At 42.2% G+C, this 273972-nt stretch overlaps 3 protein-coding genes across 5 annotated transcripts; 1 reads left to right on the top strand and 2 right to left on the bottom strand.

The window, feature by feature from the left end:
- Positions 1 to 31771: 31771 nt before the first annotated feature.
- On the bottom strand, positions 31772 to 155853 carry POLR3B (RNA polymerase III subunit B). Its single transcript, XM_061417190.1, has 28 exons — positions 155291 to 155853; positions 151670 to 151702; positions 149429 to 149485; positions 149280 to 149344; positions 143263 to 143338; positions 141333 to 141433; positions 139981 to 140072; positions 137892 to 138009; positions 136298 to 136406; positions 128790 to 128912; positions 120504 to 120623; positions 118113 to 118247; positions 107676 to 107837; positions 104731 to 104931; positions 102455 to 102617; positions 101057 to 101210; positions 95184 to 95258; positions 94533 to 94631; positions 87545 to 87672; positions 79209 to 79418; positions 76439 to 76597; positions 75702 to 75819; positions 74068 to 74210; positions 52905 to 53008; positions 52185 to 52351; positions 47331 to 47444; positions 45812 to 45985; positions 31772 to 40366 (listed from the first exon to the last, which is right to left on the bottom strand). The coding sequence occupies exons 1-28, from the start codon at positions 155360 to 155362 to the stop codon at positions 40237 to 40239; spliced, it is 3402 nt and encodes a 1133-aa protein (XP_061273174.1). The 5' UTR covers positions 155363 to 155853; the 3' UTR covers positions 31772 to 40236.
- A 7997-nt stretch (positions 155854 to 163850) lies between these two features.
- TCP11L2 (t-complex 11 like 2) lies at positions 163851 to 204616 on the bottom strand. Of its 3 annotated transcripts, XM_061417193.1 has the most exons (11): positions 204527 to 204611; positions 194855 to 194998; positions 194210 to 194399; positions 190778 to 190913; positions 185806 to 185926; positions 184111 to 184331; positions 181894 to 182030; positions 175033 to 175220; positions 174635 to 174816; positions 171804 to 171976; positions 163851 to 166219 (listed from the first exon to the last, which is right to left on the bottom strand). In XM_061417193.1, the coding sequence occupies exons 3-11, from the start codon at positions 194364 to 194366 to the stop codon at positions 165975 to 165977; spliced, it is 1560 nt and encodes a 519-aa protein (XP_061273177.1). In that variant the 5' UTR covers positions 194367 to 194399; positions 194855 to 194998; positions 204527 to 204611; the 3' UTR covers positions 163851 to 165974. The 3 variants fall into 3 exon arrangements, with proteins under 3 accessions (XP_061273177.1, XP_061273176.1, XP_061273178.1); XM_061417192.1 differs by lacking the exon at positions 194855 to 194998 and having other exon boundaries at positions 204527 to 204608; XM_061417194.1 differs by lacking the exons at positions 194210 to 194399; positions 194855 to 194998 and having other exon boundaries at positions 204527 to 204616.
- A 33880-nt stretch (positions 204617 to 238496) lies between these two features.
- On the top strand, positions 238497 to 247274 carry CKAP4 (cytoskeleton associated protein 4). The gene is made up of 2 exons (XM_061417189.1): positions 238497 to 239204; positions 244801 to 247274. Exons 1-2 carry the CDS (start codon positions 238752 to 238754, stop codon positions 246115 to 246117), a joined length of 1770 nt encoding a protein of 589 aa, XP_061273173.1. The 5' UTR covers positions 238497 to 238751; the 3' UTR covers positions 246118 to 247274.
- The last annotated feature ends 26698 nt before the right edge of the window (positions 247275 to 273972 follow it).

Genomic DNA, 273972 nt, shown 5'->3' with positions numbered 1-273972 from the left:
ACTTCCCAATCCTAACACTCACCTTATTGTAACTACTTGTCTGATGTTTTACTTTCTCTACAGAACTTACTCCCATCTAAAATTGTTTTGTTTCCTTCTTCATTGTATGCCTCTCCACTCTAGAACACAAGCCTTAGGAGGGCTGGAACTCTGTCCCTCTTGCTCACTGCTGTCATTCCTCTCTCTGGACAGCACTTATTGATCCCTATGAATGGTCCATCCACTGGTCTGACTGGTTGCAGGTGACACAGACTCACAAGAGCACAGGATAATGGAGTTGTCTTGTGCAGTGAAGTCTCTGGACACGAGTTTCACACTTTGCACAGCACTGAAACACTCTAAGTGTAAATCAGAGCCCTGTGCAACTATTTTTTTTAATGTATGTATTTATTTTGTGGCAGCACACAGGGTCTTTTATCTTCATTGTAGCATGCATGACCTTTAGTTGTGGCATGTGAACTCTCAGCTGCAGCAAGTGGGGTCTAGTTCCCTGACCAGGGATCAAACATGGGCCCCCTACATTGGGCGTGCAAAATCTTAGCCACTGGATTACCAGGGAAGTCCCTGTGTGTAACTGACTCTAAAAATTAAATCTGCAAGATGATATCTCCTCTATCAGCATCTCCAATTGCACATTTATATCTTAGAGTTGCATTATGTATGGCTCTAAGCCTGGATCACCTTCAGTAGATAAACCTCTGCTAAATAAGATTCACTCTTCATTCCCTTCCCGTGTCTTCCTCCCTCCCTCCCTCCCTTGACTCTGCCTTCCATCTTTTCTTTCTGTATTTCAGCCAATACATGAAGTGTCAGTCTTGTTCTAGGTAGAGGTTCAGAGATGAACAGGATAGAAGTTTCTTCCCTTCCCTTGCACCTCCTGGAGTTTACATGCTGTTAGGAGGTCTGATGATAAACAAATGATAAACAATATCCCTGTTTTTGTGGATCTTGTAGTAAAGATATGAGCCCAAACTTAATGTTTGTTAATGATTCATGTGTTATTGACATAGGTAAGTAATCACTTCAGCAAACACTGCTGGGGTACCTTCTATGCACCTCTACAAGGTGGGATAAGTAAATCAGTGAGAGTGTGTTTATCTTACATTGTCTTGTTTCAGTGAAGGTGAGTCAAGAAGAACAATAAAACAGCGGGATTAGTAATCTACAAGGAGGGTGTCTGTAGCTGCTATGGGAGGAAGGGACACCCTAGCTCACTCTCTGGAACCACATGAGGGCTAAATTGATTTCTGCCTACAGTTGTCATCAATAGTCAGAAAACGATCAATGAAAACCAAAGAAGGTAGAAATAGAATTTTCTGGCACTGAATAGGAAAGTTACAGGCATGTAATTGTAAAGACAAAATGTACATCTCAGTTGGAAAGCTGCAAAATACTTTGACATGGTTGGAAGACAGAGTGTGCCCAGAAAAGTAGACTAAAAAGGTAGATAGAAAGTAAACCACAAAGATAGGCTGAAAAAGAGTCCTGTGTGCCAGTCTAAGGGGCTGAGACTTGAAGCTGTGGAGGATGATGCAGCATGGACAATTATCATCAGGTATGGGACATAATTTGTATTAGAGAAAGATCATCAGACAGTGGCATAAAGGATGGAGAATGCTTTCAAAGAGAGGGAAACTAGACATAGGAGACTGCCATTTAAAAAGCTTACAAAATGCTCTAAATACCACTTCCCATTGAAGGAACCAAAGTCCCTTAGAGAAATGATTGATTCCATGTGTGGGGCAAGAAATGTATAAGATGATCCTGGATCATTTGGTTGTGCCAAAGAGAAAGGAAGCTATGAAAACCACAAGGGTTGGGACTTCCCTGGCAGTTCAGTGGTTAAAACTTCGCCTTCCAATGCAGGGGGTGGGTTTGATCCTGGTCCCTAAGATCCTACATGTCTTAGGGTCAAAAAAAACAAAATATAAAGCAGGAGCAATATTGTAACAAATTCAATAAAGACTTTAAAAAAAAGAAAGGGGGAAAACACAAGGGTCACGTATGAATGTGAGAGTTGGACTGTGAAGAAAGCTGAGCACCAAAGAATTGATGCTTTTGAACAGTGGTGTTGGAGAAGACTCTTGAGAGTCCCTTGGACTGCAAGGAGATCCAACCAGTCCATTCTAAAGGAGATCAGTCCTGGGTGTTCTTTGGAAGGAATGATGCTAAAGCTGAAACTCCAGTACTTTGGCCGCCTCATGCAAAGAGTTGACTCATTGGAAAAGACTCTGATGCTGGGAAGGATTGGGAGCAGGAGGAGAAGGGGACAACAGAGGATGAGATGGCTGGATGGCATCACGAACTTGATGGACATGAGTTTGAGTGAACTCCGGGAGTTGGTGATGGACAGGGAGGCCTGTCGGGCTGCAATTCATGGGGTCACAAAGAGTCGGACACGACTGAGCAACTGAACTGAACTGAACTGATGTCAAAAAGTACAGAGGCCAACTTAAAAATGGGACAATTTTAGCTTTGAAAACAATAAATTAATGGGTTGACGCAGGCTTCCCTGGTAGCTCAATCAATAAAGAATCTGCCTGCAGTGCAAGAGACCTGAGTTGGATACCTGGATTGGGAAGATCCCCTGGAGAGGGAAATGGCAATCTGCTCCAGCATACCTTCCTGGAAAATCCTATGGACAGAGAAGCCTGGCAGGCAACAGTCCATAGCGTCACAAAACTCAAACACGATTTAGCGACTAAACCACCACAATTGGTTGAAGTATATCAAATGTGTTAATGCTATGAGGTCATAACACATCTACAATAAAATACCCTAAGAGATTAACCTTTGCAGCAACCTAGGGAATAGAATTATTATTTTAAACACTGGTAAGTAAAGGGGAAAGTCAAACCTCTGTCCTGATATTCCTATGTGAAATCTATCTCAAGGCAACAAAATAGCTGATGGTAACATTTTTAATTGAGAATTCCAGTTAATACATGCAGCAGGAATGACAGAATTAAATAATATATTTTTCCACTGGAGAAGGGAATGGCAAACCACTTCAGTATTCTTGCCTTGAGAACCCCATGAACAGTATGAAAAGGCAAAATGATAGCATACTGAAAGAGGAACTCCCCAGGTCAGTAGGTGCCCAATATGCTACTGGAGATCAGTGGAGAAATAACTCCAGAAAGAATGAAGGGATGGAGCCAAGGCAAAAAGAATACCCAGCTGTGGATGTGACTGGTGATAGAAGCAATGTCCGATGCTGTAAAGAGCAATATTGCATAGGAACCTGGAATGTTAGGTCCATGAATCAAGGCAAATTGGAAGTGGTCAAACAAGAGATGGTAAGACTGAATGTCGACATTCTAGGAATCAGCGAACTGAAATGGACTGGAATGGGTGAATTTAACTCAGATGACCAGTATATCTACTACTGCGGGCAGGAATCCCTCAGAAGAAATGGAGTAGCCATCATGGTCAACAAAAGAGTCTGTAATGCAGTACTTGGATGCAATCTCAAAAACAACAGAATGATCTCTGTTCGTTTCCAAGGCAAACCATTCAATATCACAGTAATTCAAGTCTATGCCCCAACCAGTAACACTGAAGAAGCTGAAGTTGAAAGGTTCTATGAAGACCTACAAGACCTTTTGGAACTAACACCCAAAAAAGATGTCCTTTTCATTATAGGGGACTGGAATGCAAAAGTAGGAAGTCAAGAAACACCTGCAGTAACAGACAAATTTGGCCTTGGAATACGGAATGAAGCAGGGCAAAGGCTAATAGAGTTTTGCCAAGAAAATGCACTGGTCATAACAAACACCCTCTTCCAACAACACAAGAGAAGACTCTACACATGGACATCACCAGATGGTCAACACCGAAATCAGATTGATTATATTCTTTGCAGCCAAAGATGGAGAAGCTCTATACAGTCAGCAAAAACAAGACCAGGAGCTGACTGTGGCTCAGACCATGAACTCCTTATTGCCAAATTCAGACTGAAATTGAAGAAAGTAGGTAAAACCACTAGACCATTCAGGTATGACCTAAATCAAATCCCTTATGATTATACAGTGGAAGTGAGAAATAGATTTAAGGGCCTAGATCTGATAGATAGAGTGCCTGATGAACTATGAAATGAGGTTTGTGACGTTGTACAGGAGACAGGGATCAAGACCCCCCGCCACCCATGGAAAAGAAATGCAAAAAAGCAAAATGGCTGTCTGGGGAGGCCTTACAAATAGCTGTGAAAAGAAGAGAAGCAAAAAGCAAAGGAGAAAAGGAAAGATATGAGTATCTGAATGCAGAGTTCCAAAGAATAGCAAAAAGAGATAAGAAAGCCTTCTTCAGCAATCAATGAAAAGAAATAGAGGAAAACAACAGAATGGGAAAGACTAGAGATTTCTTCAAGAAAATCAGAGATTTCTATACATAGGTCTTTAGTTTCTTTAGGTAGATATATTCCTAAGTATTTTATTCTTTCTGTTGCAATGGTGAATGGAATTGTTTCCTTAATTTCTCTTTCTGTTTCCTCATTATTAGTGTATAGGAATGCAAGGGATTTCTGTGTGTTGATTTTATATCCTGCAACTTTACTATAGTCATTGATTAGTTCTAGTAATTTTCTAGTGGAGTCTTTAGGGTTTTCTATGTAGAGGATCATGTCATCTGCAAATAGTGAGAGTTTTACTTCTTCTTTTCCAATTTGGATTCCTTTTATTTCTTTTTCTGCTCTGATTGCTGTGGCCAAAACTTCCAAAACTATGTTGAATAGTAATGGTGAAAGTGGGCACCCTTGTCTTTAGAGGAAATGCTTTCAATTTTTCACCACTGAGGATAATGTTTGCTGTGGGTTTGTCATATATAGCTTTTATTATGTTGAGGTATGTTCCTTCTATTCCTGCTTTCTGGAGAGTTTTTATCATAAATGGGTGTTGAATTTTGTCAAAGGCTTTCTCTGCATCTATTGAGATAATCATATGGTTTTTATTTTTCAATTTGTTAATGTGGTGTATTACATTGATTGATTTGCGGATATTGAAGAATCCTTGCATCCCTGGGATAAAGCCCACTTGGTCATGGTGTATGATCTTTTTAATGTGTTGTTGGATTCTGATTGCTAGAATTTTGTTAAGGATTTTTGCATCTATGTTCATTAGTGATATTGGCCTGTAGTTTTCTTTTTTTGTGGGATCTTTGTCAGGTTTTGGTATTAGGGTGATGGCGGCCTCATAGAATGAGTTTGGAAGTTTACCTTCCTCTGCAATTTTCTGGAAGAGTTTGAGCAGGATAGGTGTTAGCTCTTCTCTAAATTTTTGGTAGAATTCAGCTGTGAAGCCGTCTGGACCGGGGCTTTTGTTTGCTGGAAGATTTTTGATTACAGTTTCAATTTCCATGCTTGTGATGGGTCTGTTAAGATTTTTTATTTCTTCCTGGTCGAGTTTTGGAAAGTTGTACTTTTCTAAGAATTTGTCCATTTCTTCCACGTTGTCCATTTTATTGGCATATAATTGTTGATAGTAGTCTCTTATGATCCTTTGTATTTCTGTGTTGTCTGTTGTGATCTCTCCATTTTCATTTCTAATTTTATTGATTTGATTTTTCTCCCTTTGTTTCTTGATGAGTCTGGCTAATGGTTTGTCAATTTTATTTATCCTTTCAAAGAACCATCTTTTGGTTTTGTTGATTTTTGCTATGGTCTCTTTTGTGTCTTTTGCATTTATTTCTGCTCTAATTTTTAAGATTTCTTTCCTTCTACTAACACTGGTGAAAGAAATCAAAGAGGACACTAATAGATGGAGAAATATACCATGTTCATGGATTGGAAGAATCAATATAGTGAAAATGAGTATACTACCCAAAGCAATTTATAGATTCAATGCAATCCCTATCAAGCTACCAATGGTATTCTTCACAGAGCTAGAACAAATAATTTCACAATTTGTATGGAAATACAAAAAACCTCGAATAGCCAAAGCCATCTTGAGAAAGAGGAATGGAACTGGAGGAATCAACCTGCCTGACTTCAGGCTCTACTACAAAGCCACAGTCATCAAGACAGTATGGTACTGGCACAAAGACAGAAATATTGATCAATGGAACAAAATAGAAAGCCCAGAGATAAATCCACGCATATATGGACAAAGGACAAAGTCCTTATCTTTGACAAAGGAGGCAAGAATATACAATGGATTAAAGACAATCTCTTTAACAAGTGGTGCTGGGAAATCTGGTCAACCACTTGTAAAAGAATGAAACTAGAACACTTTCTAACACCGTACACAAAAGTAAACTCAAAATGGATTTAAGATCTAAAAATAAGACCAGAAACTATAAAACTCCTAGAGGAGAACATAGGCAAAACACTCTCTGACATACATCACAGCAGGATCCTCTATGACCCACCTCCCAGAATATTGGAAATAAAAGCAAAAATAAACAAATGGGACCTAATTAACCTTAAAAGCTTCTGCATATCAAAGGAAACTATTAGCAAGGTGAAAAGGCAGCCTTCAGAATGGGAGAAAATAATAGCAAATGAAGCAACTGACAAACAACTAATCTCAAAAATATACAAGCAACTCCTACAGCTCAACTCCAGAAAAATAAATGACCCAATCAAAAAATGGGCCAAAGAACTAAATAGACATTTCTCCAAAGAAGACATACAGATGGCTAACAAACACATGAAAAGATGCTCAACATCACTCATTATCAGAGAAACGCAAATCAAAACCACTATGAGATACCATTTCACACCAGTCAGAATGGCTGCGATCCAAAAGTCTACAAATAATAAATGCTGGAGAGGGTGTGGAGAAAAGGGAACTCTCTTACACTGTTGGTGGGAATGCAAACTAGTACAGCCACTATGGAGATCAGTGTGGAGATTCCTTAAAAAACTGGAAATAGAACTGCCTTATGATCCAGCAATCCCACTGCTGGGCATACACACTGAGGAAACCAGAAGGGAAAGAGACACGTGTACCCCAATGTTCATCGCAGCACTGTTTATAATAGCCAGGACATGGAAGCAACCTAGATGCCCATCAGCAGAAGAATGGATAAGAAAGCTGTGGTACATATACACAATGGAGTATTACTCAGCCATTAAAAAGAAAACATTTGAATCAGTTCTAATGAGGTGGATGAAATTGGAGCCTATTATACAGAGTGAAGTAAGCCAGAAGGAAAAACATCAATACAGTATACTAACGCATATATATGGAATTTAGAAAGATGGTAACAATAACCCTGTGTATGAGACAGCAAAAGAGACACTGATGTATAGAACAGTCTTATGGACTCTGTGGGAGAGGGAGAGGGTGGGAAGATTTGGGAGAACGGCATTGAAACATGTAAAGTATCATGTATGAAACGAGATGCCAGTCCAGGTTCGATGCACGATACTGGATGCTTGGGGCTAGTGCACTGGGACGACCCAGAGGGATGGTATGGGGAGGGAGGAGGGAGGAGGGTTCAGGATGGGGAACACATGTATACCTGTGGCGGATTCATTTTGATGTTTGGCAAAACTAATACAATTATATAAAGTTTAAAAATAAAATAAAATTAAAAAAAAAAAAGAAAATAAGATATACCAAGGGAACATTTCCTGCAAAGATGGGTTTGATAAAGGACAGAAATGGTATGGACCTAACAGAAGCAGAAGATATTAAGAAGAGATGGCAAGAATACACAGAAGAACTGTACAAAAAAGATCTTCACGACCCAGATAATCACAATGGTGTGATCACTCACCTAGAGCCAGACATCCTGGAATGTGAAGTCAAGTGGGCCTTAGAAAGCATCACTACGAACAAAGCTAGTGGAGGTGATGGAATTCCAGTCCAGCTATTTCAAATTCTGAAAGATGATGCTGTGAAAGTGCTGCACTCAATATGCCAGCAAATTTGGAAAACTCAGCAGTGGCCACAGGACTGGAAAAGGTCAGTTTTCATTCCAATCCCAAAGAAAGGCAATGCCAAAGAATGCTCAAACTACTGCACAATTGCACTCATCTCATACGCTAGTAAAGTAATGCTCAAAATTCTTCAAGCCAGGCTTCAGGAATATGTGAACCGTGAACTTCCTGATGTTCAAGCTGGTTTTAGAAAAGGCAGAGGAACCAGAGATCAAATTGCCAACATCAGCTGGATCATGGAAAAAGCTAGAGAGCTCCAGAAAAACATCTATTTCTGCTTTATTGACTATGCCAAAGCCTTTGACTGTGTGGATCACAATAAACTGTGGAAAATTCTGAAAGAGATGGGAATACCAGGCCACCTGATCTGCCTCTTGAGAAATTTGTATGCAGGTCAGGAAGCAATAGTCAGAACTGGACATGGAACAACAGACTGGTTCCAAATAGGAAAAGGAGTACGTCAAGGCTGTATATTGTCACCCTGCTTATTTAACTTACATGCAGAGTACATCATGAGAAACGCTGGGCTGGAAGAAGCACAAACTGGAATCAAGATTGCCAGGAGAAATATCAGTAACCTCAGATATGCAGATGACACCACCCTTATGGCAGAAAGTGAAGAGGAACTAAAAAGCCTCTTGATGAAAGTGAAAGTGGAGAGTGAAAAAGTTGGCTTAAAGCTCAACATTCAGAAAATGAAGATCATGGCATCCGGTCCCATCACTTCATGGGAAATAGATGGGAAAAAAGTGGAAACAGTGTCAGACTTAATTTTTGGGGGGCTCCAAAATCACTGCAGATGGTGACTGCAGCCATGAAATTAAAAGATGCTTACTCCTTGGAAGGAAAGTTATGACCAACCTAGACAGCATATTCAAAAGCAGAGACATTACTTTGCCCACAAATGTCCATGTAGTCAAGGCTATGGTTTTTCCTGTGGTCATGTATGGATGTGAGAGTTGGACTGTGAAGAAAGCTGAGCACCAAAGAATTGATGTTTTTGAACTGTGGTGTTGGAGAAGACTCTTGAGAGTCCCTTGGACTGCAAGGAGATCCAACCAGTCCATTTTGAAGGAGATCAGCCCTGGGATCTCTTTGGAAGGAATGATGCTAAAGCTGAAACTCCAGTACTTTGGCCACCTCATGCAAAGAGTTGACTCATTGGAAAAGACTCTGATGCTGGGAGGGATTGAGGGCAGGAGGAGAAGGGGACGACAGAGGATGAGATGGCTGGATGGCATCACTGACTCGATGGACGTGAGTTTGGGTGAACTCTGGAAGTTGGTGATGGACAGGGAGGCCTGGCGTGCTGCGATTCATGGGGTCACAAAGAGTTGGACATGACTGAGCAACTAAACTGAACTGAACTGAAGGAAAAATAATGGTTCAGTTGTTACTTCCTCTAGGAAGTTTTTCCTAACCTTATTATGCAAGGTTGTGTTTCCTCCTGGCTGTCCCCCCAGCACCTTTTTCACATCCTATGTTACTTATCATGTTCATGATTAATAGCTTTTATGTCTGTGTCTTGCACTTGGTCCCAAGTCCCTGAATGACTGGACAGTGCTCTTTATAGTTGTATGCATGTGTGTGATAGTTTCAGAATATCGATATTATTATTAAGAGTGTGCTTAGTGAATGTCATTTAAGATCCTTTGGTACATTTGGTTATTAGGGTATATTTTTCAAGGATTGCACAAATAATTGTTTTAAATTTCCTTGGGAAGAGTATCTGTAGATAAGTTGTCATTTGTTATAGCTTTATTCATTTGTTATAGCTTCTTAGACAATTTATCTTTTTATATTAAGTTGTATCCTTCTAATAATTTCTATTATTCTGAAGTCAGCTTTGTCTGAAATTAATAGTTATTCCAGCTTTCTTTTGATTAGTGTTAGCACAGTGCTCATATCTTTCTCTATCCCTCTATTTTTAACCTATCAGAGTGTTTAAAGTGTGTTTTGTAGTTTCTGGTCTTACGTTTAGATCTTTAATCCAGTTTGAGTTTATTTTTGTGTAAGGTGTTAGAAAGTGTTCTAGTTTCATTCTTTTACAAGTGGTTGACCAGTTTTCCCAGCACCACTTGTTAAAGAGATTGTCTTTAATCCATTGTATATTCTTGCCTCCTTTGTCAAAGATAAGGTGTCCATATAAAACTCCTAGAGGAGAACATAGGCAAAATACTCTCCAACATACATCACAGCAGGATCCTCTATGACCCACCTCCCAGAATATTGGAAATAAAAGCAAAAATAAACAAATGGGACCTAATTAAACTTAAAAGCTTCTGTACAACAAAGGAAACTATTAGCAAGGTGAAAAGGCAGCCTTCAGAATGGGAGAAAATAATAGCAAATGAAGCAACTGACAAACAACTAATCTCAAAAATATACAAGCAACTCCTACAGCTCAACTCCAGAAAAATAAATGACCCAATCAAAAAATGGGCCAAAGAACTAAATAGACATTTCTCCAAAGAAGACATACAGATGGCTAACAAACACATGAAAAGATGCTCAACATCACTCATTATCAGAGAAATGCAAATCAAAACCACTATGAGGTACCATTTCACACCAGTCAGAATGGCTGCGATCCAAAAGTCTACAAGCAATAAATGCTGGAGAGGGTGTGGAGAAAAGGGAACTCTCTTACACTGTTGGTGGGAATGCAAACTAGTACAGCCACTATGGAGATCAGTGTGGAGATTCCTTAAAAAACTGGAAATAGAACTGCCTTATGATCCAGCAATCCCACTGCTGGGCATACACACTGAGGAAACCAGAAGGGAAAGAGACACGTGTACCCCAGTGTTCATCGCAGCACTGCTTATAATAGCCAGGACATGGAAGCAACCTAGATGCCCATCAGCAGAAGAATGGATAAGAAAGCTGTGGTACATATACACAATGGAGTATTACTCAGCCATTAAAAAGAATACATTTGAATCAGTTCTAATGATATGGATGAAACTGGAACCTATTATACAGAGTGAAGTAAGCCAGAAAGAAAAACACCAATACAGTATACTAACGCATATATATGGAATTTAGAAAGATGGTAACAATAACCCTGTGTACGAGACAGCAAAAGAGACACTGATGTATAGATCAGTCTTATGGACTCTGTGGGAGAGGGAGAGGGTGGGGAGATGTGGGAGAATAGCATTGAAACATGTATAATATCATGTATGAAACGAGTCACCAGTCCAGATTCGATGCACGGTACTGGATGCTTGGGGCTGGTGCACTGGGACGACCCAGAGGGAGGGGAGGGGAGGGAGGAGGGAGGAGGGTTTAGGATAGGGAACGTGGGCATACCTGTGGCGGATTCATTTCGATATTTGGCAAAACTAATACAATATTGTAAAGCTTAAAAATAAAAAAATAAAAAAAAAAAGAACTACCCTAAGATCCAGCAAAAAAAAAAAAAAGTGTGTTTTGGTAGACAACATATAGTTGAGTCTCGTTTTTAACATACTGTGGCAATCTCTGTCTTTTACTTTGCATGTTTCAATATTTATATTAAAGTGATCATTGATGTACTTGGGTTGACATCAACCAAACATTAATATGTTTTTAACTGTTTTCTATTCATTGCCAGAAACTTCTTTTTCTGCCTTCTTTCATTTTTAAGTTTTAATTAAGCATTTTATCTCCTCTCTTAGTAAATTATACCTTAAACATTTTTTGGTAACTGCTCTAGAGTTTTAAATATACACTTCTAACTAATATAAATCTACCTTCAAATGACACTATTCTGTTTCATATGCACTGCAGGTTCTCCAGGGGATCTTCCCAACCCAGGGATCAAACTCAGGTCTCCCGCATTGCAAGTGGATTCTTTACCAGCGAGCCACCAGGGAAGCCCACCTTAAAACAGAGTAGTCCCGATTCTTCCTGACCATCGCTTATGTGTTGCTGGCATTTATTTCACTTATTGGTATCATTAATATAACATTGTTACGATTATTCCTTTAAATAACTGTGAGCTTTTAGATCAATTAAGAATAAGGAAAATAAAAGATTTTATTTTACCTTTGTTTCTTCCTCCTCCAGTGCTCTTACATTTTATACACAGATCACAGTTTATGATTTTTTTGTTTCTCTCTGAAAAACTTCTTTTTATATTTATTGCAAAGAATTTCCTCAGTTTTTGCCTGTCAGACAATGTCTTTATCTCTTCACTTTGAAGGATAATTTTGTTAGATACAGAATTCCAAGTTGGTGTTCTTTAAAAGAAAAAAGCAAAACCAACTTTAAATGTATCAGTCCATTCTCTTATTTGCATGGTATAGATGAGAAGGTCATTGTAATTCCTCCCCTTGTTCCTCTCTAGGTAAGGTGTTTTTATTTTCCCCTTTGACTTTTTTCAAGACTTTTCCTTGTCTTTGGTTTTCTGCATTTAGGGTAGAATATGCCTATGTGTAGAGTGGTTTTCTGATTTGTTTTTAAAATTCTGCTTGATGTTTTCTGAGCTTCCTGGGTCTGTGATTTGGTATTTGTCATTAACTTTGGAAAGTTTGAAAGGAAAGGAAAGAGAAAGGAATGAACTGCCAATAAAGAGAATTACAAGATAAATAACCTCTTGCCAAGACAGGAAGGAGAAAAGAGGATATCTCTCTTCCTTTGTCTTTTCTTAAAAGTAGGCAAACTTTCTCAAAAACATTTTCAAAGATTTTTCCTCCTGTCCCATTGGGCAATTGATTTGCCTGTTCATTGCTTAACCAATGAAAGACAAAGGGCAAATAATATAAATACCATAATAGGCTAAGATGAACCAAAACTCTCCCCTGGGGCTAGAAAGGGGTCCATCTTCCTCTGAAATACACAAACACCAGATACATGAGCCAAATCTGTGTTCAGTTATCAAGGAAGAAGGAGAGGAATGGGTAGGGAGGCAATAGTGTCTACCATACCATTTAAAAGAGGATCAGCCTTGCATAACTTCATGCTGGGTAGTGGGAAGGGCCCTCTACTCAACTAACAAAACATACATCTTGTCCATGAATTCCTTTGCTCCATGTCTTTGCCTTGCTGGAGCACATGACCTCCACCACTCTTCTGTTTGATTCCCATCAACAGTTCATTTGTGAGAAAAGATATTCACTGAGAATGGCACAAAGCTTTGTGCTCCACCCTTTTTTCAAGATAGAATCTTCAAAACTCAGTTCCTTGGTTTGGTTTGACAGATGCAAAGAAGACCCACGTCCCAAGTCCTGAAAAATCTCTCTCCCTGTTGTTATTCATCAGAAGAACTGATTTACCACCATGAAATGCTTTACTCATGGTGGGTCCTTCTACATATAGTAGACAGGTCAGACTTGGACTACGTAAAGCTTTAAAAAGGCATACGTGATTGGTAGAAAATAATTTATGCACTTCAATTTTAAAAGAAACACCAAAGTGATTTTAATTCATCTGGAAATGTAAATTTATCTTTTTTAAAAATGATTTTTCATCTTTGCTAAATAACAAAAGGGCTTCCCTGGTGGCTCAGTGGTAAAGAATCCGTCTGTCAATGCAGGAGATGCAGGTTAGATTTCTGGGTCAGGAAAATCCCCTAGAGAAGGAAATAGCAACCCACTCCAGTGTTCTTGGCTGGGAAATCCCATGGACAGAGAAGCCTGGCAGGCTATAGTCCATGGGGGTCATAAAAAGTTAGACGTGAGTTAGTGACTAAGCAACAAAGCAAATAACAACAGTAATATGTTTTAAATAAAAACTCATATTATATAAGCATGTATTAAAAATTAATACTCTCCCTCCCCCATAATTCTATTGTGATAACATATATTAATAGTTTAGTATATGTGATTCTACACCTTTTTCCAAGCTCAACAGAAACAAATTAACTGGGTAAGAATATTTCATAGTGTAGATGTATTATAATTTCACCAGTGTCTCTTTTATTGAAGGTTTTTAGGGATGTTTCCAGTTTGGGGTTTTTTGCTGTTATTTTTTTGCCATCATGAATAATGTTACAACAGGCCTCCTCACACTTATGTTCTTAAGTACTGGTGTTTAAGTACTCTATCAAATAGATTGCCATGAACAGGAGAGCTAGGTCATTTAATATTTGAATGACCTTGATGAACTGCTTTCCTCAGAAGTTTTAACAGTTCACACTTCCACCACCAGTGAATGAAAATACATGCATGCCCTTGCTTGTGGTAAATGTTATCACTTAAAATTTTTTTTAGCCAAATGGGGAGCAAAAATGGTGAATAATTGCTGTTTTAACTAGTGAGGTTCAGCACCATTTCTTGTATTGATTAGATGGTAACATTTTGTCCCATGTGGATTGCTTATTTCTATCCTGTTAAGCAACATTTAAATCCCCACCTCTGGAATTCAGACACTCCTGTAATTCTCTCTCCTTGAATGTGTGCTGGACCTATTGACTCATTTCTAATGAATGGAATTCAGCACAAGTTGTGGGATGTCACTTCATTTTTTCCCCCCACAATCAAGTTAGTCATAAGGGATTTGATTTAGGTCATACCTGAATGGTCTAGTGGTTTTCTCCACTTTCTTCAATTTCAGTCTGAATTTGGCAATAAGGAGTTCATGATCTGAGCCACAGTCAGCTCCCCGCCTTGTTTTTGCTGACTGTACAGAGTTTCTCCATCTTTGGCTGCAAGGAATATAATCAATCTGATTTCAGTGTTGACCATCTGATGATGTCCATGTATAGAGTCTTCTCTTCTGTTGTTGGAAGAGGGTGTTTGCTATGACCAATGTGTTCTCTTGGCAGAACTCTATTAGCCTTTGCCCTGCTTCATTCTGTACTCCAAGGCCAAATTTGCCTGTTACTGCAGGTGTTTCTTGACTTCCTACTTTTGCATTCCAGTCCCCTTCTGACTATACAGCAGAAGTGAGAAACAGATTTCATGGACTAGATCTGATAGACAGAGTGCCTGATGAACTATGTAGGGAGGTTCATGACATTGTACAGGAGACAGGAATCAAGACCATCCCCAAGAAAAAGAAATGCAAAAAAGCAAAATGGCTGTCTGAGGAGGCCTTATAAATAGCTGTGAAAAGAAGGGAAGTGAAAATCAAAGGAGAAAAGGAAAGATATACCCATTTGAATGCAGAGTTCCAAAGAATAGCAAGGAGAGATAAGAAAGCCTTCCTCAGTGATCAATTCAAAGAAATAGAGGAAAACAATAGAATGGGAAAGACTAGAGATCTCTTCAAGAAAATTAGAGATACCAAGGGAACATTTTATGCAAAGATGGGCACAATAAAGGACAGAAATGGTAGGGACCTAACAGAAGCAGAAAATATTAAGAAGAGGTGGCAAGAAAACACAGAAGAACTATACAAAAAAGATCTTCACAACCCAGATAATAACAATGGTGTGATCACTCACCTAGAGCCAAACATCCTAGAATGTGAAGTCAAGTGGGCCTTAGGAAGCATCACTATGAACAAAGCTAGTGGAGGTGGTGGAATTCCAGTTGAACTATTTCAAATCCTAAAAGATGATGCTGTGAAAGTGCTGCACTCAATATGCCAGCACATTTGGAAAACTCAGCAGTGGCCACAGGACTGGAAAAGGTCAGTTTTCATTCCAATCCCAAAGAAAGGCAATGCCAAAGAATGCTCAAACTACTGCACAATTGCACTCATCTCACACGCTAGTAAAGTAATGCTTAAAATTCTCCAAGACAGACTTCAGCAATACGTGAACCATGAACTTCTAGATGTTCAAGCTGGTTTTAGAAAAGGCTGAGGAACCAGAGATCAAATTACCAACATCTGCTGGATCATTGAAAAAGCTAGAGAGTCCCAGAAAAACATCTATTTCTGCTTTATTGACTATGCCAAAGCCTTTGACTGTGTGGATCACAATAAACTGTGGAAAATTCTGAAAGAGATGGGAATACCAGACCACCTGATCTGCCTCTTGAGAAACCTGTATGCAGGTCAGGAAGCAACAGTTAGAACTGGACATGGAACAACAGACTGGTTGCAAATAGGTAAAGGAGTATGTCAAGCTGTATATTGTCACCCTGCCTATTTAACTTTTATGCAGAGTACATCATTAGAAACTCTGGGCTGTAAGAAGCACAAGCTGGAATCAAGATTGCTGGGAGAAATATCAATAACCTCAGATATGCAGATGACACCACCCTTATGGCAGAAAGTGAAGAAGAATAAAGAGCCTCTTGATGAACATGAAAGAGGAGAGTGAAAAAGTTGGCTTAAAACTCAACATTTAGAAAACTAAGATCAAGTTCTTAGAAAACTAAGAACTAACTTCATGGGAAATAGATGGGGAAACAGTGGAAACAGTGTCAGACTTTATTTTTCTGGGCTCCAAAATCACTGCAGATGGTGATTGCAGCCATGAAATTAAAAGATGCTTAGTCCTTGGAAGGAAAGTTATGACCAACCTAGACAGCATATTCAAAAGCAGAGACATTACTTTGTCAACAAAGGTCCGTCTCATGAAGGCTATGGTTGTTCCAGCAGTCATGTATGGATATGAGAGTTGGACTATAAAGAAAGCTGAGCACCGAAGAATTGATGCTTTTGAACTGTGGTGTGGACAAGACTCTTGGACTGCAAGGAGATCCAACCAGTCCATCCTAAAGGAGATCAGTCCTGGGTGTTCACTGGAAGGACTGATGTTGAAGCTGAAACTCCAATATTTTGGCCACGTGATGCGAAGAGCTGACTCATTTGAAAAGACCCTGATGTTGGGAAAGATTGAGGGCAGGAAGAGAAGGGGACGATGGAGGATGAGATGCTTGGATGGCATGACCAACTCGACGGACATGGGTTTGGGTGGACTCTGGGGGTTGGTGATGGACAGGGAGGCCTGGTGTGCTGCAGTTCATGGGGTCACAAATAGTTGGACACTGCTGAGCGACTGAACTGAACTGAACTGGGTTGTTTACACAACAGAATTTTATTTTTTCACAGTCTGGGGTTATGATTCTAAGATCAAGATTCTGGTAGATTTGACAGTCCCTAGGGTTGCAAGAGTTGGATGGGACTGAAGCATGCACCCATTCTTGCAGGATGCAGACTATGACTTGATGTCTCCCTCTTCCCCTAGCAAGGAATGTTAAGAGGTTAGCCAGTTTGTTTGCACATATTATTAACTAGCTCTTAACCATACAGCTTGGCTGGAGTGCCTACTCCAATGTTATGTTGGTAGTCCTGACAGTATGCACTGGTTGTTTGCTTTCTTTTCCTGCTTCACCATGGCACTGAGATGAGCAAAGCCTTCCCAAGACAATGTTAAAGAGCAGAAGGTATATCTCAAAGTCTCTGCAATCCACTTGCCCGTGTTTGCATCCCTGAGGCTCAGCCATGCTTGGTTCTGGGCTTCCACTTCTCCCACATCAAGACCTAAACACTTGCTATTGCACCAGAGATTTCTCATGCATTTATGTTAGGAGTCACACAACTTCCTCCTGGTTTTTATGAAATAGGATTTAGAGGAAGGAATTAGTGAGGCTAAACCGATTCTTCATCTTGTGAGGAACTGTAACTACCAAATTATTTGCATTTTAAAACTGTATACACATGTATATTTGATAAAACAAAATTTAATTTAAAAATAAACAGAAGAACAAGGAAATTGAAAAAAACTGAGGGGATGTGCAAAAGTTATCATTTGAGCAGTGCCTAAGAATGAGTCAATATAGTTAGAATTAGGTTCAACTTGAATGGAAACCCAAAATAAGAGTGGCTTATTCAAGACAGAAGCTTCTTTCATGAAGTAGAGATACTGCAAGTTATTTTTTCCTGCATGACCTACATTCCTAAGATTATTTCATAGCCAACATGGCTGCTTCAACTCTATTTATCATGTATATATTCCTATATACACAAAGGATAAAGGAAAAAAAAGAGGCAAAGAGCATATGATAACCAAACCATATATATATAGGCTTATAAACAACAGAAATTTATTTGTCACAGTTCTGAAGGCTGGAGGTGTGAGATCCCTGTGCCAGCATGGTTGGGTTCTTGTCACCGTCCTTTTCCAAGTTGTAGACTGCCAACTTTTTGATGATAACCATATTTTAAGGCAAGTGTTTTTATTTTCTACTGAAGCATAACAAGCCACCTCAAAACTTGGTGGCTTAACACAGCAATAATTTATTAAGTTATTCCTCATCATGATTCTGTGAGTAGACTACCACAGTTCTGCCTCACCTGCTCTTGGCCAGCATTCCGGGACAAATGATAGATCCAAGGTGACGCCAACCGCTGGCTTTTATCTAGAAGCTCACTGGGGCCATTGCCTGAAGCCTCAATTCTCCTTCACGAGGATTTTTCCTCACAGCTGCCTGGGGTCCCTCACATTATGGAAGTTGCCTTCAAAATGTATCATTCCAGGGATTTCCCTGGTAGTCCAGTGGTTGTGGTTAAGAATTCATTTTCCAATGCGAGGAACACAGGTTTGATCCCTAGTTGGGGAACTAAGATCCTACAAACTGTAGTGGGGCAACTAAGCCCACACACAAGAACTACTGAGCCCGTGCGGCACAACTAGAGAGAAAACTGTGCACAACAGTGAAAGGCTCCACACGTCACGACTAAGATCCGATGCATCCAGATAAATAATTATTATTATTTTTTGGAAAATGAATAGCATTTAAAATAAAACTGTCAAATAGTTTCCCAAAGCAAGTGTTGCGTGGTGCAGTCCCATCAGTATGAGAGTTCCAGTGTCTCCACATCTTCAGATCATCACTTGACATTGTCAAATTTAAACATGCTTAGTCATCCTAATGGCTTATTGGTATTTCACTGTGTTTTCTCTAATTCTTTAAAATTTTAGCATTCAATATTGTTTCATTTATCGTTATATTGCCATAAATAGATTAAATATCAGTTTAGATCATTCTAATTACAATTCTGAGGAACTCTTACTTTCTACAATGCTTTTTCCAAAAAACTTTTTATTTAGAAGAATTTAAATTTACAGAACAGTTGCGAAGGTCATAGAGTTCACATAAACCCCACACCCCACTTTCCCTTGTTAACATCTCACACTGGTATAATATACTTGGTAACTAGTGAACCAACATTGATTCATGACTATTAACTAAAGTCAGCCCTTTATCCACATTTCTTCAGTGTTGATCTAATGTCCTTTTCTTATTTCAGAACCCCATCCAAAATACACATTACATTTGGTAATCATGTCTCCTTAGGGTCCTCCTGGCTCCCTCTTGCTCCTCCATCTCCAACAGTGAGAAATCTGGCTCTCACCATATACCATCATTTTCTTAACTGTTCAATTCCAGTATTGTATAGTGGCACTGAAATTGTTGACCCGTACTCCAAAGGAAACAACTTTATCAGTTAGAGGACAGGGCCTAAGTCTTACAGACCACTGATGTCCAAAGTAACTTGGGACAGTACCTTTCCCACCCACTCCCTTCAATAAAGTTGCTTCATTCATCTGTAAAGGAGATTGTTTAGTCACATTTATACCCCATCTAACCTTATAAATAATGTTTTAACTTTGCACACATTAAGGTTCACACTTCATGCTATAAAGTTCTACGTATTTTGACAAGTGCCTAATGTCAATGTATTCACATGTATTCACAATTACAGTATCACATATAATAATTTATCTACCCTAAAAATATGTGCTTCATACCCGCTATTCCACCTCCTACTTTATCTCCAATCACCTGACAATCAATGATATTTTTACCATCTCATTTTTACAAAGTTTTGCCTTTTCCAGATAATCTCACTTAACAATATAAAATTAAGATTAAATCTTATCTTTTAGTGGCTTGATTGCTCATTTGTATTGCTTAATAATATCCCATTTTATGTATGTACCACAGTTGGATTTGAAGGACATCTTGATTGCTTCCCTTCTTCTGGGAATTATGAATAAAGCTGCTATAAACATACCTATGCAGACTTTCCTTTGTGCATCAGTTTTCAAATCAGTTGGATAAATTCTTAGCCTCCTAATTGCTAGATTATATGGTAAGGCAATGTATACTTTTGTTAGAAACTGCCAAACTGTCATCCAAAGTGGCTGTCCATTTTGCATTTTTACCAGCAATGAATGAGAAGTCCTCCCGCTCCATACCCTCACCAGCAATTCGTAGTGTCAGTTTTCTTTTGGAGTTTTGCCATTCCATATGTAAGTGGTGGCATCTCATTGTTTTAGTTTGAAATCTCTAATGACAAGTGATCTTTTTAAAACTTTGATCACTTCTGTTTAATATAAAAGATCCTAGATGAGCTCTCACAGATGTAACCATTATACTGACCTTTCAGTACAAAGGGTTCTATTGAGTACAATTCAAAAACAACTCTTTCTCCCACTGTCCCCTTAGATATGCCTGTGGGCTCACCCAGCTCTGGATGAAATCTCAGGCAGGATTAATAACTTCCTGTCTAGTATTATACATTAAACTTTGAAAATTCAAATGCCATAAAATTTACCCTCTTAAAGTGTACAATTCAGTGGTTTCTAATATATTCACAAAGTTTTACAATGAATCACAACCAATTCCAGAACATTTTCATCACTTCAAAAAGAAAATCCATACCCATAGCTGTCACTCTCCACTTTCTCCTCCCCCTAGTCCCTGGCAACCACTAATCAACATTATATCTCTATGGATTTGCCTATTCTGGATATTTTATGTAAATTGGGTCATACATTACATGGCCTTTTGTGTCTGTTTTTTTCACTTAGCATAATGTTTTCAAATTTCATCAGTACTTTATTTCTTTTGTGGCTGAACAATATTCCATTGTTTGGATATATACCATATTTTGTTTGTCCATTCATCAGTTGATGTACATTTGTGTTGTTCAGAATTCTTAGTTATTATTAATAATGCTGCTAGGAACATTCACAGACAAGTTTCTGTGTGGTTACGTTTTCAGTTCTTTTGGGTGTATACCTAGGAGCAGAATTGTTGGGTATTTGAATATTCAGGGTTGATTTCCTTTAGGATTAACTGATTTGATCTCTTTACAGTCCAAGGGACTCTCAAGAATCTTTTCCAGTACCACAGTTCAAAAGCATTGATTTCTTCAGTGCTCAGACTTCAGACTTTTTTTAAACTGGAAGTTAATTATTTTATAATATTGTGATGGTTTTTGCCATACATCAGTATGAATTTGCCATAGGTATATGTGTGTCCCCTCCATCCTGAACCCCCTTCCCACCTCCCTCACCACCCTATTCCTCTATGTTGTCCCAGAGCACCAGCTTTAGTGCCCTGCATCATACACCAAACTTGCACTGGTCATCTGTTTTACATATGGTAACATATATGTTTCAATGCTATTCTCTCAAATCATCCCACCCTCTCCTTCTCCCACTGAGGAGTGCTTTTGATAATGTGTTTGGCAATACTTTTTTACTTTTAAGTTCTTTATTTTTGGCTGTGCTGGATCTTTGTTGCTGCGAGGGTCTTTCTCTGGTTGTGAACAGGGGCTACTCTGCACAGGCTCCTCATTGCAGTGGCTTCTCTTGTTGCAGAGCATGAGCTCTAGGGTACATGGGCTTCAGCATCTGTGACTCCCACACAGGTTCAATAGTTGTGGCACATGGGCTTAATTGCTCCATGGCTTCCCAGATCAGGGATCGAGCCCATGTCCCCTGCATTGGCAAGCAGATTGTTTTTTTTAACCACTGAGCCACCATGGAAGCCCTTGGCAATGCTTTTGATGGAAGCTTCCTGCAATTTTTGACCTGGGTAATGCCGTTCATATGCCTAGACTCCTATATCTCAATTCTTAATCATGGGCAGTCTACCAATGCAATAGAGGCTACCAATTATTTCCCAATATCAGTTTTACCCTTTCTACTCAGGATCCCCAACTAGCTGAGCACATGGAATCTTGGAATAGTATCATTTTCCAGTCTGCCTTGTAGCTGTCTGTAGCCTATAACCATGTTCGATCCAATGGTTTGTAAATGAAAGTCATATTTGCAATTTCTGGGAATTGTCCTCAAATGCAAAAAGGCTGCTTTTCTCCTTTATTCCAGCTGTCTGTAATGCAGAAGTAATGGATGGAGCCAGAATAGCCATGTTGGGTTGGGTCCTTTGGTGCAAGCCATGTATTGAGTATAGCAAGACAACTAGACAGAAGTATCCTGGACCCCTGATGATTTTGGAACCACCATATTGGCCCTCATTTACTTATACTTACTTGATAGAAATTAACTTCCCTTTTATTTAAGTGCTGCCATTGTTAATTTGTCCTCACTTGCAGCAAAACAAATCTTACCTAATGCTTTCCTACTCTGATTCTCTCGGAGCTCATCAACTCTTTAAAAAATTTTTTTAATTAATTATTTTTGGTTTTCGTTGCTGCTCGGGCTTTTCTCTAGTTGTGGCTAGTGGGGGTTACTCTTCATTGCAGTGCATGGGCTTTTCATTGCAATGAGTTCTCTTGTTGTAAACCCTGGGCTCTAGGGTGCCCAGTCTTCAGTAGTTTGGGCTCAATAGTTGTAGTTCCCAGACTCTAGAGTACAGGGTCAATAGTTGTGATGCACAGGCTTAGTTGCTCTGCAGCATGTGGGATCTTCCCCAGCCAACAATCAAACCACGTCTCCTGCATTGGCAGGTGGATTCTTTACCACTGAGCCACCAGGGAAGCCCCTGCATCAGTTCTAGAAACAGTCCTTATATCTGCCGTCCCTGTGACAGTATCACTAGGCAGCCTTCCTCCTGTGGGTCCATTCAGCCCTTGGGAAAACTCACCATTTCCTTGTCCTTGTCATCAGTGAAAGTGCAGAGCCCTGCCCCTCTCCTCTGCTCCTTCATCCCCATGGCCACAGTCTCTCACTTTTTGCTTTCTTGGGCATGTATCAGATTCAGACTGGACCCCTGTGGAGCCTCCAAACTGTCCCTTTTAAGTCCCTCTCTTTGGGGTTGACAGGAGGGAGGAACCACCCCCCCCCCCGCCCCCCGCCCCATCTCACTGGCTTTCGTAGGTGAGGGGAAGGGGAAATACCGCAACAATCCAGTTTCTCTCTCCAAAGAAACCCTCTCCCTCTGGCCTCTTCCACCCCTTCCTTCTGTAGGCTAGACATGGATGATTCCTGCTACTGATGGAATGGTTTCATAATCTCAATACATTCTGTGGAGAAGGTCTAGCACCTCGACTTAGGAAATGGGGACACATCATTGCTCTTGCCTTTTGGGTCACAAAATACCCAGTTTTAACTTCTGTTTACACCAAACATCATCTTTGGTATCTTCTTTCTTGAGGCCTCTCTTCCTGCTGGCCAGGTAAGAATGATTGCAAAAAGCATTCTTTCTTTACATGAATAAAGGCTTTTATGGTCACAAACACCTTTGAGACGTGTATGAATGTTGGGACTCAGCCTCACTCCTCACCACCACGAGCTGTTTCAAGGACTCTTACACTATGTTATGCTTCAGGCAGTAGTTCTCAAAATGGGGTCTACTAACTGGTTGACCTTGGTCACCTATCCAATGGTCCATGCGTGTAGCTAGTAAGTGGCAGTACTGGGCTTCAAATCAAGGTCCTCTGGCCTCCTGAAGCTTTACTCTGCAGTTCCCCCTCAACTGCCCTCAGCACAGGTCACTCTACCTGAAACCAACCTCACTATTAAGATTATGCTTGAAGGGACTGGCAGGCTACAGTCCATGGGGTTGCAAAGAGTCAGACATGACTTAGCAACTGAGCATGCACGCACTTTCTTGGCATGCATGAAGGACTTTCTTGGTGGTCCAGTGGTTAAGACTCCATACTTCCAATGCAGGGGGGCATGGGTTCAATCCCTAGTCAGGAACTAAGATCCCATATGCCACAGGATTCAGTAAAAAAGAAAAAGATTATCTTCTGCAAAAGAGTGGTGTGATGATCTGGCAGCTTTCCTTTCCTCAAATGACCTGAAGGGTGTAGATATTATCAGTGATGCACAACATGGACCAGTCCTTGTGTGGATGTGCACACAGCTGGATAAAACCTCTAACATCACAGATCATGGTCCTGCTCACAGTGTATCGCAGTACAGAGACAAACATGTATTGCATATTGAAAGTGGGTTTTTTTATTGGTGAGAACTGACACGAGAAACAAGATGTTTTACCCACTTGATTAATCATTAGTTCTGAGGTGGTGTGGATAGGATAAGGTATGCAGGGATTAGAAGTGACAAAAAGGTTAAGAGAAATATTCTCTAACAAGGAGCTGCCCATAAAAGCCAACACATAGCACCGGAATTACAGAAAACAGTCAGTGTAATAATAAGCTTTTGAATCTGGACTCAGCATTGAGGGAAATAGTGAAAACTGAATAGGGCCCAATCTCAGGACCCATATGAAACATAAGCCCAGTTCAGTTCAGTTCAGTCACTCAGTCGCGTCCGACTCTTTGCGACCCCATGAACCGCAGCATGCCAGGCCTCTCTGTCCATCACCAACTCCCGGAGTCCACCCAAATCTATGCCATCCAACCGTCTCATCCTCCGTCGTCCCCTTCTCCTCCTGCCTTCAATTTTTCCCAGCATCAGGGTCTTTTCAAATGAGTCAGCTCTTTGCATCAGGTGGCCAAAGTATTGGAGTTTCAGCTTCAACATCAGTCCTTCCAATGAACACCTAGGACTGATCTCCTTTAGGATGGACTGGTTGGATCTCCTTGCAGTCCAAGGGAATCTCAAGAGTCTTTTCTAACACCACAGTTCAAAAGCATCAATTCTTTAGCACTTAGCTTTCTTCACAGTCCAACTCTCACATCCATACACGACCATAGTCTTGACAAGACGGACTTTTGTTGACAAAGTAATGTCTCTGCTTCTTAATATGCTGTCTAGGTTGGTCAAAACTTTTCTTCCAAGGAGTAAGCATCTTTTAATTTCATGGCTGCAATCACCATCTGCAGTGATTTTGGAGCCCAGAAAAATAAAATCTGACACTGTTTCCCCATCTATTTCCCATGAAGTGATGGGACCGGATGCCATGATCTTAGTTTTCTGAATGTTGAGCTTTAAGCCAACTTTTTCACTCTCCTCTTTCACTTTCATCAAGAGGCTTTTTAGGTCCTCCTCATTTTCTGCCATAAGGGTGGTGTCATCTGCATATCTGAGGTTATTGATATTTCTCCCGGCAACCTTGATTCCAGCTTGTGCTTCTTCCAGCCCAGTGTTTCTCATGATGTACTCTGCATATAAGTTAAATAGGCAGGGTGACAATATACAGCCTTGACGTACTCCTTTTCCTATTTGGAACCAGTCTGTTGTTCCATGTCCAGTTCTAACTGTTGCTTCCTGACCTACATACAGGTTTCTCAAGAGGAAGGTCAGGTGGTCTGGTATTCTCATCTTTTTCAGAATTTTCCACAGTTTATTGTGATCCACAGTCAAAGGCTTTGGCATAGTCAATAAAGCAGAAATAGAAGTTTTTCTGGAACTCTCTAGTCTTTTTGATGATCCAGCGGATGTTGGCAATTTGATCTCTGGTTCCTCTGCGTTTTCTAAAACCAGCTTGAACATCTGGAAGTTCACAGTTCACATATTGCTGAAGCCTGGCTTGGAGAATTTTGAGCATTACTTTACTAGCGTGTGAGATGAGTGGAATTGTGTGGTAGTTTGAGCACTTTTTGGCTTTTTCCACAGTGAAGTGTGCTGGCTGTGGTGGTGAAAGTGTTCATGCAAATTGCCTCTTCTCTGTTAATTTGATCTTTAATTATACAAATAGTACCTGATTACAGAAAACCAAAAAGGACAGATAAAGCTAAAGACCCCTGAGAACCATTCCTGATCCTACCTCTTGCCCTGGGAGTAATTACTATTATGAGTTTTTAAAGTGAGGGATGAGATAAAACATTTTTTATGATGCTGACAAAGCCAATAAGAACTGTTTTGATGATTTACAGGTGTCTTGCTAAAGGGCACCTCAGTGAAACAGGAACTTCTTTTGTGCAGCCAGAGCCTATCTTTTCAGGGCTAGGATTCTGTGAGCTTTTCTAGGAGGAGCTGGTATCAAGACTTCTTAAGAAGGACAAACTGGTGCAGATGACTTAAATGCTAAGTGTGAATCTTTTCCAATCCCCTTCCCCCCCTTTTTTGGCCGTGCTGGGTCTCTGTTGATATGCATGGACTTTCTCTAGTTGCAGCGAGCAGGGACTATTCTCTAGTTGCCGTATGTGGGCGTCTCACTGGAGTGGCTTCTGTTGTTGCAGAGCAGGGGCTCTAGGGGGCATGGGCTTCAGTAGTTGCAGCATGTGGGCTCAGTAGTTGTGGCACATGGGCTCAGTTGGCATATGGGATCTTTCTGAACCAGGGATAGAACCCATGTGTCTTGCATGGCAGGCGAATTCTTAACCACTGGACCACCAGGGAAGTCCCTTTTATTTTTCTTTACTCTTCAGAATAAATCAGGACATCTTTATATGAAAGAAAAAAAAAAAGAGCACATTCAGGGACTTCCCTGGCCGTGTAGTGGTTACGACTCTGCATTTCCAGTACCTCCACTACAGGGGGCATAGGTGTGATCCCTGGTAGATCCCACATGCCATGCACAAAACAAACAAACAACAAAAAAGCCACATTCCAGTGCTGCAATGGAAAGGAAATATTTTCAAGGGTGAAATCCTAAGATTGCCACAAAAGGTGCACTTATCACTACATCCCAAGTTGAAACAGTGACTCTTCCAGCTGTTGGGCAGGAAACATTTGGAAGCTTGTCTCACACAGTGCTAAAAGAGGCTGAAACGAGAAAGTCTCCAGTGTATACTGTTATGTTGGTGGCTCCTGGTTATGCCTCCTAGGGTTCACACACTTTGTGGTCCTTCCCACACTGACTCTGGACTTGGCTATGTGACTTGTTTTGACCAATGGGATATGAACAAATAAGCTGTCTTTGAGAAGTACCTGGGCTGTCCCTTTGGAACACTCAGCCTTGGAGCCCATCTGCCCTTGTAAACTGTCTGGACATTTGCTGGGAAGCCACATGGTGGGAAAGGCTATCAGTCATTCCAAACACTCCAGCTGAGGCTCCAGACATGTGAGTGAGGCCTTCCTGGACCAGACAGAGCTGGACACAGTCTAGAGATGCCTGCTGACATGGCACGGAGCTGAAGAACCACCTGGCTGAGCCATACACACATTCCTGACCCACAGAATCACCCACTGAGAAATAAACTGTTGCTTTAAGCTGCTGAGTTCTGAGGTGGTTCAAGGTGGCAACAGAAACACTTTCCACAATGAATATCAGAACTACCTATCAGAACCACTTATGACTTGTGAGTTAGGATTTTCTAATTGAGTAAAAAGTAATAGTTGAGAAAAAAAAGAAGACTGATGGAAACCCTCACCTAGGTCTCTAGCCATTCATCATCAAGCTGTATATAAAACCTGGGTAAAAAAAAAAAAAATGCAAGTATCATCTCTTTCACAGATTTAAAGTAGAAATAATTTTAAAATATTGTTTTTATTGTTTACAAAATGTGTTGAAACTCTATGTATTATTTGACGTAAAACTGATGGGATGCATATGTGTAGTCGTTAGCTGATGGATCCCGAGAAGTACTGTCTTGGGGATCCTCCCACAAAGGTGGTGTGCATCTGACTATATTTCCAAAGCAGGAGGGGAAGGGGGAAGGAGGCATCTGGGGTATTAGGTGATGAAAGGCAGGCTACAAAGTAGTGTGTAATATCTGATCCCACTGACAGAGACCCATTTATTCTATACACTACCATGGAGAGGTCTCAAGGATACAGTGTTAAATGAAAAAAAAATCAAGTTGGAGACGTATATGTAGTTATTTCTGTTTTTCAAGGAGGAGGATATAGGTATACAGTTAAAAATATATACATAGAAGCGTAACATTTAAGTGGCTACCTAGAGAAGGAAGTTCATAAGGTGGAGAAGACAGGGATAGAAACTAGACTTAATATCAGATCAGATCAGATCAGTCACTCAGTCGTGTCCGACTCTTTGCGACCCCATGAGTCGCAGCACGCCAGGCCTCCCTGTCCATCACCAACTCCCGGAGTTCATTCAGACTCATGTCCATCGAGTCAGTGATGCCATCCAGCCATCTCATCCTCTGTCATCCCCTTCTCCTCCTGCCCCCAATCCCTCCCAGAATCAGAGTCTTTTCCAGTGAGTGAACTCTTCACGTGAGGTGGCCAAAGTACTGGAGTTTCAGCTTTAGCATCATTCCTTCCAAAGAAATCCCAGGGCTAATCTCCTTCAGAATGGACTGGTTGGATCTCCTTGCAGTCCAAGGGACTCTCAAGAGTCTTCTCCAACACCACAGTTCAAAAACATCAATTCTTGGGTGCTCAGCCTTCTTCACAGTCCAATTCTCACATCCATACATGACCACAGGAAAAACCATAGCCTTGACTAGACGAACCTTTGTTGGCAAAGTAATGTCTCTGCTTTTGAATATGCTATCTGGGTTGGTCATAACTTTCCTTCCAAGGAGTAAGCGTCTTTTAATTTCATGGCTGCAGTCACCATCTATAGTGATTTTGGAGCCCAGAAAAATAAAGTCTGACCCTGTTTCCACTGTTTCCCCATCTATTTCCCATGAAGTGATGGGACTGGATGCCATGATCTTCGTTTTCTGAATGTTGAGCTTTAAGCCAACTTTTTCACTCTCCAATATCAGACTTAATATAAAACAAAATTAAATAAAAGTCTTAAAAACCAAATTCCAATGACTCTAACTTTGCACATTGTCAGTGGAAACCTTGATCCCCAGTGACTTCCAGGTCCACCTTGGCAGCCCGGTCTCTCATCTCGGGTAGGGCCGCTGACTCAGATGCTCATTGATAGGCACCCAGCTCAGTACGCTCCCAGTGAAACATATCATCACCCACTTCCCCCACCACTAGCTTTCTGCCAGCCACTCCTCATTCTGGTGGCTCACTACCCAGTTGCCTTTCCAAGCCCCTACTCCTGAGTTTCTTGTTGATTCCGTTCTCCCTCTCTCACCTCCTACAACATCAATTCTACTTCCTTATTCTTTCTACCCATCCTCCTCTTCCTCCTCCTCCTCCTCACCTCCAGTCCCAACCCAGACTATCCTTCCATTGGCCAATGTCCATTCACTCATCAAAAATCACTTCTGGGAGTCTCATCCTCTGGGAAACTTTGTTGGGAGATCCCACTTTGTGATGTCACAGGCTGGCTTCCCCCATCTGATGGAGGAACCCAGTCTCACTAGTGAATTAGCTTCTACAGTAAGCATGGAAGAGGGGACAAAAGTCAAAATTACTCCTGAAGACAACATAGACTCCTCAGCATTGGAACAACTGGCTATTTCTTTGGTTGACCACCTAATAAGACAGCATCTTAAATTCAGGGCCCAGAATGTACCAAAAAAAAAAAAAAAGTCACCTACAATTTTAATTCCAGAAACTCACACCAGAGCAGAGATCCACACAGTGAGGGGCACAGGAGATGGCAGGTTATGTTTCCTTTAATCTAGATGAGGGGGAGGCAACAGCAGAGTTGTCTGCCTTGTTTCAATACTACCCTTCCCTCTCTTTTCCAGTGCTGAGCATTGTAGTTGAATTTGCCAAAATTATGTATGTAAAGGGCAGCCTCCCGGCTCCTTGTGTTTTAGCTTCTCTGTGTGTGTGAGTGTGCTAAGTCACTTCAGTCGTGTCTGACTCTTTGCGACTTTATGGACTGTAGCCTGCCAGGCTCCTCTCCAGGCAAGAATACTGGAGTGAGTTGCCAAGCCCTCTTCCAGGGGATCTTCCTGACTCAGGGATCAAACCTGCATCTCCTGCGGCTCCTGTATTACAGGCAGATTCTTTGCCGCTGAGCCACTGGAGAAGCCTGTATCTTCACTGTCTTCCCTCCCAGTTTGAGAATCTAACTCAGGACTGTATTCCCAGGACTTAGGAGAAAGCCCTCCACTTAGAAGAAACAGAGAATGGTGGTTGAATGAACTGATGGTTTAACTTCTTGGACCTCTCCAGGGATGCGGAATTCCACAGACAATGAAACAGCCCATGATGTCATCTGAACAAATGAAGTAGATCCACTGGTTCAAGGTCTCTATTGCCTTCCCAGGATTCTAACTGCAATTAATGCTCTGAAGCAGGGTTCCCAAAGAGGAGCAGGATTGAAAGGCAGAGAGAGCTCCAGATCAGCTGATCAGCAGATAACATCTCTCTGAAGCCTCTCTGGTGGCTGGACCAACCCAATGATAGGCTCTGGCCATGTTCCAGCCGCTGGTCTGCTTGCCCCTCTTTTCCCTAATCCAGGTTTAACGAGATGAGCATCATTAAGAGAGGCAGAGCAGTTATCCTTTAAGTGAGCAAAGTGACTCTTCACAGAAGGACTGATTTTAATAACCCAGTGCAAGACCCCTTTAAGGTACAGAGTGATTCTGGCACATCAGTTAAGTGTTACACAAAACAGACGTGAGTGTTCAAAATCAAAGGCGGTTTTCATTCATGTGAAAAGGGATCAGCAAGCTGCAAGAAAACTGGGGTGCGTAAAAGTCCCTGGGGCCTCCGTCCACAGCAGGAAAAGCTCAGAGTAGATTGGACCCAGGGGGAAGCAGCCTGGGCCGCCCATAACTCAGAGATAGAAGGCGGCGATCTCCGCACGCGGCCCCTATTTCATGTGCGGGCTCCTGCCTCTGATCTTTGGGCAGCCGCCTAATTGCCAATGACTGTTTCTGTGGACATGAGGGTCTGTTAAATGTGTAAGGCCTGCATTTTTCCAGGGGAGACTTTTTCCTTTGCACATAAGCCAAAGATTCTTTCAGACACAAATTCTTTCTTACGCAGGTCATCAGATTCTTGCGTGGGGGACATTAATGTGGAGTTCAATGCACACAGCTGAAAATGAATACATATATATGAATATAAATATATAAAACCTAGTAACTGAGGGTTTCAGGATGCTGGATGGGAAGACCAGCATATTATGGGCATGTCCTGAATTTTTTTCACATGCAAAGATGGCGCTCCTAAGCCAGTATTAGGGTTAGGGTTAAAATACTTGAAGCTGTTTGCTTCCAACAGTGGAAACGGCTTTATTTTCAGTCAACCACACCCTCTGACCCAGTCTCCACTGTAACCAAGGCACATATTTGGGAGTGTCTGAATAGAAGTGAGGGGCAATTTAAACTTACCGCTCCAACCAAGATCAAACCCTTGCTTTATCGGTATTATAGGCTGCTGCATGAAGGTAACAAATCACACAGCTGAACCAGACTTGATTCAGAAAGAGGAGAGATGTTATTATACAGGAAAGCCAAATAGGTTCCATACAGAAGCCACTTTCAATCAATTATAATGAGAGCTGATATTTATTGAGCACTCATTTATGTGGGTCACATAAACTGAGTATTCTTACCTCATTGATAGCGCAGTTGGTAAAGAATCTACCTGCAATGTAGGAGACCCCGGTTCGATTCCTGGGTCAGGAAGATTCACTGGAGAAGGGATAGGCTATCCATTCCAGTATTCTTGGGCTTCCCTTGTGGCTCAACTATAAAGAATCTGCCTGCAATGTGGGAGATCTGGGTTCGACCCCTGGGTTGGGAAGATCCTCTGGAGAAGGGAAAGGCCTACCTGCTCCAGTATTCTGGCCTGGAGAATGTGACCCCTATACAGTCCATGGGGTCACAAAGAGTCGGACACGATTGAGCCACTTTCACTTCATTTTGCAGATGAGGAAATTGAGGCAAAATAATTTGCCCAAGATCATTCAGCTAGTAGGTGGTGAGCCAGGATTTGAAGGTGGGCAGTGTGAATGCAGCATCCTAGCTCCCAACCATGGTCCTGGCCTACCAACTGGTGGGGGCTGGCGGTCTGAGCTCCGTAGGTCTGAGGCCGAATTCAGGTTTAAGCAGGGTGGACTGCCATGATTAATTAGAGAGCTGCCAAAGGGATGCAGACACAGAAAAGAAGCACATGGGTGGTACTGGCATCCCTGATTTTATTGAAAAGAGAAAGGTCTTACAACATCTGTGCAATCAGAACCATGGCTGTCTCAATCTCTGCAAATATTCACTCCTAGATTTTTGTAACATCTGACACTGAGGAAGGTAATCAGAGTAACTCTCCTGGTAGGGAGAGCAGGTAATAGATCACAAAGAGCCTCGTGTTTCATTTTCTGGCCTGACGTTGATAAATTTCAGTTTCTGAAAGATTGGAGATCTACATGGGACACGCAAGACCCAGAGTAACAATGAAGGAAAATTTCTAGGAACTCAGAAAGACAGCTGCTGCTGCTGAGATTCCAGAGCCCTCGCCCCAGGACTGTCACCTTCCAGTGCAGGCGGGACTCTGGCTTGCTGGGATGGCCAGGACCCCGTTTACTCCCACAGGACTATTCAAAGGAAGGGCAGTCTTTGGCTTTGGAGTAGATGGGGGGCTAAAGAGTCCCTGCCACATGGCAGGCAGATGCAAAGCTGAGGTTTGCCTGGGTAAAAGATGAGAATCAGCACCCATCTTTGACAAAAACAAAAAATAGGCGAAATCTAAAACGTCAGGCTGCGGGCAGATGTGAATAGAAATGTAGATTATAACTAATCTTATTTTTTTTAGTATCTGTAACATTATCAGCAGATACATAAAAGCACATTTTACAATAGGAATGAAACAATTAATGACCAACATGATTGACGTGTTTTATCTGATGTCATTTACGACGGGTACATTGGAGACAAGACAAGGGCTTTGTGGTTCGGGTTAACATTTGTTAGTATAGTCACTCCATTTTCCAGAGGCATATGAGCTGCCCGTCTGAGGGCCAAGCCATACAACTGCGGTCTGAAACTGTTTTCGTCTGCTTTGTCATGTAAACCGCTTTCATCTGCCCTGTCTGGAGACATGCTTGATCATCAAGACTAGGGGGAAGCTACTGGCATCTAGTGGGTAGAAGCCCGAGGTGCTGCTCAATGCCCTCCAGGGCACAGGTCAGCACCGCACCCCCCTCCCCACACACAAAATTATTTGGTTCAAAATGTCAGTAGTGCTGAGGTTGAGAAACTGATCTAGTTTGATGTTTACACATATGGGGAGAGGAAAGCTAACCTCTATTGAATGTTTACCGGGGCGGGGTTGGGGGGCGGAGGGATTTCCTTGGTGGCTCAGGAGGTAAAAAATTTGCCCACAATGCAGGAGACCCAGGTTCGATCCTTGGGTCAGGAAGATCTCCAGGAGAAGGGAATGGTTACCCACTCCAGTATTCTTACCTGGAGAATTCCATGGACAGAGAAGCCTGGTGGGCTATACAGTCCATGGGGTCACAAAAAGTAGTAGGACATGACTAAGTGACTAACCCTTTCACTTTCAGGTGCTGTTCACTTGAATTAACCCATCTCACCCCAAACCTGTGCGGTAGCCACTATTCTCACTCCTGAACCAAGCCCAGGTCGGGTGGAGGAGGCAGGCAGGCAGGTAGATTACTCTATGAGACAGATGGGAAGCGCAGGGCAGGGCGTCACCTCTGCTGGGCTCACACGCATAGTGCAGGAAGGGCAGAGTGTTCTGCTTGCTCTCTCCCTCCTTACTGGTAACACCACTGCCGATGCCTGTTCAGGCAGGAGCTCCAAGGTCACTAGTGGCTCTGGTGTTCCCTCACCCAAGCCTACAGGTTCAGCACCTGGAAAGAATAGGAAAATCACAGCTCCAAAATAGCCCTGCGGGGCCCACAGAAGCTGTGGGGCACCCAGCGCATCTCCGCTGACTTTGAGCTTTGCTTTGGGAGAGATGACACTGTGGTACCCCGGGAGCACCTGGACAGTACACTGAAACGCCCAGCAGGGATAGAGACAGAAACGAGTATTCTGGAGAGAAAACAGCCACCTTGGATGTGGGTGTGTCTGTGGGGCTGGCAGGCAGATCTGGACTGAGTGGAAAGAAGCTGCAGGAGGAGAAAGGGGAACCTCAGGGCTGGAGAGTCAGAAACCGGTCAGCACAAGAGACAGCAGCATCCTAGGTTGCTCAAGAGTTGTTTTTTCCTGCATAAATCTGGCCTTTAATGAGTAATTTCCTCTCCACCAGCAGGGGGTGGGGGTGGGGCGCAGGAGGGTGGGAAGGGAGGGCTGGAGCCCTGTGGGAGGAGTGGCCCCGCCAATCTGCTTCTTAAGGGGAAGTCACATCACAGGAGAGAGAGTGGGGGGCTAGTTTTCAATGTGTGCCTTCTTTGGCACCCCTAAAAATCCAAAGGCTGGTTCTAAGAGAGGATGGAATCCAAACCTCTTCACACAGCTTGCAACAGTGGGTCTCAACGTTTAGACTGCATTGGAACCACCTAGAGGGCTTTTGGGAGAAGGCAATGGCACCCCACTCCAGTACTCTTGCCTGGAAAATCCCATGGATGGAGGAGCCTGGTGGGCTGCAGTCCATGCGGTCGCTAAGAGTCGGACACGACTGAGCGATTTCACTTTCACTTTTAACTTTCATGCATTGGAGAAGGAAATGGCAACCCACTCCAGTGTTCTTGCCTGGAGAATTCCAGGGACGGGGCAGCCTGGTGGGCTGCCGTCTATGGGGTCACACAGAGTTGGACACGACTGAAGCGACTTCGCAGCAGCAGCAGCAGCAGAGGGCTTTTGTTCATCAATCCATAGACTGCTGTGCATGTGTGCTAAGTCGTTTCAGTCATGTCTGACTCCTTGCAACCCTGTGGACTGTAGTCCGCCAGGCTCCTCTGTCTATGGGATTGTCCAGGCAACAATACTGGAGTGGATTGCCATGCCCTTCTCCAGGGTATCTCCCTGACCCAGGGATCGAACTCGTGTCTCACATCTCCTGTATCAGCAAGCAGGTTCTTTGTCACTAGCCCCACCTGGGAAGCCCCACAGACCTCTGTGTTACACCCAAATTCCTAACAAGTTCCCAGGTGACATTGATGCCTCTACTGGTCCAGGGGCCACACTTTGAGTCAGGCTACCTGCCCCACTCCAAACAGCAGTTATCATTACTTAACCATAAATGGTATTATCATTATTATTATTCCAGTGTCTTCAAAGACAGTGTTAATAGGAGTCCCTATTTAACACGCAGTAAATGTATCTAATCTCCAAACAAACTGTATGAAAAATGCAAATGTAAACGTCACCCCAGCATCTCATACAAAAGATTTTGGATCCATCATCTGTTTTAATTTATTCACACTACTCCTTGCCTTCATTAACATGGATGATCGGGAGTTACCAGACCTAAAATTTATTATGTATGGAATGAGATCTATTACCCGGATTTGAAAAACACTTTAAGTCCTCGGACTTTGGTCTGAGATTTTAGACCTGAAAAAAGAATGTGAGTTTCAGGTTGTCCTGAGAATGTCTGCCATGATATCCTGATCACAATAAATTTGATTTGCTGCAGCAAATCTCTTAATTGCTTCTGGAGCCCATGTCTGAAATCCAAATTGGTAGCTTGGCTTCAATAACAGAGAGTATATATACTTCTGGATTGCCACCGCTGATTTTCTGTCTCCCGTTTGAAATGGCCTCTTTAAAGGCTTGACAGTAATTTCCCACCAACCTTGGCCCCGTGGGGCTGATGTAGTAAAAGTCCAACTTTTAGTCAGTAAATGAAATAAGCTGTTTTCAAGACACATATGGAGTAAATACGGACGGTAAAGAGGTGCTACTTTTACAGTCACTTTTCTGAACATCCGTCTCACAAAGGAATCACTTACAGGCCTCTGGGAACCTGGCTGCTCTATCCTCAGCCGGGCGAGCTGCGGATGGGCTCAGCCACCAGCCCTCCTGTGCTCCCTCTCATGTGACTCATTACCGCAAATGAAGGTGTTGGCCCCAAACGCTCTGAAGCAGCTGAAAACTATCCTAATATATAGCACCCAATCAAGCCCCTCTCCGCCTTGACTAGACTCTCCGCACATGGAAGTGTTTTGAGATCTGGTTCTGTGGGCTCCCACGCCGACGACAGGCCTCACTTTGATGTCAGCGATAAAATGGTTGTTCCATGGAAGTGTGTTCTTTAATCCCACCACCCTCCTTCCCCCTCATCACCGTGAACCAGGGCAGCTTTCACAAACAGCTTTGGTAGAACCCTCCAGTCTCTGCCCTTGGCCCTGGTTCCTATACTCTTTCTTCCAAAGGAAACCAGGGGCTTACTTTTCCTGACCCTTTCCTGATGAGGCCAGTCCTGGCAGCGGTGCAAGTGAGGAGTCTGAACACTCTCACTGTGTGCCTGTCACTCGCCAGGCACTGTGCTGAGTCATTTAGACATATTATCTCATTTAACCTTGAAAAGGGGCCCTGGCTGTCAGTTTTTTACTTTTTCCCATTTTGAAAATGGATAAACTAAAGCAAAGATAACATATGATAGTTGGGGTGACAAAGCCATTGGATGAAGAGGCTGAACAACAGGTTTAGAATCTGTGTTCTTTTTAAAAACTTAACTTGTTGAAGTATAATGTGTATTCAGAAAAGTGAAAAATCCTGTGTATGTAGCTCAGTGTATGTTCATAAACACCCATATAACCAACTTAGGTACAAAAAAAAAAAAAAAAAAAATACAGCCAGCACCCTAGAAGCCCCTTGTACTACATAGTCACCAGCCACCCCACTCAGCACAGGAACTGTTATCAAGATTTCTTAGATCATACGTTAGTTTTGCTTATTTTTGAATTTAAATGGAATCAATACAGTATGTATTCTTTTGTATTTAGCTTTTTTTTAAACCATTACCGCTGTGAGATTATCTGTGATCTGTGTGAGGCTTTTCATCACTATATAGTGTTTCACTTGCAAACATGCTATAACAGATCTATTTCATCATTAATAGTAGTAGTAGTTGTTGCTCAGTCATGTCTGACTCTTTTTGACCCCATGGGCTGTAGCCCGCCAGGCTCCTCTGTCCATGGGATTTCGCAGGGCAAGTATACTGGAGTGGGCTGTCATTTCCTTCTATATCACATTGTTAATAGGCAGGGGTTATTTATAAGTCAGGGCTACTACATCAGTGCTATTAGAAGCATTTCTGCTCCTGCCTACTGATAAGACACACACACACATTTCTGATGGGCACACACATCCAGGAACGGGACTGCTGAGCATGTTCAGCTTTAAAAGACACTGTAGGCAGGCCAGCCAGTGCTGTTAGGAGCTGGCAAATGCCTTGATGGGTATGATGGACTGAACTGTGCCTCTCCAAAATTCCTGTGTTGAAGCTCCAACTCCCAATGTGGCTTTATTTGCAGACAGGGCCTTTAAGGAAGTAATTAACGTTAAATGACGTCACAGGTGTTCTTTGAAACAGAGGAGACCCAGAGCTCACTCATTCTCCTCACACACACAGAAGGCCATGTGAGGACACAGTGAAAGGCAGCTGTCTGCAGCCAGGAAGAAACAAGAGTCCGCACCAGAGACCAAACCTGTCAGCACCTTGATCCTGGACTCTGAATCTCCAGAACTGTGAGAAAATAAATGTCTATTGTGTAACCGCCTAGTCTGCGGCATCCAGAGCAGCCTACTACGAGGGGAAAAGTGGTAGAGAAGCTGGGTTCGCCTCAGGAAGCTTGCTTTCTATTTGGGATCTTGGCCTTTCTAGGCCTGTCCTCTTGGCCATACTGAGCCCACAGTTTTGTCTCCCCAGCCCTTGGACTCACCAAAGCTCGGGAAAGGGGTGCAGTCTTGCAGTGGCTTTGGCCTGGCTTTTTAGCCTTTCATCCTTGAGCCAATTTCAGCCTGGCAAAGCCCAGAGGGAAAAAGGCACTTTGAGAGTGGCCTGCAAAAGGTTATTTATCATTCCTGGAAATGGAAATCTAAATGGTCATTTTTTAAAATAAGGAACTTACAAAATAAAGCTGTTGCTGCTGCGGCTGCTAAGTTGCGTCAGTCGTGTCTGACTCTGTGCGACCCCATAGACGGCAGCCCACCAGGCTCCCCCGTCCCTGGGATTCTCCAGGCAAGAACACTGGAGTGGGTTGCCATTTCCTTCTCCAATGCAGGAAAGTGAAAAGTGAAAGTGAAGTCGCTCAGTCGTGTCGGACTCTTTGCAGCTCACCAGGCTCCTCCGTCCATGGGATTTTCCAGGCAAGAGTACTGGAGTGGGGTGCCATTGCCTTCTCCGAAATAAAGCTGTAGTGGAGCTCATATCAATTCTGGGTTCTTTTCATCAAAATATTATTCAGTCAACTAGTTACTCAAATGGCGTATCTGCTGGTTTTTGAAATTACCAACCTGACACAATTTTTTGCTCTAAGGAGGTCTCAGTTTGGAACCCACACTTTCTAGATCTTTGTTAACTTGGAGAACTGGGAACTTCCTAGCCAAATTCCCTTCAGAACTGACTGAACTGTTTTTGAAAAAAGAAGTTTAAGAATTCAAATACTCAGTGGCACTTGAATTAAAAAAAAAAACAAAAAACTGTCACATTTAGTGACTGAAAAATAGAATCCTGTGGATGATGGTCAGAGTTGCACAATGTGAATGTACTTAGTGCCCCTGAACTGTACAGTTATTGGTTAAAATAGCACATAAAATATAAATAAATAAATAGCACATAAAATAGTATGTGAATTTCACAATAAAAAAATTTCAAAAAAAAACCCCAGAAAAATAAGAATCCTGGATGCAACCCAAAGTGAGCCCTCCAAACCAGGAACCCTGGTCTCCAGGCCCCTACTGTTCCCCATCAGTGGTGGGGTGCAGGGTGAGTCAGCCACTTGGAGCTTCAGCTTCTTGGGCTGTTTCAGAAACTTCAGAGCACAGCTAACCCTCAGCACTGCTGGGTTAAGCCTCAGCACTGGTTGACGGGCAGTGTCCCATGACTAGTGGCATCTGGTCTCCCCCACTGGGCTCTGAGCCCCTTGGGGCAGCAGTCGTGTCCTGCCCCTTCTATCCTCAGTACAGGGTCTCACAACGGGAATGTGATGAAGCCCCCGTGCCAGCACTCTGCATGCTGGCAGCTCCTCCCAGGGGTCACTGTCATGGCATGCCTCACGGGGCAGGGCTACGGCATCTTTAGCAGAGTTGATAGTGAGTTGTCATGTAGCAGGAAACAGTCAAAAGTTACCGTACAAAGCTCCTTATACGGCCCACGAAATGCAGGACATACACATCCCATCTAGTAGAGTCATCTTCAGGCACCAACACTCTTGAGAACAACAAAGCCAGATGCAAAGAAGGAACCACCAGCTGAAGCAAGAGATCTGGGTGTGCAAACCCCTCTGCCTTTGTAAATCCTACCCGTCCCTGAAGGGAACAGAGACATGTGGAGACAGCTGGAGAAGGTCTGCTCCCCAGCAGTCCATCCTGAGAAACCTCAGGACCTGAGTGAGACTGTTGAGGTTGGCTTCCCATATCAGTGACTAGCCTGGCTCCCTCTTTCAGAGGTCCCAGCACAGTAGCTTGGTAAAGCCTCTGAACAAGTCTGTGGTAGTTTAACGTGGATACACTCTGTTTCTCAACCTTATTTGACACTGGACCTTGATTCTAGAACACCTATTAATATTCCGTGGCACAAGCTGAATGTGACACGCTGGGGACCTGGCCTTAGACCATTACTCAAAGGTTTTCTGACTTACAAATAATCCCTAACACAAATATTTATCTGGCTTCAGGGCAGAGCAATTAAGAACAACCTATTATAGAATTGGATGAAGAGTGCTGTCTGATTAAAAACCAAATGAACAGCTAAACATCCTGGCAGGAATGGAAGGGATGGAAAACTTAACAAAGCATCCATGGAATTATTTTCAGATACTCAACAAATGTTACTGCATATGATCATGGCAGTTCAGAAGAGTAGCAGTTAGTCCTTAAGACAAGGTGACATCCTTGGTAAACTTAAGAGTACCTTAGGAAGACATTTATTAATAGAATTAAAAAGTTGGGTGTATAAAGACAAGATTCAATTGTAGGGAAAATTTATCCCCTCACTGCACCGGACAAGAAAGACCCCGCTTATCCTCTCAGCTTCCTGCTGTTGTTTTCCTATAGACACAGCTCAGAACAGACTCCCAGACAAAGTAGTCAGCCAACTCAAACAGATTCTTCCTGTTTCCTAAGAATCTTGAGTTTTCTTTGACCCTAAACATTATTTTCTTAAGGAGGAAGGTCTTTCTAATGAGTAAATTTCAAGATACCAGGCCATAAATAAAAGCTTATCCTTTAGTTCACATCCACTTGTGAATCACATTTGGTACATGGACAAGAGACTTCACTAGAGTCTGTATCATTGGCACCTCTCCCGTGGCATGAGGCTCGTTGATGGAGGTTGCTCAGCCAAGTCTCCCAACGTATAAAAAGCCTCTCCATCAATTATGTGGTTTGTTTTTTTTGAGAGAGAGAACAATTCAAAGGATGTTTGAACACCCCAGAGTAGAGGTGGTCCTCATCTCTTCCGCTTTCCACTGCGTTGGACATATCGACCGTTCTTTTTAAATAACCATCCGCCATCCTTACTCGTTGTACTTGGACAGTTTCAGTCTGGGGATGATGTTCATGGACTGCAGTTCCTGGAAGAGCAGCTTGCAGGCATACGGGATGCGCAGGGAGGACACGTGGCAGGACGACTTGCAGAAGTGGCACCTGAAACCAAGTCAGCTGTGTTAGAGGGACAGCAACTCAGGGGCGGAGGCAGCGCGAAGGAAGGGAAGATGCACTCTGCCCATTCCACGACCATCCTATTGAATTCCCTCGTTTCCTAGTCCTCGTGTTCATTCACACTATCAAATAAGTATGTATGAAAGTGAAAGTGAGTCACTCAGTGGTGTCCGACTCTCTGTGACCCCATGGACTATAGCCCGCCAGGCTCCTCTATCCATCAAATTCTCTGGGCAAGAATACTAGAGTGGGTTGCCATTTCCTTCTTCAAATATGTATGTGTACACCCGTGGAATAAAAAGAAGCATCCAAGGCAGGAAAAGAAAAAAACAAACCAAATACCACTCCCCCAGTTTTAAAAGCACGTACTTTTAATCAGTTGCATCCACACTTCTAGACCTTTCTCTTTAAAATGCAAAATATCTGCCTATACACTTGTTTTGAATGAGGCCCAGAAATCTGAACTATCTGAAAGTTACTCAGATTTAGTCTTTGTTGTTGAAAGAATTTCAAAACAATTTAGTCCCTATCCCTGTAGTTGAAAAGCTACTACTGCTCTATACAATTCTAGACAAGATGCTCAATTTGCTTTCTGTCACTGAAATGCTTGAAGTGTGATGGGCAAGAGAAGACTTTCATACAGGAAGGTGGTGTCAGTCACATGCTACTTATTTTTCCAGTGCTCTTCAAGCATAGATATTTCCCTTAGTCCTGGAGGCCACTGAGCTCACAATGCACTGATTCCTGTGTGTGTTCATGTATTCCCACTTTATCCTCACAACAGCACCTGCTCCGAGCCAACGTATCTGCTCTTTCAATTAGTTTTCTTTTCTCTTCCTTTAGGAAAAGCCAGTGAACTGAACCTAGATCTTAATCAATGGCTACAACGGAAGAAGGGTCCCAGGAGAGAAGCTGAGTTATTCTCTTAGGTTTCAGACCAAAACAGGACCTCACCCTGTATCTCAAGGGTCTGGGGTACCGGGGACAATAGATTTCCAGTATATATCCTGAAACTTAACAGGTAGAAAACTGGATCCTCCCAGCTAACAGGGTGCAAAATGAATGTAGGAGGGACAGCAACCATGGCTTAGAAGAGTCAGTGCTGACTGGGGGCTGGAGGGAGATTCCTTAGTGATGGAGATTCCTTAGTGATGGGCAGAACACAGCAGTAAGACAACGTGTGTTAAACATGTAGAGGTGTGTGTCATTTCACTGAGTAAGCACAAAAGTGGCACAAGAATGTTCATGGTCAAACTGGTTATAACGGCATAAAGCTAGAACTCACATGTCCAATAAATTACTGGTTCTGTGATTACAGGACATTTATGCAGAAGAACCCTGTGCAGCCAGACCCAGATTAATGAAATGTAAAGGTGATCAGGACACAGTGTGGAGTGAAAAAGCAGTCTACTCAACAGTGTGATTACATGGGGGGGTTCTCAGATGGGTTTCAGTAAATGTATGAAGCTTTCAAAATCATCTGTAACCAGATTTTCTGGTGTATATAATTTTCTTTTTATGCTATTATCAGAATCTCAAAGGGGTTCATGATTTAAAGTAAAAAAGGGTACAGACTATTTGGAGAAGGAAATGGCAACCCACTCCAGTGTTCTTGCCTAGAGAATCCCATGGACAGAGGAGCCTGGTGGGCTACAGTCCATGAGTTGGACATGACTTAGCAACTAAACCACAGAACAACTGGCAAACAGAAATGTCCCCAAAGGGTCACTAAAATGTTGACAGTGGTCATCTGTGGGTGGCAGGAATTTGTATTGTCACAACCGTGACAATTTTTTCTATATATATGTATTTTTTACAAATGAATATAATAAAAATATTCAGGGGTCATTTTTGCCATCAGTAAAATAAAGCTTTATTAATTTTAGAAAAGCATTAAGGCTGAGAATTTGAACAAGATGGTGGGTGACTATGCAGATATGAACTTTACAAGGAGAGGTGGAGGGAAAAAGGACAAGCCACGATGGACCCATGCCCGGGTCCCCACCAGGGGACCTGCAGAGACCTTAACAAGCACTGTGGAGATCTGATTCCATCAACACTAATAATAGGAACATTATGGATGACTTTTTCCTAAAAGACTGCCTAAAGACCTCCTTAATGCATTACAGTTTATGAATTATGTTTTTAAATGTGCCTGGGTTGATCTAATTTATTCAGGAATCATGTTCATGCTTTAACTAAACTGGAGAAATGGATTTAACTGGGGGAATGTCTTGCTGATTCTCCTGACCAGTACATTATCCTGTGACTTCAATCCAAGCTCATCTGTTTAAAGTTTCCATATGTGCTGATTCATAATCCAGAAAGTCCACTAATCTTCTCTATTATTAAATATTTCTCATCATTTAAGATGTTCCAGTGCATACATACATGCATAAATATATACAGATAAAACATACACATATATACAGATAAAACACACATAAATAAAAATATATAATGTTTTACCCTATTTCTGAAAGAGTTCCAAGGGAAGAGACTTGACCCAAACAACAAGAAAAGAAACTGATTTTTTAAGGCGAAGGCAGTGGAAGGAGGCTGTGGCTTCACATGAGGAATGACTGTCCAGTAAAATATCCTCTACGAGCTAATTATCCGAATAGGGATTTTCTTTTCTCGGCAGTTTTCCTCTCTTTTGTGACTTACGCCCTCCGTGTCTTCTGCAGAACAACAGTCTTGCTGTAAACATCCCCATAGCAATGCCTTACTAATGTGCAAATCACTGACAAAAGGCCAGTTTCAAGGTTCTGAACTGCTCTAATTACTCAGCCTCCATTGTGCTGTTCATTAAAGAGCGACTTCCTCCAACAAATGCCCCGTGCTCCCTCCCACACAACCCAGCGCGCCAGATCAGGTAAGGACGGGAAAATGACAGCATCATTAGGCCCCTCTGCTAGGAAGCAGCGCAAGGAGGGTGCCAGACTCCCAGCGTGGGTGAGGATTTTATTTTTTTATGTTGGACACAAGGGTTGAGTGGTCTGTAAGCAGGCTACTCAAAATCAGACCTACGCATATCTATGTCTGTTTAATTACAGTAAAGACCCTTAAACTGTATAACCTGAGTTAGTCCTCTTTCAAGGGATTTCAAATACAATACACATTGAACACATGAGCTTCAAAATCAGGCACTGCCATCAAACAAACGATCAGCAGCAAAGGAGATGAGAATTTAACAGAAGAACGAGGATATCAGCCACAGCTTATGTGAGTTTCCCCGAGTATTCAGCGGAAGACAGGGGAAGGTTTTCAAAGTATGTGAATGAAGCTCATCTACTGCTTCCGTTCTTTTTTGCTCTTTCTCTTCCCTGTCACACACACACTCTCTTTCTTCTTTGAGTGGGAGGCACAGGAGGGAATGTGGGGAGAATGGAGAAGAAAAGGAAACTCTGAAGTCTCATGATCCCTGTTCTTAATAAAATGATTCCTCTGCACCATCTTTTCAAAATAAATTACTTTGAGATCCTTGCGCCAGAGGATGGCTGTCTACGAGCCAGGAGGTAGGCCTTCTCCAGACAGCACATCTGCTGATACCTTGATCTTGAACTTCCCTGCCTCCATATATATGAGAAATACGTGCTTGTAGTTTAAGCTTATAAAAAAAAAATCCTTGCACCAAATTAGAAGACTTAAGCATAGTAAAACTAGTTCCAGGCATCTTGCTATTACACATTTTGTTGGTGTGTTACACAGCCAGAACAATAAAAAGCAAACTCAATATGCATTTCAAAAGACAAACAGACATCTCAGAATTGAAACACCCCCTCCCATGTCACTGATAAAGCAATGCCCAGGCTTATGCTTAGAATACTGTCGCCTCCTCTCTGCCATCGTGTGAAAGGAACAAAGTGCAAACAGCCACCTCTTGTGTTGGGTTTTTAATATGAAATGATTTCTTCACAGATAAGAAGAAACAGACGACTCCTTCTCAACTATTTTACACCAAAAAAAAAAAAAAAAATCATTAACTGGCTAAAGGGTTTTGTCGTGTAACTAGCAAGGTATATACACTGTGTTCAAAGAAGTTCACTCATTCCAACTCTTGATTTGCTTTCATTCACCAAGAAACTGGCAGCGACAGATGGCAAAAAGTTGGGGTTCTCTCTGGAAGGAGGCTCTGAAGGGGGACTCAGTGGGGGAAGGGGCTCTTCGAGGGTGGGTGAGGGAGTTGAGGCTATTTCCTGTCCCACAGCATCTGCCTTATACCCTGCTAGACCTCATCTCTGGCAGAAGAGTGAGTAAACACCAGGGAACTGCTGGTTCTCCTGCCTGCAGGGGTATTTCAGGGCTCTGGATCATGACTAACCTAAGGAGAGCAGCTGCTCTTCAGTGGTGGAGTAGAACCAGTATAAGGAGGAAAACAAGCACAAACAAAAAATACGGAGTATCATCTTTTAACTGGCCTGTATACTGAACTCAACACAGAAATTACAAAGTTTATGAATTATGCAATTTATCTATGGATAATCCTAAGCAATTATATTTGATTTAGCATCAAAAAGGTCCCAGGCTGGAGAAGTAGAGGTGGAGTTAGAATGAGCTAGAAGACAAGCTCCCTGTGAGCAGCCATTCATCTGTCCTATTCACCACTATAACTCTGGGGCCTAGAACAGTGTCTGGCATGTAGCTGATTCTTACTCAACGTTTGTTGAGTGAAAAACCGAGACAGACGTGGTCTCTGACTTCAGGGAATTCACAGGCCAAATGTAAAGCAGAGAGGGTACAGACAAGGTCCAGGCTCTGCCACCAATTTGCTATAAGAGCTGGGGCAACATACCTGGTTCTTTGGGTTTGAGGTTAAACAAGGGCATTTGACACGGTCTTCTATTGAAGGATACTAGTTAAAATATGCTATAATTCTGAATCTGCTAGTATTTACAGATGAATAGTATTATAAAAACAGAGAAGGCGATGGCACCCCACTCTAGTACTCTTGCCTGGAAAATCCCATGGATGGAGGAGACTGGTGGGCTGTAGTCCATGGGGTCGCTAAGAGTCGGACACCACTGAGCGACTTCATTTTCACTTTCTTGCATTGGAGAAGGAAATGGCAACTCACTCCAGTGTTCTTGCCTGTAGAATCGTGGGGACGGGGGAGCCTGGTGGGCTGCCGTCTATGGGGTCGCAGAGAGTCGGACATGACTGATTTAGCAGTAGCAGCAGCAGTGTTATAAAAGGTACTTGAGATAACATTAAAAAGAAGACAAAGTCTCCTTGGGAGTTTAAACTGTAGTGGTCGTAGAGAGCAGAACATTAGGCAGACAAACTAAGCATGTACATACAGAATCCTGAATTCCGGAATGCCTGGATAGGGAAGGCTGCAGAATATGTGGGGAAGATGCAGGGTGAAACACTGAGCTGTGATTTAAGAGGCGAGGGATGCGGTGTGAGAGACATGTGGTATCCACTTACCAGCCGGAGTACCCCAGAAGTCCGCATTGCCCACAGACATCAACCTCAAAGGCGTCACTTGAAATCATTAGTCTCTCTAGTAAAAGCATACTGGCTCCATAACCGATTAAACAGTCACGTTCCATTTCTCCAAGACGCAAACCACCATCGCGAGATCGACCTTCAGTGGGTTGCCTTTGGAACAAGTCAGACAAATGTGTTTGTACTAAACAAAGAGGCAGCATCACATGCTGGCTAAAAGCACAGGCTACAGAGCAGGGCTCACCTGGATTCAAACTGCTTCTATTTTTTAAAATTAATTTCCTATTGGTGTATAGTTGCTTTATAGTGTTGTGTTAGTTTCTGCTGTACAGCAAAGTGAATCAGCTATATATATACCTATATCCACTTGTTTTCGGATTTCCTTCCCAGTTAGGTCACTACAGATCACTGAATAGAGATCCTTGTGTGATACAGTAGGTTCTCATTAGTTATCTATTTTATACAATCCCAATCTCCCAATTCATCCCACCCTCTCCTTCCTTGGTATCCATAAATTTGTTCTCTACATCTATGACTCTGTTTCTGCTTTGTAAATAAGCCCATCTATACCATTTTTCTAGATTCCACATGTAAGTGATATTGTATGGTATTTGTCAAACTGCTTGTAGACAGTGACCAAAAGCATGCTGCTCAGCCTCTCAGTCTCATTTGTAAAAATGCATGTAAGACAATCTAGCCCAAAGAGCCTTCAATGAGAAGAGACGTAACCCGAGTGGCTGCTAATATTATTATTAGATGGAAATAATAATTACACAAGCTTCTGTGATATAACAGTTAAGTTAAAATATAATCACATAAAACAGCAGTGTTAGCATTACTATCGCCATCACTATCATCATTATCAGCACTGTATAGTCGTCAAATCAGGGGAGAAAGTCTTTTGAGTATTTTCAAAGATGTCTCAGTTCTCTGTTATTTAAAAATAGAAAAACTAAGCAGAACACACTATGGAAGAAACCTGGGTCCCCAATAGCTACTGCCAGGGCTCCAGAGAGGAGCTTTACTACCAAGATATAAATTAAACATGGGAAGAAGCAGAGAGAGTTTTCTATAAAACTTGGAATAGATCAGGAATCCCCCAGAAGGATGGAGTTCTGAGCCAGATGGGAGGTTTCCCAGAGACTGGGAAGGTTGTGTGTGTCCCACTCAGGCCGTTCCTTCTTGTGTGAGAACTGGCCCCCTAAATGGACTTCCTGTGGTTTACGTATCTGCTGGGCTTGAGAATACTTTAAAAGGTTAGGGACCCAAGCCCCAACTGGTACAGGATAAATGACTTTGTTAGGAGATTACTGGCAAGACCTTCCATGGGTTTGCTTACCTATGAACTGATTTTCAATTGGTGGCTATTTTCTCACTTTAATCAGACATGTGAATTTTGTTGATGCCTACCTAACACCCTAAATTTTGACATCTGCCTACTGCTACATCCAAGAAATGCAACGTGGACTTGACTACATTATAAATGCTCTTCTCTTACCTGGTAAGGACAGCTCGTGGTCCCCGGGCCCGGGCATGCATCTTATCAAGCACCATGTGTTTCAGTTTCTGATAGTACACAGGGCCAAAATAGATGTACGCTTCCAAGGGCTCACTGCAAGAAAGGCCAGAGTTTTAGGTTAAGGAACTAAGTCTGGGCTCACAAGAGACAACCTTTTTTAGGAATCATCACTGGCAGGTCCTAATCTGTTTTTTGAATGAGTTTATGACTGAATGAATGGGCAAGAGAGTGACTTTCAGACTGCAGTAAACAAAATGCTAGAACTGAAAATATAAAAGTACCACAGATGCAATGAAAGATATACTGTTTGATTATAAATAAAAATTTATGAACACTGTGTGCATGTATCTCTTCAAATTAGGGTTTTTGGTTTTTTGGATATACAACCTGGAATGGAATTCCTGAGTCATATGGTAGTTTTTATTTTTTGCTTTTTCAGAAATCTCCATACTGTTTTCACAGTGGCTGCACCAATTTACATTCCCACCAACAGTGTACAAGGGCTCCCTTTTCTCCACATCCTCTCCAACATTTGTTATTTTTGTTCTTTTTGATGATAGCCATTCTGACAGGTGTGAGGTGGTATCTCATTGTGGTTTTGATCTGCATTTCTGATAACTAGCAATGGTGAATATCTTTTCATGTGCCTGTTGGCCATCTGCATGTCCTCTTTGGAGAAAGTCTATTCAGTTCTTCTATCCAGTTCTTAATTAGGTTGTTTTTTTAATGTTGAGCCATATGAGCTGTTTTTATGTATTGGATATTAACCCCATCCACTTTTCAGTCTTATCATTTGCAAATATCTTCTCCCATGCATTAGATTATCTTTTTGTTTTATTGATGTTTCTTTTGCTGTGCAAAAGCTTTTCAGTTTAATTAGGTCCTATTTGCTTATTTTTGCTTTTGTATCCTTTGCTTTAGGAGATGGATAAAAAAAATATTGCTGCAATTTATGTCAAAGAGTATTCTGCCTATGTTTTTTTCTTGAAGTTTTATAGTATCTAGTCCTGCATTTCAGTCTTTCATCCATTTTAAGTTTGTTTTTGTGTATGGTGTTAGAGTTTGTTCTAATTTCATTCTTTTACATGTAGCTGTCCAGTTTTCCCAGCACCACGTATTGAAAAGACTATCTTTTCTCCACCATATATTCTTGCCTCCTTTGTCACAGATTAATTAACCATAGTGTGTGGGCTTATTTCTGGGATTTCTATCCTGTTCCATTGATCTGTTTGTTTTTATGCCAGTACCATCCTGTTTTGATTACTATAGCTTTGTAGTACAGTCTGAAGTTAGGGAGAGTGATTCCTCCAGCTCTACTCTTCTTTCTCAAGATTGTTTTGGCTCTTTGGGGTCTTTTGTGTTTCCATACAACATTTAAAAATTATTTACAATCACCAAGGTATGGAAGCAATCTTAAGTGTCCATCAACAGATGAGTGGATAAAGAAGATGTGGTATATCTATATGATGGAACGCTACTCAGGCATAAAGAAGAATGACATTTTGCCATTTGCAGCAACACAGGTGAACTTGCAGGGCCTTATGCTAAGTGAAAAAGCCAGAGAAAGTCTAATACCATATGATGTCACTTATATGTGGAATCTAAAAATTATAGCAAATTAGTAAATAAAACAAAAAAGAACCAGACTCATAAAGAACGAACTACTGGTTACCAGTGGGGAAAGGGAAGCAAAAGGGGCAGTATAGGGGTAGGAGAAAAAGGGTTATTATGGGATTTATATGAAACCATGTGCAAAACTTTTGAAAATCATAAAGCACTATAAAATGAAGAGTCTTTCATTCAATTAAAAAGAATAGTGAAAAAAATGTAAACAGGTTGTGAAAGAGTGTATATAGGACAACCCCTCTTTCACGGTTGCCACCCTTGTCAAGTCACCTTCCTTTCTTGCCTGGACCACTGCAGACAATCCTCTGATCTGTCTCTCTGCTTCTACTCTTATCTCTTAACAATCTATTCTTTACACAATAAGCCAGAGTGATTCCTTCTAAAACAGAGCTCACAGCAGGTCATTCTTCTGCTCTAAATTCCCAGTGGTTTCCCATTACATTCAGAATCTGCATCACCCAAACTGTGTATCATGGCCACAAGGTCTAACACAAGCTGGTTCCTGTCCACCTGACTCATTTTCTACTCCCTCTCCCCACCATGCAACTCTACTTCAGCAACACTGGCTTCTTCACTGCTCCTCAAATGTAGCATGCCTGTCTGCTTCAGGGCCTTTGCACTCACTGTCCCCTCTGCCTGAAACATTCTTCACCAGGTACTCATGTGGCTCTGTCAAATATGCCACCTCTTCAGAGAGATGCACCCTGATGGGGTCCTCCTTGCACCCCAGCATCACAGTGCCAGGGCACTGTCTCAGCTCTCACCTAGGTTATATTTTGTCCAGAGTATTTGTCACTGTTTGGTATTAAAATATACATTTGTTATTTCCCTGATTATCGCCTCTTTTCCCCAGGAGAAGTAAACTCTGCAGGATAAGCACTTCATCTCTTTGTCACTGTGGTCCCTGCACTAATGACTCTGCCTGGCACACAACTGGTACTTGGTCAACATCTGTCACATGGCTGACTCATGAGCCTTTAGAAAAGGTGTACTAAGAGTTTCAAAAGAGAGTGAATATTTAAATGCTTTGACAGTAGAAAGCTTTTTTCTTCAGTTTGGAGCAAGAGCAGCCAGAAAGATGCCTTTAAAAACATGTTTAACTGCCCCAGAACTTCTTCCTCAAAAGAAAGGAAGCATCTAGTATGTTCCATCTAACTCATGACTTAATCCATAACTCAGTCCAGGGAGGGAGAGACTGTCTTCCCTCTGTTTAAGATGAAGAAATAGGCACAGAGGGCTAAATAAGAGCTGGTGAGTGGTACAGTGACTCAAATCCAGGGCTTTCCCTACTAAGTAAATTTTGGGCCACAGCCTGATGCAAGAGTGGAAAGAGCAAAGAAAACAAAAGACACAGCAGAGAGGACACAAAAGCACCTGCCCCTGCTTGCGTGGTACACATCTTACAGTGCTTTCCACACCACTAGCAAAGACTTTTGCATCTATCAAGCCATTCTGCTGGCTTAAGTACAGCCAGACTCTTGGAAGACACAGTAGAGTGAAAGGCTCAATGGACAGGGTGTCAGGAGACACTATTCTCACCCTAGGCCTGTCACAAAGTAATTGCATGATCTCTCTATCTCAGTTTTCTTATTTGTACAAGGGGGTCACAATGACCCCCTTTCTTTCCAGCTTTTAATAATAAATGATTCTATTTCTCCACTGTATGGCTCTTCATGGTAGAATTTCTGGAACTCTGTCACCTAATGCCATTCTATCATTAACTGAATAAAGCCATATGCAATTTTTCCTCTTAACTATGCTCAGAAATACGACAAGAGATGAAAGCTGGTGGGTGAATATGTTTGTAAGTCCTGTGTGGAACTTTCAACTAACAAGCTAAAACAGTGTTTCTCAAACTTTGCCACTGAGATGAATGGCTTGGCTGGAGGCACTGGAGAAGGTGGTGTAGACATAGTCTACAGTTTTGTTCACAGGAAGCAGGGCACAACCCATTCAAATCTTCCAGTAAAATTATGTTCAGAAGGTCCGCCAAATTGAGTTACCAGTTCTGCACACCTTCTGGTCAACTACTGTGTTATTTCTGGATGAGAAGCAAAGCGTAAAACGATCAGTTGAGCAATGACAACTTTTCTTTTGAAATGGACCTTAGCTATTTCACTGAATCATTTCTGAAATGGACCACCACTTTTTTCCTGTAATGTGATTTTCTATAATATCTCAACCATGATACACCTAAAGAAATTCACATTATTACAGTCTGGGTAGATCATTTGAGAAAGTAATCTCTATCTTTTAATGTCTAGTAACAAATCTCAATGGTCAGATGCACAGGTCAGGGACCATGTCTATTCTGTTCACTGTTATATACTTAGGTGTTTAACACGCTGTTGGAGAATCAATGTGCAAACATTAGGCCTCAGGCTATCTGTCAGAGCACAAAATACCTGAAATTCATCATAGAAGTACAGAGAAAGGTCAACAGTTAAGAGACTTTGTATTATACACAATTGATGTGTTGTTTAAAAGTTGTGTAGTAATCCTAGTAAATAAGATCTTTTCTACTTTTTAAATGAGAACCTCCTCAGCAAAACAGCATTCCTGAATTTATCAGTTTTTTAATTAAAAAAAAATTATTTATTTGTTTATATTTTTGGCTGTGCTGGATCTGTGTTGCTATGTAGGCTTTTCTCTAGTTGCAGCAAGCAGGTAGGGGCTACTCTTTCCTGCAGTGGGCAGGCTTCTCTCATTGCAGAGCACAGGCTCTAGGTGCACAGGCTTCAGTAACTGCGGTGCGAGGGCTCAGCAGCTGCAGCTTCCGGGACCTAGAGCACAGGCTCAATAGTTGTGGCACGTGGGCTTAGTTGCTCCGAGGCATGTGGGGTCTTCCCCGAGCAGGGATCAAATCTGTGTCTCTTGCATTGGCAGGCAAATTCTTTACCACTGAGCCACCCAGGAAGCCCTAGTTTTCTAAATTCAAACTTTTCTTCTCTCCAGTTCCCCAGTTTAACTGAGATATAATTCACATACAACATCAGGAACAGTATACAGAGTGCTGACGTGAGACACACATGTTGTAAAGTCATGACCACCAGAGCTTAGCTGCCACATCCAGCACCAACCTGGATTTTCTTGTTTCAGATTTCTTTAAAAAGTCCAGCTGTATATTTTAAGGGCTCTTAAGTCTTATCAGACTTTTACTTTAATAAAATCATGCTTTTCCTTTAAGATGTCTAAACACACACTCACCCTGTGATGCCAGATGTAACGTAGTCTTTCCCTAAGTAGTTATAACCGTGGCGGACGAGGTCCTCACACACATCTTTCACTTTACTGCCTCCAAACGCGGTGCCATAGTGGAATCTGCCATCTAACACGCCGGCCTTGCCTGCCAACAGCTCGATTAGCTTTCCCACCTGCGTGATGTGAACAGATTTAAGTAAGCACCTTCCTGTGGTGCAGGAATTCTGTTGGTTTATTTAGCTCTGGCCTTCCTTCCCCCCAAAGATTATGAGACTATTACTCTTAGTAACAGTGACAAATTAAGAGCAGCAAATATTTACCCTCTCTTACTGTGACCTAAGTTTATGCCTCCAAAACCCCAATGGGATAGATACTATTATCTCCCTCTGTTAGCACACAAGGAAACTGAAGACCAAGGGGTTAAGCGACTTTGAAGTCCCAAGGCTGGTCAGTGGTGGAGCCAGGCTGACCAATGACAACCACAGAGAGGGAGATGCATTAGGTTTGATATGACGGAGTCTTTTGCTGGGGAGTAATTTCGTCACTCAGAAGACTGCCATTGAAGAACAGCCCAGGCCTCTCCACCTCCCCTTGTTAGACCAGCCCACCTGGTCAGGAACCTATTTTTGCTCAACGGCCCTTTCTGAAAATCAGTTTCAGGGTCCCGTCTCTTCCAACTGCCTTGCCCTCTTCCTTAAAAGCAGCATCTCTGAAAAACGGACTGACCGTCATTCGAGATGGGAAGCCATGGGGGTTCATGATGATGTCCGGACAGATGCCAGAGTCACAGAATGGCATGTCTTCCTGAGGGACGATCAAGCCGCAGACACCTGGGGGAGAGAAGATTTCGGGCCGCGTACAGCCAGTCGGCAGGAAGGAAGAGCACAGAACTGAACCGGGATCTCCTCATTGCCATTTCTATCTCTGGTGCTCTCAAACCCTCCGTGGTCTCTATCAGGAGTTAACAAAAGCAATTTCTAACTGCCCTGCTAGACAAATGGTTCGAAACAACTGTCCCGGCGGGAAGGCCCTGCAGCCTGCGGACTGGCCTGCTGGCACAACACACAGCGTGCCGTCGGCTGCCGGCCCAGCCTCTCCAGCCATGGAGAGGGGAGAGCAGTCCTGGCCCCGTCAGGAGCCCTGAAGCTGCAGGTCAGCAGCGGCCTCGCTCTGCGTCACCAGCTCCTGATGTGCCGTACCCAGGTCCCAGGAATGCGAGTTCTCTGACCACCAAACACAGAGAGCTGACTGAGCGAGAGGTGTGTTTAAATTGTGGTTTTAAAACCTGGGACAAGGAGTACTTGTGCGTGGCCGATGTGCTGACGGGTCTACCCACTGGCTGCTGAGCCCTTGGCTTGTGGGGCCAGTTTCTGCCCCGGCTCCCCTGGCTTTCCCTAAGCTGCCCTAAGGAATTGTAATTCCTATAGTTGACAGCGCATCAGAAAAGGGACCTCAGATTGAAGTGTGAAGTTAAACAAGAAAATTAAATGCCAAATTATTCTTGGAAGAAAAGGCTAGAGTTAGACATGAAATTCTAAGCATGAAAACAAAACCCCACCAACTCTCTGCACTCTACTGATAGTCTCTTAAATTGGTTGTACTTTATTAATCCCTAAATATTATTCTAATCTGTAGAGTTAAAAATCTAACTTATAAAATCTTACCACTTAAATAATTTTAAATTCCTCTGACTTCTTTGTTGATAGGAGGAATACAAGAGTACAATTTAGACTGCTAACCACAATCTACAAAATTCAGAATTAGAAAGCTAGTGTACAATGGCATTGGGGCAAGAAAAAATGCTTTAATATTTCAAAATATGAAATTTATTTTCCTTTGTACACGAAGCTATCAACCATCTGCATCTATTAAAAAGAAACTGTCCTCAAAGAAACGTTTCTTTCCTCAGTTTGGTTTCTACATAATTACTCAAACTATTTCAAAAGAGATTTTTTTTGGGTGACATGTTATAAACACCAAGACCTGAAATCTAAAGAAAAAGAGCACCATTTATCTATTTGACATCAGTTATCAATATTCAGATTTCCAGTCACTGCCAACAATAATGGTAATTAGGTTTATGAAGCTGAATTCTAGAGCATGTAGGTACTTTACTTGGCTTTTTGGTTGAAACTGTATTGTTTATCATAAAGAACATATGCTTTCCTACATCAAGCATAGAAACAGTCAGTTCACTTGACTGCAAATTCAGCTACAGTGTGTTAGAATTTAAATCAAGCAGAGTCTGTGACTCTCTTTTCTTCTCTCCAAAAATCCATCTTGTCTACACTGAAATTATCCGACAAAACACTGGGGCTACTGGGAAATCTACTCTGAAAGAGATCAAATTGTAAATCTAGGTGCAACCGACAACAACATTGTTTAGCAGTGAACAAAATGTTAAAAACAGCAATTCCTGCAGAGGCCAGTCCCAGGATGTGCTTGGGTGAGAATGTCACTTTGGCTGGTGAGGAGGTGAAGGGCTCGGCTACATCCCTTAAAAACAAAACCGAAGAAAAGCTTCAGCACCCCCTTCCACAGCAGTTCACAGGGGGATGCTGGCGTCAGCTCTAGGGGAAGCTGCCTGTTCGCCTGGTAGGAGAAGGTGGGAGTGAGGAGCAGGAGGTGCAGGAACCCCGGGCGGAAGTTGGACACACTCAGATTGGTGGAGGATAAAGAAATACATGATTTGCATTCTGTATTCCCAGTCTTAGTGGACACGTTTCATCAAGCAAATTTAACTTCATTTTGTGATTAAAATGAAAGCAGTGCTCCCTCCCCTGAAATCTGAATCTCCAACAACTCTGCTTGAGATCTGATTAATATTTGGTAGAGAGCTTCCTTTCTTGGGAAGTTATTTTCTTACCAGCCCTTTTCTGACATTGCCATTTTAAAAAGTATTGGTTATGTAAGTCACTTACAGATTTTTTTTTTTTTCATTCCGTAATAGGAACTGCTGGGGCCACATCTGAATCAAGGGCACCTGTAAGCCAAAAATTAAATCTTCGCTAACTTAAAATTACTTTAGGCTCTGAAAACCCTTTTATATGCCAAGATGGTTCCCATAGCAGACAGGCCTGTGTTGTTTGTTTTGTGTGAAAGTGAATGATAAAAGATCCATGAAATCGACACAGAAAGCCAGAACAGCAGAAAGAACTGAGGGCTCTCCATCATTGCGGCTTCTACCCTCTGCTGACTTGTGGAACAATGCGCGCTACACATCCAACTGCAGATCCAACACAGCTGTGCATTTCATTAGATGAAGAGCACTAGTGACACAAGTAAATAATTAACTTATTCTGGTCCGCTGACTGTGCTTATGAGACCAGTCATAGCTGACAGATTTTAATACGAGTTAACACAAAGAAACCATAATGAGCTTAGGAGTTAAAACAAAATATTTAGACAGGATTTGATGATCTCGAATCTCAAATGAGACAGATGATTTTTTTAAACTTTGTATTTTACTGAATTCATTAGGCGGTGGGGGAGAGAGTTCTCGATCTTAGAACCAGACTTTTCTTTCTTTTTTTTTTTTTTAAAGGTATTTCTGTTTCAGAATTATTCAAATCTTTAATCAAAGCAGAAAGGTTTTTTTTTTTTCCTCTTATTTTTCAAATGAAAAATTAAAACTTTGGCTTCTCCAGGAACAGAGGCATAAAAATCTCCTCCGATATTTACAACTCTTTAAAGTTACTCTCCTTTAATACTAGTTTAAAAATGTAAATGATATGCAGTACGCTTCAGTGTGTTAACACTCTCCTGGATCCTTGAAAAGAGGATGGACTACAAATAAACCATATCTAATGGAAGCTGTTGTGAAACAATTACTGATTCATACCTTAAATGCTTACGCAGCATTTCAGATTTTAAAATAAAATTTCATCCCCTGGCTCATGCTGGTGTCTCAACCCCATTGTTTATAGCACAACTGCCTGGCAGTGAAATACAAATACACTAGTTTAACAGGCCTGGAACACAACACACTCACAGGGGCCAAGTGGGAATTAGACCACAGATGACACTACAGAACTTTTAACAGATGGAAACAGACAAGAGGGAGAAACTGGAACACAGAAAGTTAGAGCAGAAAAAGTCTACAGATACCCAGTCAATAAAATATTATTCCATCACCATCCATCTTAACATCAAGTTGTAAAGGTGAAGAACTTAGGGAGTCTCAAGAAGCTACAAGTCCGACTGCCAAGCCACACGGCAAAGGCAAGTGTGGGGACCCGCTGTCACGGCTCTCTATGTCACGGTCCAGATAGTGGAGGCTCTTACACCAATTTGTTATTTCTATTTCTGTGCCTTGCAGAACACCACATAAATCATTTTAAGAACAGGTTTACCCAGCAAAATTCCAGTTAATCTGACAAATCACTCTTAGAAAGTATTTCTAATTATAAACAGCAACTGAGTTGTTCAAAAGTCATTTGTAGATTAAAAAAAAAAAAAAAACTAGTCTTAATGTAATGGATCCATTTCAATCCAAACGGGGGTGGTGGCAGGGGGGAAAGAAAAGGTAAGAAAGTAAGAAAAAAGATATGGAAAAAATACTAAAGCATTACATTACCACACAGAGACAGAAAAGCAAGTAACAGCTGGCTAAAGACAAAAACTGAAATAACATCTTTAACTTGCTATTTTTGGTGTGACTTTAACGTGCTGAGAACCAACTAGCAAAGGGTTTTTCTCTTGTTGACAGCCTGGTCTCCCCTTAAGATCATATTCTGCTTCACTTTTTAATTTTTAAAAATTTTATGCAGCAAGTCTACCTTCTAAATATAAATACTTTCGGATTAAATTTACCACTTTCAGGTTGCTACATATTTTTACTCTTTCTTTTCTGAGAAAAAAAGAGAGAATCATTTTCCTCTATTAACAGGCTGTGTGACAAGTGCTGTGATAGAGGTGGGAATATGAAGAGGTTTAAGACTTGGGTCCACTTCAGAGCTGCCCCGAGCAGAGTAGCCCAACTGAATGCTGACCACGAAAATACCTGGACCGGCTTAGCTCACCGCATTCTAATGCTCTAAGTGATGCAGAGCCGATCCTGCTGAAATAACACCGGTCAGAGTCTACACTGCCAACTTTTACTCTCTGTGGGTACTGGTTAGACAAGGCTATTTATTCTGCACAGTTTCATACTCTGAGCACTAAGCGAAGGTGAAATGATGCTGCCATGCTTCTCTATTGGTCACAGTGCAGGAAGAGGCTTGGTGTTCAGGGAAGGTGTGATCACTGCCAAGCCCAGTATTAATGAGGTTCAGACATGGGGGCAGGGGGAGTGCCATCTATAAAAGGCTCATCACCCCTTGGACGCTGAGACCTGCGGAGGGCGGGGCATCGAGGAAGCAGGAGATCTTACTTTGTCTCTGTGCTATTCAACCGATATTGTTACCTGGGGGGTAAAGCACCGCGTTCCAGGCAGCCTTAGTTGTTTGGTCTTTGGAATGGGAATAATTAGCATCTATCTCAGGAGGAAATTGTATTACAAAAACAGATGAGCTAATGTCTGAGAGGTACTTTCAGGTCCTCAGAGAAAGGCGGCAGCTAAACACAAGGAATTATTATTATATAAGAAACCTAATTACTCTCAGCAGGAAGCAAACTAGCAAGGCAAAGAAGACCAACTTAATGAATGGATGGAAGGGGCAGATGCAGTGGCACTAACTGTGGCTTAAGAGGCTGAAAGGCAGCTCCCTCCACTGGGCCGTGCAGATCATTTCACGCGATCAGGACGGTGTCTCGTAATAACTTAGGACTTCACAGGACCTGGGCTGCGGATTTCCAGGGCAGAGTAGCTTACTGCTGATGAATATGGTGCTAAATGGGGCCGAAGAAGCAGAAGGAATGCTTTCAAGTTCGAACTGTTAGTGTTCAATAAGAAGTGTTTCTACTTTGAACAAACTCATCTCGATAAGCCTTTACATATTCAGAAATGTAAATCTCTAAGTCGAAATGGGAAGGCTAACACAGGTGGTTACTCCTTTCTTCCTCTCCCCCTTTCCAGTTATTGAATTAACCTTCTTTTATTCTCCACACCACCACCTTAAATAATCCTGAGGGGGAAGGGAGGAGAAAAAAAAACTGTTGAATCATATTAGCTTTGTTCTGTTGTTGAATCGCTTCCAGATCTATCACATCACTTGCCATATCCCAGTTGACATAATTTTAATTCGGCTCTTCCTTACATGTTAACAGATAAATAATGCATAAGAAAACTTGATTAGCTTTCTTATTAAAACATCACTCTCAATGAGAGGAGGCGCTAGAAGACAATACAGTTTTTACACAGCTTTCCCATGAGCAGTTGAATGGTTTGATGTGATAAATTTGCATAGTCTGAAGCACACAAAGGGCTGATTAATTGAAACCCTTACAATGCTTCTGGAAGCAGCTATTGTAAAACAATAACCATAGGAACTTTACAAAATACACATGGCTGAATGTGTCGAGAGCTTAATAAAATGTGTTGAGGCTACACTATTTGGAAACAGAATTGGAGATTTTTATTCTGGGCCATAAAACACTAAAAACCCTAATTTCAAAGCTTTACTTGGATATTTACTAAAAGGTCAGAGGGTTACTGGCTAGCTACCGAAGACCAAATTTTGTTCTTCAAAAAGCAAATTAAATAAAATCTTCCTGAGGTGTCTATGTGGACAAAAATCACCTTGATTTCAAAGGTTAAAGAGTTGCCAGGATTTCTTTTTGGAAGGAAACTCTGAAGGACTGTCTGGTGTCATACACCTTATCTTGGGGCTCACGCTGTTAACTCCATCAGCCCCCTTCTCCCCTCCCACTGGAGTCTTTCATTCAAAAGGATCAAGCAAAGTAGGGAGCCAAAGACATCCAGACTTTGAAGCTTCAGACTAGCAGAGAGGATTTTAGACGGTTTCAAGTGTTACATGAGTACAAGGTATTATTATTATTACTCTAAGTCAAAGCCTTTTCATTCTCTCACTTTTAGAAAACATAAGATAGAAAACTGAAATGACAAGTGAAGGTCTGGAAAAAGCAAAGCTTTGCCCAGCCTTGCTTAACAAACTTTTTCTCTTGGATTTTTTGCCACAAGCAAATTTAAAATTTTTTACTTTCCACTGCCTCTTCATGCTTACTGTATACAGATTCTTTAATGTGTTGGGAAATCAGGGGAGACTTTCTTTTCTTCTAATAGACATTCAGTTAAAATCTAATAAATTAATTTAGCAGGTTGCTGAATAATTTTTATTAATGCAAAATGGAGGCAAGGGACCTTATCATGGAACTTTTGTTGAACAAGAGAGAGTCAAAGATGAATCTTCCAAACAATGTTATCCATAAATGTGTAATCCCTATGAACCAAAGATAGATAAGCTGAATCAGCCTGTAGAAAAAAACTGCACTTTGATAAGACTGTATTTCTATTTTAAAACAAAGGTTGACTTCACTCCACTTAAACTGGCTGTTTGAGGATTTAGGGGGCGATGCTGAGGAGGGTATGCCATTATCTCAGATTTGCAGTTATTAAAAAGCTTCTGTTTGCCAGGACAAACACTCTTGCTCAAATACAGTTTTTCCTCTCCTTTGGAATACTGTTTGGTGTTGCTGCCGATTCTGTGATCTCCAGGACCTTTGTTGGAGGTGCTAATCCTTTTTCACATGAGAGACTGAGAAATGTTCTCTGAGAGAAGTGATATATTGCTTTTTTCCCCTACATCAAAGGAGTCCACTTTTTCCTCCCTCATTGTGAATGGCAGCAAAAGTCAGAGGAAATCTGGAAATATAATAATTTGGTTTCCTGAGGACTGAAATGAAATTTAACTTGGGAATTCCTTAGGCTGACAGGTAATTTTTGTTAAAGGATTAAACAGTAAAACAAGCAAACAAAAACCCAACTGAGCAGGAAATCTGCTCACCCTTCTAATAAATGCACTGACCATCACAGAAAGCAAGGCTCAAGATACAAATGTGTGCCCTTGATGAACCTTGTTCATATAGAACCTATGCCAAAGTTCAAGAGGCTTATACACATTATTTTGACTTTAATAAAAACTCTAGTTCCAAACATGACTCCAACCAGCACTCTATGCGAATGCCCCTTCCTATCTTTGTGTGCTGTGCTTAGTCGCTCAGTCATGTCCAACTCACTGTGACCCTATGGACTGAAGCTCGCCAGGCTCCTCTGTCCATGGGGATTCTCCAGACAAGAATACCAGAGTGGGTTGCCATGCCCTCCCAGGGCATCTTCCCAACCCAGGGATCGGACCCAGGTCTCCCGCATTGCAGGCAGATCCTTTACCATCTGAGCCACCAGGAAGCCCCTTTCTGTCTTTAACTCTTATCTATAAATTTGATCAAGGAAGAATGTGAAGAGAAAACACGAAGAACATTCCAGACCCATGTCTGCTCTACTTTCCCCTGTGGAGCATCATTATGCATCTATTATACAGGTCATAGCTTCACTATGAAGTACCTGGATGTTGAGAACACTTGGGAAAGGAGATCAAGACTTTGGGGTCCTAATATTTTCCCACCACCACCAGAATTTAAAATTAAAGTAAGCTTTCCTTCCTTCATAAACAAACATACAACAAATTCATAACTTTGCTGTACAGGTTATTACTAACTCATCTCACCTTCCCCAATAGTTTGCATATTACTAAAAGGATGAACTGTTCTAGAGATCTCTGACCAAGGGCCAGTTCCTTTGAGGGGGAGCTCATTCACTAAGCATTTACTGATGAGATGCACAATGAACCTCACAAAGACCCAGAGGATGATGTACTTCATTAAAAGTCTTTGCATTTCTCATTGGAAAACTCTATTGGAATTCCCTTATCTAAAAAGTGTGTTGTGTATTTTAGGGGGAGAATAGATACATGTATATGTATGGCCCAGTCCCTTTGCTGTCCACCTGACACTATTACAGCTTTGTTAGTCAGCTATAATCCAATACAAAGTAAAAAGTTTAAAAAGTAAACAAAAAGAGTGTTGTGAGTGAATCCTGGCTGCTTCGCGTTAATTCCCTCTTCTTTATGGAATCCTTTCTCTCTCCTCCACGCTTGGCTCTCTCTGCTTGGTCCTCCTCTGTTGTCCAGGTCACAGGAAGTGCTGCTGCTGACTGGGTCTGCCACATTTTAAACAGCTACTGATCAAATACTTTCACTTCTCCAGCCGGCCTTCTCTGTCCAATCAATTGCATTCAAGCTTTGCTTATCACAGAGCACTTATGTTGAACCCAGCTAGTTAGAACTGATTTTTCTGTCCCAGTTCACCCACGTACTGTGGCCTCTTCGACCTTCTTCTTGAGTTTTTATAACACAGAGCTTGTAACTACCACTGTTTAGCTACCTCTTTAGCTGTGTTTCTTTTAGCTACTAATTATCCCACCACCTTTGAAGTGATCAGGCTGGAGCAGGATAGACACTCATGTTCTGTAAAACTAAATTTTCAAGTCTGTTAGAGAGGATATTTTCAGAGGCATTAGGTACAGAAATGCCATCTACACAGTGTGTGTATACAAAAAAGACTTCCTAATTCCTAATAACAACTTTGTCAAGGTAAACTTTCACCAAAAGACAAAAATGAGGCCATCTGCAGGGCCACATTGCTTTTTAAACACCAAGACTAACAAATTTAATGCTCTAAATGGAGGGGGTGAGAGAGGTGGGCATAAAGATGACCTATGTCAAAACAATCTTTACTTTTTCTCATAGAGAACACACTTGTGTCAGCTTGCAGGAGAGGCTACCAAAAAAAAAACTTCCAAAAAAATTCTACATTTCAAGAGTAAAAGCTTAGTTCAACTAAGAGTTCTCTTACGCTGGTGTGCATCTAGACCAATACAGAAAGAAATCATTGTAGGAGACACCACATCACAACACTATGAAATTTTGGTCGGCTCACTTCATGACAGCCACAACAGCATAATGGACATTGTGGACTATTCTCCATTTCATTCACAGTTTATTCTCTCAGGCCTCATCCAGCTCCTCTCTGGGCCCCACGCTGAGGGCTGCGTGGCTTGCAAGGCTCCACGCAGATGCCACCAGCTGTGCCCACTGCACATGAACATTCAAGTCAGCTCCCTCCAGCCCTGTCCAGGTCACTGCCCTCAAGGGCCCTCCTGGCTCTAACCACCACATCGAGCCAGACAAACCAGGAGAGTGGACAAAGGAGAGGACAAAGAGAGTGGACAAAGCAAACAAAAAATCTTCTTTGTCTTCTACATAGGCTGACTCTTGACAGATTTAGAAATTTTAACCAAACACTGTCTTCTGGCCAGGCTACTGGGCCAATGAGTTTTACAATGAGTTGATTTTAGAAAGACAGGAATACCTGGTAACATAGCTCTGTGTCAGAAGTATATCTTAATATGGGGGATCGTCAGGCATTTCGGGAATGAGGTATGTGAGGATAGTATTTCCTTTGGACTGGTGGCTGAGGAGTGCTATGTAAAGCTGCTTGTCCAGGATGAAAGGGAATCTTGCATCTCCTCAAGGAAATACTAGAATTAATATTTAAATAGGTAATATTAAATATAATATTAAGAAAAACTAGAATTCTGTCTCAGGAAAAGGCTGCGTCTTCTTCAAGGGAAAATTCCAGGGAATATAGCAACCTTGGCTTCCCAGGTGTGGTGGTGGCGGTGGCGGTTTAGTGGCTCAGTTGTGTCAGACCCTGTGACCTCACACACGGTGGCCGACCGACCAGGCTCTTCTCTCCATGGGATTTCCCAGGCAAGAATACCAGAGTGGGTTGCCATTTCCTTCTCCAGGGGATCTTCCTGTCCCGGGGATTGAACTCAGAGCTCCTGCATCGCAGGCAGATTCTTTACCACTGTGCCGCCTGGGAAGCTGAGGCTTCCCCCGTAGGTCAGCAAGTAAAAGACTGAGCACACACATACATGGCAACCTTGGGGACAGAGTCGTAATGGGATACCAAGAAAGGACACCTTACCTGGTACAGAATGGGCAATGCACTTGGAATCAGAAATCGGGATCTGAACTGACTCTGCCAGCACTAAGCTGTAGGAGGCAGGCCACTCACGACTCTGACCCTCAATTTCCTGATCTGGATAGTAGGAACAATGATACCAACTAGAACTGTAAAGGTTAAAGGATGGAATATAGATGAAAATGCTCATAAACTATTAATCACAAAAGGTAAGACACTGAAAGTTTGCATGCAGGTGACTCCCAAATTTTATCTCTAGTACCAACCTCCCCCCGGAGCACCAGACTCTATCCAAGTGCCTACTCAACCTTTTCACTTGGGAGTCTAATGTGCATCTCAGACCAGAGAACCAAATTCAACTCCTGCTGCTGCTAAGTTGCTTCAGTCGTGTTCGACTCTGTGGGACCCCATGGACGGCAGCCTACCAGGCTCCTCTGTCCACGGGGTTTTCCAGACAAGAGTACTGGAGTGGGGTGCCGTTGCCTTCTCCGAACTCAACTCCTGCCCCGGCCTAACTCCAAAAAACTGTTCCTTCCCGGTCCTCCCTTTCTTGATAGACCGCCTTGCCAGCGGCTCAGGCCACAGACCTCACCCTCAGTTCCTGTCTTTTCCATCTCCAGCATCTCAGCCATCAGCAAGTCCTGCTGGCTCTAATTCCAGAGCACACCCAGAATGCATCACTTCTCTCCTGTTCTCCACTACTGCCCTTATTCAAGTCACCGTCCCCTCCTGCCTGGACCACTGCCACCACCTCTGGGCTTCTCTGCCTGCTCCCCTCCAATCTACTCTCCATGGGGAACCCAGGTTGATTTCTTAAAACGGTAATTCCATCTTGTCACTCCTTTGCTTACAGTCGCTACCCACAGGCCTGCTGGTTCCCAGTATATTAGAATGAAGTCCAAATCCCTTTCTTTTGCCCACATGACCCTGTACGCTGTGCCCCATCCTTTTTCTCTCACTGTCTCAAACTGTGTTCCTGCTCAGGCACATGTCTGGCCAGACTGCCCTTGTGTGTCTTCTCTGATTGTACCAAGCTCACTCATGCCTCAGGGCTGGTGAACTTAACTCTCCCAGACCCTTGCGTCCCTGGCTTCTTTTCATCCTCCAGGTCTCAGTTCAAGTCCGCTTTCTCCAAGAGGCCGACCTTAACCATCAACCACAGGGCGGCCCTCTCTTCCTGAAAACCAGTCACTTTTGCATTAGTCTTCCTGTGTCACACTGATCACTACCTTATTCTGTTTGTATTTTTGTTTACTTTTTTTCTGTTTTCTTCCCCAAGAAAACATAAATCCCAGGAAAGCAGAGACTCTGTCAGTATTTACCACTGTTATTTCTAATATTGAGAACCGGGCCTGGTACATAGTGAGAGCTTGAGAAATGGATCGATTAATAATATAAGCACTTGAGATGATCCTCCATTATATCAAGTTCAATGAGACACAAAGTTGCTTTGTGATCGGTGCCATCCTTTACCAGGCTTAAAACCAGTCACTATGGCCTCCTGACTCTTCTTGGCTCTATTCCTGTAGGTCAACAGGTTTTCACTCTTTACTGCTGCTCCCCATTTTTTCTTTCACAGGAAAAACAAAATCTTCATCACAGCCCTCCAAGTCCAAACCACACCTAGCCTGTCTCCCTTTCCTGCCCAGCCTGCGACAGCAGACCTTCCAGCGGTCACCTCTCCTGACTGTGGCCATGGACCAGGCACTGCCTGTTTCACACACATCATTCTGTTTAATCCTGGTAACAACTCCTAGGAAACCGTCTCTATTTCAAAGGGATAAAACTGGTCACTTGGCACTCAGGACCTTTATCTCTTTACTATACTTTTTCTCAACCTGAAGGCTTTCTTTAAATGCTGAACAGAGGTAACCTCGAAAAAAAGGGGAAAGTGTGCATTCAGTAAGCCCACAGGGCAGGGCAGGGGTACTGGGTGTACATTACAGGCAAGTGCACTCAGGTTCCATATAAGAGAACCGTAGCCTCAGAAAGCTGCAAGAGGCTCCCTTCACAGGTCACAGGCAAAGAGGAACAGCATCTGTAAAATGTAATCTAAAAGAAATTCTTATTCTAGGGAAGATAGATTTGGACCAGACTTCTTAAAAAGTGTTTTCAAATGCTGAGTTTTATCCCTATCTACAACAACCTCACAACTTCCCTATCACGAACGGTCTTCTCCATTTAGTTTAGTATGAACTGTATGCAATCCATTGTATTCATCTTTTTGCCAATTACTCAGGAACACTAGCCAAGGGCTGAGTTTCCTTGCTACCTCTCAAAGAGCCAACATGATTTTGAGCCCACGGCAGGGATTTAAATATGACCAAATAGATTTCTCTGGGCTGTCAAGGCAGATTTTTATTGAAGCTCAGGGTGCATCTCCGGGTGGGTATGTGCATTTAGCTATTTTGGTTGAAAAGCTTTAGCGGGCTTCTGTGGTCAGTTAGGGAGAGGGCAATGGCACCCCACTCCAGTACTTTTGCCTAGAAAATCCCATGCACGGAGGAGCCTGGTAGGCTGCAGTCCATGGGGTCGCTAGAGTCGGAAACAACTGAGCGACTTCACTTTCACTTTTCACTTTCATGCATTGGAGAAGGAAATGGCAATCCACTCCAGTGTTCTTGCCTGGAGAATCCCAGAGACGGGGAAGCCTGGTGGGCTGCCGTCCATTGGGTCACACAGAGTCGGACACGACTGAAGCGACTTAGCAGCAGCAGTGGTCAGTTAGGGCTGGGGAGCTATGAGTCCAGAGTCCAGGGTGATGAGTCCAGAGTCTGGATAAAAATAGGACATTTCATTTCTGATATTTACTGGGACAAATAAGTTACATTAATTTGGGGAGGGAAGATTTTGGCTTGTTATATTTGTATGTTTGTGATACTTTATTTAATAAACTATTCCACAGACACATTGAACAGATACTGTATAATATGTAAAGTGCTGTGCAGGATGCTGGGTGGGGGTAGTTAAATTAGTAGGGCATGTTTTCCATCCTCAATAAATCTAAAATATACTTAAGTTAGCCCAACAAAGGGTTCTGATGTTTAACAATATATACAAGTGGTTTAACAAAACCATGCTTATTTTTGAATCTTTATGATTTTACTATAAATGAAAAAACTCGAAAAAGTAGGTTTCTGCCATTGTTGTGTCTCTGGTTTCAGAAGGGGGACATTCACAGAAAGGATAAACATGTCAGACTTTAGTTATAATAATGATCCAGGAAAAAGATATGCTATTCTCAGATAAGAGTTGCCAAACTGTGATGAATATCTTTCTGATAATCATTAGCATTTATGTCATAATTCTGATTATATGAACTTTAAACCTTTTTTAAGTTAGTTTTCAATCTCAGAAATGCTTACATCAGACAACAAAAACAAGGCACCTTGGAGGCAAGGCTCTGATTAGCAGATAAAAGGTGTTCTAAAAACTCTTCTCACCTTTTACTAAAATAACTTTAATTTCAGTTCTATATGCTGCAGTGAAAAAAATTCACACACTTAGCATTCTTGTGTTGAACATTCTTAAATAATAGATACGTGGATTTCCAGGAAACAGGGAAGAAGAAACATGTCTATCTCTACTCCTTCTCTGAACCTCACTAACAAGACAGTTGACAAAATTAAGGTATAAGCCTATAAGGAAAAAGAATGGGCAAGAGAGAACTATACAATTTTGAAAGCTGATGAACAGAGGAAAGAACACTAAGTGACTTAAGAGAAGGAGAAAATTACACCTGAAAAAGGTTTTCATTCCAATCCCAAAGAAAGGCAATGCCAAAGAATGCTCAAACTACCACACAATTGCACTCATCTCACACGCTAGCAAAGTAATGCTCAAAATTTTTGAAGCCAGGCTTCAACCAGTATGTGAACAGTGAACTTCCAGATGTTCAAGCTGGGTTCAGAAAAGGCAGAGGAACCAGAGATCAAGTTGCCAACATCTGTTGGATCATAGAAAAAGCAAGAGGGTTCCCAAAACACATTTTCTTCTGTTTTATTGACTATGCCAAAGCCTTTGACTGTGTGGATCACAACAAACTGTGGAAAATTCTTAAAGAGATGGGAATACCAGACCACCTTACTTGCCTCCTGAGAAATCTATATACAAGTCAAGAAGCAACAATTAGAGCCGGACATGGAACAAGGAACTGGTTCCAAATTGGGAAAGTAGTCCATCAAGGCTATATATTGTCACCCTGCTTATTTAACTTCTATGCAAAGTACATCATGCGAAATGCTGGGCTGGATGAAGCACAAGCTGGAATTAAGATTGCCAGGAGAAATATCAATAACCTCAGATATGCAGATGACATTCCCCTTATGGCAGAAAGTAAAGAGGAACTGAACAGCCTCTTGATGAAAGTGAAAGAGGAGAGTGAAAAAGCTGGCTTAAAATTCAACATTACAAAAACTAAGATCATGGCATCTGGTCCCATCACTTCATAGCAAATAGATGGGGAAACAACAAGAGACTTTATTTTGGGGGACTCCAATATCGCTGCTGATGGTGACTGCAGCCATGAAATTAAAAGACACTTACTCCTTGGAAGAAAAGTTATGACCAACCTAGACAGCATATTAAAAAGCAGAGACATTACTTTGCTGACAAAGGTCTGTCTAGTCAAAGCTATGGTTTTTTCCAGTAGTCATGTATAGATGTGAGAGTTGGACCTTAAAGAAAGCTGAATGCTGAAGAATTGATGCTTTTGAACTGTGATGTTGGAGAATACTCTTGAGAGTCCCTTGGACTGCAAGGAGATCCAACCAGTCCATCCTAAAGGAAGTCAGTCCTGAATATTCATTGGAAGGACTAATGCTGAAGCTGAAACTCCAATACTTTGGCCACCTGATGTGAAGAACTGACTCATTGGAAAAGACCCTGATGCTGGGAAAGACTGAAGGAGGGAGAAGAAGGGGACGACAGAGGACTAGATGGTTGGATAGCATCACTGACTTGATGGACATGAGTTTGAGCAAATTCTGGGAGTTGGTGATGGACAGGCCTGGCATGCTATAGTCCATGGGGTTGCAAAGAGTTGGACACAACTGAATGACTGACCTGAACTGAACCTGCACGGAGGCACAAGGAAGGGAACTGCCTCAGACCTCTCCACCGCTCCCGGGAAGGCTCAGGAAACAGACAAAAAGTGCTGTGAAAACAGGGTGAGGGGTGGGCCTGAGGGCAGTAGTACTGACTCATAGGCTCCCTGTCCACTGGCAACCCCGGCGGGCTCTGTATTTAAAATGCATCTCACTCATTGCAACCCCATGGACTGTACCTGCCAGGCTCCTCTGTCCACAGAATTCTCCAGGCAAGAATACTGGAATGGGTCACCATTTCCTCCTCCAGGGATCGAACCAGGGATAGAATATGGCAGGAAGATTCTTTACTGTCTAAGCAGTAAGCCCAGCGAAGCCCACCACTTCCCCCACTCACCACCAACTCTCACCTGGGCTGTTACAACTGCCTTTGAACTGGAATCGGGGCTCCCTCACTTGCCCCATACAGTCTGTTTTCATGGGGGCCAAAGGAAGTCCCATCGTATTTCTCCTTTGCTCAGACCCCTCGGGTGGCATCTCTCTCCCTCAGGGTAAAGCTGAAGTTCACAGAGTGACCAGGGAGGCCTCATCTCTGACTGCCTCCGCTCCAGCCCGCACTGGCTCCTGGCTGGGCCTCCACACACCAGGCTGAGCGCAGCCTCAGACCTCCCTTTTTTGGAAGAGGGTTTGCGCCCTTCCTTCTCTCAGGACTATACTCAGTCATCTTCTCAGTAAGGCACTGCTCCTCAACCACTTTACTTACAATGTCATGAATAATCACTCCCCCTTGGCCTGCTTCCTGTTTTGCTCCCCTATCTCTTAGTTTTTTTCATCTCAGCACTTAGCATTATCTCTCTTGCCCACAGGAATGTAAGCTCCACATGGGCTGGGATCTTGTCTGTTCTGTTCACTGCGTATCAGCAGGACATGGAATAGTACCGGACACTTAAGAGATACATAACTAAGTCTTTGTAGAAATATATGTCTGTATAAGAAATCATCAGAACCTGAGTTTTTATTCTCTACCCTATACAGTCAAGAAACTACCTTCTACCCCCAAAAACCTACCCAAGAAAATGAACCAGAATGACCCATGACCCGGTGTGGGGTGTTGACACAGCAGAGGGTGGGGTAAGGATACAGAGGAATGAAATGAAAGCCTGTGCACTGGGCTCACAGCCTGCTGCCCCCGTCTGGCTTCCAGAAGGTCAGCTGACAGATAAACCTTAAGCACTGCTCCTACCCACATTTCCAACTGCAACCTGAAATTGAACCGAATGGCACTCGCAAGAAATACGATTCACTGCTTGATCACCTACAATGACTTCCACCAGTCAACAGGTTCTATCCCTGGGACACAGACTTGACAACCATTCTTTAGGGTTCCAGGAGGCACTGCACATTAAAGAAAAGCTTCCAACAACAACCAGACTCTAAAACACACACGAGGAAAAGAAAGCTCTCAAGAAACAGAGATTACATTAGAAACAGAAAAAAACCCAAAAAAGAAAACAAAACCAAAAAAGTAAAGCTAAAAACTAAAAGAAAAGTTAAAATATATAAATACATATCTGTTATTATAAAATGGAAGAGTACAAATTTAAAATTATAATTGGAAATCAAAAATATAAATAGGTTAAAAGGATCTTGAAAATAAAACTGATCCAATCTCCTAGAAATAAAAATAAGAAAAAGAATGGAGAGCAGGGAGAGAAAAGATAACAAAGCTAGAATATCAGTCTGGAAGAAATCTAACTAACAGGAAAACCAGAAAGGGCATGGGGAAAATGATGAAAAGGAAATTACCAACAACAAATATATGAAAATGTCCAAGAATTAAAGGAACTTGAACTTCCAGAATAAGAGGGTGTCTGATGTTCAAGGACAAGAAATGAGAAAAGAGTCTATGGAATTTCAGAATTCAAGAAAAGAAAACAGTAAAAGCTTCCAGGGGTGGGCAAAGAGGGAAGGATGGAAGGAGGAAAAGAGAGAGAAAAAGAGCACACTGACAAAGATCTGAAGAATGATGTTGCAATTCATATAAGTAAGATGGAATCTGGACAATAATGTAGCAATGGGATCAAAATCCTTAGGGAGAGCAATTTTTAAATCTAGAATTCTTTACTCAACCAAACTATATTTCAAGTATGAGGATAGAATATGTTCAGACATACACGAGCTCAAAAAAATGTACTTTACACGCACACTTTCTCAGCAACTTAATAGATGGACTATCCCACTACAGGGGTGGGAGGTGGGGTAGAGAGAGCAGTGACGGGAGAGCCAAGAAACAAGGGCTCAAAGCAGGCTGTCATAAATGATTACCATTCAGCAGGCTTAGAGTGCAGTGCATGGGCTGGGTCGCCCCTAAAATTCATATTACTGATGTTGAAGTTCTGGCCTCTAGAGCTGAGAGACAATAACTTCTCTTGTTTAGGTCACCTAAGTCTGTGGCATTTTATTTTAGCAGTCCAAGCAAACCAATACAGAGTGCTTCCCAACTTTTCTAAGAATGGGCACGCAAGATGAGCTGTAATGGTCTTGGCTTCCCCAGGCTCCGCCCTGCACTCCTCAGAGTTCCAAGGATTAACCTCTCAGTTTGCCTATTACAATTCTTAACACTTTCCTGGGAAGGTCTGGCTCAGAGAAGAACCATCATGGCTTGGAGGAGGACGAGTGGGGACACTATACAAGAAACCATCTGGGGAAAAAATGGTTCTAACAGACCACCGATCATGTGGAAAATTGTGCTGAGAGGCTATTGATGGTATAGAAGAATGGTAATAAAAATAAGGAAAATTAAGCAAAATTCTTAAATGAGATACAGATTAACTTCTGAAAAAATAAAGTTATATAACCAAAGAAATGTACTCAACAATCACTTGGTTTGGAAGCAAATATTTATGGCGCCAGATAATGCAATATAATTAAATAACTTAAAATTATGATAAATCTATGCAGGGAATGGAAGTTGGGAATAGGAAATGGAGGTAGCCAAGTGTAGGTCCTCCTACCTATCACAAGGCGAGATCAGCAAGCAATGTCTGCTGGTGAATCCGTCTGCAAATGGATGAATGAACACAGAGCTGCTTAAGAATATTATTTAGAAATACTAAGATGAAATTGAGGTGAAACTGCTTCAGGAAGCAGAATAAGAAGAAAGGAAAGGAAAGAAAACTATGTTTTTTACAAGGCACTCTTTTTTGGTACTATTTGACCTTTTTAAGCCATGTGCATTTATTATTTAATAAAAATTATTTAAATAAAAATTATGTGAATGGTCCTTATACTCTGATAAAGCTTACATTATCTATTTTTTGTTTGTTTGCTGTTCCCCCCCAATCTTTTCAATAAATCTAATGAAGTTGTAAGAGAAGAGAATATCAAGGGAATCTAGGCTAATCAGAAGGTTTTACCCTTGGATTAAAAGCCATCTGGAAAAAGAAAACTAGCAAGATAAACTCCTCACTACAAGTGAAAGGTCATCTGGACCCAGGAGGATTTCTTTCAGTTTCGTATAGAGATATTCTAGTCAAAGCTCCCTAAGACTGAAGAGATCTCTAAACTCTGCTGCGTTTCAGATCACTGCAAGTTGGAAACCACTTCTGTCAATGAACACTATCTGTAGTTTATTGACAGTTTGAAAAAATGCGAGAGCACAGACTTGATGACATTTTACCTCGAGGTCTGTATTCACAGGTACTTACTAACCAAGCATGGTTTTCATTCAGAAGTACTGCTTTGTTTCTACTGTAACATACACACACTCATATACAATGTACAGATTAAAATCTGGGTAAAAATCAATCCATCAAGAGCGGGGAACCTGTTCCTTTTCATATTCCCCGTACTTTCAATTCATTCATATATTCAACTGTTATCAATTATCTACTAAATATCTACTCTGAGAAAAGCTCTTATGAGAATCTAAGGACATAGTCCCTGTCCTCAAGCTTAGTGAAATGCAAACACAGTGGATAAGTACTGAAATGTACACTAGCCTTCAACTCTTTACACAGTAACTTTGATGGAACAAAGCACAAGGATTTGGGCTTCAACTGTGCACACTGATTCAGAATAGAGATGTCCTCTTATGGTGTGCATGCTTGTAAAACTTTTAGTGCCAACCAACATTTTATAAGAGGAGTATCAAGCTTTGCTCTTGTTCAGGAAATAGGTCAAGTAAAATAGATGCTGTTAACGAGGCTATGGTTACCCCAGAAAGACTTCGGAGTATATCTCAGAAAGTGTCAAGACCAACGGAGAAGGAGAAACAATCTCAATATAGAGAATCTGACTTTCACTGGTAAGTAATAGAAAATAATAGAACCTCAAGATCGGTTTTAAACTCAAAAGTTAAGACTTAGCATCTTACGGAACTGTATGAAGTAGAGGTATCAAATTCACAGTTACAGATAGAACCAATTCTGTTTCATAAAATATTGATAGGCTGAAATAATCTTGTGTCTGTTAACTGAACTAAAAAATGCTTCCAATGAAATAGCACCTTAGTCTGAAAAAGTTCCACTGATGGAATGACAACTAAGGCTAGATTCATTTGACCAAACACATTATAATATGTGATATACTTGCCTGGCAAAGCAATAGTCAGAATCATCAAGAATTTAATGTATAATTATCTTCAAACCAGTCAATTAAAAACAAGAAGATGGGATGGGGTAGGAGATGGGAGAGGGGTTCAGGAGAGAAGGAATAAAACAAACAACAAAAACAGGAAGATACCACACCAGCAATTTATAAGCACAAGTGAGATTCAAAGTTGAAGACTGAATGAGTAATAGCCAGTATTAATGATCACAGCTTTCACTTCTTGAGCACTTACTATGTGTCAGGCACAACCCTAACTGCTTAACAGTCAGGATAGCAAACAGGTTAGTTACAGAGCATGGACTCTGGAGCTAGGCTGCTAGGGCCTAAAAACCAGCTCTGCCACCAACTGGGGATGTGGCAACCTTCTAACCTCTCTGTGCCTTGACTTTCTCACCTATAAAGTGCAGATTGACCTCCCTCCTGGGACTGTGGAAGAAACAGATGAGCAATGTGCCAGGCACACTGAGTGCTACCCAAGTGTTAGCTGCTGTTGTTCTGAATACTACTGCATGGCAGACAGCTAAAACTCAAACACCAGGACAAACTTAAACTCTAGGTATATATTGACTAAAAGAGACTCTGTTGCTAAGTTAATCAGTAGTGACACAGTACCATATGTTCCTTGAAGATAAAAACAAAACAAAACCAACAATGAATGAAAACCCAGCACTGACCATCAGCAGAAATAGGCTTGCCAATGGGATCTGATGGAGAAGGAGCATCGAGGAGAAGGGTCACTGTGAGGTAGACAAAGCACTGCACTGGAGGCGGGGAAGACCACGGTTCTAACACCCGCTCAGCACCAAGCTGGGCACCTGTGACCGGCTGCTCACCGAGCAGGGCCTGAACTTCCTTTTTTGTTAAACAAAGGGGCAGATGACTCTGAGGTATCTTTTGGTGCTTACATCCTGATACTATGACCCAATAGAACATACAGCATTTTAAATAAACACCTTTCATAAAAAATAGGTATTACTATTTATTTCTGAACAGCCACTTGTACTTTAGTAGGTACGTCATCTAGAACGTATTTATAATTTTGGGCTGAGCAGTTGCAGAATGAAATACATAGTATAGAGAAGCAACACTATGGTATACTGTCAGATGCCATTAAAATATAAACAGGTTAATCTTGGAAATAAAACAAGAATACTTTTGATAACATGGTTAATACTTTTTGTAACATACTGAATTTTTCTAACGGAGAATTATAAAGTAGTTCTTATATAATGTGGTTAATAAATACTACAGTTTTATTAAAATAAAAGCTGAGAAATGATACAACTTACCTTTTTGCCCATGACGACTGCTGAATTTGTCTCCAATCTCTGGACGCCTTGTCTGTCTCAGCAGCATTTTGATCAGAAAAGCATCTTCGGCATTTGAAGATATCATCACTTTTTCAATATACGAGTCTGTTGCCCCTTTGTAGCTAAAATTAAGAGAAAGTCACTATAGCAGAGCTTTCAAGCCGCCCTTGGTGAACCTATTCTTCCAGGCATATTTCATGTAATACCTATCACAGAATATTCTGACATTCTCATTTCATGTTCTGAAAAATGACTCTCCTCTTTCAAGAATAAATTAAAATGTGACAATTTCCCTTGGACAGTCCTAGTTTAAAGTGGTTAAACATTTATTATGAGGCAGGCACAATACAATTTAATCATTACCATACATGGTATTCACATACTGTTATTCCTTTATAGGAAATAAGAACTGAGGAAAACTTAGGAAGGTTAAGAACTTGCCCAGACACATGACTCATACAAAGCAGACCTGGGATTTAAGCTGAAGCCTGTTACTCAACTCCATATTTTTAAATATTACTTTAATCTACTCAGCTTTTCCATTGGGAACTTTTTCACACACTTCATATCATCTGTCCTTCATTCAACAAACATTATTCAGAGTCTACTTGTGTCAGATCCTTACAGGCTCTGTACATACAGAGATTAAGAAGACATAGTTCCTGCCCCAAAGAAACTCACAACCAATGAAGAAGAGAGAAAGGGAGATACAAGAAAGTTTTCTGGCATGGCGAGAGGGGTAATGAGAAAGGCCTGAGGAGGTGACAGTCAGTCCTGCCAGTGGTTGGTGGCAGGGAGAGGCAAGCTATCAAGGACTGCTTCCTGGAGGAGGAGACCCTAGAGTGGAGACGTGACCAGAGAGAAGGAAATTCCAGGCAGAGGGAGCAGCATGAGTAAATGCACAGAAGTCACATGGAATGTCTGGAGAATAAGAGACAATTTACTAGAAATATGGGGGCTGGTGTGCCAAAGGGTGAGACTAAAGACATGTGCCAAGAGTCATGGATGGCCGTGTATTTATTATATTATCATTTCGTTCAGCCTTTATCCTGCAGGCGACATTGTCATTAGCAGTTTTACTCAATCTACTCAAGTTTTATTCTATTTACTCAAGAGAGTAGCAGATGAATAATTGAGGATAAAAAATAAATCACTCTAGCAGTAACAGAGCCTGAGACGTGTGGGGAGGTGCACGACTGGAGGCAGATGAGCAGGTACCAGGAACGATGAGTCCAGCAGGAGAAGCGGGCCAAACTCAGATAGCCATGCCTGTTACTGGGAAGTGAGAGAACCTCTGAGGAGACAGAACTGACAGCACTGACCGAATTAATGCGAGCAGCAGGTCACGCAAAGGAGTCAGGTGTATGCTGTAGGTGACTGGCTGGATGGCGGCACTACTCACTGAGAAACGGACCCAGAGGAAGCATGTCTGAGGCTGGGGTAGGTGAGGGGAGGATGACGGTTTGGGTCTGGGTTTGGGGACCCCGTTGTCCAAGAGTGGGTATGGAGCTGACATTGGGCAGATGTCTCTCTGGGAGTCACCAGCCAAAGGAGCTAACTTCTAATTTCCTCCATCCCTTCTTTTTAAAAATCTTTCATGTAACAGGACGTACGTGATGGGCACATCTTTGTACTGCGGCTGCTGGGGCACGTTACTTCCTTCCAGGGGAATCTGAGTCACTGTGGGCATGGACTTGTTTACAAGCACTTGCTTGTTTTCTACTTTCTCACCTGAGAGAGAGAGAAGAGCATTAGACAAGTCACTATCATCCTTGTGGAGGGCAAAGGTTATTGGAGAATAAAACCCCATGATTAGACCTGGTGCATGAAGTTCAGACGTGGAGGTAACAAAAAGAGTCCACATGGCTGGAATCAGAGTTCAACAGGGCTTGTGTGAAATTCTGCAAGCCCATCTGAAAATACCACATAGATTAAGATCACAGCATGTATAAAATTAAGAAGCTGCTTTAGGGGACCACATGAATGATAGAAGATCCATCCACTTTAAAATATCTCCTAGGGTATCAGAATAGGTTTGGGCCATGTCACAGTGATTTCAGCTAGTAATGAGTCCCCACCAACTTAACTTGGACAATGAGAAAATATAAGCATTTCTTTGATTTTCCTGCTGTCCTCACCTTCGCTTTGCACCTTTTTGCGGTAAGCACAGACACCAGCTACTACACTGCTGTCACTGCACTTGTTTTCCCTGCCATAGCACCTGGGGTGATATGGTTTTATAGGTTGTTATTTTTTTTCTGCCCTGTATACCAAACATTCAGACATACTGCTTAATACTTACCATAATTTAAAAGCATATGCATTAAAAAAATGATTTTAAGGCTTTTACCTGGAGAACAAATACCATCTGCATCTAAAATCTCATGTCGCCAGATGGGTTTCCTTGTAGCAGCATCCAGCATGGGCCCCATCACTTTATCAAAAGTCTGATTGGTATATCGTTTCAAGGTGCATTTAGCATTTTTATATACAAGGCAACGCCCAAAACCTAAAATGAAACCAAAGTGGGTTCAGAACCACCAGCAATATGAAACTATGAAGTCACAGATTTGTGTTATTCAACAAGCCACCCCACTCTACCTCCCTTCCCCTCCGAAGTGTTTGTCACTCAGTCGTGTCTAACTCGGTGATTCCATCGACTGTAGCCCACCAGGCTCCTCTGTCCATGGAACTCACCAGGCAAGAATACTGGAGTGGGTTGCCATTCCCTTCTCCAGGGGATCTTCCTGACCCAGGGATCAAACCCAGGTCTCCTGTGTTGCAGGCAGATTCTTTACCGTCTGAGCCACCTGGGAAGCCCACAGAAACACACTCCATGTTTGCTCTACATTTAGATTATGAGAGCAGCCAAGCCAAATAACAATCTGACGACTTGAAGAACTGGCTCAAGATCTCTACCATATAAGCATATAAACACTGGAATCTCTACAATCATTTTCCAGCACAGAATATACCTTGTCAGGTTGGAGGAAGGTGAGAAAAACCTAAGAATATCACTATGATTCTTTAAGAGTGCAGAGCCATAGCATGTGAAAATTGGAAAGGGTCTTAGAGATCACCTGGCTTAATCCCTCTATCTTACAGGGGCCACGAGTGAGGGGCAGAAAAATTAAGTGGCCAAGGGCACTCAGCAACATGGTGGCTGAGTTGAGACAGAGCAAGTTCACTGATTAGCCCTCATTCTTCTCACATATCATTTTGTTGTAAAACGTTTGCTACTCTTCTCTGGAAAGTTTTCTTTTAGCTGATTTTAGCATTTAGAGGAAGTCTCAAACAAGCAAACAAAAACATTAATTTTTCTCCAGAGAAGAGAATAAAAAGAAGCAATCAAATGATATTAATGGGAGAGACAGTTCACCTTTGCCTTGAAGATTAGAGACTACTTTGATTACATTTTTATATTACATTTATCTAATGGAGGAGGGAAAAGTGCTGGTACCAATTAACAACTTAAACATTAAGAAAAGTAAGCAAAATGACTAGAAAAAGCCTTTAGATGGAGCAAACTCAACCACTGAAAGCCACAGAAGGATTTGTCAGTTGCTCAAAAGAGCTGCCAGTCCTTCCACACTAAGTAACATTTCCTAAGATGCTATGGCTGAATTTCTTTCTTCTTCCGCTTTTGGCCAAGCTGTTATTTTAAATGGGATTCTCCCTCTGATCTCCCCAGGATATACTGAGCCATGTCAGAGTTCACTTAAATAGGAAAAGTCTCCAGATTAAATGCCAGCTATTACTGAAGAAATAAATGCAAGGCTGTAAAATCCTTTGCTTATGATTCTCCACCCAAAGCAGAACTCTTTCAAGAAATCTAAGAATTTGAGTTCAGGAAATTAATCAGGGAAGAGTGGATTTCTAAATAAAATCTCAGTGCTCTAATGTCATTTTTTAAATAGGAAGGTGACCATAGGATGAAACAACACATTTCTACATCTGGACAGTAGATGAAGACATCTGTGTGTCTCTGATAACAGTCTTCGTTGTTATGGCTCCTGGTAAATTGTGTATGGCCATAATAAACTCGCCTCAGAGAGCAAGCTGCTTTGAAAACCTTACATGATCTTGAAATTTCGTACAATGGCCATTAAGTGCAACATGCTGGAGTGCAGTGTAAATCTGAACTGCATGGAATCAGAAGCGTTTTCTTCTAAGTATAAATGGACATTTTATTTACAGGTGGGAGCTTAAAAGCAAGCAGACAGTAAACTCAGATCATTAAATTGTGTTGCGGAGTTTCTGACAGATATCACAAAGTCTTCAGATTTCCACATAAACGTTACCAGTTAATCAGAAAGGAAAACATCTAGCTTTAAAGCATGGCTGTTGTCATTTGGAGGAAAAAAAGAGGCATAAATTAAGTGCAGCCAACATTAACGCCAAAGACACATGTCTAGGAGTACTATTATGGCTGCCTAGCAACTGCACAGAGTGAAGGCAGGGCGGGTCTGCCAGGGAGAAAGGAGAGAAATGGATGATGAAGACAGAAGTCACCCCGCAGATCAGGTGGTGGCTAACAAGCCCCCAGGTGGGGACGTGCAAAAGTAAGCCATCAAAACACTGGCAAAGAAAAAGGTAAAATGATGAATCAGGGTTTGTGCATGTATACTTTTATCATTTTGCTAACAAAAAGGTATAGCATTATGGAGCTGAGATATACAATAAAAAAAGAAAATAGCCGTTTACACACAACTATTGCCATTGCCCTTTCAACAGGTTTGTAATTAAATATACAACTTGATGTTTTTAAACAAAACAAAACAAAAAAAACGGTATTTCATTTATTGTAATTCCTGCTAGGAAATAATCAAATTCTTACATTTCAATTTTTATTTTCTGTTGAACTGTCTCAAGTCACCAATAAATTAAATAACAAAGAAAGAAAAAGGTTCCTTAGTAACAATTATTAATACCTCTATATAATATTCATTTAAAAAATGTCAACACCATACATAACCACTTCCTGGTTGTAGATTATAGAAATCAAATCACTTGAAACTGACATTAACATTCTGACGTCAAGTGACTTTCACATTGATCACACTTGTATCTGAATCTGCACAAAGGTACCTTTGGTGCTTGTGCTTTGAAAATTCACTTACCTCTGTCCAAGGAAGCCTTGTTTAAAACAAGAGCATCTTCGATATCATAGCCACTATAACTCATCACGGCAACTGTTGCATTCTGTCCGGCTGGCAGTTTCTCAAATTCTATCAACTCAATAGTCTTTGTTTTAACCATGGGTTTTTGTGGATATGCTAGGAGATACATGAGAGTATCAATTCTATTCCTCTGGTTGTATCCAATGGTACCTTCATTGGTATTGGAGAAAACAAAATGCAACATTCTATTAGATCAAATAATTAAGCAGCAGTGAATATAGAGAGAAACATTCACTTTAATAATTAAAATGAAGAAAATCTTCAAGTATTTAAAGGGCAATACCTCATAGTGATTAATGACTTTCAAAAACAATTTTTCTTAGTTATGTCAAAAATCCTACAAAGAAGAAAAACCATATTCAAGGTATACTAATCTGAATAATTTCAACTTTTGGATTTATAAAATTGATTCCATTTGGAGAGCTTTTGTCTCTGCTGGTTAATCATACACGTCAGTCAACAATCCTGCATTTGGTTCTACTATGTTCCAGGCCTATTTACAGCTGCAATTAGAAAATACCGCACAGTGCTGACGGCAGAAAGCTTGGACAACAGGACAAATAAGAAACCAGCAATTCCAAATGTTCAACATGAAAAAATAAAAAGGAGGAAAAAATAACTATTCACTTATTAAGCAGTTAATAAACACCTACTTAGGGCCCAGCGCTGGAGATAAAATGGGGAAAGGCAGGGTCATTTCCCCTAAGGAATCCAGGGCCCTGTCCAGTCAGGGATGGGCTTTTCTCTCCTTAGCAATCAGCCTTTCCACCTGATTGGACCTTGGAAGAGTATCACTGTCAACTGAAAGTGAAGCTAGAATGTGACCTACCCTTCTCCTTTTTCCCCATTGGGTGCATTAAAGTTCAAAGATGGATTCAACAAAAAGGCTTTCGGTCTCCGGGGCTTGTGAACACACAATTGCTCCTACTCAGAGACCTTAAAACTGGGAAATCCACGTTTGCCCTACTGTTGAGCTTGAGTGCAGGTTTCTGGACCTCTTTAACTTTTCCCAAGTATCTCTTCTTTTCCCTGCAGCGGCACGTCTGTAATACCCACACACCTCTAAGCTGCTGACATGTCATTTAATGGAGTTAAGCTTTAATGTGAGCAGATATAACACTCAATTATTTGTTTCCTTTTCCTTTTTCTCTTACTCATCTCATTAAATCAATGGTGATTTCAATTTAGAGATGGAAACAACCTATTCAGGCAGCAAAAATGATATAGTACTCCTTGATGGTTGGGCTTTAATGAAATCTGTAGGACACTAAAGAAACAAGTGCCTAGTACATTGCTAGGCTTATTTACCAATGCTCAATAAATGTCAAGTAAATGAAATGGAAGAATTTCAATATACTTTTTATGAAGGTACATATTTGTGCTTAAATCTCTAGAAAATTTATCAAGATTCAGCTGAAAACCAATAGCTAAACTAACTGCATGAACTTTTTCTCAAGTTCACACTAAAAATCCCCAATTACTGTTATTTTAGTGCCAACTAATAGACTGGGCAGGATACCTGATAATAGATCACTTATGGCCTTACAAATAAAATTGCTGCTGCTCAGACTACAGTAAAGTTCATGATAGTAAGTTCATCCTTTTACATGAAATCAATTCAAATTTATGTTGAGATTTCAGCTTCAACTGTATACTTTACCCACCAGAGACAACGGTTCAGGCAAAGTCCCACCAGGCTGCCAAACGTGCCCTCTGAGACCTGAGCCGAGTGTTACCATGCAGCAGAGACACAGAGCCAGCTGCACTTGTAAACAAGGGTGACAGACATGGCATCCTGCTATAAACCTGTGTTACTCGGCCCAGAGCGTAACTCTGGGGCATCGCAACCCACTGTGGAACGGAGGAACAGCTAAATGGTTTAGCAAAAGTTTGGGGCTTATGATCTCATCAGAAAATGTTCCTTAAAGACTTTTGAAAGAACTTGTAGGCCGATTCATGTATACACATCTCTAGCAGCACTGGCGATGGGTGCGTACGTTAAAATATGATTTATAAACTATGACTTCTATGTTCTAAAATTCTCAAATGCCACCACACCCCATAATTTTTATACAAATTATGAATGACTGCCTAGCTATTTTTATCAATAAGTAAGTTTTTTGGAGAAAATGTCATGTAGAAATTATAACATTAACCCAGGGTGAAGCATATGCTCAAACTAGGACAGCTCTATCAGTATTTCCAGCTTCCTTAAGAAGGGCACTGCATGTACATAATAACTAATAGAATATCTATAAGCTGAATTCTCCTTCTACTGGCCCATTTTGCTATAAAAACAGTCTCCAATGAATTTATTTGCTCACTACCCAGGACATAATCTTTCTTACAAAGTCTTATTTTCTTGATCAAAACTTTCTTAAGGAGTCACAAATTGGCATAACATGGTATGTATATGTAGGTTAAAAACAGTGAAAACGTTTTTTAAGACAAAAGGAAAAAAAGTAAGGATGAACACAACTTAGAAAAGGTACATTGAGAAAAATAAAGTTGTATATATTTAACTAATTTTTCCATCCTTCTTCACCCAAGCTCTTTTTATTTAATTGTATATATTATGGAATTACAATAAATTTCACCCATTTAAAGTGTACAAGGTGATGAGTTCTGACAGATACATGAATCTGTGAAACCACTACCACAATTAAGATCCAGAACATTTCCAATACTTACAGATGATCCTGTCCCTGGCCTCAGGCAACCAAGGATCTGTTTATCAGTACAGTTTCAGTTTGCATTTTCTATAATTTTATATATAAATGGAATCATATAGTAAATGTACTCCTGAGTTGCTTCTTTCATTTAGCATGATTCTGAGATGCATCCACATGTCTGTGTGTAACAGAATTCATTCTTTTTTATTGCTGAGTACTATTCCAATATACATTTTGTCTATCCATTCACCTGCTGATGGACAGTTGAGATGTTTCCAGTTTTGGGCTACTGTGAATAAAGTTGCTATGAACATTGATGCACACATCTTTGTTACTCATTTCTCTTGGATAAATACACAGGACTGGAGTTTCTGTGTTGTTTGCTGAGAGTATGGTTAACTTTATAGAATAATTTTAGCATTTTCCAAAGTGATTTTACTGTTTTACATTTTCACCAGCAGTGTGTGAGCATTTTGGCTGCTTCACAAATGTCAAATCTTTTTCATCTGCTTCGTTCTAATGAGTGTGCAGTCACATCTTACAGAAATTTACATTTACCTGATGACTAATAACGTTGAACATATTTTCATGAGTGTATTGGTTATTCCTGTTACTCTTTGTGAAATGTCTTGAGTTTTCCCCTGGCCCCCATCTTCTGAGTTGTCTTATTACCCAAGAGTTCTTTGTATGTATTCTGGACACAAATCCTCTATCAGATATACTGAAAATACTTCCTTCCATTCTGTGGCTTAATGCTGTCTTTCATGTATATATATATATATATATATTTTTTTTTTTTTTGGTCACATCTAGTAGCATGCATGATCTTCATTCCCAACCAGGGACTGAACCCATGTTCCCTGCAGTGGAAGTGCTAAGTCTTAACCACAGGACCACCAGGGAAGTCCCTGTCTTTCATATTCTTAACAACATCCTTCAAAGAGAAGAAGTATAACTTGAGAAAATCCAATTTACTAAAATTTTCATTTTTTATAGTTTGTCCTTTTTGTGTTCTAAGAACTCTTACATCATTGGAGGTCACAAAGATTTTTGCTTAAGTTTCCTTCTATAAGTTTTACAGTTTCAGCTCTTACATTTAGGGGTGTGATTCATTTTGTATTAACTTTTTGTATGGTATGAGGTAGGAGGTGACATTCATGTTTTTCTATATAGATACTCAGATATTTTATTTTGTTGAAAATATTTTCCTTTCCTCTGAATTACCCTGATATAGTCATTGAAAATCAATTGCTCATAAAAGTGTGACTCTGTTTCTGGATTCTGTTCCACTGATCTACATGCCTACCCTTATGCCAACATCATGCTGTCTTCCTTACTATGGCTTTATTGTAAGTCTAAGCACTGGGTTGTAAAGTCCTCCAATGTAGTTCTTCATTTCAAAGACTTTTAAAAATCTGCATCTGATTTCTTAACAATTTTAATGTGCTCAAAGATTCATTCATTGTTGAGACATTTATTAAGTAGCTACTAAGCTGGCACCCGGCTAGGCCCCAGAGATGCAGTGATAAATAGCAGACGTAGTCCCTGTCCTTCAGGGAGTTTATAATTTACAGTCTACCTTCATCATGATCCATGGTGAACCAGAAAAGTGAGGAAAGAAGTTAGTTTCAGCTGAGAAAAATTTTAGTAAGTTTTACAAAGATCACTATAGAGAAGACATAAAGTAATCTCTTAAGAGTTACTCAACCAAACTGGAATTCAATTTCCTTGTCAGAAACAAAGAGGTATGTATTATATCTGACAGGACTATTATTATTAATATGTTAAATGAAGAAATGTACATAAATCAGTTGGATATTCAATGAGTGGCAACATTCATTATGACTAATATTAACAATATTAGCAGTAAAAATACATACTCATCATCCTGCAAGACTGCCCACTCTACCTCCAACTCTAACCCTACATACGGAACTGTACCTCATTATAAACATTCTAGTCTCAGAACTGTCACACAAGCTTACACCTACAATAGCTACAATGAGTATGTCTTTTTTAACCAACGGAATTCTAAAAGAGAATTACCATGGATAATTTGGTCAAGACATCTTTTCACTTTGTATCCCCAAATGGATTAAAAAAAATTGTCTTGAAAAAAAATTCAAACAGAAAACGAGAGAAGAGATGTAGAATGAAGCCACATTTTATGAGTTTTTATGTGTACATTATGTGTTCCTAGTATTTTTAAATCCTCCAGCCTATTTCTAGTACATGCCATCCTACTGTAAAGTGGGGGATATAAGAGAAGGAACTACCCTCTTAGGAACAGACTCAGTCAAAAACAAAAACAAAAACAGAAGCTGCATTAACGCCGAACTTTAAAAAAGTCCAAGCAGTTTAGAGCTGAAGGAGGAAGGGGCAGTGAGAAGCAGCGGGGGCTGGAGGAGGGATGTGATGCATATTCATTAATTGAGCTGACAGTGACCAAAAGGTCCTTTTAAATGGGAGAAAGGCTTCTACTAGAGGCGTGCCAACTAATAAAATGGGCAGGATATGAAAGCGTGACTCATGTGAACTTGGCGTCGGGTGCCGGGGGGAGCAGACAACGCAGCCCCCTCAGACAGCCTTCACTTGCAGCACTGGGTGACCTGAAGACCCTGCCACCTCCACACACGCCGACCTGACTTCGCGCTCTGAACCACGTCACAACAGAGCCACAGGCACGGCAGGGAGGCCTCCCAGTAGCCCAGTAACACGCTGTGTAGAGCCCTGAACTTCACGAATAATTTAAAGAGCCTTAGATTTAAGAAACACCCTCTGCTGGTGTTTTAGGCTGCATTCAAGTCAGCCCTGTCTTATATACAAGGTAAGGCTCTCAAGTCTCTGTGGTCTGTGCTGTCTTGGTCTCCTTCTTAGTGACAGAATATGACTTTTATTTTCTCACTGTTGAATGGGAGGGGTTAGTGGTAAATGGCATATAGTCAATTTCCAGGTTGGTTAGAGTATTTAGTGAATTAATTCTGGGATAATGTCTTTCACTTTCCACATGGACTAATAGATGAAGAGCAACTAAAATATTCTGTTATAAGATCCACACAGACACTGGGAGGATATATAAGGAATCACAAAAAGTGACTGTATAATTTTTCATCCAAAAAAAAAGAAAGAAAATCCACACAGAATTTCTGAACTGTATACAGTGTTAAGCAGTGGCTGATACCTAAAATGGGATAGTGTTATTTTAGTTACTAGCTGTCAAGACAGCATGGAATTAAAATGACTTGAGAAGTCCAACTCAGAGAGCTGGGTTTGCTTCAGAACTGGGTCTCTGCTCTGGTCTCCCTCTGCTGCCCTCTCTCCTTTTGCCAGTTTTCCTATAGACCTCGCTCAATACTTCTGCAGCTATTTCAGTGCCCACAGAGCAAGGTGGCCTTCTCGTGTGCCAACTTTAAATATTACTTTTATCTCATGGCTTTTCTTTCCAGTCAGGTGTTTTATAATAACAAACAGTAACAAAGGCTTTTTTTTTAATTATTATTACTTAAGATATTCAGCGGCTTTTGTCTTCCTAGCGTCAGCAGTCACGTCAGAGGATTGTATCCAAGGAGCTAAATGTGCAGGACCCAGGGTCAGAGCAGCTGAATACACCAACCTCAGAAAACACAGACAATGAATTGCAAATGACACTCAAAACAAAACGAAAAAAAAAACCTTCACACAGAAAACTACAAAAGAACTCTACAGACACTGAATTGGCTTTCTGTACACACTGATCCTGCTTAACTGTGTGTGGTAACTGGCCAAACGTTTTAGGTACTCAGGGCTACAAAATAAAGGCTTTTTTTTTTCTTTTTTGGTAGGAAGAGAAGTTACAAAAATAAAAATATTATTTCGTTTGAGTCGCTTATTTACAAAAACAAAAAGATTTGCCAAGTGGTGAGAGATACAGCCCTTTCTGTTTCAATCTTCAAACACACTAAAGAGTGGCATTCGCGATGAAGTGATTAGTCTTCCGTTAATTCTGCTGAAGGTTCTACACAAAAGGTGTATTGTTTCAGCTGGGATTCACATCATGAAACAAAATGGTTTGGTAAACCCAATAGAAGTGATAGCCCTTTCAGGACACACAGGATTCAGTACTGTATATTTCAACTTGTTAGCAAGTCAGAAGCACAAGCGAGAACTCAGCCTACACTGCTGCGGAGGATGAATGGGAAACGCTAAATTGATGAGCCGCTGTTTAGATTTTCCCACTGGGAATTATTCTCAACTGTCCAGGCATTACATCATTCAGGTAAATGGTAGCAGGACAACATGCTTCTTATTTCTTTGTGGCCAACCAAAGGGCAATATAAAAACTCGAAAAGACATGCATACTCTTTATCCATAGCAGAAACAGAATTCCTTAATTGTCAAGCTAATTATCAGTAACTGAGAGGCTAACTGCATTCCAGTTGTTACCCAAAGGCAAAGCAAAAACCTTTTACGGTTTCTTTATGAACCTCCTTGTAGCATACTTTAAATCAGAGATGACAAGTCATATTGATGTCATAGACATGGATGAAAAAAAATTTATTAAACTTATTAGGATTTAAATGAGTTTTAAAAAATATTAAAAAAAAAAAAAGGCTTATAAGCAAAACTTTTTTTTTTTTTTTGCCAGTATCCTCTGTATTCTCTTCAAGACAAAAATCCAAACTCCTACACATAGGGCATCTCTCCAGCATGCCTCTCTGCCCATACTATATAGCAAACACGATACAGAACAGCTGAATCAAAGTATGTACCAAGACTTCCCCACGCACTCATACCTGTGAGAAATACTCAAGAGTCCTCAAGACTCAGTTCAGTTCTAGTCTCCAGAAACAATCCACTCTCTAACCTTAGGTGTTCTTTCTGCTCCTACTCCCTTAGACGCTAGCTATCAGTCTACCACAGCGTTTATCAGACTATATCCAATTCCTGGTATATTTATTGTTCTCTCCTACTAGACTGTGAACTCATTGAGGGCAGAACTCTGTCATCTCTGTATTTTCAGGTTCCAGTACTCCTGTCTGGTTTATTGTTGATGTTCAATAAATGTTATGGATGATAAATAATCAATGAATGAATGAAAGGAAAGAAAAGTAAAAAGAAACACAAATTCAGGAAACCGTGTGACACATACTGAATGCTTCAGGAGCTACAGGAGCAACTCTGTGGATATAACGGGCTCAGTGACGGTCATCCAGACAATAACTAAGTACATTCTAATCAATACTATAGCTCTTTATCCCTATTGCTTTCCACTCTCCTCTTTCTACCTCGAGTTTTCACTGCTCTTTCTTCCAGCTCTCCTGGTTAATAACTTACATTTATATAGGGCTTTTCTCTTTATATTTACTACCTTGTTATTCTGTGATAGTTATTATGTATCCTTTTGTTTGGCCAAGGGAACAAGTTCAGAGAGGTTTTCTCCATTTTTGTTTAGGCATTAGACATGACTTGCAAGCACTGCAGAATTCCACAGCCTCCTGGGTTTGGTAACACTCATGTGTGTCAGCAACATCTGACTCGGCCAAACATGCAATACTAGTGAAACACGAGTAAAGGTATAAGTATTCATCCAAGTATTTAGAACCAAGTTCAAGAAGGAATTCTTACCCATGGCTTGTTTCCCCATGGCACACTGATATGTGTTTCTTGGGGACTGGTTGTGATGAGGGTACGGGATCAGGCCAGCACAGACTCCGAGAAGAGTGAAAGGTTCAATCTCCAGGTGCGTGGTATCTCTATCAAGTTAATTAAGAAGCAGATGTCTCAGGTTCCAAGTACAAAATAATATCTCTTTAAGGGTATAAAAAATATTACTATCCAGGCCCCAGAGGGATCTAGACAATAAAATTTAAGTTTACATAAATATATTTTAAAATCTATATATAAAACATATATAATGAATTTATATAATAATAAAACCTCAATAAAATTTGATGCTAGTAAAGCTGATAGGAAAAAACCCATACATAAATAAAATCTAATAAAGCAAATTATTTTTTTCAGTGAAACTAAAACATGCAACTTTATTATATGAAGCAATACAAGAGAAGGGAGACAATATAGAATGCCTATATAAAAAATAAAACATTATTACATACTAATAATAACTAACACTTTTTAAGAAATGACTATATTAAGCACATAGAAATGCGGTATCAAAAATATCTACATGGCACAACATTGTACATCAACTATACTTCACTTGCAAAAGAAATGGCAACCCATTCTGGAATTCTTGCCTGGAGAATTCCATGGACAGAGGAGCCTGGTGGGCTACAGTCCATAGCGTCACAAAGAGTCGGACACAACTGAGCAACTGACACACATACTTCAATAAGTTTTTTTAAAAATTAAAAAAAATATATATCTACGTGGATGGGTAGCCTGGTTTCTCCCACTTTTCTAACTTATATCAATGAAAAAAGTTGTATTATCATCTTAGAGAGAGGAATATGTCCCCTTTAAGAACAATTACTAAGACGTGAAGTGAAAAGTTAAAGTGTTAGTTACTCAGTAGTCTACGAGTCTTTGCGGCCCCATGGACTGTACCCCCACCAGGCTCCTCTGACCATGGAATTATCTAGGCAAGAATACTGGAGTGGGCTGCCATGCCCTTCTCCAGGGGATCTTCCTGACTCAGGGATTGAACTGGGTCTCCTGCACTGCTGGCAGATTCTTCACCATCTGAGCCACCAGGGGATCAATACTGTAACCACTAGCTAAACATGGCTGTTGAGCACTTGAAAAGTTCAAATAGTGTAGCTGAGAAGCTGAATTTTTAATCAGTTATTTTAAATCTTTTAGTTATGCTTGTAATCACTTAAATGTATTAATTTACCTTTTCAATTGTAAATCTTTTGAAATCAGATCAAGTATTTCCAATGAAAATTTAGCCTCCAAATTGTGATATGGATAACTATACACCAGATAAGACTTAGTAGGAAAAAAATGTAAAATATCTCAATATTTTTATAATGATTACATGTTGATATAATCTTTCAGATACACTGGGTTAAATAAAATTATTAAAATTAATTTCATCTGTTTCTGTTTTACTTCTTTAATGCGGCTATGAGAAAACTTAAAAGTTATACGGTGACTTGCATTATATTTTTACTAGACAGCTCAGTTCTAGATACTGGCCACAAAGTAAGACTTTGTCTAGTAAGTGTCAGAATCTTGATTACTTTCATAATATAATTTTGCATAAAGCTCAGTTTTGGTTAAATGATAAGGCAACCGAGATACTGCAATGGGAAAGGGCAGCAAGACTGTTTTTAGGTCTTGATGAAACATCTCACATCCAGGACCTGTGGTCTCCAATGACCCTCTGTCCTTTCCTTGAGTGTTTCTGAAGCACAACCTTAATTGTAATTTCAATAGTTTACAGTACTTCTGAAGAGAAGTGATTTCCAAGATAACCCAACACATCATGGAGAATTAGTTGCAATGTACATGGCAAGGATCTCCCACTTATCCAGTTATCCATCTATTTATTTTTCAAAAAATGTGTACTGAATTTTAGTCCCTCGTTTGGTTAGAGAGCATGCTTTCCATGCAGTCTTTGGTTTTGAAGAATACAGTTCTGACCTCACAACCTCGCAGAACCCCAATCCTCTCAGACACTTTAGGTCTTTGTCAGCAGAAAGGAAAATGGCTCTAGGCTTTGTTTTCTTTCTTTTTGTTTTTTTGATAGAAAAACAGCTTATAGAAACATTTTATAACCAAGAATGAAACAGTTTGTTAAAAGGTACTGTTCTGTTTATATTTAATATGATGGCCAATTTGACCAATCCAAAAAACTTTACTTTTTCTGATGGAAAAATTGGGATAAGCTGAAAATGAAGAAGGTAAAGATCTGAGTTTCCTCTTTTTTCATGACAAGAACATATAGAAGATTATATGAAAGTCCAAACATTCAGTCTGGATTTGAATTTTACAAAACAGAAAGGAATTTTATAGGACTGGCCAAAAATTTACTCGGGTTTTTGTGTAACACCTTATCATTCAATATTATTCAAAATTATAACCACTCTAAGCTTCTATCCTAAAGAGGAAATAGGAGACTTACTGTTCACTGTGCATAAGGGCATTAAATTTAGCTCAAATTAAGAATAACTGACCCGTTGCTTGCAATAGTGAAAAAATTAGAAATAGCCTCAGAGATCAGATCAGATCAGTCGCTCAGTCGTGTCCGACTCTTTGTGACCCCATGAATCGCAGCACGCCAGGCCTCCCTGTCCAGAAATAGCCTAAATTGTCATCAATAGTGGAGCAAATTAAATAAGGTACTTATGTACAGACAACATAATCAAAAGCAATTAAAATATTTATATGTATAAATATATACACATACATTCACGTGGAAAAATATCCAGGATGATAATGTTAATAATGTTGAGTTAAAAAATCAAGATGCTGAAAATAATTGTAACCATGTATGTATGTTTGCATTTACCTAAAAAAAATCTAGAAGAGTACATATTAAACCATTAGCACTGGCTACTTCTGGAGGGTGGAGTTTGGTGGGATGGGGAATTACTTTACACACTTCTACATTTTAATAAATATCCTAAGTATGAATTTATACTACTTTTTTTCTTATTTTTAAAGTAAAATTAATTTGATGTATGGGATAACTTGGTGTTGGGTGATACTGATAATCATTTTCCTTTGCAGAGGGAGATTTGTGACACTGAACAGGAGACAGTGATCAAGACCATCCCCAAGAAAAAGAAACGCAAAAGGCAAAATGGTTCTGAGGAGGCCTTACAAACAGCTATGAAAAGAAGATAAGTCAAAGGCAAAGGAGAAAAGAAAAGATCTGAATGCAGAGTTCCAAAGAATAGCAAGGAGAGATAAGAAAGCCCTCCTCTGGGATCAACGAAAAGAAATAAAGGAAAATAACAGAATAGGAAAGACTAGAGATCTCTTCAAGAAATTAAAGACACCAAGGGAACTTTTCATGCAAAGATGGGCACAATAAAGGACAGAAATGGTACGGACAGAACAGAAGCAGAAGATATTAAGCAGAGGTGGCAAGAATACACAGAAGAACTATACAAAAAAGATCTTCAAGACCCAGGTAATCACGATGGTGTGATCACTCTCCTAGAGCCAGACATCCTGGAATGCAAAGTCAAATGAGCCTTAGGAAGCATCACTATGAACAAAGCTAATGGAGGTGATGGAATTCCAGTTGAGCTATTTCAAATCCTAAGAGATGATACTGTGAAAGTGCTACACTCAATATGCCAGTAAATTTGGAAAGCTCAGCAGTGGCCACAGGACTGGAAAAGGTCAGTTTTCATTCCAATCCCAAAGAAAGGCAATGCCAAAGAATGCTCAAACTACCACACAATTGCACTCATCTCACACGCTAGTAAAGTACTGCTCAAAATTCTCCAATCCAGGATTCAACAGTATGTGAACCATGAACTTCTAGATGTTCAAGCTGGATTTAGAAAAGGCAGAGGAACCAGAGATCAAATTGTCAATATCCGTTGGATCACTGAAAAAGCAAGAGACTTCCAGAAAAACATCTATTTCTGTTTTATTGACTACACCAAAGCCTTTGACTGTGTGGATCACAATCAACTGTTGGAAAATTCTTCAAGAGACAGGAATACCAGACCACCTGATCTACCTGCCTCCTAAGAAATCTGTATGCAAGTCAAGAAGCAACAGTTAGAACTAGACAGGGAACAACAGACTGGTTCCATATCGGGAAGGAGTATGTCAAGGCTGTATACTGTCACCCTGCTTATTTAACTTATATGCAGAGTATATCATGAAAAATGCTGGGCTGGATAAAGCACAAGCTGGAATCAAGATTGAAATATCAATAACCTCACATATGTAAATGACACCACACTTTTGGTAGAAAGCAAAGAACTAAAGAGTCTCTTGATGAAAGTGAAAGAGAAGAGTGAAAAAGTTGGCCTAAAACTCAACATTCAGAAAACTAACATCATGGCATCTGGTCCCATCACTTCAAGGCAAACAGATGGGGAAACAGTGACAGACTTTATTTTTTTCAGCTCCAAAATCACTGCAGATGGTGAGAGCAGCTATGAAATTAAAAGACACTTGCTCCTTGGAAGAAAAGTTATGACCAACCTAGATAGTTTATTAAAAAGCAGAGACATTACTTTGCCGAAAAAGGTCCATCTAGTCAAAGCTATGGTTTTTCTAGTAGTCATGTATGGATGTGAGAGTTGGACTATAAAGAAAGCTGAGTGCTGAAGAACTGATGCTTTTGAACTGTGGTGTTAGAGAAGACTCTTAAGAGTCCTTTGGACTGCAAGGAGATCCAATCAGTCCATGCTAAAGGAAATCATCCTAAAGGAATATTTATTCCAATTAAATGTTCCAACTAATGCTGAAGCTGAAACTCTAATACTTTGGCCACCTGATGTGAAGAACTGACTCATTTGAAAAGACCCTGATGCTGGGAAATATTGAAGGTGGGAGGAGAAAGGGGACGACAGATGATCAGATGGTTGGATGGCATCACCAACTCAATGGACACGAGTTTGAGTAAACTCCAGGAGTTTGTGATGGACAGGGAGGCCTGGCATGCTGCAGTCCACGGGGTCGCAAAGAGTTGGACACAACTAAGCGACTGAATTGAACTGAACTTGTAGCAGTAAACAAAACAGACAAAATCCCTGCCTTCATGAAGCTTCTACTAGAGGGAGATAGACAACACACAGATGCATCAATAAAATGCGCATTTTACAGATTTTAAGACTTAAACACTAGAAAAATAAAGTTGTGAACAGGGGTGGACTGATGAAGCGTTTCTACTTTAAATAGGGTGGTCAGGAAAACTCGCTGAGAAGGTGGTGCCTGAGTGAAGACCTGGAGAATGTGAAGCAGTGAGCCAGGCATGTAGTTGAGAGCATTCCAGGCAGAGGGCTTGGGGCAGGAACATGAAGACGAGGCCAGCGTGGTCAGAGCAGAGCGAGGGAGGAGATGACACAGCGGCACAGGTTCTGTGTAGGAACGTGAAGGCCTCTGCAAGGACTGCAGAGGGAGAGGGGAAGCCACTGGGAGGTGGTGGTGGGTTTGGGGGTGGGGGAAGGGGTTGAGAAGAGCAGTCACGAGAGCATTCTGATCCTTGAAGAACAGACTATGTAAGAACAGGTGCAAACCTAGTCAGATGCCTTTTGCAACGGTCCAGACAAGCAATGGCAGTGGCCTCCCATAGGGCAATATGTGAAGGAGAGCTCAAATTCTGAGTATACTTGGAAAGCCCACATAGTGTGTTAAGTGATTAGATGTGGGTGCAGGGCAGAAGAGGAGGCAAAGCTGAAACTGAGGTTTTGGGCTTGAGTAACCATGATGGAGGCTTCCCTGGCAGCTCAGGGGTAAAGAACCTGCCTGCCCATGGAGGAGACATGGGTTTGATCTCTGGGTTAGGAAGACTCCCCTGGAAGAGGAAATGGCAACCCACTTCAGTATTCTTGCCTGGAAAATCTCATGGACAGAGGAGCCTGGTGGGATACAGTCTGTGGGATCATAAGAGTCAGACATGGCTTAGTGACTAAACCACCTCCACCATATAACAGTTCTCCTTTACACTCAATCTTGAAATGAGGGGTATAAAAATTGTACTTTGAGAAAGCCATATATTTAAGAATGAAAAACTGACTGAAAATCATTATTTACTAAATTATAGTAAGACAAAAATAAAATGGTACATTTCATCTGGCAGCAGAAAGCAGAAAAGCACTTTTCTGATTGAAGACATAAATAGTTATCAGCTGGCAATATTAACCATTTAACAACATAACTGCAAAAATTCTCATTTTAGGTAAGTAGTACCTTGATGGTTTAGTTTCTAAGTCACATCCAACTCTTGCAACCCCAAGGACTGTAGCTTGCCTGGCTCCTCTGTCCATGGGATTTTCTCAGGCAAGAATACTGGAGTGGATTGCCACTTCCTTCTCCAGGGGATCTTCCCGACCCAGGGATCAAACCCTGGTCTTCTGTATTGAAGGCGGATTCTTTACCTACTAAGCTATCAGGAAAGCCCAAAGTGGTACCTTAGCCACAAGCATCTGACAGCAAGTGACATAAATGTCTTTTAATATATTTCAAATGGAACACAGATATTTCTAAAAATATCATTGCTCTAGAAGAAACACTGTGGACACATTAACATTTCATGTCAATATTGTACTTAAGTTTAGAGATATCTTTACAGCAAAACAACATAGGGAATTTCTGCAATGACAACAGGAATTCAGATATCCACTGACAAAATCAACCCTTAGAGATATACACACCATTACATGGCGTGATTCGTTAGTTCAATTTTTGTCAGTAATCGAAGTCAGAGAAGCAATTCCTTTTAAGAAATACACACTATGTGTAAAATGAAATGGAAGGATAATTAAATCTAAAGATTATTTGTTAGCAGTTCTGTGATACTCTTGGGATAAGCAATGGATTATGCTTCATTATAAAACAGAATACTCCTAACAGTTCCTACTAAGAATACACAACAGAACTGAAGATGAAATGTAAAAAGGAGGCTGTGTCTAACATCAGAACAAGTTTAATTATGGCTGTTATGGATCCTACTTACTTATTAATTGTATGTTCATAGAGTGCGATGTTACAGTCATTTTCTTCATTCACATCTAAGTATTCAACCAGACTCTCATGTAAGAAATCTTCAAAATTCCTGAGAAAATATTGGTGAAATGGACACTTAAAAAGCATTTTACTGCCATATTTTATATGCAATAATGGAAGATATGTGCTTTCATTTAGCCTCAGAGCATTCTTCTCTCCCAAAAAGAATACACTGGGATACTTGAAACATATTATTCTTAGACCACAGTTATCACAAATCACCAAAATATTAGAAAAATCTGTGATTCTTGTTAATCTGGTCCCGCTTTTAAAAATACCTTCTGTGATTTAAAAAGTCCTATATGATGAGAGACCCAGTATCTACATCAACATAACTTTCTCCTACTACTTCATCTGTGCTGATTTACACCAACATTCTATAACCTGCATTATCTAAACTGATAAACATTTTTACTATGTCCAAGCAAGCTCACACAGAGAAAAGGTTTTTAACAGGTTGTTATATTTGGTAGAGAGGAATTAAGAGACTAAAACTGAAAATACGCTTTTCGTATAAGCTCAGCTCAAACACCATTACTTCCGTTTAGATCCCATAAATGAGTCTTAAGGAGACTGAGAAGTTTTGCTTTTGGCTACTTACCTGTACCCCTGAGCCAGCTCTTCCATATGCTTATTTGTGACTGCAGGTTTCTGTTTCTTTACAATTATATAGGGTCTGGAAGAGAAAAGAACAGCTTTACAGCAATAGTTCAACAGAAGAATAAAACCAATAAATTCACTACAGTGAAGTGAGGGAAGCTATAGACATGCTTCTGGGTTGTCTGAGGACACCAGGTATTTTTTACAAGTGTGAGAGCACAGGGGCCTATTTTCTCTTTCATATACACCAGCCCATGCACAAGCACGTGTTCACACACACAGTTACTTCGTCCAGGTATCTTTGGAAATATTTGGTTTTGAATGAGAAAGCATTTGAATGAGAAAGCAATGTGAAATAATACCTGATAAAGTCTAGCAAAAAAAAAAACAAACAACTTTAATACCTTAAATATCATATGTTTTTGTAAATGCAGCCATCATACCAAAAATGTCTTCTGATTTCATGCTGGGAATATGGAGAAGTCAGCAGTCAGAGAGAACAGTCACTGAGAAAAACAGTGGCGTTTTTAGTGAAGGTCTGATGACCGCCAGCTGTCTAGAGTGCTTTTGCTTCAGGATAAACAGGATCACGGGACGACACTAGCAGCGTACTTAAAGCTACGTACAACCAAAGAGTGGGTATGAGCTGAAGAGAATAAAGCTTTCTCACTTTGTGATTTTTAGTGATATCATGGGTTTAAGTAAGGCACAGAGGCTCGGTCCACACGTTCTGATAGATTAACCCGTAACTGCAGTGGGAACCTGCCTTCGAGGGCTCCGCTTCCGCGAGGAAACACCGACACAAAGCACGGCGCGTGGCTTGATCGTCAAGGGCTGTTGCTATTTGGACAAGCGGTTCCTGCAGAGGAGCCAGTGGCCGGCACGCACGTGTGCACCCCACCCTCAGGTCCACGCGCCCTTCGGGACTAACGAGCACCTGGAGACAGTTAAGGGGAGGAGTTGCACGATTACAAAAGGGGGAAACAAGGTGCTGAAGATGACTGGATGCTACCTTGAAGTCCTGGCTGCTCCTCTCATCAGGGAAGCAGGAACCCCACGCTTCCCCAGGTGGGGCTGCAGTTTAGCTCAGGACAAGCGACTGAGAAGCGGTGACAGAGCAAGGATAGGCGAGGGCAGGGACTGCACTAAGCCACCTCAGTTATCTTTCACTTTATTCCAAAAATTCTACTAACTCTTCTTGCCAAATCTATGTTGGGTCATTATAAAATCACTTCTAAAAAAAGAACTAGTTTTCTTTTTAGGGTATGCCATATTATATTGGATGTAGTAAAACATCTTAAAAAAAGAGTAATCGAGAAAATGTCAGTGTTTTCCCCACCCTTAACTGGACCATGTTAGTGGCTATAAGTACCCCGTGTTTGCCTAGCACCCTACAAGGCACTTACCACACCTTGTATCAATCCTAGGAAGGCATTGTTATTTACATCTTTACTGATGAGAAAAATCAAGGCCCAGAGACATAAGTAATAAACTCAAGAGTCACATGAGTCAATAAGTGGAACATCAGGATTCAAACATGGGTATAAGCTTCAATTAGGCCTTTTTGATTGCAGAGAATAGGAACCAATGCAGGCTAATTTAAGCAAAGATGGAATTTACTAAAAACTAAGTAGAAGAAAATTTTGAGGAATTTACTAAAAGGCTCAAAACTTACTAGAAAAATAAGAATGAAATAAAAAGGTACAAGGCTCAGCTTCAGAAAGAAAAGGAGCCAGAACAGTCCCAAAGATCCAGAAAGGCAGGGGGAGTGGGCAGTCTCCTGCATGCACTGCTGCCAAGATGAATCTGTTCTGACCACGTCTTGCTCTCAGTTATTCTCCTTGGGATTCAAGCTCTCCAAAGAGAGTCTGACTGTCCTGGCTTGGGTCATATGCCTGATCTTTGGCTGAGCAAGAGACAGCACCTGACTGACCAACCTAAGAAGACTGCCAGTGGGGAAGGGCAATCCTAAGGAAAACAAGGAGAGCGACTAGAAGGAGAAAGGGAGGCTGGACAGACATAGGCAAAGGCAGTCCAGGTTCCCAGCTGTCAGACTTGGCAGCTCCTGCCACCTCCCCAACCATTGCGAGCTCAGCGACTTGCGCCCTCACACCATCTGAGGCCCTCAAGGAGAGACTCCGGTGAACTGAGTGAAGGCCTGGGAAACAAGGTGACATCCTCAGCCGAGGTCCCTGCATACCCCCAAAGCACCAGACACCACGTCATACTGGTCTCTGTGGCCCTGTCTCTGACACAGCTGAACGAAACAGGCCCTAAACATCTTCCAAGTGATTACAAGGCACCTGCTCTTCTAAGGCTCTGATGTGGTGTCATCTCTTTGTGCTGCCACGTTTTCTTTCTTGCCATTCCTGAGCCTTTTTCCTTTAAAGCAACAGTACTCAACCCCCACCTCTTTGTTTCCCCAAAGGACTTGGGCTTTTGTTTATTCTACTTAGGTTTATTTTTAGTTTATTTATTTGGCTGCACTGGGTCCTAAGTTGCAGCATGCAGGATCTAGTCCCTGACCAGGAATCAAACCCAGGCCCCCTGCATTGGGAGCTCAGAGTCTTAGCCACTGGACCACCAGGGAAGTCTGTTCAGTTCAGTTCAGTCGCTCAGTCGTGTCCGACTCTTTGCGACCCCATGAAATGCAGTACTCCAGGCCTCCCTGTCCATCACCAACTCCCAGAGTTCACCCAGACTCACGTCCATCGAGTCAGTGATGCCATCCAGCCATCTCATCCTCCGTCGTCCCCTTCTCCTCCTGCCCCCAATCCTTCCCAGCATCAGAGTCTTTTCTAATGAGTCAACTCTTCGCATGAGGTGGCCAAAGTACTGGAGTTTCAGCTTTAGCATCATTCCTTCCAAAGAACACCCAGGGCTGATCTCCTTCAGAATGGACTGGTTGGATCTCCTGGCAGTCCAAGGGACTCTCAAGAGTCTTCTCCAACACCACAGTTCAAAAGCATCAATTCTTCGGCACTCAGCTTTCTTCACAGTCCTACTCTCACATCCATACATGACCACAGGAAAAACCATAGCCTTGACTAGACGAACCTTTGTGGGCAAAGTAATGTCTCTGCTTTTGAATATGCTGTCTAGGTTGGTCATAACTTTCCTTCCAAGGAATAAGTGTCTTTTAATTTCAAGGCTGCAGTCACCATCTGCAGTGATTTTGGAGCCCAAATAAATAAAGTTCGACACTGTTTGCACTGTTTCCCCATCTATTTCCCATGAAGTGACGGGACCGGATGCCGTGATCTTCGTTTTCTGAATGTTGAGCTTTAAGCCAACTTTTTCACTCTCCACTTTCACTCTCAAGAGGCTTTTTAGTTCCTCTTCACTTTCTGCCATAAGGGTGGTGTCATCTGCATATCTGAGGTTATTGATATTTCTCCCGGCAATCTTGATTCTAGCTGACTTTTCTTCAAGTCCAGCGTTTCTCATGATGTACTCCGCATATAAGTTAAATAAACAGGGTGACAATATACAGCCTTGACGTACTCCTTTTCCTATTTGGAACCAGTCTGTTGTTCCACGTCCAGTTCTAACTGTTGCTTCCTGACCTGCACACAAATTTCTCAAGAGGCAGATCAGGTGGTCTGGTATTCCCATCTCTTTCAGAATTTTCCACAGTTGATTGTGATCCACACAGTCAAAAGCTTTGGCATAGTCAATAAAGCAGAAATAGATGTTTTTCTGGAACTATCTAGCCTTTTTGATGATCCAGCGGATGTTGGCAATTTGATCTCTGGTTCCTCTGCCTTTTCTAAAACCAGTTTGAACATCTGGAAGTTCACGGTTCACATATTGCTGAAGCCTGGCTTGGAGAATTTTGAGCATTACTTTACTAGCGTGTGAGATGAGTCCAACTGTGCGGTAGTATGAGCATTCTTTGGTATTGCCTTTCTTTAGGATTGGAATGAAAACTGACCTTTTCCAGTCCTGTGGCCACTGCTGAGCTTTCCAAATTTGCTGGCATATTGAGTGCAGCACTTTCACAGCATCATCTTTCAGGATTTGAAATAGCTCAACTGGAATTCCATCACCTCCGCTAGCTTTGTTCGTAGTGATGCTTTCTAAGGCCCACTTGACTTCACATTCCAGGATGTTGGCTCTAGGTCAGTGATCACACCATCGTGATTATCTGGGTCATGAAGATCTTTTTTGTACAGTTCTTCTGTGTTTCTTGCCACCTCTTCTTGATATCTTCTGCTTCTGTTAGCTCCATACCATTTCTGTCCTTTATTGAGCCCATCTTTGCAGGAAATGTTCCCTTGGTATCTTTAATCTTGAAGAGATCTCTAGCCTTTCCCATTCTGTTGTTTTCTTCTTTCTTTGCATTGATCGCTGAAGAAGGCTTTCTTATCTCTTCTTTCTATTCTTTGGAACTCTGCATTCAGATGCTTATATCTTTCCTTTTCTTCTTTGCTTTTCGCTTCTCTTCTTTCCACAGCTATTTGTAAGGCCTCCCCAGACAGCCATTTTGCTTTTTTGCATTTCTTTTCCATGGGGATGGTCTTGATCCCTGTCTCCTGTACAACATCACGAACCTCAGTCCATAGTTCATCAGGCATTCTATCTATCAGATCTAGCCCCTTAAATCTATTTCTCACTTCCACTGTATAATCATAAGGGATTTGATTTAGGTCATACCTGAATGGTCCAGTGGTTTTCCCTACTTTCTTCAATTTAAGTCTGAATTTGGCAATAAGGACTTCAGCATCCTTTAAAGCTCAGATCAGAGCACCAGAATAGAGTGGGTAAAATCAGGATTACTGGAGTAAAATGAATTCTAAGAACTTTCCAGTAAAAAACAGTCTCCACCACCATCTGGCTTTGGGTAATTTAGTCTCACCAAATTCCAGTACCTCATTTGTTAAATGAAAATAATAATCCAACCTCATAGGGTTGAATGTGGTTAAAGCCTTACAAACAGAGCAGAAGGCAATGGCACCCCACTCCAGTACTCTTGCCTGGAAAAGCCCATGGACGGAGGAGCCTGGTGGGCTGAAGTCCATGGGGTCGCACAGAGTCGGACACGACTGAGTGACTTCACTTTCACTTTTCACTTTCATACACTGGAGAAGGAAATGGCAACCCACTCCAGTGTTCTTGCCTGGAGAATCCCAGGGACGGGGGAGCCTGGTGGGCTGCTGTCTATGGGGTCGCACAGAGTCGGACACGACTGAAGCGACTTAGCAGTAGCAGCATAACGGCTAGCACTTACTACTCACATCAGTTCAGTTCAGTCGCTCAGTCGTGTCCAACTCTTTGCGACCCCATGAATCGCAGCACACCAGGCCTCCCTGTCCATCACCAACTCCCGGCGTTCACCCAAACTCATGTCCATCGAGTCAGTGATGCCATCCAGCCACCTCATCCTCTGTCGTCCCCTTCTCCTGCCCCCAATCCCTCCCAGCATCAGGGTCTTTTTCAATGAGTCAACTCTTCGCATGAGGTGGCCAAAGTATTGGAGTCTCAGCTTCAGCATCAGTCCTTCCAATGAACACCCAGGACTGATCTCCTTTAGGATGGACTGGTTGGATCTTGCAGTCCAAGGGACTCTCAAGAGTCTTCTCTAACACCACAGTTCAAAAGCATCAATTCTTTGGCGCTCAGCTCTCTTCACAGTTGGTTGTTATTACTAATGATTTCTGCCTTTCCCAGCAGACTGAGTTCTCTGAGGGCAGAGATTGACTCCCATTAATCTCTGAATCCCCAGTAGCCAATATGCATATTCATGAAGTGTTTGCTAACTGAATTAAATTTATCTTAACAATGAAAAAGGTTAAAGCAACTTTTAAAATAAAAACAAGTCCATTTCCTTCAAAAGTAAATAAAGAGATCTTAACTATTTCCAGCCACACCTACCTGCACAGCCTTCCTCCATCAGAGGAAATATAGACACATCGATCTGTCAGATTTGTTGAGATGGAAACAAACTCATTGATATAGCCTGCTCTTCGCATCAGTCGAAATGTATTCACCAGCTTCTTGTGATCTCGAATGACACCCAGGATGTTACCTAAACAGAAATAAGAATGTTCAAGATTGAAATAAAAAATACATCGAATGGACTTAAAATATCTACTCAATAAAAACAATAACCAGCAGTGAGCAGTCATTTGGAAATACTGTTACTAAGGTTGCAGCCAGTCCACAAGGCTGGAGAAAGCAACAGAGTGGAGGGGTTGAGGGGTCAAGGGCAGTCCAGGGGACTCAAAATCAGAGCTGGCCCTACCACATGCTGAGTGCATATCGCTGGTGAAGTCAGTCTGTCTCCTTATCTGTCAGCACTGTGCAGGGCCATGAACTTGGGCTCCAGAGCCCTGGAGTTGAACCCTGGCTCTATCATTCCACTGTGTTCATGTGAGGATTAAATGAGCTGATCTCCTGTAAAGTACTTAGAACTGGACACAGCACTGAGTAATTGCTATCATGAAGCTGCTATTGTTGTCATTATCTGAGAGATGAAGAGAACAGACTTGGGCTCCCAGGGTGAGTGGGAGGATTCAGGGAGGTACTGGGTGAATGTGGCGGATAAGGTCACATTCAGTGTGAGCTGCCAGAATTCACTGACCAGGCAGGCAGTGAACGGCCCCGTTTCCTTCCTACCAGCGTAACAGTAAATGGTGAAGCCCTCCCAGAGCAGGAAGGAGGGGGAGAAGATGTGGGGCCTGAGGTGAGGACGAGCACGTGCAGCACCCCAGGCAGGGGACAGACACCCAGGCCACCAAGCCACACCTGCTGCAGCGTCTCTGGGGGACCCTGAGGGGATGGGGAGGGTGTGAGACAGCAGCACATGGAGATGGAGCGGAAGGAAAGGGACCCTCCTGCAGAGCCTGCTGACACTCACTCACTCAGTGGCTGAAGACAAGTCATCTCACTCTAAGGGCTGACCTGATTATTTCTGCAGAACACCTCACATATTTAACTTGAACTTAAGAATATCATGTTGAACCTCGTTCCACTGAGGATACACTGGCAGTTGCCACAGGGTCTCTGCACCTTTACCTTTAGCTCTGACAGCCAAATCATCTCAGAACCTGGGTGACCCAGTCAATGGAAGAAGTGTTTGTTACCATTTTTTCTACCTTTCAGTTAAGGCCAACCTGGATCCAGAACTAAGGTATATTTAGGGAGTAGAGCTCAGTGGCAGAGAATTTGACTGCAGAATTAAAAGTATATTTGTGCTTTAAATACATAGTCAATTCCTTCCCCTTCCCCCACAGATTGTTTAGGATCAACATGCCTCCCCAACAGACTCACCATTGAGGAAGACGAGAAACACATTTGGGTAAGAGAGCTCTTCCCCACACAATAAGTTCACATCTTCTACTCCCAAGTTACTGGCTAATTTGACAATGGGTCCATCTTCCATGTCAGTCGTGATGTGTGTCATAAGGGCCAAGTTTTTAACCAAACCACATGCCTAAAAAACAAAAGATAGTCATGTCTAAGAATGAACACGAACAACACAAACTACGGTCTGTGTCTGAATATAGCTCACCACTCTGCTGGCAACAAGGCACAGAAGTGCAGCCTCACAGGGAACACTTTGGAGGTTCATACAAAGCCTGAAGGAGGCACCTACCCTTTATTTCAGAGGAACTGATACTAAAGTCACAAGCAAGGATATAAATATAGATTTAGCCACAGAAATGCTCAGTACTATTTGAACTGGAAATGATGATGGCATTATAAATGTCCCCTCCCCAAAGAAACTGATTTACCTAAATTTTTATTTCCCAACAATAGTATATCATAGTCATTTAGATGATGTTGTGTAAAAAGAGTAAAGAAAAACACTGATAATTGTGAACACATGAACATAAAACTTCTGGCCTGAAATAAGAGTGAGTCTGCAAAATAACTGGCCAGTACTCTATAAGCTTCTTGGTCTTAAAAAATAAAAAAAGGCTGAACAAACTGCTCCAGATTAAGAGACTAAGGAAACTTGACAACTGAAAGTGCAATCTTGGGATCAGAAAAAACAGGATGATTGGCAAAATCTGAATAAGGTCTAGAGACTACAATACTGTTACCAATGCTAATTTCATGAGGTTGATAAATATAATTACATACTATAGTTACATAAGACATCACATTTAGGGAATCTAGGTGAACGATCATGGAAACTCTCTGCACTACTTTTGGAATTTTTTTGGTATATCTAAAATTATTCCAAAGTAAAAAGGAGATGAAAAAACATTCTTTTAAACTTCTACACAACCCATGAAAAAAATTTAAAGCAAACATAAAGAAGGACTTAATACAACAAATTAAGGAAAAAAAAAGCCACTTGAGACACATGTGATATTTAAAGATTACATCTTTAATTCTTAAAAACCATCTTTTGTAGTGATACACAAAACAGTTTCTTTATGAGATTAGCTGAAGCAAGCTCTGGGGAACTTGGTGTCCCAAAGCTCAAGATGTATACACTAGGCAAATGTGACAAGCAGCACAATTTTAGCATGACTTTCCATATGGTTTAAAATAAATTAGGAGAAAAATGATAATTTCTAAAAATTATAACCCTGTATAGACTTCTATTTTTCACCTCTCCCAAGTCATAACAAATTCCTATACTTCGAAACATACATCTTTTACTTGTCCTAATTAATTTATTCATTCAGCATATATTTATGGGACTTCTACTCAGAATGAGGCTCTGGACTGAGGAGCCTGGGATACAATGGTGAACCTAACATGGTTCCTTCCACCAGACGTTTACAAGTTAGAAGGAATAAGATCAAGTGAAACCAATGATAGCTAACACAAAGGAGAAAGAGCCATGACACAGGAAGTAGCTGGTGTCTTGATGTAAACCAATTTAAACTCCTTGGTTTAGTGTTTAGGTAACTGCTTACATTTCCTATATAAGTAAGCAGGAATCCACTTTAAGTCTTGGACTGTATGCTTCTGGATGGCTGCAGCTATGACTTTGACGTCCTCTAAGAAGAGTCAAGGAAAATAAGGAGTTGTTTAAAAAGAGCTCCTCGTGAGCAAAGGTGATGAGTCTCCCAATTTTCCTTCCTATTCTTATCCCTTATTCACTGAGTGGTTTGACTCTTGGGATAAAATAAAACAAGCAAGAAAATTTGGCCCATATGTCTCTTTAGGTGAGAAAAGAAAGTAAAAGTGTTACTCAGTCGTGTCTGAGTCTTTTGCAACCCCTGGACTGTACCCTGCCAGGCTTCTCTGTCCATGGAATTCTCCAGGCAAGAATACTACAGTGGGTGGCCATACCCTTCTCCAGGACACCGTACCAACCCAAGGATTGAACCCAGGTCTCCCGTATTGCAGGCGGATTCTTTATCTCTGGGCCACCAGGGAATCCCCTCTTTAGGTGAGCTATTAATAGTAAATTAAAAGGCTTCTGGAGGTACTGTTTGGGAATGACACTGATGTTCTCACAGGCTGCATCAACACTTCTCTGACAGATAAATGGCTGACCCCAGAGAGGATACAGCCTGGGGGGAACGGGACAGGAGCAGAACAGCCATTACCTCTGACACAGTGGAGACCCTCAGGGACCTTACCTCTCCTTCAGGAGTGTCTGAAGGGCACAGCATGCCCCACTGCGATGGCTGGAGGGATCGAGGACCACTCACTTTTCTTGTTTTCTCGAACTGGGAAGAGATTCTCGTCATCATCCCCAGTGCGGATATATATGACAAGCGAGACAGCACCTGAGTCACACCCTGGCGATCCATTTTAAATCTCTTTAGAGACCAATTGCCCTGAAGAGAGAGGAGAGACATGAGACTACCCCGGACCGCTCGTGCTGCCTGACACCCTGAAGTCATTCTGAGAGGCTCTGCACAGGAACTGCTTATTTGTGAAATTAGAGTCATGATATATATTCAGAAATCAAAAATCACAATTAAAATCTAGCCAAGTTACTCACTGGGGTTTTATAGGAATTTAGGGAATATTACCTATATCTAGCAACCAACCTCAGAATGTTTCAATGGATTGACATTATCACATCAGAGCAGGTATTTCCTAAAGAACTAATTACATTCTGAACAAGCCAGTTCAACCAGAGATTTTCACTGGAAGCAATAAGCTAACTAATAGAATACTACCAATTTCTACACATATTTAAGGTAAAATGAGCCTGAAGCTCAAAGAGATAATTTCATGTTGGAATGTGCCGTTATCTGGATGCCTTCCAAAATTAGTTTTAATTAGAGAAAAATATAGCAAGAGAAAAAAAAGACTCTAATAGCAGTTATCAGGGAAAATGAATAAGTATAGGCTTCTTAATCAAGGATAAAAATTACACATATTCACATTAATAAATATATCTTCTTTGGTTATCATGTCAATCTTAAAATAGATTTATATGAAATAAATCTTAAGCCTTAAATTTACTTTACTTCAAATGCATTAGAAGTACTGAAATACATTAAATATATTATTTTACAGAAGCATTAATTGTACACATTAAATATTCTCAAGGATAATTTAAAGATCAAGGTTAGGAATCAAATTTTCAACTCATGGTAACATGAATTAACAGAAAACAGTATGCAAAGAAAAAACAAAGTAGAAAATAAAATGTCAAAAAATGATTGATTCAATATTTCTGATTCAAAAGGGAAAAAACTTAAACCTGCTAAATAGTGGTTCTTCGTTTTCCTTTTGATAATCTAATGAAAGCTATGACTGTTCTCTTGAGAAAAATGCACACAGGACCACAAATATAAATTTTTAATTCAATTTCAGGGGTGGATTCCCAGATACCAGATTAAAATCCTTCCCAGTAGAAAAATTCATCTGTCTGAATTTAAATATGTGACTTCAGAGGAGCTCCTCACAAACTAAAGTTTAGTCACTATTACAGTGAAGATCTATCACTTCAAAAACTTGAGTTTTGATAGAGTGGAAAAAAGCTAAAACCTAGGAAGAAACAATGCATTACAAAGCAGAGAAACAGAGCAAACACGTTTATCTCACAAGTTAACTCCTCATACTGCTCAGTTAACTCCTTGTATGCTTTGAATGAGAATGAACCTAGTGAACTGACTTATGACCAAGAAGAGCAAGGAAGATACACAAACATTCAGCAGAGAACTAAGCAGCTGCTGGCAAATAAGAAGTAGATGGGGATGAAGTCAAGACATTCAGCAAGATAATTTGTTCCAATATTCTTTTTTTTAAAAAGGGAGAGAGGAGAAACAAAGGGCTAAAACTGCTCCTCTGAGAAAATTTATTTGTTGAAAATATTCTACATATGACAACACTCACAATTTTTAAGATTTTTTTATGTGGACCACCTTTAAGGCTTTATTGAATTTGTTACAATATTGCTTCTGTTCTATATTTTTTGTTTTTTGGCTACTAGACTTGTGGGATCTTAGGTCCCTGACCAGGAGTTGAACTCAGACCCTCTGTCCTGGAAGGTGAAGTCTCAACAATGGAACCCATCTTTTTCCAGTTGCCTACAGATTGGTGTTCACCCACAACAAGGCCCACTACTGATTTTCCTAATAAGCAGTCTGCTCCCAGAGTTAATAAGGTGTCATTTGGGGGCAATACAACTACTCAAAACAGCTATTCTGACCTGAAAATAAAGCGTCAGAAAGCAAGGAAAAGTCACTCTAACAAAGTGTGTTTGAGTGCTCTTTGGAGGCTTCTTTTCAAATATCCAGGAATCTACTTCCAGACAAGTTTGGGCCTCACGACTGTGACGGGCCCAGAGAGGCACAGAGGCCAGGCCGCCTCCAGTCTGGATGGAGCTGTCACAGTGGGGGCTGCTCACACAGACCTGCTGCACATTTCTCAAGTCAGACAGGGCGGCAAGTCAGCTGCTGATATACTCTTCTTTTGTTGGGACCAAATCCCATCCATAAAACTAATTTTATGTCTGGCATACAAAACGTGAACCAGACTTTATCAGATAGACCTATAGATGTTACGCTTTAAGAAAGGGAGCAAAAACCTATCTGATAACCCCTGATGAACAGCCAGAGGCCCTGAATACACAGCAGCTGCTGAGGCCTGAATTCACTGCTCACATGAGAACAGCTGAGAGCCCTTTGAGGACTATGAACCCACAGTGCAATGAAACATTTTACAATGTTTCGGACAAAAGTTGTCATTAGTAAACCTACTTGCAATATGTCAGCTTTATTACAGAAAAAATGGGGTAAAGTATCCGTTGAAAGAATGGTTATTAATGGTTAAACTGAAAGATTTTTTCCTTTATGGAAGAGTGTATCTATTTCCTTATTGCCTCAGTAAATTGTAACAGGAACTATAATTTGGCAATACAGTCATATAGCAGCAAAATTTCTACTGATTTCAACTGCAGATATTTCAAAGAAGAAAATTTGTGACTTGTAGCATCCTCAAATAAATATACATGTATATTATAAATTTTTTTTTCCCCACCTAGATTCTCAAAATACTTTAAATTTCCCACTGAACAGATGTACAAATAAGTTACAAAACTCTGCCCGAGGGATCAAAGACTTACAGTTGAAATGGCATTCACCATGCCATTGGTAATCTGGTCCTGACGCATGTGTTTCACGACATCAAACTGGGCTGCTCTTTGTTTAGGAATCACCTGATCTGCAATCTTCTTCATTTCAGAATTAAATTTTTTGAACAAATCTTCAAAAAGAAGAGATAAAAGCTAAAGAAAAAAAAAAGTATATGGTAAACTTTCAAAATGCATCACTAGCTTATTTACTAAATTTTAGGTCTTTATTAAACTTTGTTTAAAAAAACTGATGGAAAAACTGCTTAAAACTGGGGAAAACACATTTTAAATGTACTTATATATGTACTTATCACTATGCTTGGTGTTGAAAATACAAGCGAAGATGATGACATAATCCCTGCATTCAAAGACATTTAGACCAGCCACTCCCAGACTAAGTTTCCACTGACCTAATTTTTAACTTCACAAATAAAGACTATTAAAACCCATAAAAGATCAGGGGAGAAGAATTAATATTAAAAATTCTGCCAGCACCAAGGATGGGTGCCATTTGAACCTTCCTGCATCACTGGTAAAAATGGAACTGGTGTAACTACTAACAACCAGTTTGTAGTTTCTGCCCATCCCTAGGCCCCAAAGTTCCTCTCATAAGGACATCCTCTATAGCCATGGTTCTCAAACTTTAACCTGCATGTAATCACATTGAGGGATTATTAAAACACAAATTGCTGGCCACACCCCTCTGGTATCTGCTTCCATAAGTCTATGGTAGAACCCAAGAATTTTCATTTCTAACAAGTTCTAGGAATGCCACTGTTGCTGGTGGGGGAAGGGTACCCCTGAGAATCACTACCCTACAGAAATGTCTTTATGTGCATCACAGTACATATACAAGATGTTCAAAGCAGCACTATTTGTATCAGTTAAAAACTGGATACCATAAAAACACTATTTAGTTAGACAAATCGTAGTATATTCATATAACAGAATACTACAGAGCATTGAAAATGGACAAAAAAATTACTGGCCACAAAATCAAGGCTAAATCTTTTTTTTTTTTTTTTTTTTTACGGCTAAATCTTAAAAATATAATATCGAGTGAAAGAAGCCAGATCCAAAAGAATATATATAATGTGACTCTATATAGGGTTCAAAACCCAGCACAATAATCAGCTATATTGTTTAGGAAGGATAACTAGCAGGCAAAATGAAAAGGAAAGACACAAACACCATAAAAATCAGGTTGGAGATTACACCTTGGAGGGGAAGGGGAAAGCTTAAGAAAGATTTTGCAAGTTCTGCTTCCACCTAGAATGCAGAAAGCCACAAGACAACATCCTTCCCACCCTGATAACCTTTTTTAAAAAAGATGAATCTACAAAATCATAAAACTTCTTGACTCTAACCAAGAGGTAAGTTGTAAGGCAACCAGGGGAACTAAACTGCAAAGGCGTCAAGCCTCTCTAAGGAGAGATGGGACACGTGACAGAGCAGGAGTGTGCCGTAAAAGAGGACATCAGCTAAAATGTTCAGGACTGCTACAATGCCAAACGTGAGTTATCCCGAAAGCTTAGAATTCTTCCTCGCTCCAGACACAACAGGATCCATACTTGCAAGTTCATTCCACGAATGCTCAGGAAAGACTGGAAGGAGAAAGAAGACCTGAGAACGACCCCTTTGTTGCAACAAGCAACAAAACCCTATCTACTTCCCTGGACTTCCTCTTACATGAGAAGAAACCCTTAAGTCACTGGAGAAAAGGCAGGAAACCCTTCTGCCGAGGATCCCAGGCAAAGGTAACTCACACTGAGAGAGGCGTAGAAGCAAAACCAAAAAAGGTCCAGTTTTTTCAAAGACAGACAGACACACACAGAATACATACTGAAAAAAAGGAATTTAAGAGACATCAACTGAATGCAGTATGTGAAACATGTTTGGATTCTATTTGAATAATCCTACTTTAAACAACAATATAAAGAAATCAGGGAAATCTGAATATATAATATTCAAATTTGATGAGTGATGATATTGATGCTTAATGACATTAAGCAATTTATTCTTTAAAAATTTTATGTGTGAAAACGATGTTATGATTTTTAAAAATTATATCTTTTAGAGACACATTTTTAAGTACTTACACAATGTGATTTGATTATTTGAAATGCTAAAATGATTTGATGGTTTGGATTTGTTTAAACAACTGAATTTGTGGAATGGGGGGATTAGGAAAAGAGTTGAAGAGGACATAGATAAAACGAGATTAACTTCTATTGATGATAGCCAAAGATGTGTGATTAAAACATGGAAGCTAATTTTTATATAGGTTTGAGGTTTTTCTTATTAATATTTATATTACAAATATCTACCAAAATAAACCCCTAACATACTAAGGAGTAAGTCTAACAAAAGAGGTGCAAAGCTTTCATGGAGAAAATTACAAATCTTTATTGAAAGACATCAAAGAAAACCTAAACGAAGAAAATATTCATGGATGAGAAGACTATTTTAAGATTACTAGTTTTCCCCAAATTGATTTACAATTCCAGTGCAACTAATCAAAATCCCCAGGTTTTTAATGAAAATGGAGGCTAACTCTAAAATTAATATGGAAAAGCTAAGACTCTAGAGCAGACAGACAATCCTGAAAAAGAAGGCAAGTGAACTGATTAATGTATTGATAAACTTACCAATCAACAGAACAAAAAGTCCAGAAATATAACAACACATATATTAAAATTCGTTATATGGTAAAGACATTTTATTTTAGCATTTAGCATTTTAGATCTGTAAGGAAATGAAAGACTACAAATAAATGATGCTAGGGAAATCAGTTATTCATTTCATGGATGCTTGGGGCTGGTGCACTGGGACGACCCAGAGGGATGGTATGGGAAGGGAACAGGAAGGAGGGTTCAGCATGGGGAACACATGTATGCCTGCGGCAGATTCATTTTGATATATGGCAGAACCAATACAATATTGTAAAGTTTAAAAATAAAATAAAATTTAAAAAGAAAAAAAAATTAAAAAACAAAACAAAACAAAACAAATGAAACTCCTTTCCTTACTTCACTCTACACACAAAAATCCATTCCAGATAGACTAAAGAACAAATAACAAAGGCATAAGTTTAAAGTATAAGAAGTACAACTGAAAAGAAGAAAGGACTGACAAAATTGAATGCAATTAAAATTACAAACTTCTATAATTAAAAGATCCCATAATAGTAAAAAAAATACAAACTGGAAGAAGATACCAGCAACACATGTAACTCATAAAAAACTGGATCCAAAGTACACCCATATAATCTTAAAATTAAGGAAAATACAAACAACCCAAAAGATATTTAAGAAAAAAGTAGAAATGATCAATAAGTACATGAAACATAAAGACTCAACTTCATTAGCAATGAAGGAAATGCAAATTAAGCCCACAAGGAGATAGCACTTTGCATCCACTGCTGCTGCTACTGCTAAGTCGCTTCAGTCATGTCCGACTCTGTGCGACCCCAGAGACGGCAGCCCACCAGGCTCCCCTGTCCCTGGGATTCTCCAGGCAAGAACACTGGAGTGGGTTGCCATTTCCTTCTCCAATGCATGAAAGTGAAAAGTGAAAGTGAAGTTGCTCAGTTGTGTCCAACTCTTAGCAACCCCATGGACTGCAGCCCACCAGGCTCCTCCGTCCATGGGCTTTTCCAGGCAAGAGTACTGGAGTGGGGTGCCACTGCCTTCTCCATTGCACCCACTAGACAAGACTAAAATTTTTCAACTTTCACACTAAGTCACGGGATAGAGACCATCAGGTCTTACATACAATGCAATGTACAAATACTTGGGAAACTAGTTTGACACTCTTCAGTTAAGCTGAAGGTTTAACTCAATTCCATGACTGGACAATCCTATTTGCAGAAACTCTTTCATAGAGAAAATATGAATAAGAAGGTTAATTTTTTAAAAAAAGAAAAGTCATACAATAGCCTTGATAAGTAGGATGGATAAAGGGTTATTTATCATTTGTATCATACCTTTACACATTGAATGTGAAGGTGAAATACAGTGACATGAAAGAATATAGATGAATCTTTAAAGCAATGTTAAGTGAAGAAAAAAGTTGCAAAAGAATGTATATGATATGAATCTATTCTTATAAAACTCAAACATACAAAAATAATACTGAGCTCTTAGACTGGAAGAATCAATACTGTTAACAACCATACTACCCAAGGCAAACTATAGATGCAGTGCAATCCCTACCAAATTACGAATGGCAATTTTCAGAGACCCAGAACCAGTAATTTTAAAACTTGTATGGAAACAAGATCCCAAATAGCCAAAACAATCCTAAGGGAACTTCCCTGGTGGTCCAGTGGTTAAGAATTCACCTGAGAATGCAGGGGGCATGGGCTCAATCCCTGGTCCAGAAGATCCCACATGCTGAGGAGCAACCAAGCCCGCATATCTAGACTCCATACTCCACAAGAGAAACCACCATGATGAGAAGCCCATGCACTGCAAGTGGAGAGCAGCCCTACTCACCACAACTAGAGAAAGACTGTGTGCAGCAGAGAGACCCAGTGCAGCCAAAAATAGAAATTTTAAAGAAATCTTTATTTAAAAAATATGGGGCTTCCATTGTAGCTCAGTCAGTAAAGAAGCTGCCTGCAATGGAAGAGACCTGGGTTCAATTCCTGGGTCAGGAAGATCCCAATGAGAAGGAAATGGCAACCTACTCTAGTATTCTTGCCTGGAGAATCCCACAGACAGAGGAACCTGGCAGGCTACAGTCCATGGGGTCACAACAGTCAGACACAACTTAGCAACTAAATCATCACATTTAAAGAGAGAAACTTTTGAACTGTTTTAATAAAAAACAATGTTGAGAAAGAACAGAGCTGAAGGGATCAGATGCCCTGAATTCAGACTATACTACAAAGCTACAATAATCAAAACAGTATGGCACTAGCATAAAAAACAGAGATCATTGGAATAGAACAGAAAGCCCAGAAATAAACCCACACGCTTATGGCCAATTAATTTATGACAAAGGAAGCAAGAATACACAATAGGGGAACTTCCCTGGCAGTCCAGTGGTTATGCTTCCAGACTTCCAGTGCAAGGGGTGTGGGTTTGATCCCTGGTGGGTGCACTAAGATCCCACATGTCATGCAGTGCAGCCAAACATATTTAAGAACACACAGTGGAGAAAAAACAGTCTTTTCAATAAGTTGTGTTGGGAAAACAGGACAGGTGCATGTAAAAGAATGAAATTAAAACATTCTACACATAAGTGATATCATACGATAGTTGTTTTCTCTGTCCGACTTACTTCACTCAGTATGATACACGTGGAATCTAAAATAATGGTACAAATGAACCTGTTTACAAAATAGAAATACAGTCACAGATGCAGTAAACAAACTTAAGGTTACCAAAAAGGAAAGAGTGGGGAGAGGATAAATTAGGAGCTACGATTAACAGATACAGACTCAATATATAAAACAGATAAACAACAAGGACCTGATGTATAGCACAGGGAATTATATGCAGTATCTTGCAATAACCTAAAATGGAAAAATAATCTGAGAAGGAATATAAATATAGTATACTCTCACACACACACATATATTACTGAATCACTTTGCTGTACATCTTAAACACAAGACTAAATAAACTATACTGCAATAAAAAAAGCAAAACACACTGTAATAAATATTTTAAAATTTTTAAATAAATGATACAATAAAAAAGAAAACAATAAGTACACAAATTCAGGGTAGTAGGAGAAAGAAAAGGATAGAGTACGGAAGAAATATATAAGTAAATGAAATGGCAATTAGTGGTCAATTATTAAGAATTACTTAAACTGATAGTGGATTCGAGGTGATTTAATTTGTCACCTTCATAACTTACATATATGTGACATTTTTACTTTTACTCTTTATGTTAAATATTAGAAAATAAATGACATTAAACCATGTTAACCACGGAAAACAAATCAATGGGATGGGGAACGGAAAGTCATAAAAATAGACTAGAATGGTTCTGTTTCAGAATTGATGGGAGTAGCTCCTATGAGACTCATTTGTTGATAAAAATTATAAACTCTGGACAAAATATTAAAACTATTTGACAGCACTGCAGAGTAAATGCAGACAGAAACTGGAGGAAACTTGACAGTTATCAAAAGTGCATTTGCATTTTGAAGGCTTTTCAACTAAGGGTAGAAGACATTAGCAAAAAGGGTCCAGGTGACATTAGAAGCTAAAACTCAGAGAAAGACCCACAGTCTTACTGGATAGAAGGATCAGAGGGAGAAGATACCAGCCACCACAGTAGCTGGAAAGTGAGGGGAAAGTCACAGAAAGGAGATAACCACAAATAAAATTTACATCCTCAAATCCACTACCCACTTAATCTTGGGAGAAAATCCCAAGATAATGTAGATAAATTTTGCCCAAATCTCTGCTTGCTATGTCTCCTCCTGCCCCAATTCAGGCAAGGGCTGTGACTGCTTTTTTTCCAATAAAGTTAGTGAAGATGTGACTTTTAAGACGAACTCATTAAGGTCACGCAGATTCTCCTGTGCATGGGAAACCACTTGAGTCCTGAGCCACTCTGATGTCACAGTGCTGCCATGGTCAAGACGGAGCTGAGCCCAGCCTTCCAGGCATCCCGGCACCTCCAGCACAACACTACCAACTGAGCTCCATGTGATACAGAAGAGTTACACAGCTGGATCTTGCCTAAATTCCTGACCCACAAAATCGTGAGATATAACAAAATGGTGGCTGTCTTAAGCCACTTAAGACAGTGGTGGTTGTCTTAAGTTTTGAGATAGATACCATACAATGCAGCAACAGACAAAACCAGAACACCACTTATAGACAGTTCACAAAACTAAGTAAGTGGCTTATGACCAAAAAATAATAGGCATACTTCTTCAATAATCAAATATAAAATTACAACTACTTAAATTCCCCTGAAAAATAAATTACATTTGTTTTTTATTCCTTTATAGAGGAATAAAACAGTTGCATATATATGTAATTTAAGCTACCTAGCACAATAATGTAGTATCAGAGGACATTATATATGCACTCCTTACATAATTCAGGAATTCTGAAGTTCAGGAAAATCTTATAAGCTAAAGATTTTCCAAATTCCACACTGTATTCTTCAATGTTTACAACCCACAGGTAGTTTTTTGATTCATAATTTAGAAGACATGAAAGCCAATGAGTCGTCTCTTCCAGCCACTGTGGAAGAAAGCATTTCCTAGGTAGAACGTGAGTCTATACTCTTCTCCCTTAAGATAAAAGACACATCCTTCCACTTTTCTACAAAATCAACTTTGCAGATGGGAAAGCCAGGGTCCTTGATTTACCATGTCAGAAGTGTTCTAAAAAGAAAACTTCCTCCTCTGAGAGCTTAATCTTTTCTTCCACTCAGACCCAGCAGTTTCCTTCATGAAAAAGAATATGGGAATGGAAGCAGGTGCAGGGGAAGAGAGGGATGGACAAGCCCATTTCAGCAACTTCCTGTGGAAACTGGCAAAGGGACTTGAATAAGTATCCTGAACAGAAGCAAATGCCCTTAACCTTTAACCACAAAAGCTCAGCTCTGTTTTAATTAGTCCCTTACACTTAAGACTTTTGTGTCTCAAATTGCAACAAAGTTTTTTTGGGGATCCTAGATGAATTTGTTGTAGCCCCCTGATTCAAGTACAAGGAAATGCTCCAGTACTAAACAAGTAAAGAGTAAGAGCACACACTCAACAAAACTACGGCCTCATTAATAAATTTCTCCACCCTTCAAATTTCTTCATAAGAGAAATAATGTGCTCCAGTTCACAGAGCAGTAAGAAGCTACAAGGCCTATTCCCACAATAAGCCACACTATTTAGGTCAAGAGTAAAATGATGAAAAGGGATGGAATGCTGGTGATATTATAATATTCAATACCTCTCACTGTTGGCATGAGGCCTTTCAGCCTGCCTAAGACAGGAGCACTAAAGAGCAAATTATATTTAAGAAAAAATGCTGACAGCTCATCAATTGATTTTCAATGAAAATGCTAAAAAAAAAATTAATAAAGAAGTTAAGCTGCTGAAATACAGTTTCACCAATTAGCTTAATGTCAGAGAATTCTAATTAGGCGTCTTGAGATTGCTATTTAGTGTTTAAGCCTTCAGAGTGCCAAATTCTCCTTTTCACACAAACTGGTTGCAAAATTAAAGACATTAGGCAGCCTTAATTACATTATCAGAACAGCTGGGATTAGGCAATCTCTGAAGTCAAGACGGCATTCTTTTGTCACCGGGTGGAAATCCCTGGCTTTCCAGGGTGCCGGATTTTGGTGCCATTCCATATCTCACCCATACAAAGCAAGCTGCATTAGAAACAAAAAAATCTGCAGACAAAGAATAGAGTAATGCTCGGCAAATAATGAACACATTACCGAAAGAGAAAAGGTAGGTGCAAAGATTAAGCCTGAAACCGGTAGGTTTTGCTAACACCTCTATTGGCGGCCAGCCGGCCAGCCCTCTGGTGGCAGTGAGACTGAGGGAAGGCTCTGTGAACCTGCCTGGCCAGTGGATACAGCTCTGTTATCTAAAGCTGAAGCACATTCATACTCCCTCATCCCATGGGGTGTGAAATTAGCAGCTATTGTTTTTACACATTTTTGCCAACACAATGCCTTTTATGTTCTTACACTGTTCATAAAGCAATGTTTTCTTGCACATGGGAACCCTCTTTTTAATTCTAATTTTTTAAGCAACAGGATAGTCTTTTCCTCTCCCCTCTCAACTCCATTCCTTAGTCCTCCAAACAACCAACATTTTTTTTAAAGGACTAGTTGAACATCAAGATTTCTTTTCCAATTATAAAGATCTGTAAAAATTTGGGATTGTTGGCGGCAGGGATACACACAATCAACCCCCTGAACTGTGGTCAATCTGAAGGTGGCCAAGAGCCCACCTGTTAGCCTTAGCCATTGACCAAACAACTTCCCAAGTATGCCAGGTGTTAATTTTTTTCTCAGAAAAAACTGATACAATTATAATTCCAGGTTTTTACATTTTAGACGTGGTAATTAATACCTGCTGTTATGATCCCAGCCACCATCACTCATCTGGAATACTGCCACAGTCTCCTAACCGGACTTTCTTGACAGGTTCATCTCCAAATAAGATCTTTTAAACTGAAATTGATGGTGTCACTTCCCTGATTATAACTCTCTTGTGATTCTCTACTGCAGGAGCAATTAAATCCAAACCCCTTCCCATGGCGTATGGTGCTAGTTCTCCAATGTCCTCTCTCACCACCCCCACACCTCACACTCCAGAAACACTGGTCCTCTTCCAGTTCCTCCAATGAGGCCACTGCCTGAAGACATATGTTGCTCATGCAGGTCTCTTAACAGAATGCAGTTCCAGAGATTGTGTGAGACTGGATTCTCCTCTCAAGTCTCAGCTGGAATGTCTGAGGGCTCAGCTTAAAATATATACCACTTTTTCAAAGAGATATTTAATTAACTGACTGATTTAATCAAGAGATTGATTCTAAGATGACTGAGTTGTTGGAATGAGACCAGGATTCTAAAACAGCTGTTAAGGTTCAAGGATGTAAATGAAAACATGGTTGTGATGAATAAACAAATAAGAAATCTCAGTAGAGAAACAGAAGCTAAAAGTACCAGAATGAAATTTCTAGAACTGAAAACACAACATCTTAAGTAAAAAATTAATTGGATCAGTGTAGTAAGCATGTTACAGACAACATAAGAAAAATTAGGGAACTTGAAAATAGATCAATAGAAATTATCCAACCTGAAGAAGAGCACTAAACTGGGGGAAAAAAAAATTAACAGAGCCTCACTATCAAAGGGTCAAACAAGATAAATTGGAGTTAGAAGGACAAGAGAGAATAATATAAAAAAGATATTTGAAGAAATAGGTTCCAAAAATGTCTCAAAGTTAGTTAGACATAAATTTACAGTCTGAAGAACTTAGTAAACTCTAAGTAGGACACTAACAGAGACCACCACATCAAGGCACTTCTTTTAAGCCCCAAGATAGAAAAGGGACCTTTGTCTGTCTTATTTTTCCTCTATACCCAGCTTGTATAACTATGCCTGGCACATGGTAGAAGTTTAATAGACATCTGTTAACTGAATAAATGATACTACTTAATATCATACATCACTTTCTGCATTAAACACAATGAGAGTAAATAAACATCTCAAAAAAGATACAATATAGGTAACACTACTAACATATTTAAAGAGCTAAGAGTTTTCATAGTTCAAGAAATTCTTAAGTCAAAGAGATAGTAAGTCACGTATGAATGTTTATATTCCAATATACAAACCTATATTCCATTCAACTGTTTCTTCCTCCTATCTAAAATGAATAGTAAATTAACTTTTATTGAGGAAAATAAGATTTGACATAAAATAGTTAAATCACCTGTCCTGCCAACTCCAACCTCTTGTTACCATAATAATCTCTGTCATCAACTTTATTATCTCCTTGGGCCAGAATTACTCTTCTCACCATCACTGCAGTATAGATACATTTGGCTCGGAAATTGAATTCTTTAACCTGTAATTCAGAAATTAGAGAAAAATGTTTAAGACTCTACATGTTAAAATTTAAGGTGCCTCAAGAAAATAACCAATGCTATAATATTTAACTAAGAAAAAAATGAATTGTTACGATTCTCCTTATTCAAAAAATTCAACCAGTCTATAAACTTTCTAAAAGCTGAGATGATGACTTTCCATCTTTGTACTCAGTACTTGTGGCAGTTTTTCTTCAAAGATGACCACCATCAACTCCTTCCCTCCCTATATGTTTCACGCCATTCCTTCATGAAGAGGTGGAGTTAATCACCATCTTTGGGTTGGCTTGTAAACTAGCAGCTTCCACTTCTTTCCTTTTAAGAGTCCTGAAGCACCAAATAAGAAGTCTAGGATACTCTGCTGGGGAGAAAAGGGCCACTTGGAAAGGCAGTGAGGAATCAGAGATGTGACTGATGACACATCTTTGATGTTCAGCCCAGTCAAGCCTTTGGGTGACTCCACCCTCAGCTGCTATCTGTCTGCAACTTCATAAGACTCATGTCAAGAACCTCCTTCCTGGGACCTCCCTGGTGGTCCAGTGGTTAAGAATCCTCCTTCTAATGCAGGGGACACGGGTTCTGTCTCTGGTTGGAGAACTAAGATCCCACATGACATGATGCAGTTGAGCCTGTGAGCTCCAACGACTAGGCCCATGTGCTCTAGAGCTATGTGCCACAACTAAGACCTGATGCCGCTAAATAAGTATTAAAAAAAAAAAAAGAACCTCCTTCCCCATCACTGAGCCCCTTCAGACCTGAGAATCCTGAGAGAGAGCAATGAACAGTTATCTCAAGCTACTAAGTTTTGGAAATATTTGCTGTGCAGCGATAAATAACAGGAATGGTACTAAAACACTGTCAGAACTCAGCAAGCATCTATGGAATAAATGAACAGATTGATAAGTAAATTGCTGCAAATGTTCTTTTCAATTTCCTCTTGTACAACTGAAATCTACATAAATGAATCTGGCCCAATCAGTAAGATAAATCAAAACTGGCAAAATCATTGCACTGGTTTATTTGGAGAGACAAAAATCTTAGATAAGTAGGTAAATTCTTTCTCTACATTCCAAACAATGAATACTGAGTAGTCTAAGTTTCTGTCAGTTCTAAGGAATATTTTATAGGCTTGTTTATAAAGAATTCATATTATAAAATTTGTTTTACTTTCCTAATTCTCTGAATCAGATCAAGGGCACACACAGATTGCAGCAAAAGGGCAAAATCATAGACCCACATTATTTGGCTAACAAGGTGTTTCAAACTAAGAAAGCTGTATCTTCATGTGTTTAGGTGGTCACTGTTCACTTCTACTGTTCCCTCAGCTTTTCATTATTCATAATCAGCCCCTGAAGGTAGAGTGTGCAATTCTTAAATTAGATCATTTGTGAATAATACACATGCTAAAAGTCAACATAAACCAGACTACCAGATAAGTCTGACTAACAGTTTTATAACTTAGAAAGAGTACATATGTATTAAGTGAGAGTAGGGGAAGAATGACTCTTGCCAATATGGCTGAACTCTGTTTAATAGTAAGTTAATAAAAATAAATATTAAGCATTAGTTCAAGAGTCAGAAGATGGGATTCTAGCTCTCTCTCTCTGACCACTAACCAGCTGGATGACAAGAAAAATCATCCAGCTTTTCTGGACCTGAGCATCTGCCTTCTAAGTGAAGGAGATTGGACAATGTGAGCTCAAGGTCTAAAAGATAAGCCCATCTAATATTTTAATAAGTATCTATGGCAGTGATGGTAACATAACAGTGAGAATGTACATAATCCCACAGAAACATACACATAAAAAGAGTAAATTTTATTTTTTTGTATGTTTTACCACAATTTTTCAAAAAGTTACACATATAGGCAAGGCACTGTAAGCTTGTTTTTAACTTATTTAAAAATATCTAAAACACCATCTCCGACCTTCAGAGATGAAATCTAGCAGCATTGCTAATATATATTTGAATATCAAAGAAAAAACTAAAATTTTGGATTGAAAGAAGAATCAAGACAATAAACATGATCAGATGATGACATAATATAGCAACATTCTCTAAGTATAAATAAACTGTTGATAATGGAAGATTATTTCCTGGCAGTCCATTGGAGAGTCCTCTTTAGGCTTCTCTCTTTTCTTATGGAACTAGACTTTAATTAATGTAAACTTGTACTCAAACAGAAGTTCATGGATACCACAGTGATCAGTATTCACAATTGCAAAGGGTTTACTCACTGGTACGTGGGTCAGAATGGTAGAAGCCAGGAGCTCTCTTGCTTCTTCTATTTTGGTTTTCTTTGGGCCACCTCCCCACATCCTTTGCCTTCTGACTTTGTTCCCTATATATTTTAATGCCTATTAAAAAACAGAATATATTACAATAATGTTTGAATGACATCAGAGAGAATTTATTAAGTAGCTACCCATACATAACACTATAAGCAAAAAAGACAAGGACCTTTATAAAGAAAACTGAATTGGTCCTAGTTTAAAAAAAAACAAAAATTTGTCATAAACCAAGGCAATGGCACCCCACTCCAGTACTCTTGCCTGGAGAGTCCCATGGATGGAGGAGACTGGTGGGCTATAGTCCACGGGGTCCCTAGGAGTCGGACACGACTGAGCAACTTCACTTTCACTTTTCACTTTCATGCATTGGAGAAGGAAATGGCAACCCACTCCAGTGTTCTTGCCTAGAGAATCCCAGGGACGGGGGAGCCTGGTGGGCTGCCGTCTCTGGGGTCACACAGAGTCGGACACGACTGAAGCGACTTAGCAGTAGCAGCAGCAATGACAAAATAGTTCCCTTTTTATAATTCGTTTTTTTACTATAAAATTGATACAGGACAATTATAGGAAGTTTAGAAAATACAAAGGAGATAAGTAGTTTGGCCATCAATCCTCCACCCAAAGAGAATCCTGTCGACAGTTAACACTTTGGGTGAGTATTCTTTTGGGGGAAGGGGGAGTACTTTCTCTCCTCAAAAAGGAATCACACCATGTATGACTTCTACCCTGAAATCTACAAAGCATTGCTGTGAGAAGACAAAAGCTAAATAAACTGAGGGTTATGCCATTTTCATTGACTAGAACATTTAATATAGTTAAAGATGGCTTGCTATTAAAATTCTCTCCAGATTGACCAAAAGATGTTTTATTGTTAATTAAACAATTAAAGATGATTTTTATTGTTAATTATACTCCTGACGGGTTTGTTAAAAAACATAAATTGATTGGACTTCAAAATTTCTATGGAAAAGCAGAAGACCTAGAATAGCTGAAAACAGTGTTGAAACAGTCAGAAGATTTACATGATTTCAACTATAAAGGAAGACAGTAAGCACACAAAAATTAGTCAACCTTATTAGTCATCTGGAAAATGCATGATTAAAATCACAATGAAATACCACCAAAACAAACTGGAACAGCTAAAGTTACAAAGACTAACAATACTGAATGCTGGTGAGGACGTGAAGCAACCAGAACTCTCAGGCATGGCTGGGGGGACTGCAAAATGGTACCGTCACATCTGGCAGTTCTGACTTGATAAAAGTTACATACACAACTGATTATTTTTTTAATTTTTTATTTTGGGTTGGGGTTTAGCCAATTAACACTGTTGTGATAGTTTTAGGTGAGGAGTAAACGGACTCAGCCATACATATACATGTAGCCATTCTCCCCCAAACTCCCCTCCCAATCAGACTGCCACGTAATATTAAGCAGAGTTCCACATATTATACAGTAGGACCTTGCTGGTTATCCATTTCAAATGGATATGTACATGTACATGTCAGTCCCAAACTCCCTATCTATCTCTTCCCCGATCCTTCTCCCCATCAGCAACTGTAAGTTTGTTCTCTAAGTCTGTGAGTCTTTGTTTTGTAAGTTCACGTGTATCATTCATTCCTTTTTAGATTCCACATAGAGGGATGCCATACGGTATTTCTCCTTCTCTGTCTGACTTACTTCAGTCAGTATGACAATCTCTAGGTCCATCCATATTGCTGCAAATGGCATTATTTCGTTCTTTCTAATGGCTGAGTACTATTCCACACAACTGCATTTTGATCCAGCGATTCTATTCTTAGGTATTTATCCATGAGAAATGCCAAACTGTCTAGGCAGAGAGTTAGACAGGAATGCTTATGGCAGTTTTATTCATAACAGCCAAAGAGTGAAACAAACCAAATGTCCATCAACAGGAAAAGATAACAAACTGTGGTATATTCATACAATGGAACACTACTCCACAATTAAAAGGAATGAAGAACATGGATACACAACATAACGGGGAAACACTTGGATGAATCTAAGTCAATACGTTCAACAAAAGAAGCTGACAAAACAAGAAGTATACACTGCATAATTCCTTATCTAAAGTTCTAAAATAGGCAAAACTAATCTATGGTGAAAAAAATAGGAAAAGTGGGGAAAAACGGAGGTGAAAACTGATTAGAAGAGGCATGAGAGAATTTTCAGGGGTCATGGAAATATTCTGTATCTTATAAAAAGTATACAATTAAGACTTGTATATTATGTGTATATACACTTTACCTAAAAAGTGAAATGTTAAAAACTAATCATATGACTGATTTGTGTTGCTGCTCAGCAGGAACCAACACAACACTGTAAAGCAATTTTCCCCCCAAATTAAAATAAATTTAAAAAACTTAACCAAGTAATAGGTGAGGCAGAGACAGAGCTTTAGATGAAACAAGAATAGCAAAGTTTTTCTGTTTTTAATATTTATTTATTGAGCTCCACCAGGTCTTAGTTACAGTACACGGAATCTTCCATCTTTGTTGTGACATGCAGGATCAAGTTTCCTGAATAGGGATTAAACCCAGGTCTCCTGCACTGGGAGCATGGAGTCTTAGCCACTGGACCACCAGGGAAGTCCCTGGCAAAGTGTTTTTCATGTTGAAGCTGGGTGACAGGAACATGGGGGTTCATAATACAATTCTGTATACTTTTTATATTTTGAAATTTTTCCATAAAAAAAGTTTGAAAAGATCATGTGGTTCTTATTATTTTGTGAGAGGAATAAGTGCATTAAAAAAATACCAAAACACTGGTTTCCATTTAGTCATAAGAACGGACTGGTATCCCTGATTCTTTATCCTGGAATTCCTGCTGCCAGTTTCCTGCCTGGGAAAATTTTTTTCCATGCTTCAAAACCTAGATCAGGTACCACTTCCTCTTTGAAGCCTTTCCTAACCCTACTTCTTTCTCTCTGCTCTTTAATTCCTTACATATACAGAACTGAGTACTTCCATTTGTGTTCACATCACACTGTATTCTGTCTACTTACCTGTATGTCCCGCTTACTAGACATTTTGTCTTTTTTTTTTTTATTCCTGACTAAAATAGTCCCTGAAACTGACTGGAACATCTCTGTTAAGACTGGAGATCAAATCTAGAACCTTCCTGGTTTAAAAAAAAACAAGGCTATCAGAGGGTAAAACAAACTAAGACCTTTAAAACACAAGCTGCAGTAACAAAGCAAGAAGTAGTAACTGAGTAATTGATTGAAGCAAGTCAGCAGATGGTGGGGAACAAGGAATAGACAGGTGCTTCAGTTTTCCCTAAACTTAGCTGTCTTTTTTAATTTTGGTTTTTCAATTCCCTTGGGGAAGAGGCTAAAGATTCTTCACTTCCCTGAGGAAGAAACAGGAATACAGGGGCGCCTTCTGATGCAGCAGAAAGTCACTTTTCCCTAGAATAGCTGATAAAGTTGCCAGGGCTGCACAGTGTCAGGGCTGCGTTAAGAGCCCAGTTGGCTTTAAAAACAAGCCAAGATGCTACCCCTGGTGTATCCTCTCCTTCCAAAAAGGTAGTAACTGATTTCTTCTCCATTTTTCAGAGCCCCTGGCAATGATAATGTAAAACATCTGTGACAAATGTAGCAGCAAAAGGGCTTTATGAGCAGAATAAATAGAGGAGTCACTAAAAAGGGAGGCATTAAAACAAAACAAAACAAAACATATATTTTAAACAATCTACTAAAGTGCCATGTCAAAAGTTCTATTATGTAAGATAATACATTTTTATTTAGAATAACATAAAATATTTGTGTTGCCCTAACTGCTAAAGCTGAAACTCCAGTACTTTGGCCACCTCATGCAAAGAGTTGACTCATTGCAAAAGACTCTGATGCTGGGAGGGATTGAGGGCAGGAGAAGGGGACGACAGAGGATGAGATGGCTGGATGGCATCACTGACTCAATGGATGTGAGTCTGAGTGAACTCCAGGAGTTGGTGATGGACAGGGAGGCCTGGCGTGCTGCGATTCATGGGGTCGCAAAGAGTCGGACACAACTGAGCGACTGATCTCATCTGATCTGAACTCATATGTTCAAGTCATCAACCATTTTGGACTACCTGTGCCTCTGTAACCTTTTGTCAGTTGCAAATAATTAATATTTGCTTTAATCCAGCACACAGAGAACAAGCCATCTCAAACTTCTACTTCCTGTTTGTCTCATGTGAGTTACGTTTGTCTTTCTTAGCTAATCACATATTCTCATCTTTTAAAAGAACTTCTCCAGTTCACTTTAGTAACTTTTAGCTAGCCAATATTTTCTGTCAGTATCTATTTAAGAGGAATAAATGAATGATCTTCCAACCCACTGTTTAACTCCTGCTCAAACAGCTTAACAATGATAGAGTTATCTGACCAGCAATGATGATGCTTCCAATAATATGAATACTGGATCTCGCTGAATTATTCTTCCAGACATTACACAGCTTTAAAGCACTGAGTGTACCTCCCTAAATGTAGCCAATTCCTAAGTATTTAACATTTTCTCTTCACATAATTACAATGTAATTTCAGTTTATAATGAAGATGCATGTTCACCAATAGTTCACTTTCAGTGAAGACCAAAAATAGAACAGGGCAAAGGCTAACAGAGTTTTGCCAGGAGAACGCACTGGTCATAGCAAACACCCTCTTCCCAACAACACAAGAGAAGACTCTACACATAGATATCACCAGACGGTCAACACTGAAATCAAACTGATTATATTCTTTGCAGCCAAAGATGCAGAAGCTCTATACAGTCAGCAAAAACAAGACTGGGAGCTGACTGTGACTCAGATCATGAAATGTTTATTGCCAAATTCAGACTTAAATTGAAGAAAGTAGGGAAAACCACTAGACTATTCAGGTATGACCTAAATCAAATCCCTTACAACTATACAATGGAAATGACAAATAGATTCAAGGGATTAGATCTGATACAGTGCCTGAAAAACTATGGGTGGAGGTTCATGACACTGTACAGGAAACAGGGACCAAGACCATCCCCAAGAAAAAGAAATGCAAAAAGACAAAATAGTTCTCTGAGGAGGCCTTACAAACAGCTATGAAAAGAGAAGTAAACGGCAAAGGAGAAAAGGAAAGATATACCCATTTGAATGCAGAGTTCCCAGAATAGCAAAGAGAGATAAGAGAGCCTTCCTCAATACAAAGAAATAGAGAAATAGAGGAAAACAATAGAATGGGGAAGACTAGAGATCTCCTTAAGAAAATTAAAAACACCAAGGGAACTTTTCATGCAAAGATGGCACAATGACGGACAGAAATGGTATGGACCTAACAGAAACAGAAGATATAAGAAGAGGTGGCAAGAATACACAGAAGAACTATACAAAAAAGATCTTCATGACCCAGTGAAAAATCACCATGGTGTGCTCACTCACCTAGAGCCAGACATCGTGGAATGTGAAGTCAAGTGGACCTTAGGAAGCATTACTAGGAACAAAGCTAGTGGAGGTGATGGAATTACAGTTGAGCTACTTCAAATCCTTAAAGATGATACTGTGAAAGTGCTGCACTCAATATGCCAGCAAATTTGGAAAACTCAGCAGTGGCTCCAGGACTGGAAAAGGTCAGTTTTCATTTCAATCCCAAAGAAAGGCAATGCCAAAGAATGCTCAAACTACTGCACAATTGCACTCATCTCACATGCTAGCAAAGTAATGCTCCAAGTTCTCCAAGCCAGGCTTCAACAGTACGTGAACCGTGAACTTCCAGATGTTCAAGCTGGATTTATAAAAGGCAGAGGAACCAGAGATCAAATTGCCAACATTCACTGGATCATCGAAAAAGCAAGAGAGTTCCAGAAAACCATCTATTTCTGCTTTATTGACTATGCCAAAGCCTTTCACTGTGTGCATCACAATAAACTGTGGAAAATTCTGAAAGAGATGGGAATACTTGACCACCTGACTTGCTTCCTAAGAAATCTATGCAGGTCAAGAAGCAACAGTTAGAACTGAACATGGAACAACAGACTGGTTCCAAATAGGGAAAAGAGTACATCAAGGCTTATTTAACTTATATGCAGAGTACATCATGAGAAACACTGGGCTGGAAGAAGCACAAGCTGGAATCAAGACTGCCAGGAGAAATATCAATAACCTCAGATATGCAGATGATAACACCCTTATGGCAGAAAGTGAAAAAGAACTAAAGAGCTTCTTGATGAAAGTCAAAGAGGAAACTGAAAAAGTTGGCTTAAAATTCAACTTTCAGAAAACTAAGATTATGGCATCTGGTCCCATCACTTCATGGCAAATAGATGGGGAAACAATGGAAACAGTGACAGACTTTATTTTGGGGGGCTCCAAAATCACTGCAGATGGTGACTGCAGCCATGAAATTAAAAGACACTTGCTCCTTGGAAGAAAAATTATGACAAACCTAGATAGCTTATTAAAAAGCAGAGACATTGCCAACCAAGGTACATCTAGTCAAAGCTATGGTTTTTCCAATAGTCACGTACGGATGTGAAAGTTGGACTATAAAGAAAGCTGAGCGCCAAAGAACTGATGCTTTTGAACTGTGGTGTTGGAGAAGACTCTTGAGAATCCATCGGACAGCAAGGAGATCCAACCAGTCCATCCTAAGGGAAATCGGTCCTGAATATTCATTGGAAGGACTGATGCTGAAGCTGAAACTCCAATACTTTGGCCACCTGATGTGAGGAACTGACTCATCTGAGAAGACCCTGATGCTGGGAAAGATTGAAGGTGGGAGAAGGGGATGACAGAGGATGAGATGACTGGATGGCATCACTGACTCAATAGACATGAGTTTGAATAAACTCCAGAAATTGGTGATGGGACAGGGAGGCCTGGTGTGCTGTAGTCTATGCGGTCACAAAGAGTCAGATACGACTGAGTGGCTGAACTGAACTGAAATCGAAACAACTTCTCCTGATGCTGCCTGCCTGATAACTAGAGTTGACTGGTTAATTAACTACAGAAAAAGAAGAAGGCAGTGGTAAGAATAATCCTTACTATTTTCTGCTTTGGAATTTATATGTATTGACATATGACAATCAATCTTCCTAAATGTTTGGTTCAGTCTATGAAAATATCAAGACTCATTTCATTTTTCAGAACACATACTAACAGATATAAGGAAAATGCTATCTCTATAAACATCCTGGGTGACAAGAAAAAAGCAGCATGGAATTTATACCTTATGTAAGCAACCTAACAGAATAGACAATGTACACGTGGATAAATAAGAAATGTCCATTGTGCTTCTCTATAGTAGGGAAATCCGACCTACCAGCATGGCCATGAGGAAGGTCACTACTGATTTATGCTTAGCAAAGCACCTTACAAACATGTAACTAAAAATCCTGAGTATGGCCATGAGGGCTACCTGTCACATGGGAAGGGAAGTCTAATTATTTTGATTATGTTTAGGATATATAAAGGGGCTTCCAAAGTGGCTCATTTGTAAAGAATTCACCTGCCAAGAAGGAGATGTTGGTTCGATCCCTGGTTCAGGAAGATCCCCTGGAGAAGGAAATGGCAACCCACTCTAGGATTCTTGCCTGGGAAATCCCACTGACAGAGGAGCCTGGAGGCTACAGTCCATGGTGTTGTAGAGTCGGACAGGACTTAGTGACTAAACAACAATAAAGCATATATACAGTTCCCTGTCTTCATCTTTGGTCCTAAAATCCACAGGTTCCGGCTGGAAGTGCCTAAGACAGGTCAATGAAGGCTCTGCAGTGGCAAACGTGTTCTGAGCCTGGGTCTTTCTTGCTGGAAACATTGAAAATTCAGCAAAAGAGATAGAGACCACATACAACTGGATGCTGAAAGCAACTTGAGGCAGGGAATAAAAAAGAATATTAAAGAGAAAGACATTAAAAAAAAAAAGCTTTCTACACTAGAGGTGCTGTAGTTTAAAAAATTGTGTCACCAGGCAAATACAAAAAAAAAAAATACTTGCTATTTATTACATTAGAACAAAAGCTTCTTGGTCCCTCTGCTTCTAAACTGGACACCAAAGCCGATAATTTGTCTAGGCAGACTCCTCCAATCCCTCAAATAATGAGCCAAAGAAGCTCCTTGACCACTACTCCCATCTCCCCAACATCCACCCCAAATCTCTACCCCCAAAAGTCACTGCATCTGATGCTTTAGCGACGAGCAGCATTAAATCTTCAATTAATTCCCTTTCATAGTGAAGGACAACGTGAAAAGACACACCTGCATCTGTGTGAAAATCTGAGCTTTCTGGCACTCTTCCAGACTGGGCCCAAACGCAGCCATCACGTGCTCCTCTGTTCCGATCATCTGCACAATTTCCTGGTCACTCTCAACACCCATGGCCTAGGAAGGGAAGAAAAGACAGAAAGAGTGTGGGCTTTGTGTTAACTCACTGACATTTGCTTATGCTAATTTGGCATTGTTTGTGAGTATTACTTCTAAGCAAAAGCTAGCTCTTTTCTCAGAAACGGTGCCATCTGGCATTGGCAGTCACAGCCCAAGCTGCAGAAGAACCTGAAACAGAAATTTTGATGAGGAAGAGGAAAAACAAACATTCTCAAGCACTTTCTGCATGTGTACTATCTTCTACAATTTACAAGTATCCAAGGAAGTGCGACGGTAGAGTGGAGACCCTGGTCACAATTACAAAGGCAAACTGAAAACAGAGAAAACAGAACAAAACAAAAGGCAAAGAGCAGCAAATCAGAAAATATGCCTGGCTGAAAATAAACAGAACCCTCAAAAAGTTTTGCCACAAGACAAAATTTTCTGAGAACTGTCAAATCATGCACCTTTAGGCTCAAAGAATTTTTCCTAGAGGATGTTTTACCTCACTATTCTAGAGATATCAAGCTCTACTTTATGTAGGTTTTTAATGAGATTTTTATAAAACCAAGAACACCCTTAGGTTTAAAAAACCCATTTATCTTTAAGTGTTTCAAGGTGGCAGCCAGCAACGCAAGTCTTTGTAGATTCCATATGGTCATCCTAAGGCTCACTCCTTCACACATTTGCCTGGCATTCTGCCACATCAAGAAATAGAGCATAATCTCACTAAACCTATCCTGGCAGAAAAGTACTCCACTTCTAAGAAGTTAGGGGAAAAGTTACATTTGTATTCAAATTCTTCCTTTACCTACGCAGAGAAAAGAGAACCAGGGGTACTCGTCTATTAAACTTTGACGATCTAGTTCTTAGCTCTTCTCCACACACGAGACAGGGAAAATCAAATTCTGAGTCTGATGTAGAACATGGAGAGCATCACGCTGGGCACAATGGAAGGGGCACCTCTTCAAAGTTGACAGAGAATGTCAACACGCCTGACAACCACTAGTGCACATCACCTCCTCCACCTGCGTTTCTTCATTTCTGTCATGACAGGGCAAACCAGGTCCCTTCCAGCTCCACATTCCACCACTCTACATTTGAATTTTAATAGTCTGTATCATACAAATTCAATTTGGATATCTTAGGATCATATGTAAGCTTACTGAAAGTTTCGAAGCTTGCTAGGACAGTTGCTGTTGTTCAGTAGCTCAGCTGTAGTTCAGCCGACTCTTTGCGACCCCATGGACTGCAACACACCAAGCTTCCCTGTCCTTCACCATCTACCAGAGTTTGCTCAAACTCAGTCGTGATGCCATCCAACCATCTCATCCTCTGTCGTCCCCTTCTCCTCCCACCTTCAATCTTTCCCAGCATCAGAGTCTTTTCCAATGAGTCAGCTCTTTGCATCAGGTGGCCGAAGTATTGAAGCTTCAGCTTCAGCATCAGTCCTTCCAATGAATATTCAGGACTGATTTCCTTTAGTATTGACTGGTTTGATCTCCTTGCAGTTCAACAGACTCTCAAGTGTCTTCTCCAGCACCACAATTTGAAAGCATCAATTCTTTGGTGCTCAGCCTTCTTTATGGTCCAACTCTCACATCCATACACGACTACTGGAAAAATCATAGCTTGGACCATACAGACCTTTGTCAGCAAAGTAATGTCTCTGCTTTTTAATATGCTGTCTAGGTTTGTCATAGTTTTTCTTCCAAGGAGCAAATGTCTTAATTTTGTGGCTGCAGTCACCATCCACAGTGATTATGGAGCCCAAGAAAAGAAAATCTGTCACTGTTTCCACTTCTTCCCCATCTATTTGCCATGAAGTGATGGGACTGGATGCCATGATCTTAGTTTTTTGAATGCTGAGTTTTAAGCCAGATTTTTTACTCTCCTCTTTCACTCTCATCAAGATGCACCTCTGCTTAGGTGTGGGCTAAACTTAATGACTCACTTCTATAGATAAAAGGTAGGAACCATGGTATGACTCTGGAGTCTTGCTGGCTCCTCTGGGGACCAGTGGCCATGTCATGGAGATACTCCAGCTCCCATGGAAGGAAGGGCTAACAGTGAGGAACCAGGTCTCTTACCCTGAGGGTCAGCCACCTCCAGCTCCAATCCATTCTTCAGATGACTGAGGCCTTAGCTGACATGAATGAAAGGTTTTCACGGCTTCGACTCATGAAAGACCCTGAGCCAGGACTACTCAGTCTAGCAGGGCCCAAACCCCTGACCAACAGAGACTCTGTTGTGATTTGTTACTCAGCACAGATAACTAATAAACCAACTTTGGGAGTTAAATCCACTAAACTTAATATTTTAAGCATACAACTTGTTTTGAAAAATTTTTTTGTTTCGTGAACAAAATGAAGAAGTTTTCAGGATACAAATCTTTTTTTTATATGTTAATTTTCACGTCAGTTTTCATGTCTTTTTTATCTCTGATACAATGCATTTATTCAAATGGACACTAGACAGCAACTCTAAACACTACACAAATTCATTAAAACACAGTCTTTCTGGGACTTCCCTAGTGGGCCAGTGGTTAAGAATCCACCTTTCAATGCAGGGGACAAGGGTTTGGTCCCTGGTCAGGGAACTAAGATCCCATATGCAGTGGAGCTACTAAGGCTCCATGAACTAGAGAAGCCTGTGTGCCTCCATGAAGACCTAGCGCAGTCAAAAAAAGAAAAACACACAAACGTTTAGTCTTTCATGGATTAAAGAAGAGCAATCCTAAAAAATTATCAGCTCTAATTTAAAAAAAAGAACAACCCTAGATTATCCTTTAACCAAACACAGAGCTACATTTACTCTGATGGTGATGGCATCCATCTAGTACCATCTATCCCTTGTGGTCTGCCAAGGAGCCACTCAGAAATAACAGACGACAGTTCTTCTCTGTGAAAAGCCAGTTAGAATGTAAGTTAATTTTTACCTGTCAATCTCTCAAAATAATGGGTTTCAATGGAACCAACATATTTTTACAAAAACAACACTAAGGCAATAGTTTGCAGTCATCTTTCTCTAAAATCTCGAACATAAAACTTTGTAACTAAGGAGTCTCACTTCTCAGGGAAAGCCCCAACACTAAAGAAAACAAACAACAAAAAAAAACCACTAAAGGAGATAAGATCTGTGTAGAACAGGTGCCAAACCAAGGAGGCAAAACGATACAGCAGGAAAAGACCTCGCTGAAACAAACAGAATCCTAGAGCTGAAACGGCAGATGCATTCTGGGTCAGCCCCCTTTCGTTCGGCAAGACAACACCTAAACCACATGAAGGTCCGTATGTCACCTTAATACTTTTTAGCTCAGTAATCTCCAAGCAAAAAAGACAGTGTTCTTGATTGTCTCTTTTGGTGTTTAATAATAACGAAAGAGTCTTCCCTTGAAGCTGCCACTTCAAGTTGCCCTGATGCTGATCTAAGGAGCAAGTCTTTAATTGCACAAAACTCTCGAGCGGCCTAACATGAATCTAAACAGACTGCTTAGGCCTTCCAAATATTTTTCCGCTATGAAACAAAGATATGCCAGAGATACGTCACACAGTAAATGACACCCTATATGCAGAAGAATGATCTGTGCCAAAGCTTAGCTCTAAAAGCCCTAAACTCTTCCTATATCAGATCACTGAAACACGGGGTGATAACTCAGTCAGGTCGTCATCAATAACGCTCCAGCTCCAAAGACGGAAGTGACTTTATGACTATTTAGCCTTCAGAAGTCACAGCTACAAATAAATGACATACTGCTATGGAAACGACAGCAAAGTGCCCAACCATTTTGCTCTACAGACATAATTTAGACATCTGAAAACCAGCTTTATATGGAACTCTGTACTCCAGATATCTGAAATCATTTCACCTAACGAATAAGTCAAAAGTGAAGGCTATTTAATAACCGCATGAAAAAATAGCAGAGATAATACATTTCCACGGAAGGTCACCCAGTCTGGCAATCAGCAATAAGAACAAAAATAAGGGGACGTGCTCTTTAAAAAGTGGCAGGAAGTCTTCTCCTTGGATATCCACTCAGTGTGACTAAAAGTGTGATTTTTAGAGACAGAAAGAAGAATACTAATAAGCAAAAGAGAATGATACACAAGCTAATGGTGATACGTTGCAACATATTATGTGAAGAAGGGAAAAGGGTTAAGTTCTTAAAATATCTAACATTCAGAAGCCAGAGATTTTTCTTTAGACAGAAGTCAACCTATCATTACCAGAAGCAGTCCATGCAGATAACAAAAGAACTGCATTCACTCACTTGAACTCTAATTTTTCTTCTCTTTAAAGACCAAAAATTTCAAAATTATGCAATGCCCAGCCCCCTTGATATCTGTCCTCTTTTTCCATAAAAATCTTCAGGCTGCAGATGCCGTCACAGCACAATTGCTAAATACTGAGGGGTACAAAAAATAAAAGTGGGGAAGATTCATGGGCAGGAGAACCTTTGTTGTAATTCAAGTCCATAAATAAGGCTGATCTAGGTCTTAAAAGCTTTATCCGTCATATTCAGACTCAGCATGGAGTCTGGAAACCCTGCTGCTTCTGTCACTTTTAGCCAATTGTTGGCTACAATCAACAACCATCAAGTCCTAATGACTGTCAAGGTCTGTGTTAGGGCCACACAACACAAAAAGAGAAATGATGTGATTTCTCTGGTAGCCTACTTTATTTTCCCGGGCTTCTGACGTTAAATGTGTAAAGAGGACTCACTAAAAAGAAATAGCATTGTCTTTCTATGCAGTCTACTTTGCAAAAAATATATTATCTCATTTGCTCTTCAAAGAAACTTCCCCCGCCCCCCCCACTTAGGTAAAATGCTCACTTTAGATGAGTTATCCAAGACTCAGGAAGACTGGGAAATCTATCCAAGGCCACACAGACTAGTAAGTGAAGAGACTGGAAATCAACCTGGATCTGCCTGATGGTAAGACATCCAATATTCATTCTATGCTGCCTCCCAAATGGGAAGGTCTTAACTGTGGTTAATAAGCAAGTTCATTAAAGCAACTCTATAGTGAGAGACCCAAAAAAAGTGACTATGTGTGACCAATGTATTCATTTGACCTAAAATTTTTCAAATATTTATTTTAGTTAGTATACACAGCTGATTAAAATGTAATGAATACATTTAGGGGGAAAATTAAACAACGTGTAAGTGTTTAAAAAATATATAATCCCACTCCCAGGAATTAAGTCTTACAAAATAATCAGCAATACACACAAACATGTATATATAAAGATGCCCAGCACTGTGCATAAGAGTGAAAATTTAGGGAAAAAAGACACCTACATGTCCCACTATAGGAATTTGCTTAAATAGATATTATATACATGAATTCCATAGAATACCTAGTAAAAATAATGATGTGGATTTTATTTATAGATGAGGAAAGTTACTCAAAATTCATTGCTAACTGAAAAAAGTAAAATAAAATCAATGTGTATACTTCAAAAGCAAAGGAAAAAAGGTCTTAAAAAACTTTATCCAACGTTGTTACACTTTTTAGTGACTTTCTCAATTCAATGTAAGGACTATTTTACAATCAGAAATGGAGAAGCTGGAAATCTCAACTACTGGCTGCATAAAAATGCACATTATTAAGTTACAGCCCCATTCTAGAAAGGATTTAAGTCAGCTATGAATATGTATACATTTACAACATAATATTAAATTTGACAGAAAAAACTGTCTTATCAAACTTTTGTCACCTGCTGCTGCTAAGTCGCTTCAGTCGTGTCCGACTCTGTGCAACCCCACAGACAGCAGCCCACCAGGCTCCGCCATCCCTGGGATCCTCCAGGCAAGAACACTGGAGTGGGTTGCCATTTCCTTCTCCAATACATGCAAGTGAAAAGTGAAAGTGAAGTCGCCTAGTATTTAGAAGTGTTCTGGTTTTAATGCATGCATGTGTCTAATGATCCATTTTCCATATGAGTGACATAACAGTATCTGCATTATAATTAATTTATAATTTCTGGTCTAGGGAAAGCAGTCCTACACATCTTTATAAAGCTCTGAAATTGTCCATAAAAGTCCTTCTCATGCATGGTAACATACTGCCCTCTGCTGGAGATGTAATTTCACATAGGTAAAATTTATCCACTAAACCTCACTCTGTACACAAGATACTGCGTTGGGCAATGTGGGATTCCCTTCAAGTAAAGACAGAATTACTTTGTCTTTTACAAAAATTATAATTACAAATAACATAAACTTCAAAGAAAGGCAATAAGAAGTAAATTTAAAAATTCACAGCGGACATGAGTTTGAGCAAGCTCCAGGAGATGGTGCCGGACAGGGAAGCCTGCCGTGCTGCATCCATAGGGTTGCAGAGTTGGACACAATTGAGTGACTGAACAGTAAATACCACTTAAACATTATTTCTACAGGAAAATGTCTTTTGGGTTCTAAGTCAACAATTCACAAAGAAGATTTTAAAAATCAGATTTAGCTTAAAGATTCATTATCTATGAAAAAATTCACAGGGATCCCAAAGTCCATAAAAAAGAACAAAAGACTCAGATCATCCTCTGTGACCTAGAAAATTACACTTCTAGAAACTTAGCCTGCAGATATCCTTGCCCTGTATAAAATATTACAGTAGCTTTGAAATAGCAAGAGCTGTGTGTCCACTGATGAGACAATAGTTAAATAAATTACGGTACACCTATAAATGGAACCATTAAAAAAAAAACAGTAACTGTATATGAACTAATAAAACTCTATCTTCAAGATGTAAGTTACAAAAAAGAAAACAAGCTAAGTGCAAAATAGGGTGCAGTTTATGTAAGTGAAAGTGAAAGAAAGTGAAATCGCTCACTCGTGTCCAACTCTTTGTAACCCCGTGGAACTGTAGCCTACCAGGCTCCTCTGTCCATGGGATTTTCCAGGCAAGAGTACTGGAGTGGGTTGCCATTTCCTTCTCCAATGTAAGTGAAAAACAAAACATAAAAGAAACCTACAACATACTCAGGTGCTGTACACGCACAGACTAGCTCTAGAGGGACGCACCAGAAACCAGTGTTGCTGGGCAGGACAACCACGCTTTTAGGTCCAGGTGGGTGAGAGGCCTACTCATCACTATTCACCCTTTTGTATCTTTGGAATTCCTTATGGTGTTTCCATTTTAAAGAATAGATCACTACTTTTAAAAATACCTGAACCCCAGCCTCACTAGCTTTCAATTTATATTACACGCCTGACAATTTCTCTATGTCACAAATCTTTACATTCCTAGAACTCCTTGTGCTCAATTTTCTACCTATATATGAAAATAAACCATAAAAAATTTGTAATTTTCAGAAGATATTTGCAGGCTCAATTTTTCTAACCTATATATAAAAGTATAAAATAATTCTTTATAATTTTCAAACGATACTTGCAGACTCACCTTAAATATGATGACAATGGGTATATCTTCTGACAAAGTATTATGTCTCAAATAAAACCGTCCTTGTTTCACAGCCATATTGGTTCTGCTTTTTTTCTCATGAGTAGAGCTGTAAGAAAACACAGTTGGTTAAACTACATCCCACCTAGTTTCAAACTAGTAACATGCAAAAGCAATAACTACCAATCAATAAGATTCCAGTGATCAGCAACGATCAGTAAGGTCCTTCTAAACAGGTACCTTTTAAAGACACACAAGTCCTCTCCAGCCTCCTCTGCCACTTCCACAAACACTTTAGAACACTAGAATTGTTTCTTTAGCTGTGAGATTATGACAGAAGTTCTGTGGGTGAATAAGCAACAATCACCAATTCATTTTAACCTCCTTCACTTTGATTCCACCTGAACTGCTTTGTTCTAATATGGGATATATTTCTGATCAATTTTATATGTTTGAAAAGAAAACCTTTAAAATGAGCCTACCCCACAATGGGAAAACCACAAGGAAATGAATGAACACCATGAATTTTTAAAATAAGAATCCAATAAAACATCCTACAGTTTTGGTATACAGTGAAGCCAAAAGAAACTAAGGAATCTCCTATTCATAGCTCAGTTAGCTGAAACTTTCCTGATGGATCTAAAAATATTTCCCAGCTTTCATCCACCACAATAATAACACACACTGATCACCTATTACATACTGTGCACTGTTATTCACTCTATGAACATTAGCTCTAATCTCCTACATACTAACACTTATTTTGCAGTGTTGTCCCTAAATCATGTATGAAAGAAACCAAGGCTTAGAGAAGTTAAATATTGTAATTTCGCCCCCAAGTGCCTCATGGCTAGTAAACAACTGTGGGATTCAAATCCTGATTGCCCTGGCTTCAAAAGCTGCATACAACAGGAAGATGTGGGTTGCAAAATTATTACATCTTGATCCAAATGCTGGCTTCCTCTAATGGTCAATGTCACGCTGCGAGCAAGGCCTGTTACTCACCTAAAAATAACAGCACTTATGTTGGAGGGCAGAGGTGACAAATATATATAACGCACCTAATACACGCTCTGGCTCCTACTAACTGCTCAACAAATGCGCACTATTGATAGCTGCCTCTTCACCAGAAAGAAAAATTCCGAAACTCTAAGCTGAGCAGTTCATTATAAGTCATCAGAAGAGAAAGTCTATTCCATACTGACATCTTAACCATGCCACGTATTTTTTATTCCCAGAACTGTTTGTTAACTTTTTTTAAAAGTTCCTTTAATGCTTTAATGTTCCTTTAATGTGTATAAGTCACTCAGTGTCCAACTCTTTGCGACCCTATGGACTGGAGCCAAGTTGAACTTGGATAAAATAACTAATGGCCTTTTGAACAATGTCTCACACTTTTCATCACCAAAAATTTTAAATCAGTACTCTCTGACACAGATGTACACAATCAACTGAATGCTAGATAGTTTAGTTTAAATATCACACTCCCTGTTATAGAAGAGAAATAACGGGCTACTTCTGTATTCAGTGATCGCCATCTGACACCAATGGGATGATCAATATTTCGTAAGAACACCAACTCTGCCATCCATACCTGGTAACTGAAGCACCCACAGTCCCTTTTCTGTCGGCCTCCACAATGATCCTGTTCTTAGACAGTTGCTCTTGGATAAGAATAACTTTTTCTACTCCTTTAACGATGAAGTAGCCCCCTGCCAGAGGGAAACAAGAAAAGCATCACCAGCCATTCTTCCAACAGCATGACTGAGCAATGGCACCGAGCTCCTAGTCTTTCTATTGGGTTGGCCAAAAGGTTAATTTGTATTTTTCTATAACATCTTACAGGAAAATCCAAATGAACTTATCAGCCAACTCAATACCATGACCTTATGGTGCTGAGAGATAGTAGTCCAGTCGTGTCTGACTCTTTGCGACCCCATGGACTGTAGCCTGTCAGGCTCCTCTGTCCATGGAATTCTCCAGACAAGAATACTGGAGTAGGCTGCCATTTCCTTAATTTAAAGGGGTTTGTCAATATTGTTATACAAATTGTTAACAGTCTTAGCACATGATTTAAACAAATGAGCCACAAGATAAATTTCTGGAGGACAAGGAATGCATCTTATTGGTCTATGGATCATCAGGACTTGACATATGAGAAGTGAATGAAAAAAAAAGCCAAACAAATTAGTCTTCAGATTTTATAAGCACAGAAATAACTGACAATCTTCAATATAAATTAAAATTCGCTCAAGTTTTCTAACAAATCATTGACAATGGCAAATTAAGATCAGGTTTCAAAAATATATTCTATACTTGACAAAACTCATAAAACATTGTTAAGCTTTTCTGCACACAATTCAGAATGGGATAAAGTGAGACTGTTTTACCTTCAGAATATAAGCAAAAACAAGGCAATATATTTGACTTATGGAACATCTTATTACTGCTCTAGTAAAGCCACATTCTGTGTTATCCTCTTTCCAAAAGCTTCTCAGATTCTACATAAGTCGCTCAGTCGTGTCCGACTTTTTGTGACCCCATGGTCTATACAGTCCATGGAATTTTCCAGGCCAGAATACTGGAGTGGGTAGTCTTTCCCTTCTCCAGAGGATCTTCCCAACCCAGAGACCGAACCCAGGTCTCCTGCATTGCAGGCAGATTCTTTACCAGCTGAGCCACATGGGAAGCCCAAGAATACTGGAGTGGGTGGCCTACCCCCTCCCCAGTGAATCTTCCCAACCCAGGAATTGAACCAGGGTCTCCTGCATTGCAGGCAGATTCTTTACCAACTGAGCTATCAGGGATGCAATATATGCAACTATAAAGGAACTAGATTAACCATGAACTAAATCAAAGTGAAACATGAATTAAGGAATTAAAAGAACATTCTGTAAACTGCTAAGCACGAAGCTTAAAAAAAACTGCCTAGAAATAAGTATCAAAATATAACTTTAAAAAATTTAAACAGACTCATTTTTTGCCCAGATATGGCATTCAAAACAGCCGGAAGTGAGCTACTTGTGTCTTTTCAGATGAGACAGACAAAAAACTTAGTGAGATTATTCTTGAATTTTTAAGCATACCAAAAAACACCATCGAGCAAAGAGACAGCCTGATAAACCATAGCAATAAACCAGAACGTCCTGGGTGTTCATTGGAAGGACTGATGTTGAAGCTGAAACTCCAATATTTTGGCCACCTGATGCAAAGAGCTGGCTCATTTGAAAAGATCCTGATGTTGGGAAAGATTGAGAACAGGAGGAGAAGGGGACGACAGAGGATGAGATGGTTAGATGACATCACGGACTCAATTGACATGAGTTTGGGTGAACTCCAGGAGTTGGTGATGGACAGGGAGGCCTGGCGTGCTGCGGTTCATGGGATCACAAAGAGTCGGACACGACTGAGCGACTGAACTGAACTGAACTGAAGTATTAAAGTTTTGAGCCTGAAATAAAAGAGGAAACAACATATCTTTAAAAATACAGACCAACAGACTAAAGTTGGAACCAAACTGCTGTATGTTTTGCATACAAAATTTTATCCTAATTCACTAAAAGAAGAAAAGCTGATCTTGTTTCTGAGAAAAAAATGCTAAATCAACAGCAAGAGTAAAACAAAAGCAAAAACAACAACAACAACAAAAGAAGTGGAGGGGAAATCTAAGAAATCACACCTACCTGGATCTAAAGGACATTCATTCAGTTTAGCAAATTCTGCTGGTGTTTTTCCTGTAAGAACACAGTTTGAACTACGTAGCATTATGGGCATTCTGTTTAAAATAAAACAAAAAGAAAATATCATATTCAGATGGTCACTGGCAAAAAGGTTGAACAGAACACAAGCTGGCCAGTGCACACACCATTGAGGGGTCTGCATTCCTGTCAGACATGTGAGGAAAGGCAGAGGGATGGTATTGTGGGAGAGAGCTGAGCGAAACGAAGTTATGTCCTCAGTTACACTGTTTTTCTGGTACAGATACCAAAAACCCAAATCCATGGTTCCCTCCAACTTTGCAGACAAGCCTGAGTGACAGTCAACAAATGGCAGCAAGTCTTCATTCGTGGAAAACAAAGTGACTTGCCTTAGTCACGTAGAAATAGCACTATGAATCCAAGTGTAAGGAACCAGAGACTCTCAGAACTAACCAGGCAATTGGGAAAAAGAACTAAGATTTAACTGGACACAAGTATGGTCCATTTATAAGAGAGAACTTCTTCTCTTTTAACACTGATAAACAGTTGTGCTAAAACAAAGATTAATTTTTTTTTTTAATATCCCTATTTCTTTTTCTAAGTGAAGAATGAGGAGAATGTAGCCAAGTGAGCAATGTCTTAAGTATCTTCTATTTACCTGATAAAGGTACCAGCATAGCACATGACAGTAACATGTAGCTGGTGCATATTTGATGAACAAATGGATGTTTATTGAGCTCTTGGCTTAATAATAAACAAATGCATGTTTATTAAGTTCTTTTGAGGCAAGGGGCAACACTTGAGTGACAATTATTTGTGTCGTGTTTAAAGTCCAACATCATTAGTAAACACACAATATTGTGGATCTGGTCCATTTCTACAGAAGAGTCAATACATTTCCCTAATTAGGAAAAGCAGACAGCAAAAATGCCAGCCGGTGCTATCATTTCCAAACTTGTCCTGGGCAAATAACTTCTCCCCTATATACTGCTATGAACATTCATTCTTCCAAGAAAACTCAAAATATGCAAAAATCCACCAAGAAGACTGGCCCAGGAAAGTTGAAGGAAATGCTATCTTACCTTGTGCTTCCCTAACAGCCTGCAGTTATAGGAGGAAATGGAAGCAGTTTCCTTAACTTCACAATTGAAGCACAACAACGTGATGAACGCTGCTCCACGTGTTTTACATACACTGACTCATCAGACCCATAAAGCAACCCGGTGAAGGAGGCTCCATTCCCCCACATTTCAGATGAGAGAACGGGGCAAGGCGTGTGTCAGCACTGTTTGGGGGTCACCTCACAGGGCCGCGATGCAGGCCGCATCAGGCCTCACCTGCCAATGGGTAAGGCATTACGGATGATCCTCTGGCTGCCTCGGGTGTACTCGATATCCACTGTGATGGGAGCGGAGTACGTCATGTCCCGCAATCGGCACTGGAAGAGAATCACACAATCACTGCTCCTCCTCTGGGGAAAGAATGGGTCCCAACAGCCTCGAAGAGCCAATCTCAAGCAGAATAAGGTCCATGCTGGACTCTGACCCCTCCACCGTACCCAGCTGCCCCCATGCTGCCTTAAGGGAACTGGGAGTTATGACCTTACCTTCTCCATGAGGGGACAATGCCATCCACGGATCTAGACATTGCCACAGCAACCCTGCCCCTGCCAGCCCAGAAATGGGACAATAAATCTTGGACTGAGTCTCTACTCCCTGACCTGATGTTATCACCAGTCTCCTTCCACATCTCTGAAGCCGTTAGATCCTTCTTTGCAAACTGGGACCTTGGAAAGTCATCAATGTGGCTGGCCTACTCAAAACAGTTAACAACCAGTTCAGAGACTGAACACACACACATAACTGAAGTGTGTACAAACACAAACTAAAAAAATTAAACTGTATCTCCTTGTCTTCTTCAAATAAACTAAACTGTATCACAAAATTCCTTTGCAAGTGGCATGTCAGAGCACAAATCACTCAACACGTCATTCTAACAGCTTCTGAGTCACTTGCAGAAATTTTGGAATTGATGGTGCAAGCTTTACTTTTTTACATGGCCATGACTCACTAAGTGATGCCCTCGCCTGGGCCGTGATCGGACACAGGAAACCCACCAGCATCTTCCGAAGACTTCTCTATTATATTGAAGGTCATCAGATGGCTTGTGGTCTCAAAAAGAGAATTCCTCTGAACACCAGTCATATAATTCATGATGCTGAATCCTCTCTTGGGCTTTTACTAAACCAAAGACAAATATAAACTTTTTTCTAGCCTAATTGTACCTAGGGTTTTAAAATAGTCACTTCAGTTGTGTCCAATACTTCACGACCCCAGGGACTGTAGCCCGCCAGGTTCCTCTATCCATGAAATTCTCCATGCAAGAACACTGGAGTGGGTTGCCATTTCCTTCTCCAGGGGATCTTCCCAACCCAGAGATGGAAACCCAGGTCTCCCACATTGTAGGCAGATTCTCTACCATCTGAGCTACCAGTGAAGCCCTATTATTGACCAGTAAGCATTGCTTACACCATTTATTTAATTAGATCAAGCCTTCTTCAGGCCTGACAGAAAGTAGGCTGGCATGATGGTTAGTGTGGACTCTGGACTGTGTTCAAATCCTGGCTCTACCAATTAAGTTTTAAATAAACTTTCTGTATCTCAGTCATGTGAGTAACTTTAATTCCTAAAAGTATGAATATGTATTTTAGAATGGTGCTGGTACAGAGTACTATATAAATATTATCTTGTTTTCTTTTTTAATAAATCTAAGGTAATACCCATGATAGGCAGATATTCTTGGTATTAACAATCCCTTCAAATGGGAATGAAACTGGACAGGACCCCAAAACGACCTCAGGGACCCTTGTGTCCCCCTCGGATGCTCTCTGCTATCAATAGGAATAGAGTTGTATGGCAGAGCCTGCAGTACCTGCACCCCAAGTCTTACTGTGGGCCCCACAACTGCCCACCCACCTGGCTCTCCCACGCTCTCCATCTCTCCAAGAGTCAAAATCCCTCCAAGAAATCTTTGCGTCCTCTTTCTCTAACTGCAGTAACACCCATGAGTTTTCTTCAATGTCAGGAGGAATTATCATGACAGCTGCAGCCTCAGCCTTCTTGAACTACTTTGAACTCTTTGTCTTCTCTCTTTTCGGAGAATATATTTTTCCCCTATCTTTAAATCATTTTTTAAGAATATATTTTAAGGGTATTGACTCTTCCGATTAAGCCAAACAAATCCAATTAAATTGTGGTTGGTAATTACCTCATGAGGGGACACTGGTCTAGTTACGTTGAAGCTTTCTTCAACATCAGGGAGCCCGACATAGATATTAAGATATCTGAAAGGCAAGTTATTCCAGAATCAATTATACTTCTTCAAAGAACATATAAACAATCAAGCTATTTTCCTTCCAAATATGAGATTACACTTTTGACAAATGTTTATCTTGCAGAGGATGGCAAACTAAAAAATTACAATTGGAGATCCTGAAGTCATAGAACACACGGTTTACAAAGGAGAGGAAATACCATCAAGCTGACTTTTTTTTTTTACAAAAAAAAGGTAAATCTCTACAAAAATACTGAAATTATCGCTTCCTAAAAATGATACTTAAGGAAAAAAGCAAATGCAAGAGTATCTACAGTTTGCTACCATTCTTATAAGAAAAGCAACATACAAATATTAGTAAATTTTATTCTCACAGAGTCATGATTCTGAAACTACTTTCTGTATATCCTAGGACTGAATAAACAATAAGTATAGCTCTGTATACTGAGACTTCAGTACCCAAATCTTGGTGTCTAAAACACTACTCTCCAGAAGAGGAGACTAAGGACGCTTGGAGAAATGACTGATTCCAGGCTGGAACAAGGAAATACTACATGAACCACATCTCATGGTAACAGAAAGTAAAGGAGTGCTCAAAACAGGCGCATGTTAAAAGGTCAACTCGATGGAAGCTTCCTATGGTCAAATCTGGGATTATTTGAGAAATAAAATAATGACAGTACTGGATTATGATGCAAATAATAAAATAACTATCTATGAGTTCATATTGATATAAATAAAATTATAATAGAATAGGAAAGACTAGAGATCTCCTCAACAAAATGAGAGATACCAAGGGAACACTTCAGGCAAAGATGGGCTCGATAGGGGACAGAAATGGTATGGACCTAACAGAAGCAGAAGATATTAAGAAGAGATGGCAAGAATATACAGAAGAACTGTACAAAAAGGATCTTCATGACCCAGATAATCACGATGCTGTGATCACTCACCTAGAGTCAAACATCCAGGAATGCTAAGTCAAGAGGGCCTTAGGAAGTATCATTGTGAACAAAGCTAGTGGAGGTGATGGAATTCCAGTTGAGCTATTTCAAATCCTAAAAGATGATGCTGTGAAAGTGCTGCACTCAATATGCCAACAAATTTGGAAAACTCAGCAGTGGCAACAGGACTGGAAAAGGTCAGCTTTCATTCCAATCCCAAAGAAAGGCAATGCCAAAGAATGCTCAAACTACTGCACAATTGCACTCATTTCACACACTAGTAAAGTAATGCTCAAAATTCTCTAAGCCAGGCTTCAGCAATACATGAACTGTGAACTTCCAGATGTTCAAGCTGAGAACATCCCTCTGAGAAAAGGCAGAGGAACCAGAGATCAAATTGCCAACATCTGCTGGATCATGGAAAAAGCAAGAGAGTTCCAGCAAAATGTCTACGTCTGCTTTATTGATTATGCCAAAGCCTTTGACTGTGTGGATCATAATAAACTAGAAAATTCTGAAAGAGATGGGAATCCCAGACCACCTGACCTGCCTCTTGAGAAACCTGTATGCAGGTCAGGAAGCAACAGTTAGAACTGGACATGGAACAACAGACTGGTTCCAAAAAGGAAAAGGAGTACGTCAAGGCTGTATATTGTCACCCTGTTTATTTAACTTCTATGCAGAGTACATCATGAGAAACGCTCGGCTGGAAGAAGCACAGCTGGAATCAAGATTTCCGGGAGAAATAATAACCTCAGATATGCAGATGACACCACCCTTAGGGCAGAAAGTGAAGAGGAACTGAAGAGCCTCTTGACGAAACTGAAAGAGGAGAGTAAAAAAGTTGGCTTAAAGCTCAACATTCAGAAAACGAAGATCATGGCATCTGGTCCCATCAATTCAGTTCAGTTCAGTTCAGTCGCTCAGTCGTGTCCAACTCTGCAACCCCATGAATCACAGCACGCCAGGCCTCCCTGTCCATCACCAACTCCCAGAGTTCACTCAAACTCATGTCCATTGAGTCGGTGATGCCATCCAGCCATCTCATCCTCTGTCGTTCCCTTCTCCTCCTACCCCGATCCCTCCCAGCATCAGGGTCTCTTCCAATCAGTCAGCTCTTCGCATGAGGTGGCCAAAGTATTGGAGTTTCAGCTTTAGCATCATTCCTTCCAAAGAAATCCCAGGGCTGATCTCCTTCAGAATGGACTGGTTGGATCTCCTTGCAGTCCAAGGGACTCTCAAGAGTCTTCTCCAACACCACAGCTCAAAACCATCAATTCTTCGGCGCTCAGCCTTCTTCACAGTCCAACTCTCACATCCATATATGACCACTGGAAAAACCAGTCTTGACTACACGGACCTTTGTTGGCAAAGTAATGTCTTTGCTTTTTAATATGCTATCTAGGTTGGTCATAACTTTGCTTCCAAGGAGTAAGCGTCTTTTAATTTCATGGCTGCAATCACCATCTGCAGTAATTTTGGAGCCCAAAAAAATAAAGTCTGACACTGTTTCCACTCTTTCCCCATCTATTTCCCATGAAGTGATGGGACCAGATGCCATGATCTTCGTTTTCTGAATGTTGAGCTTTAAGCCAACGTTTTCACTCTCCTCTTTCAGTTTCGTCAAGAGGCTCTTCAGTTCCTCTTCACTTTCTGCCCTAAGGGTGGTGTCATCTGCATATCTGAGGTTATTATTTCTCCCGGAAATCTTGATTCCAGCTGTGCTTCTTCCAGCCGAGCGTTTCTCATGATGTACTCTGCATAGAAGTTAAATAAACAGGGTGACAATATACAGCCTTGATGTACTCCTTTTCCTTTTTGGAACCAGTCTGTTGTTCCATGTCCAGTTCTAACTGTTGCTTCCTGACCTGCATACAGGTTTCTCAAGAGGCAGGTCAGGTGGTCTGGGATTCCCATCTCTTTCAGAATTTTCTAGTTTATTATGATCCACACAGTCAAAGGCTTTGGCATAATCAATAAAGCAGACGTAGACATTTTGCTGGAACTCTCTTGCTTTTTCCATGATCCAGCGGATGTTGGCAATTTGATCTCTGGTTCCTCTGCCTTTCTCAGAGGGATGTTCTCAGCTTGAACATCTGGAAGTTCACAGTTCATGTATTGCTGAAGCCTGGCTTGGAGAATTTTGAGCATTACTTTACTAGCGTGTGAGATGAGTGCAATTGTGCAGTAGTTTGAGCATTCTTTGGCATTGCCTTTCTTTGGGATTGGAATGAAAGCTGACCTTTTCCAGTCCTGTTGCCACTACTGAGTTTTCCAAATGTGCTGGCATATTGAGTGCAGCACTTTCACAGCATCATCTTTTAGGATTTGAAATAGCTCAACTGGAATTCCATCACCTCCACTAGCTGTGTTCCTAGTGATGCTTTCTAAGGCCCACTTGACTTCACATTCCAGGATATCTGGCTCTAGATGAGTGATCACAGCATCGTGATTATCTGGGTCATGAAGATCCTTTCTGTACAGTTCTGTGTATTCTTGCCATCTCTTCTTAATATCTTCTGCTTCTGTTAGGTCCATACCATTTCTGTCCTTTATCAAGCCCATCTTTGCCTGAAGTGTTCCCTTAGTATCTCTAATTTTCATGAAGAGTTCTCTAGTCTTTCCCATTCTGTTGTTTTCCTTTATTTCTTTGCATTAATCGCTGAGGAAGGCTTTCTTACCTCTCCTCGCTATTCTTTGGAACTCTGCATTCAGATGCTTATATCTTTCCTTTTCTCCTTTGCTTTTTGCTTCTCTTCTTTCCACAGCTATTTGTAAGGCCTCCCAGACAGCCATTTTGCTTTTTTGCATTTATTTTCCATGGGGATGGTCTTGATCCCTGTCTCCTGTACAATGTCATAAACTTCCGTCCATAGTTCATCAGGCACTCTATCTATCAGGTCTAGTCCCTTAAATCCATTTCTCACTTCCACTGTATAATCATAAGGGTCATACCTGAATGGTCTAGTGGTTTTCCCTACTTTCTTCAATTTAAGTCTGAATTTGACAATAAGGAGTTCATGATCTGAGCCACAGTCAGCTCCCGGTCTTGTTTTTGCTGACTGTATAGAGCTTCTCCAACTTTGGCTGCAAAGAATATAATCAATCTGATTTCGATGTTGACCATCTGGTGATGTCCATGTGTAGAGTCTTCTCTTGTGTTGTTGGAAGACAGTGTTTGCTATGACCAGTGCGTTCTCTTGGCAAAACTCTATTAGCCTTTGCCCTGCTTCATTCCATACTCCAAGGCCAAATTTGCCTGTTACTCCAGGTGTTTCTTGACTTCCTACTTTTGCATTCCAGTCCCCTATAATGTAAAGGACAACTTTTTTGGGTGTTAGTTCTAAAAGGTCTGGTCCCATCACTTAATGACAAATAGATGGGGAAGCAATGGAAACAGTGACAGATTTTATCTTTTTGGGCTTCAAAATCACTGCAGATGAGGACTACAGCCATAAAATTAAAAGACGCTTGCTCCTTGGAAGAAAAGTTATAACCAACCTAGACAGCTTATTAAAAAGCAGAGACATTACTTTGCCAACAAAGGCCTGTCTAGTCAAAGCTATGGTTTCTCCAGTAGTCATGTGGTGTTGGAGAAGACTCTTGAGAGTCCCTTGGAGTGCAAGGAGGTTCAACCAGTCCATTCTAAAGGAAATCAGGTCCTGACTATACACTAGAAGGACTGATGCTAAAGCTGAAACTCCAATACTTTGGCCACCTGATGTGAAGAACTGACTCATTTGAAAAGACCCTGATGTTAGGAAAGATTGAAGGCGGGAGGAGAAGGGGACAGTAGAGGATGAGATGGTTAGATGGCCTCACTGACTCAATGGACAACAGTTTGAGTAAACTCCGGGAGCTGGTGATGGACAGGGAGGCCTGGGGTGCTGCAGTCCATGGGGTTGCAAAGAGTCAGACATGACAGCGACTGAACTGAACTAAACTGAAGTGAATAGAAAGAAACTGAGGGGAAGAAAAAAGCTCTGCTCACAGTAGAAATCTTACATTAACGTAAAAGGAATGACAGAAAAATATACTGGCCACTAGATAAACACCAAAGTAATTACTTTTTTTTTTAATTTAATTTTTTAACAAAGTAATTACTTTTAAAGGTAAAAATCACCAATGCATGCTAAAGTAGTGGGTAACATGGTATGACAAATAAGACACTTGCAGTCTCAAAGGATCATCCTGTAAGACCGCGACTGATTACTAAAGGAAAGATAGTAACTTTACTGTGGAGAAACCTGGAAGATACACCTTAACCAAATGAACAAAGTTAAAATCACCAAGAATAAAACAGACTGACACCTATACCACCTGATATGGTGCAGTGAGAGTGACACAAAGCATCACTTCTGAGGCCAAAAAGGCATAAACCAATGTAGCCATGAGCAAAAAACACACACACCCAAATTGAGGACCTTTCACAACACAACTGACCAGAATCCTTCAAAAGTGTCAAGGTCAAAAACATGTCAAGGTCACGTGAAAGACCAAGACTAAGAGAACTTGAGGAACTGCCACAGGTTGGAGAAGACAAAGGAGACCTATGCCACCTGGACCTAATGCAGGTCCTGGATTGAATCCTGGACCAGATAAAGGACATTTGTGGGAAACCTAAGATTAGTTCACAGTATAGTATCAGTGCTGAATTCCCAGTGTGGCTAATTGTGCTATGACTACATAAGATGTTAACATCAGCATAAACTGGGTGAAGGGTAACCTGGGAACTCTGTCTTATTTTTGTAATTCTTTAAGTCTAAAATTGTTTTTAAGAAAGGCTTAAACGTAAGTTTCAGTAACTTTTCACTCATAACTACTTGTTATCATTAGCTTACCAATTAAAAATTGAACATTTGATAATTATCTTCCTATTCAAAACAAAAAAGGAGAATTAAAAGAATTTTGATAGCAACTACAATCACCATAAAAAAAAAGTCAGATAAACACACAAAAATGTTAAACATGATCAAAATAGCAAACTAAGAGTAGTCGGTTCCTTACTTTAAGTACCACATGGGGTCAGCATCACTAGTAACCTTTTCATTGGCTTTCATTATTTTCTTTATCTGCAATGGAAAGAGTAACATGAGGAAAGACTCTAGCTTCCAGTTCATTCGTAATCATATCCTTTCCCAAGATCTGATGCTTACCTCTACATTAATGAAATAGTTAAAGGAATCTATATGCTGTTTCACAAGACCTTTCACCTAAATGAATAAAAAATAAAAGCAGGTTAGCAACAAAATAGCAGATTACACGAGGGGCTTAACCTGATCTATAAATTTTTCCCAAAACCAAAGTGACCACAAAAAGTCCATAAATTTTACTTAGCAAAACTTTCTATTTTCATGTCCTCATTCCATTTCTCCTCCATCTTACTAGAACACCCTCAAACTTTCCTCCCTGAAAAACAACCTGATGTTTGGAATTCAAGATATATACCTAATGACTCCCGAGGCAAGAAAAAAAAATCCAAGAAAAAAATATAGCAATCAAGCATCATCTCTCCAACCCTCAAACAATGCCTTTTCTTTTTTTCTTGCTCCTATGTAAGCGATTTTATGATTTCCCCGTATCTGGTTTTTCATATCACTTTTAGAAGAATGAGGGGGAAAAATAAGAATCTCTATTAAGGAAACCAAAAATAAATGCATTTAAAATTGAAAGCAAGGTGAATCCTAGGGATCTATGAACAGATCAGCTCCAGTGACTGCCTTTCATCTCAAAAGTCAGTACAGCTACACAGACAGTGCTGTGTGCTGCTATGAAAAACCCTGAAATGCTAAACACAGACTCCAAAGTCTTAAGATTGAAAAGGACTGTAACGTGTTCAACTTTTTACATTAATGTTCAAACACAATTAGTTCAACACTTTTAAAATACACCCAACAGAAAGCATCACAGGGCCTCTGCTTCAATTACACTTCTTTTGAGGGATCTCACTGGCTTACTAAGCAGCTATCCCATTTTGAAATAGTCCAGATTGTCGGGGGGAAAATTCACTCTTATAATGATCTGTAGTCTAACACTCCGCAGTTCCCCGGCTATGGGCTTAATGTCTTTTCTGGAGAAAATGTCTTCTCCACCACAGTCCATTTAGTTACCATATCTCTTTTATGTCCTCTCTTCCAGGCTGAAGAGGTTCTTCCACTATTTCTCACAGACATGCTTTCCAGACTCTTCAGCAGCTCATGGACTGTAAAAACTGGTAAGAAATCTGGCCTTGACAATTCCCAACCTTATATGCCAGCATGCTCCCTTCTGCCAATAATACAGAACTAAGATGGAAAAAACTTGACTCATTTTTCAACCCTCTATTCTTTCACTGAGCATAATGCTTCAAGATTCATCCACATTGTATTGGCACTTTCTACTGCCAAAAACATTGCATTGTATGGATATATCATATTTCATTTAGCCATCCATCAGTTGGTATTCGAGTTGTTTCTATTTTTGGCTATTATAAATAATGCTGCTATGAACATCTGTGTACAAGGTTTTGCATGGACATATGTTTTTGTTCCTCTTGTAAATGCCTAGGAGTAGAATTGCAGGATCATACAGTAACTATATGTTCAACCATCTGATGAACTGCCAGGCTGTTTTCCAAAGCAGCTGCATCTCCATCAGTAGAGTGTGAGGCTTCCAATTGCTCCGCATCCCCATCAACACTTGTTATTGTCTTTCTTTCTTAACTATAGCCATCCTACTGGGTGTCAAGTGGTCTCTCATTGTGGAACCTGCTACTATTTAGCATAAGCTCTTTAAAACTGAAATTCAATAACAGGAACCTTATAATCTGTACTTCCTTTGTCCGAACCACTCATCCACTCCAGCCAAGCAGACTGGACTCTGTTTTCAACAGACCCTGTGGATCCTCCTCTAGAGGACCTTTATTAAGCCATGCTCCCCGCATCCTACCTTTCAGGTTAGGTAATTCCTTTCCTCTTGTTGTTGTTGTTTAGTTGCTAAGTCGTGTCTGACTCTTTTGCAACCCCATGGACTGCACTCTGCCAGGCCACTGAGCCAACTGGGAAGTCCTCCTCTCCTCTGAGGATGTGGTTTATGTCTCACCTCCTTTAGGAGGCCCTTTCTGACCACCTGTGGCATCAATCTTCTGCCAGCAGCACTTTGGTTTGTACCCTTTGGTTTGTATTATTCCTATGCCAAGTGAAAACATAAACTACTTCCTACCTCTAAAATTAGATTACAATCCCCTACCTAGTACTTTATGGACAGGGTTACTGCCTTATAATTTCTCATATTTCTAAAACTTAGAAAAGTGCACAGTTGTACAAAGTCAAAAAATGTTGGTGATAAAAATTTAATTTTAAAAAGGCTTATTTCTTGATTCTTGATTGGAAAAATAACTGTTATTAGATATTAATTACCTTTAAAAATGCTGGAAGCAGCCGCCATTTTTCCTGTGAATCAGAACAATAAAAGTATCAGAACTCTGTGTCAGTGATCACATATTTTCATGAGGTTACTTTAATGTACCAAAAGTGACTGACTTTATCACAGTAAGCAAAAGAAAGTAAGTGGAAACAAAAAGAACAATTTTTACATTGCAACCTTTTTATGGAAATCGTATATGTACTGTACATGTACATGCAAACATAGACATACACACAAGCATATATAAACCACAGATTTCTTAAACAGAATATACTTTAATCTCTTTTTGATGACTCAAGATTCCAAGCACTTTTCATCTTTATTTTATTCTCATGACTCTTCCTGAGTAAGCAGGGTTTGCCAGTTTGAGAAAGGGGAAGTATTAGTAAGTTTCAGAGAGTTTGGTTTAAACCCAAAGGGAGTTCTTTCTCCCTCCTATTTTTTTCTCAACTGGCGCCTGGCCAGAGCCCAGGCTGAAGAAAGATATCACCTGGTGTTCACCTATTTAAACAGATGCAAACTGCCACGTTCAGCTCTAAGGCCTGCTCTTCACACCTTCCTGGGGTTGTAAACAGCCTACCATGATACAACTCTTCATGAATGGTATCTGATCTGTTCATGGGAAATCTGACAAATGGTTAGAACTGAGTCTAAAGTAAGAAAACACAGTTTCTGAGTAAGAGCCCAAGGATCATGTAAGACCTTGTAAGAAACTGTAAAATTTTTTGACTTTGGGCAACGGAGAAGTGCTAGAAGGTTTTGAGCAAAATAGTGACAAGATGATGTGATCCATTTTAACTGGATCACTCCAACTGCTGGGGTGAGAAAAGACAAGGTTAGAAGCAGAGGGATCATTTAGGAGTTCCCTGCAATACTCTAGGCTGATAACAATACAGGAAGTGAGAAACTGTCGCCTAGGAAAACACGATGTGAAGTCAGAGTCAACAGGACTTGACAGTAGATGAGATGCAGGAATCTGAGAAAGACGAATTGAGACTGACACCTTAGCGCTGCCATTTCTGGAGACGAGGAGGCAGGGATGCTGCCGGGGAAGCAGGTTTAGTGTGAAGGGGCGACCAGGAGTTTGGCTGGGGGCGTGTTAAGTTTGAGATATCCATTAGACATGCAGTTGGAGATGCCAAATAGACAACAAAGGAGTCTGGAACTTGGGAAGAGTGGCCTGGAGATCTAAGTCAGGGAAAGTCAGCAGACAGACGGCAGTGGAAGTCATGAAACAGGTAAGACCACCTACGGAGTGTAGATGGAGAGGAGCTCCACAAAGTGAGATCAGAAACACTCCAACACTTGGAGCAGCAGAAAGCACACTGAGCAAAGGAGATTGAGGAGTGGCCAGAGAGGGAGGTAGGCCATCTGGAAAATGGAAAAACATTTTTTAAGAAAAGGTAAGTGGGGGCAGGTGTAAATAGAAAATCTCTATACCTTCCTCTCAATTTTGCTCTGAACCTAAAACTACTCTTTAAAAAAAAGTCATCTTTTAAAAAAAAATTTTTTTTTACTTGAAGGACAATTGCTTTTACAGAATTTTATTGGTTTCTACCAAACATCAACACACACACACACAAAAGAAATGAGTCTGGCAAAACTAATCTATGATGACAGAAATCAAATGATGGTGTAGGGCTTAGACTGAAAAGGGCACTTTCTACAATGATGAAAATGTTCTATATCCTGTATGGGGTGGTAGTTATTTGGGTATACATATCTGTAAAAACTAACGTAAATGAACACTAAGTAAGTACTTCTGCATTTTACTGGATGTAAATCTACAAAGAACGAACGACAGACCAGAACGGACTACATGAGGAGAGTAGAAAGAGCTTGAGGAGTTGGAGTGGAGAGGGGGCAAGTGGGGAGAAACAAGCTAGAGTGGCCAGATTGAGAAAAGTCTTAACAATATGGTAAAGACTAGATTTTTTTTTGCCCTGAGAGCAATGGGCAGATTCAAGAATTTTAACCAATGGAGCAATGTGAACATATCTGCATGTTTAAACTGATGGCCCTGGTGACAGAGCAGAGAATAGACTGGAATGGGACAAGTAAGAAGCCAAGGAAGTAAGAGATGACAGTGGCTGACTTGGAGAACAGTGGGAATGTCAGAATTGAGTACATTTTGTAGTTGGGGCCCTTAAGATGGGATGGTGGACTGGATGCAGAGGGTCAGGAAGAGGAACTCTTATTTTTAAATATGTTTAATGGAAATATGTTACTGGTCCCTTCATGGCTTTGCAAATTCAGAGAAGAAACAGAAATCCTGCAGCTCTCTGGAGAAGCAGTTCAGTCAACAGTTAAAGTCAGGAGCTCTGGAGTCTGACTGCTGAAATCCAAAATCCCCAACAGTCACTTAATGGCCTTCTGACACTGGGTTAGTTACTTAACTTCTCTGGGTCTTAAAAATCTTCATTGGCAAAATGGGGCAAAAATACTATTTGCTTCAGAAGATTAAATAACATAATGCTCATTAGGTTTGAACAGAGCTGGCGCATAATAAGTGCTCAGTAAATGCTGGCTTTTAAATAGCAGTTCAAGAGTTAAAAATTCAAACCAACTATACTCCAATATAAAATAAACAAACAAAAGAAGTTAAAAATCCAGTATTGCCCGATGAAAATTACCATGTACGAAGGCACTCAGAATCTAATAGACTGACTGTAATTCCTCAGAATGTAATTTGCAGAATGATTATAAAGAAATTGATTCATTGATCTTGTTAGTCATTCTCCTGTTTAACCTGTCAATAGCATCCAAGGCCTCCTTCAAATGTCTAACAAAACCTTTCATAACCAGGACCTTTATCTGTCACCTTTAATCTCTCCTCTACTTTTTCACACTCTGATACTACTGGATTTATTTTTATTTCTCAAAAATATCAGATGGCCTTGCCTCCAGGTTTCAAGTGTCTTCTTCCCGCTACGTCAATCTCTCCCTTGACTATTTCTCCATGTCCCCAACCGATGCCAACTAAAATTCTGAACCCCAGAGAAGTTATATGTACCTTTCCAGAAAATAAAATTATATCAACAGCTGAACTTCATCAGGCAGCTCAGAGTAGGACAGTTATCCTTAACTTCTCAGAAGCTGATGAAAGCTACAGGGGTACTCCCCGAGAAAACACTTAAAATTTGGAGTAAATTTTCTGGGCACTTAAAATACTCTTGCAATCCCAACTTGAGTTCCCGGCGAAAAGGAGAAATTACTAGCCTGGGATTCAGAAGATTTGGTTTTAACACCACAGCCAGCGGTGGGAGCCTAAGCTCCCTGGACCTTGCTTTATAAGGAAGCAAGCAATACGTCCCCCAAGGTGGGTAAGAGTCAGTCCTCCCCTGACAACACACGTACACTAGAATGGGTTCAACCCCGGAGCCGTGGGCGGGGCTGCTAGGCCAGCGTGGCGCCTGCCAGCTGCCCCAGCTCAACCATTGCACGTGGGTCCAGCAGCCGGCTAGGGAGTGAACCCGCTGAGCCCTGAGCCAGCGCTGAGTCCTGAGCATGCGCGGAAGACGCGGCCCGCCCCTCTCCACGGCCAGGACTCTCGGGGCAACGCCTCTCGGGGACGCATCACGGCCCCTTCCGCTCACCATTTGCCCTGCACTCACCTCTACAGTTGGGATCGGCGCAGCCAGCTGCTCCGGGGTCAGGTTCCCAAACTCTTCCGCAAGCAGGTCCATGCTACTCACGATGAAACAGGCACTAAGCAGAATACTCACGTGCGCCTCCCTTGCGTCAAGGTATCCGCTGTACCGGTGGAGAGCGCTGCGTGGTGTCTTAAAGGGTTCGCCGCACAACTTAATAGGAGGAAGAAAGGTTCCGCCTGCTGTCGGTCGGAACCTGCGGTTGAACCCGGATGTGGCTGAGGTGGAGCCGGGAAACTGCGCCCTCTAGTGTCCATCGGAAGTCTCGCGTGGGTAATCTGAAATCCAGGCAGGTTGTTCCTGCGATCTCAGTCAGTCCGACTCTTTAGGACCCCGTGAACTGTAGCCCGCCAGACTCCATTATCCTAGCAAGAATACTAGAAAGTGTTAGTTGCTCAGTCGTGTCGACTCTTTGTGACCCTATGGACCGTAGCCCGCAAGGCTCTTCTGTCCATGGGATTTCCTAGGCTCCAGAGGATCTTCCCGGTCTCCGGCATTACAGGCAGATTCTTTACAGTCTGAGCCACCAGGGAAGCCCCAAGAATACTAGAGTAGGTTGCCATTTACTCTCCCAGGGGATCTTCCTGGCCCAGGGGTGGAACCCTTGTCCCTTGCTTCTCTTGCACTGACAATTTTTTTTTTTTTTTAAACACTGTACTGCCTGGGAAGCCCCCAGTTATCCCATAATTGAGGCCAAAAAGCATATTGTTTTAAAAATATTTCACAGAAAAGGGTAAAAGGAGAATTTGCACGACTTGAGCCACGGAAGCATCAGTTCAGTTCAGTTCAGTCGCTCAGTCGTGTCCGACTCTGCGACCCCATGAATTGCAGCACACCAGGCCTCCCTGTCCATCACCCTGTCCAACTCCTGGAGTTCACTCAAACTCACGTCCATAGAGTCGGTGATGCCATCCAGCCATCTCATCCTCTGTTGTCCCCTTCTCCTCCTGCCCCCAATCCCTCCCAGCAGCAGAGTCTTTTCCAATGAGTCAACTCTTCGCATGAGGTGGCCAAAGTACTGGAGTTTCAGCTTTAGCATCATTCCTTCCAAAGAACACCTAGGACTGATCTCCTTTAGAATGGACTGGTTGATCTCCTTGCACAGGAATCATTTAATTTAGCCCCAAACTACACGTATAGTATGAAAAAGTAAGAAATATACCAAATACCTAGTAGGAGGGGATTGGTTTAAAACCTTAAGGTACGTGTGTGGTGGACTACTATACAACCATTAAAACAACCACAAAATGAGGAGGAATTAACTTTACCTAGAGAGTAGAGCATAACAGGACAGCAATAAAGATAGTTATATTCTGAAAGGACTAGGCAGAAGATCCAGGAGTAAACGTCAGCAGAAATTTAGTATGAAAAGATGACATTTTAAATCAGTTGGAAAGATGCTTTTCCAAAAAATGATGTTGGAGCTGCTGATTAGCTGTTTTGAGAGGAAAAAAAAAAAAAAAATATATATATATATATATATATAAATCCTATAGGGATTACATATTTAAACGTTAACAACCTTAGAAGGAAATATAAAGTGAACAAATGCATGACATTAAATGGTGACTGCCTTCAAGCATGGCAACACAGAAATCATAAAGGAGAATATTCATAGATTGAATCGTAAAATTCTACCCATAGTTTTAGGATTCCATGAAAAATTTAAAATTTTCTGAACAGATGATTAAAAATCTCCATGAATACGTTTTAAGACACACAAGTTGGCAGGTGAGAAAGGATTGATATTCCTCATTTAAAATGAACTTACATGAATCAATAGGGGAAAAAAATCCCACTTGGGGGGAAAAAGGCAAAAGAGAATCAACAGTTGTTTAGTATGTACAAAGTGTCAGTTCAGGAAGATGCAAAAGTCTGGAAATGGATAATGGTCATAGTTTCACATTTGAAATGTGAGTGTACATAAGACCACTGAACTGTGCACTTGAAATGGTAAATTTTAGTATATTTTGCCATAGTAAATTACGAAAATTTATAAATATTCATTTGCCATTCTGAATGTCTAACCCTTGTGGTGATAGTGGTAAAGAATTAGCCTGCCAATGCAGGAGACACCGGTTCAATCCCTGGGTCTGGGAGATCCCCTGAAGGAGGGCACAGCAACCCACTCTAGTACTCTTGCCTGGAGAATCCCATGGACAGAGGAGCCTGGTGGGCTGTGGTTCATAGGGTTGCAAAGAGTCGAAGACGACTACAGCAACTTGGCATGCACGCACGCAACCCTAGCACTGGGTTAGTCTGATTGTTTGTTGTCGTTGTTTTGTTTTTTGTTAAAATAAGCATAGTTTTCCGATTTGGTAGCTTTGGGCTGGGGCCTGCAAATTTGCATTTCTAATAAGCTCCCAGAGATGATGCTGATGCTGCTGGCCCAGTGATCACAGTTGAGAATCACTCTGTAATGTAACATGAGATTTATCACTCGATCCCATGGCCTGTTGATGTGTTTACCTCTCCTTCTGACAGGGAACACCTGGAACAGGGACTGTCTTGTTTGTCTTCCTCTTTTCAGGTTCTAACTCATTGTTTGTTCCTAAGTAAAGTTGTGTTGAATAAAAGATTTGGGGGGAAAAAACATGCATTGAGTGATAAGTTCAATTTTTCATGTCATGCTTTTTAAAATTCTGATTTTTTTAAAGTGTCTCTGGAGGAGGATCTGGTAGCAGTGGTCCCAGAGTCCTACGGGAGCCACTGGCTGACACTAAGTGGTGTCCACCCTGTTTACACCTACCTGGTCCCTGAGATAGAGGCATTTGCATCCTGGGGTCAAATCCATTGTCTTTCTGATCGCCTAAGGCAAGGGTTCCCAACCTCCAGGATCTAACGCCTGATGATCTGAGGTATAGCTGATGTAATAACAATAGAAATAAAATGCACAATAAATGTAATGCACTTGAAACATCATGAAACCACCCCCTGCCCCAGTCCATGGAAAAATTGTTTTCCACAAAACTGGTCCCTGGTGCCAAAAAGTCTGGGGACTGCTGCCCTAAGGGGCTGGAGTTTTTAATTCCAAAGGCCAGAAACAGTCTCCTGGTTTCTGCTTTCTGCTGTCCTTTTCCTGAAATATTGGTACAAAAAAGACTTGGTGGTTTGAATAGAGGGCTGGGCAATTAGGGAAAGGAAATCACAGAAAAACGGTTGACATCTTGGAATACTATCCCATCACCTAGGTATGAAGTGTTGTGGTCCCCAGATGGGAAAGTGACCAATGGGAGGAGAACCATGAGCATCAGTTAAAGAAGAGCAAGGGAAAGGGGAAAGCAGAGGTGTCAGAGCTGAGCCCTGGAATGTTAGGGAGTGTTTCTGTTGACTGTTTACTCTTTGCCAGGCATTGGAATAACCACTTTTTGTACATTCTCTGATTTAATAATCAAGGGGGAGAAGTATGATAAGCCCCATTTTGCCAAGTGAGGAGACTTAGGCTCATAAGTTTTGAGAAATTTGCCAAGCATGGTTGGAATTTAAATCCACACTTACCTGACCCCAGAGGCCATGTTTTAAACCACTCTATTGTGACACCGGCTGAATGGATTGGGTAGAAGACATCAAGCAGAGAAAGACAGCTTGAGCAAAATGACATGGGGGCTCTAGAGTACATAATCCTATCAATACATGTGGCGGCTGAGTGTAGTTCTCCCACAGGGCTTGTTGAGGGACGTGGCTATAGATAACACTAGAAATTGTCATTTATGCCATGTTAAAGAAATTAGAACTTATTTTGAGAGGCTTCAACTTGAAGACACTAGAAAACTAAAGAAAAAGATGACCCTCTCTCCTTGAAAACCTTGGTGCATTCAGACTGGGGGAAAAAAAAGTGATCCTGATTTCTATATTTGAATAAATTTACAGCAGAACTAGAGAAAGCCCAGAACAATGTTGGAGAAGGAATAGGGGTTCTTCAATCTGAAAAGGCAAGGGCAAAGGGGATCCTGGAAGTCTACTGTTTCACAACCAGCAAGGTAAGGAGAAGCTGGGACAGAAGTCTCTACTGTAATCAGAGAACATTTTGCATTTTGAGCAAGACTGGATGGTCCGAAACCTATAGTTACCTGCCAGGCCCATAGGTCTTTATCTGAAAAGCCTTGCTCTGTGTCATGTTACCTCGTCATCCTGTCAAAACCAACAGGGCCAGCAACCAGCTAAAGGCAGCCACCTAAGGCAGGGGGCAGGGAGGGGGCACGGAGCTCCTAATGAGACCCCCCCCTACCGAAGGCAAGAGAGTCGGGGAAGGGTATCCATAGTGACTAGTGGCAAATAGACCCACTCATTTTCTCTCTCCTGGGAGGTTTTCAATGAAGACCAAAAGGGAAGGACAACAGGAAACAGAGGCAGAGAAGTAAACAGCATTTGGTAGCATTACAACAGTGAACCATGACTGGATGACCTAAGGCAACCAATAGAGCGAGTAGTTAACACGTTCCAGGGTTAGACTCTTTGGCTTCAAGTTGATTATCAGCTCTGTGACCTTAACCTCTCTGTGTCTCTTCTTGCACAAATGGAAATAATGATAGAACCTGCCTTGTAGTGGGTTGTGCAGTTATATGAGACCATTTATATAAAATACTTAGTACATGTGGTAAGTAATTATTTTGCTAAATTCTGAAAGAAAAAAATTATATTCAGCTTCTCTATCATGCCTGCAGGTGTAACTGCTGGCAGATTTCCAGCTTTCCGTTCTTCTTCAAGCCTTGCGATCAATCCCTAGGTCCCTTTCCCTCGAAAGCTGAACAAGGCTAACATACCAAGCTTAGACATAAAAAAAGAAAGTTTCACTGGAAAAGTAGAGAACAAGAGGGCACAAGTTGCTGGTACAAATGTACTTTCTAAAAGGTTAGATTAAATCATGGAGGATAAAGTCATACCTGATTTACTAAACGAAACTGGAACATGTTGGGTTGTGTCACTATCCTTTGAAGTCGACATCAAGGACGATAACTGCAGTTTCTACTACCCTTGAGTTTCTCTGCCAATGACAATATTGGGCTTAATGAACCATGGTTGTGATGACAGTTGACAATTTTTGGTCTTATGTACTTAAGTACTCCATCACCACATCTCACAATACTAAAACCTCTTGAAGCTTGAAAGAGATTTAGGACTAATAAATTAGCTTTTGTAATGTATTCTGGCCACATTATGCTTAAGTTTGTAGACAATTTCAAATACATCTCATTTGACTCTCACTGGCACCCCACTCCAGTACTCTTGCCTGGAGAGTCCCATGGACGGAGGAGCCTGGTAGGCTGCAGTCCCTGGGGCCGCTAAGAGTCGGACACGACTGAGCGACTTCACTTTCCCTTTTCACTTTCCTGCATTGGAGAAGGAAATGGCAACCCACTCCAGTGTTCTTGCCTGGAGAATCCCAGGGATGGGGGAGCCTGGTGGGCTGCCGTCTATGGGGTCACACAGAGTCGGACACGACTGAAGTGACTTAGCAGCAGCAGCAGCAGCAGGGCTCTGTGAGGGCTTCCCTGGTGGCTCAGAGATTAAAGCATCTGCCTGGAATGTGGGAGACCCAGATTCGATCCCTGGGTCAGGAAGATCCCCTGGAGAAGGAAATGGCAGCCCACTCCAGTACTCTTGCCTGGAGAATCCCATGGAGGGAGGAGCCTGGTAGGCTACAGTCCATGGGGTGGCAAAGAGTAGGACATGACTGAGAGACTTCACTTTCACTTTCAGGGCTCTGTGAGGCAGGCAGGTACGGTAGGAAATCGATGTTCAGGGCGAGACTAGAAGGCTGACTTGAGGTCATAATAGCTGTGAAAAATAAGTGAATTCAAACTCAAGTCTCTTGACTCTCAGTCCTGTGCTACTTTTGTAACAAGTGGGAGCTGTTGGTACTTAACATCCCCAGAGGTAGAACAGATTGAATTTTAGTTTTAAGGAGGATTCAAGTGAAAAAATATATGTTGCACAAAATGTGGCAGGCCCCACACTTTGCCAATCAGCCACAGAATTCTTTACTGCTTATCCTGGATTTGGCTTCAAAATCCTCTCAACTCAGTGCTCTGGGGAGCTAATACTAAAAGATCAGAGCAGACACATGACTTTAAACTTATTTTCATAGACAAGAGGATTCATAGAGCTTATTCGAAACTGGCGTAGAAACTGAGGTAGAAACTGTAATGATTATCAATACCCAATACCCATGTCCACCTCTTTTCTCCTGGGCACATTTTCCTGACTTGCTTGCACTTGGAGCCAGATGATTTTGAGTTCTGGCCAACGCACTATGAATAGAAATGGGCAATCCATTTATTTCTCCTGTCTTCTGAGTGATTCAGGAGATGCTGAAAGTTTTGAGGACTGCTGAGTTATAAGATGGATGGAAGTTGGGTTTCTGAGTAGCTGGATTAAGGCCCTTGATACATACACCAACCTTCCCTAAACTTGGATCTACAATTTGAGCAATAAGGCTATGCTGAGGCCATGGTGACTTGAGAGCTTTTTGTTCAGCAGTTCATCAATGCACACCAGTAAAGGCTGATTTCACTGACTATGCCCTTCCTGGAATCATCGTACAGTGTCATTCTTAGAGGCAATACTGGATGGGGGGAGGGGGTCTCACACATTTCTCCCATTCGAGTTCAAAAGACCTCATAAACGTAAAGGATAGTGGGTTTGTTTTTCTCTTTCTGCTCCTCAGGACACCTTTCCTATTTGAAAGAAATCACTAGTTGGGTGACCTTGGTGGGAATATGGGAGTCTAAGTGTCAGCCACCATCTCATTCCATCCCATGAAATTAGAGCATTGCCCTTGACAGAGATTCGTCCCACTGAATGTTGATATCTGGGACTTTAAATCTTGAGCAAATGAGGCAAAGCAGCAAGGACAGTTGAGAAATCAGTCTCTGAATCCTGCGTGGCTAAGGCCCTGCCCTTGCATTGCCTTGGTTCCTACCTATTTGCCAAGCTTAATTCCCCAAACAAAATAGATTCTGTGAAGTATGTAAATCTCTCCAATAAACTCTCTTTCTGCCTGTTCGCTAGAGTCCATTTCTACTGCTTGTGCCATGTGTTCAGGTGTGAGGGCGTGTACACATACACACACAACACATAATATTCTAGCACCAATGGCAAGTGTGCTTTGCCACGACAGTCTTTCCAAAACATAATTGTTTGCAACTTTCAAAGGATTCCCTGATTCTTTACCTCTTTCAGAACAAACCCCACACATATGAACATGACATCCCAAGCCTTTTGCCTTGCTTGTTTCTCCTCTCGTCACTTCCCCTCTTCCGGAGGCTATTCCCTGGGCTCACCATTTCTCCACATGACTGTGCCTCCTGTGCCTTTTGCTTTCTTGGTCTCTTGACAAGTTCCTGCCTATCATTCATGTTTTAGCTCAAGGGTGATCCATGAAAGAGTCCAGTGATTTTTCCTCTAGTACTATGTGTCAGTTCAGTTCAGTTGCTCAGTCATATCCGACTCTTTGCAACCCCATGGACTGCAGCACGCCAGGCTTCCCTGTCCATCACCAACTCCCGGAGCTTGCTCAAAGTCATGTCCATTGAGTTGGTGATGCCATCCAACCATCTCATCCTCTATTGTCCACTTCTCCTCCTGCCTTCAATCTTGCCCAGCATCAGGGTCTTTTCTTTTTTTTTTTTTTCAGGGTCTTTTCTAAGGAGTTAGTTCTTCTTCACATCAGGTGCTCAAAGTATTGGAGTTTCAGCTTCAGCATCAGTCCTTCCAATGAATATTCAGGACTGATTTCCTTTAGGATGGACTGGTTTGATCTCCTTGCATTCCAAGGGACTCTCGGGAGTCTTCTCCAACACCACAGTTCAACAGCATCAATTCTTTAGCACTCAGCTTTTTTTATAGTCCAATTCTCACATCCATACATGACTACTGGAAAAACCACAGCTTTGACTAGACAGACCTTTGTTGGCAAAATAATGTCTCTGCTTTGTAATATGCTGTTTAGGTTGGTCATAGCTTTTCTTCCAAAGAGCAGGCGTCTTTTAATTTCATGGCTGCAGTCACCATCTGCAGTGATTTTGGAGCCCCCCAAAAATAAAGTCGGTCACTGTTTCCATTGTTTCCCCATCTATTTGCTATGAAGTGATGGGACCGGATGCCATGATCCTAGTTTTTTGAATATTGCGTTTTAAGCCAACTTTTTCACTCTCCTCTTTCATTTTCATCAAGAAGCTCTTTAGTTCTTCTTTGCTTTCTGTACTATGTGTACTTGTTTTAAAAGCATAGCCCGAATTACACTTTATTGTTATTGTTCACAAGTTTGTCCTTCTTACTAAGTTACAAACTTCTCAGGACAGTGTCTGTCTAGTTATCTGTGTATTAAATACCTAGGATACTTCTTGACACATAGTAGATGCTCAATAGCTATTTGTTGACTAAATGAATGAATGAACACGATTGATGTCTGTGAGGCTTTGACATTAAGTAGAAGATTCCTTCTAGAACCACTGCAATAAAGACTGTGCAATATTCCAGCCCTGAGCTACCCAAAGGTGGTTTAGAAAACAGAGACACCATCTATTTTGAAATAACTTTTAATGTTTTAAAATGTAACTAGTGCGCACAATACATGTTTTAGCAGTAGAAGAATGAAAATGTGTGTATGGTGTTTAGGAAAATTGACATTACAAAACATGACCATGTTAAGAAGATTCTCAAACGTAGAAGTAAACATTTAAGTAAAAACCAAATAAACAACATGCTAAGGGACAGGATTTAAAAATCCTAATAAATGTACTTGCTTACATCCAGACTTGGGACATTGAGATTTACTTTGCCACTTAAAAAAAAAAATGCAGAATGCCCTTCATTTTAAAATGCATTAAAGTTTGCAGATTGTTTTCCTGCTGGCAACTATAGTATAATCAAGTATATAAGAATACCAGGCAGATTCCAATCTGTTAGTAAAAAAGTATACCACCTGGTCTTCTAGTTAAACGTACAGCTCACTGGGAAAGTGACCAAAAGTCACGCTACACACTACCTTTCAGACCCTCTGGCTATCCAGGCCCCAAAGTGAGCAGTTGAAAACAACTTCAACTTAAGAGAAAATGCAAACAAAAATCTACAGCACCTTATGATCTCTAAGCACAGGAAACAGGCAGAATGGACATACAGGAGGAGGGAAAAAATGGGTAAGACCAATGATATGCTCTTCAGTAAATTCCACTTCTACGTAGCTGCTCAATGGACAGAATGGTGATTTATGTATTGGTCACTGGGAGAAAAAAGCTGATGTTCAACATTTCCTCAATTTGGCAGATCCCTCCAAAAGATCAGAGATAAGTTATCCACACAATAATTTCCCAGGCCTTCATCATATCACTAGGTAGCACCATAATGGTAGAGGTCATGGTGAGGAAGAGGAGGCAAGGAAAAACGAAGCATTAATCTTTTTCTTCCTACTTGCTCTTCTCCACCAGACGGCTAAGGTTCAAGGAGTCCTCAGAAAATCAAACCATCCAAAATGCATTTTATGCAAATAAAGCATTTGCCGGTAGTGCTTCCCTCAACACTTCAGAAGCATGTAATCTGAAGACAAGCAGATTTCTCTAGGATCCCGACAAGCAGTGCCAGCGTGGCAAAGTTTAATGCACTAGAGTGGCAAATGATGATGGTACTGAGAAGAGCTTCTTGGTCACAGTGGGGTAAGAATCAAATCCACAGAGAAGGCATTTGCTAGCATGTTATATGCTTAAAGAAGAAAAAGAATCCAAAGTTCATCTGTTTCTTTTTCAGAAGTGAATTTCACTGAGAATGTGGTCTCATTTTATCAACTTTTTCTTACAAGTAAATTCAAGTTACCAATTCAAACCACTCCTGCCTTATGTAAAAATATTAAAATCTTATATAAACCTTACCAATGGCCTGAGAAATGCAAGGACATTCACAAAGAGATGTGTGCAAAAAGTGTTTCTCTCAGAGAGCAGCATAAGTTGCAAGAAGAATCCACCCTCTAGAATGAGATTTTAGAAGGGGTTTGTTTCTATTTCCATTAAATCATCAAGGGAGGTTTTATCTAAAATTTGTATGTAGCATAAAAATGTATTTAATACGTTTAAATTCTAAACAAATACTGACCATCGGTATCACCAGATGTGATTAGGTATATTTGTAGAATTTGAGGACTTACTATGTAAGTTTCTATTACATATGAATAAAATTTAATTTGTACATTTTAAATACAATTATCCTTACTTCACATCATTTATTTAGAACATCAGTCCCCTTGGTTATGATCACAACTTTCAACCCTTTAAGAAGCTGTACCAAAGTTAAAAAAAAAAAAATCATTAGATTTGATAGTAACAGGTGAGGAAATACAACTCCTTAAGGGTTGAATGAATAAGCCATATATAAATGCTTAAGAAAACATTTACAAGTATTATATAGGTAATAGAATTAAATACAAATTGCTTTCTGTTTGTTAAAAAGTCTCTTTAGGACTCAAAAATGGTGCACATGTAGGGACATTGTGATGTGCGTGTCTCTGCAACGCTGACATTACTGGGTTACACAACTTCGGGCTAACACTGTGCCTCGCACAGGATCGAGAATGTGCCCCTCTGTAATGCCGCTGGTGGAAACAGACTGGGTACCTAAGTGCTGGGCTTCCAATCTCTTTTCCAATGTCATTTCCTCTTTAGTTAGTAGATGAAGAAGCTTCTGCCTTCCCTGTGGCTTCCTCACCGAACAGCAGCTTTCGGAGTATATTTGCATAAAATGGTCCGTACACTTGTTTGTTGAGATTCACGATGTTTGCGTATTGCAAGCCCAGTGACTCCAGCTCTTGCTGAACGACAGCAAGGCCTCCTGGCACGGGGGGCATGCATCTTGGAGGGCTTGGCAGACAAAGCAGGCTTTTCATGTATAGCTGGATTCGTTTATCTGGGGGAAAAGAAGATATGTTTATCTGTCCTATTATTAAAGCATGTACTTTTTAAACATGAGAATAGTAATTGTGGTAGATGGATTGCAACAACATCCTCAATTCTTTACCCCTTCCCTATACTCATGCCCTTTCCAAGGTAGCCTGGCAGTTCTTCCCATCAGGGCTGGAGTCTGGGTGCCCAGGCCTTGGATCAGGGATGGCCTTCTGACCTGCTTTGGCCCATACAGAATGTGGCTGGAGTGATGGTGTGTATGTTTCATGCTCAAGAGGCATGGTTTGAATCTGCCCTTTCAGCCTACCACCACCATGTAAACAAGCCTGGGCCAGATGAGAGCCCATATCAAGGGAAGCCCAGCTATTCCATCTTAGGCCATCCTAGACCAACCAGTAGCCAACCAAATCCCAAACACTTGAGATAGCCCAGGCGAGACCAGCAGAGCTAACTACCCATGCGGCTGCTTACCATAAATGCATGCATTGAGTCCAGCAAGACCAAATGAACTGCCTAGTTGCCCCACAGACTGGTGAGCAATGACAGATGGAGTCTTAGGGAAATCTGTTACGCAGTAATAGCTAACTAATAAAACATGCACAGCACTTTCAGGGTGGAGTGGGGAATCTTTTATAAAAATTCAAATGTCCATAATTTTAGTTATATATCCTAAAGCTGAGTATGTAAACTGGGACTGCTAGTTTAGCCCAGATAGTGTTTTTCTAAAAAACAGTAGCTATTTAAAATGAGGGGCTTTCACATAGAAAATCAAATTTTTTGTTCTTCTTGAAAAATCTACAGATCTGGCAAACTTGGGAGCCCAAACTGCCACATGGCAAAGGTGAGCATACATATGGGTTTTCTCAGGACAGCTGAAGTTGACACTCACTGTCTTGGTCTTAATAAAAAGAACACTTTCAACAGTGTCCCGGGTTAGAAAATAAATTATATGATCACCCCTCATGTGGGCAAGAATCTGGAGGCATTGAAGAAGGACCACGCCAACTGGCACTGCCACCTTCTCCACTCTTCCTGCTTTGGGGCATCTGCATTTGAGAAGACTTCACAAATGCATGCAAATGCTTAAAAAAGGGAAGCTGAGGTGTCCTGGACAAATGGCACTGGACAAGCCAGACCTGGTCCAGCGCAGGCTGCTCCGAGGACATTCTCTGGCTCTGGAAACAGAAATCTCACAAGAACATTTACTAAGGAAAATGAGTGAGTGAGTGAAGTTGCTCAGTCCTGCCTGACTCTTTGCGACACCACGGACTGTAATCCACCAGGCTCCTCTGTCCATGGGGTTTTCCAGGCAAGAATACTGGAGTGGATTGCCATTTAAATACACTCATCTAATACAGACAGCTGTAATATTACTGAAATTCTTATATCCAAACACGTCTACCCCAAATCATACATTTCAGCCAGATCTGACCTAGAACTCAAAGTGCCCAGTGTCTCATGTCCATATCTTAGCCCAGACTATTTCCTGTTACTAGAATGCCCTTCCATCTCACTTCATCTCTGCCAAAGTCGAGAGCACCCATGCTGATATTAAAGTCACCTCCTTTCTGTGGCTTTCCTTACCATCTGTTATACTCTCACCCCTTATTATTGTTACTTGAGAACTTCTCTCTCTCACTTCTCAGATAGTAGGCATTCTGAGGGTGAGGGCTACTTTTTTAGCCTTTATTTCCCTGGTTTGGTAGGCAGCAGGTATGTCATAAATGTTGAATGTAGTGAAGTGAGAATGGAATGAAAAAGGTCTATGAAGATAAACCTCAAACTGAAAACACAAGGAGCCAGAGAGGAATGGGGGCTGAATAAGACCTGAGCCTTATTCATAATTTTTCAACAAGAGGAAATTATTCATGGAGGGATCACTTGTACAGTTGAAAATTACTTTTTAAAAATGTAGGTGGCTATTAGCATGCAAACAATTTCCACAGCAGGTAATCCATAGATCATTTTTATCGTATACATTTGAAAAAATTGGTTTGAAAGAAAACTTGCTTTCTAATTATCTTTTTTAAAGGCGAAGAACATAGTGGGAGTTGTGATTTTATTGTAAGTAAATAGCACATCAACTGAGAACAGAAGAAGGCAGACTGTGGGTACCATAAACAACAGAGGAGGAAAGCTAGGGCTAAGCTGGAGCCCTTCTTCTGTCCCAGGGATCCCTCTAAGGTCTAATGTATTCTAGTTCCTCTGTGGGCAGAGAATTCAGAGCAAATGGTCCACTAAACTCCCTGTTAGGCTGGCTGCTCAACTCTCATGAGCCCAGGTCTATTTTTGTCACAGTTATGGTCCGGATACTTTTCTGTGAGACTGTTTAAAGAATGCAGGTCTTTCAAAACTGTTATTATGCTGACAAGTAGTTCTGTCTCTTCTGTGGACGAGTCAGTTTTTAGGCCAAGACTAAAGTGATGGAAGTGTCTGTCCATTTAGGAGCAGCCAAACCCAACCCCTGCCAAAGACATGTCCTTGGCTTCCAGAGCCTAGGGAGAGACGCTCAAGTGAGTCATGCAAGTTGCTAGGCAACAATACTTTAAACAAGGTTACAAAATACTTTCAATTTGCAAAAGAACAGGAAACGGAATAGGGAGGGCTGGGTGGAAAAAAGTGGCTTGACTGGATTTTAAGAGGCCTCCTCAGGCTGGGGCATCTCCTGGCCCCCAGCTTCCCCCTCTCTCTCTGGCGCTGCCAGTAGTTCCCTGATCTAAAGCAAGGGCACAGAGAACACCTGAGGCTCTGGCCAGCCTGTCAATGGGCAGCAGGGCTCCAGCTCTGACTGGAGTCACATCAGAGCAGGTGAGAATGTGAGTCAGACAGGAAGACTCCCTACCCTGAGACCCGCTGGTTATATGGCCTCAGGTGAGAGATACTTGACTGCTCCAGTTCTCCATGCATTCATTCATCCACTCCACTGCCGACTTAAAAAAAAAAATGCACAATGTGAGAGTTGCAAATTGAGTTCTATTTGGGGCAATATGAGGACTGCAGCCTGGGAGACAGCACCTCAGATAGCTCTGAGAGACAGCACCTGAGATAGCTCTGAGAGACTGTTCCAGAGTCATAGGGGAAAGGGACAGTATATATGTGATTTTGGTGAAGGGGGAATGCTGCTGCTGCTGCTGTTAAGTCGCTTCAGTTGTGTCCGACTCTGTGCGACCCCATAGACAGCAGCCCACCAGGCTCCCCGATCCCTGGGATTTTCCAGGCAAGAGTACTAGAGTGGGGTGCCCTTGCCTTCTCCAATGCATGAAAGTGAAAAGTGAAAGTGAAGTAGCTCAGTCGTGTCCGACTCTTAGGGACCCCATGGACTACAGCCTACCAGGCTCCTCCATTCACGGGATTTTCCAGGCAAGAGTACTAGAGTGGGGTGCCATTGCCTTCTCCGGAAGGGGGAATACATGCAATCAAAAACATATTTTACAAAAGGTTTCTGCTAGTTTCGTGAAGCTTCTGCTAGTCACAAGAAACAGTCATCACTATGAAGGATTTCAGTGTTTTTCCAAATATGAGGAGATACGTGAATTGGGCTCATAAAATCAGCTCCAGAGAATATCTAACTACATGAAGACCTATCCTGCCAGTTTTCCCCTGAGCACAGAGTGCCTCTTTTCTATTCTCCATCCTGAACTCCTTTCAGGGGGTGTTGGAGGAGAGCAGCTGCAGCAGCACATGATTTAATCCTTAGAGAGGTAGATGGCAAGTGCCAATCTGTGATTGACACCTCAGATATCTATTAAAGGTCATCTCTGGGCCCCGCCCCCCATGGTCTGGGGAAATTGCGATGAGCAAAGATGCATCCCATCCTCCTCACGAGACCTGTGCACTAGCAAGGGTCTCCTGGTATGAGGCAGAGATGGCTGACAGCCTGCCCCTCCTCCTCCGAGAAGCACCATGGCCCACGTGCTGGCTGTACAGCCGGAGGTGACAGGCTGTGACGCGCTTGTCAGCAGTGAAGGTCATGCAGGCAGGGCTCGGCCACAGGCAGCTGAGGTTATGCTGTGTGTGTTACTGTCCTCACTGCCACCCCTCGAAGCCCACGTGCTGCACACCAGAGCTCTTACGTGGCCTGGGTGGATTAGATCACCAGCATCCCATGTCCCCAGGGATAAGGTTGAAAGACACCCTTTAAGAATCTCAGCTAAATAATAACCAGTGTTTGTGTTCCTAGAGAAGTCAGTGCGGTGCTTTGAAAACTTGCAGATTCCTCCTGGAATGTTTGGATATTCAAATTCCACACTCTTTCCTCCATCTGGTCCTCTCCCACTGCAGCTGACACTTGCTTTGTCTCCCACATCACCCTTGTCCCCTTCTTATGGCCACAGCACCCTGATTCTGTCTGGGGGAAACAACTGCTTCCCTAGTTTCAGATCAGGTGTTCAGGTAAAGCTGACTCACCTTGGCTCCAGGAACTGAACACATGTCTTGGGGTTAAGTTTCTTCCACTCTGGCCACTAAAAATGGGTTGTGACCACCAAGTGGAGCTAATGGGATTCAATTCTGGGGTTATAGTTTGAGCTAAGAGGGGAGGGAAACTGACTTTTTTTTTTTTGGCTTGATTTAAATATTGAAACATGCAGGCTGGAGTGGAAGTCATCTTGTTATGCTGGGAAGAGACTATTTTAGAGACAGCCATCCCAGAGGAAGGCAGCGCTGAGGGACCACAAGTGGGAAACAGTGCCAAGACATCATCTGAACTCTGATCAAGCTGTACCAGCAGCCAACCCCCCAACTGCTCTTTTCTGTGATATGAGCAAGTACAGTCCCTTCCTACTTAAGCCACTTTGTTGTTTAGTCACTAAGCCATGTCTGACCCTTTGCAACCCCATGGACTGTAGCCCGTCAGGATCATCTGTCCATGGGATTTCCCAGGCAAGAATACTGGAGTGGATTTCCTTCTCCAGGGAATCTCCCAGAACCAGGGATCAAACCCAGGTCTCCTGCTTGGCAGGCAGATTCTTTACCACTGAGCCACTTGGGAAGCCACTTTAGAGTTTTAAATTATCTGTCACAGGTAACAGAAAAAAGTCCTGATACATTCTCCATTTCCCCAACTCACCAACACAATTTGATCCTGAGATATTCATTTTCTTAGCAATCAAGTAGGAAAAAAAAAAAATCCCCCACTATGCCTCTCAGTTCTATGGCCCTTTTAAATTTTAGTCTTTCTAAGCCTGACCAAGCAAGGGGCCTCAGCTCACACAGGTTAGCTTCTATCAGAGCATGGGTCTACTTTCTGTGAACATACTGCCATCTGGTTTGGATTGCTGTATTGATCTAGGAATTTAAAATGATGGCAGCATGATGTTATTTTCTTCATAAAACTCTATCAGCTGGGTAGTAAGGTAGAAGACCCTGAAACATCCCCCCACTCCACTACATATACACACATAAGCAGCAGTGAGTCCCAAAGCTTTGAAAATATTAATGCTTTCTTCATGTTTTCAATATTTATTCACCAAGAGAAGCAGGTAATCTGTTTAAGACTAAAATTTGACTGATACTTAACATTAGCCAAAGCCAGCATGGTAAAGTATATTGACATCGAAGCAGAAACCAATAAAAATATACAGACTCACCAATTAAAGACCAGATAGGATTGTCTTCTTCTTCGATGCTTGATAATTGGCCTACAAGGTTAGCTTGAACCTCAGCATTTAAAGTTGGTAAACCTCTCTCCATTAGGGTCTTGTTAACCTCAACACAAATCTGAATGCCAATAGAATTCAGAACTTCCTTCAAGTTAAAGGTCCTACAAAACAGGAAACAATAATTCCACCAGGGACAGCTTTTATTCATCAGGTTTTTGTTTGTTTAAAAAATATACCAGCTTGTTTCAAATGTATACCAATTTTATCTTATATAGACAAAAATTATCTCTATTAGAATGAGCTTAGAAAATAGGAAACTCCTCCCAACCACCAACCTTTATATGCATCAGACTTTTAAATGCTTAAAACCACCAGTTCTGTAGGAAATACAAAAAGCACAGACAGAAAAATGTGGTCCCTAAAAATAAATCTGCAACCCCATTTTCAGGCAGGGCTATCAGAAAAGGATAGAAAATATTTGTTTAATTTGCAAAATAAACCCTCTGGCCTGAGTGGATTCAGTCATAGATTTTGTTTTTAATGTGCTTAGAAAATAAGATAGAATCAATTCATTTATCCATGCCTGTGCAGGAAACCTTTAACACCAACCAAGAACAAGAAATAAAGATATTCAGAGGCCAACACCATAAAGACAAATTACCTAAACCTCTTGACCTATCATGATGAAAGATAAGAGACTCTTTCCCACTGTTACTTTCAAGTAGCTGATCAATAATTCCAAATATATACAGTCTGGAAAGATGTAAAAAGTAGTTAGTGGTGGTGATTTAATAGGTAATGAAAAAGGTATAATAGGAAGCAGCATTTGCTGTGTCCACACTATTGTAAATGATATTGAAAATTGCATCTCGCTATTCAGAAAGGATCTTTAAGACAACTTTGTGCAAAATGGATTAAAGGATAAGAGAAGGGGGGATGGTGGTGAGAGGAATTAGACAAAACAACAAAACAATCAGATAGGCAGAACAACTATAAAGAAGATGACTTAACAACTAAATAGTTATTAAGAGCTAACATTTATCAAGCACTTACCATGTGCCACACACCTGCACTAAATGCTACACATGAGTCATCTTCAGTTCAGTTCAGTCGAGTCCGACTCTTTCAACCCCATGAACGGTAGGTAGCACACCAGGCCTCCCTGTCCATCACCAACTCCCGGAGTTTACCCAAACTTATGTCCATCGAGTCAGTGATGCCATCCAGCCATCTCATCCTCTGTCGTCCCCTTCTCCTCCTGCCCCCAATTCCTCTCAGCATCAGGGTCATCAAATGGTACATTACAAATGTCATCTTAAGTTGCCATAACTCTAAGGTAGTATCTTTATATCTCTTCTTACAAGTGAGGCCGTGAGACTCAGAGTGACTCAGGATCTTATTCAATGGTACATTACAAGTCAGCAGCACAGCTAGGATTTAAACCCTGGTTTGTCTAATCCAAAAGCCTGTCCTTTTAGTAAGCATTTTGCCATGTGCTTCATATGAATACTTAGGCAGTACTGGAGGGCTTCCCAGGTGGCTCAGTAGTAAAGAATCTGCCTGCCAATACAAGATACACAGAGATGCGGGTTCAGTCCCTGGTTAGGAAGATCTTCTGGAGTAGAAAATGGCAACCTACCCCAGTAATCTTGCCTGGAGAATTCAATGGACAGAGGAGCCTGTTGAGCTATAGTCCATGGGGTTGCAAAGAGTTGGACACGACTGAGCAGCTAACACTAAGCAGTATTTGGGGACTCACTAAAGGCTTTATAACTTAGAATTCCCAGAAAATAATGGTTAACCAGTGTGGGGAAATGCTAAGAGCAGGTTTCTGCAAAATCAGAGCAGGTTTCTTTTCCTTACAGGTCTTGGGTCCTGGAATGTGAAAGAAAAGAGCCTGGCAGGTTAGCACCAGGATCAGTAGAAAGGGCAGGGACTTGACAGTCAGGCTTGGGCTCGGGCTTTGGCTTGGCCTTTTCTTGGTGTACAGCCCAAGGCAAATCCTATTCTCTCTGAGCTTTAGGTCAAAATGAGAACTCTGGATTGCCGAAACCACTTGGGCTAGTTTGGCTTTTAAGATTCTAGGATTTTATCAAGTCACTCATGTGCTCTCTGAATAATAAGCAGGAAGATGGGATGTTGGATGTATTAGGTGTAAAATCCCTGAAAACACCTGAGAGGACAGTCAGCAAGAGAAGCTGACACATAGGAGACCCATGGAAACACCCGGTCATTGGCCAGGATTAGAAATTTTCTGACTTGGACAGGATTCCCAATAATACAAAATTGAAATGAGATTCTAGTATTCAATGATGGTTTGATACTGAGAAATGAATGTGGCAAAGACAAAACTTTCACTGACTTGTAAAATATCTCTGAAGGACAGAGATGTCAGTACTTCTGTAGGCTTCACAGAGGCTGGATCTGTGAGGCTGGTAAACATTTCGTTGCAGAAAAATGATAGTCAGAACAACTGAATCAGAAAGCCTCTCTGATAGACCCTGAGCATGATGAATTTCTAGGTATTGTTTGTTTTTTCCACAACACTGTCAAAGGAGAGCTTGTACACACATCCGTCCTAAGTGGAAACACTACACTCACCCTGGCACCTGTTATGGAAAAGACCTCTCCCTACCAACGAGGGACATCTAAGCCTTCAGAGATATGAAAAGAAACTCTAGGAAAAGAAGGCATGAGCTAAGCTTCTCTAAAGCACGGTCCTAAATACCACATCCAGATTTTCCAAGGTTATTCATGTTCTCTGAAACACATGCAGAGCTGGAATACAAGGGAGAGCAGATAAAAACGCTGGAACTCACTCTTTGTTCATGCCTTCAAGTAGAACAGCTGAAATCCTTTTTAGTCTGACTGCAAGCTCAGGTAGGCCTTCTGTAAGAGCACCCACCATGTTATTGGTGATAAGGGCCAAGCAGGCAATCATTTTCAGTTGATTCAGCTTTTCTGTCAGTTCCTGAAGACGTGCTCCATCTGTCATGAGTGTCTAGCATATTTAAGGTTTAAAAATAGAAAGGGAAGCTCAGTACCATGAACATGTAAAATCAGCAGTGTTACATCCAAACCCCCATTTTTCATCTGATTCCAGTTAAGGTCATTAAACCACATGCAACACAGACAGACCAGCTGATACACTGTTTGAACTTAAGAATTAGAATATTGAAAACTTGAGGGAAGCCAAAGGGAAAAAAAACTCACTCACCTCTGGTAATTCTTTTTTCTGATAATCCCACTGTAACAGTTTCAAGTAACTATTATTTAGCACCAACGTAGGGCTCAGGCTTGGCTTGGAGTTGTTTTCGGCTCCAGGGGTTAAAGTAGCCTCAGAAAGAGAAAGTAACTCTTCATGGACAGATTCCTTTATCCACTCTGTAGTTTGATTAAGAGCACCTGCAAGGGAAAAGGCCACACACTTGTCCTATGGCTGATAGACTCCTTCATTTGTGCATTCCACACATGATGAACGGTAAGACGGCCACGACCCTCCAGGAGCTACGGTCCAGATGGGCAGACAGTCATGTGAGCTCGCGATTACAGCAGAAGACAGTGAGTACTAGAAGGCGCAGTAGGGTGGAGGGAGGAGAGGCTGTCTACGGTAGAGTCTAAGAGGAAGAACTCCGTAAGTGACACAAGGTGGATAGAGGAAAGATCTGTCACTCCAGGCTAAGAGAACAGGCCACACAAAGAGACGGAATAATGGGAAAGCATGGCAATTTGGATGCTACAAGCAAATCTGTACTGCTGGTCCATAAAGAAGCGGGGAAGGGAGGAGAGAGTTGCTGCAGATAGCATCAGACGGACAGACAGGCCAGCTTACACATGACCTTGAGTCTTGTGCAGAGAAGTTATCTAGATTAAAAGCAGTGGTGATTAAACATTTTGGGTTCCAGACCCCTTGGAGTGTCTGATCAGAGCTATGCCTTTCCCAACATGCTGGTATGAACACTTTTTTTTTACTTCAGACCCAGTTCTAAGGTTTACGCCTAGAAACAAATTGTTCTTTAGACTACATTTCTTATTAAAAGTACGCATTTGGTAGAATTTATAAGGTGTCGATTGCTTTAAAATGCAGACTGAACACAGGTGCAGATTAAAAAAAAAAAAAACACCCAGAGAATGAAATAAAGAATAGTCACCCTGAAATTCTTCATCAGACCCAGCCCTTAAACAGGGGTAATTTATGAGCAGCTCCATTTGCTATACCACCCCCAGAATTTCACAACTTTACTTCTCTTCAGTTGGCAAATGTTGTTCTTGGTTTTCCCAGTTTTGTTTATAAAGAAGTAAAAGACTTGCAGTCTTTAAAAGACATCCAACAGAGAGAAAGAGTGGAAACATCACGGGTATAATTACAATGTGGCGGTAATAAGCATTTATATACTACAAGTGTAATCATTTACAACTGACACATTTAAAAGCCCATTTAGTTATCTCAAACAAAAGCAACAGTGTAGCACAGAGGTTCTCAATCCTGGCTGATGGTAGAATCACCTTGGGAACTTAAAAAAGATTTTGGGTGTCAGCTCTTGGAGATTTTGATTTAATCAGCCTGAGATGGGCTCAGGCATCTGTGTTTAAACGCTTCAGGTGACCCTTATATGTAACCAGGTGTGAGTACAATTGGTAAAGCAGAAAGAGCAAGAGTTTAGAGGGAAACAAGGATTTTCTCTAAGGGATCTGCTAAGATTTCAGGGGCTTCCCAGGTGGCTCAGTGGTAAAGAAAATCCACCTGCCAATGCAGGAGAGCAGGAGACATGGGTTCCATCTCTGAATCGAGAAGATCCCCTGGAGGAAGAAATGGCAACCTACTCTAGGATTCTTGCTGGCATAATCCCATGGACAGAGGAGTCTTGCGGGCCCCAGTCCAGGGGTCCCAAAGAGTTGGACACAGCTAAGCACACATGCACGCTGCTGAGATTTGACTCCCATAAGCAAGAATATCGACTGCTCTGAGCGGCTCCAAGAGCAAGGTCAACCCTAAGAGGCATTGGTACTTGATTTTTCATATGAAAAAAAAGCCTCTCCATTAATTTCTTCAAAGGCAACTGAGCACCACTATACACTAGGTACTGTACCTTGCTTTGGAAACTAATCAAACATTTTCCCAGTGGTACTTGTCACTTAGTAGGTTCTCAAAAAGCTTCTGCTCTCTATATCACCTGGCAGGTTTCCTTTTTAATTCACTATCTCTGGAGTTAACCTTGGGCTTAAGGACTGACTCAAGTAGTCTCCTTCAGATTGGCAAATTGATTTAGTCCCTGACACCTGAGATATCTTTCCCTTTTCCTGATACACACAGCGCATGCAAATCAAACTAAAAGATATAAGGTGTTTTCTGCAAACTTTCAGAAAGCAAGAGGAGGGAACACTTCCTACTGTACTTATTAGGCCAGCTCTGTGTGTGTGAGCGTGTGTTCAGATGCTCAGTCAAGTCCAACTCTTTTGAAATTCCAGAATATTGAAAATAGGGGCTATTTAAAGGTTTGGACAATGCCAGGGACTCCCATTCATGTATTCTACACCATTCTCCTGGTTTACTGAATGATGCCTGTTCAGAATTGCAAAGACCGAGAGCTAGCCTGGCCCCTATTTTCAATATTCCGGAAAATATTCACACAAAATATTCCACTTTTCAGTTAGAAGAATGTAGTCTGCTTATCCGTGACATCCACTCTTTTATGCCTGGCTACACCTCACCTTTCCTTTTGTTGGTACTGATTTTGAGAAATCATTTCCTTCACTCCATGCTTTTTGCAGATGTTAATTAGAGGCCCCATGACCAGGACCAGGCAACCTCCCTACCCAGGGGTTGGCCTGGCTGAGTCGTACACCCCTTAGACTCTTTCCTGGGACTCTGAATGATGATTACAGCGTTCAAGGATGGTCCATGTTGAAGTGCACATTAACCATCTGAGGACGCAGCTGGGAATTCCCCTTGTTTTTTCCTCTCCAGATTCCTGATGCCCTCCTGATTTCTGGCCTTGCGTAGACTCAGGAAGTTTTAGCTTTTCTGTGAACTGCCCTCTCCTTTCATTCACTTCCTTTTCTGCTAAATCAGCCAGTGAGTTTCTGTTGCTTCTGATATAACTCAGCTGATACAACACAAAATTGAAAAATCCAAAGAGAAGAATGAAGGCAGCAGCTTGGTTTACTCCTGGCTTGGCCAGGGGAGACTTGGTTTCCAGTCCCAGCTTTGCTATTTCTTGGCTGCATGGCTCTGTCTTTGGGCAGGTTGCTGCTGAGCATCAGCTTGCTCAACTCTAAAATGTTGCATAAATATTTCCCAAATGCCTTGGGTGCCAGGCAAAGATAATCATAATGAAATTTCATTTATTTTTTGAAAAATATTTATGTCCCATGAGGATTTTTGAATCACATGAAATGAAGTTCCTGAGAACATTTTATCAGATATAAGAGATGATCTAAATAAATAAAACCTCTTCTTTCTGAGTATCTGAAAAATTACTTGTGGCCTGGGGGTTATGTGCCATTCTTTCCACAGATAATTTAGTTGTTGGATCTAATGTGGTTATTTTGCTGACATTTAAGACACATACCCAATCACTGCGTAAGCCTTTCTTGGGTGTATTTTAAATAGGGAGATGACAAAAAATCTCTCTGTTGGCAAAATAGAATCTTTTGGGGAGTCAACTAGGAAACCCAGAGTACTTCTAAATATTGATTTTCCAAATAATTATCTTATAAAAATCATGTACACACAAAAATCCAACACTTTTGTACTTCTGTGCAGTACTGTAAGACTCTTATTTTGATAGCAGGGCACAGTGGCCGACTTTTGGCAGCGTGACTTGAGGATATAATTAACAGCTGACATACACTCTGCTTCCTGGACTCCTGATTTCTCTGGGAACATATTTAGAGCTGGGCAATAATGACCTATTTGCACAGCTGGATTCATTCTATTCTTAAATCTCTGGAAATATCCAAGCCAATGTGAAAGGTACGAGTGAAATACAAGTGACTAAGTCTGGATTTCAAGGAGAGAAACAAATCATTTGAGATGAACAAAACTGTAGTTCAACCCTGTATTAAGGGATTTATTCAAGATTACAGGCCCATCTTGACTCAAGACATGGAGACATTTGTACACATGTATATGAACACACAGGGACACAAATGAAACCAACCAGTGAGTCTCAGGAAAATGCTGCTAAGAACATGGTTATCATATTAATAATTCAGGTTTCAGATCCAGGGTTGATGTAGGTTTCTATTTCCCATAATCCCTCTCTGGCTTTGAAACCAAAACAATGTAACCCTAAAGTCAAGAGAATTTTTGTTGCAGAATGATCCTTAGACATCATCTAGTCATATCTGCCACTCAATGCTAGAACTTTCTCTGCAAATACCCTCAAGATAGTTGGTATACTGTTTGAAGAGAGTCAGTTTTGCATAGTGGTTGAATGCGTATGCTTTGGGGCAGAGACATGGCTGAGTTATCCAGGCTCTTCCACCCACTAGCAATCTCTTACTTTAACCTCAATTTCTTCCTTTATAAACAGTGGGTGATAACAGTCTCATAGGGTGATTTGTGAAGCATGAATAAGCTAATAAATGTAAGGTGTTTGGCACATAATAAGGTCTTGGCACACAATAAGTATGCAAACAAAATGTTAGCTAGCATGGGCTACTATGAGTGACAGGAAGTCCATTCTGAAGTTAAAAGAGCAGCTGGAGCTGCTGGTCTAGGAAGGTCTAGAGCTGGTCTAGGAAGGTCTAAATTGGCTGTTGGCTACTTCCCTCCCATGGGTCCTAGTCTGCCCTTCAGAACTTAACTAAAGCCCTGAATCACTAACCACAGGGCAGGCAGTGCTCATGGCCCACCTGAGCCAGGCACTATGGGCCCAGCTTCACTGACTGTTCCTCATGTCACCCTCAATGGCCCCTGCCCTCTTCCCTGGACAGGCTCCAGCCTGCTGGAATCCCTTTAAAGGAGGCATGTGTTTGGCTCTGTATTCATAAGGCTATCATATTGACTGTCCTGACAGAAGAGCACAGTCCACAAGGGGAAGGTAGCATGGGGGGAATGACCTAACCCAGACTTAGACTGTGGTTGCAAGTGAAGCCCAGAGGCTGCTGTCAAGGGTTTGCTAACAAGGGAGCTAGTGAGCTAGCCTCTTGCCAGCTGCCCAACATCTGGCATCTCAATTTCCTCACCTGTGGAATGAAGGGAATAACAGTACCTCCCCCACTAAGGAATTGTGAGGATTCAGTGAGGTCATACTTTCTCCTCTCTCTGCTTCTGGTCTGGATTTAGTGTCCACTAGTCCACTGAAACTGCTCCCATCACAGTTACCAAGGAGCCTCATACGGTCTCATACCACAATAAAGCCTTGGTCTTCATCTTTCTTGACCACTTAGCACTTGTCACAGCTGATCCCTGAACACATTCTTCACTTGTTTTGCAGGACACCACCCTCTCCTGTCTTTCTTCCCCTCTCTGGCTACACAGTCTCTGTTGTTGGATCTTTCTTCTCTTCTTAAGCTCTAGATGTGCAAGAGTCCCAGGTCAGGCCCACTCAATATCTACACTCACTGTCTAAGTAATTTCACCCAGGGTGACCCTGGGATAAGAGCATGGAGTGGACAGGAGTGTGGAGTCAGACTTCTTGGGTGAGTCCCAGCTCTACAACTCTCAAGTTGTATTATGGTGGCAAGTTATTGAGCCTCTCTCTGTCTCAGTTTCCTCATCCATAAATAGGGAGTAATTTCCTAAAATTTTTATAAAGATTAAATCAGTTAAAACAGGTAAAGTGTTTAGAATATGGTAAGCATTCTATATGTGTCAGCTACTATCCAGTTCCTTGGCTTTAGATGTACACTCCCAGTGCTCACCATTCCCCCAAACTCCAATCTCATTCCTAAATCCCTCCTGGTATCTACATATTGATGTCAAACAAGATCTCAAAGTTCACAGGTCCAAAACTGAACTCTGACTTCATCTCGTCTCCCACCCTCCTTTCCTGGGTCTCTCCCATCTTACTAATAGGCATCACTATTCATCGGGTTGCTTAGAGTCATCTTCCACTCTCGTTTTTCCCTCATCCAACTTGCAGCAAATCTTGTTACTCCATTTTCAAAATACAACCAGAACCTGATCTCTTCTCACTATCTTCTACCACCACCATTTGAACCATCCACCATCTGTGATACCACCTAATTGGTGTCCCTGTTTTCCTTCTTGCTCCCATATGATTTATTCTCTACCCAGGAGCCAGAGTGTGTTTTAAAAATAAAAAGCAAAAATAAATAAATAAATAAAAATAAAAAGCAGATGCTGCTTCCCTCTTCAAGCTCTCCGATGACTCCCCATCACATTTGGACTGAAATCCAAATTCCTCTTATTTCCTAACAAGGCTCTATAGGACCTTCCTCGGTCTACTTCTTGGCCTCAACTGTAACCACTCTTTCCTGCCTGCTCTACTCCAGCCACACTGTCTGCCCTGTGTTTGTGCAAAACACAAGCAAGTTTCCACTGCAAGGCCTTTGTACTTGCAGCTCTCTCTGGCTGGAATGTTCTTCCCTCACATCTTCACACGGCCCTTCCTCATTCCTTTGCAAACTCTGCTCAAATGTTACTTCTCTGAGAGGCCTCTCAGTCCACCTCACCTAAAAAAATCACCTCTTACCCTCACTCCTTCCCCATTACTGTCTGTTTCTTTATCCTACTTTTATTCATAGCACTAAATAACACATCCGACCATATATGCTTGTTTTTTTGTCATGCCTACTTGGCCATCTCCTTGGGAGCTGCAACTTTATTTTTTGTTCACTGTCATATCTACAGCACCCAAGATGTATCTGGGACACAGCAGGTGGTTAATAAATGTTTCTTTCTTTTTTTTTAATGCGTAAAGAGTAGTGCTTAGCACAGTTCCTGGGGTCAAAGTTAACAGCTGTAAGTTTGTGATATTAACTTTAGAAGTCAAAAAAATGTTGAACAGAAATGCCAAAAGCCTTTAGTACTACTATTTAAGATATCAAAAACCAAAATGCCATATTTCACCCCATTTCACTATATATCCACACATATTTTACTTACTTGGAGTTTCTTCTAAAATTTCTTGGAACTTGGTTCTCTCATAATCTACCAACTGACGCTGAAGATGTGGTCTGAGACTCCGAATTGTAAAATTCACCATGTCCATTTTCATGAGGTCCAGGACATGAAATATTTGTCTAAAAATTTCAGAGTTAAAATAGTTAGGTGATCAAGAAAATCATCTGAAATTCATTAACTATTATTTATTTTACAGACTGGAAAAGATAAACATCTCCGAAATGGTTTTGAAATTCCAATCACTTTGACAAGGACACTTTTCATAAAAGGCATTACACATGCATTCCAAATGTATTCTTCCAGAGATCTCAAGAGTATTTGCTTTAGCAAATATACTTCCAACTGATTCATTACATTCAGCCATAGACTGACAGACACTAAGAAGTATAAACAATGAGTCTTAACAATGAGACAAAAAAAGATTCAAGAAGGAATTTTCATTTGAAGGTCCCTGAAATTTTAAGGAGTCTGAATATAGTATACCCTGTATCTATTCCTAAGGAAATAAGAAAAAAAGAAAAAGAAAAGGACAGGGCAGTGAAGCGCCGGGGAAAACACTGCATTTCAGAGTTGGGCAGCCCTGTGTTCAATCAGAGCTTTACAACTGACCAGCTCTGTGGCCAGGAACAAGTTACTCAATCTCTCTGAGCCTCAATTTCCTCACCTGTGAAAGAAAGGGACAAGATCAACCTTGGAGAAATGTTGTGAAGAGTCAATGAGATAGCGTATTAGAAATGCAGGGACGGTACCAACCACTAGGTACCAATATATGAGCAAGATGAACACCACAGATGTGATTACCACACATGGGTAATAAGATCATTCAAAGCAAGGATTCCACAGCTGAAGAATCTCAACCTGCCAGAGCTGAACACAACTCTTAAGGATATTTACAACCCATTTTACAGATGAAGAAAGTGTGACTTGAGAAATTGTCAACTTTCCCAAAGTCAGAAAATAAGGAACTTGCTATATGCAAACCAGTTTCCTCCCCTTCCCTTTCCAATACTATTACATGAAATTTAATGCTCTATGTGGCTGTATTCACACACACACACACACACACACACACACACACACACACACAAAGGAGGGAGAAGAATTTGCCTCAATGGCAAAAAGTACTGTAGACTCCTCTTTCCTCTGGGATCACAGCTAGAGTCCTTAAGATCTTACTGTATACATCACTTCCTTAGGGAAGCTGCAGCAGAGTTAGCTAACCAACCACCAAAGGTCCATTTCCCTTTCTACAGTGTGGATGTGTGGCTAGGAAATGTGATTTCACACAGCAATCACATTGCCTAGAACCACTTCAGTCTACGTGGGGCCACAGGACTAGGCATAGTCAGTGGAATATGTCACTTCTGGGCCGAGGTGGTTAAACATTTAATATGCCTTCCTCAGGGCTTCCCAGGTGGCTCAGTGGATTCAATCCTTGGGTTGGGAAGATCACCTAGAGAAAGGAATGGCTACCCACTCCAGTAATCTTGCCTGGAAAATCCCATGGACAGAAGAGCCTGGTGGGCTACAGTTCATGGGGTCACATTGAGCGACTAAGCAGCAGCAGCATGCCTTCCTCGTGATCTCTTCCCCATTCACCAGCTGAGTGTAAAGGACTCCAAAGACCTGGGTGGAGCCAAGGAGAGAAGGAGACTGGGTCCCTGTATGGTGCTTGAAAGGCTGCCTGACCAAGAATCCCTGACTCAGACTGTGGCGTGAGTGAGAAACAAACTTTTAGTATTTAAATCACTAAGAATTCAAGGTTTACATGTCAAAGCAGCCCCAATACCCTACCTAATCAAGGCTTCCTGTATCCTTGCCGAGATTAGGTGCCTCTGCTGGGGGCCCTATTAATCCTCTCTACTTCCCCTCCCACAGCGCTTTATCACAACTGTAATTCCTTGTTCAGGGTTGTCTCCCCATTAAATTGTAAACTCCCTGGGGTCAGAGATCATATCTGCCCCTTTCATCACTGCATCTCTAGGGCCCAGCACTGCCAACTAACACCCTCATTTGCTCATTCTATGTGAAAGTTCCACGCACACAATAAATGATTGACCCCTTGCTTAGTCAGTTTTTTCCCTAGGGTTAAGGGTTCCTTTGGGAGACCAGTTACTATTCTGTGCTCCTCAATTCCCACATTTCCCTTCTGAATGCACTCAAAGGTATCTTAAGAAAATGCAAGCAGCCAGCACTAACCTCAGCACCTCCACGATGTTGCTGGTGGCCTTCAGCTCTCGGATGTCGTCATCTCGCACGGGGGCGCACAGCTTTCCCATGGTACTGATGACGTAGTTGGCCAGGCCTTGGATGTCAACAGCACTGTGCTCAGCCTGCTGCCTAATGAGGTCTGTGTCTAAAACTTCACAAATCTGGTTGCGAAGCCTGTTGCCACCAGGAGTCAGGAAAGAGAGGAGAATCTGCACAGGGAGAATGAACAACATCATTACATGAAGAAAGGCTGTCATTTTTAAAATTTCAGTGTCTAGATGACCAAGCTCCCTGCCCTCAGTATTTGAATGCCCTGGATATCATGGAAGTTTGCCCCGACTTGGTGGTGGATCAGAGAAGCATGACAGGGTCCTGTCCTAAAAAGAAAGCTCTATCTTCTGAATGAAAGCCTTCCGCTCCCTCCTGTGGGAAGTTACTAACACCATCATAATGAAAATAACTGGTAGGGAAGCAATAGTATTGAAAGAATTTTAAAAAGTTTACAGAGAAATCATGCAAAGAAAGAAAAAGTTGCAGATCAGGGATCCAAAAGAACCTTTTAAAGAAGGGCAAATAGTAACACCCCCAAAGGCCCCATTAGTATAATACAGTATATTTATATATGAAATATATATTATGGGCTTCCCAGATGGCACTAGCGGTGAAGAACCCTCCTGACAATGCAGGGAATGTAAGAGACAGGGATTCGACCCTGAGTTGGAAAGATCCCTAGAGGGAGGCATGGCAACCCACTTCTGCATTCTTGCCTGGATAATCTCGTGGACAGAGGAGCCTGGTGGACTACAGTCCATAAGGTTGTAAAGAGTAGGACACAACTAAAGCAACTTAGCATGCATGCACGCACATTATATATTATGCGAGCAACCTATTCACGACACAGCAGACACTGTACTTATACACACAGCATGTGGTTAGGAGCATGATCTCTGAGCAGGAGTGCCTCAGTTCAAATACCTTCTGCCCCTCAAAGCTGTGTGACCTTGGATGAGTCAGGGAACTCAGTTTCTTTATATAAAATAGTAACAGGCATAACTACCTCACAGCATTATGGTAAGGAATAAATGAATACTCTAGTGCTTAGCACAGAGCAAGTGTCTTGTGAAATGTTAGCTATGACTGTCATTTGGTTTAATTCTTGCAACTACTCAGGAGACTCCGGCTTCCCTTGTGTCTCAGATGGTAAAGACTCTGCCTGCAAGGCAAGAAACCTGAGTTCGATCCCTGGGTTGGGAAGATCCCCTGGAGAAGGGAAAGGCTATCCACTCCAGTATTCTGGCCTAGAAAATTCCACGGGCTGTATAGTTCATGGGGTCGCAAAGAGTCGGACACGACTGAGCGACTTTCACTTTACTCACTCAGGAGACTGAGACTTAGGAGAAAGCAGAAGCAGATCACTAAAGCTGACCTATCTAACCTGGGCTCTGTGCTCTGAAGTACCACAGCTGCCGCCTTACCAGCTAAGCACGGGCCTGTGTTCCTGTCGTGGGCCTGTTTCCCCGTCTCCATCCTCCTCTCAGAGATGCAGGCAAAAACTCTTCCAGTGATTGAACTGGCTCAGTGTTTCAAAAGAAGCCTCCAATACTCTTTAGAGAGCAGAAAAACAGCCTCTGGGGTGGGGTGGAGTCAGAGGATTACTAATGAATACAGACAACATCAACTTGCCTCTCTGATTTCTTCAAACAGTTTGATGGCGTGTTCATACTCGGGAGGCTCAGCATTCAGTTCTGATTCCAAGACATCCCAGAAGGCCTGATGGACAATGTGCCTCACTCGACCAGCCAAGCTATGGGAATGAAATGAATCACTTTTTTTTTACATAAGCACTATTTTTCCTAATTATAAAAGAAATATGCACATTGTAGAAATCTTAGGAAATGCAGAAAAACAGAGAATAAAAACTGCTCATAATTCTATTATTAATCTTTTGACATATTTGACATATTTCAATGAATGGTCTTAATACAATTTTTTTAGTAGTGGTCTGTACAATAGTATATACTTATTTCATTGAATATTCTGTCTTAAGTGTCTCCCCTAAATTTTTTTTTAATTTAAATTTTTTTATTTTAATTGGAGGCTTATTACTTTACAATATTGTATTGGTTTTGCCACACATCAACATGAATCCGCCACGAATGTACACGTGTTCCTCATCCTGAACCCCCTTCCCACCTCCCTCCCCGTACCATCCCTCTGGGTCATCCCAGTGCACCAGCCCCAAGCATCCTATATCCTGCATCGAACCTGGACTGGCGATTAGTATGAAAACATTTTTAAAATATGACAATAATATTTAAATAGTGACCACCACATCCTTTGCTGGGTTTTAGCTCCTCCCATTTCTGCTCAGTTATTTTTTGCAGCTTTCCTTAAGTTCATCATGAGCCCATATTGGCTGAGCAGACATAATTATCCCCTAAATTTTTTAAGTGCTTCCTTCCTATAGCTTTCGACAAGTTCATAAAATTCTGTCCTAGGACTTCCCTGGTGGCACAGTGGATAAGAATCTGCCTGTGAAGGCAGCAGACACAGGTTTGATCCCTGGTCTGGGAAGATTCCACATGCCATGGAGCAACTAAGCCTGGAGCCACAACTATTGACCTTGTGTGCCACAACTACTGAAGCCTGCATCTAGAGCTTGTGCTCCACAATGAGAAGCCCACGCACGGCAACTAGAGAACGCCCATGTAAAAGCAACACCTGGTGCAGCCAAAAACAAAAATAAATAAAATTCTGTCCTAAGGAGATACCTTATTTCACCCATCCACCCTTTTTTTTTTTTTTTTTTTTTTTAATACTTTGGCCCCACTGCACAGTATGTGGGATGTTAATTCCCAGACCAGGAATCAAACCTGTGACTCCTGCATTGGCAGCAGAATCTCAACCACCAGACCACCAGGGAAGTTCCCACAGCTAGTCTTCTACACAGGTCTTCAGACCTGGTCTAGGTTTTTAGGATGAGGTGCCCAAGTTGTTCTTTCCTTAATAGCGGATGTTTCGTGGCATGGAACAGAACAGATTGGCCCCAAGGAGACATGCATTTGAATGCCTGCCAGCTCCAGCTTAGATGTCCCATTTAAAGTTGGCCAGACCACACTGCTGAAATAGGAGCCTTCCTAGGAAAGCTTCACAATAGAATAGGTGGCCACCTTGCTTTATCCTGTCAATGTCAATGCCCCAAAATAGGTGCACGTTAAAATACACATCCCTACTGAACTCCTATACCATTTTGAAACTGCTTTTAGAAAAGCACATATTTCCCTGAACTGTAATCACTTCAAGTTTCTACCCCTCACGGGGCTATGCACCTCTCTCAGACAGAGGCCACTTCTTCTAGGTACCTGCGACCATGCCTAGCGTAGTGCTTGGTATTTACTGAAGGTTTACTGAATGCATGGTGAATGAATTGATAATTTGACAGTTAAGCATGTCACTTAAATTTTCTTTTTAAAGCTCAAATAGCTAAAATATACAATAATGTTAGATATAAAAACTAGCTTTCTGAGAAGCATGACTTAAAACTGTTTTTGTAACTGCAAATACTATACTCTACTGAGCCACTTTAAATGTTAAAAGTTAGTCTAGTTGCCTGAGTAGATTTATTCAACATAAATGCCATTCCCAATGTCTGAAACGCTGTCAAGCAATTAAAGAACAATTAGAAAGGCAAACATTGCAGGAATGGATGTTTGCTCTTGACTTTACAAGCCTCAGGTACTTGGCTTGAATGGACCAAGCAGGAATGAGCTAACACAACTTTATAGCCCCTTGAAGGATGTCAGAGTTTACGTTTTCCAAACTTCTTAGATTTCTAATTTTGGGTGGGTAGTGATGAGATCAATCAAATCATTTATAAGCATTCCTACCCAGTATCAGAAATCTGACTTATTTTACCAAGGGTTTCTCCCTAAGAAAATACTTGGTAAAATATGAGAGTCAGCCATTTTTTAAACAGTAAAGGAGACAGTGCTTTGAGAGCAATTGCCTGTCTCCTCATTTATCACAAGTAATAAAGGATGATGCTTTGATGAAAAAAAAAAATAGTATCAACTTGGCCACTGTGGAGAGTCATCTGAAAAATCAACAGCTAATGCTATGCTATTTCACTTTTAAACAAAGGTAATGTGTCCTGATCCTGTGTGCTGTTTCTCTTGCTCACATTTTCTAGCCATGGCAGAAAATGAAGAGAAGGGGAATTCCTATCTCCCACAGTATCAAAATACCCATGTGCAAGGCACTTACATGCCCAGGAGCATGCATTCAGAGTGAGTATTGTAGAGAACGTGAGGCTCAGATACAGTCTCAGCAGAGCCAGGATTCAAACCCTAAGGTCTGTCTGATTCTAAAGGGCCCTCATTCAGTCTGTATTTGCAACTTATGAATTTAAAGCAAATATTCCCAATTTGTCTTTTGCTGCACTTCATAAATCATACTCATTTTAAATTTAAAAATTCATTTTTATTAGTCAATAAATGTTTATTCAAAATTCAATATGTGGTAGGCCCTGTTTCAGGCACTGGGGTGTTTCGAAAAGAATCTGCTCTCAAAAAGCTTATATGTTGGCAGAGACAGAAAGGCAAAAAACACATCGACTGTGAGTAAGACAATTTCAGAGCCATGAGGAAGGCAGAGGAAGACCATGTGGTCCACAGTGATGAAGAGGGTGCCCATTTGATGGGGCAGTAGAAGAAAGCTTCTCTAAGACAGTGAGTGACCTTAGAGCCAAGACACGAATGGGGAAAAGAAAGCAGCTGGTAAGGACCTATGGGAAACACATTAAAAAAGAAGGAAGACAGAAAAAATCCTCGGGATAGGATCAAGCTGGTATGCCGCAGGATCAGCAAAGAAGCCAGTGTGGCTGAAGTAAGCAGAAGGGAAGGAATAAGAGGCATGGTTGGTGAAGGAGGGCCTTGCTAGTCATACTATAGAGTTGGAATATTTATTCTAAGTGTGATAGAACCACTGAAGGGTTTTAAGCAGAACCACGATTTAATCTGATTTACCCTCTAGAAAGATCACTGTGGCTGACTGTGTATGTGGAGGATGGACTTCCAGGAGCTAAGGATGAAGACTGGGAAATCAGCAAGGGTAGAAAGAATCCAGGTCAGAGATGATGGTGACTTGGCCTGGGGGTAGAGCAGCAGAGCTGGTAAAAAGGATCGTAGTGAAATGCGGTCACCATAGAAAACCAAACAGATACACCTACCTTGGCCAGTAATCTTAAAAAGTATTCATGATTATTATGAACAACATCCCCAGGAGGAGAACTATGACCCATATTTTTAAACAGGAAAATTACTATATTTACTCTTTTCCTGCTTTAAAACAAAAACTTGCTGAATGGAATCAAATATTATATGTTGTCTTCACTGATGGAGAGAATGCCTCCTGATTTATATTTGGCACTGTGAGCTTTCAGATTCAGTGTGGTTATCCATGGGCCTATTTTGCCTCTAAAGCTTATTTGCCTGCAGTCATGGCTGCAAGCCTTTTCTTCTCTTTGTCCCAGGGACTTGTGAACCACCAAAACTGGAAAGACTGAGCTGGGGTATAAGGACATGGCTCTAACTAGAGATCCCTTGGGCATGACGTTAACCAGGGGTACCTATGCTGTCGTGATTCCTACCTCCAGAGGCTTCTAGATAGACTCATCACTCTGGCAGCTCAGCTGCATTCATTTGTCTTTTACAACCTGAATATCAGTTTTTAATAAGTCAGGCTGAAAATATTTCTTGAGCATGTACTATGTGTCAGGCACTCTGCTGGGCAATAAGAACAGAGCAAACAATATAGACATAGTTTCTCCATTAACAGGGCTTTGGGTCCAGTGGAAAAGACAGACATCGAGCCTAAAATTATAAGACACCTTAACAGAGGGAGAGGGGGCTACAGGAGTCTTTAGAAGGTGATTTCATGTAATCTAGTGGGCTCAGGAATGTCAGGAAAAGCTTCGCTCAGGAAGTGACATATAAACTGAATTCTAAAACTCTGTGAGTGACATATACCCTAAAAGAATGGTTTTAAAAACAAATAAAAGACCTTGTTAGAGAACTAAATATAGTAAGTCCCCTATATATGAATGAGTTCCATTCTGAGAGCACATCCATAAGTCTGATTTGTTCGCATGGCAGCCTGCTCCAGTATTCTTGCCTGGAGAATCCCATGGACAGAGGAGCCTGGTGGGCTATAGTCCATGAGACTGCAAAGAGTCAGACATGACTGAAGCGACTTAGCATGCCTGCACCAACAAAGTTAGACTAGGTACCCAACTCACACAATTGGCTATAGTGTACTAGAGTACTATATTGTAATAGTTTTATAATACTTTGCACACAAGTAATACACAAAAAACAAGCACACACAAAAAAGAAAACATTTTTAATCTTACAGTATTGTACCTTTAAAAGTACAGTAGCACAGTCCAACAGCTGGCATACAGGGGCACATTCGTATCTTTGAAAGTCTGCAACTTGAAGGTTCACATGTAGGGGCTTACTGTACTGTTAACTCCCAGTAGACATTATACGAGACTGTCTAGGAATCAGTGTGAATATTTGGGTTTGCAGAACACACACATACACACACACACAGAGTCTGCAGCACAGTTCATGCACAACAGATGCCTCCAGGTTACCTGCTCTCGGGGAGGGCATCCTGTTTCAGTTGAAAGTTCTCATTTACAGCTATCTCGTGAGCAAGAGTCATGTTTGACAAGTTCCTTGCTGCAGCCATCACTTCATCAAATGTCACAACCCTGGGAGGGCTCGTTGCTGAAAAGAAAACAAAAACCAGTTAATGCTGTGGAACAGGAGTTGCCAACTAGTGACATGTTCTGATGCACACAAGATTTAAGCTACTCCAGAGTATTATTTTCAAGGTTTTACAAGTAAGAAGAATGAATACTAAAGCGGGTAGATTTCCATGCTTGATACTTACGGCTTCAAAAATTTTTTAATTCCTTTGATAGCTTCAGTTACTGTATTGATAATAAACTGTCAAATGTTTCTTAGAAATTTTTTATTAATATAGGCTATTACAAGTTACTTTTAAAAATTAAATCACTTCATTTTTCAGCACATACTACTATCTGCATCTATTACATGTACTCTACAGGAAATTGATGACTACTTTTTATACTGTAATTCATAACATTAATTTAAACATTAATTTAATATGAACTAACTGATTTTTTAAAACTATAATATCTAAAAGTATATGCAATATAGCACAATTCTAAGTTTTGCTAATTGGTGGTTACCATTTGACCTCACTGAAGCATAACTTAACCTGCTCGAAGGACTGTCCTGAAGTGATTAAACAAGATAATTTAAGTAAGGAACATGGCAAAAATTCCATAAACGCAGATAATTAAAATAAATCTGATAAGTTGATCATCTACTTCTCAGTAGGAAATAGGGAGTAAAGAATTATTTCAGTTATTTGAAAAAGATTATTCAAAAATTACTCTAGTAAGTCATGTCTTTTTGAAATTATTCCTGGAACTCTCAGCTTCTGTTAATTAAAAACCATTGCCTTAAATAATGCTGACTGCCACCAATGCTTTGCTATCTAAAATAATTTCAGAAATAAGAAGCAGACAAGGAGACGGTGGAGAAGAGGGAGATGGAGGAGGAAGAAGAGGAGGAGGAATGAATGGAAGGAATGGTGGTACACAATTAGTAAAATCCTTTTTCAGGACGCTCAGGTGCCTTGCTAGAGACGTCAACCCCGTATATAGTATAAAGAATGAGAAAAAGCACTGAAAGCTGGGTGGCTGCTAACAAATTCTTTTGCCAATTCTCTTCCCCATTAACATTCTCCTTGAAAATGTCTGTACCCTTTAGTCCAGGAATCTAATTATATACAAAGGAATTCCTCGAAAGGCTTTATGCACTGCAATGTTCATAATGCACTATTTGTAAAGCAAAAAAAGAAAAGGAAATGGACTATATACCCAATGATAAACAGAAGTTAAATAAACTGATGGTACATTCACTTGATAAAGTAAGTCCATGGGGTTGCTGAGGGTTGGACAGGACTGAGCGACTTCACTTTCACTTTTCAGTTTCCTGCATTGGAGAAGGAAATGGCAACCCACTCCAGTGTTCTTGCCTGGAGAATCCCAGGGACGGGAGAGCCTGGTGGGCTGCTGTCTATGGGGTCGCACAGAGCCGGACATGAATGAAGTGACTTAGCAGCTTAGCAATCATAAAAATGTTTAAAAATACATTATCATGAGTAAATGTTTTAGTTATAATAGTAAGCAAAAAGAGTACATGTGCACATGTATGTCTATGTGAAGAACGAAAATACGACAAAACACTGTCACAGCTGTCATCTTTGAGTGACATTGCTGCTGCTGCTGCTAAGTCCCGTCAGTCGTGTCTGACTCTGTGCGGCCCCAGAGATGGCAGCCCACCAGGCTCCCCCATCCCTGGGATTCTCCAGGCAAGAACACTGGAGTGGGTTGCCATTTCCTTCTCTGATGCATGAAAGTGAAAAGTGAAAACGAAGTCGCGCGGTCGTGTCCGACTCTTCGCGACCCCATGGACTGCAGCCTACCAGGGCAATATTTTCTTTTCTATCTACTTTTCCATGTTTTAAAAAATGAGAATGTACTAACTTAAATACAGATGAACAAGCTTTTTCCAAAGGGGGCATTTGATCATATTAAATGTTAGTTGCGTCTCTCTGCATTTGCACTGACAACTTAAGAGGTTATATTTCCTATATAAAATGTCAATTAAAAAGCTAAAAAAATAAATAAATAAAAGACAAATACGCTGCTTTGCACATCTCTAGCGTCCACACACAAAAAAGGAAAAAGACGTCTCCATGGCCATCTTTTAACTCTCACATCCCTAGTGTAGTAATTCTCCTCATGGGCACCCCTTTTCTGGGGTGATTTGCACAACAGTTTTTGAAATCAGCAGGAAACCCATTAGATTATTTCACTTCCTGCCTGACCCTTGAATTGGGGCAAGTTTCCTTCCATGTAAATCAGAAAGGACTGATTTGAATTCTTCCTTGAATGTGACTCAAAAAAATATCTTGAGGAGTAGTTTTCCACCAAGTAAGAGAGAAGACAGGGTGGGGTTGGAAGACCTGATTTATAGTCAAACCAAAGATCAGAAACAGTGACGAAAATAAAAACAGACAGACTGTAAACTTCAGTTCAGTTCAGTTGCTTAGTCCTGTCTGACTCTGAGACCATATGGCCTCATAGGGAAGCATGCCAGGCTTCCCTGTCCATCATCAACTCCCAGAGCTTACTCAAACTCATGTCCATTGAGTCAGTGATGCCATCCAACCATCTCATCCTCTGTCATCCCCTTCTCCTGCTGCCTTCAATCTTGCCCAGCATCAGGGTCTTTTCCAATGAGTCTCTTCTTCACATTAGATGGCCAAAGTATTGGAGTTTCAGTTTCAGCATCAGCCCTTCCAATGAATATACAGGACTGATTTCCTTTAGGATTGACTGGGTTGATCTCCTTGCAGTTCAAGGGACTCTCAAGAGTCTTCTCCAACACCACAGTTCAAAATCATCAATTCTTTGGTGCTCAGCTTTCTTTATGGTCCAACTCTCACATCCATACATGACTACTGAAAAAACCATAGCTTTCACTAGATGGACCTTTGTTGGCAAAGTAATGTCTCTGCTTTTTAATATTCAGTGGCTATTTATTGCTGAGAGTGTGTACAAGACAGCTGGGGTGCCCTTCCAGTGACATTCCAGTATGTCTAGAAAGGAAGGGAAGTCAGGACTTTGCTCTCACTCAAACATGCATCTAGAGACTTCCCTGGTGGTCCAGTGGGTAAGACTTCATGCTCCCAATGCAGGGGGCCTGGGTTCAATCCCAGGCAGGTCAGGGAACTAGATCCCACATGCCACAACTAAGAGTGCACATGCTGCAACTAAAAATAGGGCCTGCAGGCTGCAACTGAGACCTGGCCAAGCCAGATAAATAAATAAATATTTTTAAAAATATTGATTAAAAGAAAAAACAAACATGTGTGTCTAGAACCATGCACAGTACCCCCCAGGCTGTGCTCCCTGTCGGCTTACAGGCAGGAGAGCTGGATTTGCTGGAGGAGTCACTTGTGAAGCTCTGCCTGGAGCACTCGTAGTCACTGAGAGAAGCCATGCTCTCAGAAAACCGGGAAGAGTCGGAATCGCTTGGCTGGTCCTCGCTCACACACTGCTTCTCACCATTGAAGGGCATTTTGTGTCGCGGGAGTGTGGGTAGAGACAGCACCTGCACAGACAAACAGACCCTGCGTCAGCCTTCCGCGGTGCTTCCGTCAGTGGTGCCCGTGCCTCTCCCAGCATAGACAGCCACGTCCTCTGTGTCACAGCCCTGGAAAGGCCCCCAGCACATGACCTCCTTCCTCCCGTGGCACCCAGGCCAGCCTGTCACTAGGCCTGCAAGACTGCCTTCAGAAAGGGACTCCAGAGGCACAGGTATGAGCTCCCACAGGACACACTCAGTGTGAACATGGAGCAGCTCCCAGCAAGAACAGATCCAAGAACAGATCCTTAAACAGAGCACATACTCTCTCCTCTGAGGGCTGCTGAAGCGTGGGAGGGTAAGGGGTAAGAGTTAAGAGTGTGGGGCTCCAGGTTAGAAGCTGGTTCTGTCTTTTGCCAGGTGACCTTGGAGAAGTCACTCAACTTCTTCCCTCCAGAGTAAAGCTGGGCTGAAAGACTTACCTCATGGGGTTGCTTGAAGATGAAACAGGATTCATCTTATTAAAGTGCTTAGCACAGCATTCACATGTTAGCTATTACTATTCCTCTGTCTTTGTTTTACATAAAATATTTTTGAAATCAGTCTCTTTAGTTGTCGTGAGTCTCCTGGAGAAAGAGGAGCTACTAAGTAACAGCTCTGGCTGGCAAGTCTATAGGTTTTCCTCATCCAGTTTGTGGCAGTGTGGCCACAAACTGCCACACTATACAGCATAAGGCCCAATCCTTGGTTTGTACTTGATAATTTACCAAGTACCCACAGCCACCCAATGAACAAGCAGGCACAAAGATGCTGGTTCACAGGCTGGGGGAGAACAGGCTCTGGGAGACTTGCTGTGCCACAAAGCCAGTCCCTGGACTCCACATCCAGGGCTGTTTCTGGGACCTCAGATTGCTTTCCAGGGCAGGGCAGGGCAGTGGGCCCAGTCACTCCCTGGAAAGGAGACCTGGGGTATGCAGGATGCTCAGGCCAGAACCCAGGATCCTCAGCCACGCCTGTGAAGGAGCTGGCCCTGATACATGAGTGTGGTGCTAGTTGACACTGAGGGGAAACCCAGGCGCGAGGAGAAAGGCACCTCAAATCCTGAATAGATAGTAATGACAGTAAGAGTTCATCGAGTGTCTTTAAACCTGAACCAGCAATGAGGTTCTCTGAGGTTTTAAAACTGTCGGAACATGAAACCACAACTACCCATAGAATGCCTGGAAATGCCTGAAGTTCCTTCAGTCAGTCAGTTCAGTCGCTCAGTCGTGTCTGACTCTTTGTTACCCCATGAATCCCAGCATGCCAGGCCTCCCTGTCCATCACCAACTCCCAGAGTTTACTCAAACTCATGTCCATTGAGTCGGTGATGCCATCCAGCCATCTCATCCTCTGTCGTCCCCTTCTCCTCCTGCCCCCAATCCCACCCAGCATCAGGGTCTTTTCCAGTGAGTCAACTCTTCGCATGAGGTGGCCAAAGTACTGGAGTTTCAGCTTTAGCATCATTCCTTCCAATGAACACCCAGGACTGATCTCCTTTAGAATGGACTGGTTGGATCTCCTTGCAGTCCATGGGACTCTCAAGAGTCTTCCCCAACATCACAGTTCAAAAGCATCAATTCTTTGGCGCTCAGCTTTCTTCACAGTCCAACTCTCACATCACACGACCACTGAAAAAACCATAGCCTTCACTAGACGGACCTTTGTTGGCAAAGTAATGTCTCTGCTTTTTAATATGCTATCTAGGTTGGTCATAACTTTCCTTCCAGGGAGTAAGCGTCTTTTAACTTCATGGCTGCAATCACCATCTGCAGTGATTTTGGAGCCCCCAAAAATAAAGTCTGACACTGCTTCCACTCTTTCCCCATATATTTTCCATTAAGTGATGAGACCAGATGCCATGATCTTTGTTTTCTGAATGTTGAGCTTTAAGCCAACTTTTTCACTTTCACTTTCATCAAGAGGCTTTTTAGTTCCTCTTTACTTTGTGCCATAAGGGTGGTATCATCTGCATATCTGAGGTTATTGATATTTCTCCCGCCAATCTTGATTCCAGCTTGTGCTTCTTCCAGCCCAGCATTTCTCATGATGTACTCTGCATAGAAGTTAAATAGGCAGGGTGACAATATACAGCCTTGACGTACTCCTTTTCCTATTTGGAACCAGTCTGTTGTTCCATGTCCAGTTCTAACTGTTGCTTCCTGATCTGCATACAGGTTTCTCAAGAAGCAGGTCAGGTGGTCTGGTATTCCCATCTCTTTCAGAATTTTCCACAGTTTATTGTGATCCACACAGTCAAAGGCTTTGGCATAGTCAATAAAGCAGAAATAGATGTTTTTCTGGAACTCTCTTGCTTTTTCCATGATCCAGCGGATATTGGCAATTTGATCTCTGGTTCCTCTGCCTTTTCTAAAACCAGTTTGAACATCTGGAAGTTCACGGTTCACATATTGCTGAAGCCTGGCTTGGAGAATTTTGAGCATTACTTTACTAGTGTGTGAGATAAGTGCAATTGTGTGGTAGTTTGAGCATTCTTTGGCATTGCCTTTCTTTGGAATTGGAGTGAAAACTGACCTTTTCCAGTCCTGGAGCCACTGCTGAGTTTTCCAAATGTGCTGGCATATTGAGTGCAACACTTTCACAGCATCATCTTTCAGAATTTGAAATAGCTCCACTGGAATTTCATCACCTCCACTAGCTTTGTTCGTAGTGATGCTTTCTAAGGCCCACTTGACTTCACATTCCAGGATGTCTGGCTCTAGGTGAGTGATCACACCATCGTGATTACCTGGGTCATGAAGATCTTTTTGTATAGTTCTTCTATGTATTCTTGCCACCTCTTCTTAATATCTTCTGCTTCTGTTAGGTCCATACCATTTCTGTCTTTTATCGAATGGTCCCTTTCAAATGTATTAAGCGCCTACAGTGCACCAGCCCAGGGAAAAGTAACAGTGAACAAAATATGCAAGGCCATCCTCTCGTGGCTCTGAAGTCCAGTTACCTAAAGCTGTGTGTCAGATGCTGGAGGACAAGGAAGGGGACACCAAGGCACTGCTGAGGAAGCACCAGAAAGGAGAGGCAGGCTGGGGACCAAGTAGAGGAGTTGAGCCTTTGCTGAGAGAAACAGGGCTATTTTTTTTATCCTTTGGGTGATGACCAAAATGGATGGGCCTAAGAGGGACTTACTGAAGGTCAGAAGTCAAGGGCACTTGCCCTTGGCCTCAGGCAAGCAGTCTCTACAGTCGTGCCACCTGTAGAAATGCACCCTTGCTCAGCCCTCCACTTTTGCAAACAGAAAATCACCAACTCAGAGGCTGCCTCTGCAGACTGATGGGGAAGGAGTGGGTGGTGCTGCAGCTGCCAGGAAGCTTCCCCATAGAGACACTACTCCCAGAGTCCCAAAACCAAACATCTTGGACACAGGGTACGAAAGGTCTGACCCCTGGCATTCTCAGTGGTGGGCTCACCTACTTTACCCCAGGCAAACTAGCCTTGCACTTTAACTCCCATCTGATAGAAGGACGTGTGGGTGTGGCTGGGGCTAGAGGAAGAAGAAAATGGTCCACTCTAATCTTTTCAATTCCACCAATCCCCAAGTCCCAAAATGCAGTGCTTGCCCTTCCCTCTGGCTTTCTCTCTTTGCCAATATTTTACTTCTCATGGGTGGCATTTCTCGAAAATGCTGGTTTTCAAGGAAAGGAAACCAGGTAAGCCCTCCCTCTACGCCCGGCCAGAGCTAAGGGCATTCTTCTCTGTCCACCTGCAGCACATCTCCGGTATCTGCCCAATAGTACTTAGACTCTCATAGCTATTTTCCTCCCCTGGCTACTTCTGACTCCCCTTACTAAGGCAGGAACTGTCTCGTCCACCATCAGTGTCAAGTGTGTGTGACAAGCATTCATTCGGTGTCAGCTGAATCGGAATCCCCGAATCCCATCTGGTACAATTGCAACCAGAACATTTGCAAACTGATATTCCACATTTACAGACCTGCTGCTGCACAGGTTAAGGCCTGGAACAAAGAACCTACCACCTCTACCTGCCTCATGAGGCTTAGGACTCAATATTCCCTGGTCCTGTCATACTCTTAAACTAGAATACCTTAAGCTCTGCTTCCACTTTATTATTTCTTTCATTCATTCAACTGTGACAACTGTGCCATGATGCTCTGAGATCATTTCTCTTCACTTTGGCTATTTTTCTAGGTAAAAGTGAATAAAAGCTTTTCATCCATTGGAATTTATGAACTAGGTTAATAGCTAAAACTGTCCATTTCATTTTTATACTCCAGCTGAATGGCACACCTCATAGGTTTCTTAATTGTGTTTAACGAGGCAGCTAAGTACAAAGATTTTTAAAAAATGAAAAGCTCCAGGTTGGGAGGTAGAAGTGCCAGGTGTGAGGCCTGACTCTGCTGTTGATTTGCTGCATGACTTCACCCACTATGCATCTGCTCTCTTCACCTCATTTTTCTGAGGGGGTTGGACCAGCTATCAGGTGCCTTTTATGAGGAACTGCTAAAATGCTATATAAACCCAGAGTTCTGTGAAGCATCACATCACTAGAAGTTCTGAGAAATCAAATGTTTCATGGCAGACATGCTCAATAACATGCAACTATGCTTTCTTCCAGGCTCCCCAGCTGGATCAGTGGGTAAAGAATCTGCCTGCAATGCAGGAGACGCAGGAACCAAACGTTCAATCCCTGGGTTGGGAAGATATCCTAGAGGAGGGAACGGCAACCCACTCCAGTATTCTTGCCTGGAAAATCCCATGAACAGAGGAGCCTGGTGGGCTACAGTCCACAGGGTGGCAAAAAGTTGGACACAACTGAAGTGATTGAGCATAGCACATACACAGCTTGCTTTCTTCCAACAATTCACTGGAAGTAGAGTTTCTGGCATAGGGGATGTAAATAAAATGTAAAAGGGTCAAAATGTTCAGAAATCCTGTTTAATTGGTAGAAGCCTCTACAAGACAACTGGGTTTTCATGGATCTGAGCAGAAACTTCTTTGAGGCCAAAAGAAATGGCCTGCATTCTCAAATTAATAATACCTAACTCATAGGGTTGGTGAGAGATTTCATTCAGGCAGTGTATATTGGAACAATGTCTGATACAGAGTAAACAGGATACAGATGTTTGCTGTTGTTAGTATTATTTGCTTCGGTAGTTGTTATTATCATCATTTTAGGCATTAGAAACTCTGGAGGGAAGAACAGTTTCATTCCATGGTGATAAAAGCATGTTCTCCTACAGATAACAAAGACTGGGAGTTGACCTAGGGCAGAACTCTTGCATTTGTTTGAAATACAAAAATCAAAAGCAAATGGTGCATCATGGTATAATCTTCTGCAAGTTCCTTCATACTTGCTCTTACCTTTCTTGGTCTCAGGTGTCCACATAGGTCACCTGGGGACAAAGCTACTTGACTCAAAAGCATTAAGGGTAAGTAGACTGCCTTTAAAGCTGTTTTGGATTCTCTCTTAGAATAGTGACAACAAAAGCAGGTTGTTTCTTTAAGAAATGTAATGCTTCTAATACCGACAAACTAGATCTACTTAACCTTCATGAGTGCAACTCACAAACTAACTGGACAACTTTCCGGGAGCACCACGTCTCATCCCACATGGGAGGATTTACTCAATGGCCAAAGGTAAGGTCAATGTGAAGAGAGGAGGTAACACCAAAACAAAGCCTCCAGCACTATGGTGTATCACTATTCAAAGAGAATAATCACATTTTTCATTGTACTGTTCCACATTTTATAATAATAAAGGCAGTATAATCATTCCTTCCAAGGTCAATGACTGGGAGGCATGAGGCACTTAAATATTTATTGGGGAATGAATAGCTATATGACCACTGGCATTTTAGAGAAGAGGGAACAAGTTACAGAGACCTGAAGGGGCTCATCCTGCATTTCACCACATATAAGGGGGAAATCAATTTTTAATTTGCTAGTGATCCTCAGGCTGCGTCCAGATAACTGACTTTACTTTCTTATTTTCTTTCTGCAGCAAAATCTACCTGCAAATGATCCTGCACCGGTTCAGAACTGCAAAGATCCACCAGTCGCCATGCACATGTCACCAAGGCAGTTAGGACACTGGCTCTGGAGCCAGGAGGACTGGATTCTTTATCTCAACTCGTGATACTTATAGACTGGAGACAGGGAATTTACCCTTGATGAATTGGGGACAGCAGTATTATCAACCTTATAGAATTGTTGTAATTGAAATAGTCTATGTATTTAAACTCCTACTAAGTGCTTGACAGATATGAAATATTATTTTATTCTTATTAGAAATTATTAATTTTTAAAACACGTCAGTGTCATAAAAAACAAAGAAAGGTTGAGGATAATGAAAGGAGACTTGACAACTGAAGGCAGTAGATGATCCCAGACTGTATCCTGTACCAAATTAAAAAATGCTATAACAAACATTATTGCATCAGTTGACAACACAGTTACAGTACTTGAATCTACTGTCTGTATTATAATGTCAAATTTACTGAAGTTGATAAGTATGCTGTGATTATGCATTGAGGAATAAAGCCCTATGATACATGCAACTTTCTCTCCAATGATTCAAATGAGAGAAAAAGAGAAAACAATGAAGCCTATGGAACAAAATGCTAATAGGTGAATATGAGTAAAAGGTAGACAATAGGGAGTAGTTCTTTGTACTGTTCTTGCAACTTTTTCTGTAAGTTTGAAATGACTGCAAAGTAAAAGGTTAGAAGAAGAAGTACTGTACTAAAAGTTCAAGTCTCATTCAGAACAGTCCAGTCTCCCATAGTTTTATTTATTTTAAATAATAAATATAGTTTATTTATCCCGTAGATCCCATAGATCTTGATTGTTCCCACTGCTATGTTAGCTTAGATAGCACTCTATTATAAAATCTCTTCTAGACAGTCAAACTTTCCCAATGTCCTTTTTGAACAGTGCCTAATGAATAAAACAAGAAATTGTCCAGAACCCTTCAGAAAAGGCAAAAGAAATCCCTTTTAAGTGTTCTTCTCCAGGTGGGTCCCCTTTTCCTACAAGGTCTCTTGGCAGTGGTTTATAATCCTTCTGTGATTTGGCCTTTGTCCACTTTATTCTGTTACCATTCTCCCCCTAATTCTTCGTATTCTGAACATAATGGCTTTCTTTGGGTCACTCTGACATGCCAAACTTCCTTCTTTGGAGCACTTGTACCTGCTATTCCCTTCCAGTGGGATGTTCTTTTCCCTGATCTCTGTGTGGTTGGAGCCTTGTTGTCATTCAGACTTGAAAGCAAATGTTACAACTTCAAAGTGACCTTCCTTGAGTTTCCTACTCATTCCATTTATTAGTCATTTTAGAGCTTAGATGTTGCCTGGGATAGAGCAAGAGCTCAGTGAGAATCACTGATCAACAAATTAAGTCACACTATTCACAAGACAACTTGGGTTACCTTTCTACTCTGTCTCAGTCACATTGTTTATATTCCCATTATGTGGTCATGGAAAGATAGTCATCTGCAAATCTGTCTCCCCACTAAATGTTAAACTCCTTTCAGGAAGAAGCTATGTCTTCTTCCTCCAATTTCCAGTGCCTATTTCAACCCATTTCCAAAGCACCAATAATTCAAATTAGCAAAGACTCACAGTCCCAGCGCTTAAGGAAACTTGCACATTGTAACTTTCCACCCTCCTAATGCTAAACTGGTAGCAAAAAATAACAATTGGAGGTAACAGTTATTGAGTACTTACTATGACTCAGCCCCTATAATAAGTGCTTAAAATGTTTTATCTTCTTGAATCTTCATTATAACCTTGTTAGCAAAAGAATCATCATTATTCTCTTTTTAGAGGGAAAAACCTGAGGCTCAGAGAGGTTAAATAATTTGCTCTAGGGTTCACAGCAGTGGCAGAGGCACAACTCTAATCCAGGCAGTGGATCCCTAAAGCTTGTGCTCTTTACCACTCTAGGATGCCTACAGAAAATGTGGAGAACTGTTCATTCTTTCCACTCCCATGCTGCTGAACTGATCTATCCATCACCACATGGAGCCTTGCACATGTGATAACCAGCTGACCTTCCCCCCAGGGTGTCTGCTCAAGTGCCATACCACGAAGGGCATCACTGAAAGAGTTCATTGACCAAAATTATTCTCACCTACCGCACTACAGTGACTGAAAATCCTCCATCAGGGAGCCTTTCTTTATGAACTGCAAAATCCCTCTGTAAAACTCAAATATTATCAAAGGGGTTAATTGCTTATAGCTAGCATGAGTCAGAAGCATTTTGAAGTGAATTACTCAGATTATCCAGCAGGGCCCTGAGGAATGGAACCCAGCCAATTAAGGTTAAGTCATGAAAAAGAGAAAATTTCAAGAAACATCTAGCAGGTATCATCCTTCAAGACCCAATCAAGGTCACGTGCAAGGACAAGCATTCATATATCTGTCGTAAAGGGTAGGGAGTCACAGGAGTCAGGTTGGACTTTGAAGAAAACCCTGCAGATGATATGGGAAATCTTCATCTTCTGCAAAGTGCTGCTTTAGAACCACTCCTAAACAATAGCAGTGCTAAAGAGTTATCCACACGCAGCAAAGCAAAAACCATAGAGCAGAGAGGTAGATGCCTGTTTCATTCAGCTACAGAATACTGGTCTTCATCAAATTAGAGCCAACAAAGGGCTAGATAAAGGCCAACAAAGCCAATCATTGTTTTAAAAAAGCAAATGTTCGTGCCACCCATAACATTACAGCATCAGGGAAAGATTTCTAGGCACTGTGCACACTTGAAAACACTTCTCCCACCTCTGGTGGACCTGTTTTAGTACCTGTTTCCTCCTTTGGGCCCTCAACCCTCCACAAAAGGGCACTGAAGCTGCTTCATACACGACTGGGTATCTTCAGCCCTGGGTTACTTTAAGTCAGGCAACCTCCAGGGGCTGCCAGGATGATAGATGAAATCCCCGGAGGCAAGAGGAAAAGGCAGGCTGGGCACCCCTAAAGTGGGAACCACTGCCATAGCCTCATTAAATTTGGCAGGTTGGACAGAGCAAGGTTTTTGACTGGGCTGGAGACCATGGGACCACGGGGATCTTGGGGCCCAAGGGGCCCACTGGGGACAAAGACAGCTTCTCTAGTTTCTTCAACGTCAAAGTAACAGGATAACCATCCAAGATGATGTTTCCCAAGACTTAGTCACTTGACGACCTCTCTTCACGTCTGTTTCCACATCTCAATCCTCACCTGTGCTCTAGCAAACACTTCTCTTTATCTGGACGAGATTTTTGTATTTAAATAGATTTGCTTTGAAAGGAAACTTTCTATCACTGTGAAATCGCTCGGTTTAACGGAACAGTTTTCCTTAACACTAATGAAAACACTTAACCATGTTCGTCCACGTGCCACCCCAAACCATCGCTGTGACCTGGAGTGGCACCATCCAAAGTAGCAGCCTTGGGAAGCACAAACCACCCCGGAGGGCCTCAGGGGTTCGAACCCGGGCTTGACCCGCATGTCCCGCCTCCTCCGGGTAACTGAGGGTACCGTCTTGGGAACGCATCTGCACAACCCTCGCCCACGTCCCCTGGGCGCCCCTCCCCTTCAGCAGCACGTTTCCTGTCAAAACAAACCCTTGGGGGAGGGGACAGCGGAGGCCGAGGCGAGTACCGAGGAAACCCCGGCAACAAACCCCAAACACACGATCGGAGCCCCTCCCGGGCCTGACCGCGGCTCGGTTCACCCACCCCAGCCGGGCCAGCGGTCGCGGGCTACAAGGTGCCTCCTCCCGGAGCCCGGATGGTGGGAAGCCGCTCGTGGCGCCGTCGCTGGCAAGGGCCCAGCGGGAGGTAAACAGAGGCCAAGCAGCCACGACCCCGGCCCCTCCAGGGCCCGAAGCCCGCGGCCGCCCCAACACCCGCCGCGGCCACTCGGTGCCCTCGCCCCGCTCCCACGCGGGACGGCGGTTCTAGGTCAAACAAGGAATATGGGGAGGGGGGTGGGGAAGCGAGAAGCCGGGCTCTACCGCCCCTGGCCGCGGGTCCCAGGACGCAGCTCCGAGATGAAGTGGGGGAGGCCGACGGGCAGCTACTGTGGTGACGCGTCCCCCTCTGCCAATCTGGCCCGTCACCTCAGAGCCCGCGACCCCTTCCCCGGGGATGGTACACACCGGCTCCGGCACGAAGACAGGCGGAGGAGAAAGACGACTGAAGGATTCCTCGTCAGGGGTCTTTGAGTGTTCCCTCGCCCAGGACCACACAAACACCTTGGAAACTCACAAGTCCAATAACCCTCAGCCTCCCCGACCCCCCCCCCCCCACGCGGTATTTAAAGGGCCAGGAGGGACTCTAGAGAGGCAGCCACGGAGTGGCCACCACGTAAGCGGAGAGCGGGGGGAAAACCGCATCAAGGAGAGGGGTAAACCTAGGGCACTTCAGCTTTGATGTCAGAGTTCTGACAGATCTGACCGTTATAGAAAGCATCAGCCTCAACTTCGAATGAAAGAGAGCCAGGAGAGCTTGGATTGGGGGTATTTTGGTTGCCAGAGGGAACGGTTCCCCGCCGTGGGCTGCGAGTGGTGCAGTCCGTGTACTGCTAGGGGCGGGGAGAGGAGTGTTTACGGAACTGGGGCAGCCGCGCCTCCCAAGCGCCTGGTGTTGGAGGCGGGGCCTGTTGGGGCTCTGGGGGCGGGGCCAGTCGGGGCGCTGGGGAACCGAGCGGAGCCGGGATTCTGGGGGCGGGGCGGAGCCGCCCGCGGACAGTCCCGTGAAGCCCTGGATTGACCCCACTGGTCTACAGGGCCCCACACCATCGTGAGCAATGCAGCAAGCTGCCTGGCTGCAGGTGGAACTTTTACGACCCAAACACCCCTCATCTAGACCAGGCGATCCAAATTAAGTTCCCACTATCACACGGTCTACACGGAGACAATCTAACCCTCTACTGGGCAAGTGCATTCCCACGCACGTCAGCAACCAAATTGTCACCTATGTTTGTGTCTGCACCTCCACAGAAACAGGAGTCCAGATTTGCATATGACTGGACAGGACGATTAGCTCCTGGGAGTCACACCCACCCACGCTCTCTGAAGACGTAAACTTCGTATGCGAGCAAAAGATAAAGCATCTAACTTCCCCTAGGGTTCTTGGCAACACCTATCTCCGAGAAAAGTTTCAGAAGTTTCGACAGTGGTTAATGTAAATAAGCAGTCCCAGAGGAGCTCTGTGCGGTCAGGCCTACAGTTCTGCTCTGTTGTGGGTGTGCTTCCGAGTCTACACCCTTCCCCCAGCTGCACACAGGAAAACTGCATCTTCTGCCAGGTGTAAATTGGGGGTTATTTGAGAGATAGTTTCATGCAAGAATGTAAGTGACTTTTGTATAGCCTCAAGTACTTCCATTTAGTGCTGAAATCATGTCTGGTTTGGTGGAGGGAAAATTGGTTCTATTAGTAGGAGAAAAAAAACAGGCAACATTTTAAAGGAGGATGGAGGGGGTGGGGTGCAAAAAATAAATAAATAAAGGAGGATGGACCTAGATGGAATCATTCAGTGTTAAAAAATGGCCCTATCTTGGGTTCAAACCTTCCCTCTGACATTTACTACTATGATATCTTGGTCAGTGAGAAAATATTATCTAACTGGGCTATTGTGAAGATGGAATGAGATAAAGCATGTGAAATGCTTAGGGTTGTACACAGTAAACACTCAATCAGTGCTAGATGCTGAAACTATTTGGCAAACCACTCTGAACAACCTTAGCTGGTGATCTGAATAAATTTGTATTGTGTCTCCTAATGCCACTCTTTCCTCTCTTCTAAAATACACAACTTGGTACAAATCAAGAGATTAAAGAGAAAATGCTGTTGCCACCCTGGTAATTTCCTATGAACCTAGCTTATGCCGTTTGTTGGAATCAGAAGTCAGGTTGACAGAAGCCTCTAATTTCAATTCTTGCCAAATAACCACCACCACACAACTGCCATCACCACCCTAGAGACTCCACAACAGAAAGAGTAACTAAAAATATCCCCCAAACTTCTGGACACTGTGACAATGACACATGGCAGCTTTGCTTTCTTTGTTAGCTTTGCAGGAGCTTGTTAAGTATTGTTTTGCCATATTACATAATGTGAAGCAGGTAAGCATGAGTCAAGAGAGTTGTTCAATCTACCTGGGTCACCAGCCGCCTGATCCTGGGCATGGCATGTATTTTAAAGCTCAAATATATGATTCTCAAAGCCACAAGGAAGCAATTTTTGTCAAAACAGATGAGTCAAGTTTCAGCATCTGCTGGGGTGAGAACTTTGAGACATAAAAGGTAGGGTAGCATCAGAGACCCATGCCAGAGAGAAAAATCTCCTGGAAAAATAATCTTCTATTACATCAACATTAAATAACTTGCTACCTGGAAACCTCTTGGTCAGTGAACCTCTTGGTCAGGAAACGTCCTGACCAATTGCCCTTAGACTGGCTTGTATATAAAAGCACTTTGGAGAAATATAGTCCTGTAAAATATTAGGCAGCTTCCTTAAAATAAAACAGAGAGCCTTGTATCATATTCTTACCCAAAGAGTCCAGGCTGTCATAAAATAAAATCCTCCTTGCACAGATTAGTTCATGACCTTCCGAAAAAAAAAAAAAAATCTGAAAAGGCAACCTCTTTAGTAAGTAAAATAATTAGCTGTTTATGTGAAGAAGACATATTATCATACTTAATTTTTTTAACTTTTCTTTTTTGAAGCACTTCGAGAACTCATGGTAATGCAGTTTGCTTTCCCTGTAAATTACACAATAGATTGAATTTGATATTGCCTTTGGCAGATGACTCAGGGCAGATCGACATTTTTACTCGGCAAAAAAATTTAAAGACTTCTTTTGACACATCTTAAATCTGAGTTTTAAGTTACAGTGAATCCTTGAATAAATCAGAAGATCCAAAAATGTAATTTTAATGTGGATTTCCAACCTCTTAGCAGCTTAACGTTTATAGTGGGGTTGCATCGTGTGCTGATCTCAGTTCAGTTCAGTCACTCAGTCATGTCCAACTCTGCAACCCCATGGGCTGCAGCACACAAAGCTTTCCTGTCCATCACCAACTCCAGGAAGCTACTTAAACTCATGTCCATCGCGTAGGTGATGCCATCCAACCATCTCATCCTCTGTCTTCCCCTTCTCCTGCCTTAAATCTTTCCCAGCAACAACGTAATGCAAATTCAACCTGACATCAATGAGATGTGGAGTAGGGAGCACAAAAGCATGGTTGAAACCCCAGCAGTGATGTTAACCCCTTCTTCTCTTTATGAGAGTTGTGAGGCTTCGCTTCCTGAATTGATGTCAGTTTCCAAGTTTCTCATTACTGGTCCAAGCTCCTTATCCAACGCTAGCTTCTTGGGCATGCAGTGGCTCATGACCCCATGCTTAGAGGAGCCTCATACTTAATTTAAAGCTCTGCTGCTGCCTACTTGAAATCCTCACTCATTTTTGAACAAGGAGCTCTGCATTTTCATTTTGCATGGGACCTTGAAAATGGTGTCACTGGTCCTGACTTCACCATATAGAATATGAGTCTAATGTTTGAAGGTACTTATCTTCCCTTTTAATCCATCCCCAAATACTAGTCAATTATTTTATCTAATGCTCAAGGGAAGAAACATTTATCTGTTTCCAGGAATTCCTGTTGCCCAGTAGTTAGGACTCGTTTTCACTCCCTGGCCAGATCATATTGATTCTGTTGTTGGTGTTTTGGGTTTTTCTGGTTGCACCAAGTGGTTTGTGGGAACCTAGTTCCCTAACCAGAGACCAAACCCGGGTCCCCTGCAGTGGAAGCCCAGAGTCCTAACCACTGGACTTCCAGGGATTCCCTGGGCCCAAGTTGGACACTAGATTAGGGAACTAAGATCCCACAAACCACAAGCGTGGCCAAAAACAAACCAACCCCATAAATCAGTTTCAATTCTGGAGACAAAACAAAACAAAACTAGATGTTTCCTAGGTCTTATGGTCCATTTGAGGAATTTTCAAGGATAACTTTGACTTTACATGATTTTTACCTTATGGTCTCTCTTTAGAACCTAACCCCTCACATAATATATGACTTCGGTGTAAACAGAAAATGTTATTGAATGGAATTCCATCTCTTTTTCTCTCACTTGTCTATCTTAAGGTACTAAGAAGGACTAAAAATCGATAAAGTGGGGAAAAAAGCAATAGAAAGTAGAAGGGAGGGAAATAATTTGGCTAAAATATGAATTAGATGATCAATCACTGCATGTTCAAAATTTAACCACAACTTTTGGACAGATTTTGTCATTATTTATTCTTTTGGTCTTGAATATAAGGCAGACTTAGATCATTGGTTTTGAGAGTGAATCAAAATATCAATTCTTTTTTAAAAATAATTAATTTATTTATTTTAATTAGAGGTAATTACAATATTGTGATGGTTTTTGCCATACCTCAATATGAATCAACCATAGGCATACAAAATGTTGATTCTTGATCAAGTTTTCAAAACACCAAACCCAGTTTTTCCCCTGACTCCACGGAACTGAGTTGGTGTAAAATTGGAGATTATTTCTCATTCCAATTGCCTCTACCATCATACATAGCATACTAAAAAGAAAACCAGCCTTAATACTCTCCTTTACCCTCTTCCATGAGTCCTTTCCACTTACCTGGGAAACACAGTCCTCTCCTGGAAAACAAAAAAGACTGTGAGGGCCAACAGAGAAGAAGACTCTGGGCAGAAGTGGGAGGGGCCAAAGGGAGCTGAAGCTCAAAGGAGTATCTGTGAGAGGTCAAAGAGGTGATGGCTCAGAGCTCAGCCAAGACAGCCCTGCTCTTCTACTCCACCTCCAGGCCAGCAGGCAGCTGTTTTCTAAATGTCTTCCCAGTCCTGTTCAACCATGGATGAAGATTTACGGAGAAACTAACACAATATTGTAAAAAAAATTTTTAATATATTTAAATAAAAAATAGAAAAATAATCAATTGAAGCACCCAGTGGAGTGGGAATACCAGACCACCTGACCTGCCTCTTGAGAAACCTATATGCAGGTCAGGAAGCAACAGTTAGAACTGGACATGGAACAGCAGACTGGTTCCAAATAGGAAAAGGAGTACGTCAAGGCTGTATATTGTCACCCTGCTTATTTAACTTCTATGCAGAGTACATCATGAGAAATGCTGGGCTGGAAGAAGCACAAGCTGGAATCAAGATTCCCGGGAGAAATATCAATAACCTCAGATATGCGGATGACACCACCCCTATGGCAGAAAATGAAGAGGAACTGAAAAGCCTCTTGATGAAAGTGAAAGAGGAGAGTGAAAAGTTGCCTTAAAGCTCAGCATTCAGAAAACAAAGATCATGGCATCTGGTCCCATCACTTCATGGAAAATAGACGGGGAAAGAGTGGAAGCAGTGTCAGATTTTATTTTTGGGGACTCCAAAATCACTGCAGATGGTGATTTCAGCCATGAAATTAAAAGATGCTTACTCCTTGGAAGGAAAGTTATGACCAACCTAGATAGCATATTCAAAAGCAGAGTCATTACTTTGCCAACAAAGGTCCATCTGGTGAAGGCTATGGTTTTTCCAGTGGTCATGTATGGATGTGAGAGTTGGACTGTGAAGAAGGCTGAGCGCCGAAGACTTGATGCTTTTGAATTGTGGTGTTGGAGAAGACTCTTGAGAGTCCCTTGGACTGCAAGGAGATCCAACCAGTCCATTCTAAAGGAGATCAGCCCTGGGTGTTCTTTGGAAGGACTGATGCTAAAGCTGAAACTCCAGTACTTTGGCCACCTCATGCAAAGAGTTGACTCATTGGAAAAGACTCTGATGCTGGGAGGGATTGGGGGCAGGAGGAGAAGGGGACGACGGAGGATGAGATGGCTGGATGGCATCACTGAGTCAATGGACGTGAGTCTGAGTGAACTCCGGGAGTTGGTGATGGACAGGGAGGCCTGGCGTGCTGGGATTCGTGGGGTCGCAAAGAGTCGGACACTACTGAGTGACTGAACTGAACTGAATGGAGTGGGGAAAGGGCTTCTAAAATAGCAGGGGACTTCCCTGGCAGTCCAGTGGTTAAGACTTCACCTTCTAATGCAGGGAGTGTTAGTTCAATCCCTGGTTGGGGAGCTAAAATTCCCACTTGCCTCATGGCCAAAAAACTAAAATGTAAAACAGAAGCAATGCTTGTAACAAATTCAAATTCAAAATTGGTTGTAACAAATTCAAATTCAAAAAAGGTCCATGTCAAAAAAAAATCTTTAAAAATTAAAAAAAAAATAAAGGCAAAGCCCAGAAGACATAAAGGAAAAGATTAAGAAACATGGCTCTTCAGATAGTGTTCAACATAAAAGCATGAATTATAGAACAGTCACTGTGTTGTGATACCATTTACACTTGATTGAGAGCTGTCAGTAGAAGGCCCCTATAAGTATTTTGTATATATGAAATGCATAGAAACGAGATGAAAAGTTAGCCTCTCAACTGTTTAGGAAGCAAGTTTGGAGATGTTTCTCATTTATTCTACATGCATACAAATGGCTTTTTTTTTTTAAACAATGAGAATGTATTCATTCATACATTATTAATGTAATTTCACACACCTCACAGTGATACTGCTCTTATCATTGAATGTCCTATCTTATTGATGGAGGGCTATTAACACCACACAGTAATCTTCCCATCTCCTTTGTATTCATATTCTTTAAAGTCATGATAAGAAAAGGAGTTTTTTATGTAAACTATGAAAAGCAATAGATTTGCAAAAGGCCCTTCAGTAAGGTATGTCAAAATTATTTATGCTGTGGGGGTGGAATAATAATATTTATTTCTCAAGTTGTTTCCTTCAGGCCCAATTCTTAGACAGTCAAAGTGCAAGGAGTTCATTTTGGCTTTAAAAGATGTTTGACCCACCAACAACCGCTTAAGGGTTTCTTCCCTTTGATAATAAAGCAAAGTGATATGGAACTTAAATAATTGGATTATTTGTAAGGATAAAAATTTGAGAGTCCTGAACATTTAAGTGTGGGTACAAAAGCTCTTACCCAAGTTCCAGGGGGTTCTAGTGGAAAGTATTGTAGGGTTTATGACTGAGCAAAAAGATATTCAGTGACTCACTGAACTGGTCAAGAATAGAAACCAAAACTCCTTTCATGGCTTCTCTACACACACACACACACACACACACGCAGAGTCACATGCAAGGTATTGCCTATTGGCATAATTATCTAACTTCCATAACATGTCAACAAGCATACCAGCACTGTATCAACTAAGTGCCCAAAGTATTTATAATCACAGTCCATTATTCTGGAAGGTTGCTTGGACCAGGTACTGGGGTGGCTGGCTGTGCCTTCCAGATTGTGAAAAGAACAAAATGGTGCCAACTCTCCTAAAATATGAAGCTGTCTATGTGTCTCTCATATGTATATATGAAGCAGTCAGAGAAAGAACAATAAAAATGTAAATTCTGCTACAAGAAGAAGAGCAGCAAAGTGTTTCTGGTTGATTCTCTGGTAGAGATTGTTCATGTTACAAGTGTGTGATGGAGTGTCTCTTGCCATGTCTGTAAACAAGAATGTCACAGCCATCCGTGATTCCAGCCCTCCAAATGTGAGGGCCCCCAAAAGGGAGAACAATGGGATGGGGGTAGGGGAGATGTGAAAATGCAGGATACTGGCCCCAGCTGAATGCGTATGAAAGGAATGAGTTCAGTGAGCCCAGGCGCTTGCATCTTCCCATACTTAGAGAGCTCTAAATTCCTAAACTTGAGATATTTGGTTTTCTTAATTAACAATAATCTTCGATGTTCAGACTATCTGCCTGGTTTGTTGCAAACTTCTATATAACCTGACTCCATCCCCTGCCTCCTCAGAGCAGTTTCTCAGGGCTACTTGAAATGCTGCCTCCCAGGCTTGAAGTCCTAAAAATCTCCCACCCAAGAAAACAACTCTCAACTTTCAGGGTTTTAAGTAGATACAAGTATACCTCTAAGTACATAATCAGCAAATCCTAGAAATCTGAGTAAAACATAATCATGGTCAAAAGAATTTTAATGCTCAAGCTGACCTTGCTATTTAAAAGAAGACTATTGTGATAAAGTATAAATTTAAAAAATGATTTCCAAGTGTATGTAGATCAAAGCTTTCAAAGAGCAAATTAGTTCAGGTACAAACTAGCTCTTTATTAAGAACAAATGCATTCTGCTGGAAAGGGGGAATGCCTTGGATTCGCACATACCAGAAGGCTCATGTATACCACTTATTATATCTTATCTGTCATGGCAGTCCGAACATGGGTTGGAAAAGAATTTCCAGACACAAAGTATTGCAGAAAAGAGTGAGTTAATTAAGAACAAAGAGCAGAGATAATATGGGCACAGCAAGCACACTGGGCCAATACCTCCTGATAGGCCAGGGAGAGTTGGTTAGTAGCCAATCTGGGGGCCTTGCTGGTGCCTCAGTGGGAAAGAATCCATCTGCCAATGCAGGAGACACAGGTTTCATCCCTGGGTTGGGAAGATCCCCTGGAGGAGGAAATGGCAACCCACTCCAGTATTCTTACCTCAATGGGGTTGCAAAAGAGTCGGACGTGACAGAGCGACTAAACAACAACAAGGCATCTGGAGGGGGAGAAATTAGAGGAAATTAAATTACCATAAAAGAGAGTGGGCTTATTAAAATAACTCTAGGTTGGAATCCCAGCCTTACTACCTACTAGCTATGTCATTTTAGGCAAGCAGCTTAAACTTCTTGTCCCTCTTGTTCTCATCCTTCCCATAATTCTTCCACAGGTACCCTCGTATGCTCCTATGGCTTCCCTGACTATTCAGACATTGTGTCTCCCCTGGACTCTCTAAGTTTAACTCTTTCTATGTCTGAATGGATGAGGAGCCACCAGTCACAAAACTTATTTTGACCCCCTCATTTGTAAGGAGTCTGACATCTCTCTTGGGGACATGGAAGTAGTTGTCTGTCACTTTCTTGGGGATGCAGATGAAACTGATGCCATGGCTGTCTCATTAACTATCCTATTAAATCTGTTCCTCACACTGGAACCCATGCAGCTAAGGGCTGCTTCACTCGTCATGGCTGTCTCTCCAGTGCTGGGTGTAGTGTCTGGCGCATTATTCCCCTCCTCATAAATATTTTTTGAATGAATGAACTGCCCTAAGGCTGAGTCCAGGAGTGAGTTAGTGTGTTAGCTGCAAGAAGGGAGTCAGTGTTCTGGGTAAGAGGACAGCATGACAAAAGGCACAGAGGGGAGAAATCAGATTGTGTGCAGACTTAAAGAGCAAGGGCAGGGACTTCCCTGGTGGTCCAGTGGCCAAGATTCCTTGCTCCCAAGGCAGGGGACACAAGTTTGATCCCTGGTTAGGGAACTAAACAGGGGCTTCCCTGGTGACACAAATGGTGAAGAATCCACCTGCAGTGCACGAGATGCGGGTTCGATGCCTGGGTCAGGAAGATCCCCTGGAGTAGGAAATGGCAACCCACTCCAGTATTCTTGCCTGAAGAATCCCATGGACAGAGGAACCTGGCGGGCTACAGTGCATGGGGTCGCAAAGAGTCGGACACAACTGAGCAACTAACACTTTCACTTTTTCACTTTAGGGAACTAGATCCCACATACCACAACTAAGAGTTCTCATGCAGCAACTAAAGATCCTGCTTATGGCAACTGAGATCCAGCACAGCCAAAAAAAAAAAAAGAGCAAATGGCTACATTCTACATTATTTAGTTGTTTTCTCTTTGTTTAAGACTCACCAATCTACTTTTTTTAATTGTATAGAAAAAGGGAGAAAAAAAAAAGATGTTAGGAAAAAATGCAAAGGAGGTAGAAGCAGATCTGCGTACGTAAAAAACCAGCCAAGAAGCAAGTGTGGCCGGACTGTGGTGGAGGAGTGGAGCAGGATGGGAGGTTGGAAGTCACCCAGGGCCAGCTCACAGGGAGCCTGGAAGTGATAAACAGTGATTGAAGAAAAGGGACAGGATGTGATATATGTTTTTAAGAATCACCCTGGCTGCGTGAGGATAACTGCCCAGCAGTGCAAGAGTTTGGAGGTTGTAGTAGTGATTCAGGCTGGAGATGATGCTGCTTGTCCTAGGACTGTGCTGGTAGCCTGGTCCTCTGTACAGATCATATCAGTGAATAGCAGTTGGTTATGCTTATTTGGAATCCTGACCTGGGGGTTCCCTTTGAGGTGCAGTTTTCTTAATTGCATGTCTGACAGAGAGGAGGAGATTACCTGGGGTGGAAATAATTGAATGGTGCATGAGTAAGAACATAGTGTCATCAAAGGCCCTCAGGAAAATCCCCAAATGGAATCTGAGACTGTGGCATCTCCTTGTAATTAATTTTTCCTTGTCAAAGGAACAGATGGAGCTAGGATACCAACTATTGCTCTTAAGGAAGGCACGCCAAGGCGTGCCTTGGTTTAGTTCGGATGCTTTTGGCTTCGAGGAGCAGAAATCCAATTCAAAGAGCCTTGAACAGCAGGGTAATCACCTCCCATGGCAGTGATAGTCTGTTTGCTTGTACATTTTGATACATGTATCTTTATAGACAGAACCCTCTGATTTGCTTGACTCTTTTTGCCCTAACATCTTCTGGAATACTACAAAGCGTAAACAACCCGTCTGCCAATTCAGGAGAGGTAAGAGACAAGGGTTTGATCCCTGGGTCAGGAAGATTCCCCTGGAGGAGGGCACAGCAATGCACTCCAGTATTCTTGCCTGGAGAATCCCATGAACAGAGGATCCTGGCAGGCTACAGTCCATGGGGTCGCAGAGTCGGGCACAATTGAGTGACTTAGCCTGCACACACATGTGTATTAGTACTGTTTTTCTTCCTCTGTCAGAATGAAGCTCCATGAGGGCAGGGATCATTGTTTTATTCACTTATGTATTCTAAGTGCCTATATTGGTGCCTCAAACACTGAGTGAATGAATGAATGGATGAAATATCTTCCTTTGGATCCCAGTTCAGTTCAGCCGCTCAGTCCTGTCCACCTCTTTGAGACCCCATGGACTGCTGAGGAAAAAAGAAGAGTCATAAGGATTTCACAATTTCTCCCTTGGGAAAAAAGTCAAGAAACTCTCCATTTGCTGAAATAGTTTCCTTGTAGCCTCCAAAAGGACAAGACTGTAAACTGCAAAGCAAATCCCACTGCAGAGAGGAGGGGACTCTTTGGTAGGGTTGTAAAGGCTAAATAGGAGTTTACCAGGCAAATGTGGAATAGGAGAGGGCAGAATGACACTCTGGGGAGGGCAAATAACAGATACAAAAATGTGGATGTAGGAAGCAGCACTGTGTGTTTAGAGAATTATAATTGCTCATGTATTTTTGGAGTACAAAGTGCCAGGATGGGAGTTACCAAAACTGAAGCTAGAGAGTTGGGCAAAGGCCAGAGTATTAATACCTTGTGTGTTCCAGTAAGGAGTTCTGGGTTTATTTTAGGTGATGAGTTTTCATCCCGAGAGTGAGAGGATAAGATTTATGTTTAGAAAGATCATTCTAGCATCCAGGGACAAAACGGATTTGAGAATAGCCAACTTAGGTCAACAAGACCCACTCAACACTGGAAAAATAATAAAGCTTTGGCGATTTCCCACACTGTCCACCAGGTGGAGTAAGTAAGCCAGAACAGCTTGGTTGCTGGCTGGGTGCACGGAGAAAGAACAGGAGAAAGCACCAGCAAGGGGCTGTTTTCATGGACAGGAAACTTCTAAGTCAGGTGCCCATGACTCAGAAGAGAATTGTAGTGATTTGAAAAAATTATCCAGCAAAAACTGAACGTCTCTTAAAAGTCCTCAAATACAGGACACGTTACATATCACAAAACATTCACACACTGGATTACCAGTAAGCTATTGAGAGGAACAAGGTAGAATTTTGTGTACCCACAATAAAAGACTCCAAGTGAGAACACCAAGTTGAGTGTATAATGTGATCCCAAGTTGTAGTGTATAATGTGATTGTGCAAATGTCTACAAAGATGATTGTAAAATTGGTATCAGAGGTAAATTCAAGGGCAGGTTTTGGGCTTACTGGGTATATGTGTATGCTTGTGTGTGTATATGTGTGTATGGAAGGAACTGGCAACCCACTCCAGTGTTCTTGCCTGGAGAATCCCAGGGATGGCAGAGCCTGGTGGGCTGCCGTCTATGGGGTCGCACAGAGTTGGACACAAAGCAACACAGCAGCAATAGTTCTAGGAGGTATAATTGGCATACAATAAGCTGCACATATTTAAATGTGCAATTTAATGTTTTACACGTGTAAGCCCCTATAAAACCATCATTGCAATCCCAACAGGGAACATATCCATCACCCTCAAAAGTTTCTACATGCCCCTTCCCAATACCTGTTTCCCATCCTTCCCTGCCCTACCTCCCATCTCCAGGAAACCACTGAGTTGCTTTTTGTCAGTAAGGGGTTGCATTTTCTAAAATTTTACATAAATGGTATCAAATAATGTGTCTTATTTTTGGTCTTACTTCTTTCATTCAGTGACATTAATTTAAGATTCATCTGTACTGTTAAGTGTATCAGTAATTAATTCCTTTTTATTGCTAGATAGCATTTTGTTGTATAGATGTACCACAGCTTGCTTATACATTCATCTGATTGACACTTGGAGTGTTAATAGTTTAGGGATATTACAAATGAAGCTCCTCTGAGCATTCACACACTACTCTTTGTAGTTACACGTGCTTTCATTTCTCTTGTGTAAATACCTAGGAGAGGAATAGCTAGATTATGTGTTCAGATCAGATCAGATCAGCCACTCAGTCATGTCCGACTCTTTGCGACCCCATGAATCCCAGCACGCCAGGCCTCCCTGTCCATCACCAACTCCTGGAGTTCACTCAGACTCATGTCCATCGAGTCAGTAATGCCATCCAGCCATCTCATCCTCTGTCGTCCCCTTTTCCTCCTGCCCCCAATCCCTCCCAGCATCAGAGTCTTTTCCAATGAGTCAACTCTTCGCATGAGGTGGCCAAAGTACTGGAGTTTCAGCTTTAGCATCAGTCCTTCCAAAGAACACCCAGGGCTGATCTCCTTCAGAATGGACTGGTTGGATCTCCTGGCAGTCCAAGGGACTCTCAAGAGTCTTCTCCAACACCACAGTTCAAAAGCATCAATTCTTCGGCACTCAGCTTTCTTCACAGTCCTACTCTCACATCCATACATGACCACAGGAAAAACCATAGCCTTGACTAGACGAACCTTTATTGGCAAAGTAATGTCTCTGCTTTTCAATATGCTGTCTAGGTTGGTCATAACTTTCCTTCCAAGGAATAAGCGTCTTTTAATTTCATGGCTGCAGTCACCATCTGCAGTGACTTTGGAGCCCAGAAAAATAAAGTCTGACACTGTTTCCATTGTTTCCCCATCTATTTCCCATGAAGTGATGGGACCGGATGCCATGATCTTTGTTTTCTGAATGTTGAGCTTTAAGGCAACTTTTCACTCTCCACTTTCACCTTCATCAAGAGGCTTTTTAGTTCCTCTTCACTTTCTGCCATAAGGGTGGTGTCATCTGCATATCTGAGGTTATTGATATTTCTCCCGCCAATCTTGATTCCAGCTTGTGTTTCTTCCAGTCCAGCGTTTCTCATGATGTACTCTGCATGTAAGTTAAATAAGCAGGGTGACAATATACAGCCTTGACGTACTCCTTTTCCTATTTGGAACCAGTCTGCTGTTCCATGTCCAGTTCTAACTGTTGCTTCCTGACCTGCATACAAATTTCTCAAGAGGCAGGTCAGGTGGTCTGGTATTCCCATCTCTTTCAGAATTTTCCACAGTTTATTGGGATCCACACAGTCAAAGGCTTTGGCATAGTCAATAAAGCAGAAATAGTTGTTTTTCTGGAACTCTCTTGCTTTTTCGATGATCCAGCGGATGTTGGCAATTTGATCTCTGGTTCCTCTGTCTTTTCTAAAACCAGCTTGAACATCAGGAAGTTCACAGTTCACATATTGCTGAAGCCTGGCTTGGAGAATTTTAAGCATTACTTTACTAGCGTGTGAGATGAGTGCAATTGTGTGGTAGTTTGAGCATTCTTTGGCATTGCCTTTCTTTGGGATTGACCTTTTCCAGTCCTGTGGCCACTGCTGAGTTTTCCAAATTTGCTGGCATATTGAATGCAGCACTTTCACAGCATCATCTTTCAGAATTTGGAATAGCTCAACTGGAATTCTGTCACCTCCACTAGCTTTGTTCGTAGTGATGCTTTCTAAGGCCCACCTGACTTCACATTCCAGGATGTTTGGCTCTAGGTCAGTGATCACACCATCGTGATTATCTGGGTCGTGAAGATCTTTTTTGTACAGTTCTTCTGTGTATTCTTGCCACCTCTTCTTAATATCTTTTGCTTCTGTTAGGTCCATACCATTTCTGTCCTTTATCAAGCCCATCTTTGCATGAAATATTCCCTTGGTATCTCTGATTTTCTTGAAGAGATCTCTAGTCTTTCCCATTCTGTTGTTTTCCTCTATTTCTTTGCATTGATCGCTGAAGAAGGCTTTCTTATCTCTTGCTATTCTTTGGAACTCTGCATTCACATGTTTATATCTTCCCTTTTCTCCTTTGCTTTTCGCTTCTCTTCTTTCCACAGCTATTTGTAAGGCCTCTCCAGACAGCCATTTTGCTTTTTTGCATTTCTTTTCCATGGGGATGGTCTTGATCCCTGTCTCCTGTGCAATGTCACGAACCTCATTCCATAGCTCATCAGGCACTCTATCTATCAGATCTAGGCCCTTAAATCTAGGTGTATGTTTAACCTTAGAAACTGCAAAATTGGTTTTCAAAGTGGTTGTTTCATTTTACATCACAACAGCCCTGTATGAATGTTCCAGTTTCTCTGTATCTTTGCCAGTATCTGGCATGATTGGACTTTTTAGCTTTTCGAATGGGTGGTTTAAATTTTCATTTATGCTTAACAATGTGCATTTTTCATACACATATTTGCCGTCAGTAGATCTCCTTTGGTGAAGTATCCATTCAGTTTTTTGTGGGCTATTGACATTTCTATTTCACTTTATATTTCATAAAATTTAAAATTTTTACAACGACCACATATCTCTTTTATAATAAAACTAAATCTCAATCCAGAATACAGTAATAATTGCAATCTGAACTTCAAACTTAATAGTAGAATATGGTGATAGTGAAGGCAAATCCTGATTGTATCTTTAAATAAAATATTTGGTTTCCAATTTCAAATTACTAGGAAATTACCTCAAAACCGATATTTTTTTTCTTTCTTTTTTTTTTCTTCAAATTGGAGGCTAATTGTTTTACAATATTGTGCTGGTTTCTGCCACACATCAACATGAATCAGTCACAGGTACAGATATGTCCCTTCCCTCCTGAACCCCTCATCCATCTCCCACCCCATCCCACCCCTCCAGGTTTTTACAGAACACTGGGTTGAGCTCCCTGTGTCACATAGCAAATTCCCACTTGCCATCTGTTTTACATACGGTAATGTATATGTTTCCATGTTACTCTCTCCATTCATCCCACCCTCTCCTTCCCCTACTGTGTCCACAAGTCTTCTCTATGCCTGCGTCTCCATGGCTGCCCTGCAAATCAATTCATCAGTACTATCTTTCTAGGTACCGTACGCAAGTGTTAATACACAATATTTGTATATTTGTTAATATTTGTTAATACACAATATTGTGTATTCTCTTTCTGACTTACTTCACTTTGTGTAATAGGCTCTAGGTTCATCCATCTCATTAGGACTGACTCCAATGCGTTTTTTTACACATATATATATGTGAAAGTGAAAGTGGCTCAGTCGTGTCTGACTCTGCGACCTCATGGAATTCTCCAGGCCAGAATACTGGAGTGGGTAGCCTTTCCCTTCTCCAGGGGATCTTCCCAACCCAGGGATTCAACCCAGGTCTCTGGCATTGCAGGCAGATTCTTTTACCAGCTGAGCCACAAGGGAAGCCCAAGAATCCTGGCGTGGGTAGCCTATCCCTTTTCTAGGGGATCTTCCTCAGCTAGGAATCGAACCAGGGTCATATAGCTGAGTAATATTCCATTGTATATACGTACCACAGTTTCTGTATCCATTCTGTTGATGGACATCTAGGTTAAAACCAGTATTTGTATTTCACTAGATTATTGCTTTTGAGAGATCCCACGAGTTTATAACTATGGTGTTGGAGAAGATTCTTGAGAGTTCTTTGGACTGCAAGGATATCAAACCAGTCAATCCTAAAGGAAATCAGTCCTGAATATTCATTGAAAGGACTGATGATGAAGCTGAAACTCCAATACTTTGGTCACCTGATACAAAGAACTGACTCATTGGAAAAGACACTGATGCTGGGCAAAATTGAAGGCAGGAGGAGAAGGGGATGATAGAGGATGAGATGGTTGGATGGCATCACTGATGGGATGGACATGAGTTTGAGGAAACTCTAGGAGTTGGTGGTGGTCAGGGAAGCCTGGAGTGCTGTAGTCCTTGGGGTCGCAGAGTTGGACACGTCTGAGTGACTGAACTGAACTAACTGAACTGAGTTTAGACTCAAGTGAACCTGGCTTCAAACTCTAGCTCTCCTATTTATCTGCTGTGTGATTTGGGGCAAATTCTCAGAGCTTCAGTGTCCTTTTTTCTTTTTAAAATTATGACATATCCTTTACCTCATAGGCTGGTTTGGGGGGATTGAATTTGATATTATGTTATATCTAGCACAATAACTAGCATGAAACCTGTTCCACAAATATTAGAACTTCTGTGACAAGCAGTTTGAATGTCTTGGCCACCAGTGGCTCCATGCTCAAAATTCAAGCTAGGACTAAATAAAGCACAGTCACAGTGTTTTGTAAAGGAGCTGTTGAAACCCGTGTCGAGATAGGCAACATCCTTTGTGATAACAGAGATCAGCCCTCCCTCACCCGCATTTGTTTGGAAAGAATCTGACAAAAGAGCTCTGGTTTGTACTTGGTTTTGAAAGCAGGGTGAAAGCACACACACAGAGGAAATAGGAAACTTAGGTTGAAAATGGACTTTATTGAGTATTTTAGCAGATGTTGACTTCCTTGGAGAGCCCTCAATATCTTCTGTTGCTCAACCCACCAAATAGTCTTGTAGACAGACGTTCACGTTTCCCTGCAGGGCAGAGCAGTGCTAGAGCAGACCTAATGTTCTTCATGTCAGGGTGATTGTCAAGTTCATGTTATTGAGGTTAATGTCCATCATAAATGCTGTACATTGTGTAATGCAATAGAAAGAACCTTGGCAGCCACAGTCAAAGAGAAGGGTTTACAAGGGAAATATGAGCAACACAAGCTGAACACATGACTAGAGAAAGGAACTCAGAACTGAGGACTCCTGTGGGTCTCACCCTTGAATCTCTAAGGGGCCCCAATCTACAGGCTGCTCCATCCTTAAAGTCCCAGGACACTTTGCCTCAATGTTTGTTATTAGCACCTTTGTTATTAGGATTATTATGTTTGTTATAATCCCCCTGGTATGGCGATTGGTGGTGGTAGTGGCTTCATTGCTAAGTCACGTCCAACTCCTGTGATCCCATGCACTGTATGTACCCCGCCAGGCTCCCTGTCCATGGAATTTCCCAGTCAAGAATACTGGAGTGGGTTGTCATGTCGTTCTCTATGGGATCTTCCCGACCCAGGGATAGAACCTGCGTCTCCTACATTGCAGGCAGATTCTTTACCAGTGAGCCACCAGGAAAGCTTAGTATGGGAATTACTTGTTCAGTAAGCTGTGAAGCCTAAGGAACTTAACGACAAATCTCTTAAGAATTGTCTCTTGTGCATTTTTCTAGTTTTGTATATCTCTAGCATCTGGCACAAAGCATGGTCTCAATTCTGTTTACATAGTCAAGAGTAATGGGAGAAGTATAAAAAGTTTGCTATCCACTAATACAACGGCCTTGTAAAAAGAGTGGATTCAACTTTGATAAAAGGTCATTTTGTTCAGCTGGGCGCCTGGAAGGGTCAGGAGCTGAGTTTGGAAGTTGGGGCTTGAATGTACTATACACACTGGAGAGAAGGGTTTGGGGTTGGTTGTGAGGTAAGGGCAGGGCAGGAAAGCAAATGAAAGTGGCAGGGAGTTAGGGGGAGACAGGATCCAGTAGAGCAAAGCAGCCAATAAATAATACATTTCCAGGGCCTGTGAGCAGAGTGTTGTGTTGTGTTCTGTTTTGTTTTCACAGGAATGTTAACTATTACTATTGAAGTTGCTTGAGTTCAGCTGTGGAAAGCTCTCCAATACCTTTCATAAAGTCTATACATGTTCAGATCACCTGGTAGAGCAGGTTTTCTGTAGAAACCAAGGAAGGAGCTGAGTTTCCATCTGGGTCAGGGACAGAAAGGTGAGACCATTTCCTGAATAAACTAGTTCAGTGGAGTCAGGAGCTAGCTGGAGGCAGAAATCGCCTTAAGAAAGTAATCTTAAGAAAGAGAGCTCCCAGGGAATTTGCAGAAATCTTGGGTAAGGCTTTTAAACTTCTCTTAGGACATGAATTTGGGAGCATCTGGCTCATTTTATCTTACGGTGCAGAGAGATTGCAGCCGACATCTAGGATGCACGAGGAAGGAGAGGATGAAAAGCAGGAAAGAGTAAGAGAAGAAGAAAAGATAGGCAGCTATGTAAGAGTCAAAGAAGTGAGTGGACATCAGTCCCAGAGTTAAGGACATGGGACAGGCACAGAAATTCTCACGAGAGAGGTAAGCCTGGAACTAGCCTTGAAACCTGGATCTACTGCTTAAAAGAAGCTTATTTCATATATATAAAATATATCTATTTATTTATTTTCTTCTCTTATTGGGGAGGGTGGGGTACACTCTGGGCTTTGGTTCTGAAGTCAAACAGGCCAAGCTCTAAATCCTGGCTATCAGCTGTGTGACTCTGGGCAAGTTACTTAAGCTCTCTGAGCCTCAGTTTGTAAACTGGAGACACTAAAAGTACCCACCTCATAGGCTTGCTGGGAGATTTAAATAAATTAACCTATGAAAGTACTTAGCATAGGGCCTGGCACAAGATAAATATTCAGGAATACTTCATATATAATATCCATTTTTAAATATGTTTATTGAATGCAATTTGGAAAATACATGGGAAAGCAGAACTGAAAACCATCACTAGTTCCACCACCCAAAGGAGAAAACCACAGTTAAGATTTGAGAGTACACCGTTCCGGTTTTCAGTTATTACTTAGTTTAGTTTGCCTTTTTTTCTTTTTGTAGTGCTGGTCATTCTAAATATAATTTTTATTTAGTTAACTGAAGAATTTTTTCCCATCTTATTATAATCTCTTCAAAACATTTTAAATGACTGTATTGTAGTTTTAAATTGATGTATTATAATTCACCTAATCATTTTCCTATTGTTAGATATTTGTGTGGATTCCAGATTTTCCCCCTATTCAAAATAGTTCATTAATAAACAAATCTGGGCATAAACCATTTCCTTTATTTTATATTGTTTCTTTAGAAGTGATTCCTTAAAATGAAATTCCTGTTGTAGAAGGTACAAATAGTTTTAATGCTCCTACTTGTCAAGAGACTTCTGAGGGTATCTGGAGGCGGACCCCTATTTCCTGATTCTTCCTTTATAGTCCTCTTTCTCGTCTCTTTTCCAAAAGCAGAAGGAAAAGGAGGGAAGTGATTAACCAGATGCCCAGGCACTCCCTGGGTCATCTGTGCCAGTGGGCAGAATCACCAGGCAGAAAGAAGTCTGGTGGTGGACACAGTTTCTCTTTTTGCTGCCAATCTGTTGAATACAGTCTCAGAGACTAGGCGACCCAGAGCACGAACTCCCAAAGGATGGCTGGGAATTTCCTTTGCTCTCAAAACTCTCCTGTGGCAAGCGGGCCTGAGACCCTCCTTGCTGGGCTCAGAGGCCAACACAAAGATTTCTTGTGATGTCTTTCTCTGTGGCTCCATCTCACCCAGCACTGATGGATGGGCATTGAATCTCCCTTCCTCGCAAAGGGCTGACCTGATATTCAGGTCAGGGGAGAGGACTGCCCCTTAGGTATCTGGCAGTGACCTTGCTGAACAGTTTTATGAGTCAGAATTCTGCTTTGAGGTGCAGAGACTAAAGCCCAGGTAAAAATAAAACTCCCCCTTGGGGTTTTCCCTCCTTTGGGGACCCCTTGGGGAGATTTCTTCTGTTGTAAAGGGAGGATAATAAAAGTTTCAGGTGGGATTCAGCATCTCTGGCTGCATTGCAGGAAGTTCTCTGGGTTGCTAGAGAAATCCAGCCTGAGCAGCTTTCAGACAATGGTGCGCTAGTAAATGTTTAACAACTGGCTCTTTTGGGGGAAAAAAAAAATCAGCCCTGATTTGCAGTGTTTGCAGATTTGCATGGGCTGAAAATGCCCCTGTGGCTGTAGAGTTAATACTTCTATCCCAGCTGATTTCAAGTTTTAACTCTTTAACAACTCATTCATAAAATTCCTAATAATTTAATAGGCTCTTACAAGTCAGAGGAGCCCACTCTTGTGTAAACTAAAGAAGAGGGTTGATTGGCTCATGTCATTGACACATAGGGAGGGCAGGGACACAGAAAATGACCTCAGGAATGATGGGAACTGGGGAATCTAGTGCCAATCAGATCCTTTCTGCAAACCAGCCTTTTTTTTTTTTTTTTTGCCTAGTACAGACATACTCTCTGCATGCTTCAACAGACATGACTGCTGGCAGCTTCCAGAGTCACATCTTTACTGAATCACAACCAGAGAAAATGAATGGCTTATCTTCCAGCCAGCGCTGGTTTGAAATTCCCAGCAAAGGGCTAAGCAGCCTTTCATTGTGTCCTTCCCTCATGGCTCAGAAGGTAAGTGCACTGCCTGAGCATCATGGGTGTGTCAGAAAGGGGGATGGAGGGATGCTGGTCAGATATAACCCATGATTCCTGTAACAGTGACCATCTCAATAGCATCAGAACCTGTCCCAGTGGACTCCAAAGTGGGCGAATCAATGATAGCATGAAGGAGCCTGCCTTGGCATTATATGCCATGGTTAAAAAAAACCCAAAAAACTCAGCTAATTTTATAGACAAAATAATAACCCATTGGCATTTTAAATACTTGTATTTCTTATATCACAGGTGAGGTTAGCAATAGGCTCCTACATATTGAACAATTGCATTTCTTCTTTTGTGAATTCTTTTCATGTCATTTCTCACTTATCTCCTGAGGTTTTAAGTTTTTTTTACTTTAAATGTCTTCATTTAACAAGTATTTACTGATCTGTATGTAGACTTAGGAAATATAATAGCAAACAAGATAGTGTTCTGGTCTTCAGAGCACTTACCTATTTGCACAACCTTTTTAGATAATAATATACTAACATTTGCTTGCCATATTGACAACAAATATTTTCCTATATTTTTTAATTTTTTAATATAGTACTTTTATATTTTATGTAGTTAAATCTGATCCACTTTCCCCTTTTAATAAAATCTTTTTCTTCCATGTTTAAACTCCATTTCCTCACCAAAATTTTTAAGATATGATTCACATTATTTTCTACGTGTCTAAAGTTGAAACTTTTGTATTTAATGACTAATTTCATTTGTAACTTGTCACAGTGTGTGGGTGAGCTGAACACCAAAATAGGTCACTTTTTCCAAACATTTAACACTAATTCTTCTTTACTGATTTCTAAAAGGGACAGAACTGTGATTAATGGAGAGGTGAGGTAGGGGATATTGAAGGACAGTTGGAATTGTTCAGTTTAGGGAATTCGTATGGGAAATGTTGAGGAAGGGGGGAATATATAAGGCGTTAATGGGGAGGGTTGTTTGGAATGAAGGTTCCATATATTGTAGTGATACCTAACCAGGGATGGACATACCTATTGACTAGAGATTTAAAGAAGTACTCATGCCTGGGCCCTAACATTAGCAGGGGTTTTTGTTGAGGTTGATGATTTTTTTTTTTTTTTAAGAAACAAAGAAATGGAGACATTAAAAAAAATAATTTTTACTAACCTTCAACAGGTCAGCTTCTTTCTTCTCTACTGTGTTAATTCAAAACACATTGCCCAAAGATTTTGCCCCATGATACAACCAATACAGCAAACCATGAAAATTCTAACCCTACTTTACAGTGACAAACTTGATTGGACCATTCATATCGCTACCATAAACCCTTGAACTGCCATGTTTAATATTCCAACTCTCAAGTATTTGCGAGCAATACTGAGAGTTTCTGAATCTAGCTGTTTGTATCGAAATCTTGAATCTTGCATGTTGCAATGCTGTACTTGGGAAATAAGTTGATGCAGTTGGAAATGAATAGTTTTTTTTGCCCTGCACGTGGAGAAAATCAATTCTTCTGCCTCATAACCACATCTTGATACATGTCTGCACATTTGGAGTAAATCTCCCTTCAAATAGTAAATGTTTTCTCTTGACTATCGAGGGATAATTTGAAGAGTGCCTAAGTCTACTCAATACTTGGGCTTCCCTGGTGGCTCACCTGGTAAAGAATCCACCTGCAATGTGGGAGATGTGGGTTCAATCCCTGGGTTGGGAAGGTTCCTTGGAGAAGGGAACGGCTACCTACACCAGTATTCTGGCTTGGAGAATTCCATGGACTGTATATCCATGGGGTCGCAAAGAGTCAGACACGACTGAATGACTTTCAAAAATAATAGTATTAGTCTACTCTAGATGCGACAACAGAATACCATAATCTGAGAATGTCTTATAAACAGAAATTCTTCACAGTTTTGGAAGCTAAGAAGTCTAAGATTAATGTGCTGACCATTAGCAGTTTACACAGCGGGTCAGGGTTCATTTATCTTTAAAAAAACTCCCCCATCCTGGGAAAGATTGAGGGCAGGAAAAGAAGAGGGCAACAGAGGATGAGATGGTTGGATGGCATCTGACTCAATGGACATGAGTTTGAGCAAACTCAAGGAGACAGTGAAGGACAGGGAAACCTGGCGTGCTGCAGTCCATGGGGATGCAAAGAGTCGGATGTGACTCAGCGACTGAACAACAACAGGCATTGATGATGTAGAAAATTGTGAAGAATAAAGCTTGTTCGCTAACTAGGGAGCAGATTGAGCGAGTTGTCAATGCCAGGCTGAATGCAGTCGCAGGCCCAGGAAGCCTCTGGGGGAAGAGTAGAAAGAACGTGGTGGACTTTGGATTCCAGCCGATGTAGGTTTCAATCCTATTTTTGCCACTTGCAGACAGACTGATATCTGGGCAGATCACTGGTCTGCACTGAGTCTTATTTTCTGGCCCTAAGCAGACTTAATAACATTTACCTAATAGGGTTGTAATGATTCAATGGGAAATTAAGTATAAAATGCCTGGTTCAGCACCTGACACATTAATTCTCCCCTCTTCCTCTTGAATGAATCTTTGGCCCACACAGGGCTGCTTCGGGATAAACTGATGTAAGGCGTTTCCAGAGAAAACATGCAAATACGTGTCAGGGTGAGAAACAGAAAGGTCCAGGTTGCCCTTTAAGCCCAGAAATTCCAGAAACCTTCAAAGAGCCTGTACCTTTTAGGAGAGAAACCTTTCTTCCTTAGAGAAATGGAGAGATGTTTTGAACTTCACCAAGGCCTTGCCTTCGTAAACTAGGCAAAGACAAAATCTGGCTCCACTAGAGGCCACCTCTACTCAGCAGCACAGATAATCCCAGCCCCTGGGCAGTTTAGCCTGTAAACCAAGGACAGCTGTTGTGAAAACAACACTGGCATAGTCATTTTATTAAAAAAAAAAAAAAAATCCTAATACAAGTCTGTTGATAGTGCAAAGAATCTCCTTTCTCAAGGATGGAAAATGCCCTTCCTTCTCAGAAGATCCACCTGCCTTAACTTCATTTCATTGATATTCATTTGGTGACTTGACAAATATTTATTGATATCATTTCTGTTTGACAACTACTTTGGAACTGGCCTCTACATAGGGCTCATTTACAACTAGTTTTCCATGCCTCCCTGCATTTCAAATCGACACCAAATATTTACCTTGGGATTGGGTGCTAATCAGTATTCCTTGGAGGTCGTTCATCCAAAAGGCCGTGGGGACTGGTGGAAAGAAGAGGGGTCTGGAATCAGACACACGTGGTTCAAACCTTGACTCTCTCTTTAGGGATGAGCTCTGTGACTTTAGGCCAATCTCTAAAACACTCTGAGATCCAGCCTTATTTTTCTCTAAAATGAGACTGACTTTCTTACTCTAAAGCCAGTGCTCTCCTCCTGGAAGAACAGCATTTTCTTGGGTGAAGTGGAGGAAAGAGCTCATTCATTCTAGAAGACAGGAACTTGTGTGGTACCAGAGAGGACAGAGAAAGAGCCCAGCTGCCTACAAGGTGGGTGTGTTTGGGAACAAGGAGAGATAACATTGGGACAGCAGAAGATGGGCCCTTCTGCCCCCTGGTCACAGCCCACTTTAGGACAGGTGGCTGGGAAGTCCCTATTGATGGAGGGGCTTTGGGCTACAGGGGGATGAATGCTCTAAGATTGATATTATAACTGAATTGCAAGCTTCCTATGAGTAGAGTTCTCATCTGCATCACCTTCATTGGATGTCAGAGAAACAGACCAAGAGAGGGATGGTATTTTTTTTTACTTGAAGAAAGCAAGGGAACCTAGGCTTATTGAAGCAAGAGCGGCTTAAATTAGATAGCAATACTGACTTCCTCACTATGAGAAAAGTACAAGATTATCCTAGCTCACCAAGGAGTCTCTTTCCTGAGTGACTTGGAATCTCCCGGCTGGCGGAGACTCAGAGGAGTTTGTTCATTCATTAGTGATTCTCAAGCTCTTCTACATCACTGGACAAGCCTACCAAATCACCGTGAGGTTCATTGTGTTTGAAAGTTTCATGGTAAGCTCCTGGTTTCCTCACTCTGATCTACTCCACTCCCAGCAGAAAACTTTTCAGAGGCTAATTCAGAGTTGTAGACAGCAGGTTGCTAGCTCTGGCTGCTGGGTTCCAGGTGATGTCCCAAAGCCAATGGGGATGCTGGGCTCTGAGCCCAGACACTAGCTGTTTGTTCCTAGAAAATAAGGGGCTGAGACTGACCAGAAGTCACAGAGTTTGAACTGTAGACTCCCTTGTCTACCTTTCTAAAGGTTGAGGAGTTCAACCCAAGTGATACAATATTGCATTTACATACAATTCTGGTAGCACTTTAAGACTTAAGAATTTTCAGAGCATAAGGCCAACTGTAAGGAAACAAGTCTCCAATGCAGCTAAACTTCAAGGAATAACCAGGTGTTAATGGTTAGGGACATAGTGGGATTCAGTTCACTGACCTCTTACTAGGTGCTGCATCTTGGGTTGGGTACTGGGTGGAGGTAGGAAGAGACCCAACATAAGATTGGTGATGACAGTGATAATAAACATGTGCAAAGAGCTGACCATACCCCAGGCATTGGGTTCATTTGTTCATTTATTCATAAACAGTAGGGGCTCCATAAATATTTGTTGAATGAACTATTCACTTGCCCCAGTTACCCTGGCCTCTTCTCTGTTCCTCAGATGCACCCCAGGGCCTTTGCATCGCTCTTTTCTCTATCTGGAAGGCTCTTCTTTCAGATGTTTGCATGGCTGATCCCCTCAATTCCTTCATATCTTGACTCCAATGTCACCTTCTCAGTGAGGTCTCCCTGACCACCTAAGCTAAAATTGCAGCCACCGTCTCAATCCCAGGGCCACCCTGGTCCTTTTCCCTCACTTTGCTCTTTGCCCTTAGCACTATCCAGCATGCTGTTTGTTGTCGTTTAGTCGCTCAGTTATGTCTGACTCTGCCACCCCATGGACTGAAGCATGCCAGGCTCCCCTGTCCTTCACCATCTCCCGGACCTTGCTCAAACTCATGTCCATTGAGTCGGTGATGCCATCCAACCATTCTTCCTCTGTCTTCCCCTTCTCCTCCTGCCTTCAATCTTTCCCCGCATCAGGGCCTTTTCTAGTGTGTTATTGCCTGGTCTCCCTGCTGGCATAAGAGCTCCATGAGCGCAGGGACTTTGGGCAGCTTTGTTCACTGCTCTTGCTCCCACGCCTAGGTCAGATGCTCAAATCTGCCCAATGCATGAATCAAATGAAGTGCTTTCTTAGTATCAATTATCCACCCAACAGTAAGTACTAAGGATAGTGCAATGAACGAGGCAGACAACAGTTTTTGCCCTCTAAAGCATGTGTGCGTGCCAAGTCGCTTCAGTCATGTCTGACTCCTTGTGACCCTGTGGACCATAGCCTGCCAGGCTTCTCTATCTATGGGATTCTGCAGGCAAGAATACTGGAGTGGCCCTCTAAAGCAGAGGTCCCCAACCTCTTGGATCTAATGCCTACTGATCTGAGGTGGAGCTGATGTAATAATAATAATAATAAAGTGCACAATACATGTAATGTGCTTGAACCATCCTGAAACCATCCCCACTCCCAGGTCTGTGAAAAAAACTCTTCCACGAAATTGGTCCCTGGTGCCAAAAAGGTCGGGGATCACTGCTCCAGAAGACCATGGCCTGGTGGGGATAAGACATCACACTAATTACACAATAAAATCTCCATCCTGCTGAAATATGGCACAGTGGGTGCTTTACTGATATTATTTCACTGAAATCTCACCACAACCTTAGGTTGTTGTACTGTAAGTCACAGTTTATGGATGCTATTTTAGTTTTTATTTTCTAGCTGAAAATACACAGATAGGCTCTGAATTATAGAATGGCTGTATTTATCTGCTGCTGCTGCTAAGTCACTTCAGTCATGTCCAACTCTGTGTGACCCCATAGACAGCAGCCCACCAGGCTCCCCCGTCCCTGGGATTCTCCAGGCAAGAACACTGGAGTGGGTTGCCATTTCCTTCTCCAATGAATGAAAGTGAAAAGTGAAAGTGAAGTCGCTCAATCGTGTCTGACTCTTAGCGACCCTATGGACTGCAGCCTACCAGGCTCCTCCGTCCATGGGATTTTCCAGGCAAGAGTACTGGAGTGGGGTGCCACTGCCTTCTCCCTGGATTTATCTAGTTGGCATATATTAATGATAATCACTTATGTGTTCTCTTGTTTAGTTGCTAAATTGTGTCTGACTCTTTTGTGACCCCATGGATTGTAGCCCGCCAGGCTTTTCTGTCCATGGGCTTTCTCAGGCAAGAAGACTGGAGTGGTTGCCATTTCCTTCTATGGGGGATCTTCCCAACCCAGGGATCAAACCTGTGTCTCCTGCATTGGCAGGTGAACTTTAGCATTTGAGCCACCAGGGAAGCCCTGTCTATGTGTAACTTAGTAAAAAATGGCCTTTTTTCATACTCATTACTTCCCATGAATCCTGTGATGTATTTGTCCTGCTCTGTAAACAAGGACTAGAGAAGTTAAAGAACTTGCTGGAGGGACACTAACAGATAGCATCAAACTCAGTCTGTATCCTCACCACTCTTCCTCATTCTGAACAACCCAAATGATGGAGGGGCTAATGGGGTATGGGATAGTCCGGGGCTAGATTTTGCTAGTGAAGGAGGCAGTTGGGACTTCCAGGCTGAAGGGCTGGGGAGAAGACCTTGAATAGAGAATGAAAGCTTGAAGGTGGCTGTAAGTCGGGGAGAGGAAGGCTTAGTAGAATCCTAGGTGAGTGAGGAGGCATAGTTCTCAAACTCCCATCCCGCGACACACTCTTGGTTATTGTGGTTTGACTCTAACAAGGAGATATGGGAGATTTTTGAGCCAGGGGCAGGATGAAAATGGTCTCTGAAGAATAGTTTTTGCAGCTACCTCTCCATCCCATTCACTGAAAAATACATCTTGTCTACACATCTCTTCAGCTTTTTTGGTTAAATTAGCAAATTATCTAAATCTATTATAAGACATTGCATTTCCACATTTCCACCTCTAAGCTTTCAAAACTTTCTTTCCTAACACCCCCCTCCACTAAGAGTAGGTACCCTGAAAGGGGAATGCTGAGAATCAGAGGTCTAGCATTCTCAGCGACAGACTGTCATATCCAGCCAGTAAGCAACCCATCGTGGACTGAGTGCCTCCTACAATCCAGGCAAACTGCCTGGGACTAGGGCTGAGAAAAGGAACAGATGACAGTCTCTGCCCTGAAAGCCTCAGCGTGAATGACAGTAAGCAAACAGGCAATTATAGCACATCACACACAGTAAGTGCTATGACCCATCTGGGAGCTGGGACAGCACCAGGGAGGGACATCTTCTCCAGGTTGGGGGTGGGGCAGGAAAAGGAAGCTGAGTACCTAAGAGAATAGGGCAACTCTAGGAAAGCTTAGCCTGGCTAAACAGAGGGTAAGAAGAGATTTGAGGAAGAAGGGAAGCTGGAGAGAGAGAAAAGTAGGGGCCAGATTATGAAGGATTTGTAATGTCATGCTAAGGTACTGGTTCTCAGAATTCTTTTTTTCCTACAACACTCCTGAGGGATGAAAAGTAGGTCCATCAGCAGCATGGTGAGAGGGAACAGTTGTGGAGGTAAATCGCCTGTGACGGGTTGAAATACAGCCCTCCCTTGCCCTTCCCAGTTTGAGATTCATGGTGCTTATTAAGAGTCTAGATTTCTTCAGAAGTCTGACTAGCCTTGGATCAATTACCTCATTCTGCTAAGCTTTGTCTTCTTATTGGTCTACACATTCATGTGCTGGTTGAGGGTATGAGCTCAGGATCAATTGCCTGGTCTTTAGCCCAAACGACACCCACCATTCTCAAGCTATGTCACCTAGTATAAGAGCTGTTCACCCTCTTCGGCAAACTGGATCAGTACCACCGTGGTGCCTACATCAAAGGCTCAGTGAGCATGAAAGGAGGTAAAACATGTGAAGCTCCTGGCATGGTGCCTGGGGTGAGTGAGCAGTAAATGTCAGCTAACAGAATACTGCAGCTCCTCTGAGCCTCCCAGTGTTAGCAACCATGCTGTCTTTGTCATGCCCATTCCCATCATCGTTACCATCATCATCATCAACACCTTCATCATCTCCATCCTCCTGATGCTGAAGTTCTAGGAGGTCATTTCTCATTGGGTTCCTCCCCACCACTGTCCTTCCTTTCATAAGACACTGTGGTTATCTTATGAAAGAGAAGGCCCTACATAGATAAATTTTAAATAATGAGAGATTCATCATATTCACTGAGTTCCTGTTATGTGTCAGACATCGTCTTGAGTACTGAGGATATGAGCATGAGCTAAATGAAGTTCCCAATCATGGCACTTACTAATGAGAAGAGACATACAGCAATGATTCAATAAGCATATATATAGTATATCAGAGAAAAATAAACTGGGGAAGGAGGGATAGACAGTGTCTCAGGTTGGGCAGTTGTTATTTTATATCAGATGATCAAGGAAGAGCTGGCCTAGAGGTGACATTTGAATTGAGGAAGGGAAGGCCACCACCTGGTGGATACCTGGGGCTGAAGTTTGGTGGGCACAGGGGACAAAATTACAAAGGCCCACAAAATAGGAAGATACTTGGCATATTGAGGAGCAATAGGAGGCCAGTGTGGCTGGATGGCAGTAATGAGGGGGCAATTAAGAAGGGATGAGAGGGAGCAGGGGGCCAGGACACAGGGACCCTTGGAGGTCATTGTAAAAACTGCCTTTGGCTCCGACTGTGTTGAAAAGTCATCGCAGGGTTTGGAAAGAGGTGTGAGAAGGTCTGACTTGTATTTTGAGGGGCTGCTCTGGCTTTTGTATTGAAAAAAAAAAAAAAAAAACCACAGGGAAGCAGCAAGTGCTTAAGCAAGGAGTCCAGTAGGAGGGTATTTCAATAACCCAAGTGAATGTTGGGTGGTGACTTGGAGCCACGGGATAATGGTGCAGGTCACAAGAAGTCAGAGATGCTAGATAAAATTTGCTAATATATTGCACTGGGTGTGGGGAGATGGGTGAGAGAAGGAGAGGAGTCAAGGATGATTCCTGAGCAACTGGACGGATGTTACTGACGTGCTGGGATGAGGAAGACCACGAGTGGATGAGATCAAGTGAGTATTCATATTGCCTCTGTGAGGTAGGGATTATGGTTTTCTTCCATAAAAACTAGGACTCAGTGAAGTGAAGCCTCATATGGTGCTGGGAGTTCCAAGAAATAATTCCCCTGTTGCATGGAGCTCAGGCTTTGGAGCTGGGGAGCTCCTGGGACCAGGGACCACTGAGACTAACAGACACCCTGTTTGTGGGGCATTGAGCCTCATGCCTTGGCCTCTTGTCAACTTGGAATAGAGAAGAAGCAATCAAAGTAATAGGGGCTTTCTATTTAGCTATTCTAACTGAAATGCAGAAAACCAAAGGGCTGAAGGCTTACAGAGCTCTAGGTAGTTGAAGATCCTTGTAGTTCAGGGTGTTCAGAAGCATCTTTGCACAAGCTGGGGGAAAGGAAGAGATGGCTTTAGCTCCTCCTCTTTTCTACCTACATTCCTGACCATCGAACATACTTTATGGAAAGTGAAATGGAAAAGGCTAAGAAGAAATCAGGAGGAGACAGGAAACTTCCTCTAAATGCTTGTTGTGTTGACAAAGAAAACAGGATAAAAGAATGGAAATCCCCAAGAACCGCTGGAGTCTTCCTGTCCCAGAAGGTGTGCTTCCACGACTACTTACCAACCTCCTCCTCTGGGTGTAGCCGAACACCACGGTGGAACCACAATCCAGAGGGAAACAGTGCTGCTCTTTCAAGTTAAACCCATCAGAGCCTGTGGTCTATAGGCCACAAATGGTGCTGGGAGCTCCAAGAAATAATGATGAAAGAAAAATGTTGAAATCTAGACATAGAAGTTCTGTGTGCAGCTAGACTTTCAGTGACTCTACCTACTCTTTATTCACTGAGTCCTGCCATGGGCCCAGGATCATACAGTGTCTCTCCTTTAACCCTCACAACAACCAGGTGAAGCAGTTTTTATTACCTCTGAAGACACAGAGGTTTAGAGAGTTCACATTCCCCCATCAGTCATGGAGCTGAATTTGAACTTGAGTTAGTCTACTCCAGAGCCCATGTCTTAACCATTATACTTCACTACCTCCCAAAAGGAAAAGGGTGAGAGGTACACACTAATAACAGTCCCATCTCCCATCCCTTTCATTCTCCCAGGGCTCGGTGGAGGCAGAACGTTCAGAAATCTGTCATTTTTAAAGCAGGTCTATGTGTTGAATCAACTTTTAAAAATTTTTAAATGTAATTATTTCTCATGATAATCCGACTACTGGGAATTCCCTGGTGGTCCAGTGGCTAAGGCTCTAAGTTCCCAGTTCAGAGTGCCTGGGATTCAACCCCTGTTCAGGAAACTACACCCCACGTGCTACGACTAAGTGTTAGCAACTAAAGATCCCTCGTGCTGCAACTAAGACCTGGCACAGTAAAATAAATTAAAAAAATAAAAATAAAAAAAAGAAATACAATTGATTGAAAAAAATCAGATGACTATTTTCTATAAGAAATAGATTAATAATAAGAAAGACCTTTAGAGATACAGAAATGGTGACCTTGAAATCCAGAGGAGAAGTATACTTCTCAAGGTCAAAGAGTTTGGTGTGCTTGGCTGAGCCCCCAAAGCCACTTTGCAAATTATCATGACCTCTGCCCTAACAGGGATGATTGCTTGAAGGAGGATGGTTACTTTTTTGTGCACTAGAAATTTGAAACACAATCTGCGGAAGTTTTTAAACAAGGTTCTTCTAGCATCTTCTGATATTAGTCTTCTGCTTTCGTATGCCATCTCCTTTCTCCCCTCCTAGGTCAGAGTCATAGGCCTTGTTGAGCAGGGAGTTTTCTATCAGAGCTCCTCGTGTTTAGGTGGAGTGGGGACTGCTCTCTGTCTGGGGCAAATGATTGTATTTCTAGTCCAGAACCTGGTTTAATCTACTTTGGCCTCCCACACTAATAGCAACTCTTGTGCCAGCCTGGCCAGCTTCTGCGAACCTCTGCAACCTGGACCCACTCCACCCAGCTCATCTCTCTTTCCTAATTGCAGCTCACACCCTTAATGTCAGACAGGTGCCCGGGGTTCACCCCCATTTCCGCCACAGAAATATCCTCCCTACTCTCCTCCTATGCAAATCTATTTTTCAAGGCTTTGTTCAAGAACTTTCCACCTCAGAAGACTTCCCCAGGTGCAGCCTAATGGTTTGCTTTCCAAGTTTGTTTTCCATTTGTAAGTCTGGATGACACAATTTAGCCTTCAAAATGTTTCTGCACATTTCTCCAAGTGGAATGCAGGCCCTCTGAGGGCCGGGACATAGGTTCATTCATTCACTAGAGATTTTTAAAAGTATCTTATAAAGTGAGATTCATAGAGACATAGGCAATGGTTGCTTCCTATCCTCAAAGAGAGGAGACTCTAGTACTTTGCAGATATTGATCTGGTATATAGCAGACCCTCAACAAAGGTTTGCTATGTTGAACTAACGTACACAATGCTTTGCAATTGTCTTCTGTGTCTAAGTCGCATGAGAGGTATCATGTGGTTTACAAGTAAGGTTTCATGAAAGAGAGTATTTGAACTAGGCCTTAAGGATAGGGAGTGTTTTTTTAAAGAAGGAATTGGGAGACGTTTCCAGGGAAAAGAAACAGGGTTGCTAACTCACAGGCACACACAGACAGACACCAAGATTAGGGGGAAAGGAGCTTGTAAAGTGGAGCTCAGTACATGTCCCAGTATTAACTGGCCTTATTGAGTGTGAACAAACTGCTTAATTTCTCCACGGCCCAAGATCCCCTGAGGAAGGAAATGGCAACCCACTCCAGTATTCCTGTCTGGGAAACCTCATGGACAGAGGAGCCTGGTGGGCTACAGTCCACCGGGTCGCAAAGTGTCAGACTGCGATTTAGGGACTAAACAACAATATTAAGCCGCACAGGCTCCGGAAGAAGCAGATCAAGGTTCAGATTACGGTTATGGGAGATCTTGGGACAATCACTTGGGGTGGGGCTCAAGCTCAGTTTGTCTCCCATTAAGTAGGGAAAATAATTTCTATATTAAAAGATATCAGTGAGGTTTGGTAGAACATATATGTAAGTTGCGGAGCACAGGGCCTGGCATTAGTTTATTTCCTTCCACCAAAGTAGGCATGGAAGCCCTGATCTGCCGTCCTCTCACTGCGGCCGCTGCCGGTTGCCAGCACGTAGCACAGAGCCTGTCCTTAGTGGGGGCAGCGGACACAGTGCGGGGCGGGGGAGGCAAAGAGAAAATGGAGTTGAACGGGCTTCAGAAAAAAGTCAACAGTGTCGACAGCGAATTGGCTGGGCTAAGTGGGCTGCTCATGACTCTTCCCTTGAACAGTCTTCACGCAGCCCGTCAATATTTGCAAACTTTTCCGAAACATGCCTTTGGGGCCAACTGGTTTTCAGAAAGCCCTTTCTGCCTAGTCTTCAAACCCCAGGAAAGAAAAAAGGTCCAACCCCAGGAAAGAAAAAAGGTCCAACCCCCGGAGGCGTGGAGGGTGGGATCGGGGAAGAGTGAGGGGAGTTGGGGTTTCCCCAGCTCCCCGGAAAAAGGAATGGGGGTCTCTTCTTGCCCCTTTACTCCCACTCCCAGGAGCACGGCTCCTGGGGCGCCCCCCTTCATTTCCTCTCTTCGCAAGGGTCCAGAAGGGAGCGGGGCTCGCGCTGAGTCCTCAACACTAGATTTTGCCCGGCTCCTCCACTTCTGACCCGCCCGGCCGCCTTTCCCCGGGGCACCCGGGGCCCCAGCTCGGTCGCCAGTCCGGGTCCCAGTTGACCCAGCCCTCTGCCCCCTCCCTGTGGCCACCTCAGCAGCCGGTTCCCGCCTCCTTAGACCCGGCCCGGCCGCTCCCCACCTCGCCCCCTACAGCCGCCTGCCCTGACCTCCATTGACCCGGCTGGGATACCATCGTCGGCCCCCGCTCCCACCATGCCCCAGTAGACCCCGCTCGGCCACAACCCTCCCCTCCGCCGAACCCCCAACCCCTGGACCTTTTTGCTGGGCCGCCCCTTTTCCTCGGCCACCCTCATCCCACCCCGGCTCCCGTAGACCCGGCTGGGCCACCGCCTTCCCCTAGATCCCCTCGCCCTATCCCAGCCTCCGTAGACCCCGCGGGGCCGCCCCCCGCTCGGCCCTCCCTCTTTGGGGTCGTGGCGGCAAGGGGAGGGGCCGCCCGCCGGCCCCAGCGTGCGTGGCAGGCGCTCCGGGCTCGGCTCTGCCGGCCTCCCTTCCCGGGAGGCGGGGTCGGCGCCGCGGCGGCGGCGGCGGAGGCAGGCCCCCTCCTCCTTCCTCCCTCGCCCGGCCTCCTTCCTTGCCCGCCCGCCCGCTCTCGCTCTCTCTCTCTCTCGGCCGCTCCGACGCCAACAGCGCCCGCGTGCTGCTCGCCCAGCCCCGGGGGAGCCCGAGGAAGTTTCCCCGGCCGCGCGCGCCACTCGCTCGCCTCGCAGCCTGCGGCCTCAGCCGCCGCCGCGCCCGACATGCCCTCGGCCAAACAAAGGGGCTCCAAGGGCGGCCACGGCGCCGCGAGCCCCTCGGAGAAGGGCGCCCACCCGTCGGGCGGCGCGGATGACGTGGCGAAGAAGCCGCCGCCGGCGCCGCAGCAGCACCCGCCGCCGCCCGCGCCGCACCCGCAGCAGCAGCACCCGCCGCAGCATCCGCAGAACCAGGCGCACGGCAAGGGCGGCCACCGCGGCGGCAAGTCCTCCTCCTCCGCCGCCGCTGCTGCCGCCTCGTCCTCCGCGTCCTGCTCGCGCAGGCTCGGCCGGGTGCTTAACTTTCTCTTCTACCTCGCCCTGGTGGCGGCGGCCGCCTTCTCGGGCTGGTGTGTCCACCACGTCCTGGAGGAGGTCCAGCACGTCCGGCGCAGCCACCAGGACTTCTCCCGGCAGCGGGAGGAGCTGGGTCAGGGCTTGCAGGGCGTCGAGCAGAAGGTGGGTACCCAGGCCCCCAACCTCCGTGCTCCCGGCGGCGGCGGCTCCCGCACACACAGCCAGGCCCCCTCGTGCCCTCCCGGCGGGGGCCCTCGCCGGCCCAGGCCGGGTGTCCTCAGCCAGCGGCTCGGGATCCCCTCGCCCCGGCCCTTTGGCTCCGAGGCAGCCCCCAGACCCTCTTTGTTAATGGCCGCTGAGGAATCGGCCCGAGGGATGGACCGCTTCGAGGATGTTCCGACCGCCTGGGAGGGTGGGCCAAGGGCCTGTCACAGGACATTAGCGGTGACCTGTAAGGAAGCCGGCATGCTCTGGGGAGCTCATTCTTTTTGGATTAGGAACCGCTGAATGGGCAGAGTTGTCTGGAGAGGAGCTTGGAAGGGAAACCAGCGCATCCCTGGAAGCCTCGGGCAAGGCCGCACCTCTGCTCTCCCCGTGGGAGACATCTGAGCCAGATTTTAATAGACCCGGAGCCCGGGGATAGAGAAGCTAGTGATGTTACTCGTTTGTATAGTTCTGATGAAATATTTCATCTCGTTAGGCCCCCTGCTTTTTATTAGACTAGTGTACCTAAGTGGGCCTTGGAAGTATGATAGCATGTTTCAGCCTTAGAGGAGAGGAACGGCCAAAGATACTAGGTCACACTGGTGAATAATACAGAGGTACATTTATATGGTGTTTAGAGGGCTTACTCACTTATTATCTAATCCTCATAGCAACCTTGGGAGGGAGGGAAGGAGAGAGGACTGGCAGTTTTGACTCTGTTTTCCAGACCAGAAAATTGAGATTTAGAGCTTAATTGACAAAGACCGCAACTGGTGAGTGGCAGGTTGCATGACAGCCTTGAGGCCACTGGGGCCTGTTTCAGGTTCCAATGGACCCACCTTTCAACAGGAAGCTGCTTAGGGTCTACCTTTTCTGATTTTTCTTTTTACACCAAGTGCAGCTCCTTCAGCCTCATTCCCCCTCCTCCGTCCTCCACTCATGTCATTGCTCAATGAAACTTGGTTGCATGATTGAAACAAAAAATCCCGCCACCTCTTCTGAGCCCGGAACTGCTGCCTCCTTTTCCCAGCATGCTGCCGGCCCTGCCAAGTTTCTATTGACTGTGTAGAATATGCGGGACTAGGAATTTCCTCTTAAGACTGGTGGAGCAACTGGAGTGAGTCATTTTGCTCCATGCTGCAGGCCAAGGGAGGTGACTTTTTGAAGGGAATTAAGTAGGCAGCGCTGCTTTGCCTATCTGGAATGTCAAATCATTCTTAAAAAATAGACATACTGCTGAAGTATCATCAGTAGGCTCTTTGTTTCCTCTCTTGATCCACCCACTTACCAATCAATCATAATATTTGGTGAAGTCTGATAGTCGCATGGCTCCTGGTAGTCCCTGTGGAGGGTATGAAGGTGCAAAGGACAAATCCTATTTGTGAAGCAGCCCACAGGCAGGTTTTGGATGAGGGTGACTGCTGTGTGAGTTCAGAAGAGAGAGAAGGTAGAGTTTGCCCAGGCCTGTGACCCGGTGGCCAGCGTGGTACCAGTCTAGATCTATATGGTGGTGGATAACTGTTGAGAGATGGCATGAGGAACACACAGGCTTGTTTGGCAGACTCTACATGGCCATCCTGCCCGCAGCAGAGTAAAATTTAGGAGGCTGTAAGAGGGGAGGCTAAAGATGAGGCCCAGATGGTGGAGGTCTTGAGTTGAGGCAGGAGAAAGAAATTGAGGTTTATTCTTTCTGCTTCCTCCCTGTCCCCTCCCTTATTCTTCCATCTGGTTCCCACTCTTGCTCCATCTCAGCTTTGTACAGATTCCCTTTCCTTTTGGGTACTCAGTTCTCCCATCTCCATAGTAAGGGGAGGACTCTTTCCAGGTTTTCAAGAATCCACCTGGCTATAAACCATTGAAATTATGGCCTTTCTTTTTTAGTAGTGTAGAGGCTCATATTTAATGCCTCATGTTTGTTGTGCATTCATCTGACTCTCACGGTGCTAACAGGTACTGATAAGTACTGATATGATCCCCTTTTCACAGACCGGGAAGGTGAACACCAGGAGGCTGAGTAACTGTACATGGTTACACAACCAGCAGTGCTAGGATTCAAAGTGCAGTGAACTCCTAGAACACGGTTCACCACTTACCTATTCATTTTGCCATCTTTCCCATGCCTTGCTTAGTACCTAGTAGGTGCTCAATTAATGTCCATTTCATTGACTTGGAACATTTGCCACATAGGATCTTCCATTGCATGTGGTCACTTCTCTCTGGATCTCCAGGGTGGCCAGTAGATTTTACTTTGCCTTAAGGAGTGAGTAGTGATGGATGGTCCTCTGACAAACTAAGTTTGAGCACCTTATTCCTCTGAGGATGAGGGTTTGGTTCTTCTCAGAGACATATTCTTACTGTATTATTATTATTCATAATTAGTCTTCGCTGTGGGCCAGGTGTTCCCAGTTACCCTCTGAGACATGAGCACCACTGCACAGATAGGCCAGCTGAGTCTGGAGCAGTTGTGTTGCTCATTCAGGATCATGTGCAGACCCTCGGTGGTGGAGCTGGGGTTGGAATCAGAGCAGTGTGACTTTGAAGCATGCTATTCCACTGCCCTTTGGGGTGCCCACCTGATCTCGTTCTCAGATGCTCTCAGATGTTCTCAGACCTGGGCATGGCCCCAGTCTGCTGAATGGGCTGAGAGGCTGGCCTGTTCTTATCCTGAAGATTCAGCAGGCACAATTAGGCGCAGAGCTTCAGAAACCCTGATTCTGCTCTAGGCCCTCTGAAGGGCTTGGGTTGCCTTGGCAGATCCAGGGTGGCATACAGTGATTTTAGAAGTTGGCTTAAGGCCGGTGGGGTCAGTTGAATGAGACTAAGAGCTGTCTGTGGGCGAGTGAGTTTTCTGGTCATATTTCTTTGTTCTCTCATCTTGCTCTGGGCTAGGAGTCATGGCTTGAGGCTGAGCAGCATTTCTAGGCACTCAGTGCACTTTAAACATGCTTCTGCCCGGGTGTATCACTGGAGGCCAAGAGTGCAGTTTCTAAACTCAGACATTCTTGGCTTCTGATGCTCAGCTCTACCACTTCCCAGGCTCCTGCTTTGTAAAATGGGGATCAATAGGTGCTTCCATGAGATTATTATGAGGGTGGATTGAGATGATGTCTCTTAAATTTGCATAATTATTTACATCGAGTTCCTGTTGAATATCAACCACCACTAACTGGTCTCTTACCCCGCCTCTACTGTGAACTCCTTGAGGGCAGGGATCCTGTCTTAGTGTCACTCTGCTCGGGCATCTTGTCCACCACTTAGTGGGCATCCCACATATGCTGGGGAAACAGATAAAATCACTGCATATTGATTATAACGGGGTCTTTGCATGTGAAGATGAACAGCTCAGAAGATGAACAGCACCAACATAGGGAGACACTGTCTGTGCTCTTTTCATTGGTTTCATCTGTCATTTCTGATCTAGGTCCCTTCCTAGCCGTCTGTAAAGAGCCAGTCCAGGTTAGGAGTGACAGACGGGTTGGGGAAATGGACCAGCCTGGGCTTCTTCAGGCCTTGCTCTGTAAATTCATTCATTCTTTGATTCATTCGGAAAACACTGATGAACACCTACCATGTTTCAGGTACTGTGCGTACCTGTTGACACCCCTGTTCTGAAATCTGTGCTTAGAACAGGCAGATTCTGTGACTGAATAACCTAGTTTCAGAGGAGAGCTGTCTCTGGTACCTTCTCAAGGTGTCCTTTATGACTCAGGTTATATTTGGTTGAGCAGGCAAATTGTCTAGTATTCTGGAGTCCCTGAGAACCTTATTCTAATCTGCTTTAAAATCACAGACTGGTAGAAGCAATAAAGGACTTTAGAAACCGATTTGTTAATAGATGAAGAACTTGGGACTTGGAATTTGAGTGTGACTTCCTTGTGCTCACAGAGCTGGTTATTGGTGGGACTGGAACTAGAGCCCAGGGTACTATTCCTAGTCCTGTAGTGTTTGCCCTTTGTCACTGGGCCAGGGGTGGGCTGAGCTACTCCAGAAAGATGCAATGATAATGAAGGTGACAGTTACTGTTTACAGGTTGCATGGTGATAAAGAATCTACTTGCTGATGCAGGAGACACAACAGATGCAGATTTGATCCCTGGGTCAGGAAGATCCCCTGGAGGAGGAAATGGCAACCCGCCCTAGTATTCTTGCCTGGAAATTCCCATGGACAGAGGAGCTTTGAGGGCTATAGTCCATGGGGTCGCAAAGAGTCTGAGCGACTGGGCACAGCTATGTGTTATGCCCAATTTAAGCGCTTTATATATATTAACTCACTTTATTCTCACAAAACAAGCTAATGAATTAGATACTATCTTTGTTTCCATCCTGTGGCTGAGGAAACCAAGGCATAGATATGCTAAATTACTTCCCCGTGATCACGAAGCTAGAAAGTGTCCAAGCTAGGATTTGAGCATAGGTGGTCCCATTCTAAAACCCATGCTATTTTTTTTTAAAGCCCTTCATTATGGAAATGTTCAAGCATTAAGAAAAGAAGAGATCAATATAGTGAACCCTACTTTCAATAATCATCAATTTTTTCTATTTTATTTAATCCATTCACCACCCCTTCCTCCTTTCATTTTGTCCTGCTCAGTTCTGCTCAGCAGTTCTGACTGTTTTGGCAGGCCATTAATCATCATACTCTCAGCCTCTCAGGACATTAAACCTGCTCCCTGGAGTGGTTCCCAGGTCAGACCCTGTTCAGGGTAGAATTTATTTAGAATGAATGTATAGTGGCAGTCAGTATCATAATGTGTTCACAAGCCAGAAAATGCTAAGGGCCACTGGTCCACTGATCACATTTTCAGTTAAGGATGTGATTTGTTCAGGGCCAAAGAGCTAGAACTACCAAGCAGAGATCTGAACCTGGTCTCCTGCCTTCCTGCCCAGTGTCTCCCATGTGCCTCAGCTTTGTTTCTGTGAAAACTTGGGACCTTTCAGTTGCAAGAGCTAAAAATTCAGCTAAAATTGCCCTAAAGAAAGATGGAGGGAGGGAGAAAGATAATTTATGGGCTCAAACTTACTAGTTCCAGAGTAGATGCCTTCAGTATGGCTGTCTCCAGGGGTTTAAATTGTATCTTCAGAACTTGATCTTGCCCTCCCTGAGTTCTGCTTCCTTCTGTGCTGGCTTGATCTGTAGGCAGGCGTTGATCATGTGCTGGTCTGAGCTGTTCCAGACTTCCCTCATCCTATAGCTAGCAATTCCAGTAGAAAGAGCTTTCTATTCCCAGTAGTTTTAAGAGAAGTTATGCAATTGACTTGCTGGCCTGGCTTAGGCCACATGCCCATCCCCTAATCACTGTAGTTCCAGGCCAGGGTGGGGAAGTGGGTGGATGGAAAGCATTGATTGGTCAGGCCTAGAGGGCTTGTAGTGGAGCCTTTGGGTTGGTCCCCCAAACCATATGGGCTGTGTGTAAGGATGGTTCCCCAAAGGAGAATTATGGTGCTGTTCTGTTGGAGGAGGGACCTTTAAGCTGGGCAGATCAAAAAAAATATAGCTGAATTGCATAAAACCCTTCAGCAGTTCTCTGTGGTTAACATCTGTATTTTGGTTATAGGTGCAGTCTCTGCAAGCCACATTCGGTACTTTTGAGTCCCTCGTGAGAAGCTCCCAACATAAACATGATCTCACAGAGAAAGCTGTGAAGCAGGGGGAGAGCGAGATCAACCGCATCAGTGAAGTTCTACAAAAACTCCAGAATGAGATCCTCAAAGACCTCTCTGATGGGATCCACGTGGTCAAGGATGCCCGGGAGCGCGACTTCACCTCCCTGGAGAACACAGTGGAGGAAAGGCTGACGGAGCTCACCAAGTCCATCAATGACAACATCGCCATCTTCACCGATGTCCAGAAGAGGAGCCAGAAGGAAATCAACGACGTGAAGGCCAAGGTCGCCTCTCTGGAAGACTCGGAGGGATACAAGCAGGATCTGAAAGCCTTGAAGGAAGTGGTTAAGGAAATACAAACCTCTGTGAAGTCCAAAGAGAAGGACATGGAGGCCCTGAGAAGCGCCATCCAGACCATGGAGTCGGATGTCTACACAGAGGTCAAAGAACTGGTGAGCCTCAAACAGGAGCAGCAGAGGTTCAAGGAGGCGGCCGATTCGGAACATCACACCCTTCAGGCGCTCACGGAGAAGATCCTCCGGGCTGAGGAGTCTGCCGCCCATCTCCCCGAGGAGATCAGGAGACTCGAGGAGGAGCTCGGCCAGCTCAAGGCCGCAGCCCTCCGGCCAGAAGAAGACGGGGCCTTCAGACCCTCCGAGGCCTTTGAAACGCTCCAAAAGGAGAGCCAAGGCTTGGACTCGCGGCTGCAGAGCGTGGAAGACGGGGTGCAGGCGGCGCGGGCAGCCTCAGTGCGCCAGGGCGAGAGCCTGGAGGCGCTGCGCGCTCAGAGCGAAGAACAGGCGCGGCGCTTGGCGGAGCTGCAGGAGCGCGTGGCCGGCCTGGGCCCCGACGCTGACGCCGAGGGCGGCCTGGCAGGCACGGTGCGTGGCCTTGGCGAGGCCCAGCTCTCACTGGCCGGTGACGTGGACGAGCTGAAGCGCCGCGTGGCCGAGCTCCCCGGCGCTGTGGAGGCTCTGCAGAAGGTGCAGGAGCAGGTCCACACGCTGCTGGGCCGCGAGGCCACCGCCGTGCCCCACCAGGACCTGCTGGACAGACTCTCCTCTCTCGACAACCTCAGAGCCTCTGTGGGCCAGGTGGAGTCGGACTTAAAAATGCTTAGGACTGCTGTGGACAGTTTGGTCGCGTACTCGGTGAAGATCGAGACCAATGAGAACAACTTGGAGTCCGCCAAGGGTTTGCTAGAGGACCTGAGGAATGACCTGGATAGGTTGTTTGTGAAAGTGGAAAAGATTCATGAGAAAGTCTAAATGGATTGCGTGTGCAGGGCACAGATGGCCAGTGCAGTTTTTCATGACCAAAAAAAAAAAAAAAAAAAAATGGCCCCTCCTCAACTCTCCCCCCACAGCCAGGTCCCTCCACAACCCGCACCACCAGGACCTCCCGGGCCTTCCATGGTTTTGTGCCCGGTTAACTTATTTATGATGGTTACCGCGCACCAAGGGTTGTGCAAAAGTCTTCTGCTTCAGCTTTGGGGCTGGGGGCCGGTTTCCTGAAGGCACGGTTTCTGTGCCTCAGAGGCACCTTCTAGAAGGGATGTCTCTTCCTAGTGTCAGGGAAGAACCGTAGTGGCTGCAGTTGAGGATTAACAGAAGCAGATTAACCTCAAAAATCCTGCCTGGCTGGCAGATTTCAAGCAAAATGTGGGGGTAGGAGGTACCTTTCTTTTTAATTGTCTTTAAGGAAAATTCATTTTATTTTTATCTTTTTTTTTAGTACTTCTGGCCGAGGTTTTCATGAGATGTCACTCACTTCTTGTCTTCCACTTCAAACTGGTTACAGCTCATTAAGGTCAGCTCTGAATTGAGAGGGGGACAAGCCCTCGGTTTTTAGTTGCATCAGCTGCTTGATGGTCGCCTCTGTGGGGAAAGGTGTCTTTTCCATTCCTGAACCATTTCACGATCTCAGTGGTAACTATGCAAAGAATTCAGCCGGTTCTGAATGTGAAGACACAACCCCCCACAGAGTCCCCTGTGGCTGACCCGTGTCACCTCTTGATAAGGCCCCAAATAGTGCGTTCAGAATAAGGGTTTAGAATCCCTGAGAGTCCTTGGATTCCTTCAGGAAATGTATTACGAGAGCTGCTCATAAAGGCATAGACTGCCTCCCCAGGGAATGGAGGCCACCGTCTCTCTTTTATCACAATGTTCTTGAAGAGGTTTGCTGTCAGCAGACCCCATCCATCAGTGAGGACCGTGTGCATTTTCTGTAGCCATTTGCTGTTCCCCTTCCCCCTTTGAGCTGTACTGTTCTTTAATGGCTGTCTTGCCCTTTAAAAAAGAAAAAAGAAAAAAAGAAAAAAAAAAGGAAAAAGAAAAAAAGGTTTGTTTAGTTTACTGTGAAATGAACTGTATGGCTTATTTACAGTATTTTTAATTCTTAATAAAACACTTGAGCTTTGTTATGACTTTTCCAGAGTGGTGGTTTTCTGAGAATTTGGTAACTTTTAATGATGTATTAATGTGCAGTATTCAGAATTAGAAAGATGGGTAATTTTCAATTGTAAACTTTTTTTTTTTTTTAATTTTTCAATCAAGATGTCCTCCCTGTTAGGCCTGGGCACCTAGTTCTGATTTGACTATTAGCAGTTTTCTTTATAGGTCATTGCTTGACCCCAGTGCTTAACTATAGCAGAGGGTTACAACCCTGGCTTTCTGTTAGATTCTTGGAGCCTTAAAAAATACCTGGGGACCCTCTCCATAGATTTTGGATTCAGTGGATACAGAGGGCTGGCACTAGCATTTTAAAGGCCTCCTAGCTGAGGGACTTCCCTGGTGGTCCAGTGGCTAAGATTCTCTACTCCCAGTGCAGGGGACTCAGGTTCGATCCCTGGTCAGGGAGTTAGATCCCACATGTCACAGTTAAAAGAGCTTGAAGGCCACAGCTAAGACCTGGTGCAGCCAAATAAGGAAAAATAAATGTTTTAAAAAAAAAAAATCAGTAAAGTTTCCCTAGCTGATTCTAATGTGCAGCCAGGTTTGAGAACCAGTGTGTTGATTCATCTGTGTGACCTTTGGCCCCTGTGCAAACCTAGGAATGTTGACTTCTCAGGTTGCCATACACCTACCACTCTATAACAAAGGATACTGTTCATTGAATTGAGTACCTGTCTGCCAGTGCCAGGTGCTTAGCACTTCATAGGCCTCAGTTTATTCCTTCTAATATTACCCGGAGGTAGGCAGTATCATTCCCCGTTTTATAAAGGAACAACAGGCTTGTAAATAAGCACAACGTACAGTCATTAGCTAGGAGAGGGCAGGGCTGAGGTTTGAACCCAGTCCCTGCTCTTAACTGTAACAGCATCCTCCACCTTCCACCAGCACAAGGGCAGGCCTTCATTGACCTGGGCAACACCTCCTGTCTGTTGGTTCAGAGACTGCATGAGCTCTTTTCTCTCCCAAAGGGAGAGAGGGCACAGGGGAGACTAAGACCTGAGTGCATACGGACCTTCAAGCTTCCACTCTGACTGGAGGGCCTCTCATCTCTGAACTTCTCTGTTGGTCATTCTGCATCCTGGGGTCAGCATCCCTAAGCCTTCACAACTCTTATTTTTCCCAAAGCAGTTTGCGCATCAAGATGGGCCCTTTATTAGTGTTAGCTATCATATCTGTATTTTTATTTTAAAGTCAAAGAGTTGATATGTATGTTTTAACAACTCATTTTGCCCTCTTTGGGGGAGGGTGCTGAGCAGGATAAACTCCCATGTTTGGAGCAAATTAAATTCTGATTCTCAGGTCGGTTGGTTGCATCAGGCATATTCTTGCTCTTTTACCTTCATTTCTGCAGTCCTTAATCTCCGACTGTGGAGTAGTTTAATATATTCTCATTTAATATTCATAGTTGAAAACATCTACTAGGGTCAGAGAAGTAATCAGATATAAATTCAAGTGGTAAAGATAAAAGGAATGCATTATGAGATCTTACCCCAAATAATCACAATTCAGTCTTCCTCGTGACTCTGCTCACTTATTCATTCAGTGGACATTTGTTGAGCCCATAGCCAAACATTTTGCCAAATATCAGTGAATTCAAGATGGACCTGACAAGATCCTTGTCTTTCAAGGACCTATAGCTGAGTGGAATGGGAGTGACAGTCCTGAAAGCTGGTAGATGGCATAAGGAATCACAGGTGCTATAGCCAGGTCTAATGCAGTACAGAAGAGAGAGTGGCAAGTTCTGCGAGAGTTGGGCTAGGGTGGTTAGAATAGATTCGCAGAGGCCTGCGGGAAATCAATTGGAATGTGTCCGTGAATAATGGGAACACTCAGGAAACATGAGGCTGCCCCGCCCTTTGAACAGGGGATAGGCACAAGTTACTGAAGGCCTTGATTAAAGTGGATGATTCAGGGACTTCCCTGGTGGTCTGGTAGCTAGGACTCCATACTCCCAGTGCAGGGTGCCCAGGTTTGATCCCTGATTAGGGAACTAGATTCCACATGCCACAACTAAAAAGATCCTGAATGCCATAATGAAGATCAAAGATCTTACATGCCACAGTTAAGACCCAGTGCAGCCAAATAAATAAGAATAAATACTAAAAAACAAAACTGGATGACCTGGCACCAGGATAATCGACTGCAGTGAAATTCCCCAGGCAAGACTGGCAGCGTGCTGGTAAGGAAAGTGCTACCGTGTCGCATGGCACTTAGGATGGTGATGATACCTAACAGGATGACTGTGAGGGCTGCAGGGGGCCATGGGTGGAGAGGGTTTAGGTTAACACAACATCTGGCTATAGCAAGAACTCCAGGGCTCGTGTGCAGCCACACCAGAGGGTGAAAGATTGAAATACTTCTGTGCTGCTTGGTAAACACCTGCAGCCCCGAGTGCCTTCTTTTGGGACCACTAACCTTCCTGCAGTCCAGCAACCGGCTAAAATATGGATGTACTGGAACCTCTAGGACAGTGCTTCAGCCTCATGGCCAGCATTAATTCTGATGACTGCACACCCATGCTTTGACAGTGGTTAAATATTTAGAAATCACCCTATGTTTTCCACAAGAGCCTGTGGAAAAGACCCTGGAAAAGACTCTGATGCTGGGAACGATTGAGGTCAGGAGGAGAAGGGGCGTCTAGAGGATGAGATGGTTGGATGGCATCACCAACTCAATGGACAAGCATTTGAGCAAACTCTGGGAGATCGTGAAGGACAGGGAAGCCTGGCAGGCTGCAGTTCATGGGGTCATAAAGAGTCAGACATGACTGAGCAACAAGAAAATGTTTTCTTCAAAGCATGATTCTGAGCTATGGATCTAAATATTCAGTAATATCTGGACACACTGCACCCCTCCCCACCCCCATCCCCCTGACATCTCACAGGGTTCAAAACTAAAGTCATTGTTTTTCCCTGGAATCAGGGTAACCACTGCTCCCTCATTGCTTGAACTAGAAGCTCGAGTCCCTCCTGTCTTCCCAACTCTCCCTTTTCCTGTCCTTCCACATCATCTTGGATAGAAACCTGGACACAGCCACTCCATCTCACATCCCCCAGCCTTTACTCCATCACTGGATGGTCCCTGAATTCCAGCAGCAACCCCTGACTGCACCCTCTGCCTATTAATACAGAAACCTGGTTCATGCACTCACTATTCACTCACTACTTGGAGAGCACTGCTTTTTGTGGAACAAAGAGATGACAAGGAACAAGACATGTGGTTCCTGCCTTCATTAGGTTTACAGTCCAGCTCTGGGGAGGCAGTAAACGTGGAAAGAAACAGAGCTAAATGTACAAACTGCAGTCCGTATCTTGAGGGATATGAACAGCTCCTAGTTGGCCTCTTTGTCCCCAGCATGGTTCCCATTCAGGGAATCCCCAGTGGGTAACTGGTGTGATGTTCCTCAAAAGCTTTGAGAAAGAGAATGTCTCAAAAGTCAGCCTGTGTCCTTTCCCCCACTTAATCCTTCAGTGTCTCCCCTTCGGCTTCAGAAGAATATCCCAGTTAAAAACCTGTGCTCTTACAGACACAACAGGTCAAATATTGTATGATTCCATGTATATGAAATATCCAGAATAAATCTACAGCAACTGAAGGCAAGTTGGTGGTTGTGGGGGCAGAGGGAGGGGGAAGGAGTTGTGGAGAGCATCTGCTTAGCAGGCACCAGGTTTCTTTTGGGGTGATGAAAATGATACCATAATAGTGGTGGTTGTTACACAACGCTGTGGTCATACTAAACTCCATTGAATGATTCACTTTAAAATGTTTAACTTTGTTATGTGAATTTTATCTCAATCAAAAAAATGGAAAAAACAAAAATAGAGGAAAAATCCTGTGCTCTGAATTACTCTAGAACTGATTTCTTCACTGAAAAATACCCAGTACTTCTTGAGTTTACTTTTTATTGAAGTATAACACGTGGGCTTTAAGGCATACACATCAGAAGTACACAGCTGAGTGAATTTCTACATGACACACCACGTGCTAACCACCAGATCAAGAGAGAAGTTTCCAGTACCTCACAAGCTTCCTATGCCCCACGGTCATGTCAGTTCCCAAGGTAACCACTCTTCTGACCACCATCACCATAGATTAGTCCATTCTTGACTTTTATATAGATTGAATCATACCACATAAGACCTGGAATTCCTTTTAAAAAAACTACATTGAGATATAATTCACACAGTACAAAATTTATTAAAATATACAATTGCTCTTAGTATATTTACAGAAGGCTGAAGACATTCTTATTTGCTAAATCTTGCCCCTGTCACATACTTAAAAAAGAAGGCGCATAGTAGGTGTTCAATAAACAGTATCTGTTTGCGGTCATAAGGTTTTTTGAACTGGACAAACAATGTTAGGGTCTCCATCTTGCTAGTCAACAACTCTGAGAGGACAAAGAAGTGTGAAGAGTGGTAGAAACCACTCCCCTCTCGGGCTGGGTCCAGAGGCGAGGAGGTGAAAACCACAGAGGAAGGGGCTTTGACTGCCTGTCCTCCTCCTCAGGCTGCATCTGGTCAGGACTGGATTCCACAGGCCACCATTTATTATCAACAGGGCAGAACTGTATTCATTCTGGGAGACAAGATGAAGGCTGAGGGCCCCTTTTCTTGAGAGATTCCCACACATGTATGAAGGATCACATGTAGTACGGCATGCAGTGGTAGAGGGTTGCACACAGGAGGGGCCGACGAGGCCCTGGACCTCTGTTGTTGCCTGCCCAGCACCAGTCCTCCCGTGTTTGGCAACAGCTCTTCTGTTTTTATTCACAGAATCACCCCTTCCCATTCCCAGTCCACTGCTATTTGATGAGACTGACTGTGATAAACACATGACCCAGGATTGGCCAGTGAGAAATCCCATTCTCCTGGTTTGATTTGTTCGAGATGAACAAGCCGACTGAAAAGATACACAAAGAAATACTGCTAGTGTAGACCCCCAAGGACTACACTAAAAAGATACACAAAGATCTTCCTGACCCAGGAATCAATCCGGGGTCTCCTGCATTGCAGGCAGATTCTTTACTATCTGAGCCACCAGGGAAGCCCTACACAACATGAGAGTTAAATGTTATATGGGGCAAAATGAGGACTGTAGCCCAGAGACAGCACCTCAGATGGATAGCTCCGAGAGACTGCGCCAAAGAGGCAATGGGGGAAGGTCAGTATATAAGACTTTGGTGAAAGGGGAGCTTAATGCAATCAAGTGCTTATTTTATAAACGATTTTCTCCTAGTTATGAGGAACTGATGTCACCACGAGGAGATTTGGTGATTTTCTAGATATGAAGAGATGAAAGGATTGGATCATGAAATCAACTCCTGAAAATATCTATCTAAAGACCTGTTCTACCAGTTTTCCTCGAGCACAGAGTGCCTCACCCTCCACCCTGAATTCCCCTGAGAGGGTGTTGAAGGTTGGCAGCTGCGGCAGCACAGGGTTCAATCTCCACAGAGGCCGATGGCAAATGCCCTTGTTGTTGTTCAGTCACTGGCAAATGCTCTTGGCAAGTGTCAATTTGTAGTTGACAAATACATGTCCCAATCTCACCCATTGCTGCTGGGACTTTCTAGAAAGGGGTGCCCTTTGTCCACTGGCTGGATATAAGCCCACAGCAGCTAGGGGCCATCTTATGTGGAGAGATCACTGAGAATGAAGCTGGCATAGAGGAAAGCAAATCCAAGGGATGGCAGTAACTGGTTCCTTATGACATAGAATGAGAACCTGGATCCAGCTGTGCCCTAAAGCTCCAGAAGCCACGTTCTTTACTACATGGAATCGTACACCATTATGCCAACTTTTGGCTCCCCTGGTGGCCAGTGGTAAAGTATCTGCCTGCAGTACAGGAGACTTGTGTTCAATTCCTAGGTCAGGATGATCCCCTGGAGAAGGAAATGGTAACCCATTCCAGTATTCTTGACTGAAGACTCCCATGGGTAGAGGAGCCTGGTGGGCTACAGTCCATGGGGTCACAAAGAGTCTGATGCAAGTTAGTGACTAAGCAATGGCAACATGCCAACTTTCACATGGACACAAAGTGACGTGGAGCCATGCAAATGATAAGTATAATAGTACTGCTTATAACTAAAAAGACTGTTGCTGTTCAGTCACTAAGTCATGACTGACACTTTTGTGACCTTCATGGATTGACTGTGCCAGGCTCCTCTGTCCATGGGGTTTCCCTGGTAAGAGTATTAGAGTGGGTTGCCATTTCCTTCTCCAAGGGATCTTCCTGACCCAGGGATCGAACCTACTTCTCATTCTTTGGTAGCTGGATTCTTTACCACTGAGCTGCTAGGGAGGGAAACCCTGTAAAAGACTGTCACTTCAGTCACTCAGTGGTGTCTGACTCTTTGAGACCCCATGGACTGCAGCACGCCAAGCTTCCCTGTCCATCACCAACTCCCGGAGCTTACTCAAACTCATGTCCATCAAGTCGGTGATGCCATCCAATCATCTCATCCTCTGTCATCCCCTTCTCCTCCTGCCTTCAGTCTTGCCCAGCATCAGGGTCTTTTCCAGTGAGTCTGTTCTTAGCATCAGGTGGCCAAAGAATTGAAGTTTCAGCTTCAGCATTAATCCTTCCAATGAATATTCAGGACTGATTTCCTTCAGGATGGACTGGTTGGATCTCCTGGCAGTCCAAGGGACTCTCAAGAGTCTTCTTCAACACCACAGTTCAAGAGCATCAATTCTTTGGTGCTCAGCTTTCTTTATAGTCCAGCTCTCACATCCATACATGACTACTGGAAAAACCATAGCTTTAACTATATGGACCTTTGCTGGCAAAATAATGTCTCTGATTTTAATATGCTATCTAGGTTGGTCATAGCTTTTCTTCCAAGGAGCAAGTGTCTTTTAATTTCATGGCTGCAGTAACCTTCTGCAGTGATTTTGAAGCCCAAGAAAATAAAGTCTCTCAGTGTTTCCATTGTTTCCCCATCTATTTGCCATGAAGTGATGGGACCGGATGCCATGATCTTAGCTTTCTGAATGTTGAGTTTTAAGCCAACCTTTTCACTCTCCTCTTTCACTTTCATCAAGAGGCTCTTTAGTTCTTCTTCACTTTCTGGCATAAGGGCGGTGTCATCTGCATATCTGAGGTTATTGATATTCTCCCCAGCAATCTTGACTTCAGCTTGTGCTTCATCCAGCCCAGCATTTCTCATGATGTACTCTGCATATAAGTTAAATAAGAAAAACAAGCAAATAAGTAAAAGACTGTAAATACCTAAGAAGTCTGGTAACCTAATCAATGACTACTTTATCCCTTGTTCAATCAATGTACTCCAAAACAAAAATAAAAATGAATAAATCAGAAGCTGTGTATCAATGTGAATGGATCTCTTAACTAAATGCTGAGTGGGAAAAAAAAGAAAAGAAAATACACAGTATGAGAACTTGTATATAAAATTAAGAAAGCATACAAAGTAATACTGTATATTATAGTACAAGGGTCAAAAAGTAGCTAGGACACTGACTATCCAAATTCAGATTGGTTTCTTAGGTTAAGTGGGGATTACCTGGGTATTCATTATATTGTTCTTAATATCTTTTTTCTTCTCTTAACAATTTATTATGAAAATTTAAACAAAAAATGGAAAGAATTGTCCAGTGAACACTCATACATTTACCACTGAGATACTACAATGAATATTTTACCATCACATATATTTCCCACACATGTGTGTGTGCTAAGTCATCTCAGTTGTGTCCGACTCTTTGTGACCCCATGGACTGTAGCCTACCAGGCTCCTCTGTCCATGAGATTCTCCAGGCAAGAATACTAGAGTGGGTTGCCATGCCTCCTCTAGGGGATCTTTCCAACCTAGGGATTGAACCTGCATATCTTACGTCTCCTGCATTGGCAAGTGGGTTCTTTACTAGAGCCACCTGAGAAGCCCCATTTCCCCATACTTATATACATATTTTGGCTGCTCCACATGGCTTACAGGATCTCAGTTCCCTGACTAGGGATTGAATCTAGACCAAGGCAGTGAAAGCCTAGAATGCTAACCACTTGGCCCCCAAGAAGCTCTCAGTCTCCCAATATTCTTGATAACTTTTTGTATGTCAGAAATGTTTTGCAATGAAAATTTTTTAAAAAGGGGGAATAAACACCAAGGAAAACATTCATACTTTTAAGAAATTGAATTATAACTAACAGAAAACACTATATTAGTTTTGGGTGTTACAACACAGCGATTTGATATTTTTATACATTATGAAATGATTACCACAAGAAGTCTAATAACCATCTGTCACTGTCCAAAGTTGTTACAATGTTGTTGACTATATTCCGTATGCTATATGGGCTTCCCAGGTGGCATTAGTGGTAAAGAACTTGCCTGCCAATGCAGGAGACGCAAGAGACGCGGGTTCAATCCCTGGGTCAGGAAGATTCCCTGGAGTAGGGAATGGCAGCCTACTCCAATATTCTTGCTTAGAAAATTCCATGGACAGTGGAGCCTGGTGAGTTATAGTCCATGGGGTCTTGAAGAGTGGGACACAACTGAGCTTGCACACACACACACACAATGTTGTGCATTACATTCCCATGACTTATTTATTTAATAATTGAAAGTTTGTATCTCTTATTCCCGTTTACCTATTTCATCTCTTTCCTCCATCCCCTGTCACTCTGGTAACTACCAGTTTGTTCTCTGCATCTATGACTCTGTTTTGTTTTGTTTGTTTTGCTTTCTAGATTCCACAACTAAGTGAGATCATAGGGTATTTGTCTTTCTCTGTCTGACTTATTTCACTTAGCGTAATGGCTTCCAGGTCCATCCACACTTGTCTTGCCTCCAGCGGCAAGATTTCATTCCTTTTTTATGGTTGAGCAATATTTCATTGAATATACATGCCGCATCTTCTTTATCCATTTATCTATTGATAGGTTGCTTCCATATCTTGGCCACTGAAAATAATGCTGCAATAAACATACGCGTGCACATATCTTTTCAACTTAGTGTTTTTGTTTTCCTTGGGTAAATACCAAGAAGTGGAGCTGCCGGATCACCTGGTAGCTCTATTTATTTTATTTTATTTTTTGAGGAACCTCAATACTATTTTTCATTGAGGCTGCACCACGTTATATTCCCACCCACAGTGGAAGGGCTCCCCTTTTCTCCACATTTCTGCCACTTGTTGTTTCTTGTCTTTTTGATGATAGCCATTCTGACTATCAGAATGATGTGAGAGTGTAAGATAGGAAAACAAACGATCATCTCCGTATATTTCATGAGGAGCTATATTTAAAGATAATTAATTGCTTTTCATGATAGTCAAGCTAAATAGCTACATGGCAGGCCTTGGAGAGCTCAGGCTAAAAAGTATTCCCAATCTGCCTTATTTTACAGACTGAGGGCAGGGGTACTGAGACTCAGGGAGAGGTACTTGCTCCCCAAGTTCAGAAACTAATTGTTAAGGAGACAGAGCTAGTTTCTTCTCTTCTCTCTATTTGTTTGGGCTCCACCCTAGGCCTAGGCAAATTTCTGAAATGTCCAGAGACATGCAAAGCTGAGTCCCTGCAAGCAGGAACTGCATTCTGGCAGGAAGGGGTGTGGCCCCTAGGCTGGTGCTCAGCATATTGGTCCTGAGCAGCCAGGAGCAATACCTGTTGGGCAATGGGCTGTGGCGAAACCTCAGCCTGTCTGTGTGTAAATACCTGATGGTGTTGAAATGCCTGTTATTAATCGGGTGTAGCTGCCCATGTTCAGGTGCTTTTGTTGTTATTGTTTAGTCACTGTCGTGTCCAGCTCTTTGAGACTCCATGCACTGTAGCCCAGGCTTCCCCAGTGGCTCAGCAGTAAAAAAAAAAATAATCCGCTTGCAAAGCTGAAGCCACAGGAGACATGGATTTGATCCTTGGGTCAGGAAGACCCCCCCGTAGGATGACATGCCAGTCCACTCCAGTATTCTTGCCTGGAGAATCCTGTGGACAGAGGAGCCTGGGAGGCTACCGTCCCTATGGTTGCAAAGAGTCAGACATGACTGAAGTCACTGAGCTAACTCGCTCAGACTACAGACCGTCAGGCTTCTCTGCCCATAGAAGTCTTCCCAGGTAAGAAGACTGGAATGGGTAGCCATTTCCTTCTCTAGGAGATCTTCCCAGACCAGGGATCAAACCTGCATCTTCAACATTGACAGGCAGATTCTTTACCACTGAACCATCAGTTAAGATGCTTACTGTCCTACAGAGTCACTCTTAGAAACTCAGGAATGTAGGTCTACATTGCTCATGCACTGGATTGTCCTGGTTTATTCTCCTTGGGAGGTTCCCAGTTGAAGTTTTATTTTTTTGGCCATGCCAAATCTTAGTTCCTCCACCAGGGATCAAACTCATGCCTCCTGTGGTGGAAATGTGGAGTCCTTACCACTGGACTGCCAGGGAATTCTCCCCAGCTGAAATTTTAAGGACTGGAGGCAGGGAGGAAAAGGACCTAGGGATTAGAAAGTTGGTGTTAGTGCCATCTGCTGGCCTGTTTTTCTTTGGATAATTCATCTTCTCTCTCTGGGCTCCTGTCTGCCCTCCTGTCTGTAAAGTGAGGAGGGTGATAAAATGATCTCCAAGTTCTCTTCCAGCTCCAGCTTCCCTTGACTTCATCATCTTGCATGATTCTTTGGGAGCATCTTGTGGGTAGGAGGAGAGCTGAGGGAAAAAGAACTTGAGCGTGGACAAATCCCTGAAGGGCAGATATGACTTGTGTGTTAACCAAGGCTGTATTCCTAGCTCTCATTTGTGTCTGGCATACAGTAGGTGCTCAAATACTTTCTTACCAAGGTGGAGCTAGTGATTTGTTAGTTTTGCTGTTGGCGGTAGCTGCTAGACTAGGCTGACATATTGGGTAACTTCATCCGAAGTCTGTTTTCTTTAGAAGACTCCCTGATGCGCAAATCTAAAGTAGCTCACTCTCTTGAACTTTTTCAGCGGAGGTGTAACCCCCAATCTGTGGGGCTGATGGCCGTAAGAACGAGAGGTGCCACTTGAAGTGAGAATTTAGCGCCATCTAGTGTCTGAATTTCAGCTTCAGCGTTGAAGCTGAAACTCCAATACTTTGGCCACCTGGTGCGAAGAACTGACTCGTAGGAAAAGACCCAGATGCTGGGAAAGATTGAAGACAGGAGGAGAAGGGGAAGACAGAGGATAAGATGGTTGGATGGCATCACCGACTCGATGGACATGAGTTTGAGTAAGTTCTGGGAGTTAGTGATGGACAGGAAGGCCTGGCGTGCTGCAGTCCATGGGGTCGCAAAGAGTCAGACATGACAGAACGACTGAACAGACCGAGTGTCTGAATTGGGGATCACAGGAATGATTTCTTTATTTTTCTAGGTATCCTGTTTCATAAAGGAGAGATAAATCCAGTTGTGCCAATTAAAATATACCAAGAAAACCCACTATTTAAAAGACTCCTGAATATATTTACATGTGACATGAAGGTTATTGTAATATGTATACTCTCCCCCTACTTAGAGCCCTCTGAAAACTTAGATAACAATAAAGCGTTTTGTTAACAGGAGTCTTTTGTTAGTAGAAGCTTAGAAAGTCCTTAAGGCTCTATCCTTCCCACATCCAGCTAGTTCAGAAGGGCAGGTACTGACCCTTAAAGCAGCTCAGTCTAGAGCTGACTGCTTAGTTGTTAACATAAGTATCTGAGTTTTATGTCATGCATTAATTAAAACACATTTCTTATCTCACTCAATCCTGGTGATTATCCTAGGGAGTAAGAATGACTGTCTTTGACTAGTTGATCATTCACTGCAGTTGAGAAAGTTTCATTAATTTGCCTATACAGTAATTGTTGGCGAGAGGATTCAGACTCACATTGGTCTGTCTCGAACAACTGTTTTCTGGGTACTAAAGATCATATTCTTTTTGCCAAAAGGATACAATTTACATCCCATAATATCCATAATTTTCTTGGGCTCCAAAATCATTGCAGACAGAAACTGCAGCCATGAAATTAAAAGACACTTGCTCCTTGGAGGGAAAGCTATGACAATCCTAGACAGTGTATTAAAAAGCAGAGACAACACTTTGCCAACAAAGACCCGTATAGTCAAAGATATGGTTTTTCCAGTAGTCCTGTACAGTTGTGAGAGTTGGACCATAAAGAAGGCAGAGCGCCGAAGAAATGATGCTTTCGAACTGTAGTGCCTGAGAAGACACCTGAGAGTCCGTTGGACAGCAAGGAGATCAAACCAGTCAATCCTAAAGGAAATCAACCCTGAATATTCACTGGAAGGATGGATACTGAAGCAGAAGCTCCAATACTTTGGCCACCTGACACGAAGAGCCGACTCATGGAAAAGACCCTGATGCTGGGAAAGATTGAGGGCAGGAGGAGAAGGGGACGACAGAGGATGAGATGGTTAGATAGCATCACTGACTCAATGGATATGAATCTGAGCAAACACCTGGGTATAGTGAGGGACAGGCGAGCCTGGTGTGTTGCAGTCCAGAGGGTCACAAAGAGTCGGACGTGACTTTGCAACTGAAAAACAACAACAATGTCCAAGGATACAACTGTACGTACTTGTACGGTGTATATAATACTGACGGTTAGAAATTGGGTTCTGGAGCCAGATTACCTGAGTTTAGATCCTTTGGATATAGAGAAAGATACTGATGGGCTCCAAGCCTCCATTTCCCATTATAAATGGGGATGATGCTAAGAATACTTACTTCATAGGGTTGTGTGAACCTTAACAGAGTCATTACATCTCAGGTGCTGAGAACAGTGCCCTTTACACAAAAAGGTGCTCCGTAAATATTACTTAAAAACTGACTGTAAGGCAGGGAGTTGAAAATATCAGTTCAGTTCAGTTCAGTTGCTCAGTCTTGTCCAACTCTTTGCAACCCCATGGGCTATAGCATGTCAAGTCTCCCTGTCCATCACTAACTCCTGGAGTTTACTCAAACTCATGTCCATTGAGTTGGTGGTGCCATCCAACCATCTCATCTTCTGTCGTCCTCTTCTCCTCCCGCCCTCAATCTTTCCTAGCATCAGGGTCTTTTCAAATGAGTCAGCTCTTCGTATTAGGTGGCCAATGTAGTGGAGTTTCAGCTTCAACATCAGTCCTTCCAATGAACATTCAGGACTGATTTCCTTTAGGATGGACTGGTTGGATCTCCTGGCAGTCCAAGGGACTCTCAAGAGCGTTCTCCAACACCACAGTTCAAAAAGCATCAATTCTTTGGTGCTCAGCTTTCTTTATAGTCCAACTGTCACATCCATACATGACTACTGAAAAAACCATAGCCTTGACTAGATGGACCTTTGTTGGCAAAGTAACATCTCTGCTTTTCAATATGCTGTCTAGGTTGGTCATAAATTTCCCTCTAAGGAGCAAGCGTCTTTTAATTTCATGGCTGCAATCACCATCTGCAGTGATTTTGGAGCCCAAGAAAATAAAGTCTCTCACTGTTTCCACTGTTTCTCCATCTATTTGCCATGAAGTGATGGGACCGGATGCCATGATCTTAGTTTTCTGAATGTTGAGCTTTAAGCCAACTTTTTCACTCTCCTCTTTCACTTTCATCAAGATGCTCTTTAGTTCTACTTCACTTTCTGCCATAAGGGTGGTATCATCTGAAAATATAAGTCTTATGAAATGAACTGACTTGTAGTTGGACAGCAAAATGCACATTGAGAATTTTGAGTCTGAGCATCTCCAGGAGGCCCTGTGTACTAAGACCCTTGAAAGTCCCATCATTCACTCACATCTGCTTCTATATCCATTTAGGACCCTTGTTTGGCTCTCAAAGGTATTTGGGATTTTGATCCTTGCTGTGTATGAGATGAAGTAATGGAAGGAAACTGTCACCCTCAGAAATGGAAACTTTGGACTCTTTGTAAATCTCTTTTAAGGTCTGCAACCTCATGTTGGAGATCTTTAGGTTCTCTTGTCATGCCGTATGGTTTCTCCTGCCAAGAAAAAGGGCTCTGCTAGCCAAGAACTAGGCCCAGCTCTAGCTTTACCTTCCTTACCTCTTTCCACAGATGTCTACTTTTCTCCTGTCCCTCCCAGGGAGGAACCAACTCCCAGAGGTCAGAAGAGGTGCTAGAAAAAGTGAGTGAGATTCGTAAGAGAAACACCACCTAGAATCCCAGGGACTCCTAGAATCCCTGGAGTCACTCTGCAGAGAAAGTCTGTTCTGTGAGGTGTCAAAGCAAGAGTCTTGAAAAACTACACGCAGACGAAAAGGGCAATTTCCCTCCACTGCCAGAAGGGGGCAGTGTAGTGCAGAGCCCCGAGAGGAGATAACCCTCGGCACCTCCTGGAGCCGAGGGTTCTAGTTCAGACTCTGCTTGGTAGTAGCAGTGATCTGCACAATAAGCTTGGCCCCATTTTCCCTGATGTTCAGCTTTAAGGTTCTGCTGTTCTATTAGGAGACAATGGGATGAACTAGCCAAGAACTCCAAGTTGGCTTATGTAAGTAAGAAACCGGAAATGGGGGAGGGGGAATGGGGGACGGGTGATAATGGGGTGGTGGTGTGCACAGCTGAGAAGTTTCTTTTGTGGGGGATTCAAAACCTCTCTATGGGGCTTCCCAGTAAAGAATCCACCTGCCAGTGCAGGAGACCCAAGAGACAAGGGTTTGATCCCTCAGTTGGGAAGATCCCCTGGAGAAGGAAGTGGCAACTCACTCCTGTATTCTCACCTGGAAAATTCCATGGGCAGTGGAGCCTGTGTGTCTGCAGTCTATGGGGCCTCAAAGAGTCGGACATGACTGAGCAACTGAGCATGCATGAAAACCTCTCTACTGAATGCAACAGGTGGAAAAAGCCTTAAAACGGCTCTTTTAGGATCACATGCTTAGGTTGGGCGGCCCTGTCAAACCACCCCAAGGAGTCTGGAATGGAGCATCATACCCTGCTCCTGTCCTTGTTGGTGCCAAAGCTTAATCCCCCAAAAAAACATTTACAGTTACAAACAGCACTCACTGGTGGTTTGCCCATCTCTGCATTGTGTAATAGCCAGAGCCTATTTTTTTCTTGATGGAAATTCCTTCCAGAAATAATGGCTGATGTACAGCCTGCAGTGGCCTCAGGGTGCCCCTTGGCAGAGGTTAAAAAGTGAAGTCAGTAGGCAAAACCCTTTCTGGCTCAGCAGCTCCATGCAGTTGCCTTGGTTGCTAGGATTTAGAAGCCCCATGAGAGGCCTGGGAGACCCTGATGATTTGGGGCAGGGACTTTTTCCATTGAAGTCATTTGATTGGTGCCCTCAGAAGTCAGAGACAATGAAGTTGTATCTTAAGACAGCACCAAGGGAGAGCTTGTCATTAGAAGCCTGTGTGCATGCTAAGTTGCTACAGTCATGTCTGACTCTTTGTGATCCTATGGATTGTAGCCTGCCAAGCTCCTCTGTTCATGGGATTGTCCTGGCAAGAATACTGGAGTGGGTTGCCATTTCCTTCTAGAGAGGATCTTCTCCAGAGGATCAAACCCGCGTCTCTTATATTTTCTGCATTAGCAGGTGGATTCTTTACTACTAGCTCCACCTGTTATGCATCTCTGCTGCTGCTGCTGCTGCTGCTAAGTCACTTCAGTTGTGTCCAACTCTGTGCAACCCCATAGACGGCAGCCCACCAGGCTCCGCCGTCCCTGGGATTCTCCAGGCAAGAACATTGGAGTGGGTTGCCATTTCCTTCTCCAATGCATGAAAGTGAAAAGTGAAAGTGAAGTCGCTCAGCCGTGTCCGACTCTTCATGACCCCATGGACTGCAGCCTGCCAGGCTCCTCCGTCCATGGGATTTTCCAGGCAAGAGTACTGGAGTGGGTTCCATTGCCTTCTCCGTTATGCATCTCTATTGGTCTCTAATTCTGCCAGACTCACTAAAAAGCCAGCTGCAAAAGTGTAAACTCTGGGCAGGGTGCCTTGTTCAGAAGCCTCTTACCAAGCTTCGCATCTCCCAGCCTGTTCCTACATCCATTGGCTGTGGACCTCTTGCTTCACTTCCTGTTTTTACCCTTGCATTTCTTGGAGGAGGCAGGATAGCCTAGGGGCTAGGAGGAACACAGGCTCTGGACCTCAGCTGTCTGGGTGTGTGACTCAGGGCAAGTTCCTTAACTCCTCATTGTCTTGGCTCCTCACCTGTAAAATGGGGGTGATTTTAATAGTACCTGCCTCACAGAGTATGTGTGAGGATGAAAGTACTTAGCACTTACACTATGAGGATGAAAGCACTTAGCACCTGTACTACTAGTACTTAGTATAGGTAGGCACTTGGTAAAGATTTATTGAATATATACATTCAGGTCTACATTGCAGAGACTTGTGGATGCAGAGGAAAAAATCCCGGAAGAAAACGTATTTAAAAATCACTGTCTCTACTTGAGGTGGATAGAGGGACTGGATTTGCCCACCTGTCTGAAACAACTAGATACTAATACACAATAAGCTTACTAAATGTTTGCTGTCATTATTGTTTTCACGCTTCAAATCCCTGCTCACAACAAGTGTGTGAAACCTGTTATAACTATTAGCCTCATGTTACTGCCAAGGAAATTGAGGCTCAGAGAGGTTCCATGACTTGACCGAGGTCACTTAGCTAGTCAGTCAGGGGAAGAATCAAGAGCTGAACATTCTAGAAGCTGTGTTCTGGACCATGCTATCATGTCTGGGCATGCAGCCACATGTTTGGTTAAATCTGCTTAATGAATGACCCCAGCCACCTGGAATGAGACCGTCTCCATCCTCCCCCTTCCTCTCTTTTATCTTCAGCCTCTTCCTCCTTGGGTCTGCCCAGGCAAGTCTTGAACACGTTCCTGTCTCTCCTATTCAGAAAGAAAAGAACAGAAAAGAAAACCTCCGGTGCTTATCCTGCCTCTTGCCTTCACCCACAGGCCACCTTCTCGGAGTCACCTGTGCTTGTCTCCTTAACTTCTCTCAGTCCAGCGATCTGAATTCCCCTCTGTGTGGTCACACGGTTCCTGTGGAAGTCACCAGTGGTTTCCGAGATCTTCCTGTTCTCATTTCCCTTGATCTGTGTTCACTAGAAGTGCCTGCTCCCTTCCTTGCTGTCCATGTTACCTCACACTTCTGGTTTTCTTCTCACTTTCTTGGCCACCCCCTCCTGGGATATGTGCCATCTTAATCAGACCTAAGGGCTTGATCATGGGCAATCCTCTCTCCTTGCTCTATCTTCTCTTCCTGGGTGATGACCTCTGTTCCTGGGCTTAACATACCACCTCCATAGGCTGAGGACACGAGAGTTTCATCTCCAGCCTTGAACTCTCTCCTGAGTTCTGAGCCAGCTCTGGGTAAGGGCACGCTTGGTGTTTTAAGACCTCACAGCAGACTGTCTTTGGAACCCAGTTTCTATTTGGGGAGATGAGACAAGCTGTTCTCTCTTCTGGTTCTCAGCCATTCACAAACTCTCAGCCCAGAGCTTGGAATCTTTGAGGTGCAGAGATCATCAGAGGTCATTTACACTTTTGCTGAAGAAACTGATCATCCAGGGTTGAGATAGCAAGCATCCAGGGGTGACAGTGCCCCTGGCAGCATCTGTAATGTGCCGTTTTTACATGAACTTTGCTTCCCTCTTGTCTGAATGTTTCCAGTGACTGGGTCTCTAGCCTTTCAGATGCACCAGTGAGCCAACTGTCTCTCCAACCCAGGGAAGAGATTGCAGCCAAGATCCATGAAAGGTTCAAGCTTACTGAATTCATTGTGCCCCAAACGATCTACTCCTTTGAAACTCTCTCCTTCTCCAGTGAGCCGTAACAGAGTAAAGGTTTCTTCAGCTCCCTGGTTTCTCATGTCAGAAACATGAATCTTATACTTCCCGTCTTCCCCACTCTCTCATCCAGTCACCAGATCTCCCTGATACGTCTTTCTAAACATTTCTCGAGAACGTTTCCTGCTCCCCACTGCCACGACTAAGGTCCAAATCTGAAAAATAGTGCATATATCCCAGTATTTGTGGTTTATCTCTCTTCCCTTCTTCCCATCCTTCCTTACTTCCATGATGGTTTCTCTTTCCCACTCGTTGTCCTTCTCCACCCACTTCCACCAGCACACCCTCTCTTCTCCTCATACAAGACTCTCTTTTTTCTTTATCATCACTATTTCTCAGTCTGTAGTGTTTAAGCACATGGTCTTAAAAAGTGCCTGGCTGGGGCTTCCTGGTAGTCCAGTGGTTAAGAATACACCATGCAATACACTAGTTCGATCCTTGGTCCAGGAAGATCCTACATGGCACAGGGCAACTAAGCCCATGCGCCACAACTACTGAGCCTGGGAGCCCCAACTAATGAAGACACATGCCCTAGAGCCTGTGCTCCGCAACAAGAGAAACCTCTGCAGTGAGAAGCCTGCACACTGCCATTGGAGAGTAGACCCCCTCGCTGCACCACAACTAGAGCAAAAGTCCGCGAAGCAATGAAGACCCAGCACAGCTGCAAAAGGAAAATTTTCTTTTAAAAAGTGCCTGGCTGACTCGAGGGCTCCCTTGTGAGACTGTTTCCTATTAAGGCCAGGACGCCCCCAGCCCAGCCCCAGCCCCCAGCTCTCATTTCTGTCCTGCCCACCTACTCTGCCCGGTCCCTCTCTCTCCATCAGCCTCAGCTCTGGCTAAGTGCAAGGAGGGCTCCCTTTAGCAGGTATGCCCCTGGTGACCCGCCTGGCTGCTAAAAACACGGCTCCTACTGCCAGGCGAGAGCTCTCCGCGTGGCAGAATGTTTATGGAACTTATCCTCAGAAAGATCTGATCTGGCACCTGGCAGTTTTAAACCACCAGGAGGGATCCCAAAAAACAACTTTTTTTTTTTTTTTCACTTTCTCCAAGGAGCATTCTCAAAAGCAAAGGCAAATGACATTGTTTATGGAGAAAAAAGAAAACCACACGAAACCACCACCAACACTGGGTAATTATAGAGGGTGAGCGAGACTCTGTCAGCGATGGTGAAAGAAGGCTGTCTTTTTTTTTTTCCCTTTAGTACTTTTCACATTGGAGGCAAAAGAGCCACGCTCTGCTACATTCCTGTGGACGGTCCCATCTTTTACCAGGATGGATCTGGTCAGGGCAAAATCTTTTGGTTCTGAGTAAGGGTGGAATGCATAATACGTGTTTTTTGGGAAGATCATAAATTCCTTGGCCCTGTCTGGGCTCTGGGGCTCTGGGGAGTGGTGATTCTGAAGCTCCTGGTTCAGTTTCTGCACCATCTGGCTCTGGTCTGATGGAGGTTCAGTGACCCTTGGCTTCTGGGTAATAAAGCTCAGTGTTTATACTTCTCCCCTCTGCGAGAGCTTCAGCTACCTGCTGACCTGCCAGGTCACGTATCTTAGATGTTAGCAGTGGAGAGTTAGGGATGGGAAAGCAGGCAGGCAGGGACACTTTTAGAGAACATGCACAGAGGGGCTTTATATTGCTTCCCCACAGCTGCTGTAATGAATGATGGCAAACGTAGTGCCTGAAAACAATACCGGTGTCTTCTTTCAAGGCGCTGGAAATTGGAGTGTGAAATTGGTTTCCCTGGGTTGCAATCAAGGTATCAGCAGGACTGTGTCCCTTCTGGAGGAGCCTCTGTTTCCTCACCATTTCCAGCTCATAGAAGCTCATGGCCCTGCCATCTGTCTTCAAAGCCAACAATGTAGCATCTTTGAATGTATGTAGCATCATTCTGACACCCTGCTTCATCACAGCCTCTCTGACTCTTTTAAGGGCCCCTGTAATTACATTGGATTCACTGAGATGATCCAGTAAACTCCCCATCTCAAGATCTTGAACCTAATCACCTCTGCAAAGTCCTTTTTGCCACACTGGGTAGCACATTCACAGGCCTCAGGGATCAAGATGTGGGGATCTTTGGGGAGACCATTATTCTGTCACAGGCCTCTCAGAAAGGCAGTTGCCTTAAGTCATGTGGAGAGACCCAGAGGACAGAGGGGACTCGCTTTGAGTCAGAGAACCTGTCATTGACTGAGATGTGACTCAAATCCTAGTTAGGACTCCTGTTTTACCACGGTATTCGGATTTAAGAGTGAACTTTTGAGGGTAGATGGGGAATCCTTGCCATGCAGATCTTAGCCTTCTTAAAGAGGATGCAATGAGACAGTTCAGATGGCGTTGGAAGGATTGGTTAAAAAATTATATGTTGGGTATCACTTTGTGCAACGATTATGGTAAATGATGAAAGGCCCAGCTTCACAAAATCATTTGCAAAGCCCCATGCAGTAGGGATAACTATTAGCTCCACACTACAGTGAAGAAGACCGAGGCGTGGGGGACTTTAAATATATTCAAGAAAGCAGTGAAGCTAGGATGCGCTATCAGGTCTGTCTGACTTCAAAACCCATGTTCTTAGGACTCCCCTTGGGTGGTCTAGTAGCTAAGACTCCATTCTCCCAACGCAAGGGGCTAGGGTTTGATCCCTGGGCAGGGAGCTAGATACCACATGTCACAACAAAGGATACCACTTGCCACAATTAAGACCAGGAACAGCTAAATAAATAAATATTGAAAAAAAAGTTCAAAAATTGTCCTCCTGTACTTGCTGCCTTTCCTCCGTCTTCTGCTTGGCATTTATCACATATACATATTGTGCTACTATACTGGCCTCTCCCACTGGAATGTAAGCTTCCTAAAGAGAGGGGGCATTTTCAGTTTCTTTTTTTGGTTCAGGATTTCACTGCTGTGTGATCAGCTTCTGGCATTCAGTAGGCATGCATGCACGCACGCGTATTAAATAAATGAATATGTGGAGCTGGATGTTATATTCAAAATATGTCATTATTAGAAAGCAAAGGCGTGGTCCACTTGGGATGGATGTTTGTTATAAATTATCAGTACAGTCTCATGGGGGCATTTGGCCGAATATCAGCCTTGACTGGGATGCTAAATGCAGCATCTGAGAATGTTACACTGAGAATCATATGCTTTAGCAGTGTATCAGGCACGTGCTGTGAACAGGCACTGCAAGGGCTAACGTCTTGTCCCTGTAATTAGCTGAAGGAAGGGGAACTCACACCTGCCGAGTATTTCATCTGGTGCCAGTCCTGGGCTGGGCCTATTATTCTGTTTAACTTTATGGTCTCTGTTGTTTTATTTCAATATAATCCCGAATTGCACACCCCAACATTCCTCTCTCTGCGCCCCCTTAGCAGTGCACCTGGCAGGTAAGAAGGTGCTCCTGGGGCCCCCATGGTTGATTAAAACCCGCTTAGGAGAAGTGGGCTGTTACATGGGTCTGGCTGAGAGCAGCGCCTCTGGCAAAACCAGAAGAGGCAACACCAAGAGGGCTGAATGGGCCCCCTTTTCTCTCTGTATTCACACCTCATCCTTCCCTGTCACACGTGACACCTAGAAGGTTTGGTGCTGAAGCTGCCTGGCTGATCCACAGGTTCATACATACTGGCCTAGGGTGCTTATTCTTTCAACTCACTATTATTATTGATTTATTGAAGTAGTGGCTTGAGAATGCTAAGTCTGTCCCTTGTGAACATTGGCTTGCTTCAAGGCCAGGCCTCTGAGTCTGGCTTGGAAAGGAACTTGAGCATGAACTTCATAGACTATGTGCTCAGTTCTTCCTGGACCTGCTCACAAGACTCCCCAGTGTATGAAGGGGTAAGTCCAAGAACTTGGTGGGGCTTGGGTTTTGTTTTAGAAAAGACCCTGATGCTGGGGAGATTGAGGGCAGGAGGAGAAGGGGATGACAGAGGACAAGATGGTTGGATGGCATCACCGACTCAATGGACATGAGTTTGAGCAAGCTCCAGGAGTTGGTGATGGACAGGGAGGCCTGGTGTGCTGCAGTCCATGGGGTCACAAAGAGTCAGACACGACTGAGAGACTGAACAACAACAAGGCTTTTAAAAATCACTGTTGAATTCCCTGTTGGTTCAGTGGTCAGGACTTGGCGCTTTCACTGCATGTGTGTTAGTCACTCAGTCATGTCTGACTCTTTACAACCCCATGGACTGTAGCCCACAAGGGTCATCTGTGCATGGAATTCTCTAGACAGAATACTGGAGTGGGTAGCCATTCCCTTGTCCAGGGGATCTTCCCGACCCAGGGATCAAACCAGGGTCTCCTGAATTGCAGGCAGATTCTTTACTGTCTGAGCCATAAGGCCCAGATTTAATTCCTGGTCAAGGAACTAAGGCTCTGCAAACTGTGCAGCGTTGTCAGAAAAAAAAAGAAGGTGCTGGAGGTGATGGCCGTAGAAAAGAATAGAGGCTTCAAAATCAAAAGCTGTGGCAGCTCTTATCTGGGGGGTGGATTTTATTTCTGTGTTCCTACCCCGCCATCACAGGGCATCACAGCTAAAAATGAAATTATTTAGTCAATCAAATCAACACATGGCATCTTCCATTTGTCCAGGCACCAGACCTGGAACTGGGTATAGCAGTGCACAAATAGAGATGATGTATTTTTCCTGTCATTCACTTAATGATTATTTACTCAGTGTACACTGAGGGCCAGACCCTGGGCTGGGTGCAAGGAAAGCAGAGATTGATTAATACACAATCTTTACCTTGTAACCTAGTGGTTAAGAACATGAGCTGGGGGCTTCAAATCCCAGACCTGTCTCCTTGTAGCTAGTTGACCTTGGGCACGTTGATTCAAATTGGTATTTCAGTTTCCATGTCTGTAAAATAGGAATAATAGTCCTCATCATATAGGGTTGCTGTTATTAAATGACCTAAATGTTAGGGCTTTGGAATAGTATCCAGTAAGTGTTCAGGAAATACCTATTATTAATAATAATTCTGTTGTTAATCTAACCAGGGAGACAGATAGGCCAATCTCACAATGTGAGACAGTCTATAATGAAGGGTTATGGAAACATGGTGGTGATGGTGTAGTCGCTAAGTCATGTTTGACTCTTTTGAGACCCCATGGATTGTAGCCAGCCAGTCTTCTCTGTCCAGAGGATTCTCCAGGCAAGAATACTAGAGTGAGTTGCCATTTCCTTTTCCAGGGGATCTTTCTGACCCAGGGATTGAACCAGTACCTCCTGCCTTGCAGGTGGATTCTTTACCACTGAGCCTCCAGGGAAGACTTATGGAAATATAGAGAACAATAAATTCTGATGGATCAAGAAAGTTTCATGTGAAAGGGGATTTTCAGGGGCAGGAGTCAGGGTAGGAGGGACAGAGGAAGAACCCTCAGCAAAGGGAACGACGTGAGCAAAGACACAAATGTTTGGGAACTCAGGATGTGTCTAAGAAGACCAAGATTTGGAATCATAGGAGGTGAGGCTGGGCCAATTTTGTGGAAATAACGTGCATGCTGGAGCCAGACAGACCTGAGTTTGAATCCTGATTCTGCCACTTCCTGCCTGGATGCTTTCTGTTAAGTAATTGAAACTTTTAGGGCCCCTGCAAAAGGGTAATGCTTTTGCCTATGTCATACAGCCCATGAGAGAAAAAAGGTGTCACTGAATTGCCCCAAAGAATCCCTGTCTATTCTTTCCCCCTTGTATTTTGTGAAACTACAGACCAGTTTAGAGTTCTCCTCCATGATTTCCAAATAACTGCCCCCAGAACAAGCCTGTGTTCACAGCTTCCTTGCAGCCAAGCGGAGATGTTGGCTGCATTTTACTTTTCTTTCTGGCTCTTGTTGGATTGTCTGTTTCTGTTTGCGCTGCTGTATTAAATGCCACTGGGGACTCTTTTTTAAAAAAATTATTAATCTATTTGGCTGCCTCAGGTCTTAGTTGTGGCGTACGGGGTTTTCTATTGCAGCACTCGGACTCCAGTTGTGTCACATGGGCTCAGGAGTTGCAGCATCTGTGCTTAGTTCCCCAACGAGGGATCGAACCCTCATTCCCTGCATTGCAAGCCAGATTTTTAACCACTGGACCACCAGGCAAGTCCCCACTGTGGACTTTCAGTCTTGCAGTTATGTCAGTAAACAGCTCCTTTGTGTAGATGCTAAGTTGCTTCAATCGTGTCTGACTTTGCAACCCTGTGGACTGTAGCCCGCCAGTCTCCTCTGTCCATGGGATTCTTCAGGCAAGGATACTGAAGTGGATTGCCACGCCCTCCTCCAAGGGATCTTCCCAACCCAGAGATCAAACCTGCATCTCTTACGTCTTCTGCACTGGCATGTGGGCTCTTTACCACTAGCGCCACATAGCCCCCTTGTTTCCGGGGCTCAGGCATGAGTCAGAGACAGTGCGGGGATAGGACCTCATGCTCAGAATCAACCTTCACCCCCGCATAACACTGGCCTGTTGCCCTGGACCTTCTCTGCTGTGCTTTCACTGTCTTCCATTATTCTTAAGCTGTGTGTGTGTGTATGTCTGTGAATGCATACATTCACATGCACCCACTCCCCAACCATTTGGGTGGTTTGGAAAAAGCCCATAAATCCCTTTTCAGTACCAAAGCTAAAGTATTAGATGCAGCTAATGTTATTGTGGTTAGCTGCTTACGCTCTAAATGAAAAATATATTTCAGTTCTAGGTTAGTAAAAATAAAGATGCATTTTTTTTTCCTTCTCCAAATTTTTGTACTCCCTGACTTCTATTTAGGCACTTTGGGATATGTGGTCCCCAGATGTCCCAGATATATCTTATGCTGCATGATAAGCTAGCTCAAAACTTAGTGGCTTAAAGCAACACTTTTATTCTGCTGTTCCACGTGGTGTGAACTAGAATCATGGCATTTGCCTGCTGACTGTTCTGATCAGGAGGCTCCAAGAACCTAAGAAGTTCTCGTCCTCTTCGATGGTTAGACCAAAAATTGGCATGGTGTCACTTTCACTGTATTCTATTTGTCAAAACAGTCACAGGCCAACCCAGATTTAGGGGAGGTGAAATAGGATCCGCCTCTTGATGGGTGAAGTGTCAAAGAATTTATGGTCATCTTTCACCTGTCACACCAGGTTAAAAATCTTTGATCCCTAAAGTGGCCTATTTCCTAGGGTGCTCCCTGGTCCCTCATGCAAATCAATTTCTGGCAGGCTAGTCCCATCAATCTGCTGAGTAAGACACACATGTCAACACAGTAGGTTGAACATGACTTATATGCCTTGGCTGCAACTCCCTCAGGTTCCTCAGATCAGATCAGTCACTCAGTCCTGTCCGACTCTTTGTGACCCCATGAATCACAGCACGCAAGGCCTCCCCGTCCATCACCAACTCCCGGAGTTCAGAGACTCACGTCCATCGATTCAGTGATGCCATCCAGCCATCTCATCCTCTGTCGTCCCCTTCTCCTCTTGCCCCAATCCCTCCCAGCATCAGAGTCTTTTCCAATGAGTCAACTCTTCGCATGAGGTGGCCAAAGTACTGGAGTTTCAGCTTTAGCATCAGTCCTTCCAAAGAAATCCCAGGGCTGATCTCCTTCAGAATGGACTGGTTGGATCTCCTTGCAGTCCAAGGGACTCTCAAGAGTCTTCTCCAACACCACAGTTCAAAAGCATCAAGTCTTCGGCGCTCAGCCTTCTTCACAGTCCAACTCTCACATCCATACGTGACCACAGGAAAAACCATAGCCTTGACTACATGGACATTTGTTGGCAAAGTAATGTCTCTCCTTTTGAATATGCTATCTAGGTTGGTCATAACTTTCCTTCCAAGAAGGAAACGTCTTTTAATTTCATGGCTGCAGTCACCATCTGTAGTGATTTTGGAGCCCAGAAAAATAAAGTCTGACACTGTTTCCACTGTTTCCCCATCTATTTGCCATGAAGTGATGGGACCGGATGCCATGATCTTTGTTTTCTGAATGTTGAGCTTTAAGCCAACTTTTTCACTCTCCATTTTCACTTTCATCAAGAGGCTTTTGAGTTCCTCTTCACTTTCTGCCATAAGGGTGGTATCATCTGCATATCTGAGGTTATTGATATTTCTCCTGGCAATCTTGATTCCAGCGTTTCTCATGATGTACTCTGCATATAAGTTAAATAAACAGGGTGACAATATACAGCCTTGATGAACTCCTTTTCCTATTTGGAACCAGTCTGTTGTTCCATGTCCAGTTCTAACTGTTGCTTCCTGACCTGCATACAAATTTCTCAAGAGGCAGATCAGGTGGTCTGGTATTCCCATCTCTTTCAGAATTTTCCACAGTTTATTGCGATCCACAGTCAAAGGCTTTGGCATAGTCAATAAAGCAGAAATAGATGCTTTTCTGGAACTCTCTTGCTTTTTCCATGATCCAGCGGATATTGGCAATTTGATCTCTGGTTCCTCTGCCTTTTCTAAATTCAGCTTGAACATCAGGAAGTTCACTGTTTACATATTGTTGAAGCCTGGCTTGGAGAATTTTAAGCATTACTTTACTAGTGTGTGAGATGAGTGCAATTGTGCGGTAGTTTGAGCATTCTTTGGCATTGCCTTTCTTTGGGATTGGAATTAAAACTGACCTTTTCCAGTCCTGTGGCCACTGCTGAATTTTCCAAATTTGCTGGCATATTGAGTATAGCACTTTCACAGCATCATCTTTCAGGATTTGAAATAGCTCCACTGGAATTCCATCACCTCCACTAGCTTTGTTCATAGTGATGCTTTCTAAGGCCCACTTGACTTCACATTCCAGGATGTCTGGCTCTAGGTCAGTGATCACACCATCGTGATTATCTGGGTCGTGAAGATCTTTTTTGTACAGTTCTTCTGTGTATTCTTGCCATCTCTTCTTAATATCTTCTGCTTCTGTTAGGTCCATACCATTTCTGTCCTTTATCGAGCCCATCTTTGCATGAAAT

Source organism: Bos javanicus, chromosome 5 (assembly GCF_032452875.1).
Source record: "Bos javanicus breed banteng chromosome 5, ARS-OSU_banteng_1.0, whole genome shotgun sequence".
Taxonomy (NCBI): Eukaryota; Metazoa; Chordata; class Mammalia; order Artiodactyla; family Bovidae; genus Bos; species Bos javanicus.
This window is presented reverse-complemented; position numbering and strand designations above follow the sequence as displayed.

Bases quoted from the DNA above. Each gene is read 5' to 3' on its own strand.
- TCP11L2 (XM_061417193.1), bottom strand. From the start codon at position 194,366: ATGCCCTTCAATGGTGAGAAGCAGTGTGTGAGCGAGGACCAGCCAAGC. The intron at 171,977-174,634 runs GTGAGTTCCAGC...CCTGTTTTGTAG, and splicing joins CTTGAAGGCATGAACAAAGA to GACCTTTAACTTGAAGGAAG. The intron at 166,220-171,803 runs GTGAGTCTGTAT...CTTTTCCCCCAG, and splicing joins TCCTATCTGGTCTTTAATTG to ATAAACGAATCCAGCTATAC.
- POLR3B (XM_061417190.1), bottom strand. From the start codon at position 155,362: ATGGACCTGCTTGCGGAAGAGTTTGGGAACCTGACCCCGGAGCAGCTG. The intron at 140,073-141,332 runs GTGAGGCCTGAT...TATTTTAAACAG, and splicing joins AATGCCTTACCCATTGGCAG to AATGCCCATAATGCTACGTA. The intron at 120,624-128,789 runs GTGTGTCTTTTC...GTTTTTTAATAG, and splicing joins AGATTTTCACACAGATGCAG to GCATTAAAATATATAGGGAA.
- CKAP4 (XM_061417189.1), top strand. From the start codon at position 238,752: ATGCCCTCGGCCAAACAAAGGGGCTCCAAGGGCGGCCACGGCGCCGCG. The intron at 239,205-244,800 runs GTGGGTACCCAG...TTTTGGTTATAG, and splicing joins TGCAGGGCGTCGAGCAGAAG to GTGCAGTCTCTGCAAGCCAC.